This window comes from Hydractinia symbiolongicarpus, chromosome 3 (genome assembly GCF_029227915.1).
Source record: "Hydractinia symbiolongicarpus strain clone_291-10 chromosome 3, HSymV2.1, whole genome shotgun sequence".
NCBI lineage: Eukaryota > Metazoa > Cnidaria > Hydrozoa > Anthoathecata > Hydractiniidae > Hydractinia > Hydractinia symbiolongicarpus.
The window spans coordinates 13381828-13636536 of NC_079877.1; the positions used below are offsets into that span (position 1 = coordinate 13381828).

A 254709-nucleotide genomic window follows, 5' to 3' on the forward strand; every position below is an offset into this window, starting at 1 on the left:
AACTGAAAAATATATCAGTTTTAATGTTAAAATCAAGGTATCGCTTGCAGGAGATGGCGAAACTTATAAGACCATAGAAATTCGGTTCATCGATAGCTGTAGATTCATGCCATCCTGGTTGGATAAGTTTTCGAGCAACTTAATCGGGACAGACGCCGCCGGTATGAAATGTCATCAGTGTGCGGATAACTGTCTGGAATTCCATAGTATAGACGCTAGGTATGTGGCAAAATGTTGATGAAAAAATTGCGACTTGAATACCACGAAGCAACTAGACAAGGGAAAACTAAAGGCAAAAGTACCATCCATAGCCAGATTCATCGACAAAGATGATACTTTCAGGCTGATGCTTTAAAAAGGTTATACCCGTATGAGTATATGGATGATTTGCAACGATTTGAACAGTTGGAGCTACCCCCAGGGGGGCATTCTACAGGAAGCTGAATTTGAAGGCGATCAGCGACAAGGACTATACCTATGCTAAAAAGGTATGGAATTGTATTGCCCCGGAGGGTGATGTAGTCACCATGGGCGACTATCACGATGTATATCTTACCACATACGTCCTGCTTTTGGCCGACGTTTTTGAAACGTTTCGGGATGTATGCTTGACAAACTACAAGCTCCTGCGCACTTTTACAGTGCACCCTGCCTGGCATGGAAGGCAGCACTCAAGCATACAGGTATTAGGTTAGAACTCCTTACAGACCCCGACATGCTTCTGATGCTTGAGAAGGGTATCCGTGGAGGTTTAACCAAGGTATAACCAAGACTAATAACAAGTATATCCAGAGGTTAAATCCTCCTACCTGCAGTATTTGGATGCCAACAATCTATACGGGTGGGCGATGTGTCAAGACCTTCCAACAGATGGCCTCAAATGGATCCCAAATGTCGAGGCATTTACAGAAAAGCAAATCGAGAAGCTCGTTATGGATAATAAACATGGGTACCTTTTAGAGATTGACATCGTCTACTCGGAGAGGCTGCACGACAAACATAATGATCTCCCGTTTCTACTGGAACGCAGGACGGCCCACAAAGTCGAAAAACTGGTACCTAATGTGAAAAACAAGCATGGATATGTGGTACATATCAGAGCCCTTCACGAGGCTATAAGGCATGAACTTGAACTGAAGAGGGTGCACAGGGTCATCCAGTTTAACCAAAAGGCATGATTGAAGGGGTACATCGATCACAACACTAGGCTGAGAACAGCTGCCAAAAACGAGTTTGAGAAGGACTTCTACAAGCTGATGAACCTTTCAGTGTTTTTCAAGACCATGGAGAATATCCGGAACCACTACAATATTCAGCTGGTCAAAAACGAGGAAAAGTTTATAAAACTGGTCATAAAGCCAAATTTCAAGGGTGGAAGCCGATTCAGTAAGCACCTCCTGGGCGTTGAAATGGGCAAAACGGAGGTCAAAATGAACAAGTCGGTGTATATAGGGCAGGCAATCTTGGACCTGTCGAAGTTAATCATGTACAAGTTCCATTATGACTATATGCAGCATAAGTATGGTAGCAAATTACAGCTATGCTACATGGACACGGACTCATTTGTTTACCATATACGAACAGAGTACTTCTACCGCGACATTGCACAAGATGTTAAGACACGCTTCGATACGAGCGCGCATAGTAAGGACGATAACAGGCCTCTTCCTATTGGTAAAAACAAGATGGTCGTGGGTCTGATGAAGGATGAATTAGGTGGGAAAATCATGACTGAGTTCATCACCCTGAGAGCAAAAATCTATGCCTACAAGAGCCTTACAAAAGAGGGCGGTGATCGCAAAGCTAAGGGCATTAAAAGATGCGTGACCAAAAAGTCCATAACCTTCGACGATTATAGGCGATGCTTGGAGGAGGGCATTGATATAGACAAAAGCCAGGTATTGATTCAAAACAAGAATCGTTGGGTCTTTACGCAAGAGGTATCGAAGTTAGCCCTTAACAGGACGGATTAAAAAAAGCTTGTACAACCAGACCAGATCACAACACTAGCCCGTAGCCATTACCACCTAGTTTGTGCCCAGAAATAAATGGGAGTGTGTTTGTATATCGCTATACTTCTACCGTATGCCCTGATCGCATTTTTCTTTTTTCGATATCGCCGTACAATAAAGAGAATATCAGATCTTGCAAGAGTATTCGACACGCCTCTGCAGAAACCTATAAGCAGATAGAGAAACCAATCGATAAACGTTTGAAGGGGGCCCTGCGTAAGGGCAAGGGGCACCTTTTACCGAAAAAATGTACAGAAGGGTTTGTCGACAAGGCCCCTGACGAGGCTATCGACAAGGCACATACTGGGTACGTACAAAATGAAGTCCAAGAGAAGGGGAAAAGACTGACAGAGCACTGTCTACTCACGTAATCAGCTGGTATGCTAGCATGATCGGAAATATATTGGATATTGACTTATTGAAGAGGATCCTATTATCTGGGATAGCATGACGGTTTTCGGCATCCTTGTGTACTGCACTATTGGGTAGTGCTTACCGCCAATCCTGGTGGCAAGGCATACTGCGAGACATATGGGTAGTAAGAGGAATCGTGAAGGAACCGCATACAGCTATCCTTACAGGACCCACAAGCTGTGGCAAGACACAACGTGTCCTGGACCTCCTCGAGCAGGAGTAAAAAAAGCACTATCACAATATTGTCATACTGTGCCCTACTATACGGTGGAATACGACATACCCTCAGGCGGCCTCACTCTGGAAGGATGATTACGTGGTCCTTATAGACCCTGAAGATGAGCTGTTTGTATAAATAGCAAAATTGTCCTCATTGCTGGCAGTTGTTCGTCATTGATGACGTCATAGCCGATGAAAGCCTCGACAAACGTCGACAGTCCCTACTTGAATTGGCTATTTCGGGTAGGCATCGCAACATAGGCTTTGGCTACTCACGCAGTCGTATACAACTCTACCCAGGAACCTTTGGAGGCAGAAAAAAGCCTTGTTTGCATGGTACCCTCATGAGAGGAGTGACATGAGGATGATTTCCGATTGTTGGGATGATATCAAGGCTGAATTGAAAAAGTCAAAGCACGCATGCCTGTACGTGAGGTTGGAGCACCCTAGGACTTGGAAGATCCTCAGGTGACCATACAAACAATCTACCTGAATAAATGACAAAAAAGATGTCATCTCGAAAGGTTGTTATGGTGCTTGTCCTACACGTAGGAATCATATACAACGATTGTGGGGCTCCATGGTTCAAATGAGCTGATCTTGGTAGGTTTTTGGGTATTGAAAAGAGTGGAACATCATACAGAAATATTAAAGGACAACGTAGGGATAAACTTTCTCAATCATCCTCGTCCCGATTAGGTATGCTAGGAGGAGGGAAAAACGGGCATGATATATTTATTTCCGCCGAAGCTGTTACGGCAATCTTGGTTCGATGCAAAAGTTTGGATGCCAATAAAATTGCGAGGCGTTGCGGTATGGAAATTCAAAACATAAAGCTTTTATCCAAGGAGGAAGGCACCCTTTACAACATCCGAATCGCTTTTGACGGTGAAGATATGCTGATGCAAAATCATATTGATGGATATAGGATCGACCTGTACTTCCCGAGAGATAGGTTAGCGATCGAATGCGATGAATTTGGACATGCTGATAGGGATATAGGTTATGAGGTAAAGAGACAAAAACATATCGAGCAAGCCTTGGGATGCACCTTTATACGATATAACCCTGATGCCTCCAACTTCTCCATTTTTCACATCATTAACAAGATTTATCGCTATGTGGTTGCTGAAATTAACTTAGAGGACTAGGTCTTAAACGGGCGCTAAGACTCCTGATGGGCTATGAAATGACCACGGTGAAAACCTCTGGCTTAGGTTGATATAATACAAAATGTCGTCGCAAGTTATGTTCAACACATGCGCAATCGAGACCCTGTCCAACAACCAGGATCAACTTATGTTTAAACGCGCAGATCTGGGACGTTTTCTTGGTATTGAAAAGGATAAAAATATGACGATACCTTCAGCACTCCTATCTACCTAGTCCGAAATAGTAGGGTCCAAGGGGGGCCTTGGGCTGGGCCCACTTGGTAAAGCGAAAGATCAGCACGATGTATTCGTCACACTTGAAGAGGCTTTAGAGATCGTTCGCCGTTCCAGAAAGCCTAAGGCTGTAGGGGTCATCAAATGGCTGGCCAGAGCAGGTGTGAAAAAATTACAAGACGAACTTCAGAAGCATCGCCAGACCATCGAGGACAGGGATAGGGCCCTGGCTTTCCTCGGTGATGAAATTGAGGATAGGGACTACTAACTCATAGCACTCGGGGATGAGCTTGAAGATAGGGATGAACAACTTAGTGTTCTTAAGCAAGACAACTCAGAGTTAAGGCATAGGCATGTTCCACACCGATATCAATATGATACCGTGCTATGTGTGGTTGATAAAAACGATCCCCACGAGCGTGGAAAAAAAGGCATACATAAGCACTACATGATCCGATGCAAGTATAGGCAACTCATGCAAGAATAAGCACGTAAAAAGCAATGTACCCTGATATGACCGCTAGGAAACCGGAATGCGACGATCCGAATGCAGTGCATGCCTGGTGCTTATTCAGGGACGATACCCTGGGCATTGAGAATTATTACCTGAATCACTTCACGTTACCTGACGATGATACGCGGGATCTATTCGAGGGTATGTTTGATATTGATATGTCGTAAGTAGGAGCTAATTCTACTACTCTTACGGGTAGTAAAATTATCCTCACATCATATAGCATCAAGGCCTTATTTAGTGGTGGGTTCCCAACCCCTCCCTATGGGTATTGAAATATCAAAAAGATGGAAGCATACATAAAACAAAATCAATTTACAGTGAACTACGATATAAAAGTACCTGTGCTACATTGCTGTATCAAGACAGAGTCAGTGACTGGATATTGCCCAACCTGCCTGGACAATTTTAGGTATCGAGGTGGAGTATACTACGAAGGTTTTGAATACCCTACCGACGAAGATCTTCTAAACAGGTTAGCATCAGGCAAAAAAGCATGGGGTACATTTGCAAGAAGCGAGATCGACGAGGACTTAGAGGATGATATTGAACGTTTAGAGCTCTAAATCGTTGCGGTAAGGAGAATAACTATGGCGCACTCTGTTACTAGGTCATCAAGGACAACGACTTGCAGCTATCGGATTTGGCTGACTTGGCAAGAATAGGCGACATACTCAACTTTTCAATACCAGATAGACGATTGATTGATATTGATTTGGAAAATGAACCCAATGTAATTAAAGGCATCGTCTATGGGTACCCGTTCTACACCCAACATCCTTTGGACTATGTAAGGGATCCGAATGAAGATGATGACGAGGATTTCTAAACTGTTTAATGATTTAAACACCAAAGTATCAACAGGTGAAGATACAATACCATCAAAGCTGACAAAATTAGCAAAAAGGCACCTAGTAACGCCACTAACAGATGCTATAAATAGTAGCATAGTTTCAAACAAATTTCCAAGCAAAGCTAAGCGAGCTGCTGTAACGCCATTGGATAAGGGAGGAAAAGATAAAACTAAAATATCAAACTACAGGCCTGTCAGTGTTTTAAATGTTTTTTCTAAATTTTACGAAAAGGTTATGAAAGAACAAATAACCGCTTATATGGAATCAAAATTGTCGACCTTTCTCTCCGCCTATAGGAAATGCTATAGTACCCAACAAGTACTAATTCGCTTAATAGAGGAATGGAAGAGTAAACTTGATAAGAATTATGTGGTGGGTGCGATCTTGATGGATCTTTCAAAAGCTTTTGACTGTGTACCACATGACTTACTAATTGCGAAATTAGCTGCTTATGGATTTGACAATAAGTCTCTTCAATTCATTCTATCTTATCTTACTGATAGAGAGCAAGCCACTCGAATAAATGGGATCTATAGTCTATTTCAAATTATCTTATCTGGTGTACCACAAGGTTCTATTTTGGGACCTATCATATTCAATATATTTATAAATGATTTGTTTCTTTTTATAGAAAAATATAAGCTACATAATTACGCTGATGATAACACAATATCCAACTTCTCAAATTCTATTCCTAATTTGATAAATACTTTAGAAAACGAAGCTAAAACTGCCCTCTCCTGGTTAAAAGAGAATAAAATGATTGCAAACCCTGAAAAGTTTCACTCGATAATTCTGACAAAGAATAAGGCAGATAATTTAGGTCTAAAATTTAACATAGGAAATAAAACTATTGAAAGTGAAAATAACGTGAAATTACTAGGTGTGACTATAGACAATAAATTAAATTTTGACAGACACGTTAGTGATTTGTGTCGCAAAGCATCAGCTCAACTAAATGCCTTATTTCGATTTAGAAGTTTCTTATCCTTTCAAGCAAAATATATTTTAGTTCAAAGTTTTATCTACGCAAATTTCAATTATTGTTCCCTTATATGGCATTTTTCTTCTTCTAAATCTTTATCTAAATCGAAATGATACAAAAACGAGCATTAAGATTTCTGTATAATGATACGGTAAGTACATACGAAAATTTACTGAAAAATTCCAGCAAGAGTCACATGAATGTAAATCGCTTACGGTCATTGTGTATAGAAATCTCTAAAACTATAAATAACAGCAGCCCTCTTTTTATGAAAGATATATTTTGTTTAAATGATAACGGTAGGACAGTCAGAGAACAAAATACAAATAATTTGGTAGTCTCAAGGAAAAGGATCGCGACTTTTGGAACAAATAGCTTATCAGCCCTGGGACCAAAGATTTGGAATAACCTACCATCACATTTGAAACGATGTGACAACCTTAAAGTTTTTAAAAGCATGATAAAAATGTGGGACGGATCTAAATGTAACTGTGATGAATGTAAGGTCCCTTTATAGAACTTTGTTGTTATTATTGTTTATATATATAAAAAAAAAGATTTTATTTAATTGTAAACATAAAAAAATTTAGTCGATTTAGATTAGTTTTCTTAATTAATTTTTTTTTTTTGGAAACTATTGTAAATATGTGAATAATCGACTTTATATAGATTGAAAAGAAAAAGAAAAGAAAAAAAAGAGGATGACAAAATAGATCTGGGTGAACTAGGGGAACTCGTGAAAACCTTTTACCATTCCTTGATAACATCCGGCGGTACCTGAACATCCTCTGGACCCTGCATTAGTTCCTCCGGAACGAAGCTTCTTTCAGGACCGTCCTTCAAATAGTACAGTACGCGACTGCCTGCTACAATACGATCTAGCCTGTAGGTATGTTTGCTTCAAAAGGCGTCGGTGGCACGTCTTTTTGAGTTGCCATGCTCCTCACCCGGTTGTGGCAAATACAAGTACAGCCCATCCTCAGGCAAGGGTCTCTCTTCTGGGTATTCTTCGCTTTTCGCAAGTGGTACCTCATCGAGTTTAATTGCCCTGTTAGGTTTCATCCCAATCATGGCAGTCTTGGTACTGTTGAGACTTTTCACGATGGTATACAAATGCTTGACCCAGGTGCTACTGGGCTCCTCAGAAACCAACTCTTGTGCATCTTGGGGCTTAAAGAGTCTTTCTGCGAGTACCTTGTTGTACGACTCTACAAAGGCCGTGAAAGTATGATGATATTTGGTGGTAGCCCGCCTGATTTCCACACCCTTGTCCCAATTACTTCACTACATCTGACTTGAATTCGGAACCATTGTCACATTGAAAAATCTTGGGGTATCCAAGGGGTCCCTGATCATGTCTGCGACTTTGCTAGCCTTCTTGGTACCCAGGGATCTCGCTACCTGTATCTCGAGGCTACATCAATGCCTGTCAGGATGTACTTGTACGTATTGCCATATACCCTATCGTGAGGTATGCAGAGTAGATCAAATTGATGCATTTCGTTGTGTAAAAATCAGACAATTTTAAGCTATGTAGTATTGATACAGGTCGTCATCGAGTTCGCGAAGACTCTTACCGGCTTTTAGTTGCATTTCCTGTTGCTCAGCAAACCAATACAATTTGGCTTGTCGGTCTTGTATCCACTGTGCCTGGGCATTATTGAGCTTTTCCATTGCTTCATCGTGTCTTCTCCTCTCGGCCTCGCCATGCCCTGCAAGTTTACTAAATGGAAACATGGTGCCACTAAAAGCTAATGCATTTATCGCAGCACCTGCTACGATAACAGCTATTGTCGCCATGCTTTATTTAATACTCCACAGAGTGGAAGCGCCCGTCTAGTATTTTAAGTTGCGCGTCCTGCAGGAGGTAAAGCACCTAAAATCCCCGGTTCCATCAGCCCTTTTGGACATATGCGATGTGATGCCGTCACTAAGCCTTTGTAGGGGTCTCCCAATACCATGTAGGGTATGATCTGGTCTTTAGGAAACATCACATGACTATACAGTTCATTAGGCTCACCTTCCACCTTGACGCTTATCTTCTCAATCTTGGGGTTATAGAACACCTCGTTGACACCAGCATAAAGCTTAACCTTCCCTAGATCTATGAAGAGTAGTAAGACACCCTTCAAAGACTTTGCAGGGGTATCGATTTGGAGGTTGTATGAAGTATCGGCTTTTTTCATGGTCACCACCTTGCTTCTCAGGATTCTTTCATAGCGCAAAGCGAAACGGCTATACCGGGACATCATGGCATTTGCTAGGCCTTCATGAGTAATCTTGTCAAACTCCAGCTTGATGTTAATGATCTTGTACGCAGCATCGGCAGCCTTGGCTGCCGTGCTTCCCAAGGTTGCTGTCCCTGCATCTTTGATCACGTCACCGTATGACGCGAAATGTAGGACATATTGGAGGCGGTCATGGAGGCCTTGCTGATAAAAAAGCAGGTCCCTCGTCAAGTCAAACATCCTTTCTAATGGGATGCAGAAGGTATTGCCGTACGCTGCAGCGATGGCCTTTTCCTCATCGGTCCCAACGTGATCACTAGCATTGACCTGTAGGGCCCTGATTGTTCCGTCGTTTGGATTGATGCCGTCTAATATGGTTATTGTCCCTGTCGAATTTGGGTAACCACAAGTCCCGGTACACTGCCAGGGTGTTGTACCGGGAGGGGATGTGGCTTATCTAAACCCTCTGTTTTCTCGCCTTGATACAAAAAAGCTGCTTCGTTTCCACATGGGGGTTGAGTTTGTCTCCGAATACGTTACTCATGTTTATTATATAAGGGAGAAAATCTTCTAATAAATGGCTGATAATCCAGTATTTACGCATGAGGATGATATTGGGGATAAAGGTGGTGGGAGGGATGATACTTTTTAAATCGAAGGTTGATAGTCTCTACACGAATCTTAGGAATGGGCTTGGGTTGATACCTAATGCAGTACATTACGACAGGTTTAGAATGGAGAGAGAAAATCAACTTATCGTTAAGAGAATTGTGACAGGGAAAAGAACTTTACCGAAAATAGTACTCACATTGCAAGATGGTAACTTTCCAGCTATTGGAGAACTCAGGAAGAGGCTGGTACGCGTATGAAGGCCATAGGTTTTGATGACTATCAAACACCCAACAAAGGTAGTAAAGCAACGGCCAAGAACCTCGCGAATAGTTGATGTCCTTGTGTTGAATAAGAGTGAAGAGGAGGCCTCGGGTAAAAAGATGGTAACAATAGACAGTATTCAAAATTTTGCATATGATGTGCAGGGTTTTATCGATACTTCGTTTGTTGACACCGACGACGCTGCCATCGAGGACATTGATATAAGAGGAATCAAGCTTGAAATTGAAACCTTTCTTAATTGAAGGGTAAGATTATCACATATGACAGTGAGATCAGAACAAAAGAGGATAGTTTGAAAGAACTCAAGAAGCAGAAAGCCGGAGTAAAAAGGGATAAGGATGTTGACAAACTTGAGAAGGATATTGACATATTGAAAAATAATAGGAAGTTGCACTGGGTAGGAACGGCCTACTTTCCTCTGAGATTTAAGCATCTGAAAAATATCAAGGCTGAGTTGATGAAAATTGCCGGAGATGACATGCCTTTGCTTGAAAAGCTTAAGGTTTTGTTTAGGGAGCAGGGTATAACTATAGCGAGTATAGTGTCTGCCATTGGACTGTTGGTTTCCACTATTTTACTCTCCGTGACAAAAGGAAGTGCCGCAGCGGGTGCTGCAGGAGGAAGTGCCGTGGTGGGTGGTTGAAAAGGGTTTGTAGAAAAACAGCTTGAAAGGCTTGGAAGGTTCCTGAAATACCTAGCAGGCAAAGTAGATGCTGCATTACCTGGGATTATTGGTACGGTTGCCCCCTTCTTTTTGAGGGTAGCGGCAACGGTCGTGGAATATGCAGCGAAACATCTGTACATGGCCATCGCGGCTGCTGCCGGGTTTTTCGTGCTGTATGTTGGAAGAAAATAGGTTACCTGAGCCAGATGTAGGCTATGATGATGCCTACCCCCGTCGTGATCAATGCGGTACCCTCATTATAATTTTGTGGGGGTTGTTCGGGAGGATGTATAGGAGGCGTAGCATGCTTGGGATGTAGTTTGATATCTGCCACATGTCTGATGGCATGCTCGGTATGCCTAGGGGGTAGTTAGATATCTGCCTCAAATTTCTGCAGTAAGATTTTTTTTGCAGCGTAGTTGTTCGCACCAGATCCGATTAAGGATGCTTTAGCCCCTGCTTGCGATCCTAGCAGTAAGACCACGTAAACCCTGATACTCTCGCTTAGCTTGGTCAGACCCTCTGATGTCAAACCTTGACCTGTGGGGATAATGAACTTGGCCCAATCGCCATCGACTTGGGGCCACCATCTACTATTTGTCAATGACGACATGACAGCCTTGATTTGTTTGGACTATTTGGGTTAGTGCCGTATTTGCGACAGACTTGTGCATATCCAGAGGTTGAGTATTGTCATACGGCATGGGAACCTTTATTTTTGCCAGGAAGCAGTGCATGTGGTAATAGACATGGAATTTAAAGATCGAGTTGACAAGGGGTACGAACCCGTCGGGTGTTTAGCGGATATGCCTAATGCAGTGGTTGCGCAATGGGTGGCAAAATTCACCTGAATGTTCCAGTAGTCCAAGGTCTGTCCTGTCCAACCCGCCCTGACAGGGTCATTCAGAAGATTGTTAGGGATTTTTATGGCATACTTTGTGAACTCGGGGAATACCACAGAAATATGTGAGTCTGTGGACACGTATAGCTCCTGGTGCTCCAAGTTGGTTATACCAAGGGCCCATTCTCCCCTGTTGGACTTGTACCTAGCTTTCGGGTTGTGTGAGTACATGTTCATCCTTTTTTAGAAGAAAAGATGAAGCAACTGTATATCACTGATATCGAAAAGCCTACGATATTTGAGGACCACCTAGGGCAGGATAGTAGGATAGCCTTGAAATCAATCAGTATCAGGCCTGTATGGCTGAACCTATACAGTAACAATGAGTTTACTATACGTAAAATAGAGCCTGATCAGAGAGTGACTAGTATCGAGATCCTGAATAGCCTGTAAAAGATCGAGGGGTTGGAGACTTTCGTGAACAGTCAGGCAGAGGATACAATCAAACTGTTTGTATTGAAAAATCGACTCTGCAGTCTCCGTGTCAGTGACGGGTACTAGGTGGTAATTAACAGGCCCTTGCAAGAGCTCCTGACCCTACCCTATGATCCTGCAAAAAAGTACTATATGAAGGATGATTATGATGGATACTACAGGACCGATGTTTACCAAAGATTGAGACTCGTTTGTCTCAGTTGGATGAATGGGACTGCCTACTTGACGGTAAAAAGTCTAAAATTCTGGCTTTACTTCCCACCAATGAATTGGATGCTTGGGGGACATGCTGATTGAGGAAACGGAACAGTATCTGAGAAATGAAACTAAGGAGCGGAACAGGCTCGCCAAGACGTTTAAAATGCATGGCACGTGGGTACGTTTCTGCAACCATGGGCTACTGAGTATTAGCATCATTACCTCAGGCGTTGAGATCGGGGAGTTAGCCTCGGGCCTCGGTGTTCCGATCTGTATTGCCATGGGCGGCATAACGATCGCCGCGTCAATCGGTCAGGCCGGTCTGAGGAATGCCGGAAAAAGGCTTGTGGTTAAGAGTAAGAATCATGAGGGTATAAGGCTATTGGCTGACTCAAAATTAAACTCTATTGTTGATCTCATCTCAAACGCAGTAGAAAATGGGGTGATTAGTGACTATGAGTACAGCCTGATTAGCCGGGAGAAGCAAAAGTATATGTTGTTAAAGGAACAAATGCGACGTTTTAACCGTATTATGAACGCCATCAATGAACAGGAGCGTGCCCAACTTATAGCGAAAGGTCTAGAGGAAGGGATGAGATTTTAAAAAACGTTCGACCTGCGCAGTATGTAAGCTCTATGTAGAGCCTTCTTCTGAGTATAAACCTTAATTTGTATACATTTTATATGCCCTACAAGGCATAAAGAATGTATGGTTTTATTCCTCACTCGGCAACCATTCTTATTTGAGGTCTTTATACCGGCATTCCATAACATGTACCTGGGGGTAGTAGTTTTTGCCTTGCACATACACCGATGAAATAGCCAGGATAGCAATGGAATGGCATGGCTCATTGTAGGGTACTGGCATACAGTGGAATTTGGTCGTGATTGCATCTTTGTAGTATTTGAGTTTAGCGTTCACATAACGGTCCTTTTCTGCAAGCTTCTTCGTCAATTGCTCAGAAATCAACTCTTCGATTTTGTTTCAGATTTGACGATACTTTGCAATTCAATAGGGGTACTCTTCAAAATCAAGACTCATTGCCGGTGCTGCATTGGCATTGTACCGGCTGGACCATATTTTAGGTGTTTTTACTCTAAAGGCTACCACGAGATCTTGTGTATGGTACCCTACTATGTACCGATTATCCTTACCTCCATTGGCAGGCATGGGATCTGACATTGTTAGATAGTCCACGTTGATATCATTGATGTCTGTAAAAGTAGCGGCAAATGAGTAGAATAATTTAGGGCTGACAAGCTCATTCTCAAATTGTAGCATCTTCTTTATTGTAATTCAAACGACATCAGAGGATTGCATCTTGTTACATACGCAACTATCCCCGTTATATATGATGTATTCCTGGTAGCACTGGCGGCACAACATTTTACCACTTATCATGAGCCTTTGTCCGCAAGTACATCTGTCGTACTCGACAAGCATGCGTTCACATTCATTACATTGTTCCATTTATCTTATAATCATCAAGACGATCCCCTAGGTCTTGAATCCTCCGTTTATTCTCCTTCTCCTTCTCTGATTCTTGTACTAATGCCAAGGTCATTAGCGGTAGGGAGAGACCGATGCCAGCTATGAAGGTCATGACTACTGCACTTCCAAAAATATTGAATTTTCCCTGACAGTTGATGCACATTTATTAGTAGTATTTTTCATTATACAACCTTGTTGTAAGATAACCTTAGTTTCTTCACCTACATATAGGACACATATTTTTAAACATATTCTGCATTTTGAACTTGTTACACATGTCTTGCGTCTTGAACCTGTCAAGTACATACTTGAACATTTTGAAATCCTCCTGAACAGTTTTATTGCATGAGGCTTTCCTCTTGAACCAACTCATCTTCTTTCTTATACACACATTTCAACCTTGAGAGATGGTCAGGTGTTGTTCACCTCTTTACTGCGCATGCATTGATTTTTGATGACGTCATCACTCTATAGGGAAATTCCCCTTTTACTCATTTGCTGTATGATAGGGACTTTACCTTGAACTACACGACTCAACACAGAATATTAGAGACTTACCCCACTAGGTCTTGGGTGATCGGGACTTTGCTGGGTTTAACCATGCGTGTGCGCGATGTGCGTGCGCGACTGTGATAAAAGGAAAATTTCTCTATCTCTAAGCTCCATATTAGCATAACAAAAGAATCTCGATTAACATTTTTTATCGCATTCAATTCTTTAGAGTCGACAAGGACACTGAGACAAAATAAGTTTTGCTCGATGAGTGTTTTTTTTGTCTTGGTGGTACCAAACACACAGGTTTTGTTATATCAGAGCCGGTTTGGAAGATCGAGCAGAAGTCCCCCGCGAAGTAGAGAGTGGAAAATTTTTTTCTGCTATAAACAACACAAACACTATATACTCGCGGTCTCCTAAATGTGCGCCCCTTCGGCGGGGCGCAATAAGCATAGCAATGACGAAGTTCCAAACGAAACCGAAAACGTCTTAATTATAGCTTGGAGGAATATAGGGAACATTCTTCATCTGTTAGTGAACTTGGAATCTCCGCCGATAAAATTCATGAAAAATTTCGGGCGGCGAAAGGCAAATTTTTTATGTTGTAAATAATTGGAGTAGAAATTACATAAAAAGTCATATAACGCACACCATAGAATTAAGGCAGTTCACATCTTTCTAAATGGAAAGTCCCATTCGTAACAACAATTTCTGATATACTATAAAAGAACTTTCTAATCGTGCAAGCAACTTAAAAAGGGATAAGATTCTAATTCTAGTGGCAACTGGTGTTGTTGCTATCAATGTAGAGGGAAATACAATACATTCACCCTTACTTATACCAGAGGATAGGTACTTTGCTAAAAACACTTCCAGGTTGAGTGACAAAAAGAAATATATGTTGTGAAACAAGATTTCAGAGCTAAGCATTATTGCAATTGACAAAATCTCATTGGTTTCGAACAAACTACTTTTACATATTTACCAACGACTAACCGAAATATTTCGATGTTTAGAGTTTGCAGGAACATCTGTTAAAACATGTGGCGATTTTTACCAACTTCCACGAATTCAAACAAGGCCAGTATATGAAGAAAACAAGGATGTATTGTTAAACCTTTTACATTGCCGAAAATATTTCAAGAATGACAGAAGTTATGAGTTATCAGAATGAAAAACTTAGATTTACTAAAAACTGAATTTATTTCTCAAAATCACCTAAATTACCCCAAAGATGCGATTCATATATTTGCTAAAAACCAAACTCGCTTCGGAGCATAACAAAAAATGTTTAATAGCATAGCATCGAATGAAATAAATTTGGAGGCTATTGACAACATGAAGACACGATTCAAACCTTTTAAAACTTCGCGTGAGAATTATGTTGACGTCGACCGTTATTAACGGACAGCTCAACCTTGTTCCCAGGTTTCTTTTGCTTTTGGCATAAGCAAAAAACCTTTGGGACGAGAATTTGATGCAGCCAGGTTTAATCCATTTCCAACATAGAAGTTTTTATAATCTTTAGCACTACTACGAACGAAATTTATTTAACTTTCGTCCTATTTTTTAAACTTATACTTCGGTTACAGGTTACATACATCGCGTTTTTATTATTTGAAGAAAGTCTCCCATATTTATCCCACACTTATCTATGATGATGGCGGGAATCTTATTTTCGGTTAAGCACAAAATTGATCAAAAACAATGCATTTTAATTAGAATGAGTACAACACGTTATGCATGCATTGGACAATCTATAAAATTTCTTGGGATTGGGTAGGAATGATGCTTCGTCACATACACACAGATAAATTTAGCGTCAATCACATGCTAATTACTGGCGCTTCCATTCATAACCTGAGCGTCAGGCGTATGAGAGAGTTGAGATGCCTTGAACGTCAGGCGCATCGACATGCTCTGAGCGCCAGGCGCATATTTCCTATTCATGTGCTGCTGATTGAGATGCTCTGAGCGTCTGTTGAGCTGAAGTTACATCTGAGGAACTAATGGAGTGTAAGGTTCTAGGTTTTACATGCAGCCATTTATAAGAAGGCATGTGAGACTAACCTCCCTTTCAAACTGTACGATCAGATCTATTGCTAGAAACCACCCCCAATGTGCAAAGGCTCTACTAAACAATGTCAATGGACAAGTAAACCTAATATATACTAACTAAATGTTTTAAAGGATTGTACTTCTGTCACCACAGTTAACATGGGAAAAACTTGCAGTTCAGTTCCATGAATGAAAATAACTGACTTTAAGCTAAAATATTTCAGAAACTTTATTAGCCGATAAGTTACTCATTTACAGGAAATCTAAATTTTCCTGATCTTGAACTGAATAACACTTTACTTTGAGTTGAAGGTAAACCGATATTTTTAGATGTATTTTTTGGTATTCTTTATAATTCTACGACTTTCTACTACAGCAGAAGCGAGCCACCAGTGTTTTACAGACTTACAAGCAGCCCAACAGTGTTTTACAAACTCACAAGCGAACCACCAATGTTTTACAGACTCACAAGCAGTCCAACAGTGTTTTACAGACTCACAAGCAGTCCAACAGTGTTTTACAGACTCACAAGCGAACCACCAATGTTTTACAGACTCACAAGCGAACCACCAATGTTTTACAGACTCACAAGCAGACCATGAGTGTACATTGCGAATAAGTAGTTGAATATACGCATCAGCTCACGCACGTCTCTGCTGAGACATCACAAAATTTGAGAAGTCACAAGCTGAACTGTTTTTGATTTTGCAGTCTTAAAAAATTACATTTCGCGGGCATTAATTATCGCGGATGTTAGCTTGCGAATATTCGCGAGCATTAATTTTTGTGAGTGACGTTTGGACATTGGTTGCTTTAGCAGAAATAAAAATGAATCGTGAATTGTGGAAAGGTGTGTTATAAAATCAAATCATTTTTTGCTCTGGGTAATTTCAAATATTATTTACTTTTCGTCACTTTTTTCATTTTCGCAAATGGCATCTGGAAGATCATATTTGCAAGTATTTATTATTGCCAATTCTACAAAAACCCAGAAAGATTGAAACTTAAACCTTGAAAGGATATCGAAAATTATTAGTGATCTCTTTATAGTAATGCGCTAAAAAAAGATTGTATGCGACGAAAATCGAAATCTGCTATAATTTTAACCCAAGTTTTAAATTTTTATCTTTGTTTCGCATTTCAAAAAAATGCTCACCCCAGTGGGGGCAGCAGCAGAATTAGGGTGGTGCGCGTGCCAAAAGGCTGTGCTTCATATTCTTCAGAATTTGGCGAGAAGCAACAGTTAACCAACGGAAAACTCTAATAACAAGTGCCGGGTCGGAGGTTCATAAAAAACAATATTTTGGACGAGTTTTCGCGAGTTGTTCCGAATATCTAAACAAACTATGCCCGTACGGCTTGAATACCCACGCGGAATGGAATAAAACACTTTCGTTCGTTTTTGTTTTTTTTTCTTATGAGATAAGATAAATTTACAACAAACACTTTTACACATTTTGCAATACCAATTCTTGTTGGTTGGACTTCTTAAAAACGCTGTTTGGTATGTTTTCACACATTCCGTGAAACCATTTTTTGCACTTGTCACACTGCGCCATCCTTTCATTTCCAAAAATACCACAACACACGGTTAGCATATGGTTGTTGATAATTTTGTCCATTTCACGCAAAGTCAACAATTCTTTTTCACTCAGTAACTGGCCCGGGACAACGTCAGTTTTTCCTGTTTTCTGGGGTGAGGTCAAATTAATGACAGGTGGAGATTGAGGCGGAGTTACAGTATTACAATCTATCACATTGTCGATGAACTCCTCTACAATAAGAAATTTTGATCGATCTATGATAAACGTAACTTTGTTGTGCTTATGTACATGTGGTTTGTGATGTCACGTCGTGTAGGAAAAAATGTTCTGTTTGTTGGTGAAGGAACCATTTTATCACAAAACAACTTGTTTTGAACATATATCTTTATGTGTCTTTCCATCTCTTTTACTTGCCTTATTCCTTGACCATCGAGTTCGTGAATTTTCGTTATTATTCTTGAATCGATTTGTTGACTGATACCACCGCGCTGAAACGATTTCAAGTTTAATATAATTGCAACAGCGTCCTTAGTGTATTTATACGTTACATTATATTATATTGACAATACCTCCCCTTACAAATGGTCTGCGTGGCAATCTAATATTTTTATCCAAATTTCTCTGTTGGTCTTCACTTGGGATTTATTAGCTGCCCATTCATTTTTCAACTTTTTGGCGCAGTTTTTCTTCCATTCAGTTAACTTGTCTATCTAAATAAACAATAAAATAATATTAGGACGGTGTTATCCTATAGCATTTACGGGTAATCTTGAATGGAAAAATATTATTTTACCTTGTAATCTGGAAAGGAAACAATATCTCGAAGGATAATTTTCGCTCTAGCTTATTTTCTTTTCTTTCTTTCTTGTGAGAAGCGTTCCTATCAGTACCATAGGCTTTTTGTTCCAACAACTATAAACGGTATCCCGTCGAACATTATTTGAGAAATGGAAGATTTTTTGTCTTCAAACAAAATGCATTTTCCTTTTAATTCAAAAATTTATTTGGATAACTTATTTCCACGCTTAAATTAAAATTTAATTTAAATCACATTTTATGTAGCTATATTCTATTAAATATTTAGTCAAAACTTACTGTCTGCACCGAAAGCTACATCCTTAAAGTATTATTGAAGATATTATTTCGGTTTGTCTGTTCAGTATTCATGTTATGTTATTGAATTTCCGCGCCCGAAGGCGTAGGAAATTCTTTAAAACCGTCGTTTTTTTCTTTTGGAGCATTTTTTGAGAAAAAATCGACCCTGGGATTACATGTTCTCCGTCACAGATGTAAACTTCGCACCCAAGCTCCCCAACTACTGGGAACTCATCTAAATGATGTTTAAGGACAAAATTAGTATTTGTTTTCAACAAAATTTGGCACAGTTAACAAAAAAGTATGCTGAACATAATGGTGACATAATAATTTTGATTTTTTGCCACCTTAAATGTCATTTTAGGACAAAATTGGTCCAAAAATTAAAACTACTTCATTTTCAACAAAAATTGGCAAAGTTAACAAAAAAAGTATGGTGAACATAATGGTGACATCGAAATTTTGATTTTTGTCACCTAAATGCCATTTTAGGCCAAAATTGATCCAAAAATTAAAACCGTTTTATTTTCGGCTAAATCTGGCACAGTTAACAAATAAAGTATGCTGAAAATGATGATGGTGCAAAAGTTTGATTTTTGTCACCTAAATGTCATTTTAGGCCAAAATTTAACCAAAAATTAAAACTGCTTTATTTTCGACAAAAATTTGCACAGTTAATAAAAAAAGTATGCTGAAAATGATGGTCACAGCAAAATTTTGATTTTTTGTCAACTAAATGCCGTTTAAGACCATAAACGTTTCAATCGCAAGACTTACCATGAATGTTAGGCTGTATTTTTTGTTAGCAATTTATTTTAAAATGTGAGTTTATTATGACACGTTTCGTTTTGTTTGCGTTTGTTGTAAGATATAATGTCACTTGTGTGCTTTATCTTCAGAGGTTCATGCACCAAACCTCCTCAAATGTTTAGCACAATAACACAACGAATTAGCTGGTTTTCATCAAATATTTTGGTAGCGAGCGGAAATTCTTAGAGCCCCCAGGGCTTCTTGTTCATCCTTAAAGTAGTTAGAATACGATGTTCCGGTTTCTATTTCATGTTGCTGAATTATTTCTTTAGCTTCTCGTAAGGAGTCGACACATTCTGTCTAACTTTCTAAAGCAGTATAGTTTCATTGATTAGAAGAAATGTCTACGACGGTATAACATACACGTTTTTGTAAAGACAATGAAATGATGTTAAAACGTCATTAAGAAAACCTTGTTCTAAGTTTGTGACCAAATCGTAGCTAATGCAAACAAGTAAAAGTTGTTAGCAAAATAATACGTTTTCTTTGCGCTTTTTCTACAATCTCTGGGTTTTTTCCACTTCCATGTCAGATTTACTTTTATGTTTTTGCTCCACTATTATTTTAACAAAAGGATTATTGCAATTAAAACATCATGAATAATTAATTTATTGTATAGATTTACCAAGTTTTCTTTTACGAGATTGCGCATGATTTTTTTGTATTTTTAAAATTTCATCTCTATAATAAATAAATAAAATGCGCGCTATTATAGCTACTGTAGAAGAATTTTAATAATGTATAAACACAAAAATAAAAAATATATTTCTTTACATCGCATCAGATTTAAAGAACGAATCATCTTCTTCGTCACTTGAAAATAGTCATTCTCCATCATATTCTACAACACGAGTATATCAAAAATGACTATTTTTCACGATAAACAGAGATAAAAATAAAATAAAAAAAACAGTGAATTCACCTATTTTTAAAATCGGTTGAATCAATCTTTGCTTGGTCTTTTTCCATGATAATAGATCATAGATTAAAAATTATAACGCAAACCAAGAGAAACCGAATCTCGTGTGCGCAGTTTTCGCGCGTCTCATGAATCATCGAGACAAGAATGACCTCCATATGTCAGCTACTCGAATTTCTTAAGTTAGTCGCCGAGCAAAATAGGCCCTCCAACCTGGCACTTGTTATTAGAGTTTTCCTTAACCAACACAACGAAAAGCACCAAATCAAGGCACAGAGCAGTAGCGCGTATTTCTTGAATAATTGAGCAGTGAAGTTTATAGCTAACTTTACAAAGTTTCTCGCCTTACTAACCTCAATCTGGTGCTAAAGTGTTTTCAAGGGGACACCACATACACAGGAATCATAAAGTGACAGGAGGAGGCGTCATATATATAAATATATATGATGATGTTGATTATGTTATAAAGGCAGCAAGGTCATGAAAAAGAAGCTTTACTTTCAGCTTAAGAAAGAGAAATCACAAAAAATAATGACTGATCATGAAGAGATCTCTAATCTTGCTTCAAGGTAGGTGCTTTGCACTTATTAATTGCACTGTGTTGAAAACACGTCATCATTGCCTCTCTACCCCACAAGGTTGCCGATAAGCTGCATTCGCCGTAAAAAGTGCGGGCGTTTTCAGGCGAGTTCGACGTTTTAATAAAAAAATCAAGTATTTGCCCGAAAAACCCAGCATAGACCTTAAACAATGGCAGAGAAAGAAAAAAAACAGACACTAAAGCCGTCAAAAATATGTTGTGTTCGCGTCCTCTGACCGACTCACTTTTGGTAATAAAAACCTGAGTCAGTGGGTCGGAAAAAGACAGGGAAAAAATTTGCTTGCGCCGATCTGAAAATTCCAGGAAAAAATACACACAACCGCCTGACCGACTCATTTTTGTGGGGTCTTCAGGACGCAAACACAGCATATTTTTTTATGGTGGTGTAACGATTCAAAAAAGCTATAAAAATTAAATAAACTTACTATGTGGCAGTAAGTTCAAAGAACTGTTTTTGATAGTTTATAATAAGATTTACTTGATAAGTAACTTACATATAAACTTTATTATCTCCTTTGTCTTCAAGCGCCTTCTTCCAAATATCATCTGCATGGTATGTTACAAGGAATTGTATTTCGGGAATGTTCCAGGCGAGTTCAGGAAAGTGCGGGCGGTTTCAAACGACAACTGCAAATTTAATTAAAGAAGTAGCCTGAACTCGTCCTTATATATGCAGGCGTTTGCGGCTTATTGGCACCCTCCTCTCTCCCCCCTGATAAGGGGTAGTTAAAATACCCCCATCTAGGGATTGACCTCCCATCTAATAAATTAATAATGATAATATTTAAAGTGGCTAGCCCAGAAAATCACAAAAACTTATAGTTAGTTGATTGTTTCCACTGGGGGACACTGGATCACCATCTGGATACACATTTTAAAAATGCTTTCAGTGAAGGTGGCAACTTATCAGAAGACAGTGCAAATTCCATTGGGGCTTTTTTGTTGAGTTTGATGGTTTAAAAAAAACACTCAGAATTTTGCCCAAGAAGCCTGTATCCATTCTAAAAATTAATAAAAAGCAAGAACATTGTATCTAAGACTGAGGGAAATCATGTTAGTTTCTCTTCCCTCAACTGAACCCTCACAAAAAACTTAATTTGCAACATTTTTACTATCTGTGTAAAATATACATTTTATTGACAGTTTAAAGGAGCCAAAATAGAAGTAGCTTTAAATGCTTTAACATGGTGAGCACGGTCCTGAATATTCCTGGAAGTAATCATGTTCAGAAAACGTTTTGCAAATCCAAAAATATTTAAATCTTTTTACATACCACACAGAAAGTTTTTTTTTAAAAAGTAAAAAATGTCAATAAAAAAGGCTGGGTGTACAGTCCTTCACATGCCCAAAATTGTTTCTGTGGTTCCAGGCGTGCAATTCCTGAATACTTTTTCTGAGTAAAAATATTTCATTTGTAGTACCATGCCCTAAAGCTAAATCAGATTGCATTCTATCATTTTAAAGTAAGTATCAACCACTATTACAATTTTAATCTGGTAGGCAAGACTTATAATAATCTCAACTCCAGTGTATCCAATTGTATTTACTGTCTCTGCAACAGCAGCTGACACTTCTGCAGCCTTGCCAATCTCCATTTTCCTAATAACCTCCACTACTTATTCTATCTTGATCTGCATAGTTAGCCTCTCTATTGGGGCATTGCTGGGAAATTTTTCCTCATCTCAATGAAACCCAGTGTTAAACAACCTCTGTAAACACTTCTCACCTACAACATTTTAATTAGTCTTCTTCATTAGCCCTGCTACCTTGAACAGCTTATTGCCATAATCTTCCCTTTCAAGACATCTACAAATCTTTTTTCCTCAGCTTCTGACCTTGCTATATACATCGCTGTGTGCTATATGCAGTTTTCTCTTTTCTTGTGTCCTTTTTTTCTTTTATTTTCACTACTAGGTCTGTCTCTATCTACCTTGTCCGTTTTCATACACACGGGTATCATCAGAAGCTTCTAGAAGACAGTTTTTCAACATAGCCTAAGTACTTCCAGCATTTTTACTATCACAAGGACCACTTTTGCACTAAATTGTCATGCTAAAATCTCTTCCTTCAGCTTTTAGACTCTCTTAAAAACTTTGTTTTTTAAAGAAAATTAAAGGGTAGTAATAATGATGTGATATTATAGTATTGTTTTGCTGCTTTACATAATGGGCAAATTTAATTTATGATTGGGACACTGCGAAAATGCCTAAGAAGAATTTAATAAATTTGATCGTAAGGTACGTGAAGCATTGGAAATACAGTTCCAGGACACGTCACCGCGTAGTTAACATGGTCTTAATCTAGACGATAGTCAGTATGTGACGATGAAATTCTGGAAGCCAATGTTCGCGTATCTTGAACGGAAGTCGTTGCAGTGACGTTGATTTGATGTTAATGTAATGACAACTGTTAAAAAATTTTGTATAGTCTGATGAAGACCTCCAATATGGAGGTCGAAATATTACCATAAAAATATATATGCTGAACGACCATGTATATGTTTCTTTAAAGTATTAACATACGTTCACATGAACATGTCATTTAAAGAGTATTTCTTTGTTTATCTTTGTGTTTTTAATCTACTTAACCTGCAATCTGCAATGCTTGTGTGACTTTTATCTAGTTTTTTCAATGCATGAGTTGTTACAACATTTTCAAATTCTGTCTTATAATATGGGATTGTTGGCACAAATCAAGTTGTTTCCTCAACACATTTTAACATATCTTAGTTTGAATTATTCTTTTTAAATTTGTTTTAAGTAAAAAAAAATTAAATTAAGTTGAGAGACTAATTAAGACGAGGATAGAAGAAACTTTTTAAACTAGCCAGCTATGCAAACCTGTCAATTTTGCAAATTTTAATGTTCCTCCCCACAAGTAATAGATAGATGTGCATATTTTACATGGGTAGGCTCACAAATATCGAGGGACAGTCCTGATCATATGAATTTTAGCAGCCAAGTGATACTTCACTCGCCTCGATTGTCGTAGGTGCATGATGAATTTTACGCGTCTTGCCTTAGGAGAGTGATTATTCAGTTTTCATAATTTGAGGTGCGTGATAACACATATAAAAAGTGTGGTCGTCTGGTAGGCCTACTGAGTAATTGAATGTATTTACATCTTTATAAATGACCGTCTCAAAATTTCCGTATGTAACCACTAATTTTTACATCGGCTATTTCTATACTAGATTCACAAAACTTGAACTTGACAGAGCTTACATCAGTCTTAGAGGTTATTTGGTTATATCTCAATCTCAAAATGTACTAATTGTCACTGATTTCAGCATAGTCATCTTTCTTAAATTTACGGCTTTTGTGGGCCATAACATGATTATTCCTTAAAAGTGATGTATAAGAAAGTGCACTTTTAGCTCGTCTTACCTTAGCCTGTCAACTGCAGCGAATTGGTGAGTTGATGCATTTTGCAAACTCTGTAGAATCATCATCATCATCATTCATCATTCTCGGCCTAACGTCCGTTTTCCATGCCAGCATGGGTTGGACGGGGTATATTAATGACCCTCTTCCAATATGAGCTAGACTGTGTTAGATCTAAACTCAACTTCCTCTGTATCAAGTCTGTCCTTATAACCTCCTGCCAAGTCTTTCTCGGTCTGCCTCTGGGCTTTGCCCCAAGAACTATCAAGTCTCTACACTTTCTTACCCAATTATCATCCTCCATTCTTTCCAAGTGCCCCAGCCAATTCAATCTTCTTATCTGGATAACATCTTTAATTCTACGGAGACTTAGCCTGCTTCTTAGCTCATCTGAACTCATTCTGTCTCTCAGACTGGCGTTACACATCCACCTAACCATTCTCATATCATTCCTTTCTAAACGGTCAAGATCTTCCTGCTTCATTGCCCATGTCTCACTACCGTACAACATAGCACTTCTTACACAGGCCTCATACAACCTATCTTTCACCTCAATTGACAGGACTCTGCTAGTCAACAAAGGAAGTAACTCTCTGAACTTTTTCCAAGATGTTATTGTCTCAATATTTTTGTGGGAGGCTATAGCTTTATTCTTTTAAATTGTGCACGGAAATATACAAAATTAGGAAGATTTTTTTACCCTCAAAAGAGGAATTTTTTGCCCTCAAGATGAATTAATTACCCTTAAACATTTTTTACCATGTACAAGATTGTGTTTGTCTTTTCATCAAAGAACCGTTTGATTATACTGTTATGTAATATATTTTGCAGACTGTAAACTTATTTTAATGTAAAAAAGAATACTGTATTTTCCGGTATATAACCTGAACATCATATAACCCGCACCAACAGTGGAAGTCGTAAAAATCAACTTATAACCCGCAGGTTATATACTGGAAAATACGGTGCTAAAAAATACAAAAAAAATTTTTTTATAACATAGCAATAAAAAAAAGGAAAATATTTATCACAAAAAGTTAAAGGGCTAATTAATATCTTTGTAAAAAACATATACATTGCTGTTTTTTCTTCGTTAAATTAATCTTATCCTAAACAAAATTTGGCTAGGGCATGAAAAGTGACATGCTTTTATTGATAGGCCTGCTGGTGCAAATTTAAAGTTTATTATGCCTACAAAGTTGTGAAGGTTTTCTGTTTAAAAACATAGGACTTCCTCCATTTTCAATTTATAACTTTTCAGGTGTTACATTTATTTGTTTTTAAAATAGATACAACATCGAAAAATTAATGCAACTTTTTCTGTTTCCATCAGTTTACAAGAAAAAAATTCACAAATGAAAAAAACCTAGTTTGTACTAGATCACAGTGTTTAGGCATGTTTATTTTAACTTTTAAGTGATTAAAATAGCATACTTTTTACTTTGTAAATAGTATTGTATTCTTGCCACTTTATTGTTATCTTAACGGGACGTAATTACGTAATAAAAACGCATCCTTAACAGGAAAAACAAAACTGATCTTGATTTTTATTGTGAAATTATGCAATGTAGTCAAATTATGTTACACCCATTGTTTTGTTTATTCCAATGTTGCCTTGATATATGATGTATAAAAATAGCTTAAACTTTAAATGTAATTGCATGGTTAATTTTTTTTGTATACAATGACTCCAACTTACTACTCACTAAAAGAAGACTTTTTTGAAGGTGAAACAACTAAAAGAAAAACAAACAATTTTATATTAAACTCTAGGTGAGATTATATATTTAGATTATTTATTTATAAAATTATATAAGATATATAAGAAGGTCAGAGTTATATATATGACTTAAGATATCACGGAATGTAGATTTTTATATTTTCTCAATTTACACCAGTATTTTTATGCTCGGTATTAACTTTTCGTGCAAAAGTTAAAATTAATTACTGTCTTTTAGTAATAGTAACACCAGCCAGAGCCTCAATTCAAGTTATGCCGATGTCTTTGAAACAAGTGGAGTCGTGGTATGTAAAAGAATGTTTTAAGCTTGCTTTTAGATTCCTCAGCGGTCTTTGTTTGTTATATTTCGTGTGTGTTATTTTACTTTTCCTTCCCCATTTAGATACGAGACTATCAAGGCTCATTTTCAGGACAGTTACTCGTTACTAACATAGTCACCTACAATCTGAACAAATGCAAATCAAATGTTGTCATTCCCTATTATAAATTGTTATGTTTGGTAAGTTTCTTTACATTTTTACATTTCTTTACATGAAAAAGCTGGAGAATACGGTGAAGTAAATCGTCCACCTTGTGGCAAACATATCAAAATTATCGTATCATTTTTTCAGATTGCATGGAGACCATTTGGAAAAGAAGCAGAGTGCGGCCAATGGTGTATTGATATATGGAATTATTTTTATACTTTTCTTACTTTTTGTATATTACTATTTTGGTATGTTATTCGAGTTTACACATGTAATGGTCGGTTAGTACTGGACACCACCACGCCTACGGTACATTTTAATTTTTTTCTTTCTGCAGTGTAACCTCTATGATTATAGTACAACTTATAATTATCTTTTAATACCAAGCAACAAAAGATTCCCTGCAATATGTAAATCTTTTAAAAGGTTGCTCAAACTAATCTCTGCCAATAATTTTAAGAAAAATTGACTATACTTTACTAAGTTTGTTGCTTTTATATTGTTTATGCACAATCTTCTGCTTAGGTTGCACCTACTTTTGCACCCACAGTGAATCCCAACACCACAAGTCATAATTGGTCTCAACTTGTTCCAGCTTCAAAAGTCTATGACATCAACAAAACACACATTGCACCTGCACCGCTTTTTTTGGATCCATGTCAACATGTTTTTGGAACGTATATTGTTCCCAGTTTTCTTCACTTTTTGGCATTTGTTATCGGGTTTTATCATTTTCGTGTGCAGGAACATGAAGGATTATACGCTCTGATGGAAAAGGTTTGTTTTATTTATTTATTTATTTTTTCTTAACTAATATTCTTTAACCCCTATTTTATTTGACCAGGCCAGATATAAATTAAGAGAACAAACTATATAAAATTGGTCAGTAATTTTTCACAAGTTTAGAACAAATTTTGGTTTGTAGACTCTAAATGTTTCATAAGAATGCTAGAACTGCATGGCCACTTTTTTTTTCTTTTTTAAGATGGATTTTAAAAACATCTTTAAGCTTAAAAAAGAAATTTTAAAGGCTTTTTCCAAGTTAGTGTTCTTATGTCAAAAAGCATATACACATTATATTAAGGGTTTTTTATAAAGGGACTGTATTTCTTCATGTATCTGGTTATTGAAAACTGTTTAGTTTGTTTATATGTTTTGACTATTTGCTATTGTATAGGTATATCTACAAAGTAATCATCCTAGTAAAATCACAAGACATTTGAGGTGAGATTTCAATTTAATTTTTCAGCTTCGTGTCTGATTATAGATGGGTAGTGTATAACTTAAATATACACCAAAACCTAGAAAGAATATTATAAAACTAAAATTTGGCAGAATGTTACAGAAACCTATCTAGAAGGGCCAGAAAAATACCCAATGTTTGCCCTATGTGAACAGCTTTTTGCTTTTGCGATTCCAAATATTGTTGTGTTGTTTTTCATTTGAAATTTCTAATAATTCTATCTTTGCGATTTAGAATAACTAATATTTTCCCAAATGAAAAATGGATAAAAGTTGTGAAAATCTCTAGCTACCTTGTTATTTTTAGGACTTATTTGATAGTTGGTATGTTGTGGTTAGTCTGCTCAATGGGAACTATGGTGTTTTATTTTTTTGCTTTTGGATTTTCTTGTGCTTCTGGAGTAACTGCTGATAGACCTAGGTATGTAATAAATATGCTGTTGTTGTTATTGTTGTGTACTGTGTACAGTGATATGACGAGACGATAACAGGTTTAGAACGCATTATTCTAACAAGTAATGTATTTTATAGAAGTTGTGAACTCCTGTGTTTGATCCTGCAAATAAAAATTACTAAGCTTCTTTACATTCAAATCTTTTTCAAAAGTTTTGATTGTATAACATTTTTTTGACAAGGAAAAATATTAGGACAGTTAGCAATCCTATAGATGTATATTGCATCATTGCGAACGATTTGTAATTACACAGAGCGAAGCACCCTGTTATTTGTAATATTTTTTTTAAAAATCAACATGAACCCTACTTTAACTTTCAGGATTATGTATTCCATAACAACCTTGATTGTGTTAGCTGGTGTGTTTTCAAACTGTGTAAATTTAGCTGTGGTATTAAGTTACTGCGGTCAATGTCAGCTGTTGAAGTTCTACATACAAGGTGTGGCCGAAAGATTAGAAGAGAAATCGACTGAACTGAAAGCTGCTATGAAGGTATACATTTGAGTAACTTGTTAAATTTTAAAAGGTTTGCCTTCAGAAGGTTAATGATTTACACCATGTGACGCTATTGCGTTTGCGATCTTCCAGAATATGCAAGTAAATGAAGCCGAATGGATAGGAAAATTTATATTTTTTAATTCTGCATAGAGAGATTTTAGAGAATTAAAAACACCTGTCCAAAATTGATTCTATGCAAAAACTTTGTTACAAAAAGCTCAGAAAAAATGTGTAGAAAATTAAAATCATCTTTTCAAAGTTGATATTTATTCTCTCTTTATCGGCTTTGTTATATAAAAAAGAATTTGAATTTATACAAATAGCATTCTCGTTAAATTGGTTGCAAATTCTGGGGTTATAACATAGTACAGTAGATGACATTTTTAGGAGTGTTGTCTCGATAAACCAAATAAAATTGATGTGTTTTTTAGGATGTGCTGGACATTAAAAGACATTTTGATCGTTTAAACGGTTTACTATCACTAAGCATGTCGTGTATTGTGTTCGATCTCATCATAGTAGTGGCTATAAGTAAGTACCACATTGCTAACATGCGCATGCGCAGTTGGTACAGCTAATGCAGTGCGTTTATCTGATAAACTCAAGAAATGGCCAATGTGCAAGAAACCAAAAAATATTACTGCGAAAAGTAAAAAATTTCAAATGAAAAAAAAGTTCTAATATTGCTCAGATGCATGGTTTGTTGCAAATAAGTTGCATTCAACCAAATTGCCCCAAAATTTAAAGTAAAAATTTAAACAAAAAATTTGGTTCAAGTACTATATCGAAATAAATATAAATAAAGTACCAACCCAAGCGCATCACATCGAAAGGGGGCGGTTATCGGCCTCATCGTTTTGGCTAAAAATGAATTTATAAAAAAGAACTTGGACATTTTAGTGATAATCAGATGCAAATATATTCTTTTATCACTAGCACAAAAATTATCTCGAACGTGATTGGCTGAAAGGAAGAATATATACATCATATTTCCGATTTGGAGTGCAATTCTCAATATTCGGATTGCAAGATATAGAAAAACTGTTAGATACACATATCGTACATTATGTCGCTTATTTATTTCGTTCTTCAACCTTTGCACATATTTACTCGCCTCAAGACTCGTACAATAAATTTCTGTAAAAGTTAAAGAACTCAAAAAAATATACGCCATATCATACTTATACATTCTATATACATCTCCATTCCAGCAATCATCCTTCTGTTCAACTATCGTCAAATGCCCACTGTTGTTGTTGTGTATCGAGCCATGGTGGCTGTGCAGTGGGGGTTAATGCTGATCTTTATTCTCGTGCAGGTAAATACAAAACTGTTTTTTTAGAATAGATACATGGTGGAAGTCAGTATGTGATTTTTATATTTATATGTTCTGAATGTGCTACAATTTTCAATCTCTTCAGGCTGCATTGTTGACTGCAAGTTCGAAAACACTGAAAGAAAAAGTACTCTCCATCAGGGTGTTTGGTTACCAGTCTCATACGCAGTTAGATATTGATTCTTTCTTAAATTTTCTTAACATGGTCGAGCTAGAGGTAGGAATTCTTTTTCTCACTGTTCCACATTCGCTGAAATATTAAGAAAAGCCATTTGCAAAATAAATTCTGCAAACATTTACAGTGGAACCTCCATAAAGCCCGAAATTTTCGGTACCAAAAACTTTGTCTGCTTTGAGAGGTTAAATCCTGTATTTAGTACCGGCATGTTTTGCACTGACACCGACTTTCTCTTAGACTCCTTCTCCTGTTTAGAAAAGAAATAAATAGGAAAAAATATTTTTTCTGTGTCCGCTTTATGATGTGTCCACTTTAGAGTGTCTGCTTTCAGAGGTTTTGTTATGAGAGTTTCCTAATGAATTCGTTCGGGGGAAATTTCTTTGTCCGTCTTAAGGAAGGTAAGGTGTCCGCTTTAGGGAGATCCCCCGTGTTTTGGAGTTTTTAAAGTTAGTATTCCAAAAAGCTAACCTGACCAAGTAAGCTCTTGAATACTTTGTTTGCGCGAAACTGCTTCTTGTTTTTTGTAAATCATATTTCTTAATTTCATGCAAAGTGCTGTTTTTTCTGTTTTAGGCACAAATCTTCACGATCCCAGTAAAACCAAGATATCTGTGGGGCGTGTTGATCGTTTGTGTGCAGTTCTTAATATTTTTATTTCAAACAGGACGTGTCATAGGGGAAAGTAAATGGGTGTAAACAAGTTATATTTAAATTATTTCGTTGGGTTATCCCAAGCTAGTAAGCAAGGAGAATAAACTTAAAACATTATTTTTAAATATGTAAGAAGATCAAATGGGAAATAATTGTAACTCTTTTGGATCATCTCACTAGGAGAGACATTTTCAAGTTAATATACTTTTGTGGATTGAGAATGTAGAAAAAAATGTGAATCGAGTAATCTATCTGTACTCATTGTATATATTGTTACGTCCAGCTATATTTTCTTACAGGGAGATCTTGACAACAATTAAAGATTTTGTTTAAAAACTAAAAATTTTTGTATATGTTTTGCTGTATATCGTGTCTATTCGCCTTTTTTTTATTGTGTGTTCGAATAGAGTGGGTGTGTCGTTAAAAAATATTTTCTGCAGCGATGTAAATTTGACTAGTAAAAGATTTTGTTTCCATTTTTTTTCTTGTTTAATTTTTTTTTTCTGAAACTTCCAAATTAAATGGCGCACCCAGAAGCTTTTAAATTCTTTAGCATATAAAATATAATATATACAAATCTTTATATCTATATTCTTGTGTTATAATTTATTGTACAGTTTTGATAAAGTTTAGAATAAATTTCTATAAAAAAGCTGCCTATATTAGTATATTTTTCCTATACATGCTGTTCTCATCAAAATCATTTTGCTGCGGAAGTCACTCATCATAAACACACTACATTTTAGCGTCACTTTTTGAAGTACGTTAAGCAAATAAATTGAGAAATTAAGGTTTGCGAATAGCCAGGAGACCCAGCATAATTTTTCTTATCACCGGAAAATCAAAATAGTTAGGGTGGGAAAATCACGCTGTGTCTCAAAAGAATCCTGCGGTCTGAATACTGACCGCACTTTCTGATAGGTTACTTCTATTGTTCTTTGTTCATTATCGGGAAATCTTTTGTTTTAAACGCGAATGGCCTTTCTTACCCAAATTAACATAATTGATTTTCATACTTTTCAAGAGGGTAGGATGTGATCACGCTGGCTTTGTGTTTTTTGTTTGATTTTAATTTCGGGTTTTCTCTGAGAAATTGTATTGTGGGTAATTGGTGGGCTTGAATTTAAGGGATTTGTTCTGACACATTCGTGTGCGTCTATCTGATCTTTTGAATGAAGGACTTTGATATCCCTAAAGAGAGCTTAGTTAATTACGTTGGTTCCAAATAGATTCTAGACATCCGTGGAAAATGCGGAATTAGGGATTGCGAATTATTAACCTTGAATAGCTATTCTTTTGATTGTAATGCTATGCCTTCAGTGCACAAAAAGGTAAATTGAAATATAAAAGTTTCCAAATGCCTGTCCTGGTTTTAAAATATAAGAAATTTAGGTTTGCGAAAACGAGACAAATTTGTAAATATAAATCGCACTCTGTTCTGCAACTTATTTTTCCGAATTCATGTCTTCCCTTGTAAGGTAAGATTTGGGTGCGCTTGTAGTTTTTTGTTTATATTGTTTTCTACAGTTTATGTTGCAAGTACCCTCCATCTTATTTCACTGGTTTTATGAGTTGTTTCTTCACGTGCGAAATTCGACCAGGCATAGGCTTGTAATTTGTTACTTATACTAGATTCTTATGTACGAGATGTAGAGAGTTTTATTCTCATTACAAAAACATTACCTGTTTTTTACACATAGTCGAAGCTGATTGAACAATTTTTAGACTTTTTTTTTATAATAACTTTAGGCAAATAAAAAATGAAAAGATAAAAAGATCATAAGGATTTGATTTTTTTGGAGAACATGATGACGTCAGAAGAAAAATGACGTAAGCAAAAAAATGACGTCAGCATTTCTTTTTCAAGGTCAAATATTATTTCTCAGCTGCTGCATGTCATGGTTATAGCGTTTGTTCTTCTTTGAATTCAACGAAAGTGGTAAAATACTACTTCCCATTCTTTTAAAAACGAGACTCGGAATATCCAAAATAAGGTTAAGAGGAGAACTTATGGCGGCTATTTAATTTTTCCTTTTCCATCAATTTTAAAACATCTGATTGGTAAAAAACTAAGATTCTTATCCGAGTTTTTTGATTAGTATTTCACAACAACTGGCATTCTTTTATGACTGATATTGTAAAAAACTAGTACCGTTCTAAATAAAAACAAAACAAAAAACTTCATTAACAAGCTTTCGTCATCCCCCAAATTAAATTCCCGCCAAGTTATCGATTTTTGATCTCCACCTAATTAAATTCCGCCAAATTTAATTTTCCTAAAATTTTCTTCCCGCTCAAATTTCTTCTCTGGATAATAGTTTAGAAAAGATTTAATTGACTAAGAGCGTGCACTTTTGGTGCGAGATGAAAACCTTGTTTTCATCAAAATTTAAAAATAAGTCGCGTGTACATTCAACAATTTTTGACCTCGCTCGCACTTTGTTTAATTACAGAAATTTTGTTTTTCTTTTGCTGAGAGTCATCATACACAGGTCCTAGGAACATTAATGACCGAGGTGAATGTAATTGGGACACAGGCTTCGATGCTGATGGAAGACAAAATGGCTTTGTTATTTTATTTGTTTAAAAAACCATAGTGGTGGACCAACAGTTCACCACAGGTTAATTGCGGTTCCTGAAGTAAGTACTTATACCTTGTTGAAAGGCTTGGCTTTGATTGCATTCAGTATTCAAGTGTCTACAAAGATGGCTACTAGCATCATTGAAGGATATACTTTAGAATCCCAATGTTCATTCAAATCCAGTATGGTAGACTAGTGGAAAGGGTGGTCACAGGGCATGAACACTAGGGGCCCCGCAAGGTAACTAACCAATAATGTTGTAGATCCAGACTTCTAAGATTGCTTTGCTTACTTATAAAATGGGAGCAGCTAAAGTCAACTAGTTTCCATCATCACAATTTGCTAATAGTTTGGTAGTAGGATAAGTTCAACTTTGGAACTGTGTTTTTATTTTCTATTATCTTTTTACATTTGTTAATACTAACTAATGTAACACTAGTATGGGCTACAAAAAGTTAACATTGCGAGTCGTGGTGAGATAGGATTACCTAGCAAACCTATATGTTGTTGCTCATTTTGCTTTAATTCAAGCTCCACACGTATATAAACACACCCCTTTGTATTTCCTAACTGCCCCATTAAAGATTTTTTTATCATCCTGTACTTAGCTTGGAAAATTGAATTCTACTCTTTACAACCTATGCGCAATTTCTAGACCAAATGCTAGAACTACACGTAAGCTGCTTCATCATGAATTCCTTTAGCGGTTGAACTGCAGATCAAGATTTTCTATATGTGAAGGTCCAATTCCCATACATGTTTTTTCATTAAACATGGAATTTATAAGCATCCTTGAGCTCGGATTTAGTCATTTTAAGCATATATATACTTAGCATTATGTGAAGCCTAAGAAAATGTTGTTAAATTTTATGTTTTGTTTCGTGGGTGTTTTCCTTTTTTTTGCATCTGTTTTAACCAGTAGGTAGTGACATTTAAGTTGTAATTAGTGATGTTAAAAACTTCATGCAATTTTTTTTTCAAATATATAATTTTGGGCCTGATCATCTTTTTCATAAGCGTATGAATCTTCTACCATCAAGCATAACTTAAGCATATTTAAGCTTGAGTATCTTATAAGAGCAATTGAAATTCTAAGATGACGCTTATGGATGCTTGTGAAAGGTTCTTTCTCTGGCTCAGAATGTCAAAACTTAAGAACCATTACCAGGCTGGATTGGTAGGAACACAATTCTTAGAGCAATGAAAATTTGAACAAAATTTTTTTTTTAACAAAACATGTCGCCTAAAGTCAATAAGCCTCCTTAGTTTGGATCCTAAGATGAATTAATGGAAACAATCAAACATCGACGCTGAATGCCAATTTTGTATCCAAACAGGCGACTCTAGTGCCCGTGCATGACTTTCAGTCAATTTAAAACAAGATTTAATTGAGTGTTTGGAAATCAGGAAATGACCTTATTGGCAGGGCCCTGGACGCAGAGTGATTGGTGGTAGAAAATGGTCATACTTCCCTCTTTAGCAATTTTATTTGCAGTAGCAATCATCCATGGTAGCAACAGGGTTTCTTCAAAAATAAAGGAACGCATATTAGCTAACATTATGTATTTACCAAAATTTCTGTGGTCAGGCCTTTCTTTTGCTATGACGTTATGACGTTCACTGGGTTGTGAGAATAATAAATAAAAATTTGATTAGCAATCGTCTCACATTTTTTTGTATAATCATGTAAATTAGATCAACTGTGTGTGTGAAATCAGGAAATAAATTTCTTTCATACAGGGTCCTAGTTGCAGAGTGAGTGGGGTAAAAGTATGGTCTGGCTTTCCATTTTCAGGAATTCTATTTTGCGAAACATTCATAACGAGAAGGGGCATCTTGATTCTTCTTTTACCAAAATTGATCAGGCTATTCTTGTGCTATGGTTTATGAGTTCATTGCATTATAAGAATAATAACTGCAGATTTAATAACATCTCAAATTTTATTTTAATGCACCTATACTCTAATGTCATCTTCAGTCTAAATATTTTGCATAAAACTCGTAGTATTTATAAGTGCAAGGAATACAATAGACAGAAGCCAAATTTATAAACAATTTTATGTAAGTACTGATAATTGATGATGTGACAACGGATGAAATGATATTTTCGGCAAATGTCAAACTCCTGTTTGTAATTATGTAAAATTAGACTTAATTAAGTCCTTAATGCAACGGTTGGGTAGAAAAAACTTTCAGGTTTCAATTTTCTAATTCGATTTATCTATTAGGAAATATCCATGCTTTTTTTCAAATTGCTTCTTTTAAATATTATTTTTAATGTATATATTCTAAATCAGACATACAATGGTGTCATGAAATTCAACTCTAATATTACTTCCATAAAGTATTTTTAATATAATATGTATGGGCTTTTTTTACTTTACCCGATGCGATATCGTTAATTGCACAAAATTTAAATCCTTATACACGTTGTTTTTTTATATAAGAAACATGTTTATAAGAAACTTACATGCAGAAACCAAAAATCAGGAAACTTTTACTACTACATTCTATGTCTATTTCTGAAATGAGAAGCTTTTTTCTAATTAATTATTACAATTAATTGAAGATTTTACAATCATCACTAGGGAGTGAGTAGTTTTATCAGGTTACTATACCTAAGTTCCCGATGGGAATAATACACACCATCCAACCATCACTAAAACGTGCGCTCAATTTACAAGGTCATTGCATTTTTACTGCAGACAAGTTAACTATCAAACATTCCATTGCATAAAATTTGAAATTAGGAAACCAAAGAAGAAACTAAATAAGAAACTGTTGGAACTAAAAAGATGGAATTAAGCATACAAATAAGAAATTTTTAGAACAAGACCCTTTGCCAGGTTTCTCATCAAATAAAAAATCACAAAACAACAGATTTTGCAATCTGTCCCTGTATTTTGGTAGGATTGGCCGTGTGGTTCACTTTTCTTTCCGTTATCATCAGCCCTAAGAATAAGGCTAGTTTTAAGTTCTCTTTCGAACTCACTTTTTTAAGTGGGTATATATTTTGTAGAGGATTATTGAACTTTTTGTGCACAGATGTCACGCTGTGAAAGTCAACTGTTAGTTGGGTGAATGAGCATTGATAATTTACTCATCACCAGTGTCCAGTTACATAGTTATAAGAAAGTAAAATTAGAAATCAGGCTTGGATAGGTTTTTGGAGAAACAAATAAGAACTTCAGTAGGATCTCAAAGCTACTAATGCATTCTCACAACACCTTGTATACTGAAACAATTACTTTAGCTTTCTTTGTTCTTTACAAAGGTAATTAGAAGAACTATTCTAGGAATTCGCAAAATAAGGATCAAAAGTGGTCTCGAAATTAATACACATGACTGTCAGTGTTTTGTAGAATTTTGAATTTCACCATTATTAACAATAAGTAAAGTGGACTAGCAATTTTACTGGAGAAATCTTGTTTTAAATAAACTGCACAGTGGTGTCGTAACATGTAAGGACACAATCCTGCCATTCCCAGCACATTGCTTTGTACATATCAACAAAACAAATCTCAAAAAACGCAAGATCCCTACAAGAAACATTCAATAAGTGCTTATTAGCTCTTAAAAGTAAATCCATATTAATGTTTTATAAGTTGACTGAATAGTTACTATTTGTTGTTGAGCATTATCAGATTATGTGAGTTGATAACTATGAAAACTGCCTCCTTTCGAAAATCAAGTTTGAGGTAAATTGGGGATGTCGGGCTTCCTTTGTAAGTCAAATGGGATGAAGATGCGTTTGTTTCCCTAACAAATAAGTTGCCTTTCCACGAGGTACGCCATAGCAAGTAGTAGGCATTTCCACGAGATTTGCTGAGGTATGGGCGATTTTACGAGATTCGCTAAGATGTAGGCATTTCCACGAGATTTGCTGAGATGTAGGCGTTTCCACGAGATTCGCTGAGAGGGTTGCGTTTCTACAAGATACGCAGGTGTTTCCACGAGATACACCCCAGGTGAGTTAGCGTTTCCACGTGATACGTAGACGTTTCCAAGAGATACGTCTTACTAAGGGTAAGGATAGAAACACAGGCATCTGGGTTGGCCTCCCTGATACCAAACCTGACATCCCCCTTTCCCCAAACTCAAGTGTAGTTAAGACATGAAACAAGAGAAATATACTTCAACATTATCTGTCATTGTTGTTTTTGCTTTTCTGTTGTTGCTTCAGAACCATAGCAGTTAAAGGGTTAAACAAAAGTTTCTGATAAGATAGTTTTATAGTATTCTTAAAAAATGGTCAAATTTCAGCTAAATATTCTTTAGGATTGGTTTCCACTTTATGGTAGTAATTTTCACAGGTAAAAAAATTCATGGAAAATAATATTTTTCTATAAATGATGTTTATTAAATATTTTTGAAAAAAGCTTTTTTTTAATAAAACACTCATATACAAATACACATTTAAATGATCCTGTTATAACTTTATATATAATAGATTTTGGCAGCCGCATTTTTATTAATATATAGCAAATTTGGTCAAAGCCTGTGAAAACTGTAAAAATTAGTACAGATATGGCCATAAAATATACTATATATATATACATGTTTCAGAATTGTTTTTAATTCGATATAACAACATAAACAAGAACAAAAAAGTCATTATAATCATTGAATACAACAAGAAATGACTGATTTCATATCGTTTTCTTTATTTAAAATATTTTTGTAGCGAGTTAACTCCTCAGCACGAATCATCATTTGCTCAGCTTGAGTCTTCACAATTGTGTGAGTTTCACTTGATTTAGGAACTGTAGATAAAATACTCATACACAACTCAACTCCCATGTAATACTCATTTAAAGCTTTACCATATTCTCGATTGTCGTCAAATTGTTCTGCTTGCTGGGCATGTTTCAAAACCTCTGTAAATCCAGGTAGTCTTTCAGCACAAGTTTCGATAGACAAGCGTCGCTCCAATTTTTTTTTCTTGACTTGTTTTTGAAGAAATTTTAATTGCTCAGCTCTGTTTATATATTGTTTTACCCGTAACCTTATGGCGGCTTTTTTTTCTGTATCTTTTTCATAATCTATGGCAGGTAAAAAGTATTCTAATGCAGTACAATATAGCTCCATTGCCTTTCCATATTCTTCTTCTTTATCATACTTCACTGCATCAGTTACAATTGAGATTGCCTTATTTAGACATTCAGGTCTCGGGGCATGTTCTAAGTCCACAAATGGATGGCAAAAAAATTTGTCAAATATTATTCTCTCTTTAGGATCTCTTTTTAATGTTTTGATAAGTAAATCTCTGCATTGTGGTGAAATTCTCGGCTGAGAAGGTATGACGATAGGTTGATTAGAACGAATTTTTAACTCTAATTCATCATATGTACCAGATGCAAAAGGTGCATAACCAAATAATGTTTCATGTAATATAACACCAGTTGACCATATATCTACAGAAGCATCGTAAGCTTCTGAGCAAAACATTTCTACAGCCATGTATAAAGGTGAACCACGAAGATTGTCATGTCCTTCCTTCCCAAGTAGGTACTGTGCAAAACCAAAGTCTCCAACTTTTAGCACTAAATTATCTTTTGATTCCAAAAGCAAATTTTGAGGTTTTAAGTCCATGTGGGAAATATTTCTTGCTCTAATGTATTGTAATGCCAGTGCTAACTGTCTAAGAAATTTTCGTGCAACTTGCTCAGGCAGTTTTTTGTAACGTCTGATATATGTAGATAAATCTCCTCCACTGCAATATTCTAATATTAAAAATATATTTTCATCATCCCATTGGAAGTCTTTTAGTTTGACTATATGATCATGGTCTAAACTTTTCAAAATCTCTATTTCACGAATTAAATTTTCACTGGAAGTTTTACTAAGAGAGCTTTTCTTTATACATTTAACTGCCACAACCTCACGTACGCGTCCTTTTTTGTACCCTTTATATACAGTAGCATAAGTACCTTGACCAAGTCTTTCAGTTAAAACAAAGTCTTTCATTTTTGGCGGAGAAAAATTTGCACAGAAGTTTTGTGATGCCCTTGAAGACGCCATGTTTTGTTTTGATTCAATTCAATGATTGTCAAAGTAATCAAGGCAGAAACATTGGCGAGCGGTAGAATAAAAGTCTCGCGACGAGCCAAACTCGTTACCAGGGCCTTTGCTATTATTTCACAAGACATATTAAGGCAATCTTAAGGTAGGTTTCCATACGACTGAAATTTTTGCTCTAGAAAACAACACTTCTTATGTTGGCAAAACTATAGGCACCGGAAAGTAAGGTCTTGTAAACACCTTGACACAATACACATCTCACAGGCAAAAGAGTAGCTACACAACAATTATCTGCAGTTAATGAACACCTTCTTGTGTCGTCTCATCACATCGACATTAATAATTTTACCGTTCTGACGACAGACTCAACTAATTATGTGTTGAAAGTTTAGGAGAGCCTATTACGGAAGAAAATTTGTGCATTCATTTGTGATCATGGCTCTCACCTCAGAGCTGAAAGCTTAAAGGAACATGTCGCATACCTTATTACCCGAATATAACTAGACATGTAATTAACTCGAGTGACCCTAGCTCGCGTTAATTTATCGCGCGTGAATTTTGCGCTTTGTTAATTTCCCCTCCGTTAATTTTTGTAGGCCCAGGCGTTAAAAAAACTTCCGTTAATTATTTCTAAAGTTAATTTTCAAATTTCCCTTAGATTGATTCGGAATGAAGTTATATGGTTATAAATCTTTTTTTTTCTTCAAAACAAGTTACAATTAAAAAATCTTTTTCAATATCGTCAGTTTCAATCATGTCATCTCAGTCACTGTCATCTCCACTCTCTCAATCGTCGCTTTCTTTTTCGTCCAGTCGAACTCCTAATTCTTTTAATATTTGCTTCGAACTGTCAATGTAATCTCCAGCTATGGGATATTTTACGTCTTTAACTTTTGCGATTACAATTGATAAGTTTTCTGGACAGTCCCAAGTGACAGAAACCTTGATTGGGATCTCTAAACCACTTTGTAACAATAGGGAAGCCATTGGTTTCCTTTTATAAACCTCCACCTCGTATTTAGCTCCTTCCCAAAATGAATTCCCGGACAAAGTGTGAAAGTTCTCTTGGGATGTGCCCAACAACTATCCAACCAAATTTTCCTCTCATCGTAACTGCGCCAGCAACCGCAAATTTATCATTTCAATTTTTATTCTCTCTTTTGAGTGTAATTTTCTGTTTTTATACCATTTCCAGTTAGCAATATTTTGATAAAAATGATATCCTTTTAACCCTGAGTAGAATTCGAAGTTTTTTGCTATTCTATTAGCCAAGGCTTGTGATACGCGAGATCGAGCGTGATAGTCTTGAAGGCTAGAAAAAACAGTACTCGCTTTATTTACTTCCAATGTAATGTCTTCAAATCGCACTGGGTTATGTGCAGATCAAGCCTTAAACGTTCGAATTTAAAGAAACGTTCAAATCCGACGATTCGAATTATCAGACACTCGGGCTGAGGTAAAGATCGCGATACCTTTTCAAAGTCATAAAATAAGCTCTTAAATACCATATTCCCAAGGGGTCATTATCAACGTAGACTGAACACCATTAAAGTTTGTGGCAACAGATTGACCATGACTGCTAAAGGAGAGAAACATATTTCCCGTGCTGGTGCAACAGATAAAAAAGCCATTACTGTTACTCTCAGCGAAACCCTAGCCGGTCATATTCTTCCTTTCCAGCTTATTTACACTGTTAAAACCGAAAGGTCTTTTTGCCAAATTTCAAATTTCCACAAGGGTTTTGCCTTGCATACAATCCGAAACATTGGAGTATTGAACAAGAAACTTTGCGACTGATCAAAGATGCCTTGGTTCCATACATTACCAAGAAAGAAAAATCTTTAACAGCCACACAAAAATGTTTGTTGCTGTGGGATGCTTTCAAAACTCAATCGACCCAATCAGGAAAAGATGCGCTTACAATCAATCACATCGAACTCGTTACAGTACCAAAGGATATGACCCACTTGCTTCAACATTTAGATTTAACCACCAACGCTACGTTTAAAAAGTTTGAAAAACGAACCTTCAGTGAATATTTCAGTAGTTGTATAATGAAGGCACTTGAAGTTGAACTTGACCGCGATGCAACATCCATAGAAGTTGATCTGCGTCTATCAACTTTGAAGTCTCGCCACGCCAAAGTTATGATAGAGTTGTACGACTATCTGAACACGGAAGATGGAAAAAAGATTATCAAATCTGGTTGAAAAGCCGCAGGCATTACCGAGAACCTTGAAGAAGCTCGTAAAAACCAGAAGAACCCCATCAAAGACAATCCTTTCCGATAGATAACACTTGATCTTAATTTACCTTATGTTTAGAATATGATATATGATATATATTCTATATTATAGATTTTTTCAGACAAACTTAAACATAAAACTTCACTGAAAGTATTTCATTGTTTCCTTACTTTTCTTCTGGCTTTGTTTATCACGAAAACTGAAACTTTTTTGAAAAAATTGGCTTTAATTAAGGACCATTCAAGAATCTTAAAAGTGTCAATTCGTGTTAATCATCACACATTTTAAGGTCTAACCTCGTCCTCTGCGTTATTTTGAGCGCATAAATTTCAAGTCCGTAGTAAGGTATGTTGTTGTTATTTTTTCCTCACGGGAGATTCAGTTTTTTAAATTCTTAGGGATTAAGCCATGTTCTAGCGCGCACTCTACGCTAAGCCGTTTTACAAAGAGTGAATTTGTCAAGATTGATATATTTTGTTGTAAAAACTGTAGAAATTGCAGAGACTCTAAAAAATATATTTGGGAATTATTTGGTAAAAAAGTTTTATCCACTTTTATCCACTTTTTCTAATGGGCTTCTTTTGCTTTTTATTTTGATATCTGAGTGTGGTTACCATATTTGTTTATATCTTCCCCAGTCCTCTAGCTGCTCTTATTATGTATTTATATTCTCGCACATGTTAGTTTTAGATTTCGTTCTTTAAAAATATAGTCACGTTTTAAAATAAAGTTTTATTTGTATCCGAATTTATCTGGAAATTCATTGGAGCCCTCGGAGAGATACTTTGCTTATGTATCTATGGTTTTATTTAGTGGTTTTTAGTTGTCTTATTTTTATTGGTTTGGTTTAAAGTTTGGTGTTGTTTTGATTTTAAAAATGGGTGATTTCGCGAAGTACAACAAAGTTAGAAAGTCTGTTGTTAGAACTGCAAACAAATTAATTACAAGGGGAGAGACAATTATTTCGTCATATACCGATAATGTTGCAGATGTTCGTCAAATTGAGTCGATCCGTGATACTTTGATGGAAAAAATAGCGAAAGTTGCTGAACTAAACGAGTCGATTATGGATTGCTTGACAGAGCAGGAGGATATCGACAAGGAAGAAGATTCTAGTACGGAGGAAATGATGATGTTAAAGGATAAACTTCGTCTGTTTGAATCATTTTTAGAAAAACGATCAGCCAAAAAGGATTTTTCAGAAGCAGGAAGCACTTTCAGCCACAGTAAACTAATAAAATTGCCTCGCTTACATTTACAGCCCTTTGATGGGCATCCGGAAAACTGGTCGACTTTCTGGGATAGCTTTGAATGTGCCGTACACACTAATGACGATATTTCCGACGTTCAAAAAATGACCTATTTAAAAAATCTAGTAGAAGGTCCCGCTGCAAGTTGTATCGCTGGGTTTAGACTTAGCAATGAAAATTATAAAACCGTCGTTGATTTACTGAAAGAGAGATATAATAATAAACAGTTACTTATTTCAGCACATATGAAAAAATTACTGAAACTTGAACAGGCGAATAACTTAACTAACATAGAAACATTGCGTAATGTATTTGACAACGTTGAGACACAAGTGAGAAGTCTGGAAAATTTAGATGTCACGTCTGAAAATTATGGTCCGCTATTAATACCGGTACTTATGTCGAAACTTCCAGAAGAGCTTAATTTAATTATTAGTCGTCAATTTAACGACAAAGATTGCTGGGATATGAAGTTAGTTTTAAGAGCGTTAAAATCGGAGATCGAAGTTCGTGAGAAATCTGCATATTCTTTACAACAGCCACACGATAACAACCCGTTTTCATCATCGGCATTACCAGTTCACTATTCACATCAATCGAACCGTGATCTTCCGCACAATCAGTATCAGAACAATCAGCATAATTATCGCAATCATCAGAATAATCAGAATAATTATAGATGCATATTTTGTGACAAATCGCATAAATCACAGCAATGCCGAATAATCACTAATTTCGACGCAAGGAAAAACGTGTTACGTGACAAGAAGAGATGTTTTGTTTGTTTGAAAGGTGGACATTTAGCCAAGTCTTGTTATTCTAAGATTAGTTGTTTAAAGTGTTCGGGTAGACACCATGTTGCTATTTGTGATAAGAAAAGGGACGTTGACCAAGGTCGTAGAGATAAGGATGGAACCGAACAAGAAAAACCAGAAAATGTTGCTGGTGCCACTTCGTTGGTTACAAGTTCAAATTCGCTCGACATTCCGAGTTCCGTTATGTTGCAAACCGCTAAAGTTAAAGTTGTTAATACTACTGATCCTTCAAAAATTGAGAACACGAGAATTTTGTTCGATAACTGTTCCCAATTAAGTTACATATCGCCCGAGTTATGTGAAAAATTGCAATTAAAGGTTGTTGGTAAGCGTGAGATTTGCATCCGTATTTTTGGTAAACATTCGTTCAAAGAAACTTTAGATAGGGTGCAGTTTTCAGTGATCGGTTTAGATGGAGATAAAATCAACGTTGATTGTTATGTGAAAAATATTTGTCATCCTTTAACAGGACAGAATTTTAACGATTGTTTGAAGTATAAACACTTGAAAGACTTACGTTTAGCTGACAGTAACTGTAATAATAGAGATTTGAAGGTGGATGTCTTGTTGGGTGCTGATAATTATTGGAAATTTTTTGATGGTGGTATAGTTCGGGGTGAGGATGGGCCAGTTGCTTTAAATTCAAAGGTTGGATACATTGTAAGTGGACGCATAGGGTCGAGTGAAGGTAGTAGAAGTGCAGTCTTGGTAGCAAACGTATTGAAGATTGGGGCTGAGTTTGTCGAAGATAAGTTGGATAATCAGTTGGAAAAGTTTTGGTCCTTCGAAAACGCTGGTATCGAGGAACAACCAGCTGTTGAAAATTTTTGTGAAAATGTTAAATTCAGCGCGCAGACTAAACGTTACGAGGTGCGGCTGCCTTTTAAGGATGATCACGATGTGCTCCCTGATAATTATTGTGTTTCTTCAAAGAGACTTGAATCATTGAGGCATAAATTGAAAAATAATCCCGAATTATTGCGTAATTATAACAGTATCCTCAAAGAACAGCTTGAACAAGGTATCATTGAAAGAGTTACCAACGACGATTGTACCAAAAGACAAGTTCACTATTTACCACACCGACCAGTCATTCGTGATGATAAACCAAGCACCAAAGTACGCATGGTATTCGATGCAAGTTCAAAATCGGTGGGACTGTCTTCATTAAATGATTGTTTGTATGCTGGACCATCTTTAACGGAGCCTTTATATAACGTTTTATTGCGCTTTCGATCTCACAAAGTAGCCTTCATTGCTGATATCGAGAAGGCATTTTTACAAATTAGTTTACATCCAACCGATCGTGATTTTGTTCGTTTTATTTGGTTTAAAGATTTACATAATTTATCAGAACAAAACATTGAAACTGCAGAAATTGGTATTTATAGATTGAGTAGAGTATTGTTTGGTGTAAGTTCGTCACCATTCCTCCTTAGTGCCACTCTTATTAAGCATGCTGAATCGTTTAATCATGTTGATCCTTTGTTTGTACAGAAGTTATTGAGTTCACTTCACGTTGATGATCTAACTTCCGGTGGCGCTACTGTTAATGCAGCACATGATTTTTACCAGAAATGTAAACAACGTCTCGCTGAAGCAAATTTCAATCTGCATAAATTTCATTCGAATTCCGAAGAGTTGGAACAATTAGTTACCAAACCCCATGTTGCTCATACCGGACATGTTACCAAAGTTCTTGGTGTTTTGTGGGATAAAAAGAAAGATTCGCTCTTATTCACATTCGACGACATTTTATCGTTAGCGAAGGACATACCGACAAAACGACAATTGATTAAATTTACCGCTTCCATTTATGACCCTCTTGGTCTTATTAACCCTATTGTTATGCGATTAAAAACATTGTTTCAAAAAACCTGTGTAGGTAAAATTGGTTGGGACATCGAGTTGAGTGGACAGGTTTTGGACGAGTGGCGAGTTACGTACAATGATTTTAAAAGTTTTTCACATTTGAATATACCACGATGTTACGATGGCGGGAATATTGTTGATGTACAATTGCATGGTTTTTCTGATGCTTCTTTGAAAGGTTACGGTGCGTGTGTTTATTTGAGGTTCGAACATGCTGATGGTAGTTTTTTTACGAAGTTAGTGACGTCTAAGTCGAGAATCGCGCCAATTAAACCGGTCACGATACCTCGATTGGAGCTGTATGGTGCAGTGATGTTAGCGAAGCTGGTGAAGTATGTTCGTGATGAGTTGAGTTTGGTTTATGATATTTCTGTGACACGGTGTTGGATTGATTCGTCTATTGTTTTATATTGGATTAAAAATGTTAATAAGAAGTATGAGGTGGTTGTCGAACGGCGAGTTGGTATCATTCGTGATTTAGTTTCACCGGACAGTTGGTTTCATGTGGAGTCAAAGGCAAATCCTGCGGATATTTTGTCGAGAGGTTGTTTGGTATCTGAGTTGGTGAACAATAACTTATGGTTTTCAGGACCTGATTTCTTGCGCGACACTAACATCTCAGCTTCGAGTTTTAATTTCAGTAATTTCAAGGTTGATGATTCGACTTGTTTAATTGTTGGTAACGACGAATCAGAGGAGAGCACCGAAGAAGAAATTGATTTAAATTTTATGAACATTGCACGATATTCTAATTACACACGTTTATTGCGAATTACCGCATTGGTTTTACGATTTGTTGGAAACCTCAGAAAAAAGCGTCGTAAGGAAGAATTGGTTTTACATACATTTGTTACAAAGGACGAGCAGTTGCATGCAGAAAAACTGTGGATTAAATATGCGCAAAAAGATATAATTCAACTTCCGAGTTACAAGCAGTTACAAAAAGATTTACGATTTCAAAATATTGATGGTATTATTCGTTGTAAGGGACGCTTAGAAAACGCTCCTTTAGACTTTGATACTAAGTTTCCGATATTTTTACCGAAAAAAAATCCTTTAACTAGGCTAGTCATTTTGCATTATCATGTTCAAGTTTTGCATAATGGTTTGAAAGAAACACTTAATGCCATCAGATCGAAATTTTGGATTCCAAAAGCACGAAATTACATAAAGCAGTTAATCCGACAGTGCTATTTATGTCGTTATTATGAAGGGAAATCTTATGCGTATCCTGTTTCACCAGCATTACCGAAATCACGACTATCCAATCATCATCCGTTTAAACATACTGGTCTCGACTATGCCGGACCTTTATATGTTCGAAATGTTTATCATGGTGGAAGTATGTATAAAGCTTGGGTGTTCTTATTTACTTGTACCAGTACCAGAGCTTTACATTTGGATTTAGTTCCTGATGCTTCGTCTTCAGGTTGTATTCGTAGTCTTCGCCGATTTTTCAGTGAACGAGGTATTCCCTCTGAAATTATTTCTGATAATGGTAGTCAATTCATTGCCGAAGATACGCAACGATTTTCGTCAAATCGAGGAATTAAATGGCATTTTAATTTAGAAGCCGCTCCTTGGTGGGGAGGGATGTTCGAAAGACTTGTAAGATCCGTCAAACGTTGTTTAAAGAAGACTTTACACAATACCAGATTATCGTATGAAGAACTACTGACTGTTCTAGCTGAAATTCAAGCAGTTATTAATAACAGACCGCTGACATTTTTGTATGAAAACATAGGTGAGCAACCATTAACACCTAACCATTTATTATTTGGGAGAAAAATTAATTTGGAAGCCTCACATATTGATAGCGATGAAAATGAAAAAGATTTGTGTCAACGTTATGATCATTTGCAACGTATCATAAACCACTATTGGAATCGATGGAAATGCGAATATTTGACAGAGTTACGCGAATATCACAGAGTTGGCAAATCACGTGGTGAAACTTCTATTCGAATCAACGATGTTGTTTTAATTGAGGAAGCAAAGCAACCGAGACAAAATTGGAAAATGGGAGTCGTTGAAGAGTTCGTACCATCACGTGACGGCAAGAAACGGGGAGCTGTCGTTAGATATGTTCTCAATGGAAACACACATACAATAAGAAGACCGATAAACAAACTTTATCCTGTTGAATTAGCGAAAGACGAAGCTGAAAAGAAAGAAGAAGTAAATATCACATTCATTGACGAAAATGATATCATAACGAACATTTAAATAAGAAACATAAAGACATTATGTTATACATTTGTGGACACTTTTATAGTTTATCACGTATTTGTTATATATAAGATATTTAGGCAGCTAGGGGGGAGGATGTGGTTACCATATTTGTTTATATCTTCCCCAGTCCTCTAGCTGCTCTTATTATGTATTTATATTCTCGCACATGTTAGTTTTAGATTTCGTTCTTTAAAAATATAGTCACGTTTTAAAATAAAGTTTTATTTGTATCCGAATTTATCTGGAAATTCACTGAGTGCTATCTTTATCAGGTGTAAAATAATTCAGAAGTTAAAAGAGATGATACGAGATCGTTCAAATTGTTGTTGATGCGCGGTGATTACAATCACAATAACAAACAAACAAACAAACAAACAAACAAACAAACAAACAAACAGTATTCCTAGTTGTTACGCCAACAGTTATTGAAAAGATATCGTAAAGTAGTAAATGATAGAATTTTTGTAACGAACTAAAAGGAGAAAACTGCTAGATTCAGCATTGCCTTATTTTGCTTAGCTTGCTAAGCTTTCACTTAGGATATCAAATGAGAAAAGCGTAAAGGTGGACGTCCATTGCAATCTTTTAGCACGTCGGTGCACGGCGCACGCTTTAAAGCAACCTCGATCCAAGGCACTGTAGCGTTTTTTGATATAAGGATGAAAACGCGATTCATACTTATCATATCAAAAAAAGTTACAGGCCCTGGAATTGAGGTTCGCTTAAAAGTATAACAAACTACGAAAAATATGTGCAAGCATGTAGCGATGGAACCCCTTTTAACACCTCTGTCGAATATAACCAGAAAACAACTATTATCAGAGACGAAGCACGGTTGGATATTTGTGCGAGAGGTTTTTAGCAAGCAAGTCAAATGGCATTCTTTTATGCAAAAAAGGAGTTCAAACTCGTCCCCAGTGCCTTTTGTCTTCAAGGCGCTGGAAACGAGGTTGAAAAAAGTTTAAAGGGCGGTTTGCACGAAGCGAAATGGACGGCTAATTTGCCGGCGAAATGTATCTGAGAGTGCGCAGTTTTATTTGTTTTTATTTTGCTTCGAAAAATTCGCTTCGCCGAAAATTAGAAACCGTTCCTACTTTTAAGCGGCGAAATATATCACTGTAAACTTTTAAGCAATCAGAACGTAATATTTAGTGTTTCTTCTTAGAAAAACTTATTACTGGAAAGAATTCAAAATAACTCTCTGTTTTTTAATACTGTTTTTCGTTCCGGCACGTGAAAATCAAAAAGATTTGATATGCTTTCCATATCAAAAAGACAAAAAACCCTGGGGACGAGGGTGGAAATCATACAAACAAAATGAAAAAAAGAAAGCTCATAACCAAAGTATTTTAGAAATTGAACATAATGGATTTACACCTCTTGTATTTTCTGCTGCTGGTGGTGGTGAGTGTTAGAAATTTCTCTCACGCTTGTCGGAGCTAATATCTGAAAAAAGAAAATGAAAAATGGATAGACAAATTACAACAACATGGATACTACGAAGAAAAGTTTCGTCCGCCCTTTGGGGTATCAATTGGTGTGTGCGTTTCATATACAACGAAAAGACACATGAGACAATTAAAAATTCCATAGACAGTAACATCATCATCAGCAAAGTGATTGCTTAGTTAAGTATAAACATACATCAAGTTGTTGATTCATTGTGTTCTGTGGTCTGTCGTGTCATTTAAGGTTGTAAAAATAATTTTAGGGTTTTTGTCTGTCGAACAACGCGAAAACGGCTAGAGAAGGTAAGAGAAGTCGACGAAAAATATTTTTTGCCGACTTTTCTCTTTATCACAAAAACCCTGGGGACGAAGGTGCGCGGGGTAAGGGTCGGTAAAACATGCATATTTAAATAGTGATTAGCATATTTTTGAGCTGTTGATATGCAAAAAATAAAGTTCCTTGATTTGCTGGACTCAGATTTGCCTACGTTTGCAGTATTTACAAAACTATATAAATCTTCCCTTTCTTTTTACAAGCAAATAACTTCTTTGTTTACTCATAAACAGCATTTCTGGGGCGTGTCTTTAGCTATAGCTTGGGGCGAAGAGCGAAGAGAAGTTGGGAAGAGTAGTCGAGAAGACAGAAGACAAGGATGAGAAAAGACAAAATAAGTGAAAGCGTTTTAGCTAGTCACTTCAGTAAAAGTAATTGATATATTATTTGTATAGATATATGTAAAAATAGGTGGCCCCCAGTGGCCCCCCTAGTGGCCCCCCAGTGGCCCCCCTAGTGGCCCCCAGTGGAAACAATCCACTAACTATAGGTTTTTGTGATTTTCTGGGCTAGCCACTTTAAATATTTATTATTATTATTATTATTATTATAGGTTTCAAAGCTGCTACTACTAACTATATAAATCTTTTTGAATGTTTACATTTTCCGCGGTGAGCCCCCCAGCGTAATTTTTCTTACCACCGGGAAATCGGAGTGGTTAAGGTAGGAAAAATTATTGTTTGAGAGAAACTCATTTTAACAACTCGATGAAGAAAGCTTAGCTAACTAGGCTACGGTTAAGCCCTTTTGGCTCCAACAACTGCGTGGCAGGGTAAAATATGTGAAGGCTTGCTGAAAAAATGACTTTTTTAGACCATTTCTTTCTACGAAAAGATTTTCTGGGTTTTAACTATTAAATTGATTCTGGATGGATTTCTTCTGATTGGCATATATTCATATAAAGTAGTGATGATACCTTTGTGCGTAGAAAGTTTTAAAAGTGATAAGTTTAGTTTACTGGACAACTTTGTGTGAAGAAACAGACTAAAAAGGACCTCACTTCACCTAGAGCGCCCTCATCTTTTTGTCTGCCACACAATTGTTAAGGCCAGAAAGGGCTTACCGTGGAAAATGTATACAATTTTCCGTTTCCTTGCTCTTTCTTTTTGAAGATTATAAGCAGTATCTAAAACATATTAAGGAATTAAAGCCAGAAAAAAAGATGATCCAAGCTTGAATGTAAAGGTTTCACCACATTCTCTTAGCCAGAATGTGACACGGGCAAGTTTCTGTTGAGAGAAAAACATTGCAAGGTTGAACTTTAAGAAGCATGAAAAATTCCTATTTATGAAGAGATAACTGCGTGAATGGCTTGTTTTTCCTCAAATCAAAATAAATATCCTGAGAAATACAGATCGTAATTGGTTTAAAGTATTATGTGACATCTGAGGAGGAAAATAAATGACATGCTTGTTGCATGGCTTACCCCAAAGTTTATAATGGCAGCCGTAATAACAAATAAGCTGGAAACTGGCCTGTGATTATTTAATTATGTATTTTGTGGAAACATGTCCATGAAAATACTACTAAAAATTGAAGAATAGATGTGCTGATGTCAGCATACTGGTACTCTCCAAGTCTTTTAGTTCCGAATATTCTAAGATCCTAAATCCTATGTCAACTGTGAACTTTTACAAGATTTGCACATTACTTAGATGAATACAATGTTAGCTGTGGAAGGACTTGTTTTGGCCAAATCTCAGTGATCCCTTATGAAAGAAATATTAAAAGTAGTGAAATTCAGAGATTTTGTGGAAAATTGCAAAATTACTTTCTTAGACAGTCAGGGAAAACTTTTGAATATGCTGTTACAGTATAAATAGTATGTTACCTTCAAATTAAATGTTCAATACAACTTATATATATAAATAAGCAAATTACAGCCTAAATTTGCTGTGTTAAACTTTGAATCCTAATATACTGCTTTTTTCGCCTGGTCGCATTGTGTTTTGTTTTTTAATGGAAGAAATAACGTAAAATTAGTCTGACTTCACAAATATATAAAGCACTTGAGTCAATTGTACAGGAAAACTTAGTTGAACACGTAGAAAACAACAACTTGTTTAAAGACTCTCAGCATGGTTTTCAAAAAAATAGGTTCTGCTTAACAAATCTCCTGACATTCATTAACAAAATCACTGAATATAAAGATCAAGTACCCTGTTGATGTTATATACTTGGACTTCAGTAAAGCTTTTGGCAAAGTCCCCCATAAGAGACTGCTTAGAAAACTCTTAGCACATGGAATTGGAGAAAATAATACAAACTGGATTGGCTCCTGGTTATCTGGGAAAGAGCATAGGTAGTTATATTTGGTACAGAATCGGCTTGGTTACGAGTGCTTAGTAGTGTACCACAGGGATCCGTGTAGCTTTGTTTGTAAAACCATGTTCATTTAAAGGGGCACTCCAGTGAAAAAAAAATATTTGGAAAAAATGTTATTTTAATAAGACAATACACAAATATGTCAGAATAAACCTTTTACAATCGTTAAAAATCTTTATTTATACCTTTATCGGGTCTGTGAACATCTTCCATTTTGAATAAATTTGCAAGGCCGTGTAAAGTCGAGAGGACTAGGTCCAAATAAATAAGCATACTTCACATCCTGCAGAAACTCCGTAAGCTCAGCAGCACACCTTCTAAAAGTTTGTTTACTTACTGTTTACATTGTTCGTTGATAAGACATCTTGTAATAATGAAGAAGATTGTAACTTGAAAACATAGAATCGGATAATTCTCTTCATGAATAAGACTTTACAAAGCTACAGCCACACGACTTCGAACCTCTTGTGTCTCACAAGGGAGAAATTAATAATGATACAAAGTGACAAGGTGTCTTTTACTGACTCAAAGTAACGCTCTTAGTAAAATATTTTCTTTTTAAAGAAATAAAAAATATATTTAATCGCTTTTTTTAAGATTCTTTTCGTCAAAAAACTTTATCTTTTGCTTCAGTAAAAAAACTTTCTTACTTTACAAGCCAATTTATTTTTATTTCACAATTCAGCAATATTTTTCCTCCGCACGCGCTTTTTTGTTGAAATTTTCGCCGTGATGGAGGACCATTCAAATGCATGATCGAAAGATCGAATAATGTTCGGGTCTTAATATTGTATAAATAAAAATCATTCTTATGATTATGGTAGGTCATAAATGCGTTGCAGATGCTACTGACTTATAAGTAGTTGTTTTGACAAAGCTGTTTTAGAAACTGCATTATCAGCATTACATGCAGCCTTAAACAGTTAAAAAGATTGAAGAAAATGGGTACATTTACCCCCTGAAAATATTTGGCATGTCCTTCCATCAAAAAAGCTTCTTGTTTAAAAAACAAAGAATAGAAACTTGAGCGCTACGAAAGATACATGTGTAACTAGAAAACTTTTTTGTCTGTGTGTGTATTGGAAATTGGTATAATGTTCTTTTATTTAATATAAAAATATACAAAATGTTATTTGGTTGTGTTCTGTGGATATAAGCACAAAAATTAAAATGAGAAGAAATGAGAAACTGTGATCGCGTTCACTAGCCGAAATGGCATTTTTACAAACTGGCAATATTTTAAAATGGAAGTTTATTTCCTGGAGATCTCTTTTAAAAGAACTATCTGTGAAGTGCGCTATTCAAATATAAAAACTTTGATCACTTGGTAGATCGCCTGCACTATGTATTTTGTTTAGCCATTTTTGAGTTCTTTCTTTTTCACAGACGGGATTCTGTGAAAACTTACTTCTTTACACTTGTCTAATCGATTGGTACATTGAAACACAGAGCAACTAACCATTTTTTAAAGATTTATACGTAAATTACATACAAAAAGCTATTTAATGTAAGCTATAGGTCTTAACATGAACGTTCTCTGCACCCGCCTAAACTTTCTGCACGATGTGATGTCATTATTTATAATCGGGTCCAGTCCTAAATAAAATCGCGCCTGTCTGTTTTTTTATGAGAAAAAAATTGAATATGCAAAGGCTTGTACAACAATTTTAAATAAGAAAAACAAGTAAAGTAAGTTTTTTTGATTTCTTAAGCTTTTCTGACTACGTATATAACAAAAAAGAAAAAAAGTGATTTTTACTGGAGTTCCCCTTTAACGAAGAGTTTATGAGATAGCACGGTTTTAGCGTGTTATCTCATAGTTTATATAGTATAGTTTAATTTTCCTGTAGACAGCCATTTTAAAATGTATACAATCAAAATAAGCAAGACTTGTCGCCATCTTGGCTCTCATGTGGTTTTGGTTGAATGAAAACAAGATGGATTTTGCCCCATATTTAAGCGAGGGAGTTTCCACATAAAAGCACATGTTCCCCACATCAAATTATTTGATTGGTTCAAAATAATTGGTGGTGGTGATATACATACTTGCTTCCTTGCACTAAAAAAACATGCAAATTTCGACTTAAGTGTGTGAATTTTGAAAAAATTTGTTTGTAACAGTTTAAATAAGCGATATACTGCTTAAATGGGATGTATAGTTTATTTATATTGTAACAGCATATTTGAAAGTTTTTCCTGACTGTTTGACAACCCTGGAAACAGCATTTAGGAAATTTTCAGCTCTTTTCTACTTTCTGTTATTTAATCATCTTTTCTTCAGAAAATCTTTGGACCCAGCATGTTAATTCAAGAACTGTGAATGGAGTCTCAGATACGAGATGATTGTCAATTAAACAACAGTTTTGAAAAAATTGGTGTATAAAAAAAGCATGTACTGCTTTTAGGTGTCATTTTGAAAAATACCATAAATGAAGGATCCTTCAGTTATACATTATTTCTGACTGGTATAGCACCTGACTCCTGTCTAAGATGCTGCGGATTCGTTAAGGAGGCTATTAAAAGAAGGAATCCAATGGAACTAATTACATAAAATACAAATTGCTACTGTTACTACCAGACTAGTTGCAAATGTTTAGCCCAAACGTGCATCCCAGACAGACAAAATAGGGCCATGCAAACTAGTCATCATATTTGTAGATGTTTTAGGAATAAAAGACACTCTCAAAATGGCACATCTTTAAAACAAAATATCTGTAGTCAAATCAACGTCATTCTTGACTTGACGTCCGTTTTCCATCCTAGCATGGGTTGGACGGGGTATATTAATGACCCTCTTCCAATCTGATCTAGACTGTGTTAGATCTAAATTCAACTTCCTTTGTATCAAGTCTGTCCTTATAACCTCCTGCCAAGTCTTTCTCGGTCTGCCTCTGGGCTTTGCATGGTACATTTTTGTTAGTACATAAATGTTGCCAAGCATGTTCGTGAAAAACTAAAAGGGATTTTGTAGTAATGGGCAAGAATCTTGGTGAGTATTTTTCTGACTGTGTTGCTGTAAGCTAATTATCTTTTCATTTCTACACTTTTATTTTCAGCATTGTTTCCCTTACAAAATAACACTTAACTGTGTTAAGTATTATTTTGTACGTCCTCTGTGTGTTGTGTAGTTGTTGAAAATTATATTTTAAAAACTTTATAATTGTAACAATTTACGTTGATAATGTCTTGTAGTAACAAGACTAAATATCTGTTAAAATAAAATAAATGTCATCATCAGTTAAACTTCTCGTACTTATTTTCATTGTGAAGTTATATGCCCGAATTATTATATTTAAGTACATTAGTACAAAAAAATAATACTAGTTAACTTTCAGTTAAAGTTCATAAGGAGCAGTTTATAACAATCAAATTGTATTATATATCTTGTAGAAAATAATTTCAAAGAATGAGTGATCAAGGCATCTCAGAAATATCAGACAAAATCTTAAGAGCCATTTTCTGTAAGAATCAGGCAATACTCAATAAGGAAAGGAAGTGAGGTTTCCAAAATTACTAGATTTTTACTTATGTTAAAGATACTATGGTTTTAGGAATTTTTTGAAAATTTTGTTCGATTTCGGTTATCGGTTAAGATTTTATGGCCCATTAAATATTTGCTATTTTTGGGCCTTTTTGGGCCATTTTTAAGGAATTTCTGGGTTCCATGTTTGAAATTATATAAATTATAAAATTAGTTAGCAGTCACTTTGATTTCATATGGATTCTGTTGTAGTCCATAAGTTCTATGGATCGTGTACCAGTTTTGCAGAATTTTTTTCACATTTAGCTAAAAATTATAGCTCAAAACCACCTCTCGGACCTTTTTTCCTAAAAATTGACCAATTTTCCCTGCTTTTGAGGCCCAAATTTGGTTACACCTTATACAGCAATGTGGGAATCTGAATGGCATTGGGTAAAGTGCTTACTTTTGTACAAAGAAAACATTAAACTAAGCATTGAAATCGTATGTGGTTTCCATCAATGACCTTCAAACTTTCGAAAAAACAATTTAGGTAACTAGTTCCAGTCCTTTTTTCCAGAATGGGCAACATTTTCAAACTACACAATATTTGAAAATGTTTAATCCAAGGTGAGTACTTCACAAAAAAAGAAAAAAATCCATGTGATCTATAGTCATGCTAGCTAGATATCATTGCTCAAAACAACCTTAAAATTACAAAAAAATGTTACGAAAATGTCATAATTTTGGCATATAGAGCCTTACAAGAAATGCCATATCTTTATTTATAGTTGTTACTAGGAAATGTGTAGCCCCTCTTTTTTTGCAGAAAGAAAAAACCATCGTATATAAAGGTAGGATAAAGGCTATTGCTCAAAACTACCCTAAGTTTACAAATGAATTGTTACAGACAAACTCTAATTTTTCCTTCTAGAGCTTCAAAAGAAAGGTTGTATTTTTATTCATAGATGTTGACAAGAAGTGTGTAACCTAAATAGAAAGAACTTTTTGCATTTAATGATCTATACCTAGGCTATAGGCTATTGCTTGAAAGAACTTCTGCTGAGGAAATATAGGATGCTTCGAAATCAAACAATTAATAACAAGGATTTAGCAGTAAAAGATTTAGATCATAAAGCTTGGAGAACAATTAAATTACCTATTTTAGAAAAAAGTATTTTGAAGTATCTGCGAAGCCATTGCATTGTTGATAATGTGAAATCATTGCATTGGTGATAATAATAATAGAATGTCTAATAGAATGCAAATAGAATTTACAGAAAAAAGATGTGCATGTGTTTTAATGGATAGTATAATTGAATGTATGTATAATTAGAAGCTTTATGCAATTGTGATACATTATATAGAAGTTTAATAGCATCAACCCATGTTTCAGTTTGCTGCTGGCTAAGTTATTTTCTGATGAAGTATTATTTTTATTTAGCTAGATTAGAGCAAATTATGAGTACAGAAACTGAATCTAGAAAGGAAAAAGAGTGTGTATTTAGTGACATTAGTAATTGTGGAAAAGGGAGATATGGTGAGAGTGGATTGGTTAAAGTTTCAGAGTTAGACAGTGATATAGAGCAACACTTTAAAAAGTTAAAAATTAGTTGGGACAACATTAAACTGCAATATTGGAAGGAAAAACATCTCATAGAAACAGATCTAAAAGAGAATTATCAGATGACAATCAAATATGTCAAAAACATAGAGAAACATATGGTATTCATTGGAGACCATCATTGGTTTGTCAACATCCTGGTCACAGTAACAAAAGACCTAGAGCTGCAAGGACTGCACCAGCAAACTTGATTGCAAAACTTGAGGAAGATGGCATTCACTTACCAATTGGCTCAAAACTATGTGAATCTCATTACAAATACTGTACATGTATGTTATCATTTCTTTGTATATTAAAGTTAGTTTTGATTAGTTATTTATAATATATATATTTCAATAACTACAGTGTAACTCTTAACTTACAGCATCGTCAAACAAAACAGAAAATTCTGGAGAGGACACAGATCACTACGACATCAGTGAAAAAGAGGATCCAGAATATTCTCCAGATGTGATGATTATGGCTGAGTCAACCTGCCCAATTGATAATTCGTATGTTACGGCAATGGATGCCTTACATGGCAGCCCATTAAAATTCCAAATAAAAAGAAAATTTGTGTCAACTCTCACTACCAGTACCAAGAAAAAAATTAAACAAAAATATAAAAGATCTAAGAAACTGTTAAAGCTTAATTTCGCTGCTGCAGTTGCTCCAGGTCAGGAGGAAAATGTATTAGACTTTATTAGTTCTTCAGATTCCGATGCTGATGATGACAATATTAACCAACTCATAAATATTTACCAAGCAAGTGACTCTAAAAGCAGGTATGACTGTAACAGTTATTAATCTTGTCAAATTAATCCACCTCTAGCTGGAAAGGAATTTGTAGGAGCTTTTTTAATAAAAACGTAATTGTATTTATATAGTAAGTTGGCTTGCTAGGTAATTTATTTTTTGTAGATTGGTCATACTCTCTTTGATTAACCATCAGAAGTACACAAAACAAGATATTATGAAGTTATTTGATTGCACTAAATACCAGGTCGATACTGCTAGAAGGTGGAAATCTTCAAGTGCTTCATTGTTATTACCAATGCATCAGGTCCACAAACGACTTAAGCTTGATAATAATAAGTGTGAACACTTCCTTGAATTCATCTTCAATAGTGGCTTGTTGCAAGATGTAGCATATGGTGTATCACATATCAAGTTTGATAGTGGGATTGTTCAAAAAGTTGCCAATGCAGTTTTGACAACAAAGTATAGCCATGCTGTTACTTTGTATCTAATGCACTGCAAAACTATTGGATACCATAGCTTGTCAGAAAGTTCGTTATGGAGAATACTAAAAGCAGTTAAACCTTCTAAAAAAAAAAGTTTAGGTAAGTTAATTCACTTAGATAATAAAAAAGGATGCAATTGTATCAAAGATGAGCATGTAAAAACCAATTCTTTTTAGCTGGCTTAGATGACACAACAGCTGCTGGATTAAATGGTTTTTCTTGCCTTCAAAGTATTGCTGAAAAATATCATAGGAAAGATTTGTCATCAAAGCTGGAACGTGGGAAAAGATATTTGAAAACCAAACTCCAACAACATGCAAGCAATCTTGATAGCGACATATCAACACACAATCCACTGTTTGCATTGAGTGATGTGACAAATGAAAATTTACAGTCATCACCACTTATTAGTGATAACGTTTGTCATGACTGTTGGGATCTGTGTTGTTGTTTGGATGAATTTAGGGAGTTAGCCAATATTCTTAATGTTGATCCTGGTATACTTTATGATATTCAAATATCTGCGTGTAAGATATTAGAATATATGAAACACCAAATCAGAGACAGTCAACAGAGGAAGGCAAAAGCTTGGTGCTTCGAGCAATTGACAGAACAAAAAGGATTTTGGTTAAAAGATTTTTGCCAAAAAATCCTGCCAATTAGACATAGGGAAGGCCAGAGAGAATATTTCGGGAAAAAAGGAATGAGTCTTCATGTTGATGTGTTCTTTTTCCTTGATGAGAGTGAAATGAAAAAACAAACTTATTTTACTGCTATATACCGCTGTGACCAGGGCCTCAGTCATGTAATCTCGATTGCTGATGTAGTACTTGATGAGTTTAAACAGGATGCACCCAATGTCTCACAGTTATATGCAAAATCTGATAATGCAGGCTGCTATCATTCAAATTGTTCTGCTGAAAGCCTTCATCAGTTGTGTCAAGAGAAGGGGATCAAGCTGCTTCGATACGATTACAACGAACCTTCCTGTGGTAAAGATCAGTGTGATCGTGAAAGTGCTGCAGCAAAGTTAGTGATGAGAAGTTATGTAGATGCTGGAAACAATGTTTTGTCAGCGTCTGACATTCATGATGCATTGCACTATGGGTCTGGGTTAAAAGATTCAAAAGTATGTGTTATAGAGATTAACCCAGAATCTGTGAAAGTGGAAGGTCAGAAAATTAAAAATATTAGCCATTATCATTCTGTAGAATTTAAAGAGGATAAAATGACCTTTTGGAGATATTTTGATGTTGGTGAAGGTGTTGATGTTGCCTATTCTGAGATGCATGTTGCATCAGGCGCAGTTGTGAAGGTACCATTTAGTAGCACTTGCAGGGAAAGTAAAAAAAAGATGTTTTCAAAACCCTGTGCAGATAGGCAGCTCTGTAAGTTATTGTTTTGTCCAGAGTCTGGCTGTGGTGCAACATTCACAACATACAAGAACTACGAAGAGCACATGATAGTAGATAATCATGATGTCAAGAAACACCATTCTTCCATGGACTTAGTGAGACAATCATATGTTGACAAAATGAAGTTGTCATCGATGACATCTTTGCCTTTATTTGGAAATGATCTAGAGATTGCAAATGTTAACATGCAATGTGCCATAACAAAAAGTCTAACTTTTGCGAGTATTGCCATTGAAGGATGGTCTTTGCCAGTTAGATCTACTTTTCGATTTACAGATTCTCAAAAGGATATTCTTTTGAAATTATTCATGGCTGGAGAAGAATCTGGACACAAGGTCAGTCCAGAAGATGCTGCCATAGAAGTAAGAAAGAAGTTGTCTGTTACTGAATATGTAACACCACAACAAGTAAAGTCGTTATTTTCAAGGTGGTCCAGGCAATATAGAGATGGAAGTTTGGAATATGTTAGTTCAGTGACTGAAGGTACTGACAACGGCTTTGATGATGAAATGCTTGCTACAGCTCAGAATCAGGTCATCCAGCAAACATCAAAAGAAGTACTTCTTAAACTTGAAAATACATATCAAGTTGATGAATGGATAGCTTTGCGCTTTGGGAATACTTGGTTTCCGGCTCAAGTTGTAGAGGTACCGTGGTTTTGATGATAAGCTAATTGCCCATTGATTAAAATCCAATGATTCACCATGATTTTTCTAATTTTTTTTTACCTTTTCTTTTTTACCTTTCCTATTGTACCTTTGATTTAATTTTAGGCAGATGATGAGGGTATTGTAGCAAGTTGTATGCATTATGCCATGGGCGATGGAAACAATGCATTTATTTTTCCAAATCCAAAAGATCAAGGGTTCTACGATCTTGATGATATTATTTGCAAAATTTCAGCACCAACTCCAAAGAATAATAGATATTTTTGGTTAACCTCTGAAGATTTCAAAAACGCTAGCACAGGATTTATTAATTAGTTTATCTTACATTATCTTATTACTTTTTTGTTGTTTCAAATTTATGTTGTTTTTTGATGGTTTACAAAATATAATATAATTTGTAAGTAAACAATTATATTGTATTGACTTGGTTATTATTGCAGTGATAACACCTGAAGCTTACTAACTGTTTTTAAGGAGTGTAAAGAAATAGCTTATAGCCTAGGTATAGATCATTGAATGCAAAAAATTATTTCTACTTTATCTTAGGTTACACACTTTTGCTATGAATGGAGATTTCTTTTAAAGCTCTTGAAGGAAAAGTTAGAGCTTGTCTGTAACAATTCCTTTGTAAACTTAGGGTAGTTTTGAGCAATAGTCTTTATCCCACCTTTATATACGATGGTTTTTTCTTTCTGCAAAAAAAGAGGGGCTACACATTTCCTAGTAACAACTATAAATAAAGATATGGCATTTCTTGTAAGGCTCTATATGCCAAAATTATGACATTTTCGTAACATTTTTTTGTAATTTTAAGGTTGTTTTGAGCAATGATATCTAGCTAGCATGACTATAGATCACATGGATTTTTTTCTTTTTTTGTGAAGTACTCACCTTGGATTAAACATTTTCAAATATTGTGTAGTTTGAAAATGTTGCCCATTCTGGAAAAAAGGACTGGAACTAGTTACCTAAACTGTTTTTTCGAAAGTTTGAAGGTCATTGATGGAAACCACATACGATTTCAATGCTTAGTTTAATGTTTTCTTTGTACAAAAGTAAGCACTTTACCCAATGCCATTCAGATTCCCACATTGCTGTATAAGGTGTAACCAAATTTGGGCCTCAAAAGCAGGGAAAATTGGTCAATTTTTAGGAAAAAAGGTCCGAGAGGTGGTTTTGAGCTATAATTTTTAGCTAAATGTGAAAAAAATTCTGCAAAACTGGTACACGATCCATAGAACTTATGGACTACAACAGAATCCATATGAAATCAAAGTGACTGCTAACTAATTTTATAATTTATATAATTTCAAACATAGAACCCAGAAATTCCTTAAAAATGGCCCAAAAAGGCCCAAAAATAGCAAATATTTAATGGGCCATAAAATCTTAACCGATAACCGAAATCGAACAAAATTTTCAAAAAATATCTAAAACCATAGTAACTTTAACATAAGTAAAAATCTAGTAATTTTGGAAACCTTACTTCCTCTGAGTGCCTGACTGTTACAGAAAATGGCTCTTAAGCTACAAAGCCTTGTTTGATTCGTCATTCAAAACAATAGTTGATGACTTAGTGGGAGAAGATGAAAATAATCCAGAGCTATCTGCAGCGGCTGGCTGGTTACGCGAGGTGCTTAATTATAATGCCTTTGATGGTAAAAAATCTAGAGGTATGATGGTGATAGGAACAGTTGATTTTTTTCGCAAAGGAAAACCAACTAAAGGGGAAATCCAACGAGCAATTATTCTTGGATGGTGTGTTGAAATTCTTCAAGCTGTGTTTTTAGTTGCTGATGATGTAATGGATCGTTCTGAAGTGAGACGCGGAAAACCATGTTGGTACAAAAGGTGTGGTCTTGTTGCAATCAATGATACATATTTGATGGAGCATTCTATTTTTAAGTTAATTGATAAGCACTTTAGTGAGACATCATATATTTTTAAACTATATAGAACTTTTCATCATATTATTTACTTGACAGCAATGGGACAAGAACTTGACATGCTTGCTTCAGAACCACCTGAGGGTGAATTTTCCTTGGATTCGTTTACTAAAGAAAAATATAAATCTATAGTAAAGTACAAAACTGCTTTCTACTCGTTTTATTTGCCAGTATGTTTGGGTATGCACATAGTTCAAGTAGAAGATGAACAAGTATTTCGAGATGCAGAATCAGTGCTTCTTAAGTTAGGTGAATTCTTTCAAATCCAAGACGACTATTTGGATTGTTTTGGAGATCCTAATATTATGGGGAAAGTTGGCCGAGATATTGAAGATCGCAAGTGTTCATGGTTAGTTGTACAAGCATTAGACCGAGCCAATGACAAACAAAGAGAGATTTTAAAAAAGAATTATGGTAAAGATAATGCCACATCTGTTTCAATTGTTAAGGAGTTGTATAAAGAGTTAGGACTTGAGAATGTTTATAATACTTATGAAGAGGAAAGCTATAAGAATTTATGTGAATGCATAGATGCATATTCAGAAAATTTCCCAAAGCAATTTTTTCTGTTTTTAACTGATAAGTTATACAAACGACAAAAATAGAACTAAAAATATTTATAGATAGATTGTAATCATTTTTTATGTTACAGTCGACTCCCGGTAACTCGAACACCGGTTAACTCGAACTTTTATTAACTCCAACTGTTTTCTACATACACCCTTGTAAAAACTACTCGTTAACTCAAACCCCGGATAACTCGAACATTCGTTTTCTTGAACCACTTTTTGATCCCCTTAGTTAATTTCTTCGAATAACTCGAACTTTTTAGTGTTTTAGTAGAATATAAATTTTTGAAAAAGCTATTCTCTACTGGTTCTCTTTACAAAGGAGCGGAAATTCTCCTTTTGATGGCAATGTATGATAAAGCAGAAGGCTTTTCAAAAGTTTCGATCTTACAGATTTTAGAGCGTCAAATGGATGGCTGGGGAAGTGGAAAAAAAATATTTAGAAAATAAATACATTCTTGCTCATAACAAAAGTTACTATCAACAAGGTTCAGTCAAACCGACATACTAAATTTCTTTCAGTGAATGTAACATTTGTAAATTTTATAGAGTCTGAAGAAAAAATCGCCTTAGCTCGAACTAATATCTCATTTTTGTCTAAGTTCGAATTAATGGGAACTTCGCCTAATTCGAATATTCGTTAATTCGAACTGTTTTCTCTAGTTCCTTGAAGGTTGGAGTTACCGAGAGTCAACTGTATTTTCCTTACCTAAAGTTAGTTTTCGCGAACTTAGCTAGTTTTATGCAAAAATTTATCTGCACGAAAATTCCTGGAAAGTTCAATATGTGAAAACAAATTACTACGAATTGTGAGAAAATACTAGATTCGTGAGAATAATCCATAAAAACACATTAAAATGGTTCTTTTGCGAAAAAAATATTTACAAATGACTGATTTGCGAAATTTATTCGTCGCAAAATTCATTTTTTCGACCTCGCGTAGGCAAAAGTCAACTAAATTTAGGTAGCTATGAATCATAGAAGAAATAAAAGGAATATATTAATATTTACATATTAATGTATATATATATATTTATATATTATTAGATCTGACAGACCAGGCTGATATAGGTATTCCCTTGACTTTTAAATTCTGTTTTTTTATATTTTAATTGCAAATGGCAAGTGATGTGGTGATAAATTTCTTTGACGCAAGTATCTTGAATTTTTTATCTTGCGAACTTAGAAAATAAATGTACTGTGAATTTGCTTATATCTCTATAATAATAGCCGTCCTCTGTCTGTCTCTGCGCGGACCCCCCCACTGAGTTACAAAATGATGTTACGGAAACACGAATATCAAATGCGATATATTTTTATCCACTTTGTTGCGACGGGTAAATATAAAGAGCGGGCGAACCCGTGGATTTTTCCAAGGGCAACGACTAGTTTGTTAATATTTACCTACTTTAGATAGCTTTTCCTAAAGTTGGATACAAAAAACGGGTGCATGGGGTTAAAAATTGGGTTTATAATTTGACTCTTTCTCACTTTGTTTATTTTTGTGCACATTTTGCAGTGAACAATCCGTATGTAATTTTTAGGCTATAAAATGATGCATATAAACGAAGTATATGCTGTAGTTTTAATAAAATTATAGAACAACATTAGATATATTTTGTAGACCTTGCTGACAGAGGTTGTATAAAAAATATTCATTTTATAATCAATGTTTGTTTTATATTTGAAGTAAAATTATCTATCCTAATTCCAAATCTTCGTTTCTTTCTTTTAAGCAAGTATATGAAGTATAAAGATAAAAAAAGATTTACAGTTTTTTTATGAAAGTTTTTGTTCATACAGAAGTTGCGCTATTTTAAGGAAGTGCAAAATTTATTGCCACTCCTAATTAGACCTACACATTAAAGTGCAAAAAATTTACTGGCAGACGTCATCAAAATTACTTGACGTAAAGGCCTAGATACACTATAAATTTTTCCATCATGGTTAATGAACTGTTGTGCAGCATACACACTAAAATAAATTTTTTAGTGATCAACAGGTAAATTTAGTGAGATTTTCGTTGAACAAATCAATTTTTATATTTAAAGAATTTTTTGAAGAAATAGGTCAAAGGTAAAATATTTTATGTTGGTGTCTTGCCTATTAATGTTCTTTCTTGTTCATTGTGTTAATTTAGTTACAAAACAACTATTAAAAGTTTTAGACGATAGATAAATTCAATTTTCAACAACAACAAAAACTAAACGAAGAGCGAAAATTTTTATTTATTATTGTCAATCAGACAGCAACCTCAATTTTATATATTGAAGAAGAACTACTTTGCGAATCACTAACATACCCAGGCAGAGGGCGGGATTCGGTCTGCGGTACCCAGAAGTAGAACCAGTAGACGAATCCACTACACTACGTGCGGCAATATGCTAGGATGTATACAGATAGTTTATCTGAGTGGGGTGATTTTTAGATAGTTTATATGAGTGGTGTGTACATAGGTGATTTTTATCATGCACATCCGTTTGTTGGTGATGCGCGCAAAGCACTTCTTTTTCAATATGATTTACAACGATTTGCCCGTCATGACCGCGGTGAAATATTCTCTTTTGACAATGATGAAACAGCATGAAGTTGTGCGCAACCTGTTTCACGCCCTCATTATTAAAGGGACAGCGGGCGCTGGAAACTAGTTTGGTGTGTAAGTTTCTGAGAATAAACCTTGATGTCTCGTGTCTCGATAACAGTTTTATGTCAATCTCGCTTCCAGGTTGCTTTTTTTGACATGGGTATTACTCATAAAGCGAAAAAAAAAACAAGATTGGGGACAAGATTGTTGTCTAACTTTTCCCCGCGACTTGGAAAAGAGAAAGTTAAGTTCAGGCAGAAATAGAAGGGATTTTTTAAAAGCGCAGTTGCTTCTGAAAAAGCTAAGGTAAGACTTTCCCAAAATATAGCTAGCTAGCTAACAAACTTGCTGTTCTGGCCTCTGCTATTATTATTTATTACTAGAGCTAGTTAGCTGTGTGTCTGTAAAAGAATCCATTGTATTTCTCATTTAGAGGCTCTTCATATGGAAAATATTTTTTGGGAACGGGGCAAATGTTTTCTCTACCTCCTCCTAGATAATTATTAAAACCACTAACCTTTTATCTTCTATAAGACTTTCTAATATTCTTCTTCCTCAGTAATCTTTTGTTCTGATAGTCTATAATCTTTTTGATGGAATCCAACAGCTGATCTTGCTTTCTAATATTCTTCCTTGCTCAATAATACTTTCATCCAATACTCATATGCAATCTTTCTTGTATAACCAAACACCTTCTTAGCTATATTTACGGGGTCAGTGATATTGTCTTACTCTTTGTTCTATATGACAATAAATACATGTTAACAATCTTCTTTCTTTTTCTTTCTTTTATCAGTTTGATCAACTTTTAGTTCAACCAAATTTATTAACACAATTAAATGGATATCCATATGCAGCTATATCCAAGTTAACAACAACATAAGTCATTTGACACATAAACAAAACAGCAACTTTAACCAATCCATATTGTGGCCAGTTTAACGAAATCAACTCCAAAATGGTTAGTATTAACAAAATAACAAAAATGTTTAAACTATGTACACATCTCTCCTCAGATCTCTTTTTCTTGTTTGAGTACACCAGTTGCCAACGTAAAAAGAAGATTCTTGCAACTAGCTCCTCGTTTGGTAAGACAATCAGCGATTTGCTGTTCTTTTGAAACCGATGTTAGTTGATTCACTTCTTTATTTCGAATCATTTCTTTCAAAATAGCCAAATCTACTCTTAAGCGATTGTCCAAAACTTGTTTTGTGGAATGTACAGCATTGTAAAGTGTTTTACTATCTGTTAAACATTGAATTGATGGTGCAATATTGAAAATTTCTTGGAATAAACATCGAATCCAATATCCTTTGCCAGCAGCATTGATCAATTGCATGGTCTCTGCAGAAAGGTTACTATTCACTACTCTTTTCAATTTTCTTGACTGCCACGGATTGAGGGATAGTGATTGATTTAGTTGATACGCTAAGAAAATTAAGAATCCACCTTGAGACCCTTCTCCCTTTAGATTAGCAAATGATGCATCATGACATACTAAAAGTTTAGCTTCCTCTATGTTTCCAACTGCCTTGAATTTTAATTCCTCAGGTTCACACTTAGCTCTTTGTAACACTTTGTTGGCTCTTCGCATATCTGAAACAGTGGCATCTTTGATGTTACCCATTAGTTCACAGCAATCAAAAAGAATGTCTGGACGTGTCTGTGTAGCCAACCAATTTAATTGTCCAATCAATACTCTCAAATCATGTTTTTGTTTCGTATTCAAGTAATTCATCTTTATCTTTGTGTTTATCAATGGGGAGTACTGTAATCTTCTGCAAATATGAATCTTGTGATACAATAATGCTATCTTTTCTTTTCATTAAATCTAATCCCAAATATTGAAACGCTGTGTTGTGCACTGTCCCAATTTTAAAGGTCTGATGCAATGGCAATATCACATTGTTTAAAAAACGTTTAGTACCACCCCAACAAAAATCATCTACAGTACCGCTATCAGGAAGCTTAACATCGTGTATCGTGTATCATGCGTGACACCCACGATCCACGATCTTTGTGCTCAAAGGTGAAATAATGCCATCGTGGGAAACGGGATCTATCGTGTCACGATGCATCATCAGTTTAACGATCATATAAAAAATAAAATCGTGTTCGTCACGATGCAATTGTTTCACTGAAATGCTATATAATTTTTATTGCTTTAATAACAATTTAAATCAAAAGCAATTAAAAAAGATCACCATATTCTCTTGTTAGCCAGTTTACATTTGCTGAAGTTTAACGACCTCTTCACATCTTAAAAATCTCAATCAAAATATATGTCCGCGATAGGTTTTATTCTTGACTAGTTTTTTCTATATGTGTGATTTTTAGCCAACCGTGATTTCTTGTTAGGCTGGAATTAAAAATTTGTTTGCCGTCGCCGAGGTGAAGGTTTCAACACTAACCCGGTCGGTCGGTTGGTCGGTCGTGATTTTATTTTATCTACAATATATTTTTCTTATATTTTAAGTGAATGTACTAAATAAGAGGAACCAAAAACACAAAGCTTATGAAGCCTGCGATCAAAAAGTGGTCGGTGTTATTAGGAAGAATGTGAGGTATAGAGAACATTAAAGTCGGCCCCTTTCCTTCATGCTGACACTCTTATGCTCGGCTGGTGCATTACACTGAGACTCGAGCGAAAGACGGAAGACCATTTGAAACCATGCCACAAGTCAGTCCGACCTTCATCGTCACAGAGAATACTGCGAGAAGAGTGTGCACCCATGCAAGTTAAATATAACCAGAACATGGGAGAGGTTAGGTGTCCTGTACCTTAATACAGCTTTCGGACAAATGTTCTCGTGATGTAATACCAAAGAAAAATCATGTTGAATAAGGTTTAAAACATCTTTTTAAAAGGGGAAAGAGAAATCAAAAATATCTAGAATTAATGCAAAAAACATATAGCAAATCTGCCAACACATCATCGCGTTCAACGTTGTTTCAACTTCGCACTCATCCTTAATACGTTTCACAAAATTTATTTTTTACTGGGTTTCGTTTTAAGACTGGCTTTCCTGCATCTGCAGAAAGAATTTATTTTATTTATTTTAGCACATTTATTCTTAGTCATGCCTCAGGATGGTTTTATAAAAATCAAATTAATTTGAAAACTCTCTTTGGAAAAAAGTTGGTTTGTGTCAAGAAAAGAAAAGTTGTAAATGTTATGTTAAAGTAGCTAACTATTTTTATGATAAAAATTTACAAAACTTTACAAAGTGTAGAAAAAAAAAAACTATATTGATCGTCTTGTTCTTCTTCCAAGTTCGTTTATTGCTTCTTTGTATTTTTTCCATGTTTCTTCTTCCTCCCTAAAACTCAGTGTTAATTTGAAACACGTACTCTCTTATTGTTTCCAACTTGGCTGGTTTGAGTGGTTTTTTTCCTTTTGCGCCACTGCAGTAGCTGTCTATTCTCTCCTCTTCCGAGAACATAGCAACTGCCAGGTTCTTCGCAAAATTCTTTATAGATTGTGACTTATACGAAATTTTTTGTATTTCGGCAAAGGACAGATCGTTTCTTCCTTCATTTGGTGTGACTTCCTCACTTCCTCCCATCTGCATAGCGGAAACGGGCAAATTATTTTCGATGTTAAAAAAGTCTTCCGTTGCGCTAGTCGGTTCTACAGATGTCGACAATAGCTCGAATAGTGCTGGCGTGCTAAAAATATTTTTTGGAGTCAGCTTCGTAGTAAATTTTTTTGGTGGAGAAGCGTAGACAACCTTATTCGGATCAAGAATTGCCAATTTCCCAATGATTGGTTCTTGATTGCGACGACTTGGTGAAGGATACTCTGCAAGCAAAATATTGTTTGCTTTTATTTCAGCAATCTGTTGAGCAAGCAGAGTGTTTTGTTGCAGGAGGCTTAAAAAACAGGCACTGTATTGCTGGGTTGCCGCTGTATTGACCTGTGTTGAAAATTGAACACCACTCTCTTTGACCTATAATATGAATATAGTATATTTACACACATGACCAATTTGTAGAACAAGTAAAATATAGAGAAAAATTTTTTTTAATTTACCCCAAAATCGATGGATTCGTTATCAAAATCTGGTATTTCGAAAATTTCAGTTGTTTTACCACTACTTTCATCACCGGTACGTTGTAAAGGTTGTAAACAATTCATTAATTCTGTTTCATTCTCCCTGTTCTTTTCAGTTTCTACAACATTACGAATACCAGCTATATTTTCTAGCAATCTGTTTTGTGTTACTTCGACGCATCCGTTATTTTCTTTACATTCATTATTATTTTCATTCCAGTCGTTTTTATTCGCGCCTGCTCCAGTATCTCCAAATGTTATCATCGTAGCCTAAAAAATTATTATTATTACTAGCTGTGCAAAAATGTTAAATTTCTAGGTCAGTAATTTTCTGATAACTTCTTAAAAATTTAACATTTCTCTTTTATATCAGATTTATAGAGCCCTAAATACAAGGTTTATTTTACTAACCAGTTCTTTTTTTATGAAGGTTTTCTTTTGGGTTGGCCTTTCTTTTTCTTTCTTTTTCTTTTCTTGTTTTTGTTCTTTCTTTTCTTTTTCTCTCTTTTCCTTTTCTTTCTTTTCTTTTTCTTTCTTTTTCTTTTCTTGTTCTTGTTCTCTCTTTTCTTTCCTCTTCTTTTCTTTTTTAACGCTACTTTTTACATTTTTGTTAAAACCATCTCCAATGCCTTTTCTGCCTCGTCATCTCTTTCATCCTCCTCTTCACTGCTTTCAAATTTTTGTCTATTCTCAGGGTCATTATAATATTCCAAAAGCTTTATTTCTAAATTAGTCTTGTCATCTACGTAAAAATATATAATATAAATATAAAAATAACTTTAGTCTATGTGCTTTACACAATTATAGTATAAAATTTGGAGTCATAAATTACCACTTAAATCAATGATTTCTGCTTGCTCTATTTGTCTTGGCAGCTGAATATCCACCGTCATGCCAACTTGATAGGTCTCATTTTTTATATATTTTGTTGGTAAGACCATTAATGTTTTATCCGAATTAAAATAAAATAAGCCATTTTTGTAAACTTTCAACAATTTTCGTGCAGACATCTTTTACTCTTTCGATGAAAGTCGAGATTGAATCATAACTTTAAACAACTGCGAATTATAACTGATGCGTTCTGTATTTTAGCTATTATTTGTCGCACGATGAAGTCAAACATAAGAGCTTTGTTACAGGTGCAAAAAGTATTTTATTCAAATTGCCACCAAAAGTAGTTATTCATTTCGCTATGAAAAAACCTCCTTCCCAGGGTTTTCTTTCTTGAGCAGCTTTGACAGCGGTTCTATAATTGAGAACGGGTACGGGTTAAACCATCTATTTTTTCTCCCTTTTGTTAGATTTAATAGCCGCAGGAAACACTATGAAACCTCAAGAGTTAACAGCTTTTGTTTTAGTAAATTGTTTGAGGAGCAGGTGTTATTTTTTATGCTATTGTTACAACAGCGTGGCTTGCTTGTGAAGAAAAATAAAACGAATAAATGTTGTGGTTAATTAAAAAATCTTTAAAACTGGTTAAACACACAAATACATTACAATGAAAATAAAATAGTAGCTTTAGCTGAATTATTTTAGTGCCCAGACGCCTTTCCTTCATGCTCGATAACAATTGGAACAACTTTTGTGATATGATTGATGTATCACTGAAACTTTTTCCAATCAACGGTTTTCCAAAAATCACATATGCCATTTACTAACTCATCTTTTACAGATGGTTTAATTTTTTTACGTATATGATGTTTCAATTCATGCCATAACATTTCGATAGGATTAATAACTATAATAACTAGTGCAGCCATAAGTAAAAACAAATCAATTAAATAGGCTTCCCTAAAAAAGATTTGTGTTAGCCTTCTTAAATCATTCGTATTTCGCAACTCTAATAATTTAGGAGAGCTTTTGCAGATCAAAGAAAAACAGAAATTTGCATAAATGAATCGTGATTTCCATCGCGAAACTATCGTGGTTTTCATGATCCATCGCGATGAACATGATCACCACGATAGTTTCGCGATCTACTATCTAATATTTTTATAATCATGACAGACACAATGAGATCGTGGATCGTGGGTGTCGCGCATGATACACGATCATGATGTTAGGCTTCCTGATAGCGGTACTGTACATGGGTTGTCATAATTCCATGTAGACGCCCATCTTTTCGATAGTAGAACAATCCTGCATCAAATTTACTTACTGCAACTCCAAGCTTTAACAGTTCCTTCTTTACTCTGAAATATCATGTTCTAGATGCATCTGCAAGGCCATAGACTGTGTTATTCAATTTCCAGACATATCCATCTTTCTGGAACTCTTTAGGTGGTTTAAGGTATATATCTCTTTCAATGGGTTTTCCTTGCAAAAGGCAGCTTTAATGTCAATAGAGTTACAGTCCCATTCCTTACAAGCTAAAATTGACAACATTAAACGTAATGATTCCTTTGTGCAAGTTGGAGAGTCTGTCTGAATTGGTTTTTCAAACTCCTCAAAACCTTGTGCCAGTAATCTAGCTTTCACAATTCTTTGTCCATCAACATTCTTCTCTGTCAGAATCCATCTGGTGCTAATGCAACTTTGCTTTTTATCTTCCACTTCATCAAAAACTTTATTTTTGATGCAGTTGTTCAACTCCTTCTCCTTGGCAGACTTAATCTCATTTTCATTAGCTTTATTCAAGCATATCAAAGCCTCTAGTGATGATACCTTTTCAGCAAAATCCCACTCTTCAACCTTTGGCCAGTCTAAATTCTCAACATTCCTAACTTTATCAACAATATTCAGTCAATTCCTATACTTTCCACTTGCTTTCCCAGCTCTTAAGTGCACAGTTCCTGTTTTCCAACCAACTTCTGTTTTGTATTTCACTTTATCTTTAATGTTTAGCATAATATTCTTTGCTTTCACATTTGTCTTCAATAAATTGTTATTGTCAAATAAAGTATCCATACCTGTATCATTATTAGCATCATTGTTAGTAATTGATGCTTCACTACTTAATTCCTCTTCCAATATTTCCTTTCCAGTTTCCTGTTTGTCTTCATGGTCAATTTCCACTTCTACATGTGCTTCTAACTTTTCTTCTTTTAATCGTAGTCTGCATGGATGCATTCTAACATATGTTGATCCATGCTTCACTAGAACTTGCTGACTTTCTTGACCTATCACAGTAGCAGGACCCTTCCAAGTATCATCAGATCTCTGTTTATAATATACTTTATCTCCTGTTACATACTTCACACCTGTTGAAGGTCTTACTTTATGTTTCAAGGCTCTTCTGAGCTTTTCAGAGGATTCAGATTTTATAAAGGCTTCTCTTGCCGCATGCAATGCGTTCAAGTTATCAGCAACTACTAGACTACTTGTCCTTCCTTCTAGAGTGGGTGGATCATTCATTTCTATAACTGGAAAATTGGGATTGCTGCCAAACACTAATGGTTCGGTGAAAAGCCATGTACGTTTTTTAAGGAATTCTTAGCAGCAACAGCCCAAGCCACAGCTGTTTCTAATGAATAATTAGGCTTGTCCATCATTTTACAGACTGTATTGCCCAGTGTGGAATTATGTCGCTCAGCAAGTCCATTACTCCATGGGCTATCAGCAGCTGTTGTAACAATATTGATGTTTAAATTTCACACATGCTACAGTAATCCTCATTATCAAATTCCCCACCATTATTCACTAAAAACTTTTTAGCAGACCCAAATATGGAAATCCAGATCTTAAATTATGAGTTAATGATAATTTGTTTCCTTTTACTTCGAATAACGCAGGATGCACTAAAGCTGGTCAAGTGATCAACAAGATGTAATAACCAAATTTTATCACCATACGACCATTGTTTCAAATCCATGCCAACCCATTCATTAAATACTGTTGCATGTGGTAACCCAACAATGGTCTTGGTTGATTTCTTCTGTACTTGATGCATGTATCACAACTATCTGAAACTTCAGCAATCATTTTTAAAAGATCTGGGTCAGTTACATCAGCATTTCTCAAAAGCTGCTGAAGCTTGTCTTTTGATGGATGCGCAAACTGTTTATGCAATTTCAGGGCCACTTTTTCTTTTTCTTGAGTATCATCCAAATTATTCATTATCAGACATACTTGAGGAGAAGTCTTTTCAATTTCGCTACCCTCTTTGTTAATGGAAATACAATAATGTCCGGTGGAACTAAATTGGATCTGGTGTTCTTGTCCCAGAATTTCAACCTTGTCATTTTCAAAATCAATAAAAACTTTTGCATTCTTCATTGCTTGCTTACTAAATAGTAATGGTAAGTCCTTGTCTATAACTTCTGTTGTTATGCTAACATATTTTCCACTAAGCCAAGCAGGGATGGTGACACGTTTTGATGCTTTGATTTCTTTACCATCTCCGAATTTAAATACTGTTGATGATGGCTCTTCTTTGATTGATGAAGCATCGTCTACTGAAAGACTTTCTACATAATAGTTTAACCAATTCTGCCCGCAAACTGTTTTAGTGCAACCAGAATCCAATACTGCCATGGTAAATGTCTCACCAGCGAGAGTTTCCATTATTTCCTCCGTATAAAATTGAAGTTTAATCTCATCACTCTTACTTTTAGCTTTATCTGGACACTCCCTAGCAAAATGGTAAGTACTTCCACAGATGTAACATCTTGGTCGATCACCCGATCTTCTATTCTCCTCTCTGTCATTTCGATTTCCACTGCTTCTACGATAATCCTTTAACCTATACTCTTGTGTTTCTCATTGCCCATGATATCCCTAACCCTGTCTGTTCCACCCTCTGTCCACATACCGTGAGTGAGGAACCTTGCTGTGTGAAGCACCATATAATGTCTCGTTAGAAGTACTATCACCCGAAACCTCATTAATTTGAACCGGCACATCGTCATCTTCTTATGAATTTGAAGATTCATTAAATACCTTCTTAACTTGATCAACCATTAAGTTATACTTTAAATCTGGAATTGTTGCTCGAACAATTTCTTTCTGTTGCGTAGAAAGGTTAGCACTATTTAAATATCGATAAGCTGTAACAGCATCTGGTAAATCAATATCATACTTTTTCAAATTATAGTAAAGGTCTTCAAACTCAATGGTATAATCCTGTACCGACACGTCCTTCTTCCTTTTAAATTGCTCAAATTTTTCATATGCTTCATATGCACGATGCTTTACATCTTTAAGAAATATCTTGTCCAATTTTTCCGTAAGTTTTGTAATACCATCTTCAGTTTTTAAATATCGAATGTCAAGTTGTAAGGCAGTCTTTTTATTAGCCTTACCATCTAATGAAGCAAATACAGCTAAAGCTTTCTTCTCATCAGCTAATTCTGTCAGTGCTTGCCACACTTCTAACTCCTTTTTCCAATCAATATAATTGGACCCATCTTTTAACACAGGTGGATTTTTGTAACTTGTTGAGGTCATAATATAGATCGTTCCAATTCTGCTACCATTGATAATTATTAAAACCACTAACCTTTTGTCTTCTATAAGACTTTCTAATATTCTTCTTCCTCAGTAATCTTTTGTTCTGATAGTCTATAATCTTTTTGATGGAATCCAACAGCTTCTCTTGCTTTCTAGTATTCTTCCTTGCTCAATATTACTTTCATCCAATACTCATATGCAATCTTTCTTGTATAACCCAACACCTTCTTAGCTATATTTACGGGGTCAGTGATATTGTCTTACTCTTTGTTCTATATGACAATAAATACATGTTAACACTCTTTTCCTAACAGAATATGTTAACTTTATTTTAAGAAGGCAAATTTTCCGTAACACAAAGATTAAAAAATTATAGATACTGAAATTAATCGAAATTTAACAAATCCTTTAATGTAGTTTTTTTCAATGTTTAGGTGTATTTCTTGCTGTTGTTTGCATGCATATAGCGCACTTTCCAACATCATTTTTGTTACTCCTTTTTTTTGTCTTTACGCCATTCTTTTAAAAAAAGTATTGTCATTCCGGAGGAGATATTATTTTCGACAATGTCACAAAAATAATTCAGAGCTCAACTAATTATACAAGATCACACACCATAAGTAGTTCTAAGTGAGGTGCTGTATTGGATGGCTGTTAAGCCATGCTGTTTGATGTTTTAAACATTGTACATAAATTTTAACATTTAATAATTATCATAGGTACATCACTTAAATGTTTTAAATTTTCTGGATGATGTTTATCTCTATAATAATACAGAGACTGTGTCTGTCCGTAACAGGCAAAGTGGATGTGTTCATTTTCCTTTGATGTTGCTGAAAAATGCATGTCTAATATGTTAAATTTTCTGACGTTACAGAGCGACTTCAATAAAACTACTTTAACGTCAATATCCTATATTAAATTAATGAAGCCATTACAGTGCACCTAAAACTTTGAGGGCAAATAACTTGAAAAGTGGTGACGTCAATGATTTTTCACTGCGTGGGTAACTAGGGACCACCTAGGACCAATTTAGGTAATTTTTGAAAACCTGGTTCCCCAAATTAGTTTCGGAATGGATGGGTTGATGACGTCATAAAAAAACATTGAAACCCCAATATCTCTGCAACTATTTGTCAAAAGTACACGATCTTATACATTTTCTTGATCCTCGTTTCAAGATCTATACGGTGAAGGCAACAGGTATACATTGCTGACGTCAGCAAAATTTTTAAACCCTTATATGTCCTTAGTTGTTCGTAGAAAAGATATGATTCTATACCTTATTTTGATCAGCGTTTTAACCTCTACATGTTACAGGCAACGCATAAACTAAATTTTGCCAAATTTTTTTTTGATTTGCAATGCTGACGTCAGCAAAACATCTAAAACAACTTTTTTATTGACCTTTTGCCTAAGTGGATTTCTCCACAGGCTTTATCAACTAGTTTTTGTATAATTAGCAGAAGTTTTAAGTAATACTTCAAAAAACAATCAAGATTGTATGTAAAAATGATTAGGTCCCTTCTTTCTAAGCTTTTTTATGAAATTCACTTGTTTTTTCACTTTTTTACAGAAGCTTTTGATAATGTAGTTTCCTTTTTTATGGGATGTCACAAAAATAATCTTCTTACCCTTCCTCACCACTATAATACCCATATTTTTGCTCCTTCTTATGATGACACATCATTTGTGTGGAGTTAAACCTTATTCTGGCACAAACAAATTGGAAAATTTTAACTAAGAAATAGCTGTTTAACAGCAAATGAGAATGCTGGGCTTGGACCTACCCTGAAAATGTTTCCTTGATATCATCCTTGACACGTCTGATAACTATACCTTATTTTATAAAATCAACGAGTCAAGATATAAACGCGAATTAAATTAAGGGTCATTTAATTAACGTCATGAAATTAACAGTCTTAAATTAACACTGCATTTAATTAACGGTCATTAAATTAACACAAATTTTGAAAAAAGCGTTGATTTCATGACTTGTTAATTTCATGCAATAAGGTAGACTAAAATTGTTTTACTTAGTAATTATTTTAAGTTTCACTTTTTGATGCTTTACTGTTAGATGTATGTTATATACGAGTAAGCATAGGAAAGAAGTAATACCTTCAGGAGAGGGGTGGGATTTGCTTGAAATGAAAAGCTATCCATGTCTCCTATTTAAATAAATCCTGTAAAATGCTTTATTTAGGACCCAGAGATTACATATGATATTGCAAAGATGTGCAGTTAATATTGTATCTTAATATTTCTTTCAAGAGCAATAAATTAAAAAAAGCATGTCCCAGAAACTTTATTTTTAAATGTAATTATATGAATGAATAACATTAGTAATATTATATATTTAGAAGAAAAGTTGGAATTTTATCAAAAATGAGTGAACCATATGTCAAGATTCCAAATCTCAAAGTAAGTCAATGTTAATAAACCTATCCTATTAGATCCACAATGCACTTCTTCTTATTTCTTAGCTCAATGTCATTTTTTTGGAAATGTTTTGATTGCTAGTTATGCTTAACTTATACAAAACCAATTATGTATTACATTACACCTGGTCATGTATAGGTCTTAAAATCTTTAAAACTGTAACTCCAAATGACACTAAAAGTCACACCTGAAAGATATCATACAAAGAATCCCATTTTTATAGCCTTAAGTTTTTTAGAAACCTCTCATGCAATCCCTAATTAGAAAAATAAAAATTTAATAAACTCTGTACTGCAGTTTTGTGATGAAATATATGTAAGTTTATAAATTTGTAGCAAAATGCATTGTTGATATTTTTACAATATAAAACTGATGATGTTTATTTTTAAGGTAGCTTTTAGCATAGCAATATAGTGATATTCAGGCTATATATAATAACTTTAAGGTTTATAATAAAGTGACAATTAGGATCAATAATGTGTATATAATGGGATTCCCAAGGCTTCTTACAATCACATTTTAATGACTTTGTAACAAAAATGGCAATGTTTACGCTTTGTATATTTTTGTTTGTGTGAAGGAGCTGAACATTGCAAATAAGGGCAACCAAATTTTGATTAACAGAGCACTTAATATCCCGGTTGAATGTTTTTGTTTGCATGAAGGACCTGAACATTGCTGAAAAGTGCCAACCTAGTTTTCATTAACAGAGCACTCCTGGTTAAATGTTTTCGTTTCAATTTTTAAAATAACTTTTTTGGCAGGATCATTTTAAGTATCGATATCCTACAGAAGATTCTCATGGATATCTGAAGGATCAAAATAACAACATTCTTGAATTTGAGGTGAGTAAATAGATTTCTATCAGTATATATTAGTGCTTCTAATAATTATCTAAGATCAAGCTAAAATTGTTTATTATTATTATTTTATCTTTTAAAAGAAGGGATTATGTTCCTGAATTAGGAACAGAATTGGAAATATGCATAAATTGGAGATGAATGTGTGACCAAAGTATTTTTTAAACCATAAAAAATAAAAATGGGAACATATGTGATTTATTTAACTCCCTACACGCAAAAAAAATCCTTAGTATATAAAGTATGTAAAATTTTATATGATGTCATTAGGCGACTCCAATTTAATTAGTTGTTCTACGGACCCGACCTACCCTAATTTTCACGAAAACAAAAAAGAATAATATCAACTAAAAAAGTTTTAAAGAAAAAAACATAAAAAAACAAACAAACACTTTCTCATCCCATCTCGTGAAAATATAATGAGCATAGAAGATATCAATGATGTTATTTTTTGTTGGTTGGATGTCCATCTACAATTATACTAAACAAAGTGAATCAATAACGTTACTTAGGACCACCATTGGTTAGGCCACTGGAAGTTGATTCTTTGTTCATGGTAATTTGTTACGATAAAAGTAAAATGCGCAGTGCGCTAATTTTGTAAACACAAAAATAGTTACGTGGTTAAACAGAAGTTTAAATTTTTATGTGATTTATAACAAAAATTAGCTACTTTCGCTAAAATAATTATAATACAAGTGAAAAACAAGACAGATTATTGTCGTAACACCCTTCATCGTTATGATTAATATATATGTATAAAATTACGGTAGCTAAACTGTAATGCAGCAAGAGTTATGCAATTCAGCAAGAGAATGGTCGATACCATTTAGGAAAAATAATTAAAACAAGATAGAATACGCTTGTCATAACACCCTCCTCCGTTATGAATTTAAAAAAAAATGATTTTAATGCTGTGAAAGACATTAAATATTCTCAACTAAACAACCATAGTCCGAAAAAGAATTTGCACTTGAATTTAGATTGTTCTATAAAACTGAACAAAAACATTAAAAGAACACTAAAATTGTTTGTTTTATTATTTTAAGTAGGAGAAGAATAACTTGCTGTATAAGTTTCGAAACAACGCAAGTATAACTTGCTGTATATATTTCAAAACAATGCAAGTATATTCTGTACAACAGCACAAGAATAATTCTTGCTTCAAAAATACATGCAAAAACATTATGCGAAAATACATAGAAAAAAAATAAAGACCCCTGGACTCTAAAACCTTTTTTTTATTATTGGTTATGAAATAATCAGTGGGGTAATAAATGACTTATTACTGTGGAAAGTTTATCATTTCTTGAACATGATAGTTTAGTAGGCGACGTTTCGGGAGATCCTTCTCCCATCATCGGGCAGAGTAAAATGATGTGTATTTATATAATTGCAGAGGATCAAAATTCATAAAAATTAACCAATCAGAAACGAGCTGATAATTGCATTTAATTAAGGTAATTAACATTTTTACTACTTCTTCTGTAGGGCTGGTAACCAAATCTCAGGAAGTTGATACGAGATGTTGTTTATGTGTTTGTTACGTTCTACACTGTTGATGATTTCTTTAATCTTCCTGGCTGTTGTTCTGGATTCTCTGTCAATGATTTATTTTCTACTTGCGTGATGATTTTATGACTGTATCCATTTGTGATTAATGCATTTCTTACACATCGAATTTCTTCTTTCCCCTCCTGTTTGTCATTGACTATGATGTTGGCACGATTCAGTAATGAAGATATGACACTTTCTTTGCAAGATTTCTGATGGTTTGATTCGAAGTTAAGGTACTGGTCAGTGTGTGTTGGTGTACGATACGCTGAAACTGAAATGGAACCATTCTTGCATTTGACCAAAGTGTCCAGGTAAGCGATACTTCCATCGTGTTCAAGCTCAACAGTGAATTTGATTTGTCGATGTAGGCCGTTGATGTGTTCATGGAACTCTTCTAGATGAGATCTTTTGATTATGGTGAATATGTCGTCAACAAATCTTTTCCAAACCTTTGGACGTCTGTCTGATGTGAATAATGCTGTTGTCTTGTGTGTTTGCATGTATATTTCTGCGACTACTGATGATGCAGGGCCTCCCATGGCAACTCCGTCTGTTTGAGTGTAGAAGTTCTTATTAAACAGATCCATGTTTTGGTTAGAACAAGTTCAACCAAATGCAGAAAACCGAATGCAGCATCGTTCGATAAGGGCTTTAATGATGTTTAAGGTGTCTTTTATGGGAACATTTGAGTAGAGTGATGTGACATCAAATGATACCATGCATTCGTCGTCTGCTCTCTTTATTTCTCTGATATATTCTGAAAATTCTTTTGAGTTTTTGCTGTGGTCACTTGTTGTAAATTTGCTGAGGATAGAAGCAACAAAGTTTGACAGGTTGTATAACGGTGTTCCAGTGCAGGAGGCTATTGGTCGAATTGGATTTCCCTGTTTATGAATTTTTGGTAGTCCGTAAAATTGCGGTGGTGGTCCGTCACAAGGTTTCAGTCGGTAATACTGCTTGTCGTTGATGTATTCTTTTCTCTTCAACTCCATTAAGATGTTCCTCGCTTCTCGTTTGATGACTTCTGTAGGATCTTTCTTGAGAAGTTTGTATGTCCTGTCGTTGATGTGTTCGTTGCACTTGTCGATGTAGTCAGGTGTATTCATGATAATCGTTGTTCTCCCTTTGTCTGCCGGTAGGATTATGATATCTTTGTCCTTCTTTAGATTCTTCAATGACAGTCTTTCAGATTTTCGCAAATTGTCCTTTGGTGTTTTGCTTTTCTGTAGCGTGAGGCTTACTTTAGCTCTTACTGTGTCTGCCTCTTCTTTTGGTAGATCTTTAATTGCCTCTTCCACTTTTGCAACTATTTCTTTCTTTGGAATTGAAGCTGGTGTCATACAGAAATTCATTCCTTTTGATAGAAGGAGTGTTTCTTCTGTCGTGAGTTGTCTGTTGGAGAGATTGACAATCCGTTTGCTCTTGTTTATACCTGTTTGTGTATCATTGTTGAATCTGTCATTGATTTTGTTGAACTTTTTAAGGTGTTGGTTTTTAACCGATCTCATTTCTTTTTCATACACGCTATCGTGAATATTCTTAACCTGTTTATATTGGTCGATGAGCATGTATTACATGTACATCATTTTACTTTGCCCGATGATGGGAGAAGGATCTCCCGAAACGTCACCTACTAAACTATCATGTTCAAGAAATGATAAACTTTCCACAGTAATATGAATACTGAACAGACAAACCAAAATAATATCTTCAACAATAAATGACTTATTAACCTTTTAGCCTGTCTCTACATCAAAATATAGACCGTTGCTTGCATTGACCTCAATGCGTTTGGTCCATGACGTCATGACCTCTGTCTATATTTTCCCGTATAAACCGGCTAAATAGTTCATAAGCCATTAATATAAATAAAAGTAGTATTGAGACATATAAAATGGTGTTAAAATAATAGATTAAAAACTGTAAGTTTTCAATAATTTTTTGAATTTTATGTATTATTTCTCTGTCCTCGAACGTAATAATAGTTTGTTGTAAACACTTGGCCCCATAAAATAAAAGCCGTTCTTTGCAATCTCTAGTTTAACTTGTGGAAGTTTTAACATGTATATATTGATTGTTTCTTGTTTTTTTTGTATGATTCACCTTTATGAAGTACTTGATAAAGTCATAACAAATTTTGCCATCAATGCATTTACGTACAATGCAGCAACTGTTTCTGAATATCTTGTTATGGATTGTACTAAGATCTTGGTTATTTGTGATGCACCTTGCTAGATAAGTGAAGCGAGTTTTTTCAACTGAATGTTGTTTAAATTCAAAGTGAGAATGTTGTTAAAGGTTATAAGAGATACGATCATGGTGTTGTAAATTGTGGTTGCTTTATCTGTATCCAACTGCGGTTTTAAGGCAGACAACAGCTGAAGTCTATTTGACGCTTCTTTTCACTTAATAAAAGTTTAGAATCTTTAATGGAGCCTAGGATTTATAGCTAAATGTTTGGTGCATCTCCACCAAATTATAAACTATTTTGAAAGCATTTTGTATGCATTTCAACTTTCTACTTGTTCCGATTAACATTGATTCGGTTTTTACTTTCTTTAAATTAATTGCTAAGTCGTTGTCATGTAGATACTTCGCAACGTTCATTAGTTCTTTCTTCAAAACATTTTCAATTACATGAAAGTTATCACTGGAAACATAAATCACCGTGCCGTCTGCATTATGGATGATACGGGCTCTTAATAAGACTTCTAGAAAATCGTTAAAGAAAGTTAGGAAGGCAAAGAGCCAAAAATAGACCCTTGTGGAACACCACAATGAACATGTTTGACTTCTGATTTTACATTATCTAAAACAATATGATGTAAACAAATCAAGTTTCTTGTTGTTAATAAGTAATAAGTAGTTTGTTTTTCAAGTAAAGTACCATGTACAACATTGTCGAATGCCTTTTGTAAATCCATAAAAACTACAAACTTCCTTACAAATGTTAAGGAAGGATTTTCCCAAGTAGTAACTTAAACCTGTTTATTTCACATCATTGATCATAATTTTTAATTAATTTTTCATGAAACCCATAATTAATGAATGAAATTCCATAACGCTTGTTAACATTATAAAAGTCCTTAAAAACTGATATGATATCATTTAAGGAAGCTTCTAGAACTTGATCATGCTAGCTTTGCGTATTGAGAAAAAATTTGATTTTAATTTTGTTTTTCTATTTTGATTTTAGTCCTAAAATTTCTTGTAAATTAACATTCAAATTTTGTTGAGATTAATGAAAGGTCCCAGAAATCAATGTTTGCATTGTGTAGCCACCAACTGCAACATTTTGTTTGCATAATGTTTGTTTTAAACCAATCAAAATATTTCCCAGCATGATTAAAGTTCGTTTACAAGATCAAAACTACTTTTAGTGCAATATGCTCTAGACCTAATTTACTAGATGACCATAATGTATATTTTTCAATGAATAAAACACTAATTCCACATAAATGAATACCTGTCAAAACTAATCCTCCAGACCAGGAGAAAATTATTTTAGTGGGTTTTACAGGGCAAGCATATAAATAAGACATTCCAAGTTTATGATGTGAAAAAATTCACATATCTAGGTAAGATAAAGTTAGTCCCGCTATAACACTTCACTCACTGTAACTTCATTCGTAAGAATAAATCAGCTATATTCCTAGAATGAAAAATGGCAATTTTTGATATTGATGATTCAAGGTAACATAGCAAGAAAACTACTGTATGGAATGTATTGAAAAACGCCCCGTTTTGTGTAAAAGATCAGTGATACTTTCTTGAGGGCTCATATGATCCTTTATATTTCCCAGGAACTGTTGAAGAGGCTTCAGTATACATTGAAGGCACTGTTACTTCTCCTTTATCCTCTTTGTACATCACTCTGAATCACTTTGGTATTGCTTACTACTTCTTTGTCCAAGGCTAAATTTTATCAGATTCTAGCATAAATCACATCAGGGATCCACAGCACCCGATTACAGGTCACAAGGGAGAATGGGTTAATTAAAAACAAGCTTTGTAAAATGCTGCAACATATTTGACTTCTAGTGGTCACACAAATGTTTCTAGGTTGCATTCCATGCATCTCAAAGAATTGCTTGTATCTGTAAAGGTTTTATTAGGCCTGTGATTTTTAAGGTTAGCTCCCTGAATTTCTCCCCAAATTGTCCTGGAATGTCAAACAATTTTGTCCTGGAATACTGGAATGCCCCAGAATTTACATTTCAATTATCTGTGGTCACCATGCATCCGAATAAGATAAATTTTTCTAAAACCTGGTTATAAAAGAATACTCAACTAAAAATCTATCAGCAGGATGACTAGAGAACAAAAATGCAATCGATGTTTCAGTGCGAATTAAAAAGGTTAAAAAATCATTTGCACACTCAGGCTCCTTGTGAACACCTTACACATGGTTAATAACAATGTGAAAAATTCAAGGATTGCGAAGTGAGAAAGACAAAAACTTGAGTCAAGCAGAAAATGAAGTAACTATCACAAAAGAAGTAACTTCGTCCCTAGCCTACTGTTCGATGTTATATCTTCTTCGAATACTTTTTATTAAATTTTCATCAGCTACAATGACATATAATAACAAATTTTTAAACCAACTTTCCTGCAACATCTCTCTTACAATAACCTTGCACTTTCAAAATGATATAATGATTAATCTCTAGTACAATTAGCCTTTTTGCAGAAAAAGATTAATTTGAAACTGAAAAAAATATTTCTCTTTGTATACTAAAGAGTACAGGTACAACATATAGTCTGTGCTTTTCTTCGGGAGGTACCCTTCAAGTAAAAAAATGATATGGTCACAAAGAGATGCTGATCCACATTACTATTTTATGTCAATAAAATTGAGAAATCAAAGGAATATTCTACATGAGGAGCAGCTCTAGTTAAAAACTTTTGCATGTTTTCTTGTAAGTATTACCTTTCACAAAAGGCATTTTGTGTTCCTTATTTTTTTTAAGGAGATCCTAAAGTAGTTTGTAAAGTTGACATTAAAAGTGTCGACAAAAAAGAAAACAATTCATGATTTAAAGGGGAAGTAAGCTCTAATTTTTTATTTAAGAAAACAGTAGCCGCAACAAAAAAATTTCTTTTGATATAAAAGTTTCACCAACTTTGTGAAAAGTTGTGTTTACTACGCGTGAAATTGTGATTTTAAAATGATTGGGTCAAGTTAATTATGACGTTTTTTAGTTTAGAAATTGTAGTGTGCTGGCGGTGGTAGTAGTATTAGTTGTTAGTTTATTTAAACATTCACGTTTAACTGCTTGAGAACATCAACTGCACTAACAGAACAGGTAATTATAAATCAAAAGAAAATGTTGACGATGTTGTAGTTTTTTTCAAAATTTCCAGCACAGAGAAAAAAAATGAGCTTCGAAAAAGATGGTTACATAACATTGGAATAACTAGTCCCTTGCCTAAGGATTAAGGATTTTATACATGTTCCATGCACTTTGAGCCAGACTGCTTTGAAAGAGTAAATCATTTGTTTGTGTTTGTGCAAACCAAACACAATCTTTCATATTTGTTTATCAAAATAAAAAGATACAAGCTCGGTGTGTATGTACCCATCAAATCTGTAATACATGTTTTTCCTAAAATAGGAAATTTAAAATTAACCCCCTGTTCACATACACTCATTGAGTTACATCTCACTATTGTATTTCTTTATTAAAGCTTTGGTATTCTATTTTTTTAATTCCTTCGTCATTGTTGCTTTCAGGCCTTCTTCATTGGATTTCGAAAATGCAGTTGCAAAAATAATTCGAATGGAGAACAATATGTTTTTTTTCACAAAACATTGTGTTGAAAAGTTTATTGTAAAGACAAGCTTGGTTAGAAACTTTATCATGTCGAGCGTATGGAAAATGTATTTTGTTTTTTATCAAACTTTTTCTTTTTAACACGATTCAATTTAACAATTTCCATTAATTGAAGACAGAAGGATGTTAAAGATATAAAATGGATATCACTTTAGTCTTGATTATAATTATGAAAGATTTTATGTTTTGCGAAATTATTTGTACTTTCGAAGTAGTCGTCCGGAATTTCATTATTATCTTTGCAGCACAAACTTTCAGAGAATAAACTCATCGGTCTACAGTGACCACCTCATTTACAACAATTATTGTTCTCAATTCGATTGCCTTCTTTTTGTATAACTTCGTCTTCATGGTTTGAACTTAATATTTTTTTTTGTTCTTCCGACAACATTTCAGGTTCAAAACTAAATGGCTTTAGAGCCCAAATGTCTGGAACAGTGTTTCTTCGTCACTGGACAAGAAACTATAATGTATTTTATGTTTCTTTTTCGAAAGTCTGTTGCATTATAAGCACCAACATAGGGCCTCGTCTAGCTAGCGCAATGTTTTGACCTATAAAACGTCGTATTCAAAGTAGAACCACGTCTTTTTTATTTTAATGCGCTTTTTTCAAAAACAAAGTTTTTACAAAGATATGAACAGGGAATATAGGTATTTAGAGATAAATTTTTTTTGTTTGTGTTATTTTTCTAATTTTATAAGTTCAAATACAAATACGTATAGTCAAAAAAAAAATTCACATTTTTGAATTGGCAATTATTGCACTTAAGGATGGAGGTAATATAAAAAGGCCTTTTTTATGTTACAAAAAAAAATCACAAAACAATTAAAATTTTTGACAATTAACTTTCACAATTAGCCTATTTCACGATTTCCCTATTTTAGCATGACTCTAGCCTTTGAAATCGTAAAAGTTACTTCAGTTGAAGCAATAAACCATGTTTAATCTGATATTTTAAACATACAAAATTTGGTATTTAGGGAAATGTACTGAAAACAGAAACAACAACAAATAAACCAAAAAAAGAATAAAAAAGCAACAGAGTAATAAAAAAGGATGTTATTTGATTTTTATCTTGATGCAATTTATTTGTGGTGTGGTTATTTTAACATTCTATGTTTCCTTCAAGACTCTCTTGAAACCAAACAAAAGGATGTTTACTTCTTACAATGATAAAGCGAAAACGTAAAGAAAGCATGTACACTTACTTTATAAACATCCTTTATTTGTAAAAATAAGTTAATATAAAACCAGATAAGCTGGTTATCTGATTTCATCTTAACTAAAAAAATTGTCTAAGGGCTTCCTAAATATATATTATCGCTTTTAGCTATACAATGCTGAAGAAGGAAAAGTAATGGTGTCCTTGGTGGATGTATCGGATAAAAAACTTTTCCCACACTATCTTGTTGTTGATGGAAATGGAGAGAAGGTTAAAAAGGATATACATTGTATAAATCTAAAGAAGGGTGAACCAAAAAAGTTAGTATGAAAACTTTTCATTAGCAAGAAAGTATGTCAAATTTGATTGGTTAAGAGGAGAGACATTAATTAATACAATATGTTATATTTTACTTGGAAAAATATTAGCAGTCTTTGTAGCAAGAGAAAAAACAAACACTTAAGTGCAACAAGTTCTTTATATGAGAACAATTAATAAGAACAATTTCTAAATGTCAAATTAACCATTTTAAGCATTACACATGGTGACCGCTGTGCTGGAATGCCCTGGAATTTAGTTTTTGTCCTGGAATGTCTTGGACTTTCCTTCTTTTTAGAGATTGTCCTGGAATGTCCTGGAATTTAGTTTGAAGGCTGCGTATTTAATTTTAAGATTCATCAAATTCTTTTTTTTAGGTTTTCTTGCTTGATTTCTAGTTTTATCATTGTTTTAGTATTTATCTACCATGGTATATCTATGTTATATTTCACTTGACCTTACCTAACAATTAAGTTTCTTATAGTTTACTTTTTATTTCTGTTTAAAGCTAGACTAAAAGAGATTACTAATGATATAATAATGCTAAGAAAATTAAAATTTTTTAACGACTGGCTAAAAGATCCGAATTACTAGAGCTGGCTTTCCAAAAAAAATGAAGGTTTTGGAAGATGTCAATAATACTCGAAAGACATTTGCAAAAGTCATAAAAAAACACTGAAAGAGAACCTGTTAATTCTTCTGTTCTCCCTTTTTTTACTGGTAACCAAAATGTAACAGATTCTTCCAAGCTAACATCCTCTTCTGAGCCAACATCCTCTTCTGAGCCAACATCTTCTGATAAAGCAAGTTCCTCAACTAAACCCTGTCAAGGTACTTTAGATTCCATGTTTAAGAGAAATCAAAAATTATTTGCAGAAATCAGCTGGGCTATGAAGGTGGTCCATGCTAACTTTTCCCAATGCTCTTGTGATGGACTCAGTGAACTATTTCATGTGATGTTTCCCGAAAGCCAAATAGCAGAAAAATCTCATTAACCATGGTCTTGCTCCATATTTCTTAGAAGTCTTGATGGAAGAAGTCCAAAAGTCAACTACATATTCGTTTTACTGTGGAAAGTTTATCATTTCTTGAACATGATAGTTTAGTAGGCGACGTTTCTGGAGATCCTTCTCCCATCATCGGTTGCTGATGATGCTCAAGAACAGTTCTCAAAGCTCATTAATGATGTTGTACCTGAACAGCAGTAAAAGTTTCTCTCATTTGAAAAGATTGATCAAAGGCTAGATACATTCTTTGCCCAGTTTCTAGAAACAAAAGGGTTCGAGTCTTTATGGAGTCTGCTGGCAGTCTGAGGCTTCAAAGCAAATAAAGAATTCATTAAAGAGTACCAGTCAGAATGTTCGCTGAAATTCTGCACGATCACGTGATTGCAAAAGAAGTCCGAGCACACAACATTCCAATTACAAGGGAATTAGTTAAGTCTGTCAAGTGTAAAAGATCACAATATGTTGAAATTAATAATAAAAAGAGGAAGTTAAATGTAGATTCTGGAAAAGCATTGAAACGAAAGGTTATTTCAACTGAAATTAAAGAAGTGCAAAGGACAAAACAATTCCTCCAAACCAGTATAAACAGTCTCATAAAGATGCTGATGAATTGGCATTGAAAGCACACACAAATACTGACTTTCAAATCCTTGGACGATCAAACAATTTACGAATGTTAGCCAACACCAAGAAGGAACAATTTGACGAGTGTGTTCAGATGGAGCAAGCATTATTACTTCGAAAGGATTCCATTGTTTGATTGGAAAAGTATTTTGTAGTCTTATGTTGCTATTTTGTTATGGTGTTAAGTTTTGTTTGGCTAGCTAGTGTTTATTTTAGTTCAGAGATTGAATTCTTATGTTGTTACAGCTTTTAGTTCTAAGCTCAAAGATATACATAACTTTACTTTATTTGTTGTCCTGAAATGTCCTGGATTTAATTTAAAACTAGCTGTTTCCCGTGAAAGAATCCACTGTATTCCATTTAATTTATGTAGCAGATATATGTCCATCAAAAAACAAACAATACAGCAGTGCGCATCTTACATCTGCATTATTATATAAATGACCAAAAAAATTAAAGATTTTCAACCACTGCAGTATATATGTGACATTTAAAATCTAAATCTACTAAAATTACTTGCTCTGACCATCTGACAAATGCGAAAATTATTCGGAAAAAAGTTTTTAAAAGCATTTCAACATACATCTCACCCATAAAATTTAAACCACTCAAAACGCCACATATATACAAAAAAGCTGATCAATGTCAAACACAAATCTCTCTCATTGTATATGTTAAAATCAGTTAGTTTATTGCAAACCCTGCCAAAGGTTGACACAAAATGCGAAAAATAAACAATAAATTTTGCCTAAGTAGAAATTTTTATCTAAGGTGTTACAAAGGGATTGCAAGGTTAAATTATATTGCAATAAAACGTTTTTTGATATAATGCATATGGTCCTTCCTCACCAAACTTTAGACAAAATGCCAACAAAAAACGGTGTTTAAATCTAAAATTAATAAAGTCCTTTTAGCAATTTGCATGCTGTTTTACCATCAATAAAGCAAACAAAATTTCAAATCTCACATAGTATTCTGTCACAAATTTTCATAAAATATATATATAAGTCATAATGAGTCATGTTAAACAACAGCAATCAATCTGTATATAAGTTCATTTTATGTCAATTTTTGCACCAATTTTGCAACACAAAATACAAATTCTAAATAATACTAAAATCTCTTATTTTGGTCCTTCGCATACCGACGGTCTCCCACAAAAGTTTAATCAAAATGTAAAAAATGAGAGGTAACGACAAAATCAAAGTTTGCAAAATTCAATTATTTCGGTACATATATCTACTGCATATGCCCTCTAAAACAATATTTTAATCCAAAATGCCTAAGAAAGACAGTTTGCAACAAAAATCAGTTATTTCGATAATATTGCATACACTCTTTCCTCACAAAAGCTTCACAAACTGTAAAAAAAAGAATGGTTGTAGGGAGTGCTTCCGATTCAACAAAAAAAGTTTTTTTGACATATTGCATCTAGCCCTTACCCATTAAATCTTACACAAAATTTCCAAAACTATATACGATTTAGAACACATCAAATTTAAATCGAGAAGGATCAGTCATTTCGATATATTGCACCGAGTCCTCCCCAGTAAGAATTTATACAAAATATAGAAAAACAAAGCTTGCAAGGTGTAAAATTGAATTCTTCTTCTGTATATATATATATAGTCCTTTCTCGCAAATTTAACATAAAATGTCAAAAAGGTTCAGATATAACATCTAACACAACAAAAATCAGTTCTATCAGTATATGTCATGCCATTGTCTTCCACCAAATGTTCCCCTTAAAGTTTCACAGACACAGCCTGTAAATTAAAAACAACTAAGATCAGGTATTTTGGTCTATTTCATACCATTCTGTTCCAAATAACTTATAAAATGTAAAAATTGAGTGGTAAAACAGAAATTTGCAAAATTCCATTTTTTTATATGCATATATATTATATGCCTTCTACAACAATAAGTTAATTCAAAATGTCAAAAAGAAGAAAAAAATAGCTTACAAAGAGTATAAAATTGAAATCAACAAAGTAGCTCTTTTGGTGTATTAAATATAAGCCATACGCACAAAAGTTTACACTAAATGTAAGAAAATGGTTGTGTTTAGTAATTCTAAATTAAGAAAAGTCAGTTCTTTTAGCATGCTGATTAAGGTTTTTGCCCACAAATTCTTACATGAAAATGTCAAAACCACAATTTGAAACAAATTAAATTTACATTTTAAAAATAAGTAATTTCTGAACTTTATTTTCAGAATATTTGGAGGAAAAGAACTTCGCAAACCAAAAAAAAACAGGAAAATGTTTAAAATCTTCAATGTTAATAACGTTTGATGGGTTTTGTGGGAATATATATACTGGGAATCTTTAGTTTAAAGCTAGCATTAGCTAGCTACAGCAGCTAATAGCTAGTCACTTAAATATAAACTGGAGACTTAGCTAGGTATAAAGAACATGGCTACATATATATATATATATATATATTCCTAGCTAGCTAGCTAGTTGTTGGTGGTAGTTGGCTTTTTATGATGCTAGCTATAAAACATGTCTGGCAACAATAATATAATCAAAACTGAAAATAAAACATGAAAAAACCTTACAGAACATTGCTATGATTAATTTATAAAACCATGCTCTTCTTCAAATGTTTTTTTAAAGATTTATTTTGAATGAAAGAGTAGAGAATACTCAAAAAGAACAGCCATCTTTTTCGTAAACACAACTTCCGTTTTATGCTGGGAACTTCATTTAACAGTCCGTATGCTTTGTGAATATCTAATAACGTTTCATATGTAGCGATACCTATATATATATGCTAACATAGAGTTTTTTGGCATAAGGGTATATATATTTATATCGTTATTAGCAGCGGGTTATATATTTACAGCTTATGTGCGATTTCTATGAAGTACATCCCTAATCTTTTTAGTTAAATTTTAGCGTACAACCACGTCATAAGAAAGTGACCCGTGATTTCCGTGTCGTGGACTCACAGTTTTACTCACGCAAGGGAATTAATATATAAGATGTCCTTGAAAAAAAAGGTAAAATGTCCTGCAATGTCCTGTTATTTGAAAGTTTTTTTGAGTGATCACCATGTTACGTAATCACACCATTAAGGCAAACTGATGTCTCACATGGCTAATTAGGTCAAACCTGTGAGTAAATTTAGTCAAATTCCCAAAGCTAAGCCTCAAATAACAGATTAATTACGTCATTAGAAAACCTTTAAGCACAGATATGGCCTTTATGATTTGCAAAAAACACACGATCCTATACATTATTTCGATTAGCATTTTAGCATTTTAAGCTTTGCACACGATACAAATCTTAGTAATATTTTATATTAGGAAAATACTGTATTTTTTGTAGATCCTGCTCTTAAAGTTCGGTTTTATTGTGAGACTGTAGCATTCATTTAACATTTATTATATTCCATGTTGCTATGAAACGTTTCCACTGTGAAATGATGTAAATTACTGTTTTTTGGTATACTTAAAGAATGCATTCAAAAACATCGAATACATCGAAAAAAAATTTTAGATCAAGATATAACAATAACAACAATAAGCTGAAATGCAAGCATTTATTATAGAGGTCAAATCAAAATAATTTTTAATTTAAGGGGCACTTAAAACAGGGGAGGGCACTAAATAGAGGAAATATGGTATTTATTCTGTTTAGGGTAAAAGCTGCCATAGAAGTGCAACCAATTGAGGGTATGGTTGAACGAGCAGAGCATTGTATAGTTCTATCACAGAAATTCAAATTGGAAACCCATATGTCTGAGTCAACATATGCAAATTTAAATGAAGTCAAATTTGACGATAGTGAAGGTGGAACAAAAGGTATTAACTTATTGTGTAACTCGTTGTTGGGCATTAGATGTTTCCTTTCATTAGAAATTTGCTAAAATGTCTAAAAAATGGGGGAAAATCATGTACATAACTAGTATTATATTAACTAGTATTATACCTTAGCACTAAAAGAAATAACACCTGAATCTGAATGGGGGTCATTGTTAAAAAAAAAGAAAAGAACACGAGGGAAAAAAGGTAACTATATTTGTCCATAAATGTGTAACTACATAGAAAATATATTTTTTTGACACAGGAAAACAATACAAAACTAGTGAAGTATAAGAAAAAATCTTGGAACTCCAACCCTCGATTCTGGGACATATTCTGTTTGATGATATTTTTAATATTTGCCAAAAGAGGTTATCGTGGGTGGGTTTTAAAATTATTGCAGCTTGCAAAATCTAAGTATGACTGCTTGAATACAAGACTATGACGTGTCAGTGTGGTTGTTTGTGAGGACTTCAAGTATCAAAAACTTTAGTTAATATAAAAAACAAGAAATTTACGAATTTTTTTTTTATTATATTTTTTGTTTTATATGTGCCGGGCAATCAGCTTCTTTCAATAAAACATAATGGTTGATTCGTTCCTGAAAATTTAAAGTTTGCTGACGACAACAATGATCTTCACTTATGTATGAAAAATTTGTCCTGAAATTTAAAAACTCATTCTTGTTGATATGTGGATCTTGAAACGTTGATCAAGAAAGTTATGAACATAAGCCTTTTGATAAATAGAATAATATTGAGGTTTGCATAAAAACGTTTTGTATAAAGTTGAATAAAGCAAGTTTTTTGATTTGATTTTGGGGAAAATTAGTCCAATTTTGGTCTCAGGTGGTCCATAGTCATCCGTAGGGACTAGTCGTTTAAGGACAAAAATGTATTACTGGCATTACAATCAATTACGAACAAGGTTTAAAATGTTAGTTTTTTGGACCAATATGACCAAAACTTATTTATTTTGTTTTTCCGGATAAATAAAATCAATTCTTCAAAACATTCACCCAAGTGCATTTTTAATGACTTTTGTTATCATGGTGTGGCAGATTTTCATTCTTTTTACAAATTATTAACATCGGTATTTTCTGGTGTATTACTTTTCGCGAACAGTAAATTAAAAACTATTTCGCGGGTACATAATCCGAAAAATAAACTGAAATATTTTGCAAGAAGAAACTTAAAATTTGTCTTTTTTTTAAAGATTTTAACATTTTATATCAGTATTATACAATAACAATAATTTTAATTTAGGCCGTGCAGAACAAAAAGGACCCAAGTTGACACAGCGTTGTAAGCTGCGAGTACAATTGTTGATACCCAATGAGCATGGCGGATACACTGTGTATCCACCCAGTTTCAGTAACACAATCTGGAACGATAGTAAGTTAAAACTCAGTATTTACGATTGATTTAAGTTGATTTTCTTTTATTAGAATATACTTGATAAGAATATCAAACTGCGATTGCGGGCTAAAAAACAACAAGTCTATTCTTTAGCACAGTAAAAGAATGAGAATAATGTCCAGCCTTGTTAGAATTTTAGTCCCTTAAGAAAAGAAATTTTCGCAGAAAGAAAATGTCGATTCCGTATTCTTCACTGAAAAGATTAGAATACTAAATCAGATAAAATATTTGTTACTTAGCCAAAGTTAAGTCTATTTTGGTTATTATCTTTTTATTCACATTTACGCGTGAATCTGGCAACGGGCTTCTTATATCATATGACAAAACAGGTCATCTTATCTGCCTTCGTTTTATTGTTCTTTGTTTGTTTTTTGTTAACTGTGGAACAAAGTTTCCGAATTCGCTTTATAAGTACTTTTAAAAAAATCTATAAATTATCTTCTATAGTTTTTGCAAAAATTAAACATCAAAATCATTTTTATTTTTAAACACGCTCCCTTCTAATTGGAAATTTATGTATTGATTCTGCAGCTCTTCACTACTGCTTTTCAAGCATAGTCCCAAAATTACCAATTTTCTTTTAAATTCTACATTCTTTTTTTTAACGCCGTCATTCATTACTTTGCCTCTTCTTGAAGGGAGAGAAGCGATATAGTTGAGAATTTGCTAAAAACAGGTAAATAAAATATTTAAAGTAACTTGTCAGGCTTTAAGGGTTAAATTATCAAAATTTCAAGAGAGTTAAACTTAATTTTAATATTCCTTACAAAACGTGGAGTGTGTGCTCTGCTCACAATTGAGACGTACAGGTTAAACAATTTCGAATTTGAATGGCGTAGAAAACAGAGTCAACTAACGGACCCCTTAACGGTTGGCTAAGCATTTCAAAACGGGCTAATGTTTACAACTCGAAGAGAATAGTTCTACAGTTCTGTATCCACCCGGCTTTCTTGATGATGGGCAAACCTGGGCAACTGCATTTTAGTTTGAGGAAACTAGACCTCTTTCAGTGAGTTGATTATCCCGCGCATAAAAACAATAGCAATTAATAGCGATCTACTATACTGGGTTAATGGTAACTACTTTGATGATAATTGAGCTTCCACCTTTGCCCCTCGATCAATAAGAAACTTTGTGAATCGCATGTTTGATGTGATGTTTTTATTACATATTTTTATTTAAAAATCATTGGATTGTGTTTCTCATGAGCACATAAGTTTTTCACTTTCTTTTCGTACCAGAAACCACGAACAGCAGCTGTTACCATGAATTTTTTGCTTCTTGTTTTATTTTAAAACGTTCGTTTGATTGAATTGTCAAGCACAAAGAAAAAACAAAGCGAAATTTTGTTTATTTCGACTTCAAAATCACTTTACTCAAAAAATTTTTTCCTCAGAGATCGAGAAAATATAAATCCCTGCAAAAAATTTTAATTTTATAAACCTGGGAATTAAAATCTGGAGAAACTCCTTTTTTAGATTCGCGAAATAATATTCCCAAAAAAAATTTCTTTCCTTAAGATATTCTTATAGAAAAAGCGTTTAGTAAGGTTAATAAAAACATTTTGTTGGTAGATTTATTTTCCGTATTTGTATTTAATTTTCATATTAATTTGTATTTTACCCACCTTGTAGAAAAATATGTTAACACACCTTAATAGAGACACAACATAAAGAAAAACACCTTAAAAATTAAAAGTTGAGCGAATAATATTATTAGATACCACTTTCCAGTCGTTTTTGTACGCAGCGTTAAGTATTCTGTCCCTACGCCTGTATTTTGACAGCTTTGTAAGTAAGACAAGTCAATTTTAAATTGTTTGCAGGCAGAATTTTTTAATAGTCAATAAAAATTCCAAAAACGATGCCGTCTTTTGTGTAATAAAGCATATTGAACAGCGACGTATTAGTACTGGAAGCTAAAGTCATATCCTTTTTAATGAGAAGTGGCCATGATACTAAACGTATGTTTGATTTGTGTCCTAACGTAACAAAACGTTTGTTTTTTTTGTGCAAGTTAAATCCACTGAAATGATTTTTTTTTAGATGCTAAGCCTAAAACTGTGGTCAAAAACACAATTCCGCAGGCAGAATCTCCGGGTAAGATTTTTAAAGTTTAACGTAAACTGTGTTTTAAAATATCATGTTGATTTATTTAAGAGATTTAACCATGTTAGATCTTTATCTTCATATGCAGATCATTAGAAAAATCTACCTGCTTGTGTGACTAACTTTGTATGACTGGAAGTTTGGGAAGTGACTCATCAAATTTCCAATTTCTGTTTTTTTCAATTCTAATTTTACTTATTTTTTCTTTGATTAAGAATTGTATTATGACATAATTCTAGGTGCATCTGCAAATGTATTTTAGATCATATGAAAATCTCTGTGCATGAAAATTTAGGCAGTACTGACACTCAACGTCGGGTAACTCAAACGTCGGATAACTTGATTTTTTTTTCTGCGGTTTCTTAAAGCTTTCTTAAGAAAAATTACTTTGTTAGAAATTACAACTAACTGAAATATGAAAAAAACTTTTTTAACCACTTTTTCGCAACTCAAATTTTAGAGAAGAAATAATAATAAAAAAGTAGAAACCAAATGTTGGGTTTTGACCAAAGGTTTTGGTTATCCAAAGACAATTATAAACTCTCTCAATCAGTAAAATGAAAGCGGGCACTGTTAGGCTTTCTTCGCTGTACTTAAACTGCAAGTCATTCTTATTGTTACTGTAATCGGAAAAAAAGTAAAATTATCTTGTTCGGTACCTTAATATTTATTTTAACAATTTTTGATTCAGCTCCAGACAAGGTGGCTTATGTTCTTCTTGAACCAGAAAACGAACCATATTTAAACACGCGTCGCGCTGAAAGAGAAGAACCACAACCTATCTCGCAGGAAGAAACCAAACCAGGCGAATCCAATGTAGTATTAAGCTACACTCTTTCAAATCAACTACCTGTATATAATCAAGATCTTATTGCATTGCCTGCAGAGGGGAATGCTCCTCTTGACCGTCTTAGAAATGAACCAACTCTTCTAAAATCCCTTGGGTGCGAATTTCTTGAATATAAACCCTTCGAGCCAAAAGACCCACCATTGGATTTGTTTTCTCTGCTTGAGTTTCCCTTACGCTCAGGTGATGGTATGTGCAACTTATTGTTTACTTGTTTGTTTGTTTTTTAGTTGGAATGAGTTGGGGTTTGTTGTTATTTGTTTGTTTGGTTTGTGGGATAAAATTCTTATAAACCTTGAAATTCTATCATTCTTTAGAGGAAAACCTTGAAAACCTTAAAAATCCATCATTCTTTGAAGAAAAACCTTGGAATCCTGTTTGGCTTGACAAAAATCGTAGGTCTATTTTTTTGTTTGTGAGAAAATTGTGGAAAAAGAAAAGTTTAATGTCATCCAGAAAAATTGACTCGTTTGCTTTTCGTGTGTTGACCAGACCAGCGCAGAAGCGATATTATTTGAGATACATTTTACATAATAAACATATTCTATTTTGCATTCAGGTATAGAATCCTCTGCTTTACGGAAACGAGATTGTGAAATCGAGCAGGACTTGCAGCCACGTAGACAGAAAATAAGAAAGATTGATCCTTCCCGCATGTATTCAAAAGTAAAAACTTCGAAATGAAAGCGATTAAAGCAAAAACTTTTTGGTCAAAGCTGCTTAAGTTTTTGTATTTTACAGACTCAACTGTAGTTGCCAGCTTTTTGATGTCACTTCATTTCATGTGTTAATTGGAACGCATACTGGACCAGAAAATAGTCCGAATTATAGAATTCCAAGTTTGGTAGCATCTTTATAGTTTACAGTTAGCATCAATTAGTACATACCGTAAATGATCAATTAAGCGCCTAATTTTTTTTGAACTTTTAGGGTGGGCGCTTATACGGACGGGGAGCTTAATTTAGTCCTAGGCGGTTAATAAAAAAAATCCCAATCAAATACAGTGTACCTTTTCACTGAAAGTTTTTTCTCCCTTTCAATACAAAGAAACACTAATCCCATAAGTCAAATTCCTCTTCTTCATCATCTTCACCATCTGTATCCCCAGCCTGTCACATAGCTGCTTGATCAACTACGAAAAAAACTCGATAAATACTCTCACTGATGAAAATAATTTAAATCCGCGTTTAGTTTCTTTCATTATGCTGAAATTTTATGTTCCACTACAAAACCTTTTTTTCTTAACATTTTGTTTTCTTCTGTGTAAGCGCCCAGTTTCAGTTTTGAACCTGGGCGCTCATTACAATTTTTTCTCTAAGCCTGGCCACCTAATCGTGGGCACTTAATCGGTCATTTACGGTATTTTTTAGGATTTATGTTCATGACGGCAGTAATCATATAAATATAATATTTTCCTCTTAAAACTATTGTTCGAAAAGGAAATTTTAAGACTCGAATCTAAAGCTGTAAATGTGATTTTTTTTGATTTTTTATACTTTCTGAAATATTAGTTGTTAAAAAAAACATCAGTGTCTTCAGTATAATAACTTTTTGAAAAGTTTTTCCTTTTTTTTCCATTTTCCTAAAAATTTCTTTACAACTTCATTTCTAAGAAATTAAACTCGTCGTCACAATCTGTTTCTTGCAATTATCTATTAGACATCTGCATGTGAAATTTTTAGGTCTCATACCTTTGAGAGCCTTTGGCCATTTCTCGAAACTACTGCTTAAAAATTCTTATGAAATTTTTAAAAATAATACATTAAAGATTATTCTTGAAAATTAAATTCACAACACAACTTTGGCTTGGATACGTGATTAACCCGATTTCCCTATAAATCTGCATCCTTGTTACCTTGTGGGTTGAGGGGGCTGAGATTTTGCACTGAGACGGACTATATAGCGACTAGTTGTTGTCCATTGTTCCACGAATTCGCCGCCCATCCTAAGATTCCGGTCCGGAGATTCTTGCCTGTCATCGCAGTCAACACTTTTTCGTCCGTTTTTGAGGTAAAGACGCCATTCGCCTACCATTTGAACAAGATACAGGTTTTTATGCAAAAGTTAGTCGTTAGCCGTTGGGGAATTTTGCTTCACGTAAAGTTTCTTAACCTAAACTTTGCTGGGATTGGGCTTGATGGATCGCTGTTGTTTTACAGTTACTGGAACAATTCATGTTTTGAAAATGCCCGGGACAAAACAAGTTTGACTTCATAGCAAAAATTACGTGAAATATATGCAACTTACTGTATTTAATAACTTGTTCGCAAGTTTTTGTAGTTAGCAGACGTGTTATGTGCTAATTTGATTTGTTTTGTTGAAATGGCTTTGTCATATAAAGACGCAGTAAATAAAAACAACGGGATTTAAAGGACGCGAAAAGTGTTTGGGAGAGGGTTGAGAGTGAAAACAAGGCTGAAATTGAAAAAACAAGAAAGGAATCTTCTTACTGCAGAAAGAAAAGACTGATGGTTTGGCGAAACTTCAAAAAGAGGTGAACTCCCAAAGACAGGAAATTTTTTTTATTGGAAAGCAAAGTTTTACGGGGTTGAAGAAAAACTAAACAAAGTTGAGAAGGAGTAACAGCAACAGCAAAGTAAATAATCTGTTGAAAAGTGTTGCGAATTATTATTATTTTTATTATTCCGTATATTTATACAGGATATAGCCACTTCAGTGTTGGAAACACTGTTGTCAATGTGGGTCCTGTGTTCAGAATGTATACATTAGGTATACACCGGCATTACCTACCCAATTTCCCTCACATGGCATGGGTTGACCCGTAGCTGTGGTAAAGACACTTGCTAAACATGCCCGCGCTGTGAACCGAACCACAGACCTTGTGATTACGAAGCGAACTCCATAACCACAAGGTCACGCGAAGAATCCGTGGTGTTAGCTACAATAGTCAAACTTAACACAAGCCTTGGTAACAAGTCAAGCTTGTTTAATATTTTGTATTTAAGAATGTGGGCTGTCGATGAGATGATGAATAAATGCAAATAATCAGCTGCAAATGATAAAAAAGAACTGGAATCTGAAAATCAACGCCTAAAAAAAGTTAAAGTATGTGTAACTTTAAAGAAAATACGATGACAGGGAGAATGGAGAGAGGAAACAAAAATTAAAGACCTTAAATGAGAGGATGAGGATGTTGATGATACAATGCAACCGGGAGAAGGGTGCGAGCTACTTTAGGTGTACAAACTTTCGCGAAGACAAAAGTGCGCGAAATTTTTGTATTTCGCGTGTATAAACTTTCGCGTGTGGCTAACTTTTAAAAAATTCGCGGGATAACCTTTCGCGAATGGGAAATTTCCAGGATTTATCATTTTTCAAATCAATAAAGAATTTTTAATTAATTTTCACTTTAGTAACTATACTTCACAACATGGATTTACATAGTATTCATTTCTTCGTTTATTATATGGAAAGCGTTTCTTTCAGTACAAGTATCCTCCTCATTGGGATCGTACCATTCTTCTTCACTGCTACTTTCTTCGTCACTGATATCGTTTCTTGATTCTGCCAAGGTGAGGTCCTCCGTTGTCCAACTGGCTATGGCTGTCAGGATTAAGGTATTTCGTACACTGGTATCCCCGTTGTCACACATCATTGGAATGATTTCTTCAAATGATTCGATTGAAGGCAACTTCTCGAAACCAATGTTTACAGCATCTGTAATCCCAGAAGCTCTCCAGCTACTTTTGATAATGCTTCCTTTGCAAGAAGTCATTTCATTGTAAAACTCAAGGATCCAACCAGCATGAAAGATAAATATATAAAAGAAGCTAGACTTGTATATTATTTAATTCGACTCCGTCTGCTAATCGTTTTGCTATATGATTTTAATACCATTCAGCAAATTTGCTCTTGAGAAACCACAGTAAGGTCAAGCGGTTGGTACGTCATGTTTCTTGGTACATTGACAATAAGGATGTTATTCTTTTAGTATCTCGTGACAAATTCTTCTGTCACCTGGCCAGTAAAAACATCCATTATCATAAGACTTTCTTATTAGCAAAAACACAAATAGAAAATAAATGAAGAAGTCACAGTGCAATGTTGAATCAAAAAGTAGTCCAGTGCAAGAAGAGAATGTTTCAACTGATGTTTCTCATAGCATGGTGAATATAATGAAAGCAAAAGAAGAAAACTTAAAGGCAAGTTTGGAGTGTGATAGCAAAAAGGATGAAAAGTCCTCGAACATGTTGACATTACTGACAAGCCTACAAGTATATTGGAAAAAAAAGAGAAAATAATACAGACGATAATGGTGCGGTTAATATTGGCAACTCCGTTTAAGAATCATCATTTTCCGGCAGGAATGCAGAAAATGATAGGAAGGCAGTGATGGTGAATATAAGGCAAACGAGAAAGTAATTGAAATACACGTTGATATCGATCCTAACGTGGTGCCCATTCTGAAAACAACACTCCATGATCAAGTCAGGAGAGGTAGACAGTAATTTGTGAAATATCGTAATTCATTTGATCTGAGCCTTCTGATCAATTCTGCAAAACATACATACATACAAAACACATTCAGTAGCTCACTTTAACCTTATTTTGATAATTGGTGGAGCGGTGGAGCGGTGGAGGTAGAGTCCGCTACCACCCTCCCTCTTTCTTTGTCCCCTATTTAACCTTAGAATATCGTTTCTCTCGAAAAAAAATCTTTATTTCATCGAACAGTATTTTATGTGGGTTTTTGTCGAACTTTTGAGTTTAATATAAATATGGGAAATATTCACACAGAGAAATATTTCCGATTCGAACCTGAAATTTGTTAAGTTATAAATGTCTCTTTTGTTTTTGGAATTTTTTTCGGACCAGAAGAGTAAAAAGGTAGCTGTTCGCAATGTGTGTTTTCTTGGTTATGTGCAAAAAGCTTTAAGCTTTACTGTCGCTCTTTTCAAAGCAGACACTCGCGTTCATTCGTTAGACGACAAGGAGTACAAAATGAAAATTAAATACAAGAAATTTTAGAAACAATAAAAAGAGGACCAATTTAAGAGTGCTATTATCTTCTTTTCTTTTCTGAAATTCCTTTCGCTGTTCTGAGAGGTTGAGAAGGGGAGGTTATGGTATCTTTGTAACATTTACATTTTAACACATTAAATAGTAAAACTACAACAACCTGTAAAAACATCAAAATTTGTAAATCATTGAGAAATATAAAAATATTTGTGGTTAAAAAAATATCTACTATTTACGAAAACATTCTATTATTAAGCGAAAATAAAGACTTATTATAGCTATATAAATCTAACTCTTACTTGATAGCTTAAAACGATCGGTGAGAATATACGAACACGTCCTGACATATCTTGGTCATGCTTCGAGACGAACGAATAAACTATGCTTCGAGACGAACGAATAAACTTTTAAACGAATAAAATTTTGGTATTTTCTGGGTTTTTTATCACTAGGTTTCGTTTACAGGCTTTTAAATGCAATTTAAGTCCAGAGGAACTCTTGCATTTCTTCTCACAATGCGTGCAATTGTAGTTTTCAAACCATTTTGTGTTGGGTATAGCAGTGTTTCCAGAAGATTGATTTCCTTTTTCAACCATAGAATTTCAACCATAGAACAACTACAACGACTTCTCTAACGAACTGACGTTTTTTTTTCAACTGACGTTCAAAAAGTAAAAATTTAGAAGTTTTTTCGCAAAATTTTTGACGAACTTGCAGTTTTAAGAGCTCAAACATGTTTCAAAAGAAGAAGATTGTCACGCTGCTTCTTCTGGTGTATTTTTTGTCGTGCAGATTGGAAAAGTCGACCGACAGATCGAGATTTGCTCCTACGAAAAACAACAACAAGCGAAGATTCTGCTCGCCAATCCGTCTGTACGCAAACCATTGTGCTACATTTCAGCTTAACATCTCAGGTACTGATATTCTTTTGTCCGGCGATGTCGAATCGAATCCTGGACCGTCCTCGTGTTCCCTGTGTCCGAAAACGGTTCGCAAAAACAGCAAACTCGTCAGCTGCTGTCGATGCCAACAGAAGACTCATCTCCGTTGTGTTGATCCTAAAAGAAAATCTACAATAACCGACTGGATGTGTCCGAACTGCTTGCCTTCCATCCTACCATTTTGCAACGTCCGAGACCTATCCCAAATCGAGCAAGAAGTCGCTCAACAACAGCTCCAAGACCTTCAACTCGAACAACTCAACCAAAACAGAAACTTGTTTAGTATCGCTCATCTCAACACTCAGTCAATGGTGTCTACATTCGACGAATTTGTGCTTTTTGTACACAAGTACGATTTTGATGCGATAACCCTCACCGAAACCTGGCTAAAAGACAACCCTTTCCTACTCGAGTACGTAAAGATCGAAGGTTACACAATGTACTACCATAATCGAGATAACAAGCGTGGTGGTGGTGTAGGCGTTTATATCAAGGATAATATAAAGCATAAATTGCGCAAGGATATCGTCAATATCAATCCAGCTCTCGAACATTTATGGGTTGAAATCGATGGGAAAAACAAACACTCGAAGCTACTCCTTTGTGTCGCCTACCAGCCGAACTTCACACACCAAGGAAAAGCAGAATGACTAGACAACTTCGACCGCATCATTGGAAACGCTACTCTCGACTGGTCAGGAAATGTGGTGATAACAGGTGACTTTAATATTGATCTTTTGCAGAACTCTCAAATTAAAGACTCTTACCTTGAAACCCTTCGATCGTTCGACCTCACTCAGCATGTCAACTCTCCATCACGAAAAGGATTATCCCTACTCGATCACATCTCGACCAACTCCTCCTGCAAAGTGAAATTCTGTGAAGTTCTTCCAACACCAGAAATCAGCGACCACGATGCTGTATTCGCTTGCATCAATACTCGTGTAGCCAGATTTGAACAACGGTACAAGATCATTCGTGACATGAGAAATTTTGACCTGTCGGCGTATGTTGCTGACACCGCAACCATCCCTTTCAATGTCGTTTATGCAACTGATTGTACCGATGACAGCCTAAGCACACTCAACCATCTACTCTTTGAGTGCATCGAACGTCACGCACCGTTGAAGAGAATCAAGGTCACCCGTCCTCCGGCACCCTGGATGAAAGACTTAAAAATCACCAACCTAAAACAAACTTGTCACGAAAAGCGTACTTTAGCCCACCAGACTCAGTTGAATGCCGACTGGAATGAATTTCGAAATGCTCGAAACGCTCTAAAAAGACAGATAAAATACACCAAAAAGACTTTCTACCGCAGACTTCTTTCATCGAAAAAGCCTAAAGAGGTTTGGAAACTAATCCACCGATTTCTCCATCCAAATAAAAACGTTATTAACATCCAACCCTCCGAACTAAACGCACATTACATATCTACGGCACCCAGAATCCTTGGATCGCAACCGACATCTAAAGAAGAAATTCAACTCCTTCTTCAAGACCTCGTTACTGAAGCTGACCAAGAATTCCAATTTCGTCCTATCACATACGATCAAGTGCTCAGAGAAATTAAAAATCTTCGAAGCGACTGTTCCGCTGGCTACGACAACCTCCCTGTAGCACTCATCAAACCCATTGCTGACCACATCGCATCCCCACTTACTCACATCATCAACTCAGGGATAGCTGAAAACACCTTTCATCAGCTGTGGAAAATCGGCAAAGTAACACCAATTCCAAAAACAGAACAGTCCATTACTCCAGACCAATTCAGACCTGTCACTGTTTTACCGATCTTATCAAAGCTTTTCGAACGTTTAATGGCAAGACAGATCGTTGATTATATCGAAAAGAACCATATATACCACCAAACGATGTCCGGTTTCCGCAAGCGTCACTCGACCGAAACACTCTTAATGAAGATTCGAGACGACATCGTTGGCGCGATGAACAAAGGCGAGGTCACGCTAGCAGCATTTCTGGACTATTCAAAAGCATTTGACACTGTAGATTACAAAACCCTGTTGATTAAATTACGAAGGATAGGCTTTTCCAACAATGCTGCTATGCTGATGTTATCGTACCTCAGTGACCGCCGCCAATTCGTTCAGATAGACGACAAACAATCTGACTACGGAACAGTGTTATTTGGGGTACCTCAAGGTTCAATTCTTGGTCCTGTACTATTTAACCTTTATACGGTCGACCTACAAGACAACGTCGATGGTGGGACCACAAACCAATATGCAGACGATACAAGTATCTATGAACATTGTAAGACTATAAACATACAACCTACAATCAACAACTTGACTCAACGATTAGACCAGCTGAAGCAATGGTCGACCACAAATAATCTTGCGTTCAATAACAGAAAAACGAAAATCATGCTTTTGTCAACACCGAGAATGGCAAAACTTCACGACCTCATGAACCCCAACCATTCAACATTCCATATCCACCACTCGGACCAACTGATCGAACGCGTTACCGTTTACAGACTTCTTGGCATCCAGTTCGATCAAAATCTAACCTGGGAAACCCATATCAATAAACTCTCTCAATCAGTTTATGCGAAACTATACGTTCTTCGCTATCTTCGTCGCACAGCAACATTTCGTTTGCGGAAGCAACTGGCAGAAGCCCTTCTAATTTCGAAAATTCACTATTGCTGTTCATTGTTTTGGAACCTGCCACTATTCCAGCTGAAAAAACTTGATAAACTATTGTGCAGAATTGCGTCTTTTGTAACGCTGAGATATTCCACGCTCGAGGATGTAATACAACTTGGTTGGCTACCAATCCAGCAACAAATACACTTTGAAATTTTAAAACTTGCCCACAAATCGATTCACCAGGATGAGTTTCCATCGTATTTGAAAGGTTTCAAGTTGAGAATTGCTGGACGTGGAACTCGTAATGTTGACGAAGTTATTTCTAAGTATGAAATCAATGTGTCGGAGAAATTGTTTCTTGGTAAGGCAAGTCGCCTTCTAAATGATCTTCCCAAAGCTATCAGGGAAGAACCTGATCACAAAAAATTTCGTACTTTTTTGAAAAAATATTTATTAGACCATGGTCTTGCGATTTTTATTATGCAACATACCTAGTTTTTTTTTTTTTTTTTTTTTTTTTTTAAAACGACAATTTCTCAATATCCTAACTTAACATCTACTGACCGATTGAGACCAATCCATGAGCAATACTTTATGCTTTGATTTATTCCTTCTGCTCTACTTAGTCTCAATTTTTGTTCATTTGCTCGATTGTTTTTATTTCTTAAGCCCGTCGATTAATAAATATATTTAATATATGTATATTTTTTTTATTATATATTTTGGTGTATAATTTTCATTTTCATATGTTCTGGTCTCAATTCTCCGTCAGAATCTAATATATCGATGTCTTTCTATCCTTCGCCACTTTGAACTCTGCTAATCTTGTCTACAGTTTTACAGTGTCTTTTTTTATAGAATAACTTATTTCTTTATTTAAATATTATTATTATTTTAATAGGACGAATAGCCATTGTAAAATATGGAAGTGCCTGAAAGACAGTTAATAAAAAATAATAAAAAAAAAAAAAAACTATGTGTAAATCTGCGTCCTACCAAATGATTTGGCTGCTTATTGTAGGGGACACACTAGAAAAGAATAACCCTGTTGTTGAAATAATCAATGCTGTTAATGCGCTTGATGGGGAGCGTACACTATGCCATACTCCGAGTGACTGCGACGACGTTGCTTCTCAACGGCTCTGCGCTTTCTGATAGTTCTAGCGCCACGATAAAAGGTCAAAGATATTTTTTGGAAGAAGCGTGAGCAATGTGGTATTTCTACGAGTCCGGTGAACGATTTAAAACTTGGCGACAGATAATATTATTTCAAGTAAGAACAAATATTTAAAAGGCTAATATACGAAAATTTTAATAAAAAAATATTCTTTAAATATCTCCGCATGTCTCCAAAACGGTATGAGCATCTGCTTTGATTCGTGGCGCTTCTGTTGAAAAGAGAAGAACGAATTTAAGAACACATATTTCTCAGAAACAAAGATTGTTGGTGACATTGAGATATTTAGCAAGTACAGAGTCCCAGCAGTTTCTCAGCTTCACCTATCAAATGCTTAATATCTTGTTGAAATCCTTATTATCAGAAATCGACAGAGGCACAGAATTAAACATGACGATGTTAACAGAAGTAAATTAACTACCTAACAAAATAATACCTAGCAAAACACGGCACAACAGAGTTTACTGTAATACTTTGAAGAAGTCGTTAAATCAGTAATTCAGTGTTTCACTGTATACATACAGTGAAATCTCTATAAAGCGGACGTCATGTGCAAAAAAAAGACGGCTTTACACGTGGAAAGTAGTTGGTAATGTTCTTAATAACTTGAGAAAAGTATTTTATGTACTGTATGTAAAGTAAATGAGAAAAATGTGAATGGTAGAGCAGGTGATGTTCTTGAAATCCCAGTGCAGTACATATTCAGGCTGCAGAAGGGTGTGTTGTCTATGCCACGGCCGCTAGCGCTTACTTGACGGCTAATAAGCTAATTTCGCCGCCTGCCTCGATGTCAAAGGCAAAAAAACCTCGGGACGAGGTTAGTCATCAACCCTTATACTATATGCACGCCGTTAATGCTGTACCTAGTAAACGCGATTTCCCCGTGTCTTCTTTAAACCTGCTTTTATCCAGGAGATAAAGTGAAAGTAATTGCGGCCAGGATACATAGCAACTGTAAAAGCTACAAAAAAGGGTAAGTGTTTAGCTAGGTAATATTTTTAAGAAGAATATAACAATTTCATAGCTGGCTAAAAAATGCTTAAATAGAATTGGTTTAATATCAAAAGTAGGTTTACTACGAAGTTAGAAAGGAAGAGATTTTTGCAACTCATTCAATATGATTTCAGAGAGTAAAGTTTGATAGACTTTTTACCAAATAATGTTGAAAAACAAAAGGTACTTTTGAAAGCCCTTGTTGATCAGCACGAGTGTTGATCATGAGAAGAGTTAATGGAAAAGTATTATTTATAGTGCCAGGTATTGGTATTGATTTTTCTGTTAACTATGACACTAGGGTCATGCTGTGCGTGTGTTGTGTGTCAATGTGCTGGTTCTTTGTGTAAAAATGTGTGTCCAATTGTTTTCATTTTTTGTTTTGTTTTTTTTGTTTTGTTTTTATTTATTTATTTATTTATTTTTTCCTTGTTATTTAATTAATATATACCCCATTTTATATATCCCTAAATTGTCACTGATCATAGTTCTTTATTCAAAGGTGGCCTCACATTTTTCTAGCTATGCTACAGGGTGGTCTCCTGGATAATTTTTATAGTTGTGTGGATATCATATATATATTATTTTTGTATTTATTTTTGCTGTTATCCTTACAAATGAGTCCTGTCAATTTCTTATTCCGAATAAATGACTACTTGCTTACTACTTACTTACCAGGTAGGTTATTAAGAGCTAAGTTACCTTATTACACAAAATTAACGATGTGTGGTTATTATCGCAGTTAAAAATTACAGGTCATTAATTAACGCGGTTGCTTAAGAAGACCTAACGTGGTTAGAGACAAGTTTTGACAATTTTCATACCAAAAACATTTTTTATTCAACAACAATTCAATGTATATAAAAGTTAGTAGAAATGTCTACTCCATAGCATCGAATGGGTTTAAATTAATATAATTTGTACCCATTTCTCAAGTATTTTCAGCGGCAGCGGTAATACCAGCACTTTGCCAACCATTTTTTATAATACTAACTCCTTTCTTTGATTGGAGGAACTCGTACGCCTCGACCATCACTTTGGCATGATACGCTTTCAATATAGACGTAAAGTACTTGCTGAAGGCTCTCTTCTCTAACTTCTTCAAACTACCATTGGTCGTTAAATCTAGAAGTTGTAACAGATGTGTTATGTTTTTACGAACCATAACGCACTCGATGCTGTGTTGAGAGAGTACATCTTTTACTTTCTCAGTAGATGGGCTTTGAATGCATCCCATATCAAAAAAATTTTCTGGTTTGGTGGCAAAAATCTCGCGTTTTTCACTTTTTCTATATAGTGCACTAAGACTTTCTCAATGAGGCAAATACAGTACCGCCTGAACGTAATGTTACATGTGCACGATAGTTATCACCTTTACATGAGCTTTCCGTAGCGTCAGAACTTTCGTTTTTATTATATATCCATTATATACATGATCTATTTTTGCATGTCAAAACAATAGAGTTCGTGTCCCACACATAAAATTTAACAATCGCATAAAATTTTCGCGTGGCTTATTTTTTTTATAATTACCGCAGCTGCTATGGGATTAACACAAAAAAATGTTTAAAAAGTTAATTACTCTTCGTGTCTCTATTGTTTCAGCACACGAACATCTTTTATTCACACATGAATTTATTTGTGAAAGTATCTCCAAATTCGTAAGCGCGTAAGGGAATGTTATTGTTCTGCACACGAAAGAAGTGTTATATGTTTTGTCTATGCATGTAACGAGTTATGAAGATTTAAGAACGAAAAGCGGCGATTGATATGATTTTTTAGATTGCGTTTTTAAAATTTAAGAACGAAGAACGGCGATAGAAAAGCTTCGTTAGATCGCCTTTTAATAGTTTAAGAACAAAGTTTTCATTAAATATTTATCTTAAAATAACTTTTTTAGCACGATGAAAAAAATAAATATTTCTTAGAACATATAAATAAAACTTTTTAACACGTTAAGAAAAAACACTTGCAAAAAAACTTTTTTATTTTTTATGATTATAAATATCTAAAATTTTAAGCAGAGTAAAAAGAGTGTTAGTATTATTCCCGAATATTATTGATATTTATTAGTTGATATTTTGTGATTGTTAACACATTCAAACAATAACATGCATGTCTTAAATTCAACAAAAGTTTTTCGTATGTATTATTGTTAAGGTTACTGTAAAGGAAACATTTTTTTTTAGGTTTTTTGCAAAAAATTCATGACATATAGAAAAAAAAATTCTCTCAAATGACATATTTTATGTTCCATGAAAATATTTGGAATCTTTTTTTTTCGAAAAAGCCTTTTCAGAGGTGTTATATCCTTCGAGAAAATATGTGCAAAATGAGTTAAGCATATTTTTTGTAAACATTATGCATGATATAAAACTACCGTATAAATATATGCATAATTTTTTTTAGATAGTTTACTACTATATATACCATCGATATATATATAAATGTTGTCGTATAAAAAATCATTAAAAAAATCAAAGTTAAGGAGTATATATACATATGTCTGTTAATAATTCTGAACGTGTGCACACATATTCAGCATAAAGAAAAAGTTCACACTTCCATCATCTTTCTGCATACTCAGTTCACACATTTTCATAACACCTACGAAAATCTTTAAACACAAATATCTCGTCAGTAAATTTTTGCATACATGCCTTTACGTTTGTGGTCTCTTTTTCCGAAAGCTTCCTATTGACTCATTAAATTTTTCGGTAATGGAAAGCTGAATAAATTATGCACAAAATGTTCCCGGATTTTTTTGTATAAATTACTGATTAGCGAATTTTGACGACAGAAAGAAAAATATGCAGTTTTTTTGAATGATTATATATAATTACAAATAATTTCATAACGACGTTGTTACAAAAAAAATACCGGGAACCTTTTTGAATTTAATTTATGCTGAATATCATAGTGCAAAAACGAGAAGTCTGCGACCACGCGTTTGGAAAAAGAAGCCATTTTAAAACGTACGCGAAAAAAATGGTGTGTGTTTAGAAAATTAACATCTCACGAAAAATAACACCATCAAAAAAGTCTTTCATCAAACATTCAGAAACAAAAAAAAAAATAAGAAAAAATATAAAAGTATTGATAAGTTATAAGGGTTTTTCTGAGACTACGTGAGATCAAGTGATTTTTTTCCTTTACAGTAACCTTAACACACGCACCTATAGATAATAATAGAAACATGCAAAATACGTGTGATAACAATAGACACAAAGTTTTTTTATGTAAACATGACATTGTTACGCGACATCGTGAAATGCGTGTACATGTAACATTACAGTACAGTCTGAATGTAATCTACCGCATACACACTAATATCACACATTTGCGTGGAGGTTGGCAGTCGTTTGTCTTTGTTATAATTAAATCCCTTAAGGATTTTGCGAGTTTATATTTGCGTGTTAAAAAACAATGCGCTCGCAAAGAAATATCGGAGCAATTATATTTCTTGTAATAGCGAGATGCATTGTGTAAATGTATTGATAAGCTATTCCCTTAAGTATTAGCGTGAAGTAATTAAATAATAAAAATCTTTTGCAAAGTTTTATAATACATTGCGCGAGAATGTATTGTTGATTTAATTACTTAAAAAGATTCCAGAGTGTTTAATTTAAGAAAAATACGAGAAGCATTGTTCACAACTATATCTTAAATGCTGCTTTTCGTTTATAAACTTTTAAAATGCGATCTAGGAAACATTTCTATCGCCGCTATTTGTTTTTAAACTTTTAAAATGCGATTTAAAAAAACATTTCTATCGCCGCTTTTCGATTTTAAACTTTTAAAATGCGATCTAAAAAACATTTCTATCGCTTAAAACGCTTAATTACTGCAATTAAAAATTTCAAAAGAGTTCGCGCAAAATAGATTGCTAAAATTGATCTTGCAACACATTGTGATTAAACAATCGATCGCGTGAGGTCGTTGTTTATCAGTGAGGCAATTATTTTCTTAAAAAACAAAAGCTCTCGCAATGTTATTGTTCTGTGTAACTATTCATGCGAGTTCCGCGTCCGTGGTAGATTAAATTCTGACTGTACTGTACATTAGCTTTTTCTTCTAGTGCCTATTGTTGTATAATCAGTCAGAAAGAAAAAACATGCGAATTGGAAGCGTATTTACAAAAATTAACTCAGAACTTTCATTCTGGTGTATAGTAAACTAAGTTATGGCAGATACACATTTTGAATTATTCACTGCACTTAGAGGTTTTCATGTTTACTGAACAGCATGAACACAATAACAAGTACGATAAGTTTGCGGTGGCTGGACAAGCGCTCTTGAGAGGTCCATTAGGAGAAGTAACTGTTGGACATATTCCTAGAGAACTTTCCCGTTATACTTGGTATGCTATGGTAGGAGGAGCGAAATTCAAAGCTTTTGTTAATGATGCAAACCAGAGGCCATCCCCATTACTTCAAGGTGGGCTTGAAATACAAATCACAATGGAAGTAAGATGGCTGAACATACAAAAACTTTCGATTTACACAGCAAAATTTGCAGAAGTTCATTATCCAATGTATTTGGATTATGTCAACAGCTCCAAAGCTATCCTGGAAGAACTTGTTGGCCATGAAATCAAATATTCAGATAACGATGAGGAAAGTGACAATAAAGAAGAAAGTAATTGCGAAGAATCTGCTGAAAGCTGTAGTGACGATGAATGTATGATTACTCATTAGTTATAATTAGTATTTCTTTTCATTGAAAATTTATTAAAATCTAGTATCCGTCTTGTTCTTTTCAGGATAACATACCTCTGCAAGAAATAGCCTTGAAATTTAATTAAAGCGCGAAAATAAATTTTAATTGAGGACAAAAAATGTATATATGATGTATATATGATAATGTGTGTATACACTAGGCAGGCCCCTATGGCTCACTTCTCTTCTTAATGAAAACACTTCTCTTCTTAGTCAAAACACTTCTCTTCCATTTGAAATACTTTCTTCCAAAGTGAGAAACACTTCTCTTCCATGAACTCAAAAAATTCCCAGTCCCAATTCTGGTTCTACAATATTTATTGAGATGGATTTTGATAACTCGTGTTTTTGAATAAATGACCAACCACACTGATTTTTTTGCATTTTTGATACATATTTGATACATAAGGGGGACTGCGAAAGACGAGAGAGACAGGGGTGAAGAAATGACTTTGTGGTATTCATTAAGGATGTAGTTTTCTTGGTGGACACTACTATGATTTTGAGGACTCTGGAAAGCCATTTATCGTGTCTTGATAATTAAAATTTCCTACTCCACTACTGATCTGAATTGATTTGTGATATTATTTTAATCATGCAAATGCACCAGGACCTGCTACAATATAAAGCTTTTGGTAAATTGAGCATGTGTTAGCAAACTGTTCTTCTTGTGAAAAGTGAGAAAAATTTCTGACCATATGTGTAAAATTTAGATTTAGATTTTTAAATTTAGTTGTGAAGAGAAAGTTCTGGCCACATGTAGGGAAGTGTTAAGTGCAGAAGAGAACAAAATACAAAAAAGAAGTGTGAAAATGCAGAACAGAACTGTTTGGGTCATAGAAGAAAAGTGAGCCATTTGGGGGCCATCGTAGTGAAGGGGTTTCGAAAGAAATAATTCTGATAGCTTGATTTTGAAGAATTTTAATACAATGCATACAATAATTTTTTTGACCCAAAACTTGTGAACAGTATAAATACAGTGAATAAAATATGGCATAGTAAATCAGCAGCAGTATATTTTTCGGGACAATTTTGCAAGAGCTCCATTAGCTTTCTTTAGACTAGTTATAGCATCATTTATTGTGATTCCCAACTTAGGTTGGGGCTTAGAATGATTCCAAGGTATTTGACATGATCAATAGGATAGATTTTAGTACTATATATATTTAATATAAAATGGAAATGAAGAGGCTTAAAAGGACTTTTGAAAATGACATATATGTTCTGTTTTTGTTTTGTTGAGGGAAATCTTATTGGCATTCAGCCAGTGAAAAAGGAGCTTGAGATATATATTACATATATATTAAATGCTTGGTGTTTTGGCATCAGAGATGCTGCCTTTTACTGGTTCGAGTCCTACTTAACGAGTCGAATGCAGCCGACTCTTGTAATCGACATAGGATCAGATCTGCTTCATGAAGACGCTTTTGGGGTGCCGCAGGTATCTGTGTTGGGGCCCCTGCTCTTTCTTTTGTATATTGATGACTTTATATTTATTATTATAAATAGTGTTGTTTTTAATGTGTTTTTTTATCACCAAAGGATTTTGAAATCTGCCTTTTGCTTTAACAAATTTAGTGCCACACCACAGTGTGCTGGTAAACATTCCCTTTTGACACAACTCTCCTCAAGTCGTATTGTGAAAAAAGCTTAGTTTTTAGATTATGTGAGATGGCATTCAAAATTTCTCTTGGATGCTGCCATAACCAACCCTGTTTGACGGCTGTTTAAATTACGAAGTCATATTGCTCTTCACAACGTGCTTGGGCTTACAAGGAAGTGTTGTGGAAAGGTGCATCTTTAACGTCTGATTCGCTTTGAACTTCTGATTCTAACTCTGACTCCTCACTAATTGAAGTCTCTAGCTCTTTACCTTTCACTAATCTCATTTTTTACTTTTCCTCGTCGTTGTTTTTTGTTTTTTCGGTACATGTCAACCAATGATTTTGCAATTTGTATGTCGAGAATTTGATCGAAAAATGTTGAAAAAAATAGAAAAACTATAGATAATAGATAACAGTGTATTGAATGCAAATAATCTAAATAATGAACATCAAAAATCTTTCGAAAATAAATGCAACAAACTTTTTTCTTCTTCAGTTAACAACCTTTTATTGATGTAATCATTTCTAACTTTAGTATTACTCTTAACAAAAAAAATTAAATAATAATTATCATCAACTGATTCGATTCTTGGCATATCACTACTAATATCTCAAAGGGTTATTTTTTGTGAAATAAAGTAGTTCATATATTGTTCTATGAAAGTCCTCTAATCCCCTGAATTCAACATCATCAATCACGGGAGTGATTTTTGTTTTTCATACATCACATCAAGAACATGTGTTGCAAGCTCCATGTCATGTAATTCATTAAACAACACAAAATGATATAACACATCATTTTTCTCCCTAAACAAAAATGTACCCACCACATAAATTGACAATAAACAGCGTACCAAAATGTTCTACAATAAAAGAAACAAGTGTTTAGGGATTAGCCATGTTACGAAATCTGAAATTTTTAGGTACTAAAAATCACAAATTGGATGCATTATCTTTTTTATCTTTGTACAAAGTGCGCCATTAAAAAATTGGCCATTCAATCCAATACACCTTTCCCAAATTCTTAATTATTTCAAACCTAATTAAAGCGTTCAATACTAAAAATGATTCCTATCCCTAAGTTCCTTAACAAAAGATAGAACAAATTACCTAATTTTCTAAATATTTCTGTTCGTTATTAGTGCCTCAATTCCAAGCTGAAAGTTACGGTCAAACCCTTTATATAGCCGAGCTTTCCAAGAATAGCCTTGTTTTCCAAATACTACTATTAATAAACTGCTGCTACTGCTATTAATAAATATTCTATTTATTTGAATCCCCATTTTCATTCTCATGTTCCAATTTTTTCGACAAGGTTTAAACTGAAAACCTACTACATTGCAGCTCTGTTTTGTGCTTTTTAACATTTATGCTTTTAACATTTCTTGTAAAAATGTTATTATATACTAAGGGAAATCACCTCTGGAGCTTGCTAAGCATATTTTTTTGCCTTTAAATCAAAACTCCCATTACGACATCAATGTAGTATTTATAAAATAGTGCTTTATGTAATGAGAAGAGGTAATTTTGTTAGAGATATTATATGGGCTAGAATGCATTAATGATTATTGAATTTGTTATCACACCAGATGTCATTAGCAGCTTGAAATTGGCTAAAGTACCACTGGATGCAGTCATTAAAGAAAAGTTTAGGCATGTAGGAAATTGCATGCCAAAAGTTGCTGTAATGAGGCATTAGTAGTCTCCTGTCTACAAAAAATGAACATAATATTGGTTTTGAAAACAACCTGTGGAGTGTGATTTGCTTATTTCCATGTTCTGTTTGAAGTTTTGAATGAGAAAAGTAATAGCCATTTTATATACATTTATTAACATGCCTTATGGCTTTTGCAACTTAAAAGATAAAATAGTGAACAATAAGTACGAAATACAGAAAGAAAAGAATATTATTCCTTGTGTTTTTTTTTTTTTTCATTAGATTTACAAAAATAATTATTTGTTCCTGATTCTCTGGTGGTTTTGTTTGTTCACAACTGGCTGGTTGATCATTCTGTACAGACTGCTGATTTACTGTTGGTTCTCTGGTTGTTCTGTGAAAATTGGTGTTTGGTGTTTTATAACTGACCTTAATCCAAATACATAATAATGCAACCATATGTACAGCTTCCGAAAGTCCAAGTAAGTGTTAACTTGTAGTCTTTCATGGCAGAAATTTAAAGTATTCGTCGTAAAAGGGAAAAATAACAGCAATAAATTTAGCTAATGTCAGTTATGTGATGTTGTCAGAACGTGAAATTTTAACCAAATTTTAACATTCTTTTTAAAGTTTCCGATAGCCAAATAAAAGTTATTTATTTAAAGTTTGTATAAAAGATGCCAAAAATCATCAATTATTTTATTGTTTTCAAACAAGGAATTGGGTTAATCTTTGTGGTTGTGTTGCAATTTTCAAGTTTTATTCTAAGGAAAGTAATTATTATTTCCCCAATGGTCAATAATTAAGACTCTGAGAGGTATATGGGATCTAAAAAATTGTCTTCCAGGTGTCTAATAGATGAATGTAGCCCCCACCCCCTGTGAACTGATTAGGATTAAATGTTGTTATTTCAATTTTTAACAGAAACACATCAAGTTTCGATATGATAATTCACCAAGGCATGGATTCCTGAAGGACGAAAATCAGAAGCCTCTGGAATTAGTGGTAAGTAGATGAATTAACTTTATTCAACTTTCAACAATGTCAACAGAGAGAAGGTGAATGCTGTGTAAGTCAGCAGTATCATATTTTGTTACATCAGTGGTGAAGCAAGCTTGAATGCCTAGAAATTTGCCTTATAACTCATAAGAACAAGCATTTGTGAATGTGACTATACTGCATGATGGACCAGAATGTTTACTTACATTTAGTAAATGTAAGTAAACATTCTGGTCAACACTAATTATAAATGAACTGTAAATTTTACAGTTCATTTATAATTAGTGTTGATCTCTCATTTCTTATCATATATAATTTAATTTTCCAGTTTAGGATATATAGCCAGTATTTTTTTTCATGTATCTGTAAACTGTGTCTCCTTAAAGATACTGACTACCTTTATCAAAGAATTCACCCAAACTAAAGAATGAATATTTTTTTGACAATAAATGAACGAAAATAGACAGAAACAGTTTTTTATTGTAAATCTGCTCTGTTGAATTTTTCATTTTGATAAAAAAAGAAATCCAGTCACAAGCATGAAAAAAACTTACTATAGATTTTAGAGTTTAGAGGTCACGCTCAAATTTTAAATTATGTTTGTCAATGGATTGTTACATTAATTATTTGCCATAATTTTATAAAAAGCAGGAAAATAGAAACACATAAAAAAACTATTTAGTTTTCACCATCTTCAGTACAAATGAAAACGTTCGTGTTGAAAAGCTTTTACATTTTTTATATTTTATGTTTCTATTTTCCTGTGTTCCGAACAAGCATTATTTACAACAGAGTTTATTTAGATCATTGGTTGGATCTAAAACCCTTAAGTGTTTCATTGTTTCTTTCATCAGCATGACTCCCAGGCTGCATCATATAAAAAAACAGAGGCGTTTGGTATGTCGCGCTCCTAAAAAATATTTTCTGAGATTTTGGTGCCTGATTTATTACTCGCCTGGGTCCTGTCCTGGTCTTTTGAGGTGCGCGATCGTGCCCCGCACCTCCGCACACTCCTGCAACAATGGAGCAGCGTCTTCAATCATGCACCAAAAACACCTTAGTCACTTCAATAATGCGCACCTGAAATGTCTTTTGTATGAAGTTTATATTTAGCTTTATTTCACTCAAACCAAAACGTTTTGAAACCATGTAGAATATACATTTTACTTTGTTTATGATTAGGAATATATACTAGTACATATTACTCTTGTTGTTTAAAAAATGTTTTCCATCAAAAAAGTTATGTATACTTCCACTGCCATTGAACTGCACCTTCTGCCATGAAAAAGTCCTTAAAATTTTCTCTTGCTGTTTTGGCCGAAACTGTAGAATTGTGACCAGTTTTAGGAACTTGCAATGGATGAAAGTGTTCCAAATCATTTTCTTCTCGCCATTCTCCGTCTATAAAATTTCCTTCGTCGTCAAATGAATCCACTAAGATGTTTGGGTGATAGGTATTCTGCGATGCTTGGCTCTTACATAGCATATTGTGAAGGGCTAGCGTTGTCAGAATGATATTTTCGACCCGTTTTGGAGAAAGTGGAATTGTGGTGTGATATATTCGTCATTTGTTTGCCAATATCCCAAAAAGATTCTCAGAAATTCGTCTTGTACGGCTATGTCTGTAGTTGTAAATTCTTCTATCGACAGTCAGATTGTTTTGGGGATATGCTTTCATCATATACGTTTTAAACGCAAAGGCGTCATCTCCCAAAAAAACGAATGGCATATTAGGATATGCATCTGAAATTGACTTATTTTTGGAAGTTCAACAACTCGATCCACAATAGATAACTGTAGCTGCGATTTGTTCCAAACTCCCCCGTCATTTGTTCTGCCGTTTAAACCTACATCCGCCCATAAACACTGGTAACCCGGACCATGGGTTTTCTTGTAATTTAAATAAAATGATCCACCATTATCGGGTTTTTTAATTGTAACATGTTTTACATCAATTGCTCCTAACGCGTGTGGATAATTCCAGCGATGTTTGAACCTCTCTGCAATGTGTCCCCATTCATCAGTGGATGGCGAAGGTACAAAGCGTCCAAGTAGTCAAAATCTTCCACGCTCATTCTAAACAGTCGAGTTATTTTTCACTCGTCTAACACATTTTAGGAGCGTACCAAGGTGCGCGCGCGATCGTGCACCTAATATGACGCAGCCTGTCGGAGGACTCCTTTCCCTAAATTGTTGGATTTTATGAGCTTTAATGGTAATCTTTAACGCAGGCTTTTTTTTCAAATTTTGAGAAACCATATTCTTTTTTTTGGCAAGGCTTTTAGACTGTCCAAATTTTTTCTCACTGTAATCGATACCATGTTGTTAAACAATTCTATTTTAAGACAGAGGTACGAACTTTCAAATCGTTTTTGTACTTCATTTACCTAGTCCAGTGTAATTTCTTATCAAACGTCAAAGTTGATATAAACAAAAATATACATAGTAAAAATGTAGAGCTTGCAGAGTATCAGTTACCCTAGACTGAACAGACGTGGAAGCACTTTAACCTCCTGAAACTGGAAATGAATGGATTCCCATATCTTGTAGACCTAGGTGCCTAAAGTTACATGTAAACAAAGAAAGTACCCCTGGATTAGAATCACTTTCTGAGCGTTCCACAAAACATAGTTTTTCACCATGTTGACCATAATGTTGCGAAGCAAAAATCTTTGTATTTAATAAAATTTATTTCCACAAATCTATATTTTGTTTACATGTTTGTGAAAAGATTTTAATTTTTTTTTCTAGCTTCGAAATGCAGAAAGGGGAATGGTTTTTGTTTGCCTAGCTGATGAATTTGGTAAGCTGCACCCACACCGTCTTTCCAAAGAAGCTGGAAAAAAATTGAAAAATTTTCATTGCATTTATATGAAAAAAGATCAACCAGAAAGGTAAGTGTCAGATTGTTTAAAGGGGATCGAGTTCAATTTTGTTTTTGTAATTGTTAAAAATGTATATATGTGATGTGATTGTTGAAAAATTACGAAGCTCTGAGTAGGACAAAACATTAGATTTCTGTTTCTAACATTAATAAATAGTTTGTACTAAAAATATATATAATAATGTGAGAATTATCTCTAAATGAGACCTACACTGCTGTGAAAAGGTTTGTTAACATCGTGGTTCGTGTTTATTTCATGTTACGCACAAACCGCGATAGCCCACGATGCGTATTCTTTTAACAATCGTGGACCTCACGATCATGTTTCGTGGACTGCACGAACAAAAATTAATTATTACATTCCACGATAGTAACTTCTATTGTAAAACAATAAAGACCGTTAGTTTATCAATTAAATCAAAAACTGACGGCAAAAAAATAAATTAACACTTGTTGTTTTGATTCGTTGTCATGAAGCTAGCTACATAATAGATTTTAATCGTTCGTGAATCAAAATGCGATGTAAAAAAATATTTCTATCGCCGCTTTTCATTTATAAACTTTGAAAATGCGATCTAAAAAAAAAACATTTCTATCGCCGCTTTTCGTTTATAAACTTTTAAAATCTGATCTAAAAAAATATTTCTATCGTCGCTTTTCGTTTATAAACTTTTAAAATGCGATCTAAAAAAACATTTCTATCGCCGCTTTTCGTTTATAAACTTTTAAAATGCGACTTAAAAAAAACATTTTTTATCGCCGCTATTTGTTTTTAAACTTTTAAAATGCGACTTAAAAAAAAAACATTTCTATCGCCGCTTTTCGTTTTTATAAAATGCGACTTAAAAAAAAAACATTTCTATCGCCGCTTTTCGTTTATAAACTTTTAAAATGTGATCTAAAAAAATATTTCTATCGCCGCTTTTCGTTTATAAACTTTTAAAATGCGACTTAAAAAAAACATTTCTATCGCCGCTATTTGTTTTTAAACTTTTAAAATGCGACTTAAAAAAAAAACATTTCTATCGCCGCTTTTCGTTTTTATAAAATGCGACTTAAAAAAAAACATTTCTATCGCCGCTATTTGTTTTAAAACTTTTAAAATGCGATCTAAAAAAACATTTCTATCGCCGCTATTCGTTTTTAAACTTTTAAAATGCAATCTAAAAGAACATTTCTATTGCCGCTTTTCGTTTTTAAACTTTAAAATGCAATCTAAAAAAGCATTTCTATCGGCGCAGACAAATTTAACTTTTCTAGGCAAATGACATTTCATAAAAATACGGTCGCGTCTATGACGAAAAAGTATACACCAAGCAAAAACTGTGAATATGCTTTTTTAACTTGATAAAACCTGAAACAAACAAATTGACTTTAATAAATGACTTTTTTTAAAAGAAAAAAAAAAAAAATTATACTGGCTATAAAAATTGTGGAGCTCGCGAAAATAATCGTGTGACACACGATCCTTCGTGGAGATAATAATATTAGCGTGGTGGCCACGATAGAATGTTTGAATGTTTGTTATACATAAAGACCACTATTTTATCGTGGTTCGTGTGCACCACGCTCGTTACACAGTACCGGTAAATGTCATGATCCATTTCCTAATGGACATTGCATTTCCTAAAACAATTATTTTCTTCCATGCTTTACACTAATGCAACTTGTAGCTAAACAAATACTGGCTGTGAAAATTTAACCTAAGTAGTAACAGATGTAAAACAGCAAGGTATTTTTAACTTTCTTTTGCATATCTAACAATGCACAATGATTTTAAATCCATTCAAGAAATTGAAGAAAGGTATAACACTGAAATCGTAAAAAAGACATCAGCCTTTTAGTTATTAGTAATAAATTTTAACAGATATTGTTGCAGAGATGGTAAAAGCATCTGGATATGTTGGAGTTGAGTTTATTACAAGTCTTGCTAACCAGATTATAAAGGATGGTGCTATTTCGAGTAAGTGGCAGTTAAGTGTAATAGTGAATTATTTCAAGGGCAAGGGTGATGCATTAGAAAGAGGTAACTATAAAGGGTTGAAGTTGGTTGATCAAGTAATAAAAGTTATTGAAAGGTGATTGATAAGTTACTTAGAAAAGAATTGATATAGATAAGATGCAATTTGGTTTTGTTCCAGGGCATGACACTACAGATGCAATATTTTTACTCAGACAGCTTCAGGAACAGTATTTAGGAAAGAGAAAGAATCTCAATTTTGCCTTTGTAGATTTAGAGAAAGCTTTTGATAGAGTGCCACGTAAAGTTATTTGGTGGGCTATGAGAAAATTAGGTGTGGATGAGTGGCTAGTTACGATGGTTCAGTCTATGTACAGCAATGCTAGAAGTCGTGTCAGGATTAACGATTCACTTAGTGATGAATTTAGTGTAAATGTTGGTGTACATCAAGGTTCTGTACTTAGTCCTTTGTTGTTTATTCTAGTCTTAGAAGCGCTGTCGATGGAGTTCAGAACAGGTTGTCCATGGAAGTTATTGTATGCAGATGATTTGGTTCTCATAGCAGAGTCGATGGAAGAATTAGTTGAAAAGTTTAAGAACTAGAAGAGAAAGGGCTATGGGTGAACACAGCAAAGTCTAAAGTCATTATTAGTAGCATTGCAGCTAAGTGTGACCTTGGAGTTGAAAAGTGGTCTTGTGGAGTTTGCAGGAAAGGGGTTGGTAGTAACTCAATTTTTTGTCAGACTTGCAAGCATTGGGTACATAAGAAGTGCAGTAGTATTGGTTGAAGGTTAAGAGCTGACATTTAGTTTGTATGCAAGCGTTGCAAAGGTGAGATTATAGAGAATGAAGTATTTCCAGCTTTAATGATGTACAACAGTGGCTCGTTAGAGATAGTTGAGAACTTATGTTACTCAGGTGATATGTTGGGCAGTGAAGGGCGTGCTGGAAGAAGAGTTACTTGCAGGATAGCAGGATAGGTTCTGCTTGGAAAAGTTTAGAGAGTTACTTCCTTTGTTGACTAGCAGAGTTTTGTCAATTGGGTAAAAAGTAGGTTTGTACGAGGCCTATGTAAGAAGTGTTGTTGTATGGTAGTGAGACATGGGCAGTGAAGCAGGAAGATCTTGACCATTTAGAAAGGAAAGATATGAGAATGGTTAGGTGGATGTGTAACGCCATTCTAAGAAACAGAATGAGTTCAGATGAGCTATAAAGCAGGCTAAGTATCCGTAGAATTAAAGATGTTATCCAGATAAGAAGATTGAATTGGCTGGGGTACTTGGAAAGAATGGAGGAAGATAATTAGGTAAGAAAGTGTAGAGACTTGATAGTTCCTGGGACAAAGCCCAGAGGCAGACCGAGAAAGACTTGGCAGGAGGTTATAAGGACAGACTTGATACAGAGGAAGTTGAGTTTAGATCTAACGCGGTCTAGATCAGATTGGAAGAGGGCCATTAATATACCCCGTCCAACCTAGCATGAAAAACGGACGTTAAGCCGAGAGTAATGATAATGAGGTGTATGTAAAAATTGGCACCAATACAAATATTTCTATCAACTTCATTTTTTGTTAGACTTAGATCACCCTAGATGTTTATTACGATGACCCCTGTGGCTCACTTCTCTTCTTAACAAAAACGTTTCTCTTCTTTTCTCTGTAATCTAGTCTTCTGTTCAAAACTTATTACGAAAAGTGCAAAAATATACAGATCATGGGTGTAAAATTGTGGACCAGACTTTCAAATTTAGTTGAGAAGAGAACAGAGGGGCAAAAAGATATAAGAAACTTTCGCAAAATATTCACGCTATAAAAGAATGATGAAAAAACTTTCACATATAAATGACTAGATGATTGTTTAACGGAAACACACTTTAGCTTCAGGTAGGGATGATATAGATACTAAATTCATTAAAGGCTCGCTTAAAACACGGATTTCGAACATGATTAAAATTTTAAAAATATTACCCTTATTTGTTCAGTCTTTGTCATTGAATAATGTAAATATTATCATGTCATGAACAAGCGAGTTTACTACAAGCTACGTTTTAACAGCTACAGCTGTCATCGATGGGCAATGATCTTAATTATCTTTGGATATTTATTATTTGATGAGATAATTAGAGGAACGAAATTAACCAATCAGATCACAGCAACTTTTGTAACAGACTCAGATGGAAGCAATAGATTGATTAAAATCTTTTCTTTCTCTAAAAGTTCCCCTTATGTTACATTTCTATTTCTAAAAGTTTGCTTTTTGTTACGTTTGTCCCAAACCTCTTTTTCCTAAATGTTCGCTTTCCAAGGTGCAGGTAACCATATTTCTGGAAGTTGATAGGAAATACTATTGATATGAGTATTTCTGTCTATACTATTTACGTTTTCTTTTACTTTTCTTGCTGTCCAACCAGATTCTCTGTCTATGATCTTTTTATTGTCCCAGTCAATAACATAATCATTCTTCTAGCTATAGTCCGCAATCTCATTTTTGTCTGTATCTGTGTTGCGTACGGTTCTTTTGTGCTCTTGCACATGTTGTTTAAACATTCGTTTTATTTCACCCTCATAAACAACATCACAATCCTTACACTGAATTTCGTAGACAATATTACATTGACTCTCTAGACATAATTTGTCTTTCGGATGCGACAGTATACTACGTAGCGTGTTTTTAGATTGAAACACTGGCTTTTTTTTATCATCTTTCAATACCTGGTGAAGCATGTTACTTGTCCCTGTTATATATAGCATACACACTGTAGCTACTGGTTCATTTTCCGCATCATCTCCGTCACTGCCACCTGGGAAAGTGACGGAAAATCAATGTGCTAACTATAACCAAACCATATAAATGTGCTAACCATAACCAAACCATATAAATAAATGTAAATTCTGTTTTGGGAGAAACTTTCTGTTTTTTAATGGATTTTATGATAAGAAAAATTATTTATAGTTTGTGGTAGTAAATAGATAGATACTTTTTAGAGAAATGGGTACTACCAGTAATCCTCGCACAATATAAGTGGGGCTTATCAGGGTACAATATTTTAATTTCTAAATGATCACTGCTTATTTATATTTGTTAGGCTAGAGTTCAGAATTGAGGTGCAACGAGGTAAAGATATGGCTACGCGAAGAGTAGACTGTGAGTATCTGTCACAGTTATTCACAAAAAACGACGTGGAGTTAACTTTACAAATTCTTAATAATAAGATCACATCTTGTATTGAATCCGATAAGGAGAGGCTAAAAGGTAAAGTAGTGCATTGATCTAAATACTTGTTGTTTAGGAAGTGTTGGGAAGTTAAGATGAATGAATGCCAATGCCAGTAGCAGAAATCCTTCACTAAACGTACTTTAGATTGCAACATCTTTTTATGAATACAATTCATTAAAAGTGCTAAAACAAAATAGGTTGATCTGTATTTCTGCCCCTTGAATGAAAAACAAACAATTATATAGTAATACCACTACCACAGCTGTTAATTAAAAATCTAAAGAAGCCGTTATATCCAAAATGGAAAGTTGATGATTTGTATATTATTAGTGAAATCGTACTATTTCACAACTAGTATGAGTCCAATATTTTGAAGTAAGCACGGTTAAGTTTTGTACCAACGAATTGGGAAATAGCTGTATAATGATTATTGAGAACACTGAATTATACCGTGAGAAGTTACTTCTTGCAAAATACCATTAAAGTGATTATTTGCGAAAATATGTACCAAACTTTTTCTCTAAATCGTCTTCTGCAATAATTTCTTAATTTTACCACGCCCATCAGTTTACTTTCAATTTGCTCTTTTAGATCAGGTATAAGCTAAAAGTTTTATTTACGTTACTAAAACAGAAAGTGGACTTTCTCACTTATATTTTCAAATGATATAATTAACCTGTTAAAGGTATATTAGGGAAATGTAAATTAAAAAGATTAAACAATCCAAAAAACTTGCAAAAAGTCATTTTTTTAAAAAAAATATGATATTGTCAGGAAAAAAACCAAAAAAAAAACCATGTCAGGATTATATTTTTGATGTTTTATTTTAGTTAGTTACCATGCTAAATTGCGTAGTTAAAGCATTTTTTCTTTCCTGAATTGATAATAACACCCTCCCTCTGCCACCCCTAAAAAATGAGCCCTGAAATACCCTTCCTCTAAAATAAGGTTAAAGTATTTGTAATACAAAAATGGTAATTTTACTTTAGAATTTGTGTTAAAAAATAAGACTGAAAATCTCACCAAATGTTGCAGACTGTGTGTAATTTTGGTGTTACCAGATGCTGATGGTAAATACACCATATGTTGTCCTCCAGTATACAGTGATTACATATGGAACGACAGTAAGTCTAATTATATATGGCAAAACATTTGTGATGACGTAGTATTTACACTTGCTCTGCCCATTTTTATTCGCATATCTCTGATTTTAAGGTTGCGGGTTATAATTTAATTTTTCAATCTCAGATTTTGTGTGATGTTGACAAGGTAAGCGTCCAGAATAAAATTAAGTAAACATTATTAATAAATAGAAAGATGACAACTCTCTGAAAATTATGTCTGGAGGAGCTGCAGGAGCTTCTTTTCAGTTTACAATTGCAGGTCTATAAACAAAGTACTTAAAATACTGACATCAGTTTAGCGTCCCGTTAAATTTTTTGTGTTATCTGCAAAATTAGTACCCAGGGAGTAAACACATTTCCCAAACGATTTTTAAAATTATTTTTTCACCACTAAAACCCATGAGAGTAGTCTTCAAAAATGTTTTCATTTTTGATGAGACGCGGAATAAAAGAATTCTGCCAACTCTAACAAACACCCCAGAGCGTATGTGGTTATTTACAAGTTGATCCTGTTTTTTCTAGATGCGTGGAAGAAAAACTCCACTAGCAGGATAACTCAGCAAACTGATACTCAAGGTAAATAAGAGACACTGTATATCATGTTAAAGCTCGTATAGCCTACACAACAATGGAGAAAGGGTAGAAGAGACGTGTTGTTTTAAAACAAAGCTATTGATTTTTGTATTATTCTAAATTACAAACAGAATTAGATACTTGTCCAAGTCTCTTTTTAATAAAGAATTGATTAATTTAAACTCTCTCTTAACACCGGGTGCGCTGTTTACCAGAAAGACCACCTAATAACTAACCACGATTGGTACTGGTCGAGGTTTATTCGTCTGCAAAGTTGTATTAAGCTTGTATTCCAGCAAATGCTGTACTTGTTTAAATCCCCTAACAACATTTTATGTTCGGCATTTCTTGCGTTTCTTTGTTTTAAAACGTGTTTACATGTAACAGTAGCTATCGTACAACAGACTCTTAACATTTTATGGTAATTGAAACCGATGTTTGTGTTACACATAGAGATTTTTATGGTCCAATGACAAAAAAATACTTACTCAGAGGTGCCATAACAATTTTTGATTTGAGTCTTCACTTTTTTTGCTAAGGAACTTGTATCTAAATTGCAAGGGCTGATGGGAGGATCCAGAAAGTAAAAGAGACTTAGTTTATATTTCTGTTGTAATATGCCAACTGTGATCACTGGAATTTTTTTTTTTTTTGAAATTATGCAAATATGGCTGTGTTCCTTCGAAAATGCTGAATATTGATGTCTCGTAAAATGACGATATCTTTTGAAATTCTGAAACTTCAACATAGAAATTTCACAAAAAAGTACGTGTAAAAACTGTTTGTGCTGAGTTGATGAGTGAATATTTCTTTTGATTTTTCACACACTTCAAAATGGCAATTTTTAACTTGTTATTAAGTCTCGTAAACAGTGCGCATCACGTGTTGGAGAGAGTTGAAGCTGAAAATAAAATAAAAATAAGCAGTATAAAACAATTCAAAAATCAACATTTACGGCTTTACGTTCATTTTTCATGTTACCATATGCCTGGATGGGGTTGTCAGAAATATTTGCTAAAAGGAATATTTGCGATTCGAAAAAATGCTAAATTTTTACATTTGGCAGAATTAATTTTCGCTGTTGAGTGCAATGGATTTCGCAGAAATTCATTTTTTTGGCTGATCAAATTTGAATCGAAGAAGCAAAAGTAGCTATTGAATAATTTAATTTTAGTGTTCGAATTTCTGATTTTAAACATTTTAAAACGAATACCTTAAAGATATTATCCAGATAAAAAGATTGAATTGGCTGGGACACTTGGAAAGAATGGAGGGGGATAATTGGGTAAGAAAGTGTAGAGACTTGATAGTTCCAGGGGATAAGCCCAGAGGCAGACAGAGAAAAGATGATTTGGCAGGAGGTTATAAGGACAGACTTGATACAGAGGAAGTTGAGATCAGATCTAGATCAGATTGGAAGAGGGTCATCAATATACCCCGTCCAACCCATGCTAGCATAGAAAACGGACGTTAAGCCGAGAATGATGATGATGACGACCTACTTTTACATGTTATACTTTTTCGACCTTCTTTACTGTATTCTCATTCAATCCTTTCTTCTCTTTAATTTAAATGTTTATAATCAGCAAATGTTTCTAAATTTAGGATCTGCGCATACCACTTATTTTTACGGTTTGCAAAAAAAAAAAATCGAATTTTCGAATAAAAATGCAGAACAGAACACTTTTTCCAACACACTCAACATATCACCTAAGTAACATAACTGCCAACTATCTATAACGAGCCACTGTTGCACATCATTGAAGCTGGAAATACTTCATTGTCTATAATCTCACCTTTGCAAAACTTACATACGAACTAAATGTTCTTTTAACCTTCCTGCACTTCTTATGTACCCAATACTTACAAAATACTCACCTAAGCCTAAAAAATGACTTACCACCAACCCCTTCTTAATGCTACTAATCATGCCTTGAGATTTTGCTGCATTCTCTCTCAACCCTTTCTCATCTAAGTGCTTTCTTCCAATTCTTAAAATTTTCAACTAATTCTTCCATTGCCTCCCCTATGAGAACCAAATTTTCTGCATACAACAAATCCCACTGACAACCTGTTCTGCACTCTATCGACAAACGAACAACGACTTTTTTCAATAACTTTTATTATTTGATCAACCAACTTGATCAAATCTTTATGCTATTTTTTATAAATAGATCTATTTTTTGTCTTTAAAACGAAACGTATCTCGTATTTCTTATTCCTCCTGGATTTAACTTGGTGACAAAAACTCTCAAAACATTTTTTTATCAATTGTGAATTTTAAATTTATGTCATAATTCACTTTTCAGAATGTAAAAATATATGTACATAGATCCCCGCATTCAACTAAGAAACAGCCTTTATTAATGCTACTTTTCAGATTATTATGGAGAGGAACAACAATCTCAACGGGTAGCCGGGTTGTCGCCTGAAGCTGAAGAAACTTTGATGGTAGCATCAGTAGAAGAAACGTCAGACATGCAAGGTATGTTTTTTATCTAAATAGATTTTGTGAAGTTTTATTTGAAAAATCTTTTGTTTACCCTTATAAACATCAGTGCTATTTCGAGCAGTTTTAACACAGAGGAGTCATTTGACAGCCATTTTGAACAGACTACTGATTTCAATAAAAACGAAAAATATCATGAGAGAATCTTCCGACAGGCTGACGAAGCCCCCTGAAATACATGCTAGACATCTAAAGCATTTTTTTTTTAGCATTTTGGCTCTTTTATATTTTTCTTAATATTATAAAAAATCTTTGACCCCAAGTATGTAGTGGGAACCCAGCCTTCAGGTGCAGGAGGTCGTGGGAGGCTTAAAATTGTAAGCCGATCCTTCCTACTTAGCTTTTAGCATGAGCCAAAGATTGATGTTTTAGGTGGTGGTCTAGTTGTTCGGTTGCCGTGTGTAGTTGAACTGGAAGCTTTAATACATTAGGTTCCCCTTCGCCGGGACCTCTATTGATCATTACCATTAAAAACTAAAGATGCTATCCTAAGTAAATAATCATATTAAATAATATCAATTTTTAAACTAGATCAAGATTTGAAGGGTATTCAGTATGTTTTGCCAAAGTTACAACAGGACGAGATGCATAACATTGCCACCCCTGTAAACCATAAAGACATACCTGTTCCCGAGCTTGCCAATGAAAATGTTACTCAAAAACTGGTAAATGACACCAATAACAATCAGCTACCGGATGAATTACTTATTGGTGCGTCAATAATGATATATGATTATTCAAATACGCTTTTTCATCTGACACATGATCCCGTATCGCTGTACCCAACGCAAAAAGATTGTGAGTCGTGGGTAGCTGGATTGTCGCCTGAAGAAAAGGAGGCGGTGATTGCACATCCAATAGCAGTGATGTCACATATACCAGGTACACTTTTTACCTATATTTGTATTTTATTGTTCTTATTTTTATTTCTGTTTAACCTACATTATATTTTATGGAAGGCTTTTGCTTGTATTTCGATATTCCACTCAGCCTAAATGAGGTATAAGGGAAATAGCGGGTAATATCTAATTTTTTCGGGTCCTCAAAATACACGCTAAAAAGTTGTCATTGTCACGTGACCTTGGACAACATAATTTGTTACATTCTTCGTGTGATACAAGTCAAATTTAAGTTATGGAAGTGGAAGAATTTAATAAATCAAATGTACCCAAGTTGCAATATTATTTAAAAGAGCGCGGAGTAGTATTTTCGAATTACAAAAAGAAAGAACTTGTTGATTTATGTTTAAAAGCTCATCAAACTAATATCTCAAAAGACCAAGATTTTATAAACGGTGACTTGAAATCTCAAATAGCTAAAAAGCTTATTGTCGATGATGATAAAGTTCTAAGGTATCCGTTTGAAACTCAAGGAAGAACGACCGACCATCTTTTCCAGATATTGACCGAATTTCTTTCCTTGGTGCAAGCCCTGTTGGTTATTGTAAATGTAACCTGTGGGGAGTTTCTTATGGAGATAAAATGTCCATACAGTTTTCGTAATTTTCACCCTAAACAAGCAGCGAAAGACAGGAATTGTTACCAAGATGAAAGAAAACATTGGCAGTTAAAAGAAAGCTCCTCATATTATTTTCAAATTCAAGGGCAGTTAGCTATTTGCAAGATTGAATTATGTGTTTTAGTTATTTATACAAGGAAAGGGATTTTTCCTTTTAATGAAAGTTTTTGACAAAATTGCAAGAAAAAGATTGTTGATTTTTTATAAACCATATGAGCCAAATTTGATCAAAGATAATCATTAATTAACTGCCACACATATCAAGTAGAAAGTAATAACAAATAACATTTATAAAAAAGAAATATTTACACTTAATTCCACTTTTTCTAAATTAAATCCAACTGCACCTTTACCAACATTGAAAATGTATGCATATTAGCACTATATAATACACTTTTTTATATGAACAAAGCTCAAGGCCTTTTATTAGCAAAAAGAAAAATCCAGGATTTAGATTTGGGAAAGTTAAAAAAATCTCGACACTTTGAGTCCAATTTTGGTTGTTTTTATAAAAAGATGTGTACGCTCTTTCTTATTCATTATTAACTAAAGGTTTGCTTAAATTACCAAGAACAGTACATAGTAATAAGATCTGATCTATTGAATTTTTTCATTGTAATGGAATAACGCCTTGCAATAAAGTTTTTTATTCTCTTCATTGTACGTTCGACATGAATCCTAACACTGACAATCTTTAGTTCATAATCTGTGTACGTTTTTAAATCATCAAAAGATAAATCTGTTTGAGTACAAGCATCAGTAAATATAGGTGTGCTATAGATACATCCATATCTTCTCCTACTTCATCTTCATTTTGTGGTGGTGAATACTGATTAAGGTGGTGATGATAATTGAAATAAAGATATCATTTTCTTGCTTTTTCGTTATTTTTTTTCTTTTTGGGAGTAGAGCGAAGTGTTGGTTTGAAAGTTTTAAACTAGTGGTGGATCCAAGCTTAATTGCAGGTATAGGATCAGGATATTTTTCTGTTGGTCCATTTCCACCCACAAAATGTTAAAAAAGAAATTTAAAATATACAGTTAATAGCTTTATACATTTCTCTTTGATTCCTCTGTAAAATTTAATGTACCCCAAAAAAACAAGAAATATCTGGATACCGAATAAAAAAACAGCAAAATAGTGAGCGCAATTAACCGTAAAGTTTATTGTTCTTTTCGTCAAAACGTTTTGTTGTTAATATCATTCAAGCGGGAATAAATAAAACAATATGTTTTTTATGTAACACTAGACAATAGACACGTGCTGAGGGGAATAATAAATATTAATTACCCGTGACTTTTGTCAATGTTATGAGAACAGTGAAATAAATTAACCATGACTTTTTTAAAACAAAAATTTTCAATTTGAAAAAGCACACAAAACACAGAATAAAAAGAACAGTTTAGCAACATGTTAACGCGGCTGTTTCTTTAGAAAAAACAACACATCCACTTTGCCTGTCACAGACACACGGAACTGGCGTATTATTATATAGACTAGTCGATAAGGCCCGTGGAAAAATCCACTTAGGCAGAAGGACAATGGAAAAATAGGTTTTGTTTTAGATTTTTTGCTGACGTCAGCAGTGCAATTACAAATATTTTTGACGAAATTTAGTTTATTCGTTGCTTGTACTGTGCAGAGGTTTAAACACTGACCAAGAAAATGATATGATCATGTCTTTTTGATAAGCGGTTAATGAGATATAAGGGTTTTAAAAGTTTGCTGACGTCAGCGATGGCCAATCAAACCCCACAAATTTTTTTTAGAAATTTGTATACCTGCTGCCTTCATTGTATAGGTCTTGAAACGCTGATCAAGAAAATGTATAGGATTATGTATTTTTGAAAAACGGTTGCAGAGATATTAGGGTTTGAAGGTTTTTTGATGACGTCATCAACCCGTCCATTCCGAAACGGATTCGGGACCCAGGTTTGGAAAACTTGCCTAAATTGGTCCTAGGTAGTCCCTAGTTACCCACGCAGGAGATGACGTCAGTTATTTCCACCCGTTTCCAAGTTATTTAGCCTTTAATTTAAAAGTGCAATGCAATGGCTTCACTAATCTTAATATACTTTCGTTTGACGTCAAAGTTTGGTAATTTATAAAACAAATTTATAGGTGATGTTTATAGACTTCATCAAAGAAATTTTATCCACTTTGCAAAAGTGACAGACAGGCAGAACTGGCGTATTATTATAGAGACTAGTGGATAAGGCCCGTGGAAAAATCCACTTAGGCAAAATAACAGAGAAAAACAACCGTCATTTAAATTTTGCTGACGTCAGCAATGGCCCGTCAAGAGATTAGAATTATAAAACAAAAAAATACCTTTGAGAAAATATATTTGTCTTGGGTTATCTTTCTTACGTTGAATCTTTCGATGGGCGTACCACATGCTTTTATTCATCGATTGCATTTTTCTAACTGAGAGATTAGTTTTGGAAATGGGATGAAGAAAACTCCAGCCATATTTTTGAATCATTTTTACATAAGCCATAGTAGAAATGTTTTTCTTCTTCTTCTTCTTCTTCTTCTTCTTCTTCTTCTTCTTCTTCTTCTTCTTCTTCTTCTTCTTCTTCTTCTTCTTCTTCTTCTTCTTCTTCTTCTTCTTCTTCTTCTTCTTCTTCTTTTACTTCTTCTACTTCTTCTTCTTCTACTTCTTTTTCTTCTACTTCTTCTTTTTCTACTCCTTCTTTTTCTACTTCTTCTTTTTCTACTTCTTCTTCTTCTACTTCTTCTTCTTCTACTTCTTCTTCTTCTACTTCTTCTTCTTCTTCTTCTACTTCTTCTTCTTCTACTTCTTCTTCTTCTACTTCTTCTTCTTTTACTTCTTCTTCTTCTACTTCTTCTTCTTCTACTTCTTCTTCTTCTACTTCTTCTTCTTCTACTTCTTCTTCTTCTACTTCTTCTTCTTCTACTTCTTCTACTTCTTCTTCTTCTACTTCTTCTTCTTCTACTTCTTCTTCTTCTACTTCTTCTTCTTCTACTTCTTCTTCTTCTTCTTCTATGCCCTTTCGATTTGTAAAAAAATTGTTTTATTTATCGAGGCGAGGCAAATGACTTAAGTCATTTGCTTCTGTAGACTAATCCCTTTATGTTAAAATGAACAGGGAGAAAGGACGTCAGTCCGCCATTTTGTGCAAAGAGGATGTTTTATTTGTCCGAGGTCACGTGACAATAACAACTTTTTAGCCTGTATTTTAAGGACCCGAGAATTTAGATGTTACGCGCTATTGGAGTCAAGGTTCTGCACAATTCGTCTGCTGTTTAAATCGTCCGTGTAACTTTGCGAAAATTAAAAAAAAAACTCGCGAAAGGTAATCCGCTTAAGTTATTTACGAATTCTGAATTTTTCTAAAACTCCAGAAAGGGAAGAAGGAGACTTCACGAATGCTGAGAAATTTCTACAAAAGCGAATTCAGTGTTTCTGGAGGAAGATTTTTGCCGTTTAGCTTTACCGCAAAAATTCTTGCATTTTCCCGAAAAACTTTCGCGGTTCTACGAAATTAGAAGGTTTTGCGTTATTTTTCTGATTTTGAGGTATCGCGCAGAAACGGTCAAAACGGTTGATGAATTGTGTGACCAACTCTCACCTTACTTCTCTCTCATTAGAAGGTTAAACTATTACGGTGAATATCTAATATCATGCAAAATGCAAATAGTTTGCAACAAAAAGGCTATTTTTAACCTCTGTTCTAGAATATGGGAAGAAACCGATATCAGTAGTGGATCAACTCGAGAAAGCATTTACAAATATAAATTATTTGTCAATGATGCTTGTAATGTATGGAGTAAGTGATATATCATCACTGTTTCTAACAAATAAAGAGTGTGAGTTATGGGCTGGGTTGTCACCTGGTTCGGAGGAGTCGTTGGAAGTGCCACCAATTGAAGAAACGGCGGACGTGCAAGGTGCTTGTTTTTATATATAAATTTCTGTGGAAGCAGTTTTTTAGTGTACCATTAGGACTAAAAGTTGGGCCCAGAATGTTACTAGAATATGCATTCCTAGTCTTTGCTATAATTATATACTAACAAATTTTTAATTTTTTAAACTATTTCCAGGTACGAAGTCGGAGTATGCTGTAGTAACAGACGACGTTTTATTTCTATCAACTGAGACTGAGGCGCCGCAGATCCAGCAAGACGTAACAATTGTAGACATTTACTTTCAAGGGAAAGACGGTATTGCACACATTGTTGCACCCTCAGAAAGTCTTCTTCCTAAGAAAGGTTTAAGCCATTACAACGAAAACATTGTTATGATTAATAGAAGCTGGGCAATTCATGAACAGGAAGATTCATCATGTAAATTGCCCATGTTACCGGCACACGTTTCACATGATCAAAAGCATTTGCTGCCTTCTGGTTCAAAAAGAAGGATAGATGCTCCAAGTTCGAGTCCTAGCAAAACAAAGGTTAGGATTCGCGAGAAAAATGACACAGACGAAAGTGTAGAAAAGATGTTCAACGGTTGGGGGGTGGGACTGAATTATTAAAAACTTGATTGATCAAGAGACGTATAATTAATTACTGTAATTAGTGTATCTGCACGATGCTTTTATTACAGAGCCTTGTAAAGAAATCACCAAATACATTTTGTAGTTATGTCTCGTTATATTTTTAATTTTAACATAAAGAAATGATTGAAATTGATTATAAGCTGGAAAAATATTGAAAGAAATGTGAAAAGGACATATTTGGCCTTGGAAGAAAGAAATTTTTGTATCCTGTAACACATTTTATTGTCAAATAAATTACACCATCATTTCTCGGAGTATTTTCTGTCTCTCTTTTACTTGAGGTACTTCTAAATCATGGTGATATCAAATCACTCCAATAATCCATTCACCCCAATAATTCTTTAATCCTATAATAGGGAGGACGATATATACAATAAATTACAGTTTTATTTTTATTAACAGCTGTTATAATGCCAACCTGGATTGTATACTTTTTATACTTAATTTTCTCTACGTCTTTTAATCAAACTTGTATTTCCCGCTGTTTTGTTATCTAACAATTCTTGTCTTCGAGAAGAGGTTTATTATCAATTTGTAAATCAATCTACTTTTACGTGATGCTCTCAGTATCGCATTTTATTAGTAGAGAAAAAGCTATTACATTAAAAATAATTTTGTACTACAATTCCCATTGAGATCATCTCAAAACAATTCGGCGCTTCACATAGTGGCTTTGTTATTCGTCAGAGTCCTGTCGGAATTTATCCAATTTTAACGTCATTATGTTGCTCGGAGTGCGCTTTTTTAAAAAGTGGATTGAATTATCTCGGTTTTAAACCGTTATACCGCCGTATACGATTCCAGTGAATTATTATTGGACAGAGAAGCCAATTCAATGTCAGGACTTCTAATTTTAGCGATGTAGTTGATTATATACGAGTGGGTTTCCTAATAAAATTTCGATCAGTTTACCGACGAGCCACGTGCGCGCCGAAAAAATTTTGATGTTTGCTGTTTTACGCTTGAGCTGTTATTTAAAATGGCGATCTAACTTAATCATATTTCCATAAAAGAAGCCAACTCATTTAAATACTTGGCACTCTTTAAATGCATATCGGACCATAATACTAGTGTTATTTCAGTCACATAAGTTGTTAAGCAATAAAACCCGAAAGACATACACATACCGATAAATTATTTATCATGTTATCCCAATACCAGCTTTAATTTAATGATGATGCAAAAATGACTGCATTTACTTTAAAGAATAGACCTAATACATGGATTCTATATCAGACTACTTATGTATTTTTACTTAGTATAGGTTTTATGGCTTCGGTTGAAATATATTGTTGTGTTGTCTGCATATTGCTGAATTGTAGAGCATCTTTGTCTTGTTAGCCTGTTGATTTCCCAACAAGATACTCGTTTTAGAAAAGCCATCTCAGCGATTTAACAACGACCTTCCTTGACATTGCTTTTTTAGCATTGGGGATTTTCAAATCTCATTATTATTCCAGTTCGTGTACTTGCTATATGTGACGCTTGATAAAATCTCCGAAGTTCAATTTTGCGCTATGGTTCACCTTATCGGTAAAAAAAGTCGGTAAAGAGTGACTAAATTTTGGCGGTGACTAATACTTTTTACCGATTAAAATTTTTGCCGACTTTTTTATTACCGACCAAACTTTTCACCTTTGCTGTTTTTTCTTCCTTGTTACTAATTTTTATCAGTTTTGTGCAATTATTCTTTATTAGCGACTAAATTCAAAAACTTATTCGGCAAAAAGTGACTAAATTTTGTCCAAGTGACTAATATTTTTGCCGACTTTTTATTTTTGCCGACTAACTTTTTTGTCGATTTATTTTTAACGATAAGGTATGTAAGACAATACGGGTCAACTGATGTAAGCGGGGTTTTAGCATACTCAGCCATTGGTCAACTATTTTTACAAACAACAAAATGCACCTACCAGAATCCGTAGTATTTGCCGTGAACTCTGTTCTGGTAAGTTATCAGGGAAAGAAAAAGTATTCCTCTACCAATTGTCAAAAGCCGTCATGTAATTGAATTTTTTCAAAGGACCAAAATGAACAACACCAAAGCAATGGAAATGAAAATTTTGTCATTTCAATGTAAAAATAAGTGATGAACTAACAAGTTGGCGACATATTTTATCGTTGAATGTAGCTATCGCGAAATTTATCAAGGTGACCATTCTTGCGATACCTTTAAACGAAATACTACAATGTATTTTTATCTGAAGTTTATGATCCCATAGCTGGGAGCTGGTATGTTATTTTCAAAGTTACAAAATCCAAGTCATCCAGCTCAATCGATGTCACGGACCAGTTGAGTCTTTTTTGAGAACTTTTTAAGTTTATTGAAGAGAAGTATTTCGTACTAAAAAGACGATTTCGAAAGGTAGGTGACAAGTGTTTTGACAAAGAAGAGAAGTGTTTTTAACAAAAAGAGAAGTTAGCCATATCTTTAGGTGTCCACCTAAGAACATTTGTTATTGCGAAAAACCTGTTGCAAAATAATTTCGCAGACACCAAATCTGGTGAAAATATTTTTATCGCGTTTTTTGTTCTTTTAAAAAGAACCTTCGGCTTGGAAATAAGTTTCAAATTAATGTATTTAGGATTGAATTTATTCGACGACATTGTTGAAATAAGAAAAGCCTGAGTTTAAGGTGGAGCAAATGGATACATATATACCTGACAATAATCTACGATCTGCGTTCACGAGACCGCGACTCCTGTTGCATTTACATTTTTTGTAGATTGGTTGGTTTAGAAAAAAACATTTGAACCAGGTGAACGACTTGCTCTTTTTTAGCATCGATGATCCCCAAATTTCTTAATCTTTTTATTTTATCATTTTATTTCTATTTTTTGCTAAACTTCTGCAGCAGGGTTGTTCCTGATTTACCTTAGTCTATTATTAATAGATCATTTCATAAAAACATTCAAAGACATTTTTGTCTTTGAATGTTTTCATCTTCATTCTTCATACTTCAATTCTCTTCATATTCTTTACTTCAATTCGAATGTTTTGATTTTTACACATTCGATTGACACTTTTTGTTATATCCAACATGGCGACCGATGAAGGACGAAGGAAAAGTTTGTTGTTATGTATCGGCATATTATTCTTCCAATGTAATGCTGTTTTTATGTCTTTATCGAAATGCAGACCAGCATGGACGTATCTTCATGATTCGAAGAAATGTATTTTGTTCAATAACAAGTCTTTATTCTACAATCAGTCGCTTTCGGAATGTGTATTTTTAGACCATGGATTAGCTCGGTTAGCAACTCTTCACCAACTTCATGCGACTGACAAAGCTTTAATACCAAATCTTGTTCAAATCGCAAACCTGGAGCTCTGGACAAGAGACAATTCTCCAAATTGCACTTATCTTGTTGTGGAAAACCAAAAACTTCATAACGAGACTTTTACTGACTGCGGAAAACAGTTACCGTTTTTATGTGAGACTTTCTCACTTAAAAGTGTATTGGGATTAGAAAACAAGTTTATAAAAGATTTTCAACTGAGTGCATCTTCCTATTACACTTCAGCAAGCTCTTTTGGATTGCTAGTTCACCAGGCCAAGTTTGCACGTCTTAATGCAATATTTCGCAAAGGACTATTCTATGGGAAGGGTTGGTGTTCGAATTCAACAAAAGATGAGTTTTTCGAAATAAAATTTAACGGTACAGTTGTATTAGCAGGTATGAGACTGCAGGAAGGATTGATAGACGTATGTAACATTTGGACCTCGCAATACAATATACAATACTATAGATATAATAAATGGCAGTACCTCGTTGAAAATAACGACAAGACGTTTTATTTTAACGCTACTGACGCCAACACGACGTGGTTACAACAAACAGTTACAACGGAGAAAATTCGGATTATACCTCTTTCGTCTTCTAGCGACTGCGTCCATTTTCCAGAAGTGTTTTGTCTTAGATTGGAGTTGTATGGGAAATATTTTACTCAATATTATGATCTGCCAGATTTCGTAGAGCAAGTAAGTTTTTGTAAAAGTTTATATATACTTTGAAATACTTTCTTTCAGTACGAACTAAATAAATTAAAATAAAGATTGTGCGAAAAGGATATAAAAATAAACTTTCTGTTATTTGAAACATGTTTCGACTGAAAAATAAATCTTCAAAAATTCTTTTAATTTTGTTAAAAACTATCATGGGTCCACATAATGGTCCACTTTGTTTATTCTATTATGAGATATAGAAATATGGGGATTAAACAAGTAGGACAAACAGTCCGAATTTCTTTCGAATAACCAAGACACAACTTCTTCTCACAAAAACTTGTTCTAAAGTATTACTTATTTTATATTTAACTATTTTTTTACAGGATGTTGAACCTGGACATGATGACGGATTGATCAACCCACATCTTCTTTTACCATTGTTATTACCAACATTTGAAAGTAACTGTGGAGATAATGCACGGTCGGGCTACCATACTTTTCGTATACAAAATTTAAAGCACGTTAACCAGTCAGCTGACATTGTTATGCAGAAAAATGATGTTATTATGCAAAATGCGTGTTTGTATTCTTTAAATTCTACGACAGAAGACCTTCCACCTGGGCGCTATTGCATCTATAGATTTACAAGCTGTCCAGTTAATTTTGTCAATGCTAATCTAACAGTCAATGAATCGGTGTTTGGCTGGTATGAAAGTGATGAAGAATTTTACTCAGGTAAACAATTCTTCTTTAAATATTATATGCGTTTGCCCAACCTTTCTCCCCCGAGATCTGTTTTTGACACTGGAAAGGAGTTTATTTTTACGAAGAAAAAAGAGTTCTGGAAACAAATTTGCTCGTTGAGGTTGATGTATATCTACGAAATTTAAGCTATGAAAATTATGAGCATTACATTATGAGTGCAAAATATTTAGGGGTTATAGGGATCGAACTCACAAAATCCACTGGTATTATATAAAGTTATGTCTCAGTGGGTAGCTTAGTGATTTGAAGACTTAAGTCAGTTGTGTATACTAAGTCTTATGTTACCCACACAGTAAAAAAATGATTATTTTTAATTTAGAGCGGTCATTCACAATGGATAACGTCACAACTGAAAGTACCATTATGTTTTGCTGTCGCAACGATACCGTGAGTCATTCTCAGTCAACAAGTTATGAATTTCCACTCATGGAACCTTTTTATTTATTCCCTTCAACAAACACATGCGCTGTGTTTGCAAACACTTCAGTTGAATTGAAATACATCGAATACAAATTTGGCAATGAGAGTATTCCTAGTGTAGAAGGAGCTTTACAACCTTATATGTCTATAACACAAACTGACGCGCTTGTTGAAATGAAACAATTTTTTTGTTATTATACACCGGAAAACAATGCAGACCAGATCGTAAGTTCTCTTAAAAACTCCAGCCGATTTTCTACAAATGTTTACATCGAATTTCCTGTGAACGTTACAAAACAAGGAAGAATTATAACCAACGGATTGGATGCGCAGAACAAAATTACGGTGAGCGTAAACAGCGTGAATGGGTATAGCAAATCATGGGATTTGTTTTTATCAAACGGTTCGACAGTTGTTACGTTATTAAGTCCTGAAGGTGGAGACGCAGTTGTTTCCATACGTGTGAATACTACAAAGGAGAACATGTTTTTAGAGTTACATATCACTGTAACCTTTGTCAGTTATTACCATGCTTTACTGCTTTCGAACGCAGGAGTAAAAAATACCACCTTTGTAAATGCATCCCTTCTACAACATGACATTCAGCTTCAAACTGTGTATTTTGACTCAGTCTTTGATGTCGTAGAAGAATTGAGTGGAGGGTTAATACTAGAAGAATTAAATCCAGACCGCTTGCAGAACATCATTGCTTTGGAGCCGCAAACCAGTTTAAACACGATTTTATCTGTTGCCGAAGCGTATAATATACCAGCAACTATATTTTCCGCAACTGCATCTACCATTTTACGGGCCGTCAATCAAGTGAAATACGTCACAATACCGCCAGAAAATAATTTTTATTCTGTTCTAGCTTCGATCAAACCAATAAATGGTGTTGTTGTTTATAGAATGCCAGACGTTCTTAGTTTTTTTGAATTCTATTCACTATACACCACTGACACGCAGTTATTAAAAGACATTGTTCTAAAGAACAATATAAATGTAAAAAATGAAGTCGAAATATTAAGGAAATTCCCAAACAGCACCGTTTTTCTATTCTTGGATTCATTACGATCCAGTGAAGTTTTGAGTGCAGCTGTCGAACTTGGTCTTTATTCGCTGCACATTTGGTACTCATTCTCACCCAATTACGTCATCAGCAATGCATACATGACACCCGCTTGTCAATCTGTCACTCCGATGTGCCACGAAGCTTTTAAAAATTTAAGAAACGTGTTTAATACTAAAACAGTATGTAGTTTTTCATTGAAAGTTGAAAATGCTTTATCCCAAGGTATTTCGAATCTCACCCAGTTGATAACAAAGAACCTTATGGAGATTGTAAAGGACGATATAGTGGAGATAATGCTCCAATTTGTGACCCAAACCCGTAAAAATAATTCCAATTTCTCAGCATCAAAATATTTGAAATATTTAGAATCAATTTCCTGCTTGCCCTCGGGGTCTGGGTTGAGTTTCCACGATGACCCAATTAACCAAAACAATATTTTTTACAAGATAATATGCCAGCCTGGTTGGAGTGGCACCAAATGCGACATACCCGTGTGTTCACTGGCTTCATGTAACACTACTCATGGTACCTGCATTGCGCCTGAAGTTTGCCAATGTGACCGTGGTTGGTTTGGTCGCAATTGCGTTGGAGACTGTCGACGGTCGTGTTTTCATGGGGTTTGCAACGACGGCAAATTTGGAGACGGAAAATGTAAATCTTGTGATTGGTTATATCTCGGTGACCAATGCAACGACAATTCTATTATTTATGGATTTATTGCAGCCGGTATCGGAACAAGTGTCGTTGCCGTATTTTTAGCTGCTTATGTTGTGCGTGTTCTTCAAACACAAGAACAAAGTGCTGAGGCGGAGATTGAGGCGAATGAATCTGATAGAACAATGAGCTGGGATGACCTGGAGTATGTTGAAGATGTGGATTTTTCACTGAAGGTAACACGAAACCAAATACGAAAAAAACTTCGATACACGGCATATAAAAAGGCGACGACATTTTCTGGTCGTGACGTGTTTATTAAGTGTTTTAATCGGCCATACTTCCAAATTTCGTTGGGATTAAAAACAGAACTGAATCAATTATGTAGCTTGAACCATAACAACGTCGAATGTTTAGTCGGTTTGATTGTTAGCAACCCGACGTTGGGAATCGTTACAGAGATGGCGAGAATGGGAAGCTTATATGACGTGTTACATGAGAAACATATCCCAGTGGCTTGGGACGTGAAATATTCGATGATGCAAGATATATGTCGAGGAATGTCGTACCTTCATGATGTCGTAAAGATGGAACACGGACGATTGAAATCAACTAACTGTCTGATACATCAAGGTAAAAGACACTATTTTTCAGTTTTCAGTTTTAAGACAAAAATCCTTACCAACTTTCTATTCGCTTGTACATCATCTTTCCTGCATAAAAACTTTGTTTTTTTTATGAACAGTGGGAATTTTATTCTGTTCTAGGTTGGCTGGTCAAAATAACTGACATCGGATTAAAAAAGTTGAGAGCAGACAACAAAGACAAAAGAAAAATCAATGTATCTGATACGGTGGATCCACAACGAGAGAAGCCAGTGTCGAGGCGACGGCGAAGAAAAAGTCAGTTAGATGAAAACGAAGAAGATGGAGATTCGAGCGACTATCACAGTAAGTTTAGTCACTCTCCACCTTAAAAATTCTTGTTTTTAAATTCTCCTAGATTTTGATTTATCAATAAAATGTGTGTCTGACATTGAGGCTCCTGGCGACATCGATAACCGTTAAAAAAGCAATGCGGCTTTCACACCAGGAAAAAATAAAAAAATAATTTGGGGGCTTTTTTATGTTTTGTTAGTTTTAAAGCTAAGAGTTAAGATATACAACATGAGAGAGGTACCTGTAGTATTGTTTTTCGTTTTCTTATTTTTCCTCCCTTTTTACGTATGTAAGGTCTGTTATGGACAGCACCCGAGCATATTAATAATGGCGCTAAAAGTTTGGATCGAATTGGTCGTTGCACAAAAAAAGCCGATATTTACAGTTTTGGTATAATCGTGGCGGAAATTATTTCCAGACGGCCTCCGTTTAGCGAGACCACGGTGATGACTATACCACATATTGTGCAAGCGATTGGACATTTGAAAGAACCAATCATTAATCTAGGACAGATAAACATGAATACTTCATCTGCTATTCAAAACCTGGAAAATATGCAAAGTAGGTATATGTTTCGTTGCCAATTTTTTTAGGTTCCTCGTGAAAACACGTTAGTCCGGTACCCAGTCCAAATTTAGTTCCCTGAAGAAGATTCATTACGTTAGTATCTTTCATATATTTGCTGTTGGTCTGTTAAAATCCGGGATTACGTTTACTTTCGCCTTCATTCTCAGGGTATTTTCTCCGTTTGATAAGTCTTCTATCAAATAGCAAAAATCCCTGGGAATGAGAGTATAACTATGTTGTCTGTTTTAGACTGTCTGTTGCGTCCTGTTGTTGAAGAGAGTCTTTATCCAGCTGATGAAACGGAGAAAACAATTCTTCGGACACTGATGGAAAATTGTTGGGCGGAAGAACCAAACGAACGACCACCTTTTAATTACCTGATGGAAATATTAGATCTTATTACTCCGCTAAAAGGATCTCAAACGTCAAAGAGAGCTGTTTTGTTGGAACGAGAAACCGAAAGTTTGGAACAATACATTGGCCACGACAGTTTACAAATCTTAAAAGAAAAAGAAAAATATGCTGATTTGCTGTCACGTGTTTTTCCACCAATCATTGCCGAACAAATTAAGCAATACGGTTTCATTAAAGCAGAGTCACACGACAACGTTACTGTGATGGTATCACGTGTTTTTAATTTTGATTGTCTTCTAGCTGAATGCAATCCTGCGCAGGTTGTTGCTGTGGTCGATTATTTATGGAGAGCGATGGAGGTGATTATCAAAAATCGTAAGCTGAATATTATGGAGATAAACATAAGAGGAGATGTTCAGGTCTTGGGTATGTATATATTTTTTCTTTATTCATTTCTAATATTGTCATTGACCTTCTCTAGTACTATCTAGCACTGTTATTTTACATACTGATAAAAAATCTGAAATCGATATTATAGTTACATAGTTCTCAACTGTTCATTTTCTTCTTTTCCCTTTTTTTTCTTCTTAAAAGGAACATTAGAGTTCCCCTTAGCCCCGTTTTTAGTCATTTTCTCTTTCTTTCATCGTCTGGGATTATCAACGAGAAAAAGATCCCTGGGGACAAGGTTAGAGTTCTTACTGGTATATTCTTTCTATTACAGCTACCATATTTGTTTTAATAGCGCCAATACGCATTTTAATTTTCCGCGCTTTCCGTGAAAAGTAGAAGCTGAATTTCTGTTTTTACATTTTGTTTTTCGCTTTCCAGATCCAGCCTCAAATTCAGCTTTTATATCTAAATGGGCTTCAGGCTACTTAATGTTCAGTATTCTGTTTACTGTTAGAATAAAGCAAATAAAACGCGGAATTATTTTAAATGATATTTTTGTTTTAAAACTATATACGCGTGTTCTCTTGATTGTTTTGTAAAAGCTACAGAAAAGAACGAAAAGCATGCGCAAAAAGAGGGGACTTGGGAATAATAATTACAATAATAAATTAGCCAGTTTTTTTATTATTAATTTTAATCTCATACCTTTTTAATTGCATACATCACCTATATATATATATCATTTTACACAAGTTATAGCTTCTTCCTGAGAATATTTAACACTGTTTTTTCTCGTTTTCACCCAAAATAATTTTAAAATCTCTCTTCTGACGTCACTCAGCCTCCAGTAGTAAACAATAGGATTGATAAAAGTGTTACATAGTGACAAAAGATGCACCCCTTCGTAGATAAAAGTTCTTTCAAAAACAGTCGCACCGTAAAAATACCGCCATATTGTTATAAATGCAATGGGGACATAGCTGATGGAGAAGGCCAAAATAATCAACGAGCTTGTTCTCACAGCTTTATTTCTTCTATTAAGTTCATTTTTCGTTTCAAATTGTTTCCTTGTTGAGTGCATTCTTTTCTCGGTATGTTTCACCAGGATAAACAATCTTGAGTAGCAGTATATAATGAACACGTATGTGAGAAAAATAAAGCAACCGAGAAAGGTCTGATAAGTTATCCATAAACCTTCAATAAACCATGCTCCCACACACCAAATGCTCGCAATAAACCACGACACTACAATAATTTGTGTTATACTCTTCAACGTCACATGTGATTGGTGGAAAAATGGGTACACAATGGCTGTGTATTGTTCAATTGTTATGGACAAAATCGAAATAAAAGACATGGACGCTAAACAGTAGCCTGCTATGGAAGTAAACGTTCTCAAAGAGCAATATGTAATATTTTGATATCTTGCGGCAAGTATGACCGCATATGACGGCATGATCACACATGCTGAAATTAAATCAATGACACATAAGAAAACTAACAAGTAATTTGAGAGTCGGTGCAAACGTCGATTTCTTCTGATTGTAGTTAGAAACATCATGTTGAAATTGATAGCCAATAAGCTTATGACAATGTAAAATGAACCAATCACTAGGTAGTACATACGCGCCGATGGAGTGTAACTTATTTTCTCATGTCCGTAACAGAATCGCCATTTCAATGCGTCAGAAGTTACTGATAAATTTGGATAAACCATTTTTGGCAGTAACGCTTTTTTGTTTGTGGCATTATTTCCTTGATCGACAATCGGGATAGTGAATTTTATTTTTTAACGTAAGCATTTCCCTTTTGTTACCCGAAACATTTGCGCATTAAGTAAATAAATAAATAAATAAATAAATAATTAAATAAACAAATAAATAAATATACAAATAAACAAACTAGAATCAATTTTCCACACTCTCGCTTCTTCTAATACAGTCGGGTTTCTTTCTTTACTTTTTCATTCAATTCTGATACTTGTTGTAAAAAAAGAAATTCTTGTTTACAGTTCTTCTGTTACCATGGAAGTAATTTTTTGTAAAACAACAACACGAAAACCTATTATCCTGTGCTGCAAACAATATCAGCTAATTACCAAAGACATAGGTAGCAAAAACAGTGAGAAAATATTCTTGGTTTGCTTGTTTCCATTTGTTAAACCAGCAAACAAACGAACATACAAACTTTTAGGATGATATACTTCTAAAAACGAGAGATTGTTATAATATTTCGTTAGTGTAGATCACGACACAACAGTTATTAATACGCCTTATTATATTCACACATATATTTGTTGTTTTCGAGTTTTAAAACTCAAACTTTTGCTAGGTAACTATTATTTTATTCTATGGTGTCCATCTGTTGCAACTATGTATCTGACTAGCGCATAACTATGCGCTAGGTAGATACATAGTTGCAACCTTGTCCCCAGGACTTGTTAGGTTTTTATAAGAAAGGTTGGATTTACCAAAATTAATTTGTTTACGGTAAATTTTCTGCGCATTCAAATCTTCTACAAAAGCAAATCCTTTTAACAGCCTTGTACAGCAATAATTTTTTCTTCACTCATGGCGTATTGAAATCTTCTCAGATATTATCAAGAACATGAAAATATCCTCAAATCTACTCCATTTTCTTATAAAAATAGAAAAATAGAAACCCTGTTTAGGCTTTGCTGTTCTTGCAAAGAATAGCCCACTTTTAAGACAAGACAGGATTCTTTTTAAGAACGAAAATTAAGAACAAATTCCAATACATTTTACCCTAACGGCAAAAATTACCGTTGAGAAGCAAATAGTCCCGGAGAGGTTTGAAACTTGTTCTTTTTATTCTCCATCTTTAGTACTCACTTGTCAGAACATATTAATACAAAGCATGCAGAGCTTACTCTCTCCCCCCCCTTTTGCAGTTATTTGTCACTCTCCCTCCCCTTTGATTTCAAAAGTACTTTTGCGGTCATTTTGTTACGACTCCCTCCCCCTTACTTTACGAAAATTTAGAAAGATCTCACTATTTTACGCTAATAATTTGTGCTAATTAAAATGTGTAACAAGAAGCCCTGGGGGCTCTAAGAATTTCCGCGCGCTACCAAAATATTTGATGAAAACCTGCTAATTCGTTGTGTTATTGTGCCAAACATTCGAAGGGGTTTGGTGCATGAACCTCTGAAGATAAAGCACACCAGTGACATTATATCTTACAACAAACGCAAACAAAACGAAACGTGTCATTAAACTCACACTTTAAAAGAAATTGCTAACAAAAAATACAGCCTATCATTCATGGTTGAAAGTCTTGCAATTGAACGTTGATGGTCTTAAACGGCATTAGTTGACAAAAAATCAAAATTTTGATGTGACCATCATTTTCAGCATACTTTTTTTATTAACTGTGTCAATTTTTGTCGAAAATAAAGCAGTTTTAATTTTTGGATAAATTTTAGTCTGAAATGACATTTAGGTGACAAAAAATCAAACTTTTGTACCATAATCATTTTCAGCATACTTTATTTGTTAACTGTGCCAGATTTAGCCGAAAATGAAGTGGTTTTAATTTTTGGACCAATTTTGGCCTAAAATGGCATTTAGGTGACAAAAATCAAAATTTTGATGTCACCATTATGTTCAGCATACTTTTTTTGTTAACTTTGCCAATTTTTGTTGAAAATGAAGTAGTTTTAATTTTTGGACCAATTTTGGCCTAAAATGACATTTAAGGTGACAAAAAACCAAAATTTTGATGTCACCATCATGTTCAGCATACTTTATTTGTTAACTGTGCCAAATTTTGTTGAGAATAAAGTAGTTCTAATTTTTGGACCAATTTTGGCCTAAAATGACATTTAGGTGACTAAAATCAAAATTATTATGTGACCATTATGTTCAGCATACTTTTTTTGTTAAATGTGCCAAATTTTGTCGAAAACAAATACCAATTTTAGCCTGAAACGTCAATACGAGACTTCCCAGTAGTTAAGGAGCTTGGGTACGAAGTTTACATCTGTGACGGAGCAACGTGAAATCCCAGGGTCGATTCGATGCTCCGAAAGAAAAAAACGACGGTTTTAAAGAATTTCCTATGCCTTCGGGCGCGGAAATTCAATAATGTGTAAGCAAAAATAATAATTATTTTTATTTTTTTATTTTAGCTTCGGGTGTTTCAGTGCGAAACATTGACAGACACGCTTACGAAATAGCGACACTAGCCACTCGCTTAATCGCTGCGACCAAGTCCTTTCAACTGCCCCAGTCACCATCCGTGAAAGTCATGCTGCGAATTGGTGTTTTTACCGGACCAGTAGTCAGCGGTACGGTATTTTCATCCGGTGCTCCGAATTACATGATAATAGGCGATGCTATAAACTATGCAAGCATAATGGAAAATGAAAGTTTGCCAAATTTTGTTCACGCTTCGAAGAAGACTGCGATGCTGCTGAGTCATAGTGATTTTGATATAATGGGTCGCACATCATTCAAGTTAAAAGTAGACAATCAATATCATAAAACGTATTGGTTGTACGAAAAATAAATTAGCACCATACACCAATCACATATTTGAATGATAAGTCTTAACAAAGCACAGGAAGCTGAACGTGCGGGGATTTTTATTTTAGTTCTGACATGGGACTTCGCGTGATGTGTAAATAGGCGTTTGCTTCAGAATTTAAGAAATTGTTAAAAATAACTGTATATATAATTTCCATATGAGATTTTCATATTAAGATGGCGCCGTTAAACCTAAAATAAGTTTGCTGAGTGGTATATATTTTCTTTGTATTTATTTGGGTGCGACTTTCTGTCTTAAAATTGTTGTTTTTCACAAAATTAAAATTTTACTCTACTGAAGCTTTTGTTAACTTCATTTTACTGCTTGAATGGTGTAAAATAACTAGCTCGTGTAAACAAGACCAAAAGTTTAGTTAAAATATTGGTTGTATATTTAAAATTATATTTATTTAAACATGTACTTCGAAGTTCCTAAATTTTTGAAAATATATATTGTACCTAATTTTTAAAAGGAATATATTTTATTTTCAACATTTCGATACGTTTTCAACGAGAATAAAAACCTGTAATATCATTAATTATCTTGAATGCTTAAATGTTTTGTTCATTTGAGAAGGACTATGTCAAATCAGAGCCAACGGCGCGCCTTGTGGAGTGGAGAGGCGATAAAATGGCGCCTACCATGGCTGGTCCACTAAAAGAAATTCCAGATTTCCAAAATGGCCTTGAATTGTTTAATCGCTGGCCCTGGAAGCGTAGTTGATAAAAATTATTTCATCAAAAAGGGCAATATTTCGTTATAGATAGTCTTAAATTCCCAATGCTTGCAAACACCAAACCGATGACAGAAAGCGTGTTGAATCGGTTTTCATGGTTTGTCATCATAAGAAACCACTAAAATTTGAAAATTCTTTTACTTCTGACTTTTATTTAAAAATATCTGACTGAAAGAAATAACTGCTTGCTTTCTACAGGATAGAACTAACTATACCAGATAGCGCTACTAGTTAAAAGTCAAGTTAATCTATATTTCGCTTGAATTTGTTTCAGTAATGTAACCCAAATCACCCGCGTAGATAAATTAAGAGAATTTAGGAAAACCTGTTGGTTTTACCACCTGTTGGTTTTACTACTTATGAATTGACAAAAATATGCCCATGAATATACTGAAGTTTTGTCAGGCTAAAATCCTTGTTCTTTAAAAACAACAACGATCCGGATTTTGCCAATCCAGGAAAAAATAAATTCTCTTGCATTAGACACTTCATGAATTTCATGGTTTTGAAACTTTTACTTTATGAAATTCACACATAAGTATTTATTGGTCATGACTTCGTTAAAACAATCTCTCCTATTTATATTCGAGTTGCAATAATTTCAGTGTCTTGAATGCTTTTTATTGATCAGGGTGGTCTGTTGTTTATATTTTGCACTCTAGTATTCATTGTCTTGGACACAAAACCAAAATATACGTCACTCGGATCTTCGTCTATTCCTTTTTTTTATAAAAAGAATTGGTAGTATGTTAGATTGCTTGGATACTAGGGACTTTTGTTTCGACAAAAACATTTTTATGGTGTGCATCCCAACCTCGTCCCCAGGGCCTCTAAGATTTAACGGGATAGCTCCATAGCTGTCCTGCTGTCCAGATATTATAGGCGTAGAAAAACCCTGGGGACAAGGTTGCACTTCCCCTGTACACAGAATACTGTTTATGGAACTTAATTCAGAAGTCGATTATACGTATTTTTAACTAGTAGAAAGATATCATTGCAGCTGCCAAAGTGTAAAAAACCTATATCAAATTTATTGTTAAAAAAAAGAGAAACAAATGGCTAACATGATTTATTCAACAAACTGTTGCTCATTTAAGAAAATTAAAGTATTTGTGTGAAAAGTTAAAGACAAAAAATTGCAACCTCGATCCCAGGTCCTGTTGCATTTTTTTCATATGACACGCCTTATATCAAAAAACGCTACAGGCCCTGGAATTGAAGTTTAAAAAATGCTTTAGCGCCATAACTTGTGTTGGACCTTAACCTGTCACATGGCAATTAATAATCCTGAACCATCTAATGACTTTCTCCTGACATCAACAAATTTTTACATATCCTATTAAATTACTTTACATTAAATGGTTCTTTTAAAAATAGGCGTGTCAAGTCACCTGCATAAAAAGTTTCAAAAAATATTTCTTTCGTTTGCTATTTCAAAATGATCAAAAATCAAAAAATTTAGGACATTTCTTTAGCCGTTTTAATGTTATTAACGATATTTTCGCATCGTTGTCCCGATGTCAGAAAAGATACAGGAAACCTGAGGACGAGGTTGTTGGAGATTTTTGCCCTAGTGCTATAACACTAATCGCCTTTTTATGTAGATAATTATACTTTTCTTTTACCGAAATATACCGCGCTTGGGATTATTTAAGGCAATGTCTCGGGTTTCCAGAGAGCAGGATGACAGTCCATGAGGAATTAAGAGATTGTATTTTTACATTAATGTTTTTTCCTGGCCACGCTGACGAGCCTCCGTCCAACAGATTTACTAATTAAAAAACAGTTTCCAGGGTAAAACAGTCTTGAAACTATATTATGTTCACAAAATACATTTGTCTTTTTCTAGCTAAAGAATTTTGGAGACAGATTAATGCTTTACTGTCCGCAAAAAAATTGAAATGATTTCAACTTCTTCTGTTCGGTTATCAACCAATCGGAAATCGGAATTATACGACAGAACCGTTACGTTGTAAGTGAAAAATCACCTTAAAACATTGGTAACGAGGTTCTTTTTGTCCCTTTAAGGCTATTTTAGCACTTCTCAGTAAAAGTTTCCACCCAAAAATCTGGCAAAGGGGAGTCTTACAGCGTCTTTCAAGTTTTTTTGCTTTGTCAGGAGGCTGACCTGCAAAGAAAATTGGCTAGATCCGCCCCCATGCTTTTGACTTTAGAAAAATAAACAAAATAGAGTAATTAATAAATTTTTTCCTGTGTGGTCCTTATTTATACAATGTTGCTCTTCGGGTCCTTATTTATACAATGTTGCTCTGTGTGGTCTGTGCGTATTTATGCTTGTTTGGTCCAGTTCTGTAGTCATTCTTTGAATTCTTCTACTTTAAAATTTCACTGGCCTTGCAACAAGCGATACACCGCTACATAATATTTCAGAAAAAGAATTTGAGAAGTTGGATTCGTGTTATAGAAGCACGAATATGCTCACTGTTTTCCTATGATGACGAAAGGTCCCACACAGTCAAATAGATTATATAAACTTATCCACTGTGCCGGGAAATTTATTAAACTTAGTAATAATTTAACTCTTTAAATGACATGTTCGTGGGAACGTATGTTAATACTTTATAGAAACATATACATGGTCGTTCAGCACATATATTTTATGGTAATATTTCGACCTCCGTATTGGAGGTCTTCATCAGACTATACAAAATTTTATAACGGTTGTCATTACATAGACATCAAATCGACGTCACTGCAACGACTTCCGTTTAGGTACGCGAACATTGGCTTCCAGAATTTCGTCGTCACATACTGACCATCGTCTAGATTAAGACCATGTTAACTACGCGGTGACGTGTCCTGGAACTGTATTTCCAATGCTTTGCGTACCTTACGATCAAATTTATTAAATTCTTGTTTAAGCATTTTCGCAGTGTTCCAATCATAACCAGCATTACAAGAACTAGAGTGAAATGAAACTCCTGACCCACTCTACTTCAAGCGGGTAGCGATTTTCAACTTCGTCTCCCCGACATATTTTTTGCCGCATTTGCATGGGATAATGTATACGCCAGGTTGACTTAGTGGTGGTAGTTGGCATTTGTTTTTCGATGTTAATATTGTCTGAAGATTACCAGAGCTTTTAAAGACAGTTTTATAGCCGGCTTTGCGAAATGACTTACGTAATTTTGGACTCATTAGTAATAATTTATTTTATAAAGTGGAGATTTTACACAAAAAATATTTTTAAGGAGTTTATTTACATTGCACTACGTTTTCAAAGTTTTCTTTACCGAATTTAAACACATCAAACACTTCTTCGCTAATCATCATTGTTTATTGCGTAGCGACATTTTGGGCCATGTTGGCCATTGTCTATCTCGATTGCTAAATATAGCATATAACGCAGAGCATTTTTATTTAATTTTCGTCACAATTATCCCATCTTGACTCACAAACATTCGAAAACCTGCTTCATACTGATGCAGTTATCACACACCACTTTACAACAATACACAAACTTGCAACGACATTGCGAATTCACCTCGATTAACTTCCCTCGATAACCTCTACCACAACACAAGTTCTCACAACTATCTTGTTTTGAATTATCAAGGACACAACGTCGTCCAGCTGTAGCACACACTTGGTCTGTTTCTTCAAGATAGACAAGCTTGTCCACGTGCTCATCTTTAACCTGGTAGGGTAATTTTGACATCTGACCCTTATTGAGTGACGCCTTTGGAGGACGATTAAAGTCATGCTGAAAAAGTTTGACTGCTTTTTTGTACCTTTCGAATATTCCAGCAGCCGCTTCATTCAGTGGTATAATTCTTCTATAACAAAATTTTCTAGGGCAACCACCTGTGGCTCCAGTGCATACGCAAGTTACTTCTTCACCAGTACCAAGCGCCTAAATAAAAATAAAATACTAAGCATACCAACTTTTTGTTACCAGACCTTGATACGTTACCGTATGTGACCGATGCAACTTAAGTTGGTCCACACGACGGTCCTTACGGAAGATAGTCGGTTATTTAGAGAAATATCTCGGATTTTACTTAATATCAATCTGTTAAGCCTTCGTTCGGACAAAGTATTGGGTTTTACGATACTGACTAACGATCGTTAGTCATCCAGTAGCAAGGCGAAGGATCTAGCCTGATTTTTTTGTAACCTTGGCACGTACGGTCGTTACGAATTTTCGGCAAATTGAGAATTACATTTTAGGTTAAAAAACTGCATAAGTCCCAAAAATCAGTAATTACCTTTAGTCCAATTTGTATATTATGTTTACGAACTGCAATTTCTTCGGCTTGTCGCTCGTTCTTTGGAAGAAGTCGGAAACCAAGATTAGTGAAAGTTTGAGTGAAACGCTTGCCGTGTTGTACAATTCCTTTACATGGTATTATCTTATCAATATTTGATAAGTCAGTCGAATTAACGATACTTGATGGGAATGAGACTCTCCTGTTGTGTTGACATGAACAATCTGGAATTTGCCCCATTTTGCAACGTCGTGATATTGTGATAGCCAATGAGGCTGCTGATAGAGCGTATACAAGTGCGGATTGTTTTGTGTCTAAATTTATACAAAATAACACAGAATATTAAAATAAATAAATAGAGTTATAAAAGAATTGAAATTATACAAAATACTTTGGTAAATAAAAAAAAAATATCAGTGGAAAAAAAGCCCTTTGTGCTCAACATCGTCCCGCAGGGTTTGTTGCCTTTTTGACATCGAGGCTGCGGCGCCGTCAAGTAAGCGCTGGCGGCTTTGACATTAGGCAACAAACTCTCAGGACGGTGATGGTTTTTACTTTCAATTTTTTTCCAACTGGTACTTTTGATCTTTTATTCAGTGTTTTAGCCATAAAAATTGAAAAAAATACAAAAATCTTATTTTCAGGTTGCTACACTGCTTTTAGTGAGACATAACAAAAAACACAAAATGCTTGAATTAGCGCCATTGTTTTTTTATCTCATGAAATTTTCAGCGGAGAAAATGCGCCAAAACCTTTTAAAAATTTGGACAAAATTCGCGGAAAATTTGAGCCTATTTTAAAATGTATTGCGTGTGCTTACAAAGTTAAATCCATAGCGTTTGTCTTGTGCGTGCAGTTTTACATGCTATATTACTTTAAGGGTAGTAACCTTCGCGTATCATAAAAATTCGCGAAATTAATGAAATAAATTTTTACGCTTTGCGGTTTTTGAAACAAATTTCGCGGAAACAACTTTCACGAATCGAGATAAAGATTATTTTTGCTTGAAAAAACTTTTGCGAATAAGCAAAAAATAAATATAATATATAAATTAAAGTAACTTATTTGTGACTTATTTGAAATATTAGTCGGGGAAAAGTAAATTGTAATTCAAAAGTGACTTCCCTGACTATATTTTAACCCGACGAAATTTCCCCCCGGCTTTTTCCCCCTGATAATGTTTTTTTTCACTACTGAGCGCTTGGTTGAAATGAGCATATTTTTCGGTAGACTAAATCAACGTTTTTTTACTATATCCAAAAATCATTTACAAAGCAAAGCATTTTGGGATATGAGATTTTGCTGAGTAATGTTTTTTATTTTCAACATAGCAACAAATTCTTTTAGTTTCATTAAAGGGCAGTTGTCAAAACATTTAACTCCAATCTTACCTTTAAAAAAAATACAATTTAAAGGGAGTCTAAACTGTCAATCAAACAACTCATTTAAACTTCCGTTTAACAATATAGGTTTCCATAGGTTCAGACATTAACAAACTTGCCGTAAATTTTCATGCATGCCACAAACTTTTGGCTAGTTCACCTTCTCACAATTCTTTTCATCGGAAGAACTTTTATCAATATCAGTTATTCCCCTACGTGACGCTCTGTTAAAATGTGGCGTTGCATAAAAACAGTTATTTCAAAACCCTTACCCTTTCTTAGATCCTCATTAAATGTTGGCGCTTCTTTTATCACATGACAATCCCACTTTTGTTTGTTCAAATGGTGTATGCACTCCTCCTTAGCGTCGATTACAGCTTCCTGCACAAATGTCATCCATGGAAAGTGTTTTTTGCAGAAGCGAACTTGTTTTCCAGTGAAACCATAATCTTTCGTACACACTTGGTTGACCGCCCAAATTTCGTTATTGGAGTATTTCTGTAACGCCCTGAAAAGCAAAAATGGAGGTTAGCAAGATAGAAGTCATAACCCCAGTCTGTAACTTTAGATATGGTTTTCTTTCCCGCATGATGGAGAGTGGTGAGGGATGGCAGACTATTATTTAACTAGGCAGAAAAACAGTTTTTAGTGTGATTTTGGAGGGTGTTACAAACATTACAATGTAAACTTTCTTGTACTACACTTGAACTTGTGTAAAATAGGAAAATATACACAGGCAGTGTGCTAACTTTTGCCGCACTTTTTTACAACTCAATTATGTAAGTTTCCAGGATCCACTTTTCAAAAACCGACGATGCTCTATTTTCTTTCGTGAATAAAAATAGTTTTTTTTTTGATTTTGTTGTTTTGTATTTTAAATTATTTTAAATTTAATTATCTACGATTATAATTTCCTGTATTTGCGGCTAACCGTTATGGGTTTTTTAGCACGAAAAATTCCTGCGGTAAAAATCCGTCTCGCTCAATAGGGAATGACTTATTACACATCCCCATTGGGGAATGACCAATTGCACACCCTTATTACGGAATCAACTACTCTGATCAAGAAACCTGTCACCAGGAGATTTGACTCAGAATGAGAATTGATTAAAATATAAATATCTCTTATCTCTTATAAAAGGTTTCTTTATGGCGTTGATGGAATAAACGGAAATGTCATTTTTGTCCCTAGGGTTTGTTGTAAGATTTTAAAGCTGCTAGCGTTTACTACAAGTTTCTTTACCGCCGTCCAAAGTCACAAAGGCGGGAATCCCTAGAGACGAGTTTGTTAGGTTGTTTTTGCCCTTCTTTTAATGCCATATTGTATTTTGTGGTAGAAACTTTAAATATTTTAAATATTTGTCTAATAGTTCAAAAAGATAAAAAACAGTTCTTGTGGGCGGGACGTAAATATTTGTGCTGATTTGGTTATCTAAGGTGCAATATTCTTCAAAAGCAAGTGAAAAATACAAAAAAACTCACGACAGATATACGTCAAAGATAAGGCAAATGCACGGCGAATATTCGTCGCACGTACGGAAAATACACGCTGCACGTACGGCAGCTAAGCATCGAACTATAAATGCGCAGAAATAGTTTGTCACGACAAGGAACTAAAGCTAGCTATATGATCCTTTTTCAGACGAAAGAAAAAATCTAAAATGATTACTGATTGATTATTTTGACTTGTTGATTGATTCAAACCAGACACGTGTCAATCCGAGCTGACATAATGACGTCTTTATTTGTTTACATTGTGTTGTGAGGAGTATACAATCATAATTTTTATCGACTAATCTGTTTATGACAACTTCACGTAATTACATGCGTAAGAAAAGGGGGCTATCTATGCTATCTATACTTAACCTCAGATGTTGTCTGCTTTTAAGAAATATATTCATGAAACAGAGTTATCATAAATAGGCAACAAACTTTTATATGGAGGATTCAAAATATTTAAAATGTGGAAAAGAACCATGACTTCTTCTTTTCCAATCCATAATAATATCAATTATTTTGCTGACGACAAATATAAACATCGATTCTTTTAATCAACCCAAACAACATTGTGACAAAGTATCAACTGCTATTTAAACACGCAAATACAAAAGACACTGTACAAAAATTTGTCTTCTAAATTTTTCGCAGCATAAATATACGCCCTAAATGACTAAAACGTTTAGGGTGGACATTTTATCGTGTAGGTCATTTGTCAGCGCATGCAGCGTTGACGTTATATTTTATTTCTGGCGTATCTACTTTTTCCTTTACTGTTAAAATTTAAGAAAAATAATGTTCCCTTGTTCTCAGCGTTTAAAATGTACTGGCAGATTATTTTTAATTTTTAATTTGAACATTGGTTAAAAATAATAGAAATAGCAACGTTATCCATCTTATTCACTCACACCCGTGGGTGAGAGTGTTTAAAATGGAACGACAGTTCCACGGTGGTAACAACAAGTTTAATTAGGGCGTCGTTCGGTCAATATTCGCTGTAACCGTCTATACGGATTATTGATGGTTATTTATTTATTTATTTTTTTCAAAAAATTTATTTATCTGTTGCCTTAGTGTGAGTGTTAAAACCGCTTCGGTTTCTTGTTTATTTTTAAGACTAATGTCCACATTTTGTTCTCATGTCCGTGTTATAAAAAGTAACGCTACTAAAAGCAGGCGCAAATTGATTAAAAATATCAAAACTATTTCGTCTTTAAATATTCTACTTCAATAAGTATTTTCAATTTGGACAAAATACTCATGCGTCTGGTGAAGAGACAAATTGCAGATTTAAATGTTTGTAATTATAAAAAGGAAGCTATGAAGATATTAATGGCATCTAACACGAGAAATGTACAATTAATGTTGACAATTTACAACCACACAAAAAAGATAGAAAACTTACAACCATTTTATGTTACATTTTACATTCGGTATGTAAATTGCGATTACCAAAATCATGCATAATCTGGTCATGGTTTTAAACTGCGGTGAAAAGGCCACACTCATTTCGCTTTTCCGTTGTTGCTCGTCCTGAACTCTGTAATACTTTTATACCAAAACGACAAAAAATGGTAATTTAGTTTCGCGATAAGATCTTTAATGTAATCAAATTTTCTACAAGTTTTGATTTTCTTCTTGTTAACAGTTTGCACATGCGCGATAACTTTACCAGTACAATCACAACATTGAAGTCAAAAACAATACAATAACAATCACATTCACATGATGCCTCGAAAAGTTATATCCAAATGATAATATCTCTTTTGTTTTTAACAAATCTATCCTCTTTGTTATGAGCTAACAATGAACATACCCAGTATCTTTTGTGGATTGATTGATTTATCTGCGTAGCATAAAATCAATTACCTCTCATCAACACTATTATTAAAGGTAAAGCAAAGGCAAGTATAAAACTTCACCAAGAGAATGCCAAAGAAAATATAAATGCTGTATGTTTTTCAGATGATTTAATCCTAAACTGACTGACTTTATAAATACATCCTTCCTAAAAATTACTTACAAAGTTCCTGGGTTATCGAGAAAATGTTTAACGTTCGGAAATTACGTTCTTAGCAGGAAGTGTTTTTAAACCATCTAATTTTTATTTGACGCAGATTTTACCAAAGCATTCAATTGTTTTTACAATAACTTGATACCAGGCCTCTAGATAATGTAATATTTGCCCTAGAGTGGAATTATATATAAATATACAGGATAGCTACTTCAGTGCTGGAAACACTGTTACTAACGTGGGTCCTGTATTCTGAGTACATTAGGTATACACCGGCATTGCCTACTTAATTTCCCTCACATGGCATGGGTTGACCGTAGCTGTAGTAAAGGCACTTCCTAAACATGCCTGCGCTGGGGACCGAACCACGTGCCTTGCGTCTGCAAAACGAACTCCCTAACCATTAGGCTACGCTACAGTTGAATAGATAAGTAAATACTTTTGGTTTATTTCTTACACAAAATTAGTAGTAAATTTTTTCTATGAGAATAATTTTACAATAATAATGGAGCTGAGTATGGTGGACAAATAAGAACAGGATAAACAATGGCAGACTAAAATTTCACTTAACTTCTTTTTTTTTTTAATAAAAATAAATAAATAATTTACTTGTTGCGATTCTCGATTTTGCAAAATTTATACTTAAAGTGGGAACAATTTCAGACTTGTAAACGTGTAAGTGACATAATAATAACAATAATAACAATAATAATAGTAATAATAGATAGCAACGGATTAAAAATGGGGATTTAATTTTAGCAAATTTTGCAAGTTTTTGTCAATTTTGTTAAACATCTGTCTGTCTGTCACGCAAAATGGTACCGCAAGTAACGAGGAGAACGCAATGCGTTAAAAAAAAGAACGAGCAAACCCGTGTATTTTTTCACGGGCCACAGTTATTAGAAAATTCACGAAAAACATTTCTCGTGAAATTTAGATGATTTCTTTTTTGTAAAAAACGATAAATACTATTTTCGCAAAACTAGTTATTTTGCGCTACTTTTTAAAAATTACGTAGCATAATTTTGCTCGTTAATTTTACGTAAAATATGAAACTAAACTAGTATTTGTGAATTGTTTGTAAGAGGTTTGTATTCGTCCAATCATGAACCAAATATCAGCAGCAAAGTGAGAAGAATGTTTTTCAACAACGCGTTTACTCAATAAGAAAAAATAAAATTCACTTCTCCCTCAAATTTTAATTCCAGGTAAACAAAACGACCCCCCCAATAACAATTAGTTCATAAAAAACATGCGATAATTTTTTTTCAGTAATTTCATATAAATGAAAAACAAACCAACAAAAACCGAAAATTAGAACCAAGCCAGCTACAGATTTCTTCTTCAGCTTTGTTAAGATTTTTAATAGCATCAATCTCTTGTTTACAAAATATTTATACGCATGCATCTTCCGAAAGCCTTTATTAACCGATGCAAATTATCACTACAATAAGCAATATTAATAGCCTAAATTAATGAGCACCCATGGCTTCCGCAGGATTTTCAACAACGTCTCTATTCAACTTTGCAATAGTGTTTTCTGCTACTACATTGAGTGAAATTACAGAAGAATATAGTTCTCACATTGGAACTGATTGAGGTTGTATTTTTGCCTCTAAAAATGCTCTTTAGCCCTGTAGGAAGCAAATTTGTTTTTTTTTGAGGTGGAAGGGGGCTTGTTAACTGTTGTTTTTCTTAGCCACACAAAACGATGTAGACTGTACAAGGCCGTATTTGTATTGTAAATTGTATGAGATCCTATATAATTTCCACCGTCGTCTAAAACAAACTATTTTAAGTGCCTGCTAAGCCCTGCGTGGGATCTCAGCGAATTAATGTTGTACAATCTGTTTCACCGTGCAACAAAGTGATCTGAACTAAAACGAGACAGCAGAATATTAATTTCGTTTGTTTTCAAAAAAAAATTGGAAACGAAGTTTGCATCAAACTTCAAGGGGTTAATAACAAAGAGGAAAATCATTTACTTGTAACTAGTTACCAGGCAATTTTCTATTTTTGACACAAAAAGAGATTATAGGTTAAAGTATTTAAGTAACAAATACATTAAAGTTTAAATAGATTAATGAGAAGCTATTGTAGTTGCTATGGAAATGGACCAAATTGTTAACTAAATTATTCATTAAAAAGTTTTACCACTTATCACTAATTGCTATACTTTGCTACCCAACCTCGTCCCCAGGGCATCTTGTATCTTTTCTAACATCGGGAAGGCGGTTCTGGTGTTTTCGAAATAAGACAATAGGTGCTGGAAACGAGGTTGTTTGCTATCATCTCTCCATATGACGCAGTAAATCAATGATCTGGCACGATGATTAAGTAGCGAATCATCGGTCCTCTTTTGTAAATAGACAATTTAGTTTCACTGCAGCGTAGATCTTTCCCTAGTGCAAAGAGAACGCAAACGATTTTAAGTTTGAGAAAAAAAAAAACAGGCCATATACTATTTTTTGCGAGATTAATGTTTTTATTGTATGCAGTGTATACCAAACTTTAACTAGAGTGGTTATTATTGTTCCTCTATTGTCGTAAACAATGATAGAGAAACAAGAAACATGAACAGTTTACGGCTATGCGTCAATAGTGGAAAAATTTCGCGAAAAGCTCCAAACTTCGCGAAATTTAATTATCGTGAAAATTTTGTTACATTTACGTATTCAATTTGTATACGTTAATGCAAGAAAAATTTCGCGATACTTAAATATCGCGAATTTTGAAGCTTCCCAGACCATTTTTTCCCTAAAAAAATCTGAAAGATAGTATTTCACATGTTGTTTCCCGAGATAATCAGATATACTCATTCATTTTTACCTGAATCTAAACTGAAAATAAAACAAATGTGTTTGTTAAAGCTTAGGTTCCACTAGGGCGGCAATTTCTCATCGCTTTCAATTTTTATAGCGATGATTTTTTAGCATGTCAGTAGGGATGAAAAGCGATGAAGAAAGCGAGAAATATCAAAATTTTTTTTGATATATATGTAATAAACGACGGCGACCATGATCTTTTTGTGATCCTACGTGGAACAACTTCACAAGCCTGCCGTCATGATAACAACAGATTAAAATCTTAAAGTTTTTTTTTTAAATAATTCAAAGCAAATAAGTCGGCATCACGGAGCAATAAATCAGAGGACATTGATTTGAAAAGAACGGAAGATATGCTAGCCAAAAGTCTTGTTGTCTTTCTATAAGCGAAGAAAAAGATTGCAACTTTTGCAGCGGTTTTGATAATCTTGAATTTTTTCACAGCAACTGAAGGGATTAAGAATATTGAGAGAGCATTGTATATTTATGAACCAAAATGAATCCTGAAAATGTTTACACGGCCCTGTGGCGCGTACATGTGGGGCGGTGGTCGGTGTAATCCGCAGAACGCACGAAACTGCAGACTTTACCGAATATCACGTACTAGAAAACAAAAGAGAACAAATAATAGATGACTTCCTCCCTGATTGAACGTCTTTCCTGTATAGATTTTAAAAAACTGTTTGGGGTTAAACACCTTTCAAGTTCAAGGGGAAAATGTGTATTTGTTTAATGGTTGCCTAGTAACAGCAGCAAAAAGTCTTTGCAACGAGAGAAAAAACACTCGAATTAATTCATAGGTTATATTTATACGTTTTACTATAGCAAATCTGCCATGTTTACAAAATTTCATAATAAATGAAATAAATTTAAAATTTTTCTAAACCGAGTTAGATAGAATAACAAAAAGTCTGAATAAATGATTATTTAAAATTCCTTTCTATTTAGCGGGTAGCCTGTTAAAACAATTTTCGCTTCGATTAAGAAAGAAAACTTCTACACACACAATTAACGTAACGTTGTTGTTAAGGCGAGTTTTATGAAGACGAAGTGAACAAATACTACTAATAATAAAGAAATAATAATAAAGAAGTAATATTGAAGAAATAAAGTAAAAAGTAATATTATTTTATTTACATTTCTTTCTTCTTCTACAGTTGCAGTAGTCAAACAATGGTGCTACAGAAACGTATGTGTTTTTCTTAGTGGTGGACTTAAATATTTCACTTTTTCATTCTGAAATTGAGGGCAGCGAAAAGGGTGGAGGAGGGTCTTAACATTCGTTTAAAGCATTTTGATTTGTGTGTCACACTTTCCCTCAGATTGTAAATTTTTTTTAATCACTCTTTGTACCGTCTCTTCTTAATAAAATGAGCAAAACTAGTCGTTAGCCCGTGGAAAAATCCACGGGTTCGCCCGTCGCAGCTAAGCTACCATTTTGCATGACAGACAGACGGACTGACGGACAGACGTATACGGGCATTATAATATAGATATTCAACTCTTTTCAACCATAAAGAAAAAGAGATATACGAAATAAGATGCAGAAATCGTTATGTAAAACTGATTGCATCCATAAATTATAAACGATACGTTGTTCTAATAAAAGAAAATAAAAAATAAAAAAATAGAATTAGATCCACTCTAACATTAAGAGATGCTGACCTTTCGTCCCCAACAATTATCATTCTGGAGCGTTTTTAGGTAATAAAATTGTCCTGGGTAGGAAGTTGCAATTACATCGTTTTGTATTTGCTTTTAACAGGTGTGAGCAACTCACAAAGCGCCCTTGTTGCTTCCCTTTCACTTTCAAAATATTAGGCATTTGCTTTTTTTAAAGCTTCACTTAAGTTTAGTACTAGGTCCCATAACAGAAATATCGTTGCCATTAACAACAAAAAACAGAAGCAAAGCTGATGAATCATTGCAATAGCAACTTTGTACCCATACCACGCACGCTAAAAATCTTTTTAATGTTAAATGTCGCTGCTTGCATTTTAATAGGCTGTGTCATAGGGCCTAGGTACAAAGTTGGTAAGCATTACACAATGCGTTAATTTCAACCTGTGTGTTAAACAAATATGGCTACTATATTGAAGAACAGTTGAATAAATATAAATAAATTTCAAGAGAAAAAAAAAAAGAGAAAAACGAAATAAAAAAGAAGATAGAGATTGATAATATGGCGAGTGAATTCGATTAAATATTTTTAAAATAAAGCTTTGCTGTTCCATCTTCACTTTGCTGTTTTTTTGCTTTTAAATGGTAATTTTATATTTTGCGATTTTTTTTTCTTCTGTTAAGATATTATATGTGAGGTAGATTTTATTTATTTATTTACCTATTTTAATTTATTAAATGTTTTAGATCAAATTTTTCCAAGTATTTTTTTAACTCGGCATTTTTTCCAAATATAGAAGAATAGGTTAAACCAAGAGCATACTATCAATGAAATACAAACGAATCATTTAATTTTTCTGTTGCTGGCCAGCTTCTAAAAGCCTTTTACTTTTTCATCTTTCTTCCCAACCTCGTACACATAATTTTCGAAGCGATAGCTCGGGTTACAACCTCAACCTAAAGCCCTTTCTTGGAAAAAATCTGTAATGTGAAGCAGCTTAAACTATATATAAACAAATTAGGCGCAGAGGTTTTTATTTCTTTATCCTTAAAGGCTGATTCTCATTTATCGTCGTGACCATAATGCTTCAATCGTCATGAGCCTTACGACAGTTTTACGTCTTACGACAGTGTGAACATTAAAAATTTTGTCGGAACTGTTATAACAGCAGACTGATGTTTTAACTTCTCTTTCACTTATCCAGTCTTTTCCATATTCATATAAGCTACAGCTTGAGTCATCCTGCAAATGCTCCCACAAGTTTACTGTTTACATGTTTTCACAAGACTCTTAAATCAACACACTTGCATACCATTTTTTATCATACCTAGGGTGTTAAAGGTGAATAGCCATGCAGACTGGACGACAACCGCCGGCACGTCGACGGAATAAAAGTCGACGAAATGCTTTACGGACGTTACGACGACGTGATACAATCGGTGTGCTCCTACTTGGAAAATGTGAAGTTGGAAAAACACAATTAGTACGGAAATGGTTAAAGGGATCATTTAGCGACAACTACAACCCGACTATAGAAGACTTTCATGTCAAGTCGTATCGACATATGGGACAATGCGTCAATGTCGGTGTTATAGATATGACAGGTTCCTGGGATTTTTCAGCGATGATGGATTTATATTTAAATAGAGTGGACACTGTGATGTTTGTTTACGACGTCAATAACGAATCGTCAATAAGAGAGTTGGATTTTTTATATGAAAGACTCGTGAAAGTGCGGGGAGAAAATCACGACATGCTACTCACCGTCGTCGGCACGAAGTTGGACAAACGTCAGGATTGTGGTCCTGACAACAAAGATGAACCTGTTCATGATTTTGTGGAAAAGTTAGGAGACAACTGCAAGCATATACAGACGTCTTCGAAATTAAATTTAAACGTCAAAGAAGCTTTTGAGAATTCTTTGAACGAACTCATCGCTACCATGATACCGAATGAAGATACGATAAAAAGGTTGGGAAAACTTATGAAGAAAAATGAAAAAAGTGGAAGCTGCTCGAACTGTTGTTCTGTGCAATGACGTTTGGTTTATCAAGTCGAAACTAAATATGGCGATGAAGTTACTATACTAAAACAAATTTTTAGATAACAATATACTGAAAAACGAGCATACAACATTTCATAGTTAACGACGAACATCTTAACACAGTGGAGATGGCAGAAGTCATCCTCAGGACTTGTTGACTTTTTATTGGAAAGATTTCAAATACATTTATATTTCTTTCGTGTAATGGCACACAATTTAAACTTGCATAAAGAAAACGTGAAATAGCTTCTACTACGCAGTTGCAAAGCTTTAAATCGTGCGGACTTTTGCGCACCTCGAATTATAGTGGTAGCGACTGTGCTACATCATAAAAAGGCGCGAAAATTGAAGTTATAAAAAGTCACGCGACCTACATGATTTCAAGGTTTCACTCACGCTTCTTCTGCCTTAAGAGATTAATATCTTTTCCACCTAAAGTTTGCAATTTAATAATAAGGTTCGCGCCTTAACTGATTCAATTTTGGCGTACTGAAAGTGACGCACAATATAGACGTGCTCGAAATACAAAAATAATCAAGCACCTCTGCATTTTCATATCTGCCCATCAACTAACTGCGATATTTATATCTGCCAATCACCTAACTGGGATATTCACATCTGTCAATCACCTAACTGCAATATTCATATCTGCCAATCACCTAACTGCGATTTTATATCTGCCAATCACCTAACTGCGATATTTATATCTGCCAATCACCTAACTGCGATATTTATATCTTCTTCTTCTTATATCTTTTCTTGGATACCTCGCAATTATTTTTAAAGTAAACAGTCATATCACTATCTCAAACCTTTACTTGGTATGAGACAAATTTTCGAAATTCACTGAGCCGCGTTACAAAATAGACTGACACAAATGAATGAAAAAACATCAGGACGAAAAATATTATAAATAAAACGTTATTTTTTCATCAAACGTTGATAATAAATTAAATATGTACAAAATTAAAAATATATAAACACAGAAAAATAATTTACTCATATAAATATAGATGTGTTAAAATTAGCCGTTGAGTTATGGAATAAAATGAAATGACAACAACAATTTTAAAAATAGATTTGTCGCAAGGAGGACATACACCTCGCCCTCGTGGTATGTCGCAAGGAGGTAGTATCCTCGCCTCGTGTACTACATGTGCTAGAGACACAGCATCGGATCGATAGCACAGTCGGTAGAGAAATCACCCGGAAAGAGAGAGGTGGTGGGTTCAAGTCCCGCTCGATCCATCATCTTTGCAGCACTTGGGAAGATAATGTGTAGGAATACTTACACAAATATAGCTCACATATGCACCATTGTTCTTATAATTTTAAAAATAGTTAGCAAATCATTTTATTGTAACATCTATAGTATTGATGCTGATTTTCTACCGAAAAGATTTTGCTAAATATTTTTAAAATTGTTGTTGTCATTTCATTTTATTCCACGAATATAAATGTTTTTAAATTGGTCATTCTAGAAAAAAGTGCATAAGACACGCGCTCAGGTTAGAAAACCCATTCCTTACTAGAGTGAGAATGTAGTCCCTCGCAAATGTATACTTTTTTGCAAAATTAAGCATTATATAAACTTCGACATAAAATACTGAAGTAAAGTGATCCAACAGCAGTTTGGGAGAATAAAAAAAACCTTTTCTGTCCTTTCGCAAATTTGTCATCATGTCCTTGTCCTTGTCACACCCGTCTCTAAAATTAAACAATTGCTTGGATATATTCTGTAAAGCGTTGAACGACAAATTAATTATATTCTCAAAAAAATGATGTTTCAGGATATGAAATATGAATGTATGGCGGGGATAGTGCAATGGCGGGGGGAATGGTGCAAGGACGGGGTTGGTGCAAGGGTAGCGCTGTCAACGTTAAATCACAGGTTCGAGTCTTCACTTAGGCACACTTATAAGATTGTTGTCAGCCTATTAGGAACAATTTACTGATCGCCAATTGGTTTCTTACTTATACAATCTGTTTCACCTGTATGCTCAAAATATGCTTATCATAAGCCAAAATTATGCATATCTTTAGTCTATCTGTAGCTAGCTACTTTAAAATTGATGCTTGAAAAAACCCTACTTTTCCAGACTTTCCATTTTTCTTCTTCTTTTTCTTCTTTCCACGCTTTGTCGATCCAGATGCTAAGGAGTTGATTTTATTAAAAGTATCTGTCTCCATTCTATGCGTCACCTTCATGTGAATTGGTTTCAATCCAGCTAAATATAAAAAAACCTTGTTCAGTCGACACTAACTTCACTCCAACAGTACAAGGCTGTCAACGAACGCTTTGCAGTGAACGCTATGCGAGTGATATCCGATTTAAACCAGTTATTTGCTTGCTTCAAAAATTTGCTTGCATGTTTTTCTCTCTGTTGTCGTAAAACTTTCAAAACGTCGTTAATATATCAACTTTAATTTTAATAATTCATTTTCAATTTTAATTCGGCACTTCCCTCGTCTGTCTGTCACGCAAAACGGTAGCTTAGTTGCGCAAGTAGCGAGACGCACGCAATGCAGTATAAAAAGGACGGGCGAACCCGTGGATTTTTCCAGGGACTAACGACTAGTTTGTTATTATTATTATAAAAACAAACACATCTTTTCCTCTTTTGAGGATATCTACAGTCCAAGCCTTACTTAAAAAATATGCAGAGTCATACCCTAAATAACGAATGGCAAAAAGTCAACACCAAACACCGATAGGAATACGCCCGTTATTAATGTCAGCTACTAACTTTGGTTCACTGACAACGGGTTTTATGAAAGAGACTAATAGATACACCATGGCACTCGTCCGTCGTGTCGGTATTTCGTATGAAATTAGTCCGCGGAGAAGGGAGGGGGTCTTTAAACAGAGATGGTTAATAAAAATTAAAAAAGTAATGCACAGATAATAAAGACCTTCTTTACGAGACTGCAATGCGGATAAAATTTCTCTTCCACCAAGTTCACCAATCAAATTGTCGTCCAGATCTATTTCTTTTAAATTTGAAGAATTTACAATCCATCTAAAATCACAGGCTAACATGTAATAAAAACAAACAAGAAACAAATTTATCTACACACTTTGTCCAGTATTGTATCAATTACTACAAATTCAAAGTTTTAAAACCACAGGGTTGCCAGTCTTCCTCTAGAGTCAAATTTGATGGAGATTTGAGGACTTAAGGAATTTTCAGCCGTCTGAGAAGATGGTATATTTTAAAAAAATTAGGATTCTTGAGGTCATTTTCATATTTTTAAAAAACTTGAGAATATTTGAGAAAATTTTAAAGGTGACGGCAAGAGTAAAGAACAAATTATAATCCAGCATTTCTACGCATTTTAAAAATAAGAACATGCTAGGTTGTAAAATTAGTCGTTAAAAATCTGTTTTCAGAGGAGATTTGTGGAGTTTTGAGAAGTTTTGAGGAGATTTGTGAAATTTTAAGGAGTTTAGTGAAGTTTTGAGGAGATTTGTGGAGTTTTGAGAAGATTTGTGGAGTTTGAAGGAAATTTGTGGAGTTTGGAGGAGATTTGAGAAGTTTTTAGGAGATTTGTGAAGTTTTGAGGAGATTTGTAGAGTTTTAAGGAGATTTGTAGAGTTTTAAGGAGATTTGTGGAGTTTTGAGGAGATTTATTGAGTTTTGAGTGGAGTTTAGAGAAGATTTGTGGAGTTTTGAGATTTGTGGCGTTTGGATGAGATTTGTTGAGTTTTAAGGAGATTTGTGTGGAGTTTTAAGGAGATTTGTTGAGTTTTGAGGAGATTTGTGGCGTTTGGATGAGATTTGTGGAGTTTTGAGGGGATTTGTTGAGTTTTAAGGAGATTTGTGGAGTTTTAAGGAGATTTGTGGAGTTTTGAGGAGATTTGTTGAGTTTTGAGTGGAGTTTAGAGGAGATTTGAGGAGATTTGTGGCGTTTGGATGAGATTTGTGGAGTTTTGAGGAGATTTGTTGGGTTTAGAGGAGATTTGGAGAGTTTTGAGGAGATTTGTGGAGTTTTAGGGAGATTTGTGGAGTTTAGAGGAGATTTGTGGCGTTTTGAGGAGATTTGTGGAGTTTTAAGATTTGTAGAGTTTTGAGGAGATTTGTGGCGTTTAGAAGAGATTTGTGGCGTTTAGAGTAGATTTGTGGCGTTTTGAGGAGATTTGTGGAGTTTTGAGGAGGCGTTGCAACTCTGCAGTCAGTTGTGGCAACAATTTTTAATGACATATAATTCAAAGAAGTTTCGTGCAAAATACTGCACGAAATCAAAGGTAAAGCTCAAAATCACCTTCATCTCATCATCACAGCAAGGTTTAATATTTTACATCAGTTACATTAATTTCCCACTCTTTAATTTCCGCGTACAGAAAATGCGCAAACATTAATCGTGCGCAAAATAAGCCTAATGACGAAGAGGTCTTTAAAATTCAACGATGCGAAATGATAAAATTGTAGCTAACGAAAATCAACAAAAATCTCGTTTGCAAATATGTGAACATGTCATGATAATTGAAACTGCAGAATATTGCGTCATATCATGAAAGTGAAAAAGTAAATTTAAATTACAAAAAAAAGAACAGTTTTTGCTATTTGAAAGCACATTTACCTCTTCAGCAACCTCATCACTTCCAATGGAACATTGTCAGAATTCACAGTAAAATTGTCAATTCCATTATCAGCAATATGCAAAACGTCCAACCATGCACCAACTCTAGCTGGCTCTTTTTTTAAACCACTCTTTTTTTTCTTTTTCTTTTTGCCTTTCTTTGCAATAAGAGACCTTCCAGAAACTGGCGGTTTTCTAAACAAAACGAAAGAAAATATGTTAAAACAATTATTTTGTACGCTTATAAATTCAAAAAGTAACAATTACAATAAAAATACTCCTGTACCTTGTATCAGATTTTGCTGGAATAATGTGTTTTGAATACACTGGTTTATCATTCTCAGACACAGCAGTTTGTATCAACAGCTCTTCTTCTTCTTTTATTCTTTGTCTTTCAGCTGCATCAATCTCTGCTTGATTTACCACCAATCGAATTAGTTCGACCAAACCGTCACATTCTAACATGTTTCCATCAACATACAATTCGCTAATAAACATTTTAATGTGTAATGTACAGTGTATACAATAACAACAACAACAACAACAAAAACAACAACAAACGCAAACAACAATAAAAATGACAATGGTAACAAAAATAATGACAACAACAAAAACAATAGCTTCATCTTCCACTAGAATAACCACATCAAACAGAAAACGCAAGTTATAAAGTTGGAAAGCACAGTCTTCAGCAAATTTTAACAACTTCGAATAGTGATCGTGTTGACATAATTTATACTTGTCGTTCCTGTTAACTAGTTTATCAGAAGCACTTGTTGTACCCATATCGAATGAATGCCTAATAATAACTTTAAATTGAGCATTTGTGGCATCCAACATCAAAGTGTAACAGTATCTACAACAACAAAAACTTAGGCATACTTAACAGCTGATTGTGTCACCATTTGACCCAAAACTGATCCACTACGAGATGTGAAGCCACAAAAGCATAAACTTAATTTGGTTATGCAAGTTGATGACTGAAAACCATTGGACAATGACATCAACCCTTCATCATTTAACCTGAAGGCAAAAACAGTGTCCCTCAAAACAATCTTAACATAATACCCAATTTGACAGTGGCTGTTTTTAGTGGTGCTATAGCTTAGTAATTTTAACTCTCATACTTTGTGTGGGAGACTGGGGTTCGATTCCCCTTGGTGGAAAATCAATATTAGGTTAACCCAAGTCATGTAAGGGGAAATTGGGGAGATGGCACAATCTGTGAGCTATTGGATGTTGCAGGGAGTTGTCTGATAGAGCCTGGACCCTAATTGGTTCTGCGTAGCTCAAAATGAGGATTAAATACTCTAGGACTCCCCATCTAAGCCATGGTCCCTCCTGGAAATAATAGACAGGGTGTATATCCCTTGATATTTGTAAGGCTAGCCATGTAAAATATGCATATCTATTTATAACGAGGTATACTCAATCACAAAATTTAGAAATGTGTGATAACTCCAATTTAATAACCACGTTAAGCTCTAAAAATTGAAGAAAAAGCTTACTTTGTAAAATCAAGAACTAGAGTTCTCAAAAAGTTATTTACTGGGAGACACCTAAAAAAGAAAGAAGAAGACTATTATTACCATACTTCAGTCAAAATAGTTTATATATTGAACTATATAGTAAGTGGAAATAGATACCGAGACAATCTCTCCATGGAATATGCATCAAGTTTGCAATTTAGAAACTCCACATACTCAACAGAATAAATTGGCTGTGCAAGAAATGTTTCCTAAACATAAAGATGTTATTAAATGACCTGCATGGATGATAGCAAAACAGAAATACTAGTTCAAAAATTTAGACAAATTGAGGAGTAAGATGGCTGTTTTATGAAATAAGTGAGCAGGGCAGCATAAAGAAATATTAAAAAATTCATCATCATCATCATATTATGATGATGATGATGTCCGTTTTCTATGCTATGGGTTGGACGGGGTATATTAATAACCCTCTTCCAATCTGATCTAGACTGTGTTAGATCTAAACTCAACTTCCTCTGTATCAAATTTGTCCATATAACCTCCTGCCAAATCTTTCTAGGTCTGCCTCTAGGCTTTGCCCCAGGAACTATCAAGTCTCTACACTTTCTTACCCAATTATCCTCCTCCATTCTTTCCAAGTGCCCCAGCTAATTCAATCTTCTTATCCAGATAAGAAGATTGAATTAGCTGGGGCACTTGGAAAGAACATCTTTAATTCTAAGGATACTTAGCCTGCTTCTTAGCTCATCTGAACCCTTTCTGTCTCTCAGATCTTCCTGCTTCACTGCCCATTTCTCACTACCGTACAATATAACACTTCTTATACAGGCCTCATACAACCTACCTTTTACCTCAATTGACAAGACTCTGCTAGTCAACAAAGGAAGTAACTCCCTGAACTTTATATTGGTGAGCCATACAAATACAAACTACTTCATTTGGGAATATATTTTCCAATGTTAGTGGCAAAACTAAATCCTTGTTAGTTGTAGTTTATGACTAACAGAGATTTAGCTTTATAAAAAACATATTTATATCACCAGGAAATGGAATACAAAGTGTAATTATGTAAACACCCCTCTATAGTATCTATCAGATGATGAATATATATAATAGGTGGATGCTTATATGTAAAACATGTATAACACATATAATAAAATGATTCTAAAGTTTGCTTTACCAGAGCAGCTATTTCTTTATACGGCAGGCACAAATCCCAAAAATATAACTCTGTAACTGCTTTATACCAAAGTGCCCGTATTGTTTTTATTAACGGAGTTAATTTGATTGGTGATTCTGACAAGCTTGGTTCCTGTGCTTGAAGAGTGAACTAAAAAAAGAAAAGTATTTCAATAGATTGTGCCTCTAACAATTATGATCTAAGTTTTACTGCATTTTGAGAGGGGTGTCTTAAAAACAGAGTTTTTCTCAAAAAATAAGCTCATAATTTTAAAATTGTAAGCTTATTATAATTTCTACTGAAGCTATGCTTTATATCTATTGAGCCAAGCCCAGGTTTTTAACTAATATAATATAATCTTTAATGTCAGATGTCTCATATGCCCGAAGATTTTCTCATTGCGAATATCACTACCTGGAACGAAAAACAGTCAAGAGTCAATATTGTACTTACTCTAACTAGTAATTTACAATCATCTGCATACTTCTTCAGTTCATCTTTTAAATGATTATCTACAGCTGACCCAAGAGATTTGCAGTGTGTTTCGTACAACTTTAAGAAATTCTTTAGCTTCTCATTTATGCTCTGGACACCCTTTTGGGCAGATTTAACATTTCTTTCTTTTGTAGACTTTTTTAATGGCATGGTTGTGTGCTACAGGATCATATTTTGTATATGTTGTGGGAATAAGTGAAAGCAAACTTTGTATATCAATATACATTTCTAAAAAATGGAAGATCAGTGTATGACATTGATAGTTGATACAGAGATATTCTTTTATAAGTATTACAATACCTTTAAAATATTTAGGAATAAATGTTGTGGATAATTATCCCAATTAAATTTTTGATTACACAGCTATTCCTGATTTATATCATATACTCTATTGAGTTAATTAATCTTGCAAATTTGTTTAGTCAACTTAATCTCCTTAACAAAATATATTGAAAATTTAAAAAAATCCAAAAAATTTAACACCTAGTATAGCAAAGATGGAAAAGGTTTTCCTTTTGATCAGTTTTACACTTTTTTAACTTACTCTGGTTTGGCAAAATATATTCAGTGCAAATAAAGGGAAATATATCCCAATTAGACAGTAATCTCACATCAGTAATAATACATTGCTAAACAAGACAAAAACTACAACTGAAGTCCAATGTGGCTATTACTCTATTATTGTGCTGCAATATAAAGATATAACTTCAATACACAAATCTAATATATTTCCTAATTTTTTTCTCACTCCGGTTGAAATCTTCTGTTATTAAGATGTCTAAATGTCATTGGTTGAAATCCTATTTTTATCATCTTTAAATATTCAATTTCCAATGAGAACGGACCTGATTTTTTGTCACTCAGAGATAACCCAATTGTTCTGACATTACTAAAATCAAATTGTTCATCTTGTAAATAGCCTTGATATGTCATTAGAAATTTTGAAAACGGCAAGCGTTCAACTTCCCAATATGGGCCACCTTTTGTAAATAAAAAGGATTGAAACAAGTCATACTGATTGAGCAACATCATTGATTCAGTTTGTATATTTACAAAATAAGGACGGCCATCTCCTCTATATTTTATTTCAATGCAATCATAGTAACTCATGTCAACAGTTTCAACCTTGTTAAACAATCCCGTAATTGGTTTTGATCGAATTCCACAAAAACCACTGTGGTCTATGCTCACATTCTTATCAATGTCTGTAGAAACATTTCCAGAAAATAAAAGTCGACCATGTTTGCTGGTTGTTAACTTAGCTTCACTGTTACCACCAACTTCATTGTCAGACAGACAAACAAAATTTTTAATAGTTTCAGGTTGCTCAAAATTGTATAACACTTGAGTATCTGATACTTTAATGTTTTCTCCTTTGATGCCTCTCCAAAGTGACGCTACATTTTTTCGAAGCCATATTCCACAATCTACAGCAAATTTTTTTGTTAACATTTTGGCTAAAAAGAAACAGCCAACTTCTGCATCGAGAACGTCAGGTCAAAACTAATCTGCATTTGTTTTGAATTTGTGTACAAGGTACACGAAATAGCTTAACGCTTTACCTCAGTGCTTATATTGGAAAGATAGGGAGCAAGACCCAAAACAAAGAAAAGATTAAGTATGTTATGTTTATAATAAATTTCGGAGTAATAATTAACTAAATTAGTTTATTAAATTTATCACGTTTTTAGTTTAATTCCGAGAAGTAGCATGGTGATGAAATTTAAAGCTCTGTGTGGAAGAGTGAAGAGTAGAGTTTTTCTGCAGGAAATTTATGTAGTATACTTATTCGCCACATAATGCCAATTATTCGGCCACACACAACCGCATGTTAGAGACAATTCCCCCAGGTGATAAACCCGAGATCCCCAAATATACATACATTTGTCGCGACTTTTAAAACGGTTTTGCTGTCTGGGCCAACTTGCATGACTGAAATGATAATAAACGTTTTTAAATTCGTTTAAAAATGGTTTCCTTTTGCAGGAATCTTCATACAATCTTTTCGTTTTTAAAACAACAATTAATCAAAACGTCTCCGCCGTCCCGATGTAAAAAGTGACAGCAGGCGCTGGGAATAACAGGTTGAGGAGATGCAATATGAATCCATTGTCCAGTGGTGTTGGTGGCGCTGGTACAATTTTTGTATGTATCAACAAAAACCGAAAAGACAAAAAACAAATTCCCACGGCATCGGGTATCGGGCACCATGGTTTTAGTTTTCGGGTAACAATGGTCAGGGTATCGGGTCTCGGGTATCATCTAGGTATCGGATCTCACTTTTCTTATATTCCTATATAAAAGATGACTCCTTGATTGCGAATTTGCGCTGATTTTTTTTTTTTTGCCTTAAGGGATCGGGATCTGTACGAAAATTTTTCTGCGCCTTTGAGAAGACATTTTCTAAACACGTGACTTGGAAATTTTCTAATCTTTGTCTCTTCCGAGTGAAAGTTGAATCTTAAAAAATAGGCAATTTAAAAATTAGAATTCTGTCTCGTTCCAATTCGATAAGTTCCGACGTAAAAAATATTTAAATGTAAAAATTCAGCTTTATTTTCTATGACTTGCTTCTACTACTCTGCAATAACAATTAATAAACACTTCTAAAACATATTCACCTCTTATGCAACGAGTACCTAAAAACTCAATTATAAAGAAACCAAATATTTAGTGTTGGAAAGTAAGAAAGGACATGCTAGGTTTTTCGTTATCACAGATAAAACCGAAAATGAAGAGTATTATTTTTGTTTATATACAAATTTTCACACCGGCGTTCGATTTTTAATCTGTGTACATTATTAGAATAACCCAAATACAACCTCGATCCCAGGACCTGTTTTTGCATGTCGAACAGCGAGACGAACCCATCAATAAGTGCAGCGCCGATGAGAGACAAAGTTCTGGGGACGAGATTGAACCCAAATTTTGGAATTGTGCAACATAAACCAAGCTGTATTAAGTAGTCCTAACGAAAACGAAATTTATCAGTCCGGATTATGAATAATCAATGGCATTAAAATAGTTGCCAACAGTATAACGGAAAACTATAGCCGTTGTTAGTCAAAAACAAAGAAATTGCACATTCCTTTCAGAATGAAATCAAACATGATTGATTCTGTTAAGTTTTGAGACATTAAGAACGTCCAGATAATTTTGGACGTGCTCGAAGACAACACTTTTTTGACTTTTGTGTTGACTCAATACAGTAAAACCCATCTGAATGGAACACACGTGAAAAAAAAGATTCTGTTCGCTTTAGGGAGGTGTCACGTTGGTTGTTTTATTAAAAAAAAAATCAACCACTTTGTTGCGACGGGTAAATATAAAGGACGTGCAATCCCGTGGATTTTTCCACGGGCAACGACTATCTCTATAATAATAGCCGTCGTCTGTCTGTCTCTGCGCGGACCCCCGCCAAGTTAGAAAATGATGTTACGGAAACACGAATATTGCTGCGACGGGTAAATATAAAGGACGGCTAATGACTAGTAAATATCTATTTTTAAATGAGCAGGTCAATTTCAGCCAAAATGTTCACTGAATGCAATTGAAGTCATGTAATTCGTATATAAGTTATCGATTATAAAAGTTAAATTTTTATCGGCAAAACACTAAACAAAGGTGTTTCACACGAGCCATTTTTGTGAGAAACGTTTGTCTTTTTAACAATTTACTTTGCTTACAATTAATGTTTTAGAAAAAAATCTGTAATGTAAGATTTCTTCATTCTGTAAAGTGATTTCGATCAAAATATTCCAATATACTAGGATCCAAATTGAAAAAAAATTCCAACTTATAATATTTGAATTACAGGATAAAAAGTATATACCAAAATCTGTTCCATTTAAACGATTTTTAAAATCTCGAGAGAGTTTTAATTATTACACTTCAACGTACCGTGTAATGATCCGATTAAGCGCACAGCATTTTTTAACCGCCCCCTTGAATAAGCGCCCAGATAACTTCCTCAAAGTTCAATAAGCGCCCACCTGATAAAAGGAGGCACTTAATCGAAAACTACCTTGAGAAACTGCGCGCTTATTTGAAAATTTTACTTTCTTACATTGAGAACCCTAGAAGAACTAAACTTTATTTTTACATATCTGTTGTTTAGTTTCATTTTTTAGGAAAAAAAAAATTGAAAAACACCGTTGTCTTTAATTTGTACAAAATTAGGAAAAATTTCTAAACGCCCAGCATTTTTTAAGCGCCCGCACAATTAAGCGCCCACGCTTTATTCGGATCATTACGGTATATATGTCCTTCGTTTTTGGCAAGAAAGCGGCAATTTTGATTCATAATCCATGAGGGTATATATGTAGAGTACTAGCATCGTTGGCGCAATCTAATGAAAATGGCGGCTGTTAATGCTATGACAAAGCCCGCAATAGAAAAATTACTTGATTTCTTTGTGGCAAAGGTATGTTTTTGTATGTTCTGAAAAGGATATTAAAATTTGCCTTTACTAATTATTTACTCAATATTTGCTACCTCCATAGAACGAGACACGAGTGAGATACCCAGCCAGCCTTTATTTTACTGACACTTAGAGGCGCCATCTTGGTTAAGTCAGAAATAAACTAGGTAATATTAATCAATACATAAAGGGTTGTGGAGCAGAAAAAAAGTGCCCTATGTTTGCAAGCAAAACTTTTTATAGCAACTTACAAGTTCAGAGGCAACCTTGCCCCAGGGCTCTTTCATTTTACAATAATGGGAGTCAAGGTGCAGAGCACATCTGTTCCATACAAGTTATTAAAAACCGTGAATCTATTATAAATGCATTCGTTTTTTAGCAAGTGCAAACGGCATACATGCTGCAAAAAATTATTTATAGAAAACATTACAAAGTCAAAGAGAATTCCTAGGAGTGATTCCATGAATAATGAGACATATGTAGTATTTCAAATAATTAAACTAGAAAAGGTGGCAGGCACAGCTGTTTCGGAGCGGACAAAAATGCTACGAAAAAATAATTCGATTTACCCTCTCAGTTAAAATAGGATATCTCAAGAACAAAATAAGATTTTTATATTCTGTAAAAAGAATAATAATCTTAGATAAATTGTCCATATTATTAAAAGAAATTTTTTTTTGGACACCTGTCCGAAATTGGTAAATTTAGGCCAAAATGTCTAAAAATGACTTAAAAATTATCATTTAGATAAATGTCTTCCACAAAATTTCTAGAATAAAGTTAAAAAAACATGTTTTTTATGGTCCACAGGTTAGGTTAAATATCTGGAATGAAAATTACTTAATTTTATTACTGTCCGAAATTGTCCAAAGGGTTATATTTGGGCCAAATGTGAGAACTATGTGAAAAACGGCCTTAAGAGCCTTAATATATGCTTAAAGTTTATTTATTAACTGAATAAAAAACATTGCTTTGGATTCTAAGACCATTAAGGATGATGTAGATGAAATATTAGTCTGTCCGAAATTGTCCAAAGGGTTATTTTTGGGCCAAATGTGTGAAATATGTGAAAAACAGCCTATGGAGCCTTAATGTATGCTTAAAGTTTGTTTATTAACTAAATAAAAGACATTACTTTGGATTCTGAGGCCATTAAAGATGATGTAGATGAAATATTAAACTGTCCGAAATTGTCCAAAGGGTCACTTTTGGTCCTAAGGTTTTTCAGGCCAAATATGTGACATCTATATATTAAATAAAACATCATTCAGAGTCGACGGTTTCAACATTTTAGTTTATCATGCTAGAAGAAAATACCTCAAGTTGTGCATAAATATTTTATTTATTATATATATACAAAGCAATCATTTTGTGTTTCTTTATAAACTGTATAAAATAGCACCCAATCTTGTGTTAAAGCCAAGATTAGCTAGCTAGGTAGCTAAAAACATCTTTGAATTCAACAATTTCATCTTGAGAAAGCCCACCAAAGTCTTAACTAAATAAAAAAAAAAAAGTATTAAGTTACTTAGCTACAAAATGCAAAACTGTAGGACCAAAAAATAGCTACTCTTTACAGAAAAATATAAAACAGGAGAAGCAAGATTAAAAAAGATAACAATTATCCACGCTTAAAGTTTTACAAGCTTTAAAACAATTTCTTAAACTTAAGGATGCTCTAATAGCACAAAAATAATAATAAAATCCCTGCAAAATAAAGTAGTTTCCTGTTTTGTCCCTTACCTCGTGCTCTGCCAAACTTTAGCTAGCTAAAAAATTGCAAAGACACCGTTGTCTCGCTTATTCCAACATTTTCGAAAAATTCCGGTTTCGAACCAGGATTCTCGGGTCGAGCAATCAAGTCCAAGGTAAACACCACGCCGCCGTAATTTTTTTGAGAAAAACCATACCTAACAAAACATTAAATGGCATCGCTATGACTCTCTTAGAAGTTTAGATACTTATTTAATTAGACAGAAAAGGGATCACACTAACCAAATTCCCGTGCACCACTTTGGAAACTTTTTCTTCTCTTTTTTAGCGCCTGAAGAAGACTTTAACTTAAAATTTAAGTAGTTTATAGTTTGTGAGACGAACGGTGCACGGTACTGGGCGATAGAACCTTGTTTCCAGGCCCCCCATACCAACTGTCAAGTCCGTAGCTAGTAGCGCGGCGTTGCCACGAGGTTGGAAAGATGGTATACTTTCGCCAAAAATAATGTTTTTTTTAATTTTGTGTGTTTTATTCGACGAAATAACTCGAAATCCATAACACACATGTATAACATATTTATATATTAAAAAAGTAGAAAAGTAGGTCGTTTTAATACTTTTTATTTCAATAAAATTAAAACAATACAAAAAAAGTTTCAAAAACTTAAAAAATGATAAAAATACAAAATTTCAAAAAAAATTGTGGAAGCCATTTTAATTTTGTCCGCGGTTTGACCGTAGCGAAACAGCCGTGCAGGCACCACCCATTAATGTTTATACATTATATTAACTAAATTTTAAAGTTTTTTGTGAAAAAAGTGACAAAAACACATTTTTCATGTGTAAGATTCGAAGGGCTTCCATGTTGGAAATCACCAGATTTTTCCTTAAAATGGCAAAAACTTAATTTTTATGTATGTTTGTATAGTGTCTTCTTCCTGAACTTTTAAAATATCCTTCTTAAGAAACTAATTTTCCAAAGACGAAAGTTATCACAGCCAGCTTCAAAGTAAAAAACTAAAAACTTTCGGTGATTTTAGCACCTTTTTACATGTACTGTCCATTACAAAATCAGAAAATTTTTAACATTACAGCAGTTTGAACACTAAATGTGGTTTAATACTTTCATATCTTCTGGTTTAAAAAAAATGTAGTTCAGTGGTGCAACTTGTTACTTTCTTTCATTTGCCAGAAAAAAAATAAATGTAAGAGACATTACGCAACGGACATTACAATGGACATTACATTAGTTTAAAAACACACTAGATACATTGGTATATTTTTTTCAGCTTCAAAATCTTCCTTTTTCTAAAAATATTCCATATATACTATTAAAATTTTGTTTTAAATATATTTATAAGTAAATTTTATTATATATAAATTGATAAAAAGTTACAGGTATCATGATGGGAATAGAGTTAGATTAGATACCCATGGGACAGGGAAAAAAATTATTCCCATCAGTTAAATCCCAAATGGGAATTTAATTTTAGATTTTCTCACCAGGCTATTCCTAAATGGCTATACCCATGTGACAGACATAACTATTCCTATCATTTAAATCCCAATGGGAATTTAATTTTAGAATTTCTCATCAACTTATTCCCAAATGGGGATTATAAGGAAAGGAAGTTGCAGGTATTTTGATAAAAATAGAGTGAGCAGATACCCATGGGGCAGGGAAAAAACTATAAAGCAGGCAAGAAGTGAGCAAGCAAGTTCAGTTAGTTTAGTACAATGGAGAACAGCAGCACAAAGAAAAGTGAACCACCTTCTCCATGAACACGTATGAGAGAGTACAGAAAAAGACTGTAAGGAGAATGGAAAGGGTGATGCAATGAGGGAAAAGGATAAGCTAAGAAAACGACAGGAAAGGGTTACAATGAAGAGTAAAAGAGTGTCGGGAGTTAAATTGGCCCATCAAAGGATGCTTAATAGAGAACGAGTGCAAAAGTACAGAGCTAAAGTCAAAATTGCTGAATCAAATAAAAATCCATGAGGATTTAGTTCTAATCAAGCTCTTGGAAAAGCTGTTGCAAGGAGTTTAAAAAACTTTCCCAACAGTCCATCAAAGAGAAAAGCTGTAGTTAAAAAACTTGCAGAGAATTATGGTTTAATAGAACCCGTGACTAAACCTAAAAATATCCTCAATCAAGACAGGGTCAATGCCATCGATAAAATTGTTTGGTATGAATGGATGAGGGTTGACTATGAGGAAAAGAAAAATAGTTGCAGAAAAGTAAGCAATCCAGGTTCTCAAACGTCTAGCACCAAAAAAAAGATTGACAAATGTTTGAAAAACGGGACGGTGGCTGATGTGTTTGATTCATTGCAAGAAAAAATACCTTACTTTTTGTACCATGTTTACATTAAAAGAGAGCAGAGTAATTTTTTCCAACTGAAGCTTGTATCGATACCTGAAAGAAATGCTGTGGTTCAGGTTGATTTCAGTGAAAACTACAGTATGGAGTTTCAAAATGAAATTCAAAGTGCCCGTTGGAACCAAGATCAACTTTCTTTGTTTACTTCCAGTAGCTGGTTGAATCAACTTCAAATATCAAAAGTTTTTGTTAGTGACAATTTAGAACATGACAAAGTGTCTGTTTTGGTGTATATGCATATGTTATTGTCTAAACTGGTAACAGAGTTCAACATAAAAAGTTGTAGATGTTTTCTCTGATGGTCCAACATCACAATTCAAAAATCAATACATATTTAAAGCATTGCCATGGTTGATACGGAAGTGTAGATTAGATGAAATACACTGGCACTTTTTTGCAACTTCTCATGGCAAAGGAGCTGTAGATGCCATTGGAGGTGCTGTGAAAAGGGAAGTATGGATGGGAACATTGAGTGGAAATGTGATGGTAAATAGCTTAGAAGATTTTTGCAAATCTGCAAACCAGAAAAATAAAAAAAATTGTTGTAGAAGCTGTATCACAAGATGAAATGAAAACACAACTTGACAATTTAGGTCTGCAGCATTTGTTTCAACAATCATCTCCAATAAGCGATATAAAGAAAATGCATTATGTTGGTGTGACATCGGAAACATATGCGATAGAAACTCGAAATTATTCTAATCAGGTAGAGGAGTTGAATTCTGTTGAACCGGAAAGTGATGACGGATGGTATGATAAAACTTGTGATAAGATATCTGGACAGATTTGAAGGATGAGTATTATGTTCTTGCTGAGTATGAAGCAGAGCCTTTTTCCGGTGTTATTACGTGTATTATGGATAAATGGATAACAGTCAAAGGAATGGAGAAGTGCAAAGGTGGTTGGCGCTGGCCTGAAAAAGATGATGTCATACACTATGAAAGGGACAAAGTTGTACGAATGATAAATTTTCCTGTTCCTATAAATAATCGTGGGACATTCAGAGTACCAGAGTTAGAAGAAAAGTGGGGTATTTAAACAAACCTTTAGTATTTTCTCAGTTTGGTTAATTCGTTCTACATTACTTTAACTACGTGTTCTGTGTTTCTAAACACATTTTCTCAGCTAGAATAAAAAGTGTCCGTTGCATTTCTAGTCGTCATCATATTGTCACATTTCAATAAATTTTTTTGAACATGATAATAAGAAACAAAATGTGTTAGGCTGTCACAGAATGATAGATTAAGTGTTGTTCCAATGTATTCAAACAAACTTGTTATTATTATTGCACATAACAAGATTCATATAGTAGATGGAAAATAGGATATATATTACATTATTATTTTGAAACATATTGTAACCTAATTGTTATTTATGTGGTTGACATTACTTTTTGTTTTACATGGGGAACTTTCAGATGCTATACAGACCAGAAATTTTTAAATTACAAGTTTTTAGGAGCACATTTCAACCTCAGGACAAAAACGTAATGTCCGTTACATTTCGAAGTAATGTCCGTTACGCTATACTTTTGATGAATTTCCATGAATAAGTTTATGATAAAAGGTAATGGCATTAAAATGATGTTAGTTTAACTATTATTTATATATATTTCAACATAAGTTATTACTGTGACTACTCAAAAGATTAAAATTTTTATTAAATGCTTTAAAATGTTTGTCCTTTTATTGTAATGTCCGATACAAGAAGATAAAAGAGTTGTAGCCTTAGTTATGTTTTTTGTAAATGCTTAAAAGTGTGGTCTACTGAAAAACCTAATCAAAAACATACAGCCTAAAACATATTATCCTAAAGTTTATTGCAAAAGAAGAATTTCCTCTAAAGTGAGACTGATTTCTCTGATCAGTAATGTCCGTTACGTGGAATCGCTCGAGATTCTCTCTACATAATCTTCAATGTTTTTGGTTTAAGAATTTAACTATATATTTAAGTATTTAAACTATTTACTCTGGGCACTCATATGGACTGAACTCGCACTGAATTATTTAGCCACAAAGCACTTATTAGAAAGTTTGCAGAGTAAGCATTCTTGTACAAAGAGCTATTTGTAATAAAAATTGAAAAACATTTTTTTATGATATTACTAACAACAGCAACATCAAGAACAGTGTGGGAGACCGGGGTTTGATTCCTCTTGACGGCGATTCAACATGGGCGAGCGAATGTTACCATAGCCCCGGGTTAACCCAAGCCAGGAAATTGGGGAGATGGCACATTATGTGGGCCGTTGGATGTTGCCAGGATTTGTCTAGTAGAGTGCAGGCCGTAATTAGGTCTGCGTAGCTCAAAAAGAGCATTTAATACTCTAGAACTCGTCATCTAAGCCATGGCCCCTCCTGGAAATAATAGACAGGGTATATCCCTCGATATCTGTGAGACTAGCCATGTAGAATATGCACATCTATCATCTATCTAATGTTAGAGAGTTCTAAAGATTCTAGATTAATGTTCACATTTTACGTTGTATTCTAGCTTCTGGAACTGTTATAATGAAATTATGTTATCAGTTTTTGTTTATAACTGATAGATGATCCCCAAATTGTTTATATTTTATGTATTACATAAAACTTTTGAACCAATATTTAAGTAAGCTTGCCCATAGTAATTTGCTTCATGTTTATTAGGATGGCACAGCCTACTATCAGGTAAAATGGAAACCAACCTGGGAAACTGCTGAATCATTAGTACGGTTTGCTGACCTGGTTGAAGAGTTTTGGAAATTTGTTAACGATTCAACTGCTGCTAACATTTACAAGAACAATGCTAATATACCTGTAAGATATACTATTTATTTGTATAGCATAATGTGCTGTTATAGCACTTCAAGAACTGTGGAACAAAATGAGCAGCACATGCTCATACTGGGAGAGATTTTCTTTGTGCTATTCTTAAATTAATTGTTTGTCATTTTCCTACTGACTTTTGCAATATTAAAATTTCTTAAACATTTTTTTATTTCCCAGTATTTTGCTGATTTCTGTCACAAAAACTGAAAAATGTAGCAAGCAAATCGCTAAAACCAGTTGAATACAGTAAAGTAAGGCTAACAAGAAGACCAAAGTAAAATGATATTCTTTTTGTCTGACGGAAAGGTTATAAAACAAATCTGCCAACTGACCAACCCTGCAACAAAAATACGAGTCTAAACACAGCAAACCAACAATTAAATAAGGACGGCCTAACCAAATTTGCAAAGTTGCAAATTAAGAAATTAAAAAAATTTGTTCACATTTTTAAAATTGATTTCTGCAATTTAGTTTGTGCTTTTTGATAGTGAACTTTAATCACTTTTTTGTACTTTCACATGTAGCTCTTAAAATAACAGATTTTGATTTAATTTCTACATTTTTTATGAAAGCTGTTATTCATTATTTCACCTCCCCCCAATAATATTAAAAAGACGATTTTTGTGTCACTGTCCTTTAGGTACCTGTTTGTTTATGATTTTTCTTAGAGTAAATGTTTCCATCTTTATATTTTTTAATACATATATTTTTAGAAACCAGATCCAATTTTACCTGCACCTATTCAACGCAGACCATCTGATAACCAGATAACACAAAATTATAATACATCTGGTCATCAAAATGTGGCTGCTCCTACCACTCCACAAAGACGATCATCATCAACATCTTCAGCATCACAAAGGCGGCCATCCTCAACTTCAACAACACCTCAAAGGAGACCTTCGAGTAACGCAACTACACCCCAGCGTTCCAATCCACCAACGCCAACTCAAATGCCATCAATGCCAGAGTTTGGTACAATTAACATGCAACAAGCTCCTCTATTAAATTCGAAACAACAGGCTGCTGTTATAATTGATAGTGATGAAGAAAATGACACAATGCAACCCTTGAACCCATCAACAATTCAGTCTGCTATTAGTCAAATTCCCAGTTGTGCAAATGTTACGAACAATGTAAGTTTTGTAACTTTTAATCAATTTTTAATCATCAAAATCCTTTTCCATAGCTACTATTGTTTACAGAAAGATTGATGTCAATAGTTTGAATGTTGACATTTCGCACCCTTAGTTTTAAACAAGTCTTCTTACCCCCAATTTTAAAAAGGCCTAAGTATATTTTTAGGAAAATTGTGATTTTTATGTTTGAGGAATCTTTGAAGAATAACCTTAACAATAACCCTTACCTGGAAATTGTTCATATTCTTTGTAACATTTATATTATACATTATACATTTTTTTGAACTCAATAACATATTAAAAATTACCCGCAACCTTAAATTTTATCAATAATGGATTATTTATTATTATTGTTATGGGCCCTTATGCCTTCGAAATTGAAGAGAGCAATAGGGTATATTTTACTTTTTAGCATAAATTTTGCCATAACTGAAAGTTTTATTTTCAACTGAAAAAAATGCAGCAATATTGTGAAAAGTACTTCTTGAGAATCCGAGTCTAAGTAATTAGAACGTTTTTGCCTTTTTTTTAAAAAAATAGAGAAAATGGACTTAGAGTCAACTATCCAGAGCACTATATAGGATGCCAGTGAGTGCACTTTCTCAAGAGTTTCTAGTGATTATTGGACTTTTAACTTTAAATAATGATCTTTTGGTTGTTAACATTTATTTTAAAATTTAAATAGGTTGACAACTACTTCTATCATTACGTGAAAATGATTTTTTACTATTTCTTAATTTTTTTTAATTTCTAGCAACAACAGATACACCAAATGTCACCAACATGGGGCGCACAGATAAAAACAGAACAAGCAGACATTAAGCCAATATTTCAACAACAACAACAACCAAATATGTTTAACCAAAATAATGTTAATCCAATGAATACCAACGATCCTCGTTTTCAGTTTAACATGCAGAATACACTATCTTCTCCCAGAGGACCTAACAGCAGCATACGAGGTCAAGGTGGCAGTCCAGCAAGGGCAAGAGGTGGCAGGGGTGGTGGACCTTCACCAGCAAAAAGGAAACTGGGAATTCCTAGTAGCCCTATCAGTTCAGTGAAGCAACCCTATGGTGGCATGGTCAAGACAGAACCGCCTGACAATAAGGTAGCAATCTAATTGTATTATTCAAAGTTATGAGGAATATGAATACTAAAGAATTGTAAGCAGTGGAATCAAAAAATATCAGGGAAACTTGGAAGTCGCAATGTTAGTGTTAGTCCAACAATGCTTATATATGTCTTTAAAATCTTTTCATGGGAATTGAGACTGTTTTGAATTTAGAAGGTACTTTACTACGAAAAATTTCTGAACAGTTTTTAAAAGAACGTTATATTTTATATAGGGTTCTGCAGTAAAATTTTTATTGTATCTATTTTATACTTAGGCTATAAGGTAAAATGTAGTTTTCAAAGATAGTAATCTAATAACTATCAACCAGAACTCTTAATTAAAATTAGTGGAAACTTGCCCCTGAAATAATTCCAATAGCTATATTCCTAAAACTAAGTGCTGGTCTTTGGCAAACACTCTTTTTGATCTTGCCACGTGACTAGATTTCGATAGTGATGCTGCATGACATTTTTTAAGAGATTTCATAAAAAAAAAAATAATTTTAAAAATTCTTTTCAGAACATAGTGGATTTGACGCCTGATCTAAAACCAAGTTTGAATGCACCATCACTAACGAACTTTAGCAAGTGGGAAGATCACTTTGAAATACTTGAGAAAAGAAATTTTGATGGATCAACTGTAGAAGTGCAGTATGAGTAAGTAACGTCAAGATTAAACTGGTTTTGAAGCTGGTAGTTAATCAGTTCAACTACTTTTACGTTCATTCAATAAAAAAGATAATGTCTCTTTTACAGCCCTTCCAAGAACCAACACTAGCTTCAAACCGGTCTTATTTACTTTTTTGTGTCATATTTGTTTTGTTTTTTTCATACCAATAACCAAGCATGGCGTCAACGTTGTGGGAGATTCTGAAAATATGGCGAACAAGCCGCTCACTATTTCTAACTGGAAAGAGTATTTTGAAACGATAGAAAGTTATGTTAATGGCGAAAGAGTTTCTCAATCGTTTAAGTAAGTTTGGTTTTTAAACTTATAGCCTTTATTTTCCTTTTATGCACGTATTACATGCGCGGCTGACATATTTAATGCTGACGGTATCATTAATTTCAGGTGTCGAATCTGTGGATCAGTGATAGCACAACAGAGCAACTGTAGTCGGCATTTTAAGCGTCACGTGACTGACGGATCAGGTGATCACGAGTGTCCTATTTGTGGCAAAACATTCCATAGGCTTGATTATATCGAACGACATTTAAAACAACATGGACAAGGATCAGCTGAAGAAATGCAGCGCATGATTAAGTTGATTTCAGCTGGCATGAAAAAGAAATAGAACATCTTGACATGTTGACTTGTCTGAGAAACATGTGTAGATAGATAGACACGTGTATCTAACACAGTGTTGTGTGTTTGTTGTGTATCTCTAATGCGAGCTGTTTTCAAACTAACTCAATAAGAAATATTTTTGCTTATTTTATTTTTTTACTTTGTGAGATTTTATTTTTTTAAAAGCATCCAAATTTTTGTCAATACTTTTATTTTCCTTTTTGTATTTTTTGTGTACATCTTCTTTGCTATGTGAACAGTGGTTGTAAAAAAAATGTAGTCATTTTTTGTGTACAGATTAAGAAAAGGAATGAGTTCTATCCAAATAAAGCTAGTATTTATATCTAACTTGTTCTATTTCTGTGTTCTGTTATTTATACAGGTGCAAGATCTGTGGCTCGGTGATTTCCAACAAAGGAAGTTGCAAACGTCATTTTAATAAACACAGTGGGGAAGGGTCGCACGCTTGTTCGATTTGTCAGAAAGTGTTTCACAGGCTTGATTCTTTACAAAGACATTTAAAAACTCACGGGCAAGGAGGTGGAAAGGAGTTAGGAGAGATAAAACTAACAATGGAGAGTGTGAAAGGTGAAATCACTCCTCCTTAGAAGTACTAACCATTTAGTAATTTTATATATTAGATTATATGTTACGTTTTATACAATTTTTGTTTGTCCCTTTAAATTTTTGTCAAAAAATAATTGAAATTTAGTCGATTTTTAAAAAAATATTTGTTTGCAAAAAATTCTCGCATTAAAAAGTATACCGAGTGTGTTATCAAAATACGACGTCAATTTTACGTGGGGATGCCGTAATTAGCGGCGTAATATTTTTGTTTTGCCTTTGTTTTGTTCGTTATAAAACTGCTTCCTTTTTAATTTTTGATTGATAAAAAAAGAATAAAAATAATGTCTAAAGTTTTATTTTAACAGTGAATGTACAGAAACATTTTTATTTATGCTGTGACAGTATAGGAAAAGAATATATTTTACTCGTAATATAGTTTTATGGTCACGCGTCAATATTTTTTTTGTTACCATGGTGAAGTTCCAACTTTTATGTTGATATTACTGACAAAATTGCTGCAAAAACTCAACAGAGAATTGGTCTACCATGATAAACAGCAACCAAAGTGATTAACATGTTATTGTGTTTTTCTTGTGGATATATGTACAGGGAAGATAAGAAAGGTAGGTATTTGCAGGCGAAATATCAGGAAGGATTACTGACTTCAGCCTCTGTAGAACCAATGAGATTTAAGCGCGCGTATTTTAAAGAACACTCGACTCATTTGTCTTTTTATTTTAGTTTTTTTCTAACTTGTACGAAGTATGGATTTTTTCATGTTAATTGAAAGTTTTCTCAACACCTTATTCTTCTAAAATCATTTATTTATTTATTTCCTAGGTGCAAGATCTGCGGTACCGTCATATCCAACAAAGGAAGCTGCAAACGGCATTTTAATAAACACAGCGGAGAAGGGTCGCACAATTGTCCGATTTGTCAGAAAGTGTTTCACAGACTTGATTATTTGCAAAGACATTTAAAAACTCATGGGCAATGCGGTGGAAAAGAATTAGAAGGATTGATAAAACTAGCGATGGAGAGTGTGAAAAAGTAAACTTATCGAAATTTTTATTTCAAACCACTCCACCTGCGAAGTTATTTATTTAAAACTACTTTTAGTTTTAAAAATTTATAGGTATTTGCACAGTTTTATTTTGACAAGGTGTCATCTCGAACTGAGTTGAAAAATCCTCAGCGGTTGTTTCTGTCTGACATTGCATTAAAAATCTTCCAATCCTGATTACGTTTCAAACAATGTAACTTAGTCTTCTTCGTTTTCTATATCGTTCACCAAATGTTGGCTCCCACAGAACTAGCTTCTTCCTTGTGAATCTTTAAGTTTGCGACAATGATATACAAATCTGTGTAGAGTGCGTGAAAAGTCGGGAGACCTTGCAGTAGAGGTCCTTTTTCTAAAAATAATTGTTTATACGGCTACTACATTGGAGTAAGTTGGTGTTACGTCAATGATGGTCCCTTTTTAAGTGTTGCGTCAATGATGGTCCCTTTTTAAGTAACTTTTTATTTTTAATTATTTTAAGTATAAATTTTAGAAGTACATAAGATTAGTAGGTATCCTTTGTTTATATATAAAGTGAAAGTGTGAATAAACGTCTCGTAGTTTTATGGAAATATTTTTTATCGACATGTGTAGTTCTTATATTTTCGCACTTCTGGGAAATGTTTTTAAACTTGATCAACGTCACGATGGACAGCAAAGTAAAGTAAAGAAACGTCTGTGAAACTTTAGCGCGTTTTTTTATGAGTAAACACGTCGCTCACACCACAGAATACGTCCACGCAAAAAGGCACCTGAAAAAAGGATTCGTGAAATTTTCTAGAAAACCCAATTTGTAAATGCACGCAAAGATTAGTCCCCTACCTAGTTCCCAGGGCTTTTTGACGCGTATAGACAATCTGTACGTAAAACGATGAATTTCTTGCATAGGCTGTATATTCGTGAGTAATACAGTTCAACCTCAATTTTTCGAACAACGGTTTATTTGCTTTGTTTTTTTCGTTTTGCCTTAAGAAACTATTAATTTACCCCGAATATTTCGAACTTCGGTTTTGGTTCAGTTTTGGTTTTGCATATTTTCACTGCTGCCATGTTGCAAGCATAATCTCTCAAAAAAATGATGTTGAATTAATTGATGATGAGAGCAATGAAATGGAATCAACGCAAGGTGTTGTTCGAGGCAATAGACTTAATGGAAAATTTTCTTCTTTTCCAAAACTATGACATTGCTAAATAATTGCGACAGAATACTGCACAGCTTAAATAATTGCTTACGTCATCATCGTGTAAAAAGCAATGTACGATTTCTGGTTATTTCATTTTATTGGAACAAAGGTGTAATACGTAAATTTAGTGCTTTATAGTTTATCTAAATACTTCGATTAACTCCCGATTTTCCGAACAATTTCATCGGTCGCTTTGCAGTTCGAAAAATTGGGGTTGATTTGTGTACTATCACATGATTGGATAGAACCTCTATGTATGATATTTTTTAACCAATCTGTGGTACCAAATAAAGATGAAGTTAATCCGAAAACAGCTCTCAAAAATTAGTTGCTTTTTTTATAAATGAGGTATCCGTTTTTAGACGCAAGAGCAGTCACTTTTCCAATGTTAATATATCACCCTGGAAATTTTCACGATTTAACCCTTTTCAATTCTAAAACAATAGCAAAATATTTGTTAACATGTAAAATCAATTTTTTGAAGATTGTGATACTAAATTTTTTCCCCATTGCTACGTAAGGAGGTTTCCTGTATTTTATTTTCTCCAATTATGCATTAATCCAAATTTGGAAAAATTTCCTCAGACTGGAAACTCTGTAGAGGTATAACTCAGAACAGTAAAATTTGTTCTAATTAAACCTAAATTCTTGGTGCCGTGCTAACGAACACAGAACAACCAACTATTAATGTCTTCAATTATATTTCTCACATACAAAAAACACAAGTGTTCAATTTGAACAATTTGGAAGTTAGGATATATAAACTTTATATATAAAGAAATTGATCAAAAAATTCAACCAATCATATTTGCAGATTCAGAACTTTAGGATGCTGCTAGAAACGAAACATTTAAGAAGATTTGCAAAAACGATGTCCATTACAACGTTTTAGAAACAGAACATCAGAAAACTCGAATTGGTAGCAAAAAATTTAAATCTGAAATTGATGCATGAAAACGAAGCATAGAGAGTTTTGTTAGCTCTACTCAACCAAACTATTTTAGGTCACCTCTTTATCTTCCCACACGACCTGCGTATAGAAAGAACGGACCACTAAATATTGAATCTAAGAAGTAAAAAAATGATCAAAAAAAAAATCAAAAAACAGGCATCCAAGTCAGACAATACATATATACAAACATACATATATTTTATACATAAATATTTTTTTTAAAGCACAATTTTCCCGCTCTTTTGTGTGTAAAGAAATCCTTTCGCTGTTGTTTTTTTTAAAAAAAAACACATTGATTATCAACATTGTACATCTAGAGGATTCCGCACAAAGTTGTACTAACTAAAATCGTTAAAAAAAAGTTATATAAGCATTTCTTCTGTTTTTGCTAATTTTAAATTTTTGTTACTCATAGTAATATTACTCATATCTTCCACTGAAAAGGCTTGTGGAATCTTAATACGCCCCACTGAACCTTGATTTGCAACTAGCGATCCATTTGAATGCTTCCCGAGAAAAACTTCCGGTATTTTAACATGTCCTACAGGCTGATTAAGTTTGTCGAGCACTTCAACGGATATATGCATACTCATTTTCGATGAGGACGAATTGCTTCTGCTTTTTTTACGATAATGTCGCACGCGGTTGATTTCTTTTTCGGTTTCTTTCGCGCATGCTTCGATTGTATATTCACGACCTTTTACGATCTCCGATTCATTTGGAATGTTTATATTACTTACGTAACTATATCCTGCCAATCGTCTTCTTCGCTCGTTCAGTTCTGAATCACGTAACTTATTAGTTGATTCCGTGTCAAGTATCGAATCAAAACTGTGTGATCTCGTCACTTTGCGTTTAAAAAAGTGAGTGTGACCATCCATTTTATTGTCAATGTTTATATCAATTTTCTGTTGTTGGAAATTTGTTTGTTTTAATAAAACAGGCTGCGTTTCGCTCCGTGTATACTTTATCTTCTTTTCGCCGCTACTTTCAGTTAAATGATCTTTGCTACCCTTTGAAGTATGAAATATCGAATTCTTTTTGTTGGTACCGTCAACAGAGTCTTGTTTCGTTTTAAAGGAGAATTTTGCTTTCGACTTTTTCTTTTTTGATTGTTCGTTATCGCCATCGCCTGCAGATTCGTCAAGCGAGCTTTGTTTTTCGTTATTGTCTGTAAAATGTGGCTTGAAGTTAAGAGAAAATTTAGACTTGTGTTTTTTCTTTTTATTTTTGTCAGCCGCGTCAACTTCACCTGATTCATCAAAAGACTTTTTTTCTGATTTGTCATGTTTAAAAGATTTGAATATCATTTTTTTGGCGCGAGATTTTAAAGATTTCTTTTTCCCTTTGACACTCTCCTCCTCGGAACCTATTTCCTCCAAGCTTTCCTTGTGTGCTTCCTGTAAGGAGATTGTGTGTGATACTTTTGATTCTTTCGGACGCATGCGCATAACAGTGGTAGTAACATTCCTCTTGTTTTCATCCTCACATTCATTTCTTTCTCCTTCATCCAAGTCTTTATTGAAGGTGGAAACACATTTAATGTTTTTAGTTTTGTTGATAATCTCCAGTGTCTCCGCTGACACATGCGACTTGTCGGTTGATTCTAAATCCTGATGCATGCTATCACTGTCGGGTTCATCCTCTTCAAGATAAGGTCTATTCTCATTGGTACTGTCATACGTGTTCTCTTTTGTCAGTTTTTCATCATCAACATCACAAACATCAAAGTGAGTCACAATATCTTCTTTCCTCTTCTCTTCAATATTTTCATCGTCAGTTACTAGCTTTTTGACACGCGGAAGCTGTCTAATTTCTGATACCTCCGATCCTGCCACAGCATGTTTTACTGCTGTAACTACAGGTGTAGTATGAAGAGGGAGAAGGAGAGGTATAGCTGTCGTAGACGGTCTTGCAATGTTTTTCGTCGTGATTTTTGGTTTTTCTTGTGTTATTTCGTCATCTAGCTTCACAGTAGAATGTTTGTTAATGTCTTCGCCCGGTAAGGAAGCTTTGAAATTAGACAGTTCGCTATCACTTGTGTAGTCATGAATTATGGCAGCTGTTTCTTGATTCAGTAAAATGTCTTTCTGATCATAAATGTCGTCGGTAATATTACTATATTGTTCATCTGGTTTTGACACTTCTGCGATGATTTCACTTTCATTAATAAATTCTTTATGAATGCGAGGTGATTTGACTGCTGAAGGCTTCGCTACCTTCTTAATGACAACTGGAGTTATGGAAATTGGTGTAATTGAAGCAACGTTAGGAGATTTTGCGATGGAAATTCTTGGTTTTTGTATCTTTTCTCTTGTGATTTCCTCATCGATTTCAACTTGTTGCAAATCCATGTTCTGTACATTATTGAAAGACGTTTTAAACTCATTTAACTCCTCATCACTGTCAGATCGAGTATACTTTGCGTTATTTTCTTTCTGATCATTGTTATAATCGTCCTTAAGCTTAATAAAATCATCGATTGGTTTTTTATCCTGAGTGAGTTTGTTTTCCAAAACTTGATTTTCCGCAACAAGGTCCTTCTGTTCACGAGGTAACCTAGAAACTTGTATTGAACTGGTTTTAACGAACGGTGTCAGGGTCAATGGTTGTATCGTTGGAGCAGGACGCTTATCTATTGTTTTTTTAATTGATCGATCTGGTCTTTCATGCACGACTTCTTCGTCAGGTTCAAACTTTGTAACAGAAACACGCCTTATTTCGTTGGGTATCAAAGTCTTAAGGTCTTTTAAATCTTCACCATGTTCTTTGTGATCGCTATCAAGAGTTTCTTCAACTTCGTTGCATATTGGAAAATCTTCCTCGGTGATAATTTTCGCAAAGGTCCCGTTGTGTTCTCCCGGTTCTAATTTTTCTTCAGTTGCATCATCCTCCTTCACAAGTTCTTTTTCTGTACGAGTTAATTGAACTTGCGAAGATTTTGTGGACGATTGTAACGATACTGGTTCGATTTGAAGGGGCAAGATTTCCATCTTGGCTTCGGATGATTGGATGACTTGATGCGGTCTGTATTTCTTATCTTTTATGATTTCTTCTTCTAATTCTACAATTTCTTTTTGGCTATCAGAACTAATTTTATTGGAAAGTAATTCGTTAAAATGGTTTAAATCCTTCTCTCCCTTCTTATGAGATTCGTTCTTATCAAAAATGTCAACTTTTTCCTTAGGAGGTATGTCGACCTTGCTTTCGTCACTCTTCACAGAAACAAATATGTCGTCTTCTATGATAAGCTCCTTGTTTACTTTACGCGGTCTCATATCTCTACTTTCCGGAGTATTTAAAAGAACCGGTGTAATTTGTAAAGGTTTTAAAGCGGGACGAACACCCACAGTTTCTTTTATTTTATTTTTTGGGCGATTTTCTTTATCGTGTATAATCTCATCCTCCAATCGCAAAATTCTTGGCTGATTTGGAGATGTAATTGCGGACATGGATGTTTTTAACTCTGCAAGATGCTTCATTTCCATGTTGTTCTCAGTATTACCACGCTGGACAGCATGCATATCGTCGCCTTTGTTGGTACTTTTAAATTCGTCATTTTCTTCTTCAATTGAGGACGTTAAAAGTGAGTCAAAATTCACCTCTTCAACTTGAGAAGCCATTGACTCTTTTGGGTCAATACATTCTTCATCCACTAACTCTTTTGTATTTGCATGATAAGTGATATCTCTCTTGCTACTGACATTGTCTTGCGGTTCATATAAAGTTGCTGAGATGGTAAGCACAGCTGGTGTCTTACTCTCATGTACATAATCTGTTTTTCTTGTTCTATCCGCTGGTTTTTCAATGACTATCTCCTCATTTAAGTCGATTGTGATTGTTGCAGCACGTCTTGACATTATTCCTTGACAATGGTACTGCTCAAACTCTGAAAACTCTTCAGGTAAAGGCTCTCTTTTCTTTTTCAGACAATCAAGAGTGGTATCCCTTGACTTTTCAGTATTTTCATTACGCTTGTTTGAAGGGTTGATAGATACGGCAACCGATTTTAGGGTTGGTTTTGATGTCTTTCCTTCATTTTGCTGCGGTGAAATTGCATTTTTTTCTCTGATATTTGGTTTTCTAGATTTGGTATCTTCAATCTCTATTTCTTCGAAGCCTTCGTCGTCCGAAGTACTTTGATCGTCCTCTGGTATCTTATTTGCTTTCATTCTGTCAAGTTTATCAATAACAATTACGTCATCAGGTAGGTCATCATATTGCGGCTGCTTCTGTTCACTCTTGTTACGGTATCTTTTAATTTTACGAGCTTCGGAAAATGATTGAGAGAAGTCGGAAAGATACCCCGCCCTGGTCGTTACTCGTAACAAGCGACTCTCACACGAGGCGCCAAATCGTTCGGAAAGTTGAAAATGTGATGTTGAAAGTCCGTATCTCCCATCATAAGGCTCTACCCACGTGACTGCAGGCTCAAAAGACATTTTTATATTCACCGGTTCCATCTCATAATATTCTTGTTCCTCTTCGTCATTGTTTTCTTCCTCAGCAATGTGTTCCAATTTGCGTATATGAGCCAATTTCTCACTAACATATGTTATTTTGGCTAAAGCTCCAGTTGGCGTCTCATACTCAAATTCATCACTGTAGTCGTCTCCTTCGTCGTACGTCATTTCAAAATCCATATGCGACGTGTTGCTGACGTAAGATGTTGATAACTTGTTCGGTAAAATGTTCATCTCCTTCGTTGAGGTTGTATCAGCATATGTGACAAGTATAAAACTCTCCTCCGTGTTGACAATTTTCGGTTTCCATATGTACTCTCGCAAATGTGTCGTTCCTGTATGGTCTTCTGTTACATCAAGTGTGATGGTTTCTGTTACTTCAAATAATGTTTCTGGTCCCTTTCGTTTTCTTCTAAACGTTCGCTTGTATGCAGGTTTCTTCTTGGAGGGCGGGAGTAAACGTTCATTGTACAATATAACGTTCCACTTTTGCGATTGCCATAAAAGTTTTCTCGCGTTTCTACCTAGCGTTTCCGACGTTTCCTCAATATCTTCCACATAGAAACATGCTTGCTTTGTGCTTTCATCTACGTCGTATTTTAAACCGTGTATAAACACTTTGGTTATTGGGTCTTCATGTTCCAACAGGACTTTGATGGAAGGGTCCAAGGTCTTTTGTGTATCACATGGTGCGTTGTCAATCATACTAAAAAAATTAAAGTCGTTTAAATAGTTTAAATTTCGTATATGACAATGAATGCTTAAAGTTTGGATTGCAAGTGCAAGGGACTGAAAAAGGCTATACACGTCTTTTTCTAAGAATATTAAAAAATAAATTAGGCAAAAAAAAGATAACGCTAAGAATCTAAATGGGAAGCACATGAGAGGGAAAAATCGAGGAGGGATAAAAATCAATGTTTAGGATTCTTCTTCTTCCAAAGTCAGCCTATGGACACACAGTACGGACAAATTCACCAATTTCACCCTAGCAACCTAGAGTAGATTTTTGAAGTCAATTAAAGAAAACCTCTATGTAGCAAACATCCATAGCGCACACTTTTTTGATGTGGCGGTGGTGTCCGCTTAAGAGGTTTCGCTTTTCACTTTATAAGTTCTTGCTAAACTTTATATAATACATTATACTAAGAATTACTCATAGACTGGGCACTAAATTGCAAATACCTCTTATAAAGAAATACATTCTCGAGTACAGTTAATAGGAACTATGAGTCAGGTAGCGTATATATCTACGGTATTTTGCAAATTAAATGATGATGGGTTTACTGTTAGCAACAGCAATGGAGAGCCATTCACGTTCCTTTCATTACGACTTCACATTTGTTTTTATCTCTACCGTACACGTCAGGGATAATAATAAACATGCACTCACTTAAATGGCTTATTAAATGTTTCCACACAAAGTTAGATTGCAATACTTTGCGGTCACTGTTGGTATTGCCAACAATTACACAAATAGCTACTTTAGTTAACATTTCTTTCTCATCAGAAAGATTAAAAAAATGACTCAACTCTTTAAACCATTTTACTGGAATTCCTGGTAAACATATATCTGGCTACCAAGGAAGAGAAGAAAAGCCCTAGGGACGGGGTTGTTTTGACCACACATAAATTATGTGGAAGTCGGTAAGTACTGGAAATTCGCAAATTTGGAAAAATGGAACTAAAAATTTAAAATCAAAGATCAAAATAGAACATAGTAAAAAAAGTAAAACAAGTAAAACAACAAAAATAAAAATAAAATGAAGGTGAAATAATTTATATAATTTGTTTGCCAAACATATTTTTCGTTCTAAGGTGTGTATTTGTAGTTGTACATAAGCCGAAATTAGAAGAGCAAACATTGAAACCCTATACTTTTTCACATCATTTTTATGTAAATGTCTGATGTACAATAACGCTGTAAATACAGTTTTAAGGCATTCTAGATCACATTTCATTTTATATGTTTATTATGTGACTAAGAGATGTATACATAACGTCTATACCTTGCAACTTTCGTCCCAGTACTTTAGATAACCTCGTGTATAACTTAGCTTAAAAGGCACTTTGGGACGAGAATAATATATTTATATAAATATTGATATAAATCTTGATCTCATAACTTAAGGCATGACTTTCAGTTTTAATGTCTTAAATATTATTCATACGAAGTTTCATGACAAAATTCAACACGAGAGAAGTTGTAGAGCATTTTTGTCCATCGTCTTTGAGTAGGGTTTTATGCGATTCCACCTTCCCCACCCGATATTCTAATATAGAAAGTATTAGTACAAAAACGGAAAATATCGGTTCTTAAGAGATACTAGGTTGAAACTCCAAGGTTAAAATTAGTTGCGATGGCAAAACTCATGATTCAATTGAGGTGGTCTTTCTGTGCGCTTATTGGCTATTGTGTTGCTCATGTTGTATGGGCTAGTAACCTAGCAACGTCAAATGCTATGTTAAAAACAAGACCTGAACTTGCCCCAATCACCGTTTCTCTTTTGTTTTAATGATATTTTTCCGGTCACCATTAATTGCATCAAAAGAAATTCAATTGTCGATAACAAAATCATATTTGCATGCAGGTATCCAAAGGACCTTGTAAAGTGATTCAAGATCAGTGCTCAAAAAAGTATTGGGAACTAAATTGTGTTACTTCAAAATGTGACATAGAAAAGTTGTCAAAATTTTGGTTTTCTTTGCGTCTGTTTTTTTGTAATTTTTTTTTAAGAAAAATCAATTGCAAATATTGACATTTTAATTAAAGGGCATTGGAGATGAAATATTCTGTGACCTAAAAAATATAATTCATATCTCTTTTACCGCTTTCTTCACTCGGGGTCAACTTTTGAGCGTAATAAATTATGAAAGTCAACAATATTGTCAGTTAAATATTGAACTCCCATAATTTACGTCACTGGTAGCTCCTAAGTTATGACCTTTTGCAAAGAAAATATTAAAAGAAACATAAAAAGTATTTTCACAGCATGAATTAAACAACTTCTAATCCTTCATGAACAATAAAAAAAAATTTCGTAGCATTTATTAAGCTTGCAGAGATATAGACTTGCAGTGATTCAACTCATGTTTTTTTCTCATCTTGTTGTAGCTACTGACAAAAACACAGTGTCAAAGGCAAAGGAGAAAAACAACAACTTCTGAAAGTAAACCTGTTGAACGAATTGAAGTCTGTCTTCAGTTATAAAGAATAACTTGACAAATAACTTCTGACAAGCACCAAATAAAACTTAGAGACTAACGTACAAACTTTCCCCAAAATTCACTAAATCTAATAATTGTAAACAACAAAGAATTCAAGTACACTTTGAAAGTTCACAACGTAGCTACCTTAACTTGGTTTTACTATTATTTCTGTTTTTTTTAAGCAGGACGCTACTCTCAAGTGTTTGAAACACTGTTATCAATGTCGTTGCGGTACTATGAATGTATCAAAAAGATGTGCAACAGCGTATACAACATAATTTCCCTCGCATGACATAGGTAGCAAATTCCATACGTGCCTAGGGACTACGTGAGAACTACATGAGGACTCGTAATTACTAAAATAGTGTCACCTAAACGGGTTTTGTTACCTTATGGTATAGAAAAGAAAATGACATATTCTTACCTATGACATGAAACTGAAGCTGGCCGACGAGAACGAAAACCAACTCTACAGTGCAGAACTAAATGATTGTTTATTCATAAATATATTTCTTGTACTGTCCTTCCCACAAAATGTTCAAACTTCCGACACTCAAGTTGAACTAAAACGAGCCATTCTTCTTTGTAAAGATAACAACTACACGTTAACTTATGTACGTCTTTCAATTTAACAATATCGATATCTCTCTAATCGACCAGGGAAATTAAAAGCGCTCTCCATCACAGAGTCTATAATTATAAAGAATAAACAAGCACTTCTTTTAAAGGCTATTTAAAGTATAAATTTTTATCAGGACAAACAAATAGCTGAGTTATCCAATTAAGGATATTAGTAGACGCAACTAACTATAAACGGATAAAAAATAAAGAGTTATAAGCGGAATTCTTGGTGTAAATATATGGACAAAACATAGATGTAACTTTGAAGACGCGTGTAGAAGAATTCTACGTTTCCTGGCAACAGTAGTACTTATGTTTTAATCACATCAGTTAGTCAAGGAATACGTCAGTTAAAAAAGGTGGAGCTGTTATCAACTTGACAACAAAAATAAACATAGTTTGTCTACCATATTTGTTTACATTTTCGGTATTTTGCGGGAATCATTTTTCTAGGTGTGTTAAACCACACCTTGAGATTATCTTTTTTTCTTCCAAATATTTAGCAAGCACCAGTATGTTTATTTGTATGTGTTTATCTTTAAATGGTGTATTTTAAGGGCAAATAAATATAAATAAATAATATAAATAAATATGTAATCTTTCATTACGTATACACTGTTTCTACGTTGGGGTTAGTCTTCTCTAGGATTATCTTTAATCATTTATCTAATTATTTTTTTCGTTGAATGATTCTTAAAAAATTGTTAAACAAACAAATAGCTTTACGACAGGCCTATCTTCCTTCTTATTCATATTCACGGTGGGCAGGTTTTCATCTAAGCATTTTTGGCTAAACCTTCAAACGTTTAGAATCTGAGCAGGCGCATGATACTTACTTCGAACTGCAGGGTTCGTATTTCAAAGCTTTCAATGTTAAAACGAGTTAATTTTAAATGTGGTTGTAGCAGATGACTTTTTAAATAACCAATTAAAATTTTTAAAGCACCGCCATTTGCAGTATAATGTAATTGAGTGATGGCATCCAAACGTTGGAGCCGCAGCCTGCTGGAAACCGGACTAAAGCTAGACAAAGTTTTCAGCGCGTTTTCGTAAAGTCGGATAGGGGCTTTACGCAGAGCGGTTTTGATCAAGTTTATGAGTATCAAAGTTATAAAATGAGAAATTTAAAGTATTGAAGTGTCATAATTTTTGAAAAATTTAAGTTTCCTCCTCTCCCCAGACATAAAAAGCTCCGACAGCGAGATATTTGGTTTAGATTAACTACCTACCTTGTGGTCAGCTCGTTAATTTTTTGTCACGAAAACATAAATCTATTACTATTTATAAATTTGCAGAAAAAAAATTGAATAATATATAACTTGATGATGTATAATAACGTTTGCTTTGTTAATAATTAAAAGTGCAGCCGCAATTGAAAAAATATTGGTGCATTTTTTATAACATTCCAAATAATAGTAAAGTGAAAAAAATATTCGTTCAGAAGATGACGCCCATAAATACACAAAATGAAAAAGCCGATAAAAAAATAAGGTACCGCACCTAGGCACTAAATAAATATATCCACAGCCGCGTCTACCATTATTATTAAGTCATGATATTTCCACAGAGACGCAAATCGAGATAAAGTATTAACGTCTGAAACGTTACATCAACTGTGAGATTAAATGAAGCATTTTGGCAAACATGCCTGGAAGTATTCGTGTTCTGGAGTTCAATAAAAAACGTGAAATACGTCGCGAGATTCCAAGAATATGAAATATTACTTTTAAAAACGGCGTAGTATTCTATAATGAAAAATCAGGTATGGTTCGCTTCAGATTTTCTAATGTCTAATCTTCCAATACTTTAAGCCTTGTTTACACTGATGGCGTTAATGGTAGTAATGGCGTTAACGGCGTTAAGGTGTTAAGGTGTTAAGGTGTTAAGGTGTTAACTAATTTCATTCACACTACGTCGAAAGTATAACACCGTTAGCGCAATTAGATTTATATTTTTATCGTGCCAGAGTTGATGAAAATGGAGGATACGATAAGAAAAGCACCTTATTTACTGCAACAACAAAAATGTGGGTAAGAGAATGCTTAAAGAGAAAATAATACGAAAGTTTTCCATAACCTTATACAACAAATGCACATAACTGACATTCATGTATCTTTCGTCTGTTTTGCAAGGTTATTTAGCAAGAATATTCAAATTCTGAAAATCCGATTTTAAAGAATTGGAAACACAGAATTTTTGGTACACACATTTTGGGTAAACAAATTTTCTGTTACACGCATTTGGATCACACCCCATTAGTACTAAAAATTTTAGGGACATTTAATTAAAATGTCTAAAGTTATGAACATAACTATACCGGGTAGGACACTTGAAAAAAGACTACTTTTTAATCCGTACCATATTTTTTATATTTATGAAATATATCATGATAAAAATATTTTAAAATTTAGGATTACTTCCTTAATAACTTCCTCGAGAAATTAGTAAAACCTTTATATGTTATCGTTTTTTTTATTCATCTCTAAAATGTTTCCCATGTTTGTGATGGTGCTTCTTCAGAAATCGTTTCCCTCCTTGCAATTGCGTAGAATGGTGTAGATGTTTCTTTTCTGGTTTTTCATCTTTATCTTTTCCTGGCGCGAAAACGCTGTTATCGGGGGTAGTTGGTGCTTCCGTGGTAGAAGTTGGTTCATCTTGAGATGTATAATCGGAATCGGATGAGTCATTTGTGCTTGGTGTGGTTTTTTTTGCCATGGTTACTGGTTCTTCAGTCGAACTGCTCTCTGGTGTTGTTGATGTTAGCGTTGATGCTGGTGTAGTTGTTGGTGACGAAGTTGTCGAGGGAGGAGATGCTTCTGACGTCGTTGTTCCGTTAGATGGCGTTGTTGACGTGATTTCGGGAGACTTAGTCGTCGGGTTTACAGTCGTACTAACTGTTTCTGGTGGAAGAAGACAGATCGGATTCCGGTTTTCTACTGTATAATCACACTTTGAAGTACAATAATCTGCTACTATTCGATTGTGCCTCTTGCCTTGCTCATCAATATAAGCACTGTTTGGTCCAGTCCAACCGTACCAACATAGACACCTTCCGTCAGACATACAGGCACCTCCCATTTCATTTGCTAGCCATCCACAAGATTTATGACAGGGGGTGCTAGAGCGACGATGTGCCTTCCTTGATTTGACTGATTTAGCTACAGTACAACCAACCAATAATAGTGCCACGGTAAAGATAAAAAGCTTTTTCATGTCTTCTTAAAAATGCCTTTTTTGATTTTTAAAAATGCTAATAAACTTTGTGTGTTTTCGTTGTCTTTAGAGATTTCGTATATATTTTTAAAAACAGTCCTCTTCCTTGTGAAATAGCTTTTTCTTTCACAGAAACTTCTGTATGATTGACTGAAAGGTTACGCTTTGTGCACATCTGTTCTCCTGTAGAAGCTATCACTTCCGTGTTGCATATGACATCTGTTAGTTTGGAACAAAGCGTATAAACACAGAAAAATTCATACTTAGACTCCTTAGGAAAACTGTAGGTATTTACCGATCAGAAAATATTAGAAAAATATCCAAGGGTATTTTTTGTGGCTGTTGTTATGTAGAGAGTCAATCAAACGCAAGAAATAAAATAAACTTTGTTTTGAATTAGTAAAGGTTATTTAGATAAAACATTGATCAATGCAATGCAATCATGTATAGAAGTAATATTTCAATGGATTTCTTTTTCTTCATGTATCGTCTTAATACGTTCAAACATTTGTTGTGAGGACGTAGCCGCCTTCTACCCTGTTGCACGTGCAGAATGAGAAAAAAATCCTGACACTCTTTTTAAGAGGTAGAATAAGCATAAAAAGAATGTTCATCTCCTTCTACTTCTTAAAATATTTTAAAATAAAGTCAAAGGGTGTTCGCAGATAAATAAATTAAAAACAAAACAAAACAGATGATTATATTTTCGTTGTAAAAATTAACAGCGTTTTCTAATTTTGTAATTAAAAAATAAACTTCATAATTATAAAATAAATTTTATAATTATATTACTGCAAATATTTGGAATAAACGTTTGACATATTAAATTTTTAACATATATGCATGGATGTTCATCCAAGTTACGATTATTGGGAAACATTTTTTAACACGGTTTTTACTCTTTTGAGGCGTTTTTTATTGTCCCTTCTGTTTCTTCTGTTTTGAATTGTTTTTATGTCTGTGAAAGCGAGTATGTTGTTTTTTCAAAAATTTTTTCAATTCTTTTGGGTGGCGTCTTCTTAAATGTTTCTTTTCTGGTTTTTCTTGCTTTTCTTTTGCCAAATAAAAAGCCGGGGTACATGGTAGAATTGTGGTAGATACAACTGGTGTAGTTGAATTTGTTTGTGGTGCAGGGGTGGTACATGGTGCATCTGGCGCGGTTGTTGCGTTCTTTAGTTCGGATGTATTGGTTTGAGGTACTGAAGGGGTACATGGCGAATTTGTGGTAGACACATCTGGCGTATTTTTTACGTTGTTTGGTTCGGATGTATTGGTTTGAGATAATGAAGGGGTACATGGTGAATTTGTGGTAGACACATCTGGGGCAGTGGATGCGTTTTTTAAGCCCGACAAAGTGGTTTGTGGTGTAGGGGTAGTACATGGTCCTACCGTGGTAGTTTGTGGCGGAGCGGTTGTTTCATTTTCCAACGAAGCTGTCGATCCATTTAAACTCGGTGTTGAATCCGTTGTCATGATTACGGGTTCTAATGACATGCTTATCTCCTTCGTAGATGTTGTCGTTGAAACAGGTGGCAACAAAGTAGACGATGACTGCTTAGGTTTAGTTGGGGGAAGAGTAGTCGTACTAACCTTTTCTGCCGGAAAAAGACAGGTCGGATTTCTATTCTTTGTTATGTATTCACACTTTGTAGTACAATAATCCGCTACAATGCGATTGTATTTCTTCCCGTGTTCGTCTATATACGAGCTGTTGGGACCAGTCCAACCATACCAACAAAGACATCTTCCATCCAGCATGCAATCACCTCCCATTCCACAAAGGCTGTGACAGGGTGCGCTAGACCGACGATGAGCTTTTCTTGATTTGACTGACTTTTTTGATCTAGCCAGAACAAAAGCAAACAATAACATGGTTACAGTCAAGATAAAAAACTTTGCCATGTCTGCTTAAGAAATATTCTTTCACCTTTCTTATGTATTGGCAGATCTCCACACTGTGTTATTGTTTCGTGAAAAAGGAAAGATCTTTCGCAAAAGCTTCTGCATCTAAGTCGTTAAATTGTAGAATATATCGCTTGCTTTAGAATCATATTTAGGCATGAAGCATTGCGTAAATTACAAAAATGCTAGTTTTTAAACTACTGAAAACAATGTTATAAATATTTGCAAACCGTAGACCATGACGAGAATAAAGAAGAATCTTTTTTGACAAGTTAGAAACAGCGTGGTTATAGCTAGATTTGTTTTCGAAAATTAAATGGTTGACTTATTCTGAGATTTGTTTGTAGTTAAACAATTTGAAATTTAAAAGTAGGGACGTCTAAAGGCATTTTAGAAAAAAAGCCGCGTTCTCATCTACGTATTCTTGCGCATAAGAAGTTTTGTAATTTTTCTCCCTAAGCACTTATGTAAAACAAATGATTTGTTCAAGGTTTATGAAAATCTTCAGTAAATAAAAATTTTAGATGTATAGCTTCTCAAATTATTATCAAGAGTAAGAATTATGGCTATTATAGCTGGGTTTTTATGGGAAAAAATAAACAACCTTGCTACAAGGAGCAAAACAGATATAAGCCTGTTTCAGCTGGTAGATCAACCAATCGAAAAGTTACAAATCACAAATAAAAAAAAGCGTTTATTTTGAAATGTTTTCAAGTAAGCGCTAGCAGCTTTGACATCAGGCATCAAACCCTGGGGACGAGAAAGATATATTTAACGTAACCTATTGCATTATAACCCTAACTTTGCGTAGCTAAAGGCTGCTTCAGGCAGCCTTCCTTTTCAAATAAGAATTTTATTTAGGTCTCTTTTCTAGTTCTTTTTCCTTATAAAACAAAACTTGTATAGTTAAAACACATTATTGTTTTGTTTTTATGATTCGAAAAACTGGTTAGATGCCACGAAGTAAGTGACATAGCCTTAACCATATGTGTTGTGGTTGATAGACGCATGGTCTATTCTCGTCCTTATCGAGGGAGATGCTAACCTTCTCTCGGCTCATACAACACACTAACGACATTTTTTGCATAACGTTTTTATTCTAGCAATAATAACTTAATTTCTACTTGTGGCGTAAAAACAACAAAACAAATTTTACAATACCGTAAATACTCTAATAAATTCCAGTAAATTAACACTGACTTTATTTAAAGCCATTCAATTATTTATTTTTTAAAATAACTATATTTTCGTTTTAAATTCAACACAAATAAATGAGTGAGTAAGGAAAACTTTACTTAACGGGGCATTTATTTATTTATTTCAATCTAAACTTGACTGAAAACATATTAATGTCATCACCTGAAACTATACTTATCATGACTACAGACAGATTTAAGACAATATCGTATGATGACAAAGCTTTAGGACCTAGTGAAAACTCTTATTAGACCACACCTGCCATAGTTTTTTCAAATTGATGTTTTCATTATACTCATCAACACCTTGATCGCCCTTTTCCTTATCGGCAAGATTTAATCTTTCCCTTAGAAATAAAGCACATTCAACAACAACACCTTAATAGAATTTCAGTTCAGAAATTCAGAACTTCAAAATAGCTTGAAAACAAAGGAACTTATCCGTTTTAGAATAAAAAATAACGTTCACGCATGCTGATTCACTATTTGTCTATAAACGGCGCAATTCTTGTAGTAGAAGTTTTTTAACCAGGTTACGTTTCTATCCAGGGATTAATTGGTAGTCATATCATTGCCAACAACTGGTGAGTTACTTCATGTTACGTTAATTTCTGCTGACATCTCTTTTATTGTCTTTGATTTATCGGGATTGTGTTTACTTGCAGTAAAAAGGGTTCAACTGTTGTACTAGTGTTAGATGGTGGTACAGTTGATGAGTATGACGACTCAGTCTTGGAGCGTGTTGTTTCCATAGCAGATGATTTTCCATTAATTCTAGGCGTGGTTGATTTAATTGGATTTAATGTAGTTGTTTCAATAGACAAGGGTGCTACTGTTGTACTGGTGCCAGAGGGTTGTACAGTTGATGAGAACGACGAGTCACTTTTTGAGTGCGTTGATTCAAAAGTAGAAGACTTTTCAATAGTGGTGGATGCGGTCGATTTAATGGGATTTGATGTAGTTGCTTCCATGGACAAGGGTGCTACTGTTGTACTAGTGTCAGATGGTGGTACAGTTGATGAATATGACGAGTCATTTTTTGAGCGCGTTGATTCCGTAGTAGATGATTTTCCATTAGTGGTGGATGCGGTCAATTTACTTGGATTGGATGTAGTTGTATCAGTCGGCAATGGTGCTACTGTTGTACTAGTATCAGATGGTGGTGCAGTTGATGAGAATGACGAGTCACTTTTCGAGCGCGTTGATTCCGTAGTAGATGATTTTCCATTAGTGGTGGATGCGGTCGATTTACTTGGATTGGATGTAGTTGTATCAGGGGGCAATGGTGCTACTGTTGTACTAATGTTAGATGGTGGTACAGTTGATGAAAGTGACGATGCAGTCTTGGAGCGTGTTGAATCCATGGTAGATGATTTCCAATTAGTTGTGGATGTGATCGATTTAATTGGATTGGATGTAGTTGTTTCAGTGGAAAAGGGTGCTACTGTTGTACTGGTGCCAGATGGTGGTACAGTTGATGAAAGTGACGACTTAGTTTTTGAACTTGTTGATTCCATAGTGGATGATTTTCCATTAGTGGTAGATGCGGTCGATTTTATTGGATAGGGTGTAGTTGTTTCTGCGTACAAGGGTGCTACTGTTGTACTGGTGCCAGACGGTGGCACATTTGATGAAAGTGACGATGCAGTCTTGGAGCGTGTTGATTCCATGGTAGATGATTTCCCATTAGTTGTGGATGTGGTCGATTTAATTGGATTGGATGTAGTTGTTTCAGTGGACAAGGGTGCCACTGTTGTACTGGTGCCAGACGGTGGTGCAGTTGATGAGAATGAAGAGTTGCTTTTCGAATGCGTTGATTCCGTAGTAGATGACTTTCCAATAGTGGTGGATGCGGTCGATTTAATTGGATTTGATGTAGTTTTTTCAGTGGACAAGGATGCTACTGTTGTACTAGCGTCAGATGGTGGTACAGTTGATGAGAATGACGAGTCACTTTTCGAGCGCGTTGATTCCGTAGTAGATGATTTTCCATTAGTGGTGGATGCGGTCGATTTACTTGGATTGGATGTAGTTGTATCAGTCGGCAATGGTGCTACTGTTGTACTAGTATCAGATGGTGGTGCAGTTGATGAGAATGACGAGTCACTTTTCGAGCGCGTTGATTCTGTAGTAGATGATTTTCCATTAGTGGTGGATGCGGTCGATTTACTTGGATTGGATGTAGTTGTATCAGGGGGCAATGGTGCTACTGTTGTACTAGCATCAGATGGTAGTACACTTGATGAGAGTGACGATTCAGTCTTGGAGCGCGTTGATTCCCTAGTAGATGATTTTCCATTAGTTGTGGATGTGGTCGATTTAATTGGATTGGATGTAGTTGTTTCAGTGGACAATGGTGCTACTGTTGTACTAATGCCAGATGGTGGTATAGTTGATGAGAATGACGTGTCACTTTTCGAGCGCGTTGACTCTATAGTAGATGATTTTCCATTAGTGGTGGATGCGGTCGGTGTAATTGGATTAGATGTAGTCGTTGTTTCAGTGGACAAGGGTGCTCCTATTGTTGTACTGGTGCCAGATGGTGGTACAGTTGATGAGAATAAGGACTCATTCTTTGAACGTGTTGATTCCATAGCAGATGATTTTCCATTAATTTTAGGCGTGGTCGATTTTATTGGATAGGATGTAATAGTTTTAATAGACATGGGTGCTACTGTTGTACTGGTGCCAGATGGTGGTACAGTTGATAGGACTGAAGAGTCATTCTTTGAGGTAACTGTAAAGGGTGCAGATGTTGGAGATGTTGTTTCCTTTGCTGTTGCCGTTAATGTGGTATTGGCGGTCTGTTGAGGGCTATAGGTGGGAGTTAGTGATACCTTTGATGTATTCTCAGTAGCTATTGATGTCTCAGCAGGCAATGCTGTATTTTGCAAAGTTGTTGTTGTAGAAGATGTTGATGAAATGTAAGGAGTGGTGGTTGTTAACTCGAGAGGCGTTTTCGGGGTAGCTTGTGTTGTGTTTGGGCTTAACATTGGTGCAACTGCTGTAACCAAAGTACCTGCACATCTTGGGCTTCTGTAATCCCGGGTATGGAAACAAGGAAGTGTGCAATAATCAGCAATTATCCTGTTGTTGAATTTCCCTCCATCAATGTAAACTGCATTTGGTCCAGTCCATCCCCACCAGCATAAACAACGCCCAGAAGTCAAGCATTTACCTACAGCTTTCCAGTAGCGCCATCCGCACCTGTAGTGACAAGGCCATGCGATGACTTTTGTAGTTACAGCTGCTCTTTTACCTTTTCTTTTTCCAAATTTGGAGATCTTTGACTTGCAATGACAAACGATGCAAAACAACACGATCATAAGAAAGGAAATCTTCATTTTACCTAACAATTCTTCTTGATATCCGTGAAACAAGATGCACTATAGCTCGTCAATTCAAATTACTCGTAGTGCTCAAAATGCGAAAATATTTACTTTTTTGCGACCTATTGTTTACCATTAAACTTCTGTATATTTCATTCATCAACAGATTTTTTGTTCTAACAAAAAAGTAAATAAAGCTTAAAATCATGCAGAAAAGAGCACCCATATTAGCCATTCCCTTTTAGTAACTAACGAGCGTCTTCTATTTCCTAGGTACGAGTTAATTAATTGGTACAGCTAACTTTCCGATGAAGATAACAAAACAATACCTATATGTTACAACGTTTTGTTACTCTAGAAACAAGTTCGTAGACAAACACGAAAGAAATGTTAGAAATAAGGAAAACAATGATCATTCTGAATGCACATAATAACCTTTTCCGACTTTAATTCTCATTCTGCTCCTCTGTTTCTGAATCTTAAAATTCTTTCTTTTTTGATGATGTCAAGATGTGCAATATTATTTTTCTTCATAAGTTAATCAATAACAAACTACCTTTTACTCTTCTAAATAATTTTATAATTACATTTAATGCTTGCAATCGTCCAAATTATCGTGCTAATCCGGGCTCAATACGGTTTTTTAGAGTTAGAACAGTCACACTTGGGAATAACTCTATCCAGTTACAATCCATCATCTCCTGGAAACTTCTTCAACAGTTTTTAGAAGTTAATATGTCTACGCTATCGTTGGGTATCTGGTCAAGTGTTATTTTTTTTCATCATATAGTAGTTTTAACATTTAATCCTTTTATTGTTGCATATATCGATCGTTATTTATGAGTACATAAAGTTTGTAATTATAGTATTTTTCGAAGTTGTAACTTGGTTCGGTGGTCATTCCTACCTATTAGGTATTATCCTATCGGAATGGTCTCCAGTCTATTAGGACAAATAAATAAATACTTACTTACTTCTGTAGTATGCTGCAAATTGTTATCCACATTCAAATATGAACTTTTTTGATAGACGAAGAAAACAATTTATTTAGTAAACTAATTACAAATCTTATGAACCGAAATTGTAGTGGAGAATGGAATTAAATACAATCTACATTTGAACTCATAACCAGCTTTCTGACTCCCAAATTTTTTTTTTTTTTGTGACAATACACGTTTCGGTAATTACATGTTTTTGACGTGTTTAGAAATTTTTAACTTAATCCGACATTTTAAAGGAGATGTTAATGATACAGTTACAGCCTTCTAAATTTCCGACTTTTACTTTAATAAGCTCAGTTTAACCAGAGGATAGTTAGTAAAAATATTTAAAAAAATGTTTCAGCAGCATTAAACGCATATTACCTAAATCTTTCAATCTAATCATGCATTTACTGAATCATTTTCAGCACTATCACAATTTTACAAAGAATGGCATCATTATTAAAAGTGGCAAAAAAATTGGACACATTAGTGTCACGATATATTTCATGTTTGAATAATAATAAAAAAAAAGAATTATTTACACAAAAGCATAACTGTAATGACGTTGAAAACCCACTTATATATCCAGCATCATTTTATAGTTTATTTCTTTCCTTAAAATTTCTTCCATATGTATTGATCGACGCTGCTAACTTTACATAACCTAATTGGGTGTAATGCCATCGTTCGTTGTTGTTTCTTCCGTTGTGGTTGTTGTCGGATAAGGTGTTGTTGTGGGTTCTGGCGTCGTCGTCGTTGTTGTTGTCGTTGTTGTTGTAGGTTCTAGTGTTGTCGTTGTCGTTGTAGGTTCTGGTGTTGTCGTTGTAGGTTCTGGTGTCGTCGTCGTTGTCGTCGTCGTAGGTTTCGGTGTCGTTGTTGTTGTTGTTGTTGTCGTTGTAGTAGTTTCTGGAGTCGTTGTAGTCGTTGTTGTAGGCTCTGGCGTGGTTGTCGTCGTTGTAGGTTCTGGCGTCGTCGTCGTCGTTGTAGGTTCTGGCGTCGTCGTTGTTGTTGTTGTCGTTGTAGGTTCTTGTGTTGTCGTTGTAGGTTCTGGCGTAGTCGTTGTGGTTGTAGGTTCTGGTGTTGTTGTTGTTGTTGTAGGTTCGGGAGTCGTCGTCGTCGTAGGTTCTGGTGTCGTCGTTGTTGTTGTAGGTTCTGGTGTAGTCGTTGTTGTCGTTGTAGGTTCTGGCGTCGTCGTTGTTGTCGTTGTAGGTTCTGGCGTCGTCGTCGTTGTTGTTGTCGTTGTAGGTTCTGGTGTTGTCGTTGTCGTTGTAGGTTCTGGCGTCGTCGTCGTTGTTGTCGTTGTAGGTTCTGGCGTCGTCGTCGTTGTTGTTGTTGTTGTAGGTTCTGGTGTTGTCGTTGTGGTTGTAGGTTCTGGCGTAGTCGTTGTGGTTGTAGGTTCTGGCGTAGTCGTTGTTGTTGTAGGTTCTGGTGTCGTCGTCGTTGTTGTTGTTGTTGTAGGTTCTGGTGTTGTCGTTGTCGTTGTAGGTTCTGGCGTTGTCGTCGTCGTTGTTGTCGTTGTTGTCGTTGTAGGTTCTGGCGTCGTCGTTGTTGTTGTTGTCGTTGTAGGTTTTGGTGTTGTCGTCGTTGTGGTTGTAGGTTCTGGTGTAGTCGTTGTTGTCGTAGGTTCTGGTGTAGTCGTTGTTGTCGTAGGTTCTGGCGTCGTCGTCGTCATTGTTGTGGTTGTACGTTTTGTCGTCGTTGTTGTTGTGGTGGTGGTACTTGATAATTTTCTGTAGATACAATGAGGATTTCTGTAGTCATGTGTAAAATGGCATGGTTCAATACAATAATCAGCTAGTATTCTATTATGCAGTTCTCCATCATCAACATAAACACCATTTGGACCTGTCCATCCCCACCAGCATAAGCAACGGCCTGTAGACTGACATACTCCTGCGCGGTGCCAAAACAAATAACCACATAAAGGATGGCATGCTGCTTTCGAATAATGTAAGGGTATACTATCTATCTCAGTTATCAAAGACGACATGTAAATGAAAATAAATAAAGCTTTATGCAACATTGTTAAATCAATATGCGAACTCAAATACATTGATTATTAAGTTAGTTTTCTTTTCTTTTATTCCTTTCTTCGTAGTATGTAAAATACATCAAGAATTAATTCACATATAAAACTTCGCACAGCGCGTTTATTTATGTTGTTTTACAAATGTCTTTACCAATGATAAAACCACTTTGGTTTTAAAGAAGTAGTGTTGGTTAATTACCAGCAATAAATTGTTTTATTATGCTATTTTCTACATTCCAATGTCGTGTGCTTCATCTCCTATGCTTGACCACTGCGAAGGACGTCACTCGAATCATTTCTTGTGGTCAATGGATAATTTTACGCAAATGTTCAGAATATAAACAGAAATGAAACGTTTTAAAGCTTTTAAATTAGTTCCTTCCTGCTGCACAAGTTTTTTATAAGAGGAGCCTGAAGATTAAAACAGTTTGCGAATACCTCTCATTTCCACCTTTAATCACATTTCAGTAAAGTGAAGCTTTAAATAAACGGCCTTTTGTTAAACTTCTACTTTATTGTTAAGAAAACGCATGATAGGAACACTTTTTATTTACCGTGGGAGTTCTGAGAGAGTCCCCGGAGACCACTGTGGCGCTTGACCAAGAAAGCTAATATAGCAACTTCATACAACAGCTTTGGCGTCGGGGAAAAAAGTCAATACTTCCTTGTTTCCTTGTTTGTTATTATAATAGTTAGTATGTACTACCATCGCAAACAAGATTAACGAAACACATTTCAAAATCCCCCTCGTCTTCCACTTCAATGATGCCTTCGCTACCCAGGAGGGGAGGGGGTGGGGAGAGAAGTATTGCTGCGTTATAAGCAACTTTTAAAACAACAATTTTGTTCAAGGTGTTTAATAAGATTTCATCCGCAATTGTATTGATTGCCCATTGGATAATGACAAGTTTAAAATTGCATCTGTGAAGGAGAGTTACAAATATTTGATACGTCCACCTTACCACAAAAAATGTGGGTTATGAAAGTTCATTACCATCTGCATGTCCTATTTTGCAACCTTTGCCAAGATAAGATTAGAGTAAGAAACTAAAATTGGTGTGCAGGTTATTTGTTATGTAATAAAAGTAATTCCATTCAACACTTCGTTAAAATATGCATCGTGTTTGTAGAAGGTCACTCAATACATACCAGGTTAAGATTTTATGTGACTCTTCACGTGTTTGATTTTTTCTTTCCTACACATTTTTCATGACACTAATCAGCACACAACTTCGTCTCCAGGACATGTTAATGATTGTTAATAAGAATGACTGTTGCATTTTTTGTCCAGGTTAAAAATGAAATATAGCATTTTAGGGTTTAAAGAAGAGAGAAGTAAAATCTTGCGACAGTTTTGCAATTTATTTTTCTCATAAAAAATACCTTATTTCCTCACTAAATGCAACCCTACAGAAAGAAAAAATATAAGAGATCGCCCAATTACAGTGCTATTAATAACATCAGTTGTCATATCTGTTGCCAGCTTGTGATGTTAAAGTATCAAAAGAAAGCCAGAAAATGTTTTTTCCTTAACCAAAATCCAATCTCGAACCCAGGGCTTCCTATCTGATTTGTGTTCTGGCGCTCATTTACCTTCCAATGTCCTAGAGTAAAAACTTGATATAAAAATGTCCACTATACGTGTTTATTTTAGCCAGAGGTGAGCAAGAAAGAACCCCTGGAATTAAGATTTACCAAATTCCGTACGTAGTCACGTCTTGTTGAAAACGAGCCACCGCTCAGACTTTACTCTAAAGGAAATATTTCATCACGCAATTTAGCCATGTTTAAGTCTTAAATAAACCAATTTTAAGATTTTGGCTGACTAATGTAAATCCAGCATGATGTGATAAGGAGCTTAACCAGCAAGATATTTGCGCTTTCCTGTTAACTGTCTTTAATCCTAAAGCCCTCCACAAACTATTTTGAGCAAGGTGACAAATTTTGAAATTCGTTTCCGCAAGTGATTACAGACTGTACCACTATCGCGCCATTTTAACTTGTCAATGATTACGGAGCTGTTGATCCTGATTATAGGATAATATATATTTATCCGTAACCAATTTTACCTCTCCCATTTTTAACCAGTGTATATTAATATTGTTTAGAGTGCTTTGCAATTATGTAGTCTAGCTACAACTAAATTTCTTGTCTGTAGCATTTATCGGATCATTATTAACCGCTCATGTGAAAATATGTTACTTCAACACCAACGTCAACAAATTTATTTATTTATTATGTTTTTCATCATTTTTAGTGGGGTACAGTGCATAAAATGTACTTGGGAAGACCAACCCGCCTGTTTGCTTAGCCGGTTAAGTTGGTGCACCAATCGAAATCAGATGTTTTAATAACATTTGTTGACGTATGAAACTTGCATAACCTTTAGAACAAAGAAACTATTTCAAATTGATAATTACCGTTTGTGTCGGATTGGCTGCTGCTGAGCAGTTGCTTCGTTTTTGAAAGAATTGGAGACTCGTGCTGTTTATGAGGTGTTGCGTTTAACAAGGACGTAGTGCGTTTGAAGCCATAAAATGTCCGTTATAGCCATCATTCACTTAAATTTTTAAAAAAAGATTAAGGAACATTTGGGACATTTTTGGTTAAAAATAGGACATTATTGGTTAAAAATTAAAAAAAGATATTTAAGGAACAAGTAAAGACAGAGATCGTTTGTTTAGCAAGTATCTCAATCCAGTAAAAGAACCTTCTTTGGTATTTATTTTCGTGAAGCCATTTACAATATGAATGTCTGTAGGAGCCCGTCAAGACATCTATGGACAAGACGTTTTCTCGCTGAAAGAAAAAGCCCTTCAATTAAAAAACCTAAGGTTTCATACATATGACGACAAATAATTTTGTGCTGCGCATTAGGACAATTAGTTAAGAAATATGCCAGCGAATTAAGGCTCATGAAAATTGTACATACGTATCATATGCAACTGCCAGAGAACTCCCACCATCACACACCACACGAATTAATTATTTAAGTTATGTGCAAGGTTAATGGTCTTAGATAATGTTCCCATGCTGTTAGAAATTGTGTTAACAGCGATGTCCAAAGGATTTTCAAAAGAGAGTATCTCCACAGTTAACTGTTTCAAGCGAGAAATGAGACAATGGAACGACAATGAAGCTATGTTTGATCAAATGTAACATCCTGCTTGAAAATGATAAACTGTGCTTCAGTGATAGATGTTTTAATAAACAAAACGTTCACACTTTGAGTTGCATAACCTGTGTGAAAAACCGAAAAGTGACGCATTCTCATTCACAGGGCGTTTCATCTTTTGTAATACGAAAGACGATGACAAAGAATTTGTTGTATATTTTACCAAATACCAAAAAGGCAAAAAATCATCAAATGAGGATGATTCAATATTGTGTTGAACTAGTTAACTCATGATAAGCGTGTACCCATACATTACAAATCTTTTGTTTTTTGCGGTGGTTGAATAATGTTAATGTCGGAACTCTACCCTGTTTGTCATTATTAAATTCCTTTTAAGGTATATAATATTCAAAGCAATGATTTTTTTCTAACGTCAGTTTAAACTTGAGTAATACTTAGTGTTTAGAAAAGAATGCCAGTCACCGTTAGCATATTGTAAACCTTTCTGTAAAAGTAAAATAAGATTGCCTGACATAGCCAAAGCCAATATTCGTTTATGTTGTTCATTAAATTTGGTAAAAGAAACCTAGTATAGCAATGCAAGTACTTCTTTTTCCGCCATTTTGAAAGCGTGGTCGTTTACTCAATACCGTAAATCCTAGATTAAGCGCCGCCGTCGAATAAGCGCCGCACCTTAGACTGTAAATGCGGCGCTTATTCGAGGCATTAATTGATAGGGGTTCGATAAGACTAAAACGTTATATTTTATAGTGTATCAATTCTTGGCAATTTTTTCTTGTCAAAAGATATCTTATCAATTTCAAAATGACTACATTTAGTTTTCTTCTTTCTCAGTTCATGATGTAGAATGTTGGCATCACGTAGTTGTTTAGCATCACGTAGTTGTTTGGTAAGGCAGATGGACTTTCTTGGAATAATTAAACCGATCTCGCGCTTTCTTTTTCCTTACACAGTAACAGTCATTTTGTTTGAGTTGTTTGATTTTAGAAAATAGTCCAATAAGGACGAACATTCGATTGGGATATGTCAAAAAAGTTTTTCGTCTGTTTTATCAACTTTTTTGTAAACTCCAATGTCGTGCTTGTCGTACTCAAATGCTTCACTGCGGTTGTCTTAAAAACAGATCAATTGTTTCCCGATTTCAGGCTTCCAGCTTGCCTTGTAGACATGATGTCCACGAATGTTTGTATAGTATTCTATTCTGTACATTATTGCAAAACTAACAGGCTGCAACCTTGCCATGTTTTATTTCTTGACTCCACTAAACTTTGTTTGATTTTTTCTGTTTTGTTATTGTACACGTTCGATCGAATTGACATTCGAAAATCGAATGTCTTGTTTTCCTTCTCTTTTACCAAAACACGTTCAAGTCGAAAGAGGAAAAATGTTTATTCTTATCCTGTAAAAAGGAAAATAGAAGGTGTAAATTATGCTGAGATTCATGGTAACAGACCAGCTGGACGAAAGTAGTAGTAGACGAAAAAAGAATTATAGAGTGAAGGAAAAACAAGGCGAAGATATCCACCCGGATTTTTTTTAAAAACAGTAAAACAAGAAAACGATTAGATGGTGGTACGAAGCCTTTAAGTACCAACCTTAAAGAGCGCAACATGGACTGGATAACAATTCGGCGAGCATCAGGACTTAAAGTATCGAGAAAGGTTATAATGAAAAAAGCAAAATTACTGCGTCAGGAAAAAAGCACTTCTGAAGGTGTTTTCCAAAATGAAGAGTTTAAAGCATCAAGAGGATGGCTAGAAAATTTTATGCGCCGTAATAACTTGTCACTGACAAAAAAGACTTCTGTAGCTCAGAAGGGCCTGAAAAGCTTTTGCTAAACCTTTATCTTACGTTATCCAGATGCGTCGAATGCAAAAAGCACATAACTACCAAGCTTCCCGTATAATTGCGATGGATGAGACTCCCGTATGGAGTGACATGGTCAAACAAACAACCGTTGATCCGTCTGGCAAAAAAACCACCACAATATAAAGTACACAAAAAATTTGGCAGCAAATGTCTATTAACAAACCGGACTGTAGGAACAGGGAACTATGTCGTTTCTGACTAACCAATAGACTAATCACATTGCTATCATTGATGTCATTTCTATTGCATATAATTATTTTACGTACAAGAAAACTTCATTGTCAGCTCATAATTAACACGTAATTTCCTCTTTTAATTCACAATATAGGAAAAATTTACACGCAACAATAGGCAACCGCAAATATGTAAACTCGAACGCACAAAAAATCTCTGGTCAATGCTTAAAAGATTTAATATACCGTACTTACTTCACTATTCCCGCTTTTGTATCCTCGCCATTTTTCCATGGGTTAAATAAATAATACCGCCTCTCCAATAACTCTTCGTGCTGGATTATTGGATATAAAAAAGTCAGTCAATATTTAGATAAAGATAATTATATAAAGCGTGTCAAATTTAAATATCGGATAAAATCTTGATCATACAGTTCCTAACACCACAAGTACAATATATACAACATACATATTTCGTTATTAGAATTTGAATTTATAATTAATATTTGAAACCAAAAATTATATTTTTAGAAACTGTACAGATAAGAAATGAGTTTTTGTAATTATCAGCAAAACATATTTTTAAAGTGCAATAGAAAACAGCAATTTATTATGTCAACTTCAATTTTGACAGAGATATATATGAGACGAAATAGGTTTTTTACTTAAAACACAGGTTAAGAAACTTTTAAAACAATAAGAATGCAGTGGCGGATAAAAAACATTTAAAACTAAACCCTTAACCAAGTCCAAGCCGGGTCTTTAACTCAGTTCTTAACTGAGTCCTTAACCGAGTTCTTAACCAAGTTTCTGATAAAAAATTTCAACTGAACTGTTTCTCGTGATTAATATGCCATAAAAAAACTTAATTATTATGTCAGTTGATTTGAAAAAGACTTTTTTCCTTTTAATTTCTTGTTTTATACTGATAGCATATCGAAAACATTAAATCGAATCACCCAAAAGGCATCATTTATTAAAGTGACAGAATTTATAAATTATCGCATTAGATTTCAATATATTTTTTGTTTGAACAAAAATGAACACATTTGCACAAAAAATTAACTGTTAATGACACTGAAAACACTAATACATCCAATACTATAGTTTATTTCTCTCTTTACCAGAGGTTTTTCCCTCCAACCTAGCCAGGCAAAATAGGATTGCCTGTTGTAGAGATTTCTGTCGTGGTCGTTATATTTTCTGGTATTGATGTGTTTGCCATACTTTCTGGTGTTGTCGTCGTTGTCACATTTTCTGGTGTTGTTGTGGTTGTCACATTTTCTGTTGTTGATGGGGTTGTCATATTATCTGGTGTTGTCGTCGTTGTCATATTTTCAGGTGTTGTTGTCGTTGTCATATTTTCAGGTGTTGATGTGGTTGTTATATTTTCTGATGTTGAGGTGGTTGTCATATTATCTGGTGTTGATGTGGTTGTCATATTTTCTGGTGTTGATGTGGTTGTTATATTTTCTGGTGTTGATGGGGTTGTCATATTTTCTGGTGTTGATGGGGTTATCATATTTTCAGGTGTTGACGTGGTTGTCATATTTTCAGGTGTTGATGTGATTGTTATAACTTCTGATGTTGATGCAGTTGTCATATTTTCTGGTGTTGTTGTCGTTGTCACATTTTCTGGTGTTGTTGTGTTTGTCACATTTTCTGGTGTTGATGGGGTTGTCATATTTTCTGGTGTTGATGGGGTTATCATATTTTCAGGTGTTGACGTGGTTGTCATATTTTCAGGTGTTGATGTGGTTGTTATAATTTCTGATGTTGAGGTGGTTGTCATATTATCTGGTTTTGATGTGGTTGTCATATTTTCTGGTGTTGATGTGGTTGTCATATTTTCTGGTGTTGATGTGGTTGTTATATTTTCTGATGTTGATGTGGTTGTCATATTTTCTGGTGTTGTTGTCGTTGTCACATTTTCTGGTGTTGTTGTAGTTGTCACATTTTCTGGTGTTGATGGAGTTGTCATATTTTCTGGTGTTGATGGGGTTATCATATTTTCAGGTGTTGACGTGGCTGTCATATTTTCAGGTGTTGATGTGGTTGTCATATTTTCTTGTGTTGATGTGGTTGTCATATTATCTGGTGTTGATGCGGTTGTCATATTATCTGGTGTTGACGTGGTTGTTATATTTTCTGGTGTTGTTGTCGTTGTCATATTTTCTGGTGTTGTTGTCGTTGTCATATTTTCTGGTGTTGATGTGGTTGTTATATTTTCTGATGTTAATGCGGTTGTCATATTTTCTGGTGTTGTTGTCGTTGTCACATTTTCTGGTGTTGTTGTGGTTGTCACATTTTCTGGTGTTGATGGGGTTGTCATATTTTCAGGTGTTGATGTGGTTGTCATATTTTCAGGTGTTGATGTGGTTGTCATATTTTCAGGTGTTAATGTGGTTGTCATATTTTCTGGTGTTGTTGTGGTTGTTATATTTTCTGGTGTTGATATGGTTGTCACATTTTCTGGTGTTGATATGGTTGTCACATTTTCTGGTGTTGATGTGGTTGTCACATTTTCTGGTGTTGATGTGGTTGTCATATTTTCAGGTGTTGTTGTCGTTGTCATATTTTCAGGTGTTGATGTGGTTGTTATATTTTCTGATGTTGATGCGGTTGTCATATTTTCTGGTGTTGCCGTGTTTGTCATATTTTCTGGTGTTGATGTGGTTGTTATATTTTCTGATGTTGATGCGGTTGTCATATTTTCTGGTGTTGTTGTCGTTGTCACATTTTCTGGTGTTGTTGTGGTTGTCACATTTTCTGGTGTTGATGGGGTTGTCATATTTTCAGGTGTTGACGTGGTTGTCATATTTTCAGGTGTTGATGTGGTTGTCATATTTTCAGGTGTTGATGTGGTTGTTATATTTTCTGGTGTTTTTGTCGTTGTCACATTTTCTGATGTTGTTGTGGTTCTCATATTATCTGGTGTTGATGTGGTTGTCATATTTTCTGGTGTTGATGTGGTTGTTGTATTTTCTGGCGTTGATGTGGTTGTCATATTATCTGGTGTTGATGTGGTTGTCACATTTTCTGGTGTTGATGTGGTTGTCATATTTTCTGGTGTTGATGTGGTTCTTATAATTTCTGATGTTGAGGTGGTTGTCGTATTATCTGGTGTTGATGTGGTTGTCATATTTTCAGGTGTTGATGTGGTTGTCATATTTTCTGGTGTTGATGTGGTTGTCATATTATCTGGTGTTGATGCGGTTGTCATATTTTCTGGTGTTGACGTGGTTGTTATATTTTCTGGTGTTGTTGTCGTTGTCACATTTTCTGGTGTTGATGTGGTTGTCATATTTTCTGGTGTTGGTATGGTTGTTATATTTTCTGGTGTTGTTGTCGTTGTCATATTTTCTGGTATTGTCGTAGTTGTTGATGTCGTTGTAGGTTCTTCCATTGTTGTTGTTGTCGATGCAGACTTTGATTTCGTTTTCGTTGTTGTTGGTTTCTCTGTCGTTTTTGTAGGTTCTGTTCTTATTGATGTAGTTGTAGGCTTTCGCTTGCTTGTTGTCGATATAGGTTCTGGTGTTGTCATTATTGTTGTAGGCTCTCGTGTGCTTGTTGTTGTTGTAGGTGCTGGTGTTGTCGTTATTGTTGTAGGTTCTCGTCTGCTTTTTGTTGTTGTAGGTGCTGGTGTTGTCGTTATTGTTGTAGGCTCTCGTGTGCTTGTTGTTGTTGTAGGTGCTGGTGTTGTCGTTATTGTTGTAGGTTCTCGTCTGCTTTTTGTTGTTGTTGGTTCTAGTGTCGATGTAGTTCTTGCTTCTGAAGTCGTTGTTGTTGTTTTAGGTTTTAGTTTCGTTGTTGTTGTTGGTTCTAGTGTCGTTGTCGTTGTTGGTTCTGAGAACGTTGTTGTTGTATGAGGTTTCGTTGTCGTTGTGGACATTGTTTTATGTACTGATGTTGTTTCCGTCGTTGTTGGATTTCGTGTTGTATTCGTAGTTTTGGGGTTAGTTGTTGTCGTTGACGTTCGTTTTGTGTTTGTTGTTGGTGTAGTGGTATTGGACATTTTTCTATAGATACAATTGGGATTCCTATACACGTGCGTATAATGACATGGTTTTACACAATAATCAGCCAATATTCTGTTATTCTGTCTTCGAGTGTCAATATAAACTCCATTTGGACCTGTCCATCCCCACCAACATAAACAACGTCCTGAGGGCTGACAAATTCCTGCATGATGCCAAAACGGGGAACCACAAGAACGATGACATGTTACGGGTTCTGGCGTGGTCGCTATTGTTGTAGGTTCTCGTGTGCTTGTTGTCGTTTTAGGCTTTGGTGTCGTCGTTATTGTTGTAGGCCCTCGTGTGCTTGTTGTCGTTGTAGGTTCTCGTGTCGTCGTTATTTTTGCAGGCTCTCGTGTGCTTGTTGTCGTTGTACGTTCTCGTGTCGTCGTTATTGTTGTAGGCTCTCGTGTGCTTGTTGTCGTCATAGGTTCTGGTGTTGTTGTTGTCGTTGTAGGTTCTCGTGTGCTTGTTGTTGTTGTAGGTGCTGCTGTCGTCGTTATTGTTGTAGGCTTTCGTGTGCTTTCTGTTGTTGTTGGTTCTAGTGTCGGTGTCGTTGTTCGTTCTGAAGTCGTTGTTGTTGTTTTAGGTTTTAGTTTCGTTGTCGTTGTTGGTTCTGAGGTCGTTGTTGTTGTTTGAGGTTTCAGTGTCGTTGTGCTCCTTGTTGTATCTTCTGATGTTGTTCCCGCCGTTGTTGGATTTCGTGTTATATTTGTACTTTTGGGGTTAGTTGTTGTTGTTAACGTTTGTTCTGTGTTTGTTGTTGGTGTAGTGGTACTGGACATTTTTCTATAGATACAATTGGGATTCCTATAGTAGTACGTATAGTGACATGGTTTTACACAATAATCAGCCAATATTCTGTTTTTTAGTCTTCCAGTGTCAATATAAACTCCATTTGGCCCTGTCCATCCCCTCCAACATAAACAACGTCCTGAGCGCTGACAAATTCCTGCATGATGCCAAAACGGATAACCACAAAAGCGATGACATGTTGTGGGTTTTGTTTCTGTCGTCCTTGTTGTTGTAAGTTCTGGTGTTGTTGCCGCTGTTTTGGGTTTAGTCGTTCTCGTCGTTTTACGTTTTGTCGTTTTCGGAGTAGTAGTACTTGTCAGTTTTCTATAGATACAATTGGGATTTCTATAGTAGTACGCGTAATGACATGGTTTTACACAATAATCAGCCAATATTCTGTTTTTAAGTCTTCCAGTGTCAATATAAACTCCATTTGGTCCTGTCCATCCAAAACAGCATAAACAACGTCCTGTAGGGTGACATACTCCTGTGCGATGCCAAAACAAAAAACCACATAAAGGATGGCATGCTGTTTTCGAACGATGTAAGGGTATACTGTCTATCTCAGGTAGCAAAGACAACAGGTAGATGAATGTAAGTAAAATTTTATGCAACATTGTTAGGTCCATATGAAAACACAATTACATTAAACTCTAAATCAATAAGCTTTTTTTCTCTTGGTGATTTTAAATTTTAATTTGAAACTCTCCACAAATTCTGCTTATATTGGTTTACAAATGACTTAACAAATAAAAATAACCAATTGGGTTTTGAAGAAGTAGTTGTGTTAAGAAGAAGTAGGGTTAATTGTTTTATTATGGTACCTTTTTTTATGTTCGACCACTGCAAAAGTCGCATTTTGGATGATTTTGTTTGTTGTGGTAAACTTATTGCTGCTGATTCAAGATCTGTAAACAGAAATGTCATGTTTAAAAGTTGTTAAAATTAATAAGTTTCTTATACTCAAGTTTTTGTAAGAACAAGCACTAAAGGAACTTAGAGTTTGGTAACAACTATGTTATAGCCGATAGAGAATGTTGGTTAATCCAAGGAGACCACATTTCCTCCCTTGAACAAAATATTTTCACATGGCGACCAACAGGGCTTGAACCTACTTATTGTATACAGCCAGTAGGTATTATTTTAGAGTCTTGCTTCTGAGAGCCAATTATGGTAAACGACGTAGCTTGTATGTACGTGAAATTAAACAATTATAGTCAGCACATTTGACTCCAGACCTCACAGTAAGTTTTTATAAAATGAATGATATTCATACACTATGAATAACTATGTATAACCGTTATGACTCACATTATTTTTCTCCACCATTTTAAACGTGTAAATGGATTTTCACTCAGTAAGGTGAATAAAATATTTGTGTAGGACGAAAGCGATTGGGCTAGAATTTTTAAAAATTGTTGGCACCTAAACATCGCAAATATTTTTTTCATATGGCTTCTAAATTCATTAACAAAGTTTATATTATTTTTTTAAGAAAATACTTATAACTTCTTGCAAAAAACCTCTTGCGAAGGTAATTATTGAAACTCATCATATAACCTAAGTACCAGTCCTTTTGCAAGTTTATAGTGCGTGTGCCTAATTCGGGAAGAATTTAAAATGTTTGCAGCAGTATAGGATTCGGTAAATGGCTAACAGCGTTACAAACCGGACAACGGTTAAAAAGCCGATAGCCTGATAAAAATATAATAGCCCATGTAAATTCAACGTTAAATATTAATTTGTCTATTAGGAAACCACATTTTAGGAACAAGAAACTATGTCGGTTTTAATTAATTGATAGACTAATCACATTGCTATGTTTGATGTCATTTCTACCAGATAAAAGAATTTGACGTAAGAGAGCTGTCACTTCGTCATTTCCTCTTTTACTTGCCACAGCTTTAGTCAATACTTTAATGCAAGCTTAACAAATCAATACCAGATACAATAACTTCATAAAAACAAACTAATCTTTCTTATTTCTTTCTAAACTTCCTATAATGTACTCTGTTGCTTAACTACTTACCCTTTACTTTTTCTCGCATTTTCACAGATAATTGTGTCTTTGTCCGTTTGATAAAGACTATATCCAGAATAGCCACATCAGTGTTGAAAACACTGTTATCAATGTGGACCTTGTGTTCTGACTGTATACATTAGGTACACATCAGCACCACCTACCCAGCTCCCCTTATATTACATGGGTTAACCCGTAGCTGTGGTAAAGATACATAAACACGCCCACTCTGTTGACTAAAAAACGGACTTCGTGACTGCGAAGCAAACTCTATAACCATTCGGTCAAGTGACAAAATATAAAACATTTTGAAAAAATCACTAAAAAAGTACACAAAAAATGAGGACTTACTAGGTCTCTTTGAACAAGAAAAGGAACCGTTAAAAGGAAAAGGAACATTAAAAATTAATATTAAAAATTTAAAAGTAACTTTTTTTAAAATAACATGAAACGAATGAACCGAAACAATAAAACTATTTACCGTATTAAGGAGTATAGGAATGGTTCAGAACAATAAAAAGGGTACTAGTCAAGGAGATGACTCGTCATTACACAAGGAATACACATGCTTCATTTCCAAAACTCCAATAGGTATCACTTATGGAAAGACTTTTTCGGATTTAAACCTCAAATCTTTAAATCAATATTACTTCAAGGAGTTTTGTAATGTTAATAGTTGTCTAGTAGTAATTGTTGTATGTTTAAGGCTAACTGAAGTGAAACTTTCACCTAAAAGGTGCTTTGATCAGTACCACCAAATTCGTTCTTGAAGTGGGGAAACCAACATTTAAAATAAAATCCTTGATCTTCGCTGTTGCCGTAGTGTTTTCAAGCAAGAAAGTTGTTACGGTATTAATCACACAAATTATAAATTTGCCCAAACGACTTTCAAGCATCATATTTGGTCACATTTAAAGTGTTACTAATTTATGTTACAAAAATGTATTGACGGTAGCGAAGCAGTATCCCCAGAATAACCGAACCCGGTTGAGCCCCGACGTAGTAAATGTCGTGTACTGCCGCTATGCGTATGTAAAAGTAGAATTTTTTTGATGTAACAATGGCAGCGTATTCCTCAATAATGTTATTGTCAATTTTGAGAATTATCTAAGAAATCCATCTTCAGCTTTAGAATGCTCGTTACAAAAAGCACAGGACAGGAAAACTATGGTACAAAACCCGATCTTAAAAACGTGTGTGTAACAATTGATCGCATGATGTAAAAAACAGGTTATGGCTTCCAAAATGACGCATAAGGAACTCCCACAAATAGCTAGACGCTGCGACACTTTTTAAAAACCAAAATTATGTCATTATATTCTTCCTCTTATTTTGATTAAGGTACAGTCATTGTCATTTTAATTTGTCATCATTTACAAACCAAGTAGGTTGACATTCCAACAATTTTCTTATCGTTATACCCCTTGGTGAAGATTTGGTGCAGATGTATATTATTCTCCGAATCTATTCAATTTTATGGGAGTTCCTTATGCCATGAAGAAGGGTGAAATCACGCTTTCTATATTTGCAGACTTTTCTAAAGCATTTGACACTGTTGACTATCCTACCTTGATCGGTCATCTTCACCAATTAGGTTTCTCGAAACATTTTATTATAGACTAATTGATGATTATCTCAGTAACAGATACCAGTTTGTGCAGGTTGACGATAAAGTATCGCAGAAATTGTTGGTGAAATTTGGAGTACCTCAAGGTAGCATACTCGGTCCTGTTCTTTTTAATCTTTATGTTACTTTGCTAAGCAACAATGGACCAAGTACTTATCTTCAATATGCCGACGATACAACACTACAACGGCATGTTAAAGTAGACAAGATAAAAGATGGCATATTATCAATGCAACACGAAATGGAACGTATTTATGATTGGTCCTCACGCTTCAATTTACGTCTTAATGTCAGTAAAACAAAACTTATGCTGTTTTCAACGAGTCAAATGTCGCGAAAGCATAATTTGTTTGATTATAATGTCACCTTGGTAAATGATGATAAATCTATTGGTCGTATTAATGCATTTAAAATACTTGGAGTGCATTTTAGCGAACATTTGACATGGAATTTACATGTGAACGCAATTATTAAAAGTGGTTATGCTGTTTTACGATCTTTACAGCAATTTAAACGTGCAGTTGATTTTAATCTTCGAAAATGACTGGCACAGAGCTTAATCTTGACAAAGATATATTACTGTAATACCATCTTCAGTAATTTACCAAAATATCTTTCGAAACGATTACAAAAGCTGCAAAGATCTTCAGCAAGTTTCGTTTGCCGTCGTCGTTGCAGTGATCATGACGTGCTAACATTACAATGGCTTCCAGTGGAAGAAAGAATATCTCTTTCTTTTGTAAAACTTGCACACAAAGCTCTGTTCAACAAAGAAAGTTGGCCAAGTTACCTGAAACTATCTTTTTTCCCTGTAACCGAACGATCGTTACGAACGAATACTATAAGAACAAATTTAATTGAGACAAACAATATTGAGGGTACTTTTGCCCACACTGCTGCCCTCCACTTCAACGACCTTCCATCTCAACTTCGGCAAGTGGAAAACTATAACAAATTTACAAACTTAGCGAAAAAATATTTTTTTGATAGGGCAACAGCCAGACTTTTAAGTTGTTCTGATTTTTAATTTATTTATCTGTTTTATCTTTTCTTGATACAGATTTGTCAGTATATATATATATTTTTTTTTCTCACTCAATTGACTATGTTAACTTTTACTATACCTAATTTTTAGTTTAATTATCGGTCGTCCTTTACCTACCAAGCCTCCTTTAGCTTTGATCAATTATAATGGTTCATTTATCCTAATGCCATTCAATACGTTTTCACAGTTCAAGACTTTCGTATGATTATTTGACTGCCTCGTCTATGCTCTTTTTGCTCATGTTCATTCTGTTTTGATTACTGATTGAATTTATATTTACGTTTGCACATACATTTAGTATTTACACATTTCAGCATTAAGAACCATTGTAATTTATGGATGCTTGAAATATATGTCGATTAATAATAATAATAATAATAATAATAATAATAATAATAATAATAATAATAATAATAATAATAATAATAATAATAATAATAATAATAATAATAATAATAATAATAATAATAATAATAATAATAATAATAATAATAATAATAATAATAATAATAATAATAATAATAATAATAATAATAATAATAATAATAATAATAATAATAATAATAATAATAATAATAATAATAATAATAATAATAATAATAATAATAATAATAATAATAATAATAATAATAATAATAATAATAATAATAATAATAATAATAATAATAATAATAATAATAATAATAATAATAATAATAATAATAATAATAATAATAATAATAATAATAATAATAATAATAATAATAATAATAATAATAATAATAATAATAATAATAATAATAATAATAATAATAATAATAATAATAATAATAATAATAATAATAATAATAATAATAATAATAATAATAATAATAATAATAATAATAATAATAATAATAATAATAATAATAATGATGTGGCATTTAACATTTATATAACAGATAAAAAATAATATAAAAACGTTCGCAGTCCAACAATTAATGACTGCCTCTTAAGTACTGTTAGGTTTACCTCTAAAAATTTAGTTTGTAAAGATTATATCACTTTGCTATATTGTGATGCAAGGTCTTGTGGTTATGGAGTTGTTAATGTTTCGAAAATGTTCAGTTATCACTTTTTTTTAGTTATTGTGCACGCTTAAGGTTTTCAAAAATTCGAAATTGAAACGAACAGGGCCTCATTAGCGTAATTTTTTTACTAAAAACTATATCATATATCATATTATAATATAAGTTGTGAAAAAAAGATTTTTTTAAATATATCAGAACATTTTATTTTAAACTGTGCCTGGTTAAAGAACAAAATTAAAATTAAGAAAAAAATGCGATAATATTGTTCTGACCCAACTACGGACACCGGCCCAACTTTGGACGCGGGACTGGCCCGTCTTTAGACAAGCCTACCCGTCAAAAGACGGGTCGGTGCGTTCGCAATCAGGATGGCCCATCTATTGACGGGCCTGGCCCAACTTTGGGCAAATGCATGCAACACACGTCTTAACCCAACTTAGAACCATGTGTTCTAAGTTGGAAAAAAATATATAAAGTAAATAAGGAAAACATAAAAATAAGAAAAACATTCTAAAATACAGAAAACATTATTTAAAAAAGTCCAATATAAATAATGCACTCGAGCAACATTCAGCAACTTAACGATCTTCTCTGAAACATACGTTAGTTCACAGTGATCAAAAGCGATTTTTATTCCTATTATTGCTTTTATTGTATCAAGAAAAAGGTTATTAACTAAAATACCACTTCATTTTTAACGAATATTTGAGAATGAATCCAAGGTTTCAGTTACCAATTAGTAAAGGTAAAGCTGGTTTTGTTTATCATCAATTCTTATGATCATATTGTTGTTACCTATGGTAATATGCCGTATTTTCTTCTTTTATTTAGCGATAAATCACTAAGGATGCAAGTAAAGCTATATTGTGGAATCGTATTTGTATATCTATCTGTATAACAGAATATTTACATTGACTTGAGGGGATGGGCATAGCTTAACAGAAGATAAATGACAGTTTTACAGACAGGTTACCATTTCTTGGGGACGGATTGGTAAACGAAGCCGATAAATTATAACAAATATCAATGCAATTGCTGTAAATCAACATAGCTACGTTTATGAAAGGAGAGTGTGACCAATGCAAAATATAACATAGAAACTTTGAGCCTTATGTATGAATTATTTATTTATGAGTTTTTATATATTTTATGTGTCGTATAGTAATGAAATTAATATACAATGCTGATTTTGTATGTTTCATTTTCTTGCAGCAATATTTCAGAGACAGTGTCCAACACGATTTTAGTACGTATACAAGGTCCTACTAGCTAAGTCGAAAAAAAAACATAAAAAGTTCGCCAGGTTTAAATGCCACCTGATGTTATACTATCTAAACGAGAGAGAGAGTAGGATGGCTTAATTCTCCCTTGTGTCCAAACACACTTACAGGCAGAACAGCAAAATAATAGAATTTCCCTAGTCTTAACAGGTTAACAAAACAAGCCATGGGTAATGGCATAGCTTCAACAACACTGAGCAGATTCCAACTGCTTGCGTCGGACGGTGGGGAGATGTTTAAATCGTTCACCTAACATGCAACTGTATGATAAGAAGCTACCATAGATTCTGACGGTGTGCAAGTCTTTTTATCTTTTTATCATATGTTGCTCACATAACCGACAGTTGTATTTGAATGAGGCTTCGTGCGCAATTTGGGTTTAAAAGAAATAAACGCTAGGGTCATCAGAAGTAGCGTTTGTTACGTTACCCAACTCAATTTGACTAAAGGTTTTAACATTTTTACGTCTGCATGGTATACTCCTTTAAGTTTTTTTTAGTAGCTGAAGTCAAAGGGGATATGCTTTCCTGATAACCCTTTTGAAAGATCAAAATAAGTGTCCTCACACATTAAACAGGCGTTTTGATTAGTTAAAGATATCCAGATTGAAAGTTAAATCCGTCCAGTTTTTTTTTAAAAAAATTGGAATCCAAATTATCAATATGTTGAAAACATACAACTTTTGTGCGATACTTGATCGAATTCTCGAATCAGGAAAATCGAGTTTGCTTAATCATACCAACCGTGTATTACCGTCTTTATAGAAAACACAGCCTTTCGTACCGTTCGCTTCACACATGTGTTTAGTTTTGATTGGAGGTCTTCTGCTTGCTGTTTCAGCTCTTTGTTTTCCCTTTGAAGTTGTTTTAGAAATGGAGTCAACTCTTTACGCAAACATTTATCTGCGTTAACAGCATTTTCGTACTCCTGTATACGATTTTGAATAACATCTTTTAGAACCTAAAAACATGATAGGTAATATATACAGTTGCGTTGGCGAAGTTTTATCAATAAATTAGTTTACTCGATCGCTCCTTAAATTAGCCATACTGAAGTACGTAGTTTTTAGGAAATCCTAAACACAGAATGAGACATAAAAAGCTCACAATGAAAACAAGAAGCCCGATGGCTTGAAGATTTCCGCCATCAGCATAGATAATAATTATATAGGTAGCTTCCTAGCGTTCTCAGGATGAAAGTTCAATCAGTTTTTTACTTCGAATAGTAAACTTCGCTTCATAAATTGGATTACAATTATTTGATACATTTTCAATCAATTCTCTTTGTAATGTTATATCATCGTACATTTTTATTTATTTAAAATAACGACGCCAACTTCGTTCGACAACAACAGTTTTTTTTTTTACATTTTAGATTCAAATTACATTCATATTCGAATTTGATAGATTTTCTATAAAAGACAGCAACCTCGGTCCCAGACCACAAAAATAATGTATAAGCTAACCTTATGATGAGCAAGCATTGGCATGCCTTGTTTGAAATAAATTTTTTAGGATTAATTTGAAAAACAGACAACCTTCTTCGCTTTGGTTTCCTTTTTCAGTTGATAAACAACTTTTTTCCGTGAGATACGGCGCGCACGTGGTAAACCGGCGGTAACATTTAATTATATTAAAATCGTAATGACCGAGAACTGCGCTGTAGCATAAATGAAAAATGGACACTCTGTTTTCTCATTTGGCGGCTTACTTATTTTTTTAGTAAGTTTTAGCGTACGGCCACGTCATAAGAAAGTGACCCGTGAGTTGCGTGTCATGGACTCCCAATTTTACTCACGCAAGGAAATCAATATACTAGACTAGCCGAATTCCCGTGGAAGAACCCACCGAATCTCTCATCGAGTCCATATGATGGGTGCTAAATAAAAACATAAAACACAGTAATTTGAATTTTTAAAAGTCACAATCTCCATTATATTTATATCCGCTGAAACAAAACGTTTAAAAATATAAGTAAGTCATGCAACAAAATAAAAATAAAATGAAATAACAAAAATTTAAAAAAGCCTAACACAATCGAAGGTATCTATCAACGGTTATGTAGAAAGCTAAATCTGCTAAAACTATATACTTGCTTTGCCATGCCAGAAGTACACCAGGGAAAATAGTTTACCAGACATTAGAAAAAATCGTTAAGTCACACAAATTTGTCATTTTTTAACTTGGTAAATTTCAGCGTAACGCCATGTCGTAGAAAAGTGACCCGTATTTTGCGTGTCGTGGCCTCACTATGCGCACACACAAGGCGTATTAATATATAGATGTAAAAAGGGCGGACATGCTAGCGGGTTCTTGTATACGATTTTATGATTCACAAGTATTAAGAGGGAGTTGCATAACAATAACATTTGATTTCACTTTGTTGCTTTTTGGACCACAGGAAGTTATGACGATGCATTTAGGAAGAAAGCCTGTTTCTCTTTTAAAACAATTAGCAGCAAAAAAATAGTTATGAATCATTAAATTCAACATTTTAAGGCCAATTAAATTTTTAAGTTGTTTTATTACATCTTATGCAACTCCCACTTATTACTCCCACTAAATCATGAAACCGAATACAAGAACCTGCTAGCATGTCCGCCCTTCTTACATGCACGCTTTTTTATAAGGATATTTTTTACATAAAGATGTGGTTGGAAATTACTTAAAAATTAAGAACAATTCTCAGGATGATTATTTATAGAAAAGAAAATGACACGACTCAAGCTTTTATTTTTTGTTTGTTGCAAATATGAATCTGAAGTAATAAAACATCAACATCAAAAGCGTCGTCTATTTCAAATTTCATGCCCAATGTCTGCATTTATATCTTCTAATAAGTTTCCAACCACTTATGCAATAGACATATATAAGTTTATGTTACGAATAATGATTCTAAAAATTGGCAAACTGAAAAATATTGCTAATTTTTATTATTCTCATCCTGGAGGTGACCAATTAGTAAATAAAACTAGTTTTTATTCTCCTTTCCGAAAAGACAGAAATTTCACAGATTGCTCTTTGATATTAGCGTATGATCTTAATTTAATTATAGGCTCTGGCGTACTTATCATAGATGCGAATATGTTAAAATGCTAACAGACCAAAAATTGACTAAATTGGGCATTTACAGTAACTGTTTGAGCATTCTTAGCGATAATGCAATGCTTTGTAGTACCAAGGCTACAATCTCTGAACAATCAACAAAACTGAAAACATTTTTTCTTGTCTTTTTTCTTCCCTTTCGAAATAGTTCATTTATGAATAAATAAATATTTATAACAAGCTATATATATTTGGAGATATAAAATAAAACACCTTAAGAACAAAAAATACACGTGTCTAAAAACGGGTGTAATCTATGAAATGACATATAAAAATGCCTTCAAACTCAAAGAGAATATGCAAAGTTATTTTTCTTATTTCATAGGTCATAAGACATATTTTTTGACTATCAGAACCAAATCTACAGAAGCGGAATTTTTGGTGGACAAAAGGTTTGAAAATAAAAAAGGTCCTAGTAAAGGTTATTACGCGTCAGTACAAAAGAAATACACATTCTACATCTGCATAACTTTAACAACTATCATAATTCTAAAAACAAATTCAGACGTGTAATTAAAGTTTTTAATCAATAACAATCCCAGGAGTAGTGCTTGTCGTCGTCGTTGGCGCGGTTGTGGTAGTTGTTGGTGGTGCAGTAGTTGTTGTAGTAGTGGTTGGTGGTTCAGTAGTTGTTGTTGGCTCGGTTGTAGTAGTGGTAGTTGTTGGTGGCTCGGTAGTTGTTGTGGTAGTTGTTGGTGGTTCGGTTGTTGTAGTGGTAGTTGTTGGTGGCTCGGTAGTTGTAGTGGTAGTTGTTGGTGGCTCAGTAGTTGTTGTAGTAGTTGTTGGTGGCTCGGTAGTAGTAGTGGTAGTGGTTGGTGGCTCGGTAGTTGTAGTGGTAGTTGTTGGTGGCTCGGTAGTTGTAGTGGTTGGTGGCTCGGTTGTGGTTGTGGTAGTTGTTGGTGGCTCAGTAGTTGTTGTAGTAGTTGTTGGTGGCTCGGTAGTAGTAATGGTAGTGGTTGGTGGCTCGGTAGTTGTAGTGGTAGTTGTTGGTGGTTCGGTAGTAGTAGTGGTAGTTGTTGGTGGTTCAGTTGTTGTAGTGGTAGTTGTTGTTGGTTCGGTAGTAGTAGTGGTAGTTGTTGGTGGTTCAGTTGTTGCAGTTGTAGTGGTTGGTGGCTCCGTTGTGGTTGTGGTAGTTGTTGGTGGTTCAGTAGTTGTTGTAGTAGTGGTTGGTGGTTCAGTAGTCGTTGTGGTAGTTGTTGGTGGTTCAGTGGTTGTAGTGGTAGTTGTTGGTGGCTCAGTGGTTGTAGTGGTAGTTGTTGGTTGCTCGGTAGTTGTAGTGGTAGTTGTTGGTGGCTCGGTAGTTGTAGTGGTAGTTGTTGGTGGCTCGGTAGTTGTTGTAGTAGTTGTTGGTGGCTCAGTTGTAGTAGTGGTAGTTGTTGGTGGTTCAGTTGTTGTAGTTGTAGTGGTTGGTGGCTCCGTTGTGGTTGTGGTAGTTGTTGGTGGTTCAGTAGTTGTTGTAGTAGTGGTTGGTGGTTCAGTAGTCGTTGTGGTAGTTGTTGGTGGTTCAGTGGTTGTAGTGGTAGTTGTTGGTGGCTCAGTGGTTGTAGTGGTAGTTGTTGGTGGCTCGGTAGTTGTAGTGGTAGTTGTTGGTGGCTCGGTAGTTGTAGTGGTAGTTGTTGGTGGTTCAGTTGTTGTAGTTGTAGTGGTTGGTGGCTCCGTTGTGGTTGTGGTAGTTGTTGGTGGTTCAGTAGTTGTTGTAGTAGTGGTTGGTGGTTCAGTAGTCGTTGTGGTAGTTGTTGGTGGTTCAGTGGTTGTAGTGGTAGTTGTTGGTGGCTCAGTGGTTGTAGTGGTAGTTGTTGGTGGCTCGGTAGTTGTTGTAGTAGTTGTTGGTGGCTCGGTTGTAGTAGTGGTAGTGGTTGGTGGCTCGGTAGTTGTAGTGGTAGTTGTTGGTGACTCGGTAGTAGTAGTTGTTGGTGGCTCGGTAGTTGTAGTGGTAGTTGTTGGTGGCTCGGTTGTAGTAGTGGTAGTTGTTGGTGGCTCGGTTGTAGTAGTGGTAGTTGTTGGTGGTTCAGTAGTTGTTGTAGTAGTGGTTGGTGGTTCAGTAGTCGTTGTGGTAGTTGTTGGTGGTTCAGTGGTTGTAGTGGTAGTTGTTGGTGGCTCAGTGGTTGTAGTGGTAGTTGTTGGTGGCTCGGTAGTTGTAGTGGTAGTTGTCGGTGGCTCGGTAGTTGTAGTGGTAGTTGTTGGTGGCTCGGTAGTTGTTGTAGTAGTTGTTGGTGGCTCAGTTGTAGTAGTGGTAGTTGTTGGTGGTTCAGTTGTTGTAGTTGTAGTGGTTGGTGGCTCCGTTGTGGTTGTGGTAGTTGTTGGTGGTTCAGTAGTTGTTGTAGTAGTGGTTGGTGGTTCAGTAGTCGTTGTGGTAGTTGTTGGTGGTTCAGTGGTTGTAGTGGTAGTTGTTGGTGGCTCAGTGGTTGTAGTGGTAGTTGTTGGTGGCTCGGTAGTTGTAGTGGTAGTTGTTGGTGGCTCGGTAGTTGTTGTAGTAGTTGTTGGTGGCTCGGTTGTAGTAGTGGTAGTGGTTGGTGGCTCGGTAGTTGTAGTGGTAGTTGTTGGTGGCTCGGTAGTAGTAGTTGTTGGTGGCGCGGTAGTTGTAGTGGTAGTTGTTGGTGGCTCGGTTGTAGTAGTGGTAGTTGTTGGTGGCTCGGTTGTAGTAGTGGTAGTTGTTGGTGGTTCAGTAGTTGTTGTAGTAGTTGTTGGTGGTTCAGTAGTTGTTGTCGTAGTTGTTGGTGGCTCAGTTGTGGTTGTAGTAGTGGTTGGTGGTTCAGTCGTTGTTGTGGTGGTTGTTGGTGGCTGGGTAGTAGTAGTGGTAGTTGTTGGTGGTTCAGTGGTGGTTGTGGTAGTTGTTGGGGGTTCAGTAGTTGTTGTAGTAGTTGTTGGTGGCTTGGTAGTAGTAGTAGTAGTTGTTGGTGGCTCGGTAGTAGTAGTGGTAGTTGTTGGTGGCTCGGTAGTTGTTGTAGTAGTTGTTGGTGGTTCAGTAGTAGTAGTGGTAGTTGTTGGTGGCTCAGTAGTTGTTGTGGTAGTTGTTGGTGGCTCTGTAGTTGTTGTAGTAGTTGTTGGTGGTTCAGTAGTCGTTGTACTAGTTGTTGGTGGCTCGGTAGTAGTAGTTGTAGTTGTTGGTGGCTTAGTAGTTGTTGTGGTAGTTGTTGGTGGCTCGGTAGTTGTTGTAGTAGTTGTTGGTGACTTGGTAGTAGTAGTGGTAGTTGTTGGTTGCTCGGTAGTTGTTATTGCAGTCGTGGTTAACTGTGTTGTCGTTGTTGTCTGCGGACCAGCCGTCGAGGTTTTAGATCCTTTAAGTATACAGTGAGGATTTCTATAGTCATGTGTAAAATGGCATGGTTCAATACAATAATCTGCTAGTATTCTATTATTCAGTGCTCCGCCATCAATATAAACTCCATTCGGACCTGTCCATCCCCACCAACATAAGCAACGTCCTGAGGGTTGACATATTCCTGCGCGGTGCCAAAACAAATAACCACAAAGATGATGACATTGTCCGTTTTGTTTTTCTGGCAGTGGTAGTGTTGTAATTCCAGTCAAAAATATTATAAATATGTAGCATGCAATTCTTATCATTTTAGTAGAGGTATAATCTATATTAGGTTGTAGTTATCTTCGTATTTCTTTCTTTTTCTTTTTTCTTATAAATTAACAAAACTCTTGAGTTTTTTCTTTACATTAACTTCTTTTGTTACGTTTTGTATATGTTCTTGCTCACATTCATTCTGCGTCGTATCGTTTCAAGTGTTAGATCGAAATTAAACGAAGCTCTCCTTTGTTTAACTGAGATAAAGATCATTTAATAACACCTTGACGCGCTTTCCTCTATTTCCTATCCCAGTTATATAAAGACAATATGAGAAACACTTATTGTAATGTAAACCGGTGATAGGCATTGTTTTAGCGCAGCTAATGATATCATTGGATCATTTACATTGTTGCGTTTTACTTTACTGTAATTAAGTTGGAGTAATTACTGCAATCAATATACCAACCATATGCTTCTATTGTTTTATTTCATAACGCTACTGTTGCATGTATAATTAGACTGTGTTTACACTATGATTTAAGTATATGCTATAATCTGCTACAGTTTGTACTTTAACTTGTGTGTTGGTGAGTCTTTTAGTGAGAACAGACCTTTATTGATTTTTTTGCGAGTGTGATTTGAAAAGAAAGAAAGATATAATTTTCAATTAACTTTTTTACTAGAAATTCGAACCACCGGATTTTTGAAAAAAGGTCCAAAATTAATCCATTTTATTGCGAAATTAGATGTTATATAAGGCGTCTAATGGAAATCCGATCCCATCAACTTCGAGTAAGGTAAATTCATTTTTAGCAATAATTATTCCTCACATAAATTTTCGAAACACGAAACAGGTCCAACAGCGTAAAATAGCGGGTAGATTACTTAAATTTGAGCATAATAAATAAAAATTTTGAGTTTAGATTCCCTACGTGACTCTGCATATCATAAATGTGTATTTTCTTTTCTCGTTTCAACATTCTTGTTCTTCCGTTTTAGAAAAATACTTAGCTAGCAAAAAAACTCCTTTATTTCTGCACCCTTCTTCAATAAGATGTGTTTTAAAAACAAATAGAATCACAAAGCGTCCCATTCCCGTGCTACAATCACTCTTTTACCTTGTTCTAACGTTTTGCGTATCGTTTGTGGTGAAGAATATTAAAACAAACAGAAAACAACTTGTAAATGTTTTCCAATTCTTAAAAACAGCTTTCTAATTATCTTAAATTTATGAAAAAAGCATAAAAAACGAAATTATTTCTAACGATTAAGTTGTTTTGCATATAATTTTAATTGGACGATTACAAATGAGAATATTTTAGTAATTTATATTGCAGGCTTGTGATTTTGTTGCATCGTTATGCAGTCGTCATGTTTTGTAGTTTCGCCCCGTACTTGCTGCGGAAACCACATTATTAGACCAATTATGGTGGTATGCTCGTGTTATAAAAGAAACATTTATGTATCGACATGTAACGTTAATCATTAGGTAAACTGCCAAACCCACCCGCTCTGTACCTAACAACAACAACAACAACAAACAAACAAACACAACAACAATAATATTTTTAGGTGTTTGATTCGTCAAAGTATATAAATTAATCAATATTGAACAAAACATTTTCTTTTATAAACGAAGTGTAACCAAGGAAACAAGGGTACTTTTGTTTGTCCGCAATATTTTTCGCGCAAAGGATCAATATAAAGAAATTTTACTTTCATGTGTTATTGATACCGGATTAGCAACCGTTTAAAATTATATACGATGGACAAACAAATCTCACGTTTGTTTTACGTATCGGATGTTGATTCTTTTGTTTGTATTACATCGTCTGTACTAGTTTGTCTGTCTACATAAACGGTAACAGTATTTCCGTTGCTTGAAAATGTAACTAGGGTTGTATTTGCAGTTTCTAGACATACATGATGATGAACCGGACACAAGTGTTGCCATTTTTTCAAACATGATTTGATGTGTATCATTTTATGAATGTAAACGCAACTCATCATAGTGCTTACTCACTACTGTTTCAGTATGGACAATGTTAATATTGTCGCAACACGTCTGCGAAACAAAGCGATGCAGCTCCTGTTATAAAATTGAGTTTTTTAGATCTATACGTCTATAGTGAAAGCATATGTCCTGTAGGAGGAGTTCTTTTCATTACTTATCATTATTGATCATCATTTTACAATGTTTATGTAAATTAACCTGTACTTTGTTTTATTTTGATAGAAATATTAAAACGCATTTGAAAGTAGCTATTAGAAGTTTGTATGGAGATTTGCATTTTCGTTTTGGACATTTAAAAACATAAGAATGTATAAAGTGAAGAAATTTCGTCAAATTGCTTTGAAACTCTGCAAATTTTTTTCGTTCGCATCATATAACTACCGCAATCACTAGCGTGGTATATTTTAAAGACATGTCTGAATATGCTGTCTCATGCCGAAAATTGTATTTTTAATAACTTTTCTTTCACTTTCATGAGAATTAACTTTAATTTTTTTGACAAAAACAAATGATTAGTATGACAATCGAATTAAAGCGTTTTTTACCACAATGTATCAATATTGGCAAACAGCCTAACCAAACCAATAAAAAGCTATTTGGGAGGCAAAAAAATGCAATTTTATCTTGATTGCCGAACGTTTCGGATTATTCGAACGAATAATGTCACTAGAAAATTCGAATTAGACATTCCTTTCTGACGTCATAATTTACTTTTTTGTACAGAAATTCGACATCAAAAACCTTAAATTTGTTGCTGTTAAGACCTCTTGCAACTGAAATAATAGTCAGGTTCAAGAAATTACATGCAGGAAAAGATACAAGTCGGTTTTTTTAGTCCAAAAGTTATCAAAAGAGTATCGGTTCTGGATTGATTTTTTTAATCACAAGCCAATATTCATTTAAGTTAAACACGGAGTAGATTATGAAGTGTCTGCGGCGTTTTTTTAACGGCTATTTATCACTACGAATCGATGAGTTGTGGTGAGAAATTTTTTTCTATAAAACGCTTCAGATAAAAGTGTTACATAACACGCCTTCAAGTTAAATTTGTTATTAATTAACCATATCAATGCTCATTACACGTCGTTTGTTGTAATTAATACCTTGTGATTACGTAAGAATTAAGGGTAGAGTTACACAAGGACATTCTTGAAAAAATATAGTCTGAATATGAACTTTCGACAAAATAGAAACGTTTGTTTTATGGCTTCCGATGCTTTATAGTACGATCAGTCATTTTTAAATTCAAGCGTCGTGTTTATATAAATCTTATGAATCATCGAAGACAAATGTATATTCCGACAAATTTGAGTTATCCGAAGGATGTCATACTTTAAGAAATTATGTCAGGATAACATAATTTATTCTATTTTGCTTTTTTTGCTTTATCATTAATAACGTAGGATCAACAAAAAAATTTTTATCGGATACTTAATGTGAAATTGAAGGATTCTTATAAACCAATTTAATTTTGCCTTAGCCATGTTAAATAAGTTCCATCTTGCGCGTTTTAAAATTAAAATTTAAATACACATAAGATTAAGAACATGTTATATAGTCTATACGTATATAGTGTCCTAGCCAATGTGTAAAGTTGTGCAGGGAATTTGGCTGGTGGCAGAGCATTCGCTTTCAGTACAGAAGGTACAGGGTTTAATCTCGGTTAATTTGTGTTAGAAACCGTAAAATCGTTTCGTTCTGCACTAGCTCTCAACATTAGAATTGGATTTATGTCTTTTCCGGATGTCTGATTGAGCGGTTTGTAGGACTTTCATTAGGTACTGGTTACCTTGTTCACATAATCACCTGAAACCACAACAGCTCATCGCGGTATTCAATCAAATAAATTTCTTTTTGGGTGCATGCTTAGGCTACCTTGATGATATAAACTGATCAAGAAACACGTGTCGGTTCTTTATAGAAAAGTCCCGCCTTTTTATAAATTACATGCTCGCGTTTTTGTAAAGTGATTAGGTTAAATACACGAGTTTTGATGGCGTTTACACGCGGCAGAAAAATACACGACGAAATCCTAATCTCTGTACTTTATTGATAGTAAACAACTCAAGAATTCTTTCAAAGATTTTAAAAGAAAAAGTTAAAATGTATTAATAATTTTTAATTTCTGAAATTAACATTTTTAACAATTCCGTTATGTTAAATTACTCTTTAGTGGGCTTAAAATTTATTCTAAGTGCAAATTAATGTGTAATTTTGAAAGGGAAGTAACAACAAAATATCATCCGCGTTATTTGTTAGTTGAATGTTATTGCAGGCTAAAAGCTATTGGTTTTAACATCATTTTGTGAAAACACTATGCGTTAACCCTATTCTGTCCCGGGTATTTCGACACTATTATGACCTGATAGGAATAAGATGGCAGCAATCAAATTTTGCTTATGTCAGCTCATTTTCTGTGACGTCGTCGAAAAGCTTGAAATTTGTCCAAAATACCAATATCTTCTTAAATTCCAATTACTTTAGTTCTAGACCGAATTTTGACATTCTGTTTATAGTTTCTGAGAGCTATAGTTATTTAACATATTTTCCGGTTTTTAGAATGGTTCCCCTTAATAAAAAAAGCTGTGTTGTAAGTTTTAAAATCTAAGAACAATCGTAACGAATTTTATTATATTTTTCCGAAATTATAAGGATTTCATAGAGAATTTTAGGGGTAGTTTCGCGTAATAGCCAATATGTAAGGCTGTGAGAGGTATGGGACCTAAAAATTTGGAATGCGCAGGTGTCTGATAGATAAAAATTTAAACTCAGAAGTTAATAAAAAAGAGTTTTTAAAAAAAATTGATTAATCTTTTAAAAGATCTCTCAATTATGCTACAAACGTAATTTCATATTTATTTACAATTTTGTCTAATTCGCACCTTTTTAAAATCAAAACTTTCTTTGTCCATCTTTTTCGCTTTGTTTTACTTTTTATTTTTTTATCTTTTTGTTCTTTAACTTCTTTGTTCGCGGCGTTCAAAAAAAGTTAAGTATTTCATCTTTTTAATCAATGCATTGTTCAAAGGGCTGCAAATATCATAAAAGCCAAATTAGTGGGCGATAAATGATATTTCGGCTCGCGTGCAATGCATGATTGTATATAATTTCATATTGTAAGTGGGGGTAATGATGTTTTGTCCCAGCAATTTTTAATTTTTGCCTGCGTCACTGGGTAGATACATAGTGCCCCAACCTCGTCCCCAGGGCTTTCTTTCCCTTGTTGGCAATTTCGGACGGCGAGAAATATTATGGCAGGCGGACAAAAGTAGTAAATTTCACACCCAATTAGATTGCGATGATTCCTGTTTGGTGCCAGGGCTATTTCTTCTCGCCGTCCGAAATTGTCGGAAAGTGAAAAGAGCCCTGGGGACGAGGTTGATAGTGTCCGTTATGTTATTAATAATTTTTAGCAACACTACCAAAACTTATAAATAAATTTTTTAGCAGGATAAATTTGATTAAGAGATGAATTAAATTATTACAAGTGCATCTTTCTTCTTAAGTTTTTGTCAAACACAAAACAAAGAAGAAGAAGAAGAAGAAGAAGAAGAAGAAGAAGAAGAAGAAGAAGAAGAAGAAGAAGAAGAAGAAGAAGAAGAAGAAGAAGAAGAAGAAGAAGAAGAAGAAGAAGAAGAAGAAGAAGAAGAAGAAGAAGAAGAAGAAGAAGAAGAAGAAGAAGAAGAAGAAGAAGAAGAAGAAGAAGAAGAAGAAGAAGAAGAAGAAGAAGAAGAAGAAGAAGAAGAAGAAGAAGAAGAAGAAGAAGAAGAAGAAGAAGAAGAAGAAGAAGAAGAAGAAGAAGAAGAAGAAGAAGAAGAAGAAGAAGAAGAAGAAGAAGAAGAAGAAGAAGAAGAAGAAGAAGAAGAAGAAGAAGAAGAAGAAGAAGAAGACAATATGTTAATATGACCTGCTCTTTTTTAAGCATGACAAACAGAAGTTTTTTCCAAAAACAAAATGATAAAAAAATGGTTGTACATGTACATTTTCAGCCATTTTTAATTTTATAATTTTTCGGCATATTATATCACGTCAAGGATAAACAAATTATTGATAATTGAAAACTTTTTCTTAGAAACGTAATATTTTCATTTACGCAATTTAGTACGCTCATCGTCTAGCTTTTTTACTTTCTTGGTAATTAAAACACATTACGGAGTCTGAAAATTTTAAATGAGAATTAATACCCTCAACAATTAATTAAATGGAACACATTCATGCTAAATGCTGCTTTTAGACATATTGAATTATTTATGTTTTGGATCTTTAACCTGAACAAAATATGTTTTAAAAAAGGGGCGATTTTTAGTCGCATGTTCTTTTAGTTTTTATTTCTTTATTTTCGCAAATTTTGCTGACATCAGCATGCCCAAGTATAGACTGTTTCGTAAGTTGATTGTTCTGAAAAATGTTTTGGTTATATCGCCGGGACGATGTTTTTAAAGTTATTCTCCTATTTTTTATTTTGTCTGTAGTTCCAAAAGGCCCTATTTCAAATCAATAAACTTTAGGTAAAAAATTTCCTTTTAAATCATTATAATGAGGGCAAACGAGACTAATCATTTTGAAGTTGTGGAAAGCGAGGCCATATATTTTAAAGTTGGTGTAAACAAGACAACGTTTTAAGTAACCGTAAATTACATAATTCTAAAACGTTACTTTCAATTAATATTTCCAAAAGCAATCAAAAAATGATTTTACTATTCGAAGGATCTAATAAACTGTCGAGAAACTGTTTTTATTGCTGCTCAGCTCCCTAAATGATATAAAAGTAGTATCTTTTCAGAAGGAAGTGTAGTTAATAATGTTTACAAGTCCTCATTAAATTGTGCATTTTTGGCTGATGAATCTAATTAGTTGTGTCACCACATCAATTAAGACATTTAACGTCAAATTTAATTGTCACGTGAAAAGCAGGATAATTAAACGAGTATATTTTTTCCGTTCTTCAAATTCTTATCATATATTGCACCTTCTGTATCTTGCATTTAATCAAAAGCCGTCACCTATGTAATGCTAATGCAAGTTGCGAAGTTCCCTCGCGGAAGGTTACCGACATATTTGGTTACCTTACTAATTCATTTTGTTTACTACGTTATGACGTTAACAGACAAAGAGTTTATAAACCAGGGTTAAGTTGTTGACATTTGACATTTTCGCATATTAATGATTTTATATCAATCTAGGAAGTAAAAGAGCGTTTTTAGCTGACTAAGTTTACAAACCTTACAGTATTTGTGGATTTCAGTATTTTGACTCAGATTCCATCGTATTGTAATGGTTTTCTTAGAACAGGGCTTTTTATAATTTTTCTCACACTCTATTGCTATAATTGTTCTATTGCTACGACATCAGCAAACCTATTAGCTTAAAATCCGGGTTAAAGCTTTGCTCTGTTGTTAAAGGCAAAAAAAACATTGCGGTGTTAAAGTAAATCGTTTCATTCATTCATTATGTTCGCGATATATGTAGATATATTTACACAATGATATAATTATATCGAAATAAAATAGTAGTTCCTTGTTGGTTTGAATGAAAAGTTAAACATTTTTACACCAAATTTTTACATGGACCACCTAGTCCATTTTTACGAAATTAGATGATAGCTCTTTTATTAAGTTCATAGCTATTATATAAAAAGAATGAAAGATGGTCTAAAAAAAGATAAATTTGGGTAAAGTTGGTATAATTTTAAATTTTTAAATGTGCCATCCGAAAGTACACAGGTTAAGGCTATTAAAAACATGAAAATCACGATTTTCAATTTTTCTCAAAAAATGGCTATTATTTACCCTGGTGCCGTAACGTGTCCGAAAAGACAGCTACACTCGATGATAAAGAGTTTTGTGAAATGGCAGTTATTAGAAAATCTATTAAAGTTTGCAAAAACTGTTACTCTGCTAATACTTCTCAGCCCATTCTCGTCCCCAGAGCTCTTTGAGATTAAAACCTCGAAAGTAGCTCTGGACCTGTCTGGTCACGTGATGAAAATATGCCACTATATGTGGCATATTTTGTTGACTCGATTACCTGATGCTGTACTTGTAAACTAGCCGTTTTTAATTTGACTTATCGCTTGTGGGGACCCAATTGGGTTCGTGATTAAGCACAACTTGAGAAAGCGGTCTGACAGTACAGTGGGAAGATCCTGTTTTCCAACTCAGGATGAGTTGAATCGGGAGTTGACTCGATTCATATAATATCAATTGGCAAGCCAGTTTCAGGTTGAAAAAGCAAAAACATGCATATTGCAAGCTAAAACAAAAAGAAACAACCATGTTATGTTTTACATTTCTTATCAGTTTTTTTTTGTCAAAAAGTAAGAGTATTTTTTGTATAAAGGAAATTTAGTTAAAGCAAAGACAAAAACCTTAGATTTGAATTAGCAAACCTTTGGTAGCTAAACCAAATACTCATTGACAATTTTATGTGTATTTTGCTGGTTTGTTCACACCTACCTTATATACAGTATATATAGATCACTTCCTGGCTTGACTTTTCGAATAAAAAATGATTTTTGAAGTAGGTTGATCTGCCAACTGAGCAAATACGGACATAACCTGCATCGTATAATCAGGTTTGATACACAATAGATTTGTTAGCACAGAAAAGTTAGATTCAATAACCGATGTGCAAATTTTTGCTTTTTTCTGAAAATATAAGGCATGAAATTTTTTGCAATCAAAAGGCATTTTTTACAGTTTGAATATTTTTTTTAAAAAGAAAAATGATGACAGAAAAATGCTTTATTTTTATTTATATAATTTTTTAGTAATGGAATGTTTATATCACACAAACATATTCATTTTGTTTTGTAGCAAATTTTTTGGAACATAACTTTGCATATATAGGGTCAAAATAAAAAAAAACATTATCCGAAAATTATTTATATTAACTTTAGTATAATGTAAGAGTATAAATTTCTGTAAAAGACAAAAGATATGAAAATTTTCTACTTTTGTGGATGATAAAAATTAATGCAATAAACAATGTATACACTTTTGTTAAAAAGGAAAATAAAGAAAATATTGAAGACAAACCTATATATATTTTTAACGAATCAATCAATAAAATTCTTTAGCCAGACCCAGAATATGTTGAAGGAAAAATGGCTATAACTTAAAATCATAATTTAAAAATATTAGCGATCTTGCTACAATTTAATTGTTTGCTCACATTTTCTATAAATAGTATTTTCGAACTAATTATTTTACTGCCACAATATTCAGTTCTTACATAAAATATATAATTTTTGCGAGAATGCTTCAAAATTTGTAAAATAATAAGACTATCAGTACTTGAAAATTGCAAAAACTTATGCTCTTAAAGTTGGTACAATATGGTTAAATCACAGCATATTTTAATACAAGTTTTTTCACTGCATCTTATTCCATGAAAAAGAAAATAGGATACCCTATCGTTGAACGTTAGAAGGAAACGCCAATTTATATTTTATATTGGAGAAAAACTCTAAAAAAGTGTTGCTAGCCAGCTTATATACTTCCCAGACAAAACTGTGAGTTTCACCTGGCTTACTAAAAAACAATATGTTCTTGAGAGAGAGATTATATATACAGCCCTTCATATCTGCTTTAAATCCAGTCACGACATAATCAAAGGGAGCATTATTTGATCCTTCGTCTCTCCCGCCCCCATGTTTGCTTCTATTTAAACGCTAAATACAATCTTTCGCGGAAAAACATAGACCTCTAATAATAGGCCAATCAGAATCCATCACGTGACCAGACGGGTGCAGAGCTACTTTCGAGTTTATCTCAAAGAGCTCTGGGATCGAGAATCTTCTCAGCCTGGATGCTGTTAAAATACAACTATATACGTAGGTATGCTAATCAAGCTCAACGATGCTTATGTTCAGCTACATTTGGTACATAGTAGTGTGTAAAGTGAAAGTGACTTAGCTAGCTAGCAAAACTTAGAATATTTAGATGGTTTTGTCTTTTTAATTCTTTATTGCACGGTTACTGGAAGACGTTTCAGCATATGAAAACCTTGACATAGCAGTTTAACTCTATTTTTTAGCAGTATTGGAATTATATGTTTGCACACCTTATTGAACAGCTAACTACAATGGCATCATGTTAGGCGTTTTGTTTTATTACAAGGTGATAAATGTATGTAAGATTGATGAAATAATTCCAAACAGTTTAGCCCCTGGGATTATCCAGTGTGAGTGATTTCCCAAAACTATACTTTTTTTATGAGTTAAAAGTCCTATAACATCAGTAAAAACCAAAATAAAGACTTATTGTTGCTGGTGTATAGGATGTGTTTAAATCGGCTTGGTAAATACAGCCAAAAAATTATCTGCAAGTTCTTGATTTTAGCCTTTTATTTGAAGACATAAATTTTTTTGGCAGAATTAAGACATTTAGTATGCAATGTCGGATTTCCGAGCTGGTTATCTAGTATTATCGATGTATTTTCTTTTTATTTTTGCACACAGCTACATAAGTTTTTTTTAATTTTCAATTAGCAATATTAATTAGCTATATTGCCTAATTTTCTTTAGCCAGGACACCCATCCAAGCATTTACTTAATTTGAATTGCTTTCAAACTCTTTTTGTGTTAAATATACCTAGCTAGAGTTCTCTTGTGACATAACCTACCCCTTTCCCTCCACCTGACAATAACAAAGTGATAGTAGTCAGGCTTCTGCAAGGTATGGGAATGTATGTTAGAGAATAATAAAAAAGGGGGAGGAAAAGGTTCTTGTGGAATAAACTTGAATAATAATAATAATGAACCAAACCTGTTGCCAGCGGCCTACCTGCATGACCCTCGTCGGCTATTTCTACTGGAGAATAAAAGCAACTTAAGTTTGACATGATATAAATAGTCATCAAATACATCTCTTCTTAACACAAATCATGGGAAACAAAGAAGAAAAGGTAGAAAAATAGAAGATATCATTCTCGCTTATTTGTTAGGTTGAAAAAACTTAGGATGAGCTCCTAGAAAAAACAAAACGAAAAGTATAATGGCGTTAGCTTTATGTAGTCAATTTGTTGTACATTTATATAGCTTATTAACCATCTCTGTTTTTTATGATTTCATGGCATGCTGCGCCGGCAAAGGCAGGGTGCAATATGGGGGATATTTTTGCTAAATAATAAAGGGTGTTCTAGTACATTATATTTTAAAGCAAGAAAGAAGCTGTTCTAGGGGTGTCAGGAATGACAGGCAACAACTTGCTAATGGAGTATCTACAATCCTGGTAAAACTGTTGAGACAACGGTAACTTATCATTTGGTAAAAAGAATTAAACGTCAAATGGTTTAAAAATTAGTTGTTAAAATTGATGAAAGCCAATTTTAAATTCAATATAATCTTTCACATTTCGTAATAACATAAACAGACATAAGCAAGAAAGTGTACAATTATTATTTCCAATAGTTTTTATTATTTTTTACACAAAAACAATATAATTTCTTGCGCGATGTCACTGTTACAATTTTAAAGATTTAACTCGAAAAGGAAAAAACTTTTTTTTTCAATCAAGGCATGTTAAATTTCTTGAAGCTTAAGTCACGATTAGTAGCTAAGGACAAGACCTAGTAGATGTAAGGTTGGTACCAATAGGTACGCCAATTCATTATCTTTCTACAACATGGAGATCACTTTTCACGCAACCTATTGCTCGGGAGTTATGGCAGTTCAATTGTGATGGTGCAGTTGCCAGATTTTTTGGACCCGCGTTTTAAGGATTAAAATAAACAGCTCACATTATTGTTATCACGGTTGTCAAAAATATTACATTTCTTATTTGTTCACTTTGTTCATTTTTTTTATGTTGTTATTAAGAATAAAAGTAACCAGAACTTTAAATGCTTTAAAATAAAAATTACACCCTTCTAAGAAGTTACATAAAACGTGGCGAGAAATTCATTTTTGGCGCATCGGATCCAACCATGGTGGATCCAGCTACGTCACTAAAATATGGCCTTTACGCTATTTTTGCTATGTTAACGGCCTTAAAGAACGTCTAATAAGAAAGTTTATTAGTCAGCTATTATCAAGCCTTTGATATTCTATGTTGATTGATTCGCCACTAATTTTCTTATAAAAAAGAAAATTAGTTCACTGCAAGAATTTCTTATGCAATGTCTACTGATTGCATTCTGTTTCTGCTCACAACAGTAACATGGTAAGCCATGTTACTTTTGTGACTCTCGTTGGTTATGGCCACCATTACTATTTTCAACCAAAAGTATTTAAGTACCCTATGGTTAGATAGCTTAAAGTATTGAAGCACCATATGGTTAGATATCTTAAAGTATTGAAGCACCGTATGGTTAGATAGCTTAAAGTATTGAAGCACCGTATGGTTAAATATCTTACAGCATTTAAGCGCCGTATGATTAGATAGCTTAAAGTATTGAAGCACGTATGGCTAGATAGCTTAAAGTGTTGAAGCACTATATGGTTAGATAGCTTATAGTAATGAAGGACTATATGGTTAGATAGCTTAAAGTATTGAAGCACCGTATGGTTAGATATCTTAAAGTATTGAAGCACCGTATGGTTAGATATCTTAAAGTATTGAAGCGCCACATGGTTAGATAGCTTAAAGTATTGAAGCACCGTATGGTTAGATATCTTAAAGTATTGAAGCACCGTATGGTTAGATATCTTAAAGTATTGAAGCGCCGTATGGTTAGATAGCTTAAAGTATTGAAGCACCGTATGGTTAGATATCTTAAAGTATTGAAGCGCCATATGGTTAGATAGCTTAAAGTATTGAAGCACTATTTGGTTTGGTATCATTGACTTCGAAATCACGATGTTATGGATCAAAAATTTGCCAATTTTGCATGTCCTTGCTAACACATCTAAATTTGTATTCTTGCTTATAAATCTGTTTATCACAGTTTCTATACATGAGAATGGTCTTTTTATTGAACTGGAAGTTTGATTTTTTATTTTCTTAAGTTTTGGGCGCAAGTGTTGTGGGCGTGAGTGTTGTGGGCGTAATTGTTGAAGGCGTTAGTGTTGTGGGCGTAAGTATTGTGGGAGTCAGTTATGTGGGCGAAAGTGATGCGGGCGTAAATGTTGTGGGCGTAATGATGCGGGTACAAGTGTTGAGGGTGTAAGGACATCTTGCGCAGAATTAATATCTACAGGCAACAATAAAGAGTAATCAAGTTTGCTCTTGTGGCAGTAGTTGTAAACGGTTTGATACATATTAAGCAAGCCCCCAAAAACGTTGCCTGCTCAAGGCCCTTGTTGTTGTACGTGCCTTAATATTCCATTTTTAAACTGAATTTGGAAAGTTAGATAGCAAGACATCACCGTATAATTAAAGTTTTTACGCTAAGAGGCGGTCATGCAAGAGTGCTTTTCACTACCTAATTTTTAATTAAATATATTTTAAAAAGAAAACACTTATAATAAAGTCGCGCCCCGTTAGTAAAAACAAAGACTTTCATACAGTGTGATTAACCTATAGTTTCCTACGTGCATATGTTCAATAGGTGGAATTTTTATGTTTTGGAGAGAATAATAATCTTTACGTGTTGTGGCACATGTTAAGCGACAACGTGTGTTCCAATACCTTATGTCTGCTCACGTGGTATGAGCAAAACACAAATGCAGTTTAACATTAACTCGACAGAGCGACTATTAGCCGACTGCGTCGTACAGGTTCCAACGCCAAGTTTATTGATAAAAGACATCTCGGCGCGCTAATAAAGTAATACCAAAATAGACGGGGGTAATAAATAGATAATAAATAAGAGTAAAAATTCTTGAACATTAGTATTCAAGCGAAAGCTGTTTTACAAAATCCCAACCTAATTGTTGTAAATTAATATATATTGAAGTAGTCGTTAGTGCGTTAGAAAATACACAGATTTAACTGCCGTAGATTTTCGCTTGTCCTACATATCCTAAGCATCGCTTTTTTGTGAATCCGAAGGGCAAAGTTTTAAGCTACCTTTTTTTATCAGAATACGATTATTATAGAACTAGTCGGTAGCCCGCGTCAATGGTGTACTCGATATTTCAGAGCAAAGTTTTTTGAAGAAGAGTGTTCCTCACTGTAAGTGCAAGAAATCATTCCAGGAAATACATCGAAATACAAGCAGAAAAATAGAGTTTATTAATTATCTGAAGTGCCAGAGATTTTTGTATTTATTTTTGTCATTGCACCCATTCAACAAATGCTGTTAAATTATATTTTAGCTAAAATCATAATCGTAAAAATCCAACACTGAGAATAAAAAGGAGCAGTTTAAAGATGGTGTTGACTTTTTAATGGATGGTATATTACCGAAATATTTTGGGAAAGTACTTCTCTGTCTTGGGGATACAAAAGACCAGCATAAAATAGGTGGCTTCAAGGTTGGTGTGGGATTCACTTATTGTAAGTTCAGACTTTGCGATGCCTTGGAGGCCGATGTTCGAAATAATGCTGACTCAGGTTGTCTCACTCAACGCACTAGCTCATTGTATATGCTCGAATGTGATTCTATTAAAAATGCTCCTAATGAAAAATTAAAGGACAATTGCAAACTACAGATGGACTAAACAGTCGCTCTTGTTTGGTTAAACTAAGTAATTTGGATATCACTGAACAATAAAATGCACGTAATTTTAGAAAGAGTTTTACCATACCAATGCCAGTTTGATTTAAGTGTTTTAATGGATCAAGGTTTGTTCCCGTTAGAGAATTCAACCACAAATTGAGTATTTTTTCGTTTACATACAGTGACGCAAAAAGCAAACCAGAACATCTAAAAAAAACTGATTCTGCTACAGGAAAACGTAAGTTAAAGTTAAGTACAGAAAATTCAAGAATTAAAATTCTCATTTACATCCTGGAGAATGTCGGAAAAAACTTTCACCAATAGCTGATTTGAAACCACATGGTTTTAATCGATTTAAAGAGTTTGTTCACAGTTGTTATACGAAGCCCTAAGCAATAATGATAAACGTGATATATGAAACAAATTTTTTTTATCACACACAAGGAAGTAAAGAATAAACAAAAATTCGCGTTTTTTCTTAAAATTGCGATGAGATATTTTCAAAGAACATTTAAGAAACAATTCAGACTGAAAAAAAAGAAAATATTAAGAAACATATAGAAATGTATTATTATGTATATTGATGTGTAAAAACAAAAGAGGGGGAAAAAGTTGTCTCAGATTTTTTGGCGAACATTAAATTTCGCGAGAATAAACTTTCGCGATTGACCAACTTTAGCGTGTTTTACGGAAAAAAACTTTCGCGGAAATTAAAGCAAAATGTGTATCGAAAATGTAATCACCTTATTTTTACCTTTAATCCAAGCGGATTTTGCATTGCAAAAACTTGTACATTTAAGAAAGCTTAAAAATGTTCTGAAAAAAATAGGATTACTGTAGTACACTTTTTACAATCAATTCAGAGAGATGTTTCTGTTGCTGATCTCAAAAAAAGCTTTTAAAGACATTAACGTAATTACATTTAACATAAATTATGGTTAGATTTGGCATTTATTATGGTTTGAACGTTAACTGCCACCTACCTGCACGACTCAGAAATAAACCTATCCAAATTTTTAAAAGATACACGGAAATTGGACAGTTTTTCCCTCGTCCTATGCTAACAGATTTAGAAGTAGTGTAAGCCCAAGAATGGAAAAGGGTGGAACAGCTTCATTCCTGATTCAAAACTGGGAGAAAATACCAAGAAACGGACTAGGTAGGTTCATTGATCATGATATACTTCGTTATTGAAATTCCAGATTTTCTGAGTACCTTAATTTGGTTAATTTTCGCGGACGTATTTTTGCAAGGTCCGAAAAAATGCTTTTTGCGAAGAAGAAAGAAATGTAAAGACTTTTTGGTGGATTAACCACCAAAACTTTTTTCGCAAATATGATAAAGTCCGAGAAATTCGAGAAAATTGGTCCTCGCAAAAATTTCTAGCATGTTGCATTTTAGACATCGCTTTCATGTTATCGAACTTTTTTAGGTGATTTGCTGGTGAAGGCTAACCACATTACTCTGACAGTTAGTGATGTCAAAAAATCTCTTTATTTTTACTCGAACATATTAGGCTTTCAGCAAATTCGACGACCGAATATTGAGCGGGAAGGTGCTTGGCTCACGCTGGGAAATATTGACTTGCACTTGGTGTATGGTAAACCAGTTGATCATTCTGGAGAAGACTTAATCGGTAACCATATATCCTTTGAAACCAAAAGTTTGTCAGAGGTGTTGCAGAGATTAAAAGAAATGGGTATTCCATTTAAAACTTTTGTTCTTACACCACAAGCCAATGAAGTTCACGGTAACCTAACGCACTACTTTTTTCAAGATCCACATGGTTATTACGTAGAAATATGCAACTGTGATATTCTCAAAAAATTCTGTTATTCATAAAGTACAATAAAAGCAAATGCGATATGACATAGGATCATGTCGTACTTGCTCTACAAACCATGCATTTAAGATACTTTTTGTTTTTATTCTCATATGGTGTTTTCTTGTTGTTAAGGCGAAAGGGTGAGTACACACAAAGCCTAGCCCTACCGCAACAATAATAACATAGGGTGTTGATCAAAATGAAAATTCTTTCGATCACATCGCCTTTTTCAAAAAAAAACCAACCACTTATGTTGTTACTACTAAACTAGGGTATGGATTGTCATTGCTTGTGGTACTTAGAAATATATATATATATATATATATATATATATATATATATATATATATATATATATATATATATATATATATATATATATATATATATATATATATATATATATATATATATATATATATATATATATATATATATATATATATATATATATATAAATATATATATAAGCCGTAATATTGGCTGTTTTTCCCACTGATCTATATGAACTTAAAGTGATTTTATTTTTTTTAGTAATTGTATTCCCTTAGTTTTTAAACACTTACACCCATGTTGGTTAATTATTAAAAAATGACAATTATTTTTCACATGACTAGCAGACTGAAGATTTTGATATATGTCGCAATTTTTTTCGAATATTTTTTAGAGGTATAGGCATATCAACCTCATTTCAAGGAAATCTTGGACGCGATACGAACATGGTCGATTCGCCGTCCTGGTATAGAAAATAAACAATAGGCGCTGATAAGTAGCAATGGGCGTTAAAATCGTATCGAAAAAGATGAACGTAAAAAAATGTTAAATTTCTTTGCACCATAGAGATATTAGAGATATTATTAAAAGTCTCTTTTATTACATCTCTATGTTTACACCTTGCACAGTTAAGAGTGTAGCATGCGAAAGAAAAGGTATTTTAACCCATATGAGACTTTTTTTATTTCTACGACGTCACATTTAATTGATAATCTTTCAAGTCTCTGCGTGCTTTTTCTATCAGAATATAAAACACTCACGAAGGACAAAGGTCATATTCGAAATTTATTCACATGAAAACCGCGAAAGTTTTATATAGAAACTCTTTGTTTAGGTTTACAATACAGCAATTAGTGTTGCCTTTTAAAAGTCGAAAATAATGATAGTACCTGTCTAAAAAAAACTCATTTCATGGATGAAAATGAGAAAAATATATATCCATCTGAAGACTCTTTTCTACTTGACTGCATTTTTCGTTATAACGGAAAACTCACGAGGTTTCAAGTTAGCGCATGCGCACTTTGACAAATTAGAGATTTATAAATAAACACACAACTCTTGGAGAAAGTAAGGAAACATAATGGGTAGATAAAAAAATCGTGTGCAATGTCCATTGCAGGTCGACTTCAGCCAGGCATATTTATACAGGACCGAAATTAACGGTCCACTTTATGAATGCATTGCAATTACAATTTTCGAAACTTTTTGCCCCAAAATAGTGACTAAATTTCTCCGGTCGGTTAGATTCGCGAAAATGACCAAAAACGCAAAAAACGCGAGAGTTTCGGATTTAAGTAGAAAGAAAAAAACAACTCCATCAGAACTATTTTGCGTCTCTGAATCGGTACACATGGCAAACCGTTGGTCACATTAAAGTTGTGAAATTCTTACAATACCAATGTACCGCTGCTATTTCTCAATTTTATCAAACAAAATGAATGTGATTTGTTGAAATCCTTACTTGAAAGTTGATAAAATGTGAAATCTTTAGATGCATAGAGCAAACAAACAACTGTTAAAACAGGTTTTTTATTTTTGTATTTTTATGTTAACATTGAGGATAATCGTAGTTCTTTCTCTTGTGATATAACAAAATTAAACGAAGAGAATGTTGAAACAATTTTTTGTAAACAATCACATTTATATAATAGATCTTGCAGTAATCACAGATGTAAACAACTTCCTTCCCAGCGCTTGTCTCTTTTTGTATCAGGACGGCGCAGTCCCGGAGGTTAAAAATTTCAATGCTAGTTAACAATTTTATGGTCTTTTTTATGGCATTTTATAAAGCTTGATGTATCAATGTCCAACTTTCCTGATTTCCACTGGATTCTTCCGAATTTTGCAATTAAAATTCGAGAAAAAAGAATAATAGCAAGACACAGCAAAAGAACAGCGTGCTTTGCATTGCTCATCATCAGACTTCGCTATTATTCTCATTCCACAAATCCAATAACAATATGCTTGCTTCTCTCCCGCAGCCGGCTTTTCAAGTGAAGATTGAACACAAATCAAAACTTTTATTTTGCTTGCTGACTCGACTGCTCGTCAGGTATGGAGTTATATGTGGGACAGTATTCGTGTATGGCTTTCGTCGCGTCGTAATTCTTTTCGTCGTGTCATATCTTTCTTCGCGGCGTGGCCTTCTTTGACTCGTAATAGTTTTCGTGGTGTCGTATTTTTCTTCGTAGGGTGGTTTTCTTCGCAGCGTAATGGTTTTCGTCGTGGCATGTTACTCTTGTTGGTGTGATCTAATGTTTTGTCGTGCTGTGTGTCACTTCGTGGGGTATTTCACTTTGTGGCGAAATAGTTATGCTTTTTTTTACACGGAATTACTAATTTCGTGAAGCTTTTACCCAATATATTTCACTTTCTTTCTAGTGGCTTTGGTC

General features: G+C 34.4%; 20 protein-coding genes, 1 long non-coding RNA gene and 1 other non-coding gene across 38 annotated transcripts; 9 read left to right on the forward strand and 13 right to left on the reverse strand.

Moving 5' to 3' along the window:
- Positions 1–20347: 20347 nt before the first annotated feature.
- LOC130635833 (uncharacterized) lies at positions 20348–30943 on the forward strand. Of its 2 annotated transcripts, none has more exons than XM_057445322.1 (12): positions 20348–20685; positions 26059–26125; positions 26224–26340; positions 26453–26617; positions 26834–27085; positions 27486–27532; positions 27858–27971; positions 28325–28496; positions 28934–29033; positions 29714–29820; positions 29924–30055; positions 30590–30943. In XM_057445322.1, exons 1-12 carry the CDS (start codon positions 20597–20599, stop codon positions 30710–30712), a joined length of 1485 nt encoding a protein of 494 aa, XP_057301305.1. In that variant the 5' UTR covers positions 20348–20596; the 3' UTR covers positions 30713–30943. The 2 variants fall into 2 exon arrangements, with proteins under 2 accessions (XP_057301305.1, XP_057301306.1); XM_057445323.1 differs by lacking the exon at positions 20348–20685 and adding an exon at positions 25226–25873.
- Positions 30944–37805: 6862 nt separating this feature from the next.
- LOC130635835 (serine/threonine-protein kinase ULK3-like) lies at positions 37806–39540 on the reverse strand. The gene has a single exon (XM_057445328.1). The coding sequence runs from the start codon at positions 39268–39270 to the stop codon at positions 37870–37872; it is 1401 nt and encodes a 466-aa protein (XP_057301311.1). The 5' UTR covers positions 39271–39540; the 3' UTR covers positions 37806–37869.
- A 2853-nt stretch (positions 39541–42393) lies between these two features.
- Positions 42394–47679, forward strand: LOC130636848 (uncharacterized). Its single transcript, XM_057446698.1, has one exon. It carries the CDS (start codon positions 42394–42396, stop codon positions 47677–47679), a length of 5286 nt encoding a protein of 1761 aa, XP_057302681.1.
- A 1899-nt stretch (positions 47680–49578) lies between these two features.
- LOC130635834 (uncharacterized) lies at positions 49579–60591 on the forward strand. Of its 3 annotated transcripts, XM_057445327.1 has the most exons (6): positions 49579–49878; positions 50021–57145; positions 57241–57640; positions 57777–58198; positions 58276–60161; positions 60288–60591. In XM_057445327.1, exons 3-6 carry the CDS (start codon positions 57330–57332, stop codon positions 60495–60497), a joined length of 2829 nt encoding a protein of 942 aa, XP_057301310.1. In that variant the 5' UTR covers positions 49579–49878; positions 50021–57145; positions 57241–57329; the 3' UTR covers positions 60498–60591. The 3 variants fall into 3 exon arrangements, with proteins under 3 accessions (XP_057301310.1, XP_057301308.1, XP_057301309.1); XM_057445325.1 differs by having other exon boundaries at positions 50021–57640; XM_057445326.1 differs by having other exon boundaries at positions 49584–49838; positions 55183–57640.
- Positions 60592–60742: 151 nt separating this feature from the next.
- LOC130635838 (farnesyl pyrophosphate synthase-like) lies at positions 60743–64367 on the forward strand. Its single transcript, XM_057445336.1, has one exon. It carries the CDS (start codon positions 61858–61860, stop codon positions 62731–62733), a length of 876 nt encoding a protein of 291 aa, XP_057301319.1. The 5' UTR covers positions 60743–61857; the 3' UTR covers positions 62734–64367.
- Positions 64368–65177: 810 nt separating this feature from the next.
- On the forward strand, positions 65178–97657 carry LOC130635837 (uncharacterized). Of its 7 annotated transcripts, none has more exons than XM_057445330.1 (11): positions 65178–65587; positions 77087–77147; positions 77930–78010; positions 86748–86899; positions 92173–92336; positions 92469–92543; positions 93602–93730; positions 95800–95853; positions 96554–96898; positions 97027–97104; positions 97269–97657. In XM_057445330.1, exons 2-11 carry the CDS (start codon positions 77112–77114, stop codon positions 97391–97393), a joined length of 1239 nt encoding a protein of 412 aa, XP_057301313.1. In that variant the 5' UTR covers positions 65178–65587; positions 77087–77111; the 3' UTR covers positions 97394–97657. The 7 variants fall into 7 exon arrangements, with proteins under 7 accessions (XP_057301313.1, XP_057301312.1, XP_057301317.1 ...); XM_057445329.1 differs by lacking the exon at positions 65178–65587 and adding an exon at positions 67271–68046; XM_057445331.1 differs by lacking the exon at positions 65178–65587 and adding an exon at positions 85317–85452 and having other exon boundaries at positions 77088–77147.
- Positions 97658–107303: 9646 nt separating this feature from the next.
- Positions 107304–134949, forward strand: LOC130635839 (uncharacterized). The gene is made up of 11 exons (XM_057445337.1): positions 107304–107395; positions 115677–115876; positions 116319–116399; positions 119145–119287; positions 124322–124488; positions 125442–125576; positions 126099–126152; positions 128530–128634; positions 129190–129540; positions 133879–134091; positions 134245–134949. Exons 2-11 carry the CDS (start codon positions 115844–115846, stop codon positions 134676–134678), a joined length of 1716 nt encoding a protein of 571 aa, XP_057301320.1. The 5' UTR covers positions 107304–107395; positions 115677–115843; the 3' UTR covers positions 134679–134949.
- A 9587-nt stretch (positions 134950–144536) lies between these two features.
- LOC130635840 (neuromedin-U receptor 2-like) lies at positions 144537–145934 on the reverse strand. Its single transcript, XM_057445338.1, has one exon. It carries the CDS (start codon positions 145530–145532, stop codon positions 144555–144557), a length of 978 nt encoding a protein of 325 aa, XP_057301321.1. The 5' UTR covers positions 145533–145934; the 3' UTR covers positions 144537–144554.
- Positions 145935–151644: 5710 nt separating this feature from the next.
- Positions 151645–158105, reverse strand: LOC130635841 (protein Wnt-4a-like). Its single transcript, XM_057445339.1, has 4 exons — positions 157613–158105; positions 154983–155218; positions 153329–153642; positions 151645–152973 (listed from the first exon to the last, which is right to left on the reverse strand). Exons 1-4 carry the CDS (start codon positions 157714–157716, stop codon positions 152512–152514), a joined length of 1116 nt encoding a protein of 371 aa, XP_057301322.1. The 5' UTR covers positions 157717–158105; the 3' UTR covers positions 151645–152511.
- Positions 158106–162008: 3903 nt separating this feature from the next.
- On the forward strand, positions 162009–164966 carry LOC130635844 (GTP-binding protein Di-Ras1-like). 3 transcript variants are annotated; one of them, XM_057445344.1, is made up of 2 exons: positions 162009–162164; positions 163999–164966. In XM_057445344.1, exon 2 carries the CDS (start codon positions 164019–164021, stop codon positions 164703–164705), a length of 687 nt encoding a protein of 228 aa, XP_057301327.1. In that variant the 5' UTR covers positions 162009–162164; positions 163999–164018; the 3' UTR covers positions 164706–164966. The 3 variants fall into 3 exon arrangements, with proteins under 3 accessions (XP_057301327.1, XP_057301326.1, XP_057301325.1); XM_057445343.1 differs by having other exon boundaries at positions 162078–162235; XM_057445342.1 differs by lacking the exon at positions 162009–162164 and adding an exon at positions 163134–163311.
- Positions 164967–165618: 652 nt separating this feature from the next.
- LOC130635842 (uncharacterized) lies at positions 165619–172976 on the reverse strand. Its single transcript, XM_057445340.1, has 10 exons — positions 172416–172976; positions 171963–172112; positions 170939–171030; positions 170801–170851; positions 170175–170315; positions 169579–169779; positions 169293–169487; positions 167625–167731; positions 166803–166939; positions 165619–166418 (listed from the first exon to the last, which is right to left on the reverse strand). The coding sequence occupies exons 1-10, from the start codon at positions 172605–172607 to the stop codon at positions 166407–166409; spliced, it is 1278 nt and encodes a 425-aa protein (XP_057301323.1). The 5' UTR covers positions 172608–172976; the 3' UTR covers positions 165619–166406.
- Positions 172977–173114: 138 nt separating this feature from the next.
- On the reverse strand, positions 173115–173978 carry LOC130635843 (complex I intermediate-associated protein 30, mitochondrial-like). The gene has a single exon (XM_057445341.1). It carries the CDS (start codon positions 173907–173909, stop codon positions 173202–173204), a length of 708 nt encoding a protein of 235 aa, XP_057301324.1. The 5' UTR covers positions 173910–173978; the 3' UTR covers positions 173115–173201.
- Positions 173979–176740: 2762 nt separating this feature from the next.
- On the forward strand, positions 176741–189533 carry LOC130635846 (uncharacterized). Of its 6 annotated transcripts, XR_008982193.1 has the most exons (8): positions 176741–176880; positions 183617–183766; positions 184492–184914; positions 185672–186028; positions 186554–186690; positions 186879–187006; positions 187106–187185; positions 187704–187765. XR_008982193.1 is itself a non-coding variant. In XM_057445348.1 (7 exons), exons 1-7 carry the CDS (start codon positions 176809–176811, stop codon positions 187724–187726), a joined length of 1233 nt encoding a protein of 410 aa, XP_057301331.1. In that variant the 5' UTR covers positions 176741–176808; the 3' UTR covers positions 187727–187863. The 6 variants fall into 6 exon arrangements, 5 of the variants coding, with proteins under 5 accessions (XP_057301331.1, XP_057301333.1, XP_057301330.1 ...); XM_057445348.1 differs by lacking the exon at positions 186554–186690 and having other exon boundaries at positions 187704–187863; XM_057445350.1 differs by lacking the exon at positions 187704–187765 and having other exon boundaries at positions 187106–187247.
- Positions 177802–179476, reverse strand: LOC130635848 (uncharacterized). Its single transcript, XR_008982194.1, has 2 exons — positions 178621–179476; positions 177802–178375 (listed from the first exon to the last, which is right to left on the reverse strand). It is a non-coding gene; the product is annotated as an uncharacterized LOC130635848 (long non-coding RNA).
- LOC130635847 (uncharacterized) lies at positions 180008–183575 on the forward strand. Its single transcript, XM_057445351.1, has one exon. The coding sequence runs from the start codon at positions 180788–180790 to the stop codon at positions 181268–181270; it is 483 nt and encodes a 160-aa protein (XP_057301334.1). The 5' UTR covers positions 180008–180787; the 3' UTR covers positions 181271–183575.
- A 1283-nt stretch (positions 189534–190816) lies between the features above and the next one.
- On the reverse strand, positions 190817–199412 carry LOC130635849 (uncharacterized). Its single transcript, XM_057445352.1, has 2 exons — positions 199179–199412; positions 190817–196253 (listed from the first exon to the last, which is right to left on the reverse strand). The coding sequence occupies exon 2, from the start codon at positions 196250–196252 to the stop codon at positions 191447–191449; it is 4806 nt and encodes a 1601-aa protein (XP_057301335.1). The 5' UTR covers position 196253; positions 199179–199412; the 3' UTR covers positions 190817–191446.
- Positions 199413–201832: 2420 nt separating this feature from the next.
- LOC130635850 (integumentary mucin C.1-like) lies at positions 201833–202843 on the reverse strand. Its single transcript, XM_057445353.1, has one exon. It carries the CDS (start codon positions 202586–202588, stop codon positions 201848–201850), a length of 741 nt encoding a protein of 246 aa, XP_057301336.1. The 5' UTR covers positions 202589–202843; the 3' UTR covers positions 201833–201847.
- A 660-nt stretch (positions 202844–203503) lies between these two features.
- On the reverse strand, positions 203504–204505 carry LOC130636849 (mucin-2-like). The gene has a single exon (XM_057446699.1). It carries the CDS (start codon positions 204488–204490, stop codon positions 203504–203506), a length of 987 nt encoding a protein of 328 aa, XP_057302682.1. The 5' UTR covers positions 204491–204505.
- Positions 204506–205430: 925 nt separating this feature from the next.
- Positions 205431–205557, reverse strand: LOC130637060 (U6atac minor spliceosomal RNA). The gene has a single exon (XR_008982305.1). It is a non-coding gene; the product is annotated as a U6atac minor spliceosomal RNA (small nuclear RNA).
- Positions 205558–206297: 740 nt separating this feature from the next.
- LOC130636851 (mucin-2-like) lies at positions 206298–219588 on the reverse strand. Its single transcript, XM_057446700.1, has 17 exons — positions 218373–219588; positions 217638–217642; positions 217461–217540; positions 216617–216806; positions 216519–216562; positions 215750–215892; positions 215188–215267; positions 214738–214826; positions 213949–214054; positions 213621–213631; positions 213411–213434; positions 212760–212948; positions 210680–212040; positions 209986–210001; positions 209318–209344; positions 209149–209191; positions 206298–209072 (listed from the first exon to the last, which is right to left on the reverse strand). Exons 1-17 carry the CDS (start codon positions 219562–219564, stop codon positions 206313–206315), a joined length of 6360 nt encoding a protein of 2119 aa, XP_057302683.1. The 5' UTR covers positions 219565–219588; the 3' UTR covers positions 206298–206312.
- Positions 219589–219614: 26 nt separating this feature from the next.
- Positions 219615–222741, reverse strand: LOC130636852 (mucin-2-like). Its single transcript, XM_057446701.1, has 2 exons — positions 219673–222741; positions 219615–219623 (listed from the first exon to the last, which is right to left on the reverse strand). The coding sequence occupies exons 1-2, from the start codon at positions 222643–222645 to the stop codon at positions 219615–219617; spliced, it is 2982 nt and encodes a 993-aa protein (XP_057302684.1). The 5' UTR covers positions 222646–222741.
- Positions 222742–232641: 9900 nt separating this feature from the next.
- LOC130636853 (mucin-2-like) lies at positions 232642–235708 on the reverse strand. Its single transcript, XM_057446702.1, has one exon. The coding sequence runs from the start codon at positions 235706–235708 to the stop codon at positions 232664–232666; it is 3045 nt and encodes a 1014-aa protein (XP_057302685.1). The 3' UTR covers positions 232642–232663.
- Between the last annotated feature and the right edge of the window lie 19001 nt (positions 235709–254709).

Coding starts and splice junctions, on each gene's coding strand:
- LOC130635833 (XM_057445322.1), top strand. CDS start 20,597: ATGAAAAAGAAGCTTTACTTTCAGCTTAAGAAAGAGAAATCACAAAAA. Junction 26,126..26,223: donor TTGAAACAAGTGGAGTCGTG/GTATGTAAAAGA, acceptor TTCCCCATTTAG/ATACGAGACTATCAAGGCTC. Junction 27,972..28,324: donor GTAACTGCTGATAGACCTAG/GTATGTAATAAA, acceptor TTTAACTTTCAG/GATTATGTATTCCATAACAA.
- LOC130635835 (XM_057445328.1), bottom strand. CDS start 39,270: ATGGCGTCTTCAAGGGCATCACAAAACTTCTGTGCAAATTTTTCTCCG.
- LOC130636848 (XM_057446698.1), top strand. CDS start 42,394: ATGGGTGATTTCGCGAAGTACAACAAAGTTAGAAAGTCTGTTGTTAGA.
- LOC130635834 (XM_057445325.1), top strand. CDS start 57,330: ATGATTATGGCTGAGTCAACCTGCCCAATTGATAATTCGTATGTTACG. Junction 57,641..57,776: donor GCAAGTGACTCTAAAAGCAG/GTATGACTGTAA, acceptor TATTTTTTGTAG/ATTGGTCATACTCTCTTTGA. Junction 58,199..58,275: donor TTCTAAAAAAAAAAGTTTAG/GTAAGTTAATTC, acceptor AATTCTTTTTAG/CTGGCTTAGATGACACAACA.
- LOC130635838 (XM_057445336.1), top strand. CDS start 61,858: ATGATGGTGATAGGAACAGTTGATTTTTTTCGCAAAGGAAAACCAACT.
- LOC130635837 (XM_057445330.1), top strand. CDS start 77,112: ATGAGTGAACCATATGTCAAGATTCCAAATCTCAAA. Junction 95,854..96,553: donor TCCGCAGGCAGAATCTCCGG/GTAAGATTTTTA, acceptor TTTTTGATTCAG/CTCCAGACAAGGTGGCTTAT. Junction 97,105..97,268: donor TGTTTGGCTTGACAAAAATC/GTAGGTCTATTT, acceptor TTTTGCATTCAG/GTATAGAATCCTCTGCTTTA.
- LOC130635839 (XM_057445337.1), top strand. CDS start 115,844: ATGCAACCATATGTACAGCTTCCGAAAGTCCAA. Junction 116,400..119,144: donor AGAAGCCTCTGGAATTAGTG/GTAAGTAGATGA, acceptor TTTTTTTTCTAG/CTTCGAAATGCAGAAAGGGG. Junction 129,541..133,878: donor AGTGATGTCACATATACCAG/GTACACTTTTTA, acceptor CCTCTGTTCTAG/AATATGGGAAGAAACCGATA.
- LOC130635840 (XM_057445338.1), bottom strand. CDS start 145,532: ATGGTTTATCCAAATTTATCAGTAACTTCTGACGCATTGAAATGGCGA.
- LOC130635841 (XM_057445339.1), bottom strand. CDS start 157,716: ATGAGTGTGGCCTTTTCACCGCAGTTTAAAACCATGACCAGATTATGC. Junction 155,219..157,612: donor AAATGTAACATAAAATGGTT/GTAAGTTTTCTA, acceptor TTTGCTTTTCAG/GGCGTTACAGAAATACTCCA. Junction 152,974..153,328: donor ATATACAAATTGGACTAAAG/GTAATTACTGAT, acceptor ATTTTTATTTAG/GCGCTTGGTACTGGTGAAGA.
- LOC130635844 (XM_057445344.1), top strand. CDS start 164,019: ATGCAGACTGGACGACAACCGCCGGCACGTCGACGGAATAAAAGTCGA.
- LOC130635842 (XM_057445340.1), bottom strand. CDS start 172,607: ATGCCATTAAAAAAGTCTACAAAAGAAAGAAATGTTAAATCTGCCCAA. Junction 172,113..172,415: donor ATTGTAAATTACTAGTTAGA/GTAAGTACAATA, acceptor TTCTTTTTTTAG/TTCACTCTTCAAGCACAGGA. Junction 170,852..170,938: donor TCCATGGAGAGATTGTCTCG/GTATCTATTTCC, acceptor TTTCTTTTTTAG/GTGTCTCCCAGTAAATAACT.
- LOC130635843 (XM_057445341.1), bottom strand. CDS start 173,909: ATGTTAACAAAAAAATTTGCTGTAGATTGTGGAATATGGCTTCGAAAA.
- LOC130635846 (XM_057445345.1), top strand. CDS start 176,809: ATGAAAATGGCGGCTGTTAATGCTATGACAAAGCCCGCAATAGAAAAA. Junction 184,915..185,671: donor GTGCAAATGTTACGAACAAT/GTAAGTTTTGTA, acceptor TTTAATTTCTAG/CAACAACAGATACACCAAAT. Junction 186,029..186,553: donor CAGAACCGCCTGACAATAAG/GTAGCAATCTAA, acceptor AATTCTTTTCAG/AACATAGTGGATTTGACGCC.
- LOC130635847 (XM_057445351.1), top strand. CDS start 180,788: ATGAGGGTTGACTATGAGGAAAAGAAAAATAGTTGCAGAAAAGTAAGC.
- LOC130635849 (XM_057445352.1), bottom strand. CDS start 196,252: ATGATTGACAACGCACCATGTGATACACAAAAGACCTTGGACCCTTCC.
- LOC130635850 (XM_057445353.1), bottom strand. CDS start 202,588: ATGAAAAAGCTTTTTATCTTTACCGTGGCACTATTATTGGTTGGTTGT.
- LOC130636849 (XM_057446699.1), bottom strand. CDS start 204,490: ATGGCAAAGTTTTTTATCTTGACTGTAACCATGTTATTGTTTGCTTTT.
- LOC130636851 (XM_057446700.1), bottom strand. CDS start 219,564: ATGACAACCACATCAACACCTGAAAATATGACAACCCCATCAACACCA. Junction 214,827..215,187: donor TTATCATTTTCAAGCAGGAT/GTTACATTTGAT, acceptor TTTTTCTTTCAG/CGAGAAAACGTCTTGTCCAT. Junction 209,192..209,317: donor TTTGTTATCTTCATCGGAAA/GTTAGCTGTACC, acceptor CTTTTTTGTTAG/AACAAAAAATCTGTTGATGA.
- LOC130636852 (XM_057446701.1), bottom strand. CDS start 222,645: ATGGACCTAACAATGTTGCATAAAATTTTACTTACATTCATCTACCTG.
- LOC130636853 (XM_057446702.1), bottom strand. CDS start 235,708: ATGATAAGAATTGCATGCTACATATTTATAATATTTTTGACTGGAATT.